General features: G+C 48.9%; 4 protein-coding genes across 5 annotated transcripts; 3 read left to right on the top strand and 1 right to left on the bottom strand.

Annotated features, from left to right (window-relative positions):
- Positions 1 to 60,968: 60,968 nt before the first annotated feature.
- Positions 60,969 to 63,673, top strand: LOC121448608. Its single transcript, XM_041652740.1, has 2 exons — positions 60,969 to 60,985; positions 62,748 to 63,673. The coding sequence occupies exon 2, from the start codon at positions 62,793 to 62,795 to the stop codon at positions 63,642 to 63,644; it is 852 nt and encodes a 283-aa protein (XP_041508674.1). The 5' UTR covers positions 60,969 to 60,985; positions 62,748 to 62,792; the 3' UTR covers positions 63,645 to 63,673.
- A 15,369-nt stretch (positions 63,674 to 79,042) lies between these two features.
- Hspg2 (heparan sulfate proteoglycan 2) lies at positions 79,043 to 180,990 on the top strand. Its single transcript, XM_041651821.1, has 97 exons — positions 79,043 to 79,171; positions 113,028 to 113,163; positions 113,993 to 114,034; positions 119,960 to 120,069; positions 120,169 to 120,227; positions 120,645 to 120,805; positions 122,626 to 122,754; positions 122,999 to 123,244; positions 123,328 to 123,447; positions 123,921 to 124,052; positions 124,219 to 124,363; positions 124,451 to 124,602; positions 124,709 to 124,855; positions 126,834 to 126,997; positions 127,287 to 127,466; positions 127,572 to 127,768; positions 127,876 to 128,023; positions 128,579 to 128,706; positions 129,030 to 129,116; positions 129,196 to 129,254; positions 129,388 to 129,455; positions 130,255 to 130,395; positions 130,510 to 130,686; positions 130,794 to 130,973; positions 131,065 to 131,183; positions 131,546 to 131,657; positions 131,773 to 131,886; positions 131,970 to 132,097; positions 132,395 to 132,481; positions 133,053 to 133,102; positions 133,391 to 133,485; positions 133,710 to 133,850; positions 134,133 to 134,324; positions 140,671 to 140,763; positions 141,033 to 141,113; positions 141,236 to 141,466; positions 143,376 to 143,489; positions 144,673 to 144,800; positions 144,902 to 144,988; positions 146,829 to 146,887; positions 147,061 to 147,225; positions 147,322 to 147,432; positions 149,618 to 149,718; positions 149,805 to 149,985; positions 150,508 to 150,633; positions 150,743 to 150,895; positions 150,974 to 151,116; positions 151,435 to 151,570; positions 151,652 to 151,806; positions 152,067 to 152,217; positions 152,891 to 153,036; positions 153,126 to 153,261; positions 153,854 to 154,005; positions 154,141 to 154,276; positions 154,373 to 154,524; positions 155,175 to 155,310; positions 155,499 to 155,650; positions 156,014 to 156,152; positions 156,237 to 156,388; positions 156,843 to 156,978; positions 157,098 to 157,249; positions 157,896 to 158,034; positions 158,961 to 159,112; positions 159,289 to 159,433; positions 160,456 to 160,601; positions 160,898 to 161,039; positions 161,525 to 161,676; positions 162,028 to 162,169; positions 162,288 to 162,428; positions 163,159 to 163,293; positions 163,411 to 163,592; positions 164,147 to 164,342; positions 164,540 to 164,719; positions 164,958 to 165,218; positions 166,811 to 167,015; positions 168,176 to 168,273; positions 168,708 to 168,974; positions 170,224 to 170,333; positions 170,501 to 170,648; positions 170,727 to 170,843; positions 171,648 to 171,759; positions 173,077 to 173,221; positions 173,304 to 173,403; positions 173,573 to 173,682; positions 173,798 to 173,906; positions 175,095 to 175,193; positions 175,486 to 175,707; positions 176,029 to 176,273; positions 176,674 to 176,845; positions 176,940 to 177,062; positions 177,156 to 177,212; positions 178,058 to 178,133; positions 178,250 to 178,328; positions 178,481 to 178,548; positions 178,703 to 178,786; positions 179,220 to 179,323; positions 179,434 to 180,990. Exons 1-97 carry the CDS (start codon positions 79,109 to 79,111, stop codon positions 179,604 to 179,606), a joined length of 13,149 nt encoding a protein of 4,382 aa, XP_041507755.1. The 5' UTR covers positions 79,043 to 79,108; the 3' UTR covers positions 179,607 to 180,990.
- Positions 180,991 to 183,437: 2,447 nt separating this feature from the next.
- Ldlrad2 (low density lipoprotein receptor class A domain containing 2) lies at positions 183,438 to 200,505 on the bottom strand. The gene is made up of 5 exons (XM_041652704.1): positions 200,088 to 200,505; positions 187,649 to 188,101; positions 185,936 to 186,067; positions 184,552 to 184,692; positions 183,438 to 183,670 (listed from the first exon to the last, which is right to left on the bottom strand). Exons 1-5 carry the CDS (start codon positions 200,503 to 200,505, stop codon positions 183,438 to 183,440), a joined length of 1,377 nt encoding a protein of 458 aa, XP_041508638.1.
- Positions 200,304 to 270,846, top strand: Usp48 (ubiquitin specific peptidase 48). Of its 2 annotated transcripts, none has more exons than XM_041651339.1 (27): positions 200,304 to 200,637; positions 214,348 to 214,468; positions 215,682 to 215,838; positions 216,956 to 217,083; positions 218,346 to 218,470; positions 218,896 to 219,004; positions 220,999 to 221,132; positions 222,024 to 222,106; positions 225,887 to 226,066; positions 228,812 to 228,937; positions 229,442 to 229,591; positions 233,817 to 234,014; positions 235,702 to 235,816; positions 238,016 to 238,146; positions 242,503 to 242,574; positions 245,526 to 245,650; positions 245,751 to 245,873; positions 246,269 to 246,330; positions 247,273 to 247,383; positions 249,761 to 249,891; positions 250,136 to 250,242; positions 251,507 to 251,611; positions 257,199 to 257,354; positions 265,792 to 265,917; positions 268,349 to 268,397; positions 269,683 to 269,709; positions 270,634 to 270,846. In XM_041651339.1, the coding sequence occupies exons 1-27, from the start codon at positions 200,504 to 200,506 to the stop codon at positions 270,654 to 270,656; spliced, it is 3,108 nt and encodes a 1,035-aa protein (XP_041507273.1). In that variant the 5' UTR covers positions 200,304 to 200,503; the 3' UTR covers positions 270,657 to 270,846. The 2 variants fall into 2 exon arrangements, with proteins under 2 accessions (XP_041507273.1, XP_041507272.1); XM_041651338.1 differs by having other exon boundaries at positions 228,809 to 228,937.
- Positions 270,847 to 277,745: the final 6,899 nt, after the last annotated feature.

Raw genomic sequence — 277,745 nt, 5'->3', positions numbered from 1 at the left:
GTTTTGTTTTGTTTTGTTTTGTTTTCGAGACAAGGTTTCTCTGTGGCTTTGGAGCCTGTCCTGGAACTAGCTCTGTAGACCAGAGATCTCCTGCCTCTGCCTCCCGAGTGCTGGGATTAAAGGCGTGCGCCACCATCGCCCGGCTCTAAAAAAGAGCATTGTTTATATATCTTAGTTTTGATTTATTTTGAGACAGGGTGTCATTGTGTAGCCTTTGACGGACTATATAGACCAGACTATCCCAGAACTCATAGAGATCCTCCTGCTTCTGTCTCCCAAGTGCTGATATTCAGCACCATGCCTGGTTGTCTTTTTGTTTATTTTTTTGTCTTGTTTTTGTTTTTCAAGACTGGGTTTTGCTATGTAGTTCTGGGTTTTGCTATGTAGTACTGAAAGTTGTTATGTAGCCCAGGCTGGCCTGGAACTCAGAGATCTGCTTGCCTCTGCTTCCTGAGTGCTGGAATTAAAGCTGTGTGTCCCCTTGCCCAGGATACCTTTTTTTTTTTTAATGACATTTGAGACAGGGTCTCATGTAGCCCAGACTAGCTTTGAGCACAGATTTGTAGCAGAGGTTGACCTTGAACTCCTGATCCTCCTGCCTCCACTTCCCAAGTGTTAGCATTGCAGGTACGTGCCACCACTGCCCAGCTCCTTTTTGCTTTTCAAAGAGAGGTAGTGTCTTGCTGTGCACAGCTTTCTGAAGCCCACAAGCCTCCAATAACCTGCCCGTCCTGGTGTGAGAATAGAATATAGGCCTGGGTTTTGTTTTTTTTTTTATTTTTTTTTTAGGCCTGGGTTTTGTTCAGAACTAGAGACTTGCCCCCTCAAAAAGGCCCTCCATTTAATCTGCCTGGTTCCTCTTCCCTGGCCCCTTTGCCTGGCTCTTGAAGGGACTCCAGCCAGCCGAGCATGGTAAACATGGCTCTGACAGGCCTTGCCCTTCTCCCCAACCCTTCTGCCTTGCTAAAAAACCATTAGATTACAGTCCTAAAGCTAGCCACCAAGATCTATTCCCTTACTTGGTCACTTCCTCCTCCTGAAACTGACTACCAATGTCCAGCTATCAAAATTCTGTAGTCCAACAATCAAAAGCCCCCTTGTGGCTGTCCTAATTAACCTGTCCAATCAAAATCAAACACCTCATGTTAACACAAGGTTTCCCCTTTTACCTTGATAAACTGTCATTTGCCTATGGGCCATGTCTGTCTCCTCTCTATCCAGAGGCAGAACTTTGTCCCTCTGGGACAAATACCCTTTCCCTTGTTCTCTTTCCCTTCTCCCTGGTTCTCTATCTCCTGTCTTTGTCTCATAATCCGCTCTGTCCCTCTGGGGCAAATAAATCTCTTTTGTGCTGAGGACTTGGTCTTGGAGTGTCTTGTGCCCAATACTAGTCCCTTCAGCTTTGGTCCCTCAAATCCTCCTACCTTTCCTGTCTTCTCGGCTCCTGTTTATTCGCTGTCTTCCTGGCTCCTGTTTATTCGCTGTCTTCCCTGTTGGTGTGCACGCTGCTAGAGAAGAGAGATCCTAGCCTAGCCTCAGATGCTTCCCAATATTGAAAGAAACCTTATCTTAATCATGTTCATATGCTGGCTGGAAGTGTAACCCAGTCATCAGAGTACTTGCCTAGCACGCACAAAGCCCTGGGTTTGATTCTCAGTACCACTTTAATAAACCAAGCATGTGGATGAACAGCTGTGATCCCAGCACTTGGGAGGTAGAGCTCCCAAGCAGGAAAATCAAAGGTCATCCTCGGTGGCACAAGGAGTTCAGTCTGTCCATAGCACCCTATCTAAAAATAAAAGAAAAAAGAAGTTCACTTAGCTGGGCATGACTTTGTATGCAGGAGGGTGTGTCATTGCATGTCAGTAATCTTAGCATTTGGGAGGTAGAGTTCTGAGCTTACAGATGTGCCACTGAATCCAGCTTTATGTGGACCCCGGGGATTAGAACTCGAGTCCTCACACTTACACAGCAAGCAATTTCCCCACCAAGCCACGTCCCAGGCTGCAATCTACTTCTCTCAAAGCTGCACTGTAAACATCTCTCCATGTCAAATGAAGCCCCTCTTACCGAGGCTGCTTTCTACCTCAGTGGGCAACCCCACCCTGCTGGAATTTAGGCTGCTTTGCCTATTGTAATTCTTCCTTCAGTGCCAGAAACCAGGGCCTACCAAGTGCCAGGCAATTGCTCTCCCACTCAGACTATCACAATGTCAACTTTTCACTACCACACACATCCATCTCTTCAGCCTGAGAGAAACTGCTGGTTTTCTCTGTCTCCAAGGCTGGTTGGCTATGTCCTTTCTTTCTCTCATCCTGCCTCACAGTCCCATGAATGTCCCCAGACAATGCCTGCCCTTTCCACCAGCTGCCCTATCTTGATGGGGTGTCACCCAACTGTTTGGCCTTGCCTGCATTTATTCTGAGGACAAGGACTCACTCAGCACTTGGTCTTTTGTGTTGAGCTTTGTCAGAAGGCACCCTTGGCCTTTCCACCACCCCAAGCTGGAGTGGGGTTACTCCTTGACCCCAGTCTACCCAGTTCTTGCTGCCAGCCGAGACTCCAGTCCCTTGCATCTCCTTTTCCTAGTCCCCTGGCTCTAGCTGCATCAAATTAACAGGAAGGTAGCCTGTAAGGTTTGTCTTAGGGTTTCTACTGCTGTGATGAAACACCATTAGCAAAAGCAACGTGGGGAGGAGAGGGTTTATTCGGCTCACACTTTCACTTTGTCTTCCATCACTGGAGGAAGTCAGGACAGGAACTCAAACAGGGCAGGGACCTGGAGGAAGGAGCTGATGCAGAGGTCATGGAGGGATGCTGCTTTGACTTGTTCAGCCTGCTTTCTTGTAGAACTCAGGACCACCTGCCCAGGGATGGCACCACCCACAATGGGCAAGGCCCTCCCCCATCAGTCTCTGATTTAAAAAATGCCCTACAGGCTTACTTACAGCCTGGTGTGAGGGAGGCATTTTTCTCAACTGAGCCTCCCTCTTCTCCAATGGCTCTATCTTGTGCCGAGTTGACATAAAACTGGCTATGACAGTGTTCCCCAACTCTCCTTCACTGGTAGTTGTGGTTCAAGCATCTACTCCTTGTCTCTCTGGCAGTGGCAGCGTGGCCATTTCTACTGAAACAGCTTCAACTCCAGCTTTCCTGTGACTCTGGAGATGAACCTGGAGCCTAAAGGAATAGACGGGTAGACCAGGCTTGACCAGTCTCAGCCTGGCAGAGGGACCTGCTGCTGAATCACCAGCAGGCGTGGGACCCAGTGAGATTCTCTTATGGAACTTGGTGAGAACTGTCCAGTTAAATGAATGGATTTAATTTAATTTAAAGTATGCCACAGGGCCTGCAGGATGGCTCAGTGGGTAAAGCATTTGCCACACAAGCCTGAGGACCTGAGTTCAAACCCCAGAACCTACACAAAGGTAGAAGGAGAGTGCTGACTCCTGCAAGTTGTTCTCTGACCTCCACAGGGGCACCTCAGTGTGCGAGTACGTGTACAAACACATACACACTCAATAAATGTAAATTTTTTTCATGTTTAAAGTTCTTGGTCTCAAAAGAAAAACGATGCAATAAATGTGGTGAAGGTTATAGCTAAGAGGGAGATTATTTGCCTGCAATACAGGTTGTGCTCTCATAATACCCCACACACTAAGATTGCAAAATGACACATGAATGACCATAATGGTACTCCTTCCACAAAGCCAGCTCCGACCCCGCTACTGCCAGAAATGATCCTTGCCTCTTTCAAAGCCCCCAAAGCACTATGGGAGTCCTTGGATAAGCCCCAGCCTCTTCTACCAGGACTACCCAGGCTGCTTCTGTCTGCTGTGGTACCCCAGCAGCATGCAGATGCCTTGAACATGAAACATGGGCTGAGCAGACTGGGCAGGAAGAGCCTGGAGACTTTGAATGAATCCTCCCTGTCCTCAATGGCTGTGGAGAGACAGGAAGATCCAGGCCTTGCACGAAGGAGACTGCATTGTGCTCATGGAGTTACCCAAGTGAACCCTAATTGAAAACTTTCTCCATGACTTATAGTTAATAAAAGTACAAAGAGAAACAACAATTATCATAAAAACCCAGCTACCGGCATTGTCCAAGGGGCTTCTGTCTACGAGGGAACAAGGGATGCAGCAGGACAATTCTTAAGGCTTGAGGACCATGCATGGGTACTTGCCTCATGATCCTCCACTGTATTTGTCTATCTGTTTTATAGGCTTTCCTCACAGGTAATATTTTATAAATTTCATTTCATAAAAATTATGTTAAAAAATCTTTTGTCCAAGCACAATGTCACATACCTTTAAAACTACACAGGGGACGCAGAGGCAGGAGGATTTCTGCAAATTCTAGGCCAACCTGGGCTGCACAACCAGATCTGTGCTTTTTTTAAAAGGTGAGGAAGACAGATAAGTGTAGTCTTCACCCCCCATCAAAGAAACTTCTCTTTGCTAGTGGAGATGGCTACAGAAAGCCACAACCGATCAAAATGCAGAGTCGGGCTGCCCCAGTGGATACATCTATAAAACCCTCCCACACCTAAGGCTCAGGGCACATTGCAGAAGAGCGGGTGGAAAGAGTGCACGAGTCAGGGATCAGGGACTTTGCTGTGAGAGTGTGTCTCTTAGCAACATCAGAGCCTCTACCTATAAAGTCTCACCAATATGGCTGCCCAACAATGATCAAGAGCAAGGACATCAGTGAACATGCCAGACTGAACCGGGAAAATCCCATGAGGCCTCGACCCTACACAAGGAGCCGCAGGCAAACTGGAGCGCGAGAGGTGGTCCTCCCTAGGGAAGGACACACCGACTGGTCGCCCAGCGCCAAGTGGCCAGACCTAAAAACATACATACTAATAACATTATATGGACTCAACAGGTTATGTATAGAAATATATATATACATATATATATGCATGCAATAGCAATTAATGAAAAAAGAGGCTATAAAATTGAAGGCAAGCAGGGAGGGGTATATGGGAGAGTTTGGGGGGGAAAAGTTAAGGGAGAAATGTCGTAATTAAACTACAACCTCAAGGGGCTGGAGAGATGGCTCAGTGGTTAAGAGCACTGCCTGCTCTTCCAAAGGTCCTGAGTTCAATTCCCAGCAACCACATGGTGGCTCACAACCATCTGTAATGAGGTCTGGTGTCCTCTTCTGGCCTGCAGACATACACACAGACAGAATATTTATACATAATAAATAAATAAATATTTAAAAAAAAAAAAAAAAAAAACTACAACCTCAAAAATTAAAAAAAGAAGAAGATTAAAAAGAGAGGGCAGGAGAGATACAGAGCTCAGGAGTTAAGAACCCTGCTGTTCACTTCCCAGCACCCACATGGTAGCTCACAACTGTCCGTAACTCCAGTTCCAGGGCATCTGACACTCTCTTCTGGTCTCGTGAGGCAGTGCACACATGTGGTGAACAGAGATGCATGCACGTAAAAGCCTTAAACACATAAACTAAAAATTAACAAATCTTAATTTTTAAAAAGGGACCTGGGATACGCCTCAGCAAGTAAAGGTACCCACTGCCAAGTGTGAAGACATGAGCCCACTCCCTAGGAGCCACATGGTGTAAGAAGCCAACTGGCAAACTGTCCTGTAACCTCCACTCTTGCGTTTCGAGTCCACACCTCACCGCAAAAATAAATAGATAACTGTACATTTTTTTAATAGCCAGGTATGATGCTGATGCTGATGCTGCCTATCTGTACTTCTAGCACTTGGGAGGTGGAAACAGGAGGATCAGGAGTTCCAGAGCAACCTTGGCTACATACTCACATAGCAAGTTGCAGCCAGTCTGAGCCTGATCCAAAAAAAAAAAAAAAAAAAAGCATAACAGGGAAGGGAAGATGGTTCAGAGTGGCGATATTGTATCTTAGCACTTGGGGGGTAGTGGAGGTAGGAAGACCAGAAGTTCAAGGTTATTCATGACTACCCAGCCCAGGCCTTGCTAGGAGCACCACCCTGCTGCTGAACTCCAGAAACCCTCCTGGAATGGCTGCCACCCCATGTGGGTATGCAGCTGCTGCCATCATAGCCTGCTTCATGACCCAGGTACCCACACTCTGGGCAGCCCCTTCTGCTGTCCTCCTCCTTTGGTGCTCACATCAAGAGGCTGGCCCAGGGTCCTGGATCTCTCTTAGGAGTCAAAGAAGGCTCACTGAACCTGCTCTCTGACTGACTTTCCTTCGACTGGCCCAGGCTTGCCCGCTTCATCCAGATACACATCTATGTTGGAAGTAAGCTGGGTGCTGAAGACAGGTGACATGAGAGGCAAGAGAAAGAGAAAAACTGCAGACATCTCCAAGCAGCTCTGCCTTCATCCTTCAGGGTTCAGGGAGACCCGACACAGATCGAGTTCTAAGAGGAGAGCGTCTGAGAATTGTCTTCCTATTCTGACAGTTCCTCCCGGCCTTTGTAACAAAACCCGGAACCTGTAATTTACGAGCCCCCCCCCCCCCCCACGGCTGGCCCTGTATGTCGTCTCTCTGCCTCATGTGGACCCACACTTGATCACCGAGCTCCAACCTTGCTGCTGTGTTTGCTGTTCCTCACACAGCCAGTGTTTATCGAGCCTGCTTCCCAGTACTTTTGTGCTTGCCCTGTCTTTCAGTCAGCTCATACCTCCCTAGAGTCTTGGCAGGAAGCTTACCTCTTTAAGGAGACCCTCCCCTGACTGGGCTTAAGGGGCACCCAGCTCCAACACTGCTTCACTTCCTTCTCTGGGCTTATCACTATCTCATGATCTCACTTCTCTAGTTTTCTTATGCTCTGTCTCCTGCTGTTAAAAAGACTGCCCAACAGGCTCCAAAGCTATAGAGAAACGCTGTTCTCCAAAACCAAAAACCAAAAATCAAAACAAAACAGAAGAAGACTGCCCAAGGACTTCCTGCCAGGGTACAAGCTCCGTGCCAAAACACATCACATACTCCGTCATGTTTACTGATGCTCTTTTCACATGGCAATGTCATGGAATCAGTCCAGACGGCCACTGGCCAACGAATGGATATGAAAATGTGGCATGTGTAACCAACAGAATATGATTCCATCATGAATAAAAAAATGTAAAAAGTTATACTGAGATAACTCAGACCCAAAAGGATCCCACTCAAAAGGATCCCACTCAAAAGGATCCCACACAAAAGGGTACCATTTGCTCCCCCTTAAATGCAGATCCTTGCCTCTGGTTGTTATAGATATGTATTCATGTGGGAATAAAGGTGGGTGAAGGACAGGAAACTAGTAAGGAACCTTCGAGAATTGAGGGAGAGGGTAAGAAAGACAATAGAACAAAATAGAAGGGGAGATACAACAGGGAGAGAGGGGTGGAGGGCCAATGGGATAGCACAGTAGTAAAGGTGCTTGCTGCCAAGTCTGACAACCTGAGTTCTATCCCCAGGACTCAACATGATGGACTGAGAGAACCAGCTCATGCCTGTTGGCCTTTGGCCTCCACACATGAACTGTGCAATACTAGCTAAGTACGAATGCACTGACTCATTCAGGAAAGATTTGAGCACTGTTTTTTTTTGTTTTTTTTTTTTTGGTTTTTCGAGACAGGGTTTCTCTGCAGCTTTGGAGCCTGTCCTGGAACTAGCTCTGTAGACCAGGCTGGTCTCGAACTCACAGAGATCTGCCTGCCTCTGCCTCCCGAGTGCTGGGATTGAAGGCATGCGCCACCAGCGCCCGGTTGGGCACTGTTTTTTGAGACAAGGTTTTAAGTAGCCCAGGTTGGTCTCAATATCACTATGTAGGCAAAGATAACCTTGAACTCCTGATATTCCTGCCTCAGCGTCCTGAGCTCTGGAATGACAGATCCAGCTGGCAGTCTCTTCTTTTTTTTGTTCTTGAAACAGGGTTCTCTGTAGCTTTGGGACCTGTCCTAGAACTCTCTCTGTAAACCAGGCTGGCCTTGAATTCAGAGATCCACCTGCCTCTGCTTCCTGAGTGCTGGGATTAAAGACATGCACCACCACTACCCAGCCCAGCTGGCAGTTTTAATAAAGAGATTTGTTGGCGGCTGGAGAGATGGCTCAGAGGTTAAGAACATTGTTTGCTCTTCCAAAGGTCCTGAGTTCAATTCCCAGAAACCACATGGTGGGTCACAGCCATCTGTAATGGGGTCTGGTGCCTTCTTCTGGCCTGCAGGCATACACACAGACAGAATATTGTATACTAAATAAGTAAATATTTAAAAGAGAGAGAGAGAGAGAGATTTGTTGACCTTGGGAAATAGAAAACCAAAAGAGAAAGGAAAGAGGTAAGATTAGAATTCAGTTCATGAAACATAAAAATGAGAAGTTTAAACAAAAAAACACCAAAGAAAACCTCACCCAGCACCAGAAACAGAGGCAGGCAGATCTCTATAAGTTCAAGCCCAGCTGGGTCTACAAAGTGAGTTATAAGACAACCAGAGCCATGTAGAGAGACCCTGTCTCAAAATAATAATAATAAATAATAATAATTATTATTATTATTGTTATTATTATTATAAGGGAGGAAGGGATGGAGAGATGGCTCAGTGGTTAAGAGCAATTGTTGCTTTTAAATAGGACACAGTTTCAATTCCCAGCACCCACGAGAACTCACAACATCCTAAATTCCAGTTCCAGGGGATTAGAAGTCTTCTTCTGTCTTCCACAGACACCAGGTATGCATGTGGTGCACATACATACATGCAGGTAAAACACACACAGTTGGGCAGTGGTGGTGTACACCTTTAATCCCAGCACTGGGGAGGCAGAGGCAGGAAGATCTCTGTGAGTTCGAGGCCAGCCTGGTCTACAGAGCTAGTTCCAGAACAGCCAAGGCTACACAGAGAAACCTGCCTCAAAACAAAAATAACAAAAAAACCCAAAACATTCATACACATAAAACAATTAGGTCAAAGTAGTAGTAGTAATAATAATAATACATTCATGGTGACACAAACATTTACCCCTCATATTTAGAAGGCAGAGGTAGATGGATTTCTTCATGATCAGCCTGTCTACATAGAAAATTTCAGGCCAGCCAGACTGTAATAAGAATAAAGACGAGAGCCGGGCAGTGGTGGCGCATGCCTTTAATCCCAGCACTCGGGAGGCAGAGGCAGGCGGATCTCTGTGAGTTCGAGACCAGCCTGGTCTACAGAGCTAGTTCCAGGACAGGCTCCAAAGCCACAGAGAAACTCTGTCTCGAAAAACAAAAAAACAAAAACAAAAAAAAAAAAAAACAAAAAAAAAGAATAAAGACGAGAATATAATAATGAGAGAGATGGAGACAGAGGAGAGAGAGAGAGAAACTGCAAGACTGCAGACAGTCCCTGGTTTAAGAGGGGCTCAAAAGAACAAGATGAAGGGGCAGCTGAGAAAGAACTCCTTGATCCTCCCCGAGCTGCAGGCTCAGATGCTACCACAACAGATGCTGAGTGAGATAGTCTGCACCTCGGGTGTTAGACGAGGCCGCTCCTACCTGAGAATGAGACGGGAATGAGACAGATATAGGAACTGGAGCTCAAAGATGAGGTGTGAAGTGTATGAGCTCACATACCCTATTAAAGATAGAAGTGATCATGGGACCCAAGATGCTAAGCAGCTGGATGTGATGACTCATGCCTGTAATCGCAACACCCCAGAGCCTGAGGCAGGAGGATTGCCATGAGCTGGAGGCCAGATTGGATGTCATAGTGAGTTCCAGAGCATCCTGGACTACTGTGTAAAGGCTTGTCTAAAAGAAAAATAACAACAACAAAAAACCCACTTAAGGATCAGCTGACAAGGGGCGGAGTTTGTGGCTAGAGGAAGTGGCTGCTTGGGCTGAGTTAGTGGCTTCCTGCCCAGGAGACACACCCAGTTTCTCTGCTGGGCAGTCACAGTTGTTGCTAAGTACCCAAGAGTCCTCCAGCTTTCAAACAGAGCGGTCAAGGGCTGAGAAGGAAGTAGCCTCCCCCATCCCTCTTTTTCTACTTCTCCTTCTTCTTCCTGGTTTTATTTCTACCCCGGTCCCCATCACAGGAAGCAGTAGTTTCTTTTACTCCTTGTTCTCACCCCAGCATAACATATAACGGCCACCTCTAAACTGAAGTTATTTGTGATCCCCTAAGATCGGAGAGCAACCACGAGTTTCCCACCTTGTACCAACACTAGGCCAGTGACAAGGACGAAGAGAATCGCTCCTCCTGGAGTCAGGGACATAAACCAAGAGAATGTGCTGTGAGAGACAAACCTAGAACAGGATGTGTTATGGAACACTGGGCACACAATACAAATTTGCTGAGGGAACAGGGACTGAGAAACCAAGTCTAAGATGTCACAGGAGCCCACAGGGGGTCTTCAGATGTTGTTTCAAGTCAGAAGTCACAAAAGAGCTTTAGCATCAGTGTTATAAACAATGATGAGGGGCTGGGTAGGGGCTGGTAAAATGATTCAGCAGTTAAGAGCACTGACTGCTCTAGGGGGAAAAAAAACCAAAACAGGTTCAGTCCCCAGCAGCCACAGGACAGCTCACAATCATCTGTAACCTGTCACTCGGTTCCAGGGAATCAAACTCCTGCTTCTATCATCCAAGGATATCATGCACACTTTAGCACATATGTACAAGACACACATACACTTAAAATAAATTTTAATTGACAATAATAAAAGGGCTTGGTGTTGCTCAGTGACACAATGCTAGTCTAGCATGCAAGAAATCCAGGATTTGCCAGGCAGGGGTGGTGCATGTCTCTAATCCCAGTACTCAGGAGGCAGAGGCAGGCGGAGCTCCATGAGTTTGAGGCCAGCCTGGTATACAAAGCAAGTTCCAGGACAGCAAGAGCAAGGACTGTTATACAGATAAACCCTGACTCAAAAAAAAAAAAAAACAAACAAACAAACAATAAAAAGCAAAAACAAAAAAAGAAAAAAAAAGGAAAAAGAAAGAAATCCAGGACTGACCACCAGGAAGGGAGGGAGGGAACCTGGCATGGCAGTACCTGTAATCCCAGCACTTGGGAGTCTAAGGCAGGATTAAAAGTTCTAAGTCAGCTTGCTTTATAGAGTGAGAGGCGGTCAAAAGAAAAAAAGAGGGCAGTGATGGTGTATGCCTTTGCTCCCAGCACTCAGGAGGCAGAGGCAGGCAGTTCAAAGTCAGCCTGGGCTACAGATTGAGTTCCAGGACAGCCAGAGCTACACAGAGAAACCCTGTCTTGAGAAAAAGAGAAAGAAAGAAAGAAAGAAAGAAAGAGAAAGAAAGAAAGAAGAGAAAGAAAGAAAGAAGAGAAAGAAAGAAAGAAGAGAAAGGAAAAAAGGAAACCGAAGGTGCTGGTAACACCTGTATTTGTAGGACAAGACAGGAGGATAAGGAGTTCAGGGTCACCCTTGACTATGCAAGACTACCCTAGGCTATATAAGACTCTGTTTAAAAAAAAAAAAAAAAAGGCCGGGCCAGCAAAGTGTCTCAGTGGGTGGGCAAAAGTGCTTGCCACACAAACCTGTATCCTAAATTCAATCCCTGGATCCTATTTAGAGGTGAAAGGAAAGAGCCAACTCCACAAAGTTTCCCTCTGATCTTGGCACACGTGCCTCCCATACATATCATGCTTGTGCCCGTGCACATACAGATACTAATCATAAATAAAAATTGAAATAAGAAAAATAGGATGGCTCAGTGGGTAAAGCCCTTTCGAGCAAGCATGAAGACCTGAGTTTGAATCCCTGGCACCCATGTAAAGATAGAGAGACGTAGTGATGTGTATCTGTGATCCCACCCTCTTATAGCAAGATGGAAGCAGGAAGCAGGGATTTCTCTGGAAGTTCCTGTGCCAGCCACCCTGTCATATGCAGCAGAGACCAGTAAAGAGATTCTGCCTCAGATAAGATGGAAGGCAAGGTTGTCCTCTCTAACTTACAGAAGCCATAGCACATGCAAGTTCACACACACACACACACACACACACACACACACACACGAAAAAGAAATCTTAGCATGGTAGCACAAGCCATAGTTCCAGCTATTCGGGAGGCAGGGGCAGGAAGATCACGTGAGCTTAGGAGCTAGAGGCTAGCATGAGCATCATAGTGAAATTCCAGCTATTAACGAGAGGAAAGAATGAATAGATGAACTGGAGTAGGCTGGCGAAGCCTGGGGGTGGCAAAAGGAGGAGAAATATCCACTACATGCATGGCAGTGGGTGGGAAGAGAATGTGAGCTGAAATACTCAAGCCATTGTCAACGCCTGAGCTGAGCTGCCCCTGGAAACTGACTAACATGACGCTTCTGGGAAGGCCACCTGCACTCACATTCCCTGGCCCCCTCACAGTGGACATCCTCAAGGCCCCCCCGAAAGTCCTGGAGCTGTACTCTGCCCCAACAGCCAGGGCCTGGCCACCATTTGTATCTAGCAGATTGCTTTCCAGGGCACCAGCCAGTTGTGAGGATTCTCAGATGACATGTGACCCCAACAGTTGCTAAGTAGGAGCCTTTCTCAACAACAGCAGGCATGTTAGAAACAAAATGTACAAGTATTTCCCCAGGGTTGCTCTCTGTCCCCATCACTTGCAAGGGTACACAGTCTTAGGGTTCTTTAGAATTTCAGTCTGTACTGACTCAAGAGAAAGCCTGAGGGTGGGAGTGGATGGATTCAATTGGTAGATGCTCACCCAACACTCACAAGGCCCTGGGTTCCATCCTCAGCACCAGTGGCACATGCCCACAGTCCTAGTATTTAGGGGATGGAAGACAGGGGATCAATGCCATCTTCAGGCTGATAGTGAGTTTGACTCTAGCCTGAGCTACACAAGATCCTGTCTCAAAATGATATAGTCAGAGCTGGGCAGTGGTGGTGCACAACTTTCATCCCAGCACTTAGGAGGCAGAGGCAGGCAGATCTTTGTGAATTAGAGGCCAACCTGGTATATAGAACGAGTGCCAGGACAGCTCCAAAGCTACAGAGAAACCCTGTTTTGAAAAACAAAAACAAACAAACAAACAAAAAAGATATAGCCAGGTCGTGATGGCTCACACTATTAATTCCAGTACTTGGGAGGCAGAGGCAGACAGATCTCTGTGAGTTTGAGGCCAGCCTGGTCTACACAGTAAGTTCTAGGATAGTCACGGCTACACGAAGAAAACCTGTCTCAAAACAACAAAAACAAAACAAACAAACAAACAAAAAAGAAACGATATAACAGACACAGAGGATTGTAGGTAGCATTGACTGTATGCGCTGAGTCAGCTCAAGGGTCATCTGACAAAGGGAACAGGGAAGATGTAGGGAACCCATGACTCCCCAGGGAGCTAGAGTCACAAAATGGCCAGGAATTCCAGCCTCTTCATTCCACTAGGGAGGGTGGTTGAGGGGTCACTGTAAATTAGTTTCTCTACAAAGCGCTGGTACTACAAGCACTGGGAGACAGCACTGGTTTCCTTAAGGAGGCTGACCCTGGCTCTGTCCTTCCCCTACAACCCCAGCTGAGCTACAGAGACTTGACTCTAACCCTGTGGTCTTCTTTGTTTCAGTGCTGGGGATTGAACCCATCACTCTGTGTACCTGAAACAAACACTCCACCACTAAGCTACATCTTCACCCCCACTTTTCTTGCCTACTTTTCCTGAGATGGGACCCATCTTACTAAATTCTCCAAGCTGGTCTTGAACTTGCAACCCTCCTGCCTCATCCTCCTGAGTGGCTGGGGTTGCAAACACAAGCCACCCCACCTAAGTTGACATTTACACGTCTTACTGGAAAGCCATATAAGTGGTGCGGTGATTTGAATGAGAATGGTCCCTATAGGCTCTTACGTTTGATTGCTTGGTCCCTAGTTAGTGGAACTGTTTGGGAAGGATTAGGAGACATGGCCTTGTTGACTAAGTGTGGCCTTGTTGGAAGAGGTGCATTACTGGGGAATGGCTTTGGGGTTTCAAAAGCCCATGCCAGGTCCAGCCTCTCCTCTCTTGGCCTGCTGCCTGCAGATCAGGATGTAGCTCTCAGCTGCTTCTCCAGCACCATGTCTGCCTGCCTGCCTTTCTGCTGCCATATTACCTGCCCTGATAACCAATGACTAACTCTCTAAAACTGTAGGCAAGCCCCAAATTCATAAATGCTTCCTTTTGTAAGAGGTGCCTTGGCCACAGTGTCTCTTCACAGCAACAGAACTGTGACTAAGGAGGCACTATTCAAGTCTTTTTATTTATTTATTTATTTATTTATTTTTAAATATTTGTTTATTTATTATGTTTACAATATTCTGTCTGTGTGTATGCCTGCAAGCCAGAAGAGGGCACCAGACCTCATTACAGATGGTTGTGAGCCACCATGTGGTTGCTGGGAATTGAACTCAGGACCTCTGGAAGAGCAGTCAGTGCTCTTAACCTCTGAGCCATCTCTCCAGCCCCCTTATTTATTTATTTATTTATTTATTTATTTATACAGTATCCAGTCTGTAGAAGAGGGCACCAGATCTCATTATAGGTGGTTGTCAGCCACCATGTGGTTGTTGGGAATTGAACTCAGGACCTCTGGAAGAGCAGTCAGTGCTCTTAACTGCTGAGCCATCTCTCCAGCCCTATACAAGTCTTTAAAAAAGAATAAAACAACTTTTTGGAGGGTTGGCATGGTGATGAGCACCTTAATCCCAGCACTCAGGAGGCAGAGGCAGGCAGATCTCTGTGAGTTCAAGGACAGCCTGGTCTACAATGCAAGCTCCAGGCTAACCAGAGCCTGGCTGTCCTGGAACTAGCTCTGTAGACCAGGCTGGCCTCGAACTCACAGAGATCCACCTGCCTCTGCCTCCCAAGAGCTTATTTTCCATCCAGCCCTTATTTTCTCTTCTAATAAAGCAAACTCTACTTTGGTGCAGTGGCGCACACCTTTAATCCCAGTACTCCATAGGTAAAGGCAGGAAGTTCTCTGTGACTTCAAAACAAGCCTGGTCTACAAAATGAGACCTTGTCTCAAACAATAACAACAACCAAACAACAACATAGCAATGCTCCAGAATGGCACTCAGGGTTATCCTTGCCTGTATATTGAGTTCAAGGCCAGTCTGCGATACATAATACCCTGTCTCCAAAAACCAAAAACCCCTCAAAAAAGAAAGAAGTCAACTTTGGGCGGGGGATATGGCTCAGTGGTAGAGCACTTATCTAGTATACAGGAGACCCTAGCTTCAATCCCTAGTAACACACACACAAACAGAGGGGGGAGTCAGTCACACTTAACAGAGAATACACAGCCCAGTGCACACTGCTCTCCCGACCTTTCTTAATGCAACCTTAAACTAGGGCTAGAAATCTGAGCTCCCTTCTCCACTGTCCCCTTCACTGTCCATTTTGAACTTGCCTTCTACTAAGCCAGAGGTTCTCAAACAGGGGCAGTTTTTCTTCTTTTGGTGTGTATATGTGGTATGCATGTGAGTATGTGTGCATGCTTTTGCATGTGTGTGTGTATATATAAAGGCTCAAGAAGGTTGCTCTTCCACCTTATTAATCCAGGCAGGGTCTCTCACTCAAACCCAGACCTCACTGACTAGATTGGTCTCCGTTGCCAGCTTTCTCTGGGGATCCCATCTCTGCTTTCTGAGACTGGAATTACAGATGGGCCTCCATGCCCACCTGGCATTTACATGGCTTCTGGGCATCCGAACTCCAGTCCTTACACTTACATGATAAGGATTTAACAGCTGAATCACCTCCCCAGCCCCATCCAGGGGTAATTTTGCCACCCAAGAGACAGCTGACAATACCTGGAGACATGAGAGCTTGGTGTATGTGGGAGGATATTTATTAGCATGTCATGGGTAGAGGTGAAAGCTGCTACTGAGCATGTTCACAGGCATGGGACCAGCCCCCACACCAAATAAACCTTTTCCAGAATGTCAACAGTGCTGAGGCTGGAAACCTACACTAGGTCTCTAAGGTCCGCTGTATTCATAACACTTGGGAGGCAGAGGCAGAAAGATGATGAGTTCAAGCCCAGCCTGTGCTGTCGAGCAAGACCCTGTCCACCATGCCCTCCCCTCCCCCAAAGTTTTGCCCATGAAAGAAAAGACACCTCCGTGGCCTAGCCATAAAACCCATGAAGGCTGGGCCATGGCTCAGTTGTTGTAGTGCTTGCTCAGCAACCAAGAAGTCCTGGTTTCAGTCTCTAGCTGCATAGGTGGAGTGGTGGGGCACACACACCTTTAATGACAGCATTCAAGAGGAAGAGATGTGGCTCAGAAATTTAAGGTCATCCTTGCCTATATACCAAGTTCTAGGCTAGTCTGGGCTATAAAGTGAGATCCTGTCTCAAACAATCAAAAGGTTAGCTTGGAGTTAGTAAAAAGTACAGTTCCCAGACCCTAAGCCTTTGCACTTCCATGCCTTTGTCTGAGAAGGGCCCGCCCTCTACTAAAGGTCAATTGAGATGTCACTTCCCAACTTGGTTATGACCTCTCTTCTCTGTTTTTAAGATTTGTTGAAAAACAGGAAACACGTTGGGAGTGATGGCCCACACCTAAAATCCTAGCACTTGCGTGGTAGAGACAAGAGAATCAACAGTACAAAGTCATCTTCTCGGCTAGAAGGTGATTTCAAGGCAGCTTGGGCTACTGTCTCAAAATTTAAAATGAAGAAAAGGAGGAAGAGGAAATTTCCACACAATACCTGAATGTCTCCTCTCCCCTCAAAAACTACCTTTTTCCTTAAAACTGTTTTTTGCTTGTTAGTTTGTTTTCTGGTGGTGGTTAGTGTTGTGTACTTGACAGAACTGGGACTCCTAGGGGCAAGCCTCTTGGGACCATCTTGGCACACCCATAAGGGATCTGGATATTTTTTTTAATGTATTTATTTATTATGTATACAATATTCTGTCTGTATGCCTGAAGCCCAGAAGAGGGCGCCAGACCTCTTTACAGATGGTTGTGAGCCACCATGTGGTTGCTGGGAATTGAACTCAGGACCTTTGGAAGAGCAGGCAATGCTCTTAACCACTGAGCCATCTCTCCAGCCCCCGGATCTGGATATTTTGATCAGGTTAATTAACATAGGAAGACTTGTTTAACTGTGGACAGACACTGCCTGTGCAGGGATCCCGGACTGTACAAGATGGAGGAAACAAGCGGAGCAGTAGCACGCGTCCATCCGCACGCGTCCGTCCCCCTCGGTTTTCCCAGCTCCTTCGAGTCCTTGCTGCCTTGACTTTCCACCACGATGGACTGTACTTTGAACAGCAAGCTACAACAAACCCTTCCTCCTGTAAGTTGCTTTTTAAATTTTCTTTATTACATTTACTTGCTCATGTGTGTGCTCACTTGTACCATGCATGATGTTCGAGCCTCTCCTTCTGTCACGTGAGTCTAAGCCATCATGGTGCCCATGTACTGATGGCTTGCAGGCCTGTTAAATTGCTTAAGTCAGAGACTTTGATCATAACCACAGGGACAGAAACCAAGACACCGCGTGTCTACATTCTAATGCCAAAATGGGTCCATGAGGCACGGGCGTCCTGCAGACATCAGCAGAATGAGCACTACCTCACTCCCAAGCAGGAAGTCAGCCTCAAGTGATGCCAAGCTTGTAGCAGATCTTCGGGCCCAAAAGTCTTGCAGGTCACTGTGGCAGAAAGTTTTCTCTAGAGTGGGTTGTGGGGCTGGAGAGATGGCTCAGAGGTTAAGAGCATTGGCTGCTCTTCCAGAGGTCCTGAGTTCAATTCCCAGCAACCACATGGTGGCTCACAACTTCTGGAATGAGGTCTGGTGCCCTCTTCTGGCCTGCAGACATACACACAGACAGAACATTGTATACATAATAAATAAATAAATATTTAAAACAAAAAAACAAAAAAAAACAAATATCTGTAATGAGGTCTGGTGCCCTCTTCTGGCCTGCATGGAGGCAGAATGTTGTATACATAATAAATAAAATCTTTAAAAAAAAAAAAAAAAGAGAAAAAAATAGAGTGGGTTGTGCTGGGAAAGCAGTTCCTGTCTGTCCCCTTTGCCTGCCACAGCCACCATCGCTGTGTCAGCTGCGGCCCAGAAAGCAGGTCTCCACATGCAGGAAGGCAAGGCTGACCTGCATTATGGGCAGGACAGGGCAGGGCAGGGCAGCTGGCTTCAGAGCAAGTTCCTCCACAGGAAGACAAGCAGAACAAAGGGGCTGGAAATGCAACAAGAGAAAACGCAACTCGGCTCTCCCTAGGCTGGCTTACCTCTGGGGAGCCTGCCTTTCTCACTCCAGGCAACTTAACTGCTCCTGGTTTTAAAAACAAAGGCCAGGACTGTTCCTGTTGGCCAGCTCGAGGTCAGCCAGCACCACAGCCAGGGCTCCTGTTTCCCCAGCACTCGTCCTCTTTCCTCAAAGGTAGATTCCTAAGAACTAAATTGATCTGTTGCCACATGGCATGTTTTGTTTTGTTTTGCTTTGGACAGGGCTTTGCTGTGTAGCCCTGTTGACCTTAAAACTGCCTGTCTCTGCTGCCTCTTGTCTCCGCCTCTATAGAATTGGAATTACAAGTATGAGGGCCCCAGTAACAAGTAGGATATTATAAAGAGCCAAACTTTACTTGGGAGGCAGAGATAGGAGGATTCCTACAAGTTTGAGGCTAGCTAGGGTTATGTAGTGAGCACACCCAAGCACGGGGAGGGGGCACCAAGTATTTTTAGGGCATTCAAAACCATTGCAGAAACTTCCTTCCATGCCAAAAAGCAAAAATCACAAACTCCCAAGTTAAATGGAACCATCTAGAAAAGAATAAAAACCAGCCTCCTGGGACAGCCCCAAGCAGCAGGCTCACTGTCCTAACAAGAGGGCAAAGAGACTCCCAGAATTCAGTCTCAAGAAGCAAAGTTTCCTCTGCCAAGAAGAAGAACAGTCACAGCTTGGTGAATTTTTATCTCAACCTTCAAAGCCGAGCTCCAAGAAGACAGGGGCTCAGATTTCTCACGGCCGCAGTAGGATCTTGCGTCAAAGGAAGCCTGTGGTGTACCTCTCTGGAACGCAGGCAGAGCAAGCTGAAACAAGCATTTGTCTGAGACTCTGACTCCAGGCCGACACTTGGCCACCTGAGCGCGGAGCTCTGGGACAGAGCAGCCTAGAAACTGCCTCTTTGCCAGCATTTCTACCATCTGCTTGCTCCTCTGTACAGCTAGCAAGTCTCAACCACTGTCCAGCAAATTAGTAGAGATGGCTGAGGACAGTCCTGGGCCCAGCTGCAAAACCGCAGTGGAACTTCCTGTGGGTGGGGGATGGGAGGACTCTGTTGCCATGGTCACAAGGCTCTCAGCAGTCTTCCTCAAGGCTCTCGGGTGGAACCTGGACCTGGGAAGCCAGGATTAGGATGACTTCTGGCTCTTCAGCCACCTTGTCATTTGGCCATGGCCTTATTTGACCATCGGGACTGCTCTTATTTCTCCAGTTTCCATCCTAGAATTGGGGCAGCGGTGGGGTGGGAGGTGGGGGATGTGCATTTCAGATTCCTAAGCACAGAGTAAAGTCAAGATCAACAAGAGTGGACCACAAAGGCTGTTAAGCCACCCTGATCTCTTGGGTCTGCATCCCAAGCCTAAAGAAGTTTATTCATAAATCGACAAAGTCTTTTTCTGTCTGGCTGCTTGCTGGATCGATAGATGCAGCTGAAGAAATGTGTTAATAATGGCTTACCCAAATGAGAGCTGGAGAATCTAAAAATGGAAAGAATGAAGAATGCTGACCTTTCTGATGGTTTGTAGCCAGGGTCTCAAAAGCCCAGGCTGGCCATAAACTCTTTTTTTTTTTTTTTGATTTTTCGAGACAGGGTTTCTCCGTAGCTTTTGGTTCCTGTCCTGGAACTAGCTCTTGTAGATCAGGCTGGCCTCGAACTCACAGAGATCCGCCTGCCTCTGCCTCCCCAGAGCTGGGATTAAAGGCGTGCGCCACCACCGCCCGGCTGGCCATAAACTCTTGAACCTCCTGCTCTAGGTCCCAATGCCAAGATTTCAGGTTGGGTTTTGTTGTTGCTGTTGTTTGTTTTATTTTTCAAGGTATTTTTCAAGGGTTTCTCTGTGTATCCCCAGCTGTCCTGGAACTGCTCTGTAGACCAGTGCTGGGATTAAAGGTGTGTGACACCCCCACGTCCCCAGAATTTCAAGTTGCATCTCCATGCCTTGTTTAAGAATCCTGTACTTGCTAGCAAACTTGCATCCATTTCTCCCTTCCACTATATGCTAACAGTACATAAATACACATGAGTATCCAAAGAAACCAAAAGAGGGCATTGTATCATCTGGAGCTTGGGGTTCAGATAGTTGTGAGCAGCAGAATATGGGTGCTGGGAACTCTCTTAAGTCTGAGCCAACTGTCCATGCTAATCTTGAACTTGTTCTTCCCGAACCCAGGCTTCTTATACTAGGCAAGCACTCAATTAACCCAGCCTTCTCCCATCTCCTTTCTCCAGCTATTTTTAGGGAACATTGTTGGCCAGTTCTGAGGTAAACATGATGAAAAGGAAATAAATGAGAAAATGTTCTGCCCACTTACATCTATGTTGTTGGTTGCTTTTGCTCTTCACTCTTCAGGCTTTTTGGGGGGCCCACCATCCAGCTCCCAAATAAATACACAGACTTCTTATTTATTAATGCCCAGCCTTAACTTGGCTTGTTTCTTTCCAGCTTTTCTAACTTAAATTGTCCCCAGCTACCTTTCGCCTTCGGGCTCTTTCCTTTTCTTACTTCTGTATCTCTTTCTTTCACTCTGACTCCATGTCTGGATTGGGGGCTGGCCCATAGTCTTCCTCTCCTCGTTCTCTTGCTCCTCACCTCAGTTCTCCTTGTATTTACACTACCTACCTGCTAGCCCCGCCTATCCTTGCTCCTGCCTCGCTATTGGCCGTTCGGCTTTTTATTAGGCCATCAGGTGTTTTAGACAGGCAAAGAATCACAGCGTCACAGTTACACAAGTGCAGCGTAAACAAGTCACACCCCTTAAAATAATACTCCCCAACGCATCTACTGGCTATTCTTTATTGTTTTAATCACTCTCCAGCTCTTCTGTGACAGGAACAGCAAGACTTTAAAATAGATAAATAAATAAACTACAGCCATAGAGGCTGTCATGTTTCAGAGGTCAAAGTGCTTGCCACCAAGCCTGACAAACTGAATTTGATTCCTTAGGCCCACATGGTGGAAGGAGAGAACTAACTCCCACAAGTTGTCCTCTGATCTCCACACAAGGATGGTGGTACCCCCATGTGCATGTGTGCATGCACACACACACACACACACCAAGTTTTAGAAAGTATATCCTTGGAACTGGAGTGATAGATGGTTGTTAGCAACCATGTCGGTTCTAGGAATTTAACCTGGAAAAGATGACCTTGGAGACCAGAGACATTGGATACCCCTGCAGCTAGAGGAACATCTCTTTAGCTTCACAGACCACTCCTAAACTAGTAGTGCCCACAGGCTGGTGAGACTCAGTGGGTGAGAGCACTTGCTGCCAGGCCTGATGAAGGGAGTTCAGTTCCTGGAACTTATAATACGGCAGAAGGAGAGCACAGCACAGGCTCCCAAAAGTTGTCCTGTGGGCTGGAGAGATGGCTCAGAGGGTAAGAGCACTGCCTGCTCTTCCAAAGGTCCTGAGTTCAATTCCCAGCAACCACATGGTGGCTCACAACCATCTGTAATTAGGTCTGGTGCCCTCTTCTGGCCTGCAGGCATACACATAGACAGAATATTGTATACATAATAAATAAATATTTAAAAAAAAAGTTGTCCTGTGACCCCCACCAACTGCCCTCCTATAACAAATAATAAACATAATCTAAAAGAACTACCAGCACCGCCAAGTTACAGAGCATTCTGCCTTTCCGTCTCATTCTAGATTATCACAGCTTGGGGAGGGATGAGCTACTCTGCTGAGTAAGTAAAAGCCCAGATAATAAGAACTGGCCTGGGTCCCGAGAGTATCTTAGCTACAGGGACTAGAATTACTTTAAGCTTTAGAAGATGGGTCAGAGAACCTTGAGCAGCTTAGTAACCAGGTGCTAGGAACTGGTCCACTCAGTCATTAAGAACCTGCACTGCTCCTGGAGAGGACCAGTATTCATGTCAGGTAACCAAGTGTATCTCCAGCCCCAGCGGATCTGGTGCCTCTGGCCTCTGAGGGATAGCCAGTGTGTGCTCATGTGTGTGTTCCCAGTGATGTTAGGAGGTGATTTTTTGTTTTGTTTTTTGTTTTTTTTTTTTTCAAGACAGGATTTCTCTGTAGCTTTGGAGCCTGTCCTGGAACTAGCTCTTGTAGACCAGACTGGCCTCGAACTCACAGAAATCCACCTGCCTTTGCCTCCCAAGTGCTGGGATTAAAGGCGTGCACCACCACCTGGCTTGGTGATGGGATCCTTAGGAGGTAGGACCTAACCACATGGTGTGCCACGTCCTGTAATCCCAGCACTCAGGAGAAAGAGGGCAGGAGGATCAAAAATTCCAGGTCAGTCTCCACTTCATAACAAGTTAAGGACAGCCTGGGCTACAAGAGGCTGTCTTTTAAAAAAATAGCATAATGGGTAGGGCCTGGCAGACAATTAGGGCCTTGTGGGGAGCTGCCCTTAGGAAGGACTAATATTACTTTCCTGGACATAGTTTTAACTGTTTTGAGACAGGGTCTCCAGCTCAAGATAGCCTCAGACTCTCTTTGCAGAAGGTGATCTAGAATTTCTGATCTCTACCCTTCCCCCAAGCGCTAGGATTACAACCATGGGTGACCACATCCACTTTATGAAAGGCTGGGGTTCAAAACTTCCTCTCAGTGCTAGATAACTGCCCTATCAACTTAGCCTGAACTAGTTCTTTTTTCTTTTTGGCTTTTCAAGACAGGGTTTTTCTGTGTAGCTTTGGAGCCTGCCCTGGAACTCACTCTGTAGATCAGGCTGGCCTCCAACTCACAGAGATCTGCCTGCCTCTGCCTCCTGAGTGCTGGGATTAAAGGCATGCACCACCATCGCCGGACTTTGAGCTAGTTCTTTAGAATGAGGTCATAAAATTGCAAATTGATGGGGCTGGAGAAATGGCTCAGCAGTTAAGAGCACTGGTTGTTCTTCCAGAAGACCCAGGTTCAAATCCCAGCACCCACATGGCAGCTCACAACTGTCTGTAACTCCAGTTCCAGGGGATCTGATACCTTCATACCAATGCACATAAAGTTAAATAAATTATTTAAAAAATTGCAGACTGAGGACTGGAGAGATGGCTCAGAGGTTAAGAGCACAGGCTGCCTGTGCTCTCCCAGAGGTCCTAAATTTAATTCCCAGTACCCACATGGTGGCTCACAACCATCTGTAATGGGATCTGGTGCCCTCTTCTGTCATGCAGGCATACATGCAGGCATAATACTGTATACATAATAAATCTTTTTTTAAAAATGCAAACTGATGCCTTTCTGTTCTCTGTTGTCCTGTCTCCTCATATGATCTCCCCACAGCACACACGCTCTCCTCACTGTAATGTCACCCAGAGCTCGGCCAATAGCAGTACTATGCCCTTACACCTCCAAACCTGTGCAGCAAATGAACCTCGTTCTTTATAAAATGTCTAAGATCTGATATTTTTATATAGTCACAAGATAAAACAGAACAAGAGCTTTAGATTTTTTTTTTAAAAAAGGGGAACTATTAAGTCAAGGAAAGTCTGAATGATTGATGGGGAAAGATTCTTGGGTACAATCTAAGTGGCCATCAACCAGAAAATGAGTAAGGTACTGTCAACTATTCAGTGGAATGCTTTGCAGTCTTACAACGAATGGAGTAAAGCCATGAGTGCTAAGTCACCTATAACATCACGACATGAACAAGGTACAGATCAACAGTTGTATGGAACTGTCAGGTCCACAGGAAATTCCAATTCCCCAAACTCCAAAGGCAGTTCAAATATCCAGCAATGCACTCAGGTCGAACTATAGGACTGCTGGTGGTTAGACAAAAGCCACCATTCCTCAGGAACTTGTGAAACTGGTTCCCACCCACCAAAGAGTCATCCTGGCCCTTCTCACCAGCTCTTATCCTAAACTCCCTCCAGCTCATGGCTTCCCATCCCCAGCTACTCCTTAATTCTTATAACCCTGCTATTCTCCATATGCTCCTTCCACTCTCTCTCTCTCTCCCCTCGGCTCCTGCTTCTCTGCTTTATTTCCTAGATTGCCGTGGTCATGTCCAGTCTGTAGGCTGTATTCAGTCTACCTTCTCTCTGTTCTGAACTCTTCCAAAAGCCTCTGGCTGTTCTTTAATATCTACATTAAAAAAAAAAAACCTTCCCCTTACCCATACCATGGAGTGGTCATATCCATATCAGTTTATACAGAAACCATCAGAGGAAATTAAAAACACACTACCACAAACTGAACTTGGAAGTTATTAAATTAGCTGTACTTCTGAACACAGAATCAAGGAGGGAAGTATTTTCACTGTGCATTTTTGTGGTTTATTATTATTTAAAACGTGTTGCTTTTACAAGAAGTCAAGCCGGGCGGTGGTGGCGCACGCCTTTAATCCCAGCACTTGGGAGGCAGAGGCAGGAGGATCTCTGTGAGTTCGAGGCCAGCCTGGTCTACAAAGGGAGTTCCAGGACAGGCTCCAAAGCTACAGAGAAACCCTGTCTCGAAAAACCAAAAATACAAGAAGTCAAGAAGGAGATACTTTTCAGGTTTTCCCCTCCTGCCAAAACCTTTCACTCAAGATCCCAAACCCACTTAGGAAAGCTCCCTTTCACTAATTCTAATTACCCAAGATAGCCACAACACTGGCGTCTAGAAATAATCTCTAAATCATCAGGAGGCCAGTTTTAAAGGTTATTTCTGAGAGGACCAGTTCCACAGTTCCATCAGTTTCAGGAAACCACCTGCTCAGTGCAAAGATCTCCCGACAGGTCAAAATTCCACAGGACGCGTTTTTTTTTTTTTTTCCCTGTTCCACCCTTCTTGCCACCATCCTCAGCCTCAGCTCTTAATACAACTGCAAGCCCCGCTGTCTGCATTCACAGTAGCTGGGTTTTAGGAATCAACCAGCAGCCCTTCACCCAATCCTCTCGCCAACCCAGAGTTATAATTATTTTGGTGTTTTGTGTTTAGACAGGCTCCTGCTAAATAGCTATGGCAGCCTTGGAACTCGCTATGTAGCTCAGGCTTGCCTCTAACTTGCAATAACCCTCCTGCCTCTGCCCCTCAAGAGCTGGGATGACGGAAGTGCGCCACCACGCCCAGCTCTCGGTGGTCCTCTGGTCTTCCTCAAGACGCTGTCATCCACACTCAAGGACACGCAAAAGGATGGCAGAGAGGAACCTGCTCAAGGGTCAAGGCGGTGCGAGGGTTCAATTCCGCAAAAGACGCCCGGCGTGAAGCCGGGAGCCGCCCAGGCGGAGCGGAAGTGGACTTCCGGCCCCGGGGAGGTCAACGCAGCGCCGGGCGCGGAGCCGTAGATCCAAGACAGGGTCTCCTCATTCGCTCAGGCTAGGAGCGCGGAGGACGGAGACGGAAGGAAGGAGCGGAGCGGAGCATCTACCTCCACAGGGGCCACATGGCAGTCCAAGTGAACCCAAGCCAAGAGCATAGCCACAGCTCTAAGCTGAGTCCGGAAAAGGGACGCCAGCAGTCTATCGCAGAACTTCCTGGTTTTCGCCGGAAGCGGAAGTCGACTGCCTGACTAGATTAGCTGCAGCGTCGCTCTAGGCTTCTGTTGTGTTGCGCGACTCTATGGTTTTAACTCATGTATGTTCGTCCGTGCTCCTGCACAAAACTATATTCTAGCCCTAGTGGCGTCTCTCCCCCAGGAAAAGGGCTTCGTCTTCCTCCGTCCCAGTTGACCCAGTGACAGAATGGGAAAAGATGAGCAAGAATTCAGATACTCCCCGAGGCACATCCTGGGGCATCTATGTCACTCGATAAAGGCAGAAAGGGACAGTGTCCACCGGGGTGGGGTCAGTCTAGATGAGGCTGGGCGTGGTCTACTGGACAAGCCCTGTGTCCTACTTTGCTCTCTGTTGCTGTGATAAACACTGTGATCCGAAGCAACTTGGAGAGAAAAGGGTTTATTTCGGCTTACAGTTACAGTCCACCATCCAAGGAAGCCAGGGCAGGAGCTCGGAGCCGAAACCAGGGAGGAACGCTGCTCGATGGTGAGAGAATGTTTTGTTTTTGTTTTGTTTTGTTGTTTTTTAATAAAAATAAATGGCTAGCCAAATCACTCACACCTTGTAAAACTTTCATGCAAAGAAATTCATATCTTCTCATCTCCCCCACCCAGGAAAACTTTCTTTCGGCTGCAGTCCTAGAATTTGATGACCCAGAGCAGCCAAACACTCTGCCCTTTCTTTCACGTTGATTATGAACTAGCCAATCAGATGAGATTGTGCGTTTAGCTTGCACCAATGGGCTCAAACACAGTCATCACCTTCCTTAGAATAAACTTTCTGTCCAGGTGTGTTTACCTTGTTTGGGTCTTGGCGGAGGTGTTTTACAAATAAATAAATAATGTTTTCTTTGTGCAACTTCATGAATATTCATTCTTTTCCAACACTCTTTTGCCTCTTGCTTGCTCGTTTTTGTATTTGTTTTTCTAAAATGTTATGTATATCGTTGTTCTGCTTCCTTGTATGCCTGATGCCCGTGGAGGCCAGAAGACAAGCAGTGGAACCCATGGGGTTGAATTTACAGACTTGTGAGACGCCATGTGGGTGCTGACAATCTAGGCTAGATCGTTAGAAGAGCAACTAGTGAGTGCCCTTAACCGCTGAGCTCCTCTCCAGCCCCTCTGCTAGCTTTTATCTATCTATCTACTATCTATCTATCTATCTATCTATCTATTTTGGTTTTTCAAGACAAGGTTTCTCTGTGTAGCAGTCCTAGCTGTCCTGGAACTAGCTCTTGTAGACCAATCTGTCCTCGGCCTCACAGATAGTCGCCTACCTCTGCCTCCCGAGTGCTGGGGTTAAAGGTATGTGCCACCACAGCCCAGCTATCTGCTTGCTTTCTTATACAGCCCAGGTCGACCTTCCTAGCCCTGTTACAGTGGGCTAGGGTCATCTATATTAATTAACAATTAAGAAAATACCTCAGGGCTGGAGAGATGGCTCAGTGGTTAAAAGCACTGGCTGCTCTTCTAGAGGACCTCAGTTCAATTCCCAGCATCCCCATGGTGACTCACAACTATCTGTAGTGAGATCTGGTGCCCTCTTCTGGCACTCAGATATACATACTGGTAGTACACCGTATGCATAATAAAAAACGAAAATAAAATACCTCAAGGATATGCCCACAGGCCAGTCTGTTCCAGGCACTCTCCCACCCAAGACTCCTAGGTAACTAAGGCTGTGTTCAGAAAACTAGGAGACCCTTCCTCAGTGTGCCCAGATGGCAGTGAATGTATATGCACTGGGGGCTGGCCCAGTCTACTCAGAGAATGACTCTGTCTAGGAGGCCAAATCCTAACCCTGGGTATCTCATTCCCAACACTTCCAATTGCCACCATACTAAGTCCCACCTCCTGATGGATAAGGGCTGAAGTTTTAGAGTCATACGGATCTGGTCTGAGACTGGCCAGGCAAGCCAGAGAGCTCAGAAGCCAGGAACAGGAAGTGCAGAGACGCCAACCAAAGTGGTCTGCTGGCTTTGCCCTTATCCCACAGAAGGGAGAGGGATCTGGCTATTAGAAGATAGCATTTCATTGGCTCGCTTCCGTCTTCCAACTGGCCCAAATGGGGTGACCTAGAGGAGTCAGAGACATTAGGAAACTGGTTTGCAGAGTTAATGCCCAGACCCAGCGTTGCTATTACTGATCTGTAAACCCTGGATGGTTGGCTGCTCTACCTAGTGGTTCAAGGACCAGGACTCCAGTGAGAGGTCTGTGGTGGGTACCAGCACTCAGAAGACTGAGAGAGGATCATGAGTTCAAAGCTGGCTTGGGCTACCTAATGAGACCTTATTTTAAAAGAAAACAAGAGCCAGGGGTGGTGGTACATATCTTTAATCCCAGCACTTGGGAGGCAGAGGCAGGCAGATCTCAGGGTTTGAGGCCAACCTGGTCTATGGTTTGAGTTCCAAGACAGTCAAGGATACACAGAGAAAACCTGTCTTGGGGAAAAAAATGGAAAAAAAAAAAAAGAAAAGAGGGCGGGCGGTGTTGTATACCTTTAATCCCAGCACTTAGGGCAAGAGCAAACAGATCTCTGTGAGTTTGAGGCCAGCCTGGTATACAGAGCAAGTTCCAGGGTGGCCAGGGCTATACAAAGAAGCTGTCTCAAAAACAAACTAACAAAAAAATAAATAAAGAGAAGAGAAGGAAGAAAAGAAAACGAGAAAAAGATGGCTGACACCTCACTCTGGCCCTGTTCTACCCCTGAGAGCAGCCGTGGGTCCTCTCACCACCTCTACAACCATGCTTCCACCTCCCACTTCACTCAGTCCAGCTTCCCTGCCTGCAAACTGAGAGGGTGTGCTAGGTCCTAGGCTTCCAGAAGGTTCTCCAGACTGCTTCGGCAAACCGTGGGGGTGGAGAGAGACGCACTTTGCCTTAAAAAGAATTCCTGATTTTGTAGACATTTCTGTGAAAGTACATGTGCCAGGGCTCTGTGTAAATTGCCTGTCACTCAAGGTAAGACGTGCACTGTGTCCTGAGCCGCGCTCCCCTGTCCACCCATCCTCTCTAGGCACTCTGAGCTTCTTGTGATTTTGCAAACCTGAAGAGCTCTTTAGCGGGTTCCGGAGTGGGCCACTCTTTTCTGAGACCTGTTCATCCAGGACCAGCCCAAATGTCGTCACCATGCAGCCCTCACCGTTCCCAGGAGTGCACCATCCTAGCGATAGCCACCAGCTGTTGGGGAGCTTTGTCTAATCATGGAGCACCTGTGCTCCAGAGGGTTCCTGAGTTCTTTCACCTGATGACATAGTCACCCTCTTAGCCTATGCAAAGATGGCTGAAACAGGAAGTGGGAGGTGGGAGCATAGTGGTTAGGAGTTGGCAGGATACTAGGAACAGGAAGTCCACTTCTACATAGAAGTACATTCTGGAATGTTGGAGCAAAGACAGAATCAGCTAATGACACATATCCTTGTAAAGAAGAAAAGAAAGATCTGGAGAGATGGCTCAGGGTGAAAAGGTCTTGCTGCTCTTGTAGAGGACAGGGGTCTGGTTCCCAGCACCCCTACGGTGACTCACAAGCATCCATAATCCCACTTTCAGGGGATCTGATGATGCCCTCTTCTTCCCACCTCAGTTACTGTACGCATGTGGTGCACATACATACATACATGGAGACAAAATGTACACCTAGGATAAAAAAATAAATCTCGGCCAGGTGGTGATGTCATTGCTCACCTTTAATCCCAGCACTCGGGAGGCAGAGACAGGCAGATCTCTGAGTTCGAGGCCAGCCTGGTCTACACAGCAAGTTCTAGGATAGCCAGAGTGGTTACACAGAAAAAACATACATGTCTCAAAAAAAACTAAATAAATAAATAAACCAACCAACAAATAAATAAGAAAGTGAGAGATGAAGGAATGCCTCTTAATTTTTTATCTCATTCATTCCTTCCAGAAAGGGTCCATGAACCCGGGGACTCTATGTCGTCACTGTCATGTTTCCATCACACGTGTGTCTTACTGATATTATCAGAACTGAACTTAGAGCTTCATGCATGCAAGTGCCCTACTACTGTGTTGTTCCCTGTTCTCTTTTCTTTGCCTTCTTTACTTTTTAAAATCATGTTTATGTATTTATCTGTATATGTATATACACACATTCCTGTACCATAGTGCTCACAAGTTGGTCTCTCCTTCTACTGTGTCAGTCCTGTAAATCAAACTCAGGTCATCGGGCTTGTTGGCAAACATCTTTACCCACTGACACAAGGGTTCACTAAATTTCCCAGGGTGGTTTTGAACATGTGATCCTCCTGCCACTGTTGGACTGTGAACTCTACCGAGTCTGAGTCATCATTGTCTTTTTGCCCCAGTGTCTGACATAAACTACGGGCATATGGTGTCAAGCCTTGCTCTGTCCCCAACACCCAAAACTTAAACACAGGCCACGCAGTGGTGGCACACACCTTTAATCACAGCTCTCAGGAGGCAGAGACAAGTGGATCTCTGAGTTCGAGGCCAGAGCGAGTTCCAGGACAGGCTCCAAAGCTACACAGAGAAACCCTGTCTCGAAAAACAAAAAATAAACAACAATAATAATAATAACCTGAAGTGTGGGCTTTGCAAATGTTTGCCAAATCACCGGGTCAAGGGACAGAGAGGGCTTGAATTCCGTGATAAAACACATGTGATGGAGCCCACCAGGAACACAGCTGTATTTTAACAGAGTTAAAGTTAGTTACTCGGTGCATCAAAGGAAACAGCACAAAACAAACCGTGGTAAGTCTTGCCAAAGGAAAAGCTGGGGTTTGGGGATGAGTAGAATTGAGAAGTTGAAAGGAAGCAATGCTGGTTGGGCCTCAGCAAACCCAGCTCTCTGAAAGGAGTTAGCATCTGGCTTGGGCTAAAACTTGGACTCATGATTCTGTTTCCTTGGACACACAGTTAAGATAAATATAGATTGTTGTGCTCAAAAAACCCTTTTCTGAAGCTTTGCACCTGGGTCGGGAATCTAGGCTGCTTCTCTGTGGGATCTGGCTCCAACATGCTAAAAAGAGGCTGTCCTGACCTCAAGACCGATTTCAAACAGCAAAGTTTTTGACGCGTTTGAAAGCAAAGGGCTCTCAGCACCGCCTGTGTTTTTGACATGAATGGTTTTCTCTTGTCTTTCTTTGGTAGGACTGGAAGTTGAACTCAGAGCTGTGCTGACTCTATAAGCCCCCTTCCACCAAGCTACGCCCCAGCCCCACCAAAGCCTTGACAGATTCACAGTTGCTGGGAATCCCATGCCGCCTCAAGCACCTGCAAGTAAAAGCCTCCTAGGCAAAGGCCAATGACCTCGCCTCCTTGTGGCCCCAGCTCCCCTGAGCCCCATATCACAGTCAATGTGTGTTGTGTAACCATCCTGGCAAGAGTGAAAAGAGACATCTGTGTCCCTTCCTTTGGCTATCAGAGTAGGGAAGCAATGCTCCCCAAGGACCTGCAGTTTCTCTGGGAGCCTCTTGTGTGAAGGAGTGAGCCTGGTGCCTCAGAAGGAGACTTCACACGCGTCTGCCAGCTTCTCAGACCACCGTGCAGAGACTGGAGCTGAGACAAGGATGGGCAGGGCCACCTCAACAAGAACTGCTTAGTTTTCATATCTCTAAACCTCCTGCCAGGTCCCAGCAGATGGACTTGGTGGGGTGGTCACTGGCCTCTTATACCTTTCTTTGTTCATCCTCCCGATGTGACCACATCAAATAACCTTTCCCTGCTTTCTGTTCTTACCTACTCGTCTCTTTTACTGATGTGTTGGGGACAGATGGTGAGCCTACTTCCAGGATCTAGGCTCGTACCCTGAAAAGTTTCTTGACATTTGGGTCTTTGAGCCAAGTTACAAACCCTACTGGTGGGATCCAGCATCTGTGTCCCGCCATGGGGGTTCACTGAGGGTGGGCTGCCTTCCTTTGTGAATAGATGCTCATGCCCATTGAATCAAATTATTGACAAGAGTTCTAAAGTGAACAGGGCCATCAAAGGAGCAGCAGCTGTGGAAGAGAAGAAACAAAGGGGGTGTCTTAGGGATTTATTGCTCTGAAGAGACACTATGACCGTAGCAGGCAACTCTTTGTTTGTTTTGAGACAGGGTTTCTCTGTGTAGCCTCAGCAGTCCTGGAACTCACTCTGTAGACCAGGCTGGCCTCGAATTCACAGAGATCCGCCTGCCTCTGCCTCCCAAATGCTGGGATTAAAGGCCTGCACCACCACCGCCCAACTATAACAGGCAATGCTTATAAAGGAAAGCATGTAACTGGTGCTGCTTTCCAGTTCAGAGGTGTGATCCGTTATCAACATGGCGGTGTGTAGGCAGGCATGGTGCCGGAGAAGGAGCTGGGGGTTCTACATCCTGATCTGCAGGCAGCAGGGCATGAACTGTCACTCTGGGCATGACACATCTGAGACCTTAGAGCCCCCTCCTACAGTGACACACTTCCTCCAAGACCACACCTCCTAATAGTGCCACTCCCTATGGGCCAAGCATTCAAACACTGGCGTCTATGGGGGGGCATACCTATTCAAACCACAGGGGGAGATTAAAAAATACAAATCTCTTTCCTAAAGTAAAGGGCTCAAAAATCTGGGGTGCTGAGGGGGGCAATCCTGTCTTAGTTACTCTTCTATTATTCTGAAGAGACACTATGACGAAGGCAACTTATAAAAAAGGAAACATTTAACTGGAGGGCTGGCTTACAAGTTTTAAAGAATTAGTCCATGATCATCATCGTGGGAAGCAGTTGAGCTACAGACTCTAAAAGATTTGAATTGTTGAGACTGGGAGACCAAAGACCAAGAAGACATGGTTGTTGATCAAGTCTTTACCCGACCAACTTCCTGACTCGCTGCTGCAGCCAGTGTATGGTGAGAAGTGGGTCATAGCAGTTCTCGGCCCCCTTGAGGCTGGGTGAGGTCCCTGGGGCCACTGCTCAGTCTGAGGCACCAAATGTCTCCCTAGTCTTTATTTGGAAGTTGTTTGGGGCTGTTATCCAAGGGTTTTTCCCTGACCCAGTGGGCAGAAGAGGGTCGGCTTTGGCAACCCCCGTGGATTCATGCTGCCAAGCGCTGTGATCTGACTCAGTAAGACTGATTAATGGCACCCCAGCCTGCTTCAGAACTTCCTCAGGCCTCCCTGCCCCAACGGGTCCTCAGCTTCACCCTGCCCTGACCCTGCCTCCTTCTGACTCAGGCCTTTGCCAAAACCATTTTTGAGTTTTTTTCCTTAAAGAGCTGAAAGAGAGTTTTATGGGGGAGGCATGATATCCCAGGGATGACTCTAGAAGAAAAATGTGGGGCCATTTGTAATATGTGGGGGCAGCGGATGGGAAGAGGAGAGAAGGGGGAATGTTGAGAAATATTGTTGACACAGTCATCTTGGAGAAGAATTAGGTCATTGGCAGAGCTGACAAATGCCCTCCCACCCGGGAGTTGCAGTTCTAGGAATATACCCCGGGGAGTTTGTACACATGTGCACCTGGAGACGGGTCCAAGGATGTCCACCAAAGCCCTGTTTGTGACCACAGAAAGCTGGCCCCACTCGAAATGTCCATCAGTGAGTTGGGGAGGAAAAATAACTAATGCTGTTGGATAAGGCATTCACACAGACCCGCAGTGTGGAGGCCACAATGCAGCCAGTGACACTCAACACATGACAGCGAGGAAGCAAGCTGAATGGGGTTTAAAAACTCACTTATGCTGGGCAGTAGTGGTGCTCACCTTTAATCCCAACACTTGGAAGGCAGAGGCGGGTGGATCTCTGTGAGTTCAAGGCCAGCCTGGTCTACTGAGTGAGTTCCAGGATAGTCAGGGCGGTTTCATAGAGAGTCCTGTCTCTAAAAAAACATCAAATAGGGGCTGGAGAGATGGCTCAGTGGTTAAGAGCATTTCCTGTTCTTCCAAAGATCCTGAGTTCAATTCCCATCAACCACATGGTGGCTCACAACCATCTGCAATAAGGTCTGGTGCCCTCTTGCGGCCTGCAGGCGTACACACAGACAGAATACTGTATAAATAATAAATAAATAAATATTTTTAAAAAAAAGAAAAAAATCAAATAAATAAATAAATAAATAGGTACCAACAGTGGTGTATTGTTGTTGCTGTTTGTATCTTTGTATCTATGGTTTTTTAAAAAATATTTATTTATTTATTTATTTTTAAATAAATAAATTTATTTACTTATTATGTATACAATATTCTGTCTGTATGTATTCCTGCAGGCCAGAAGAAGGCACCAGGCCTCATTACAGATGGTTGTGAGCCACCATGTGGTTGCTGGGAATTGAACTCAGGACCTTTGGAAGAGCAGGCAATGCTCTTAACCTCTGAGCCATCTCTCCAGCCCCCTATTTATTTATTTATTTATTATGTATACAATGTTCTGTTTGTGTGTATGCCTGCAGGCCAGAAGAGGGCACCAGACCCCATTACAGATGCTTGTGAGCCACCATGTGGTTGCTGAGGAATTGAACTCAGGACCTTTGGAAGAGCAGGCAGTGCTCTTACCCTCTGAGCCATCTCTCCAGCCCCTTATGGTTTGGTTTTGAGACAGTCTGACCATGTAGCCCAGACTGGCTTTAAACTCCTCTTTGCCTCCCAAGCAGTTTGATTATAAGCCTGGGCCACTATACCCAAATCTATGCATTTTCAAAAATCAAAATTGGTGCTGGGAGATATGTTCAGGTCAACAGGCTTGTCAGCAAGTGCCTTAACCGGCTGAGCCATCTCACTGGTTGTACCTTGTTCTTTGAGGTAGGGTCTCTCACTTGGAACCCAGAGCTCTTCAATCAGGCTAAGCTGGCTAGCCAGTGAGCCGCAGAGATCTGCCTACCTCTGTCTTCCCCGTGTTGGGATCAGAGTGTATACTACCATGCTCAGCTTCTTATGTGGGTGCTGGGATTGAACTCAGGACCTTATGCACAGATGCCAAACACTTCAACTGAACATATTGGGGGGGGGGGTTGTGAGCTGCTATGTGGGGCTGGGAAATGAACCTGAGTCTTCTGGAAAGAGCAGCCAGTGCTCTCAAACACTTTTTTTTCTTTTAAAGTATAAAGCAGGACTAGGGATGTAGCTCAGTGGTAGAGCCTGAGTTCCATCCCCAGCACAGCAAACACAGAATGAAGCAATTGTTAGGTTTCAATCCTGGGACTAGGTATCTAGAAGAAGATACATAGTAAGTGTTCCTCAGGGGGTCACACTTTGTTGAGGAGAAGCACAAACTACCCTGCTGTTTTCATGTTGCTCTTATTTGCAAAGCAGGCATCTTCCAGACCTCCAGAACCTGCTGACTGACGGCCTGGTGTGGAGCCCTGGGTGGGTCACTCCCCTCTCACTGCAGCCAGCATTCTCCTGAAGGGACCTGTCCCACCTGTGTGTGCCCAGCTAGGAACCTGACACAAAGCAAGTCTCTGGCCAGTGTCACAAATGACCCTGATAAGAGCCACTTCAGGACAGAACTGTGTGTCTTCCTCGCTCTCTGGCCCTTCCACAGACAGAAAACACTTGGTCTTTTCTTTTCTCCCACGATTTTCAGCAGGACCAGATTTTTCTGCCTCGAAAAGCTTCCAATTTCTGTGTGACTGTCCACTATCACTGACTATATTCTCAGCCCTATGTGTGACCGCTAAGGCGACAAATTATTTGGGTTTCCTGAAAGTTCCTCAATTCTGCATCTGACGTCCTACGTCCTAGCATGGCTGGTCACCCCACAGTGACCAGCTCCCTCCTCTCTGAGACTCAGTCTTTTTTCATCCTCACCTGAGAGGCTGGGTCTGGCCTCATCTCTGTGTTTCAGACCTAAGATTTCACACATGGGTCAGAGGGCAAGTGTTATGTCAGTGAAGGCAGCGAGAGTCAACTTGGAACTTTCAAAAGGATCTTTATTTTTGAGAGGATCTGAGGTCAGCACTGCCAGCCGAGTCTTGGCTCTAGTTGTTTGCTATTGTCTGTTAAAAAAAAAAAAAAGCAGAAGGTTGGACAAGGACAGAATAATTTAGTTAAGAGCACAAACTTTGGGCCTGAAGGGAACTGAGCTCAAGTGGAAATGGCCTAGTCTTGTCACTTATTTGCTGTGTGTCCCTGGGAGAGTGACTTGATCACTCTGAGCCATAGTTTCCTCTTCTCCATAGAAGAAGAGGTAATTGTAGAAATTGCCTCTTGGGTGTTCTTTTTTGTCTGTTTTGTTTTTTGAGATAGGGTTTCTCTGTATAACAGCCCTGGCTGTTCTGGAACTGGCTTTGTAGACCAGACTGGCCTGGAACCCATAGAGATCCTCCTACCTCTGCCTCCCAAGTGTTGAGATTAAAGGTGTGCACCACCGTACTCCCAGCTTCACGGGTAGTCTTAACTGAGCTTTTAGCTAAGGGTTTTAGCACAGTGGATGTATAAATCACAGCCAGGACCACCATCAGGATGAGCTGTCATTGTCTTGGACCACCTATGTCCAGATGGTCTGCTGTGCACCCTCACTGAGCCCAAGTACCCTCATCATGGTCCTCACCACCTTTTCCTCCTATTGTCCATTTTCCCATCCTCCTACCACCAAGTGGCCCTTGGTTTGACGTAACTCCCTGTCCTCCATGACTAGGAAGGACCTGGGCCAGGGAGACACGTCTCAATATCTGTTAGATTCTGGAAGCACAGCCAAATCAAACACCCCCCAAGTTCTCCAGAATGTCCCTAGAGGTCCCTCCCTGCCTCCATGAGCTTCAGGCCCTCCTCAGGGTCCCGCACAGGTTTCAGGCTTCTTTGTTGCCTCACCTCCTCGATCCAGTCATTGAAGGCTGAGACACGGGTGAACACCGTGGGCTTCTTCAAGGTGTTGCAGCCCAAGCCGGAAACAAAGCTGGTCACACCATGGACCTGCCAGGTGCCATTCTCAGTAGGACAGTTGAGAGGTCCTCCAGAGTCACCCTGCAATGACCAGAAAGGTGGAGACTCAGCTGTGTCTGAAGGATAAGGAGTGGGCTCTGAGCTTCAGAGACATCCAGAAACATTCACATAGCGGGCAGTGGTCCACACACCTTTAATCTCAACACTTGGGAGGCAGAGGCTGGTGGATCTCTGTGAGTTCGAGGCTAGCCTGGTCTACAAAATGAGTTTCAGGACAGGCTTCAAAGCTATACAGAAACCTTTTCTCAAAAAAACAGAAAAAGAAAGAGAGAGAGAGGGAGGGAGGGAGAGAGAGAGGGAGGGAGGAAGGAAGGAAGGAAGGAAGGAAGGAAGGAAGGAACATTCACACTACTTCACTTCTCTGGACACAGGGACACCGGCTTACAAAACCCCAAGGCAACAGCTCTCAACCTGTAGGTGGCCACCTCTTTGTTTCACAGGTGTTACATATCAGATATTTACATTACAGTTCATAACAGTAGCAAAATTGTAGCTATGAGGTAGCAACAAATGTAATTTTATGGTTGGGGGTCACCACAATATGACATTGTATTAAAGGATCACCGCATTCAGAAGGCTGAGAACCCACGTCATAAGGGTTAATGAGACAACGCAAGATGTCAGCACAGCCACCCAGCCGAGATAGTTCTCCAAAGAGGCACCCTTGTTTGTTCTCTTTCCACATTTAATGTGTTGGGGTTTCCTTTGGTTTTGATTGATGGAGACACTGTGTAGCTCAGGCTGATTTTGAACTTGCAATCTGCCTCAGCCTCCAGGGTGCTAGGATACCAGACTGGGATGCTAAGCATATGCTTTCACACCCCGCTGTTCACAGTGAGAGCACCCTCAATGTCGAATTTTCACTTCAAAGCCACAACAGATATGGGCTGGCAATGCAGCTCAGTTGGTAACGTGTCTGCTTAGCATGCACGAAGCTGTGAACTCTAATTACTGCACCAACTGGACGTAGTGGTCATGGCTGTAAGCCCATCGCTCAAAGGTGGATACAGGAAGATCAAGATCATTCTTGGTTACATCTTAAGTTTGAGGCCCAGCCTGTGATACACCAGAGTCTCAAAAGAGTGATTGGGTCAGGCAGTAGGGGTGCACCACAATTCCAGTACTCAGGAGGCAGAGGCAGGCGGATCTCTCTGAGTTCGAGGCCAGCCTGGTCTACAGAGTGAGAACTAGGACAGCCAGGGCTACACAGAGATAGCCTGTCTCAAAAATCAAAAAAACAAAACAGCAGCAACGAAAGTAGTGACTGGCAGAGGCAGGTAGAGGCAAGTAATTATTATGAGTTTGAGACTAGCCTAGCCTCCATAGTGAGCTCAGGTCAGTCAAGGCTACGTTGTGAGATCCTGTCTCAAAAAAAAAAAAAGTGACAGAAAGGGCTGGGACTCCTGTCAAGCCAGGTGGGAGTGAGGCTAGAATCCAAACTCCTGCTGCCACCTCTGAACTAAGTTGAGTCCCTTTTCATCCCACCAGGCCTGGAGATTGCATGAAGCAAACAGTCAAGGTCTGTCCACCTTAGGGCAGATGGTGGAGGGACTAGAGGGACTTCAGGGACCTCTACACATGCCCCACCCCACCCCCGGCAGGTGCCAACTCACATTGCAGCCAGACTGGACATCTCCTCCAGCGCACACCATGGTCTTCTTCACGGAGAAACCCCACCAGTCCCACTTGGAGCAGTGTTCATAGTCCACCACAGGCAGCAGGGCCTCCTGCAGCTTGTCGGGGAGAGGCCCGTTGGCTGGGGAGACAGAGAACACTGCCTGGGACACTTGGGAGTGGCAGAGTGGGAGCCTTCGAAGGCTCCATTAGCCTGATAGGAACCATGGGGTCTTGCTTGCTCTGTGTCCTGTGGCATCCTCAGTACTGGGCATACAGTGAACACCCCCAAAATATTCTACTGACCCTATTTGTGTTTGGGAGAATCAGGGAGAAAGTAGAAGCCAGAGAGGAATACTGGGCAGCACAAAGAGTGCTCCCTCTGTGACCTTCTGTCCCTCCCACTAGTCCTAGACACCTGTTCTCTGTGGTCAGGTAGAAAGGTCAGCACGTACTGTAAAGACGGCCCCAGCCACTAATGTAGCAGGGTGCTCCATTGGGGAGGATTTCACCAGCAGGAGGAAGGCAGGCAGGCTGGACTTTGTCTCCCAGCTCGGCGCTTCTTGAGAGCTTGATCAGGGCGATGTCATTGCTGGGGGGGACATGGGAGTCACATGAAACCTGATCTCCTGATGGACCCATAGTATGTACCTCCTTTGCTCCTTGGATTTTGAATCCGCTTATTGATTAGTTTTTGCGGTGCTGGGGTTTGAACTCAGGGTCTTACGATTCTAGGCAAGTGGTGCACCACCAAGCTACACCCCTACCCTTCCTAAGTCCATTTGTTTTATTTTGCGTTGTTTTTAAGATGGGGATCTCACTGTGTAACCCCTTGCTAGCCTGTGTAGACTGGGCTGGCCCATAACTCACAGAGATCCAACCATGTCAGTGGATGAGATTAAAGGTGCATGCTACCGCACCAAATCCACCTCATAGACATTTTAGCCCTGCTAACCCTTGTTATCTGTGCTCCCATGATCCAGCTATGTCAGCTAGAAGGTTCAGGGACACAGTTGCCCTCCTACCCTAGTGCTTTCCAGTACGGTGATCTATTTTGGTGTCTGAGAGCCCACATTTCTGACAGGTCCCCAGGGGATGCTGCTGCCTCCCCCTCCTCCAGTATCACACTGTAAATACACCACACTCCATCTTGACAGTCTAGCTGCCACTCAGGTCATTTCAGTGGAGTCTGATGTAGCTCTCCGCTCATTCTGGGATTCCAGCCAAGGTGGGCTAGAGTCTTCACCCACCACTCCTTTGTTACTGTCATTGTAGCTACCCACAGTGTGTGCCCGCTGGGCTCAGGCAGCTGTCTCTAGGCGTGAACTCTCAGTTTGCTTGGTGTCTTGCAGTCTAGAACCCCCATCTCCCAACATGAGACTTCACTTACCCGCAGGCCACACAGTTGGGGTTCCACTTGGGGTGCACAAAGAGGTCCTTAGGGTTAATGGGGATCACCTGCTCTGGGCCCTCTGCCTTAGATCGATCATACTCGCCCAGTACCACCTGGTAGGTAAGGGAACTCCTGCAGAGGAGTGAAAGTCAGTTTGATCCTAGAGCCAACCTCGTCCCCCTCCTCTTGTCCTGGCTGCAGGGACAGTGGCTGGGGCAGGGACAGGGGTCGAACTCACGAGATGCAGTGGCCTGCAGTCATAACCCAGTTAGCGTTAATGAGGGTGCCGCCGCAGGTGTGGTGGTAGCTCCCACCCTTCTCATACTGAAGGGAGATCTGGTGGCCAAAAAAGAAAGGATTGTGAGTGACCTGGACCCAATACCATGGGACCCAACACCAGTGGTTTTGTGAGTTGTGTGCTGTACAAATCTAGAGGGTGCTATTCACACAGGGAAAAAAATGGTGCCGTCTGAAATATGTAGGGTACCACCTACGCAACTCCTCATGGAACTCCACCATTAGGATCACATTTTGATTTGCCAAAGCCTCCCCACCATAGGCCTTATGATGTCTCTGGGGTCCACAACACTCTGACTTCTGGGGCATCCACAAACCTTGTGTTTCCTGACTGCTCCCCAAGACCCTCTGTCCCATCAGGCCTCCCAGTCTCCTGAACCTTAGATCTCTCAAGGTCTCTTGGGTCTGCCTCACCTTGAGTCCTCTGCCTTTTCTTTTCTATGCATTTTCACTTTCTTTCTTTTTTTTTTTTTTTTTTGGTTTTTCGAGACAGGGTTTCTCCGCAGCTTTTGGTTCCTGTCCCGGAACTAGCTCTTGTAGACCAGGCTGGCCTCGAACTCACAGAGATCCACCTGCCTCTGCCTCCCGAGTGCTGGGATTAAAGGCGTGCGCCACCACCGCCCGGCTGTTTGGTTTTTTTTGTTTGTTTGTTTTTGAGACGGGGGTCTCACATAGCCCAGGCTAGCCTCAAACTTGCTACGTAGCTGAGGCTGCCCTTAATGAATGCCTGATCATTGGCCTTTAGTGAGTGCTAGAATTTTAGACATATAACCACTATGTCTGCCTTAATTTCTATTCAACTTAAATAGCCACACGTGGCTTGTGACTGTTGTTAGGGAGTCTAGCCCTCTGAGCTCTTCCTAACCCTTTTGCCTCTCTCAGCCCTCTGGCCCCTCTGGAGAACTCCGGGAGTTTAGAAACAAAGCCTCCCCTCTAAACACAGCCCCTGCAATTCCACTGCTATTTAGCCAACCCCTTAAACATCACCCTTTCCCCAGATCCCACTTTCAAATTGCAGCTGTCCCAGTCAAGATTACAGATGGAGCAGTCACAAGCTCCAAGAAATGCCTTTGTCCGAGGGTTTGGGGCCCTTTGAAGTCAAAGTGGGGCACAGAGAGGAAACGGTGGGGTCAAGTCTGGCTGCCATGTCATCAGAGCCCACAGTGGAGGTGGGGGCAGCTGGTAGTATTCTTACCTGCCAAGGCCAGCTGTAAGGAACAGCGTCCTCCCCATTGACAACTCGGCCGGAGGGGTTGAAGGAACGCTGGCCACAGCCTGAGGCTAGAGAAGACAGAAGAGAAGCCAGTCAGCCAGAAGTGTCCTCTAAAGAAAAGGGGGTTCCAGTGTGGTGGCGTCCACCTTTAATCCCAGCACTTGAGGCAAGAGGAATTCTGTGAGTTTGAAGCCAACCTGGTTTACACAGTGAGTCCCAGGTCAGCCAGGGCTAAGTAGAGTCCCTGCCTAAAAATGAAAGAGGAGGAGGAGGAGGAAACAAGAGAAGGGATGGGCTTTGTGACCGCATGTGAACCCCTTCTCCTCTCTAGACTTCAGTAGCCATGCATGAACTAGCATTTATGCACTTAGACTGTGCCAGGGCTTTCCAGAGTAGGGGGAGGGCAGGGCCTCCTTTTGCTCAAGGACTGAAGACTTAGAACTGTTTCTGGTACCCAGGGAGCCCTCACACTTGAGAATTAAAAGGCTGGGTGTAGTGGATGTGATCCCAGCATTGAGAATCTGAGTCCAGAGGCAGGTCAGCCTCAAAATCACTAACAGAATGATTTCCTTTTTAACCATAAAACAAAACGGGACTGGCAAGATAGCTCAGTGAGAAAATGTGCTTACTACCCAGGCTAATGGCCCGAGTTTGATTCCTGGGACCCCTCAAAAGAGACCTGATTCCTCTGATCTCCACATGAGCGCCATAATATACATGCACTCCCCCAATAAACAAATAATGAGATGGAAAAAATTAAAAAAGTAAAAAGCCCCAACTAAAACTGGCACGCTAGCGCATGCCTTGTACTTGAGAGACTGAGACAGGAGGATTTCCAGGAATACAAGGGAAGGCAGGCTGAACTATAACAACATGAGACTTTCTCAAAAAAAAAAAGAAAGAAAGAAAGAAAGAAAAGAAAAAAGGAAAGGAAAGGAAAGGAAAAAAAAGAAGATAAGAGGGGAGTGGAGGTGACGAGGCTGCCTGGGTACACAGTGCAACTTGGCCACTTGCTCAGGATGAGCTACTTCCTCTCCCCGCTGGCTCCACACTGTGCTGAGCTACAGGAGGTCATATAAGAAGGAGACCCCTCTGAATCCCGCCTGACAGATAGCAAGCTCTCAGTAAATGCCGACTGTCACCATTGTGGTGACAAGGGAAGTTCTGTGGACCCGTTTAACAGAAGAAGGAAAATTCCAGCTCAGACGGACAAGCCACAGAGCCAGACCTTAAACCAGGAGGCTGTCCATTGTTCCCTCGAGGAGTCTTCCCCTTTGGGTTCCCAGTCTTCTTTCCCACCTGGTTCATCCATGCTTGTCCCCACCCCCTACTCCTGTCCCCGAACCAAGCTGAAGCCCCTACAGTCGCATCCCAGTTAAGCTGAGACCCTTTCCTGTAGAAGCAGGCATGGGGTGTCACCCAGGGGGAGCAGAGTGAGGGGCATACTTCAAAGGCCCCCAGGCTGATGCAGTATGGGGACAAGGGCACAAGCTGGGGGCTTACCAAGGGCCACAAGCAGGAAGGCACTCAGCAACTGGAGCATGGTGAGCTTTGGGGTTAGAAAGAAGGTGGAGCTGGGGCTCTAATATAGTGCGGGAGGCTGGTGGAGGGGGGCGGGTCAGGCCCCACTCCCATAACAGGTGGCAGAACACCAGATTTTTCAGGGCCCCAGGCCACGTGCCAGCCACTGCAGATTAAGGAGCAGGAACTGATGGAAGGACCCCACTGCACAGGTGGTATCGAACGGCCAGCTGATAACACAGGGATAGGCAAATGGATTCCATCAGAGAGGCCAGCCTCTTCCAGGGAAGGCCAGAGCCTGGCAGCTGGGCAGGCCTGGGTTCAGATCCTGACTTGTAGCCCTGAATGCTTGGTTTAACTACTGTGAGTCTCAGATTTCTGGTCTCTAACACGGGATTGATAGTCATACCTACCTCAATAAAAGAGTGCTTTTTGAGTACTTTAATATATTAGGTGCTTTCTAGGGCTGCGAGCTCAAACAGCAATGGTCCCAGCCTGTCTGGTGGTGATGCAGAGATGAACCCACAAAAATTTTAGGAAGTTGTGTCCACTAGTGAGAGCGGGTGCTGTTGGAAAATGAAACCTAGGTGCTTGGAAAGAGAGGAAGTAGCTCATTCTCCTGGGAGGTGGGACAAAGTGACATTTTGATGAAGGAGGCAATATGAGACTGAGTCCTGAAGCCAGCCACGGAAGGGAAGTGCTCAGCTTGAGCTTGGCTTGCCCAAGAAAAGGAGGGCCAGGAAAGCTGGAGCTTCCAGGCAAAGTGGAGCTGGGTGAGGTGTCGTGGTCTGGGACCCCAGCTACGCCAAGGCTGAGGCAGGTGGTTTGTGAGTTGGAAGTCAGCTAGGGCTGCATAACAAGCCTCTGTCTCAAAGAAAAAACAAAAGAGGGCTGGAGGCAGAGCCCAGTGGGGTGAGTCTCTTCCTTTCATCCGGGTGAGGAAGAGGGGGAGCAGGAAGCGGGTAGGGGAGAAGACGAGGGGAGTAGAAAGAGGAGGAGAGAAGGAAGAAAAGAAGGAAAAGAAGAGGAGGAACAGAAGGATAAAAGAGGAAGAAGAGGGTTGGTAAGATGGCTCAGCTGTTAAAGGCGTCCATCAAGCCTGACAACCTGAGTTGATACCCAGGACCCAGGTAGAAGGAGAAAGCCAACGTCTGTACGTTGTCCTCTGACCTCCACACATGTGCTGTGACTCATGCAGCCACCCCTCCCATCTCCCACATAGGCAACAATGATGTAATTAAAAGCTTTCGAAAATAGGAAAATGATGAGGATGCTGCCAAAGAAGCTGAAGAGACTGATGCCAGGCGTCTTCCTCCAGCATTCTGTATGTCATCCGCACTTTGTCCTGCCGAGCACAGGGCTTGTGATCGGGCTGGTTTAGACCCCTTTCTCCACCTTCTGAGTGCTAGGATTGCAGGGAGGCCACCAGGACCGCCTGGCTTTCATGCATTTGCCTCACGCTCTGCCTTCTCTCTGTAACCATTCCCCTGCTGCTGTTCCTTCTGCAACAGCCCTGCCCCCAGTTGGTGGGGACAAAATCCACAGCCTCATGAATGTGAAATAGCAGAGCCACCACCAAGCCACACACCAGCACAGGGCCAGCATTTCTTGTTTGTTTTTGTTTTTCAAGATCGAGTTTCTCTGTATAGGCCTGGCTGTCCTAGAACTTGCTCTGTAGACCAGACTGGCCTTGAACTCAGAAATCCGCCTGCCTCTGTCTTCTAAGTATTAGCCCATTTCTTTTTCTTTTTTCTTTCTTTCTTTTTTGTTTTTGTTTTTAGAGACAGGGTTTCTCAGTGTAGCTCTGGCTACCCTGGAACTCACTCCATAGTCCAGCTGGCCTCAAACTTGGAGATCTGCCTGCCTCTGCTTCCCAAGGGCTGGGGTTAAAGGCATGTGCCACCATTACCTGGCTTAGGGCCAGCATTCTATAAGAGTTCCATAACATGTGTGAATAAGGCAAGTTCTCATGACCCCTCATCACCCCTCCTTAGCACAGGTCAGGCTCAGCATGTCTGAAGTCTTCCTCTGGCTTCTATAAGTAGAAGTCAAGGGAGGGCAACACGTAGCTGCTCTACGTGGACCCTTGATGGAAGGTCTCCTATGCGGCCAGGAGGGTTTTCTTTAAGTTTCCAGTGCCTCCTGTCTATCGTGCCCACAGTGATGCCTGCCGCCCCAGTAGCCTGGGCTGTTGATCAGCTTGTGTACATAACAGAAACAGCTGTGAAAATCCTTCAAACTGGGATAAAAATAGCTGTGCCCTCCCTACTTCCTGTGGGCCTGGACATATTTGCTCAGCTTGGATGCTCAGAGCTTTTCCCCAGACCCTGCACTGGTGAAGGGGTCGGGGGGAGGGGGGGGGCAGAAGAGACAGGCCTAGGGAAGGGGGGAGGGAGGGGCGGGTGGTTTCTATGGCAGAGGACTGGAAACAGACCTCTGCGTCCAACAGCTATCTGACAGATGGGACAGGAGCCCAGGGAAAAGCTGGGACTCAATCAAGGTCCCTGTGTGTTCCTAGCCAGCTAGAAGCTAGCTCAAGGACACAAGAGTTGAAACCCTCCCCCTGGCCCTTATCCACAGGGCCTTGAACTACTATGCTGCTCAAGGTGTGTGACTCCAGGGCAGTGGGTCTCCAGAGATGGCCTCTGTGAGGTCAACTGTTCATTCCCACTTGGACCAAGTGGGCATTCTTCTCAAAGGCTCTGGAAAGATACTGTTAGCTGTGCTACTGACAAAACCTCAGAGATCCTGGTGTTAGCAATAGCAGCAGTCCTTGGGGTGGGCTCCTCAGAGCCCCAAAGAGGAAGCTGCCCAAGGAGAACAAAGGGGGACCATCCATGCCAGGCCTCAGGCCAAAGTAATATGAGCCCTCGCTTGAGTGGGATTGGTGGACTGGGTACTGGAGGGTGAGTTAAGAACCAGGATCTGGGGCTGGCCTGGACCTTGCATGCCTGTGATTCCAGCACTGGGGATGGTGAGGCAGGAGGGTTACCATGAGTTTGAGGACGGTTTAGAACTACCACATAGCGAGTTCCAGGTCAGTCTAAATGAGACCTGCGTTTGGAGGAACCTCAAAGCCCACTCCCAGAAATACACTTCCTCCAACAAGGCTTCCTAATCCTTCTAATCCTATCTACTAACAATTCTACTCCCTGGTAACTAGGCATTCAAATAAATGAGCCTATGAGCCCATTTCTATTCAAACCGCTGCAGGGGCTGTCAAGATGGCTCAGTTGATAAAGGCACTGGCTGCCAAACCTGATGATGACCTAAATTCGTCAGTCCCTGGCATTCACATGGTGAAAGGAGACTACTCCCAAAGTTGTCCTCTGATTTTCACAGGGGTGCCTGGGGCACAGGAGTCTACACACACTCACCACTAAATAAGTCTTTTTTAAAGTACATCTGCTAAAAACAAAAAACAATAACAAACAAATAAAAAACCTAATTTGTTGCCAGGCCAATGATGGCACACACCTGCAATCCCAGCCCTCGAGAAGCAGAGAGGTAGGTGGATCTCTGTGAGTTCGAGGCCAGCCTGGTCTACAGAGTGAGTTCCAGGACAGGCTCCAAAGCTACAGAGAAGCCCTGTCTCGGAAAAAACAAGCAAACAAACAAACAAAAAACCAAACTAGTTTGTTTTTGAAAGTTTTGATGGTCTGAACAGGATGGAATACACTTTTAATCCCAGCACTTGGAAGGCAGAGGCAGAAGGATCTGTGAGTTCAAGGCCAGCCTGGTCTATGTGAGTTCCAACCCAACCAAGGTTACTTAGTGAAACATTGTCTGGGGAAAAAAAAAAAAAAGCTCCAATGGGATTGTGAAATAGGACAAAATTCAAATGCTTTTTCCTGCAGGATTTCTCAGAGCGTTTGCTGTGCTGTGCTCACTTGTGGGTCACATATTTGGGAGGTTTGTGCCCTGGAGCCTACCGTATTTTATTGCTCTTAGTTCTTCAGCTACTAATCCCACCCCTTCCAGAGGGGCAGCCAGGTTGCGGAGGGGTGGTGGTGGTGGTGGTGGTGGTGGTGGTGGTGGTGGTGGTGGTGGTAAGGACGCCTAAGATTGATCAAACGCCCATCTGTGGCTTCTAGAGCTGGGAGTTGCACAGGTGGCCCTTGTCCCAAAGAAGGCCTTGCCTCAGTGGGAACTGGAAAGGGTTGTTGGGCAATGGGCACAGCCTTTTTCCACAGCGTGTGCCATGCCTTCTGGAGAGCTGGCAGGGTTAGGGTGGAGGTGGAGGTCCACTCAGCTCCTTCAGAAAGTGTATACTCCACAGATGTTTGCTAGACTCATGAGAGGTGCCAGGGTGCTCCTGATCACCCGGATGGTTCTGTGAAGAAGGAAGATGGGGGACATACTCCTCAACCCCTATGGCCCTCCCAGCTTCTCCACAAAGGCCCTGGCTCCACCTACAACAGTGGTTCTTAATGGGTGGATCACATATCAAAAATTTACATTATGATTCATAACAATAACAAAATGACAGTTACGGAGTAGCAACAAAGTAATTTTATGGTTGGGGGTCGCCACCACATGATGAACTGTATCAAAGGGTCGCAGCATCAGGAAGGGTGAGAACCGCTGCCCTACGACCTTCTTTCTGGATCATCATCTCTTAGCTCCACAAACTCCCACCTCCCTTTGCTCCTTCAGGCCTAGGATGGCACAGGATCCTCTCCTATGAACCTCAGGAGACTTCACGGCCCCTTGTCCATTTTCCCAACATGTGCCTTCTTTGATTAAGCCTTCCAAGAAATCCCTCAGTATGGCATTTGTTCCCTCCAAGGCTTTGGCTTGATGCAGGTTTGGTCGAACCTTGAAGCAGAGACCCAAAATAACAGAAAATGAGACAGAGGGACAGTGAGACCGTTTAGCAGGAGAAGGGACTTGGCGCAAGCCTGGCAACCTGAGTGGATATCTGGAACCTCCGTGTCTTGGGTTTCTCTTGCTGTGATTAAACCCATGACCACAGAGCAACTAGGAAAGGGTCTATTTCATCTCATCTTCTAGTCCATCATCGGAGGAAAGTCATGGCAAGCACTCAAAGCAGGAGCCTGGATGGAGGCAGGAGCTCTGTAGAAGCCATGGTGGAGGGGTACTCTATGGCTTGCTCAGCCTGCTTTCTTATACCTTCCAGGACCACCAGATGGTAGGCATTCTTTACACTAAACTACTAACATCCTCACTCAGAGCAGAAGGGAAAGCTTTGTCTTTGGCTAGGGTCTGAGCCTAGGGTCTCAGGCTAGGGTCCTTGATATGTCTGGTTTTTGTCAACAGCACATACACGCTCAGGACTTAGTCTGTCCCCCACACTCCCTGATACTGTCTGCCTGTCGCATGCCCTTCTAGCCCCAGGGGTGTCTTCACCAGTAAAGCACATGTTGTGGGGTCAAGCTGTGTGCTCCAGAGTTCCTTGCTGAAGTCCCAACCCCTGTCCCAAGCTAGAAGCCAAGGGGCTTGTTGGGTAGTGACATAGCCCATTCCTGAGATGATGAACTTAGAAACGGGGCTGGGGTTACGGCTCAGTTGGTTGAATGCCTGTTCGACATACATGGGGCACTGGCCCTGATCCCAGCACGGTATACAACTGTGTGACGGCTCACACCTGGAACTCCACACTTAGAAAGCAGAGGAAGGAAAATCAGGAACTCAAGGTCATTCTCAGCTGCGTGGTTTGAGGCCAGCCTGTGCCACATAAGACCCTGTCTCAAAAAATAATATTAAAAATTTTAAAAGGGAAGAGGAGGAAAAGGAGGAGGAGAGATGTGTCATGGACCAAAGGTTTAGCGCCATCACCTCATGATCTGCTAGCCCACTGTCTGGAGGGTGAGACGAGAGGCAGCAGGGATCATGGCCGGGACGTGCCGAGAGGCAGGAGCACTGACTCATAGCCAAGAAGCAAAAGGAGAAGGAAGAGACAGGGGGCATATAGACTTCTCCTTTAACACACTCTCAGTGATCCGCAGTCTCCCCTGGCCAACTTCACAGCCTTAAAGCTCTACTCCTGGGCTGCGAAACTGGATTGCGGATCAAGGTGCTTACCACCAAGCCTTACAACCTGAGTTCACCCTGAAGTGTGTGTGGTGGAAGGAGAGAGAAGACTTCTGGAAGTTGGCTTCAGACCTCCAAACATGTACAGTACATACCCTCTCTTTGTCTCTGTCTGTCTGTCTCTCTCTCTAACACACACACACACACACACACACACACATACAAATGTGTAAAAATCCAAAGTTCTATCATGTTCCCAACACCTACTTTGGGGGCCACTTACCATCCAAGCCTGAATACCCCAGAACCTTGAGATTTACTCTCATTTGGAAATGGGAATGGGGTGAGCTCCTTAGGATCAGGGCTCATCCATTAAACGGGGACATAAAAACACACGGAGTAAACAAAGATAGCTGTCTGTGTGTGGAGGAGAGAGACCAGAAACAGATTCGCCCCTCAGAGTGTTCAGAAAAGCCCAGTTAGCTGTGACTCAGCCTAGCGTCACCTGAGACAGGAATTTCCTAGATGAGATAAGCCTGCGGGCATCTCGGAAGGCGATTGTGGTTATTGTTTTTTTGGGTTTTGGTTATTTTTATTTGTTTGTTTGCTTTGTTTTGTTTTTTGAGACAGGGTTTCTCTGTGTAGCCACCTTCTCCCAGCTGATGGTGTTATTGATAATAGATGTAAGAGAGCCCAGCCCACTGGGAGTGATATTACTCCCTGGGCTTTATAAAAACAAACAAACAAACAAACAAAAACTAGCTAGCCAGGCAGTGGTGGCGTAGGCCTTAAATCCCTACATTCAGGAAACAGAGGCAGGTGATCTCTGTGAGTTAAAGGCCAACCTGGTGTACGTAGCGAGTTTCAGAAACTCTATCTTGAAGACAAAAACAACAAACAAACCAAAAACAAACAAACAAAAAAACGGAAAGAAAGCTAGCTAAAGACCTAGCAGTCAGCTAGAGAGATGGCTCAGCTATTAAAAGTTCCCGTTGCTCTTACAGAGGACCCAGGTTCAGTTCCCAGCACCCACATAACAGCTCATAAACGTCTATAACTCCAGTTCCAGAGAATCTGACACCTTTTTCTGGCCTCTGAGGATACTGTATACACGGGGTACACTTACATACATTCAGGCAAAACACTCACACACATGACATAAAAACAAAGTATCTAAAAATAGAAAGCTAGATAAACATAACTGATCAAGACACGTTTTCTCCGTGGCTTCTGCTTCAAGTCTCTGCCTTGGCTGGTGTCAGTGACGGACTGTAAACCGGGAGCTGAAGTAAACTCTTGTCTTCAGGTTGCTTTTGGTCTTTTTGTTGTTGTTATTGTTTTGTTGTTGCTGTTTTGCCTTTTGAGACAGGGTCTCACTATGTAGCCCTGACTGGGCTGGAACTCACAGAAATCCATCTGTGAGCATCTGCAGGCTGAGAGCGGGGATTAAAGGTGTCCCTCACCCAGCTCGGTCAGAGTGTTTTCTCACGGCAATGGAACGAAACTATGTCAGGGACAGACAACACGATGCTACTTTGCTTTCATACTTCTGCTCTCTGAGCCAGCAAGAGAAAATCTTACCGTTGAAGTAATGCCATGGCCAGATGTGGTGGCTCAGATGCAGGCAAGAGGGTCAGGAAAACAATTTTACTTTAAAAGATTTTTTTAAAAAAAATCATAAAATTTATGTGTATTTGTCTGCGTTGAGTGTGTGTCATGTATGTATGGGTGCCCATGGAGCTCAGAGATGGCTGGAGTTACAAGCAATTGTGAGCAGCCTCACGTGGGTGCTGGAAAACAAAAGCCAGTTTCCTGCAAGAATAACAAGCATTCAGCTGCTGAGCCCTTTCTCCAACCCCCAGAAAAATCATTTTATTTATTTATTTAAGATTTCTGTCTCTTCCCTGCCACCTCCCAGAAAAATCATTCTTTTTTTTAAGTGTATTTCTGACTAGCTCTTATATCTTTTTTTTATTGAGAAAAGGAGAAAAAAAAAAACAAGTTTCCACCTCCTCCCAGCGAAAAATCATTCTTTATCATCGTTTTTATTTTATATATGTGAATGTTCTGCCTGCACATATGTCTGTGTGCCACAGGTGTGTCTGCTGCCCATGCTGGCTGAAAGAGTCCATTGGACGCCCCGGAACTGTAGTTACAAACTGTTGCGGGCTGCCCTGTGGGTGCTTAGACACAAACTGGGGTCCTCTGGAAGAGCAGCTGTAAGACTTTAAGACAATCCTGAAGCCATTTTTGACAATTTTGAATCCTCTCAGCCTCTGTGCCAAAGTGCTTCCCCTCCTCCCCTGGGAACCAAGGACCTAACAGCTACACTCACACATACTCAGTTCCTGAACAATTACCCATATACGTATGTTTTGGTTCGGTCCCCTGGGAAACGGGGTCAAAATGACCTCCTACCTCATCTGATCTGGCAACAGCTCTCCAGTCAATTATTGGTAATAGCCCTTTCAAATAAGCCAATCAGAATAGTCAAAGAACAACCCCCCTTGCTTCTGTGGCCCCTTTAAAAATAGACTGTACCAGCTACTCGGGGTCCCTCGGCTTCCCGAATGCTGGGGGACCCTGTCATGACAGAATTAATTAATAATTAATAAAGGATTTCTCATGCGTTTGCATCGGCTGTGGTGTGTGAGATGGTCTCTGGGGGCGACTCCTTCTCGGTGTTTGGACGCTAGAGTCCAACACAGCCAGTACTCTTAACCGCTGGGACATCTCTCCAGCCTTAGAATCAGGAAATCGAGATTATTTTTGGCTACATATTCAGTTTGAAGTCAGCTTGCCTTACATGAGACTCCATCTCTCTCTCTCTCTCTCTCTCTCTCTCTCTCTCGCACGCACGCACACACGCACACGTACACACACACACACACACACGCACGCACACACCACACACACACCATTAAAAAATAATGATGGGCGGGCCATGGTTACTGATTGGAAAACAGCTGTAGGAGGAATAAAAGGATCATCATAAGGGAGACGAGACTTAACAGGTTCTCCACGTGTTTAGGGTCTAAGCTCATAGACTAACTCCAGTTCCAGGGGCTTTACTACATGTGATACACAGACATACATGCAGGCAAAATACCCATATACATAAAAAAAAAATTAGGTTAAATTTAAAAGGGCAGATGGACTGAGGATAAGGTTCCAGAAAGACAGATCATGGGACTGACTATGAAACCAGGCCTAACTGTGTCCCAGGTCACGGCCGTTACATGGAGCCTTGCATACAGTGGGTGTTGGTGTACACTTGATAACCAGTCATAGAACATGCATGCACACGTGTGGCACCCCCCTGGGATAAGGCCACACGTTGATACCCATCTGCCCTTCACGTGATTACATCCCTGGAGAGCGCTATATCATTCCATAACTGCACAGCTCAGGCTGGTCATGAACTCACTGTCAGTCATCCTCACTGTCATGGGCTACGTTGGCCACCAGCGAGCGTATTTCCCATGTCATCCTCACTGTCATCCTCCTGTCATGGGCTACGTTGGCCACCAGCGAGCGTATTTCCCATAGCTTTTTACTCTGCCCTTTGGCTTAAATACCATGCCATTTCCCACAAAAGCCCCATTCTTAGATGTCCCTAAGATGGACTTTTGAGTAGAAGTCGCTGCCAGAGTGGAGCCCCTCCTTTGGGACAGGCACCTGGAATTATCCTGCTCTGGTGTAATATACACGTAACCAGCAGAGGGTGCCCAAGAGCCACAGTAGTCTCCAGGAATTTTCAAATGGGTTTAATTTTATAGTTAACGTATGAGTACTCTACAGGCCAGAAGAGGGCATCAGATCCTATCATAGATGGTTGTGAGCCACCGTGTGGTTGATGGGAATTGAACTCAGGACCTCCAGAACAGCCAGTGTGCTCCTAATCCCTGAACCATCAGGTATTTTTCTTTGCGTATATTTGAGAGAGATGAAAGGCCTCCCCATTTTCTCATGGAGGTTAAACTGAGCTAGGTACACCTGTACTATCAGCAACTGGGAGGTAGAGGCAGGAAGATCATCAAGGTCACCCTTGGCTAGGTGGGGAACTGGTGAATGGCCTGAGACCTTGTCTCAAAAAGCAAATAATGAATGACAAGAGCAAAACGTAATTGGAAGCTGCTTGGATGTGTATCGACAGAAGGCTGTGTTGTGGTTCCCTTGGAGAATACAGCACTAATCTCTCAGCTAGAGGTACCTGTGTGCTGACAGTGACTTTGCGGAAGCCTTCATCAGAATAGAAAAACAAGTTACTCCAGGCGATGGTGGCACACACCCCTAATCCCAGCACTTTAATCCCAGCTGTTGAAGCCCCACATCAACCTTGAATACAGAACAGGGTGAGACTCAGGGAGGCAAGGAGCTGAGGGGAAGCCCTCATCTGCCAGGAAGCTCCTACCCACCTAGCAGCCTTCCATGGTCAAGCGGGCTGATTTGGTGTGGTTGAATGGTTTGACTAGGACCTACTGGGGTAAAGAGGGTGCTAGATTCTCTTGAACTGGGCCTGGCTAGGGGGCCCAGGCCAAGCTGAGGCAGGTTTCCTGTGTCTTGCTATGTTCTCTGAACTCTCCTGGGGTCAGAGCTGAGAGAGTGGAGCCAGGCTTGAGTAAGGCCTCTGATTCCAGAAGTGGGACTTCAAAACCTGCAAGTTATGATCTCAGGCTTCCTGATGCGGAACCTCAACACAGACTCCAAGTCCATTAACAGCGGCGGAGTTCCAGGACATGGCTTGGCAGTCATTCTTTCTGTCTTTTCTAAGTGCTAACGTCTGTACTGGACACTGAGGATACAGGCCCTTGCCTCCCAGGACCTCAGCGGCTCTTAAAAAGATGAGTTATAGAAATAAGTGTCTAACACACACTCATTGTGTGTGTGGCTTGAAGAAAGCAAAAGCTATCCACGTTTGGGGTACCTGCTCCCCCAAATCATGTGATGGACACTTTATCTCCAAATTCATATGTTGGTATTTGGTGTACAGGCCATTGGGAGGTCATTAGGATTGGTTGAGGTCGTCAGGCTCTGCAGGTGCTTGTCCTCGAACCTGTGATCACAGGGAGCCTCCCGCCATCTGTAATGTGGCCAGAAGCTGCACCTGCACTGGCATTTCAGCTTTGGGCTCTCTAGCTCCACAGCCGCAAGAGATAAACCTCTGTGGGTTATACATTGTCCTGTCTGTAGCATTCTGTTACAGCAACAGAAACTGGCAGAGAAAGCCAACAAAGCATTGGCACTGGATGGGTCTCTGAGATGCCTGTGTGGTCACAGAATGTGCCTTTTTGAAGGCCATAGGGTGGTTCAAGGACATAACAGAAACTAGAAGCTGGAATCAGAAGCTCTGTCTAGGACTCTTGGCTCCTATTGCCTGACTGCCTTACTTCCTTCCCTCTTTCCTTCCTTCTTTCTTTCCTTCCTTCCTTACTCCTCTCTCAATCTCTCTCTCTCTCTCTCTCTCTCTCTCCCTCCCTCCCTCCCTCCTTCTCCCTCTTTTGATTTTTTTGAGACAGGGTTTCTCTGTGTAGCTTTGGAGCCTGTCCTGGCATTAGCTTTGTAGACCAGGCTGGCCTCCGGAGTGCTGGGATTAAAGGCGTGTGCAACTACCGCCTGACCTTCCTTACTCCTCTCATTCCTTCCTTCCTGCCTTCCATCCCTCCCGCCTTTCTTTCTTCTCTTCCTCCCTTCCTTCTTTTCTTCCACTCTCTCTTCCTCCTCTACCCCTTACTCCCCGTCTCTCCAAGTTGATCATGAAGACTCCAAGTATACAGGAATGTTTATAGATTCCTACAACCCCCTTGGGAAACTACCACCCAGCTCCTCTGGTGGTCGCTGGGGCCTCTCTGCCCCACACAAGTCAGATGCCATCCTTGTCTCCCCAGGCTTATGGGCATTGTCCCAAATGTCCTGAAACTCGCTCTGTAGACCAGGCTGACCAATCTCATAGAAATCTGCCTGCCTCTGCCTTCTGGAATGTTGGGATCAAAGGTGTGTGCCACCATGCCCAGCCTAGGATCTTCCTTTAAACAAAGATATGAGAGCTGGGAAGTGCTGTCCAGCGGGTCAAGTGTCTGCCTAACAGGTGTGAAGCCCCAGAGTCCATCCCCAGCCCCAGCTTTGCTTGAATCTGGGTGTGGTGGTGCACACCTCTAACCCCAGCACTTTGGAGGTCGGAGAATCAGGTCATCCTTGTTGTGTGGTGACTTCTAGACTAGCTTGAGACACTTAAGACACTGTATCAAAATAAACAAGACTAGCTAGAGACCCTTAAGACACTGTATCAAAATAAACAAGTAAATAAATAGGGCCAGGGAGGTGGCTCAGAGAGTAAAGGCATTTTCCCTGACCTAAGTGGTCGTATGACCTTCACACTTGCACATTCCCCGCACACATACATGCACACACATACATATGCATATGCACACATACACATGCACACTCAAACACACACACATGAAATAATAAAGTGTAATTAGATGTTTTTAATACTGTGATACCCTGTCTCAAAGAACTAAAATAAAAGCGCAAATCTTCTCTTGAATGTTTTTATGTATGTGGGTGTTTTGCTTGCATGCATGTCTGTGCACCATGTGCATGCAGTGCCCATAGAGACCAGAAGAGGGCATCAGATCGCTGGAACTGGAGTTACTGATGGTTACCATGAATAACATTCCAAATGAGCTGAGGTCCTTAGCATATGACCTAGGACTATTAGCATCGTGTATGCATGTGCTTGTGCACGTGTGTGCATGTGTATATTCCCACACGTGTGTGCTTGTGCAGCACATGTGTGTGTGCATGGCACACTCCTCTGTGTGTGTGTGTGTGTGTGTGTGTGCACATAGGTCTGTTATAACATTACTATTGTGGTTTCCCTAGCTGAGGAAACACAAGTTCAAAAGGGTGATCCTTTGGCCAGCCTTCAGGCGCTGGCAACAAAGTCTCAGAGGAAAGTCTTAACTTGTCACACATGCTAGTTCCAGGGTGAAGGTTCCCATTGTGCCTGGCTTTACGTGCCATGCTTAACAGTAGCCTATCATGCCTCACCTGGTGGTGCACATCTGTTACTCTAGTATTCAGCAGGCAGGAACTACAGTTTGAGAGGAGAGAGAGAGAGAGAGAGAGAGAGAGAGAGAGAGAGAGAGAGCAGCACAAGCAAACAAAAGAAAATGGCCCACCAAATTCCAGAATGCTGACCAAATGGCTCTAGCCAGCTCCAGGCCTTCCCTGCAGCGGCTGGAGCATTGGTGGAGGCTTCGGATCCGAGCCTGGAGGTCTTGTAAACTTCTGCTATTAAACAATTTGTGCCATGCTCACTAGGCACCCTCCTGCCCATTTTACAGAGCAGAAGACTGAGAGCTGTAGACATCTACCAGCACCAGCTAGCTCCTTGCAGCTCGGCTTCCTCTGGGCCCCAGCCACTCTCAGCAACACGGCACAGAAACCTATTTGTGACCATCTTCCCCCTAGAGGGAATTTCCCAGACACCTCCCAGATTGGTGACTCTGCCTCCAAGGCCTGGAGGCAGCTTGGCAGGGGGGAGCTGTTGCTGCCTGGGGTCCTTGCCAAGCCCCACCCGTCCCAGACCTCCTGAACTGGAACCTGTCCTGGCCTGTACCTGCTGTACGTGGGCTTGGGAAGCGCTGGTCTTGGCAGTAGGTACAAACAAGGGCCCTTTTTCCTGAGGGTACTGGTAGATGTTGGGGTGTGACTCATGCACCCTGGTGGGTAGAAGGCTGCAGGCAGTATAGGGGGTGGGGAGAGCAGAATTCCTGGCCCAGGAGAGATTTATAGTGCTGCAGGCAGGCTGGCTTAATGCCAGGTAGGGGTTCAGGGGTGGCACACTGCCAGGAGTCATCACAGGCTGGGCACAGATGCCCTTCAGGCATGATGGGAGCACCAAAGCTCTCGTGCCTCTCGCCATCCCTGTCTGCTGTCACACACATGCCTCTCGCTGTCCCTGTCTGCTGCCACACACATGTGACTGTTGAGCTGAACTTGTTTGCACAGAATGTTTCCAAGAGTCATGAAGTAAAAGGGACATCTCAGATCTCCAGGGGAGCAAGAGAAGTAACGTGGCTGATGAAGGGTTCCTGTGTGGGCTACGTGCTGATGTGGCAGGGTCTTCAGTCTCAGGAGAAGGACTGCTCCCAGAATCCTGAGGGAGCTCCGATTGAGTAAGGTTCCCTGGAATACTTATGCCTAGGGACAGGGTGTAGAGAAGGGGGACCTCTTGGCTTTAGAGGTGGGTAGGAGGGGCAAGGGTAATTGAAATGTCACAGTTTGTACCTGGTTTGGCCATGGTGCTAAGAGGTGGTCCAGGTAAGGGCTCAGTGTGGAATATAGTTACAACTCCCAGCCACTCTGCCCCCAGGGTCACTTTCCTGAGCACGCCCCCCGCCCCCCATGAGTGAGAAAGTGACCCACACATCTTCCTACTTAAGCCTTTAACCTCTTCTCTGAACCCAGAGGTAAGGTCCTGATTCTGGCCGGCTAGCCATGCTTTGTCAAGCCTCTTTCCCTCCCTGAGCTGCCTATGACCTCATATGGAAAACAAAATACCTACCCCATAGGGGTACTGCGAAGATTAAATGTGAGGGTGGACATGCAGAGCCTGGCAAAGATGACGTCAGGTTCTACTGCATACAGTAGGGGCCCATAAGAGTCAGCTTTTTGGAGAATGGGCCAGGGATAGGGCTAACAGCGTCCTTAACCGCTGCCTACCCCGCATTCCCAGGCAGGGCGTCATTTGAACCCTAAGGGGCCCATGTTGGGCGAGTATCTCAAAGCCACCCTGCTTCCATCTGCAAAGGAGACTTTTAGTCCTTCAGCCCCCCTCTGAATGAAGTCCTCTGTGGGTCACCAGCTGTCCTGAGGGTCCCTCAGAGTAGGGGCACCATAGAGGGACTTTGCTGATCTTCCTAGGACAGACACAGCCTGGCTTTCTGGGAAGAAGGAGAAACAGCGCATTCCTCCCGAAATAATCCTACAGCTATTTCCAGAGCTCCTGTGCCCAGGCCAGAAATGGCCAGCGTTCTCCATGCCTGGATACCATCAGGACAAACAGCCCAGAGGCCCCACCCTCAGCTGGCTGGCTGCCTGCCTGCCCTCCAGGCCCCCAGCCCAGTGCTGCACCCAGCCCTGGCTCAGGGCTCTAAAGAGAGTGGTGCACACCGCTTCTCTTGTTTGAGTTCCCACACTCTTCTTCATCTGGCAGGAGCCTCTGGGTCCCTCTTCTCTACACCCTGCTTAGCTGACTCCCACCCTGAGGCAGAAGGGTCTTCATTCTCAGCAGCGGCACACAGAGGAGGTCCCAGGCCATCGGGCTACAGTGTCTGGTCATTAGGAAAAATGGGCTGGACCCAAACTGGAGACCATTCTGCCAGTGACTAGTCTGCTCCACTCTAAACCCTCAGGGGCATCAAAGATGAAGGAAGAGTGAGAGCATCTAGAGGTGTCTCTGTCAGTAAAGAGTTTGTGAGAAAGAGGCCTCGAAGTCTGGGTCCCCAGCATCCATGTAAAACGCTGGGTGTGGCAGTGTGTGCCTGTATCCCAGGATGGGGGGAGCTTCCTGGGGTTTGCTGGCTACCAATGTTAATAAATTTATGAGCTCCAGGTTCAGTGGGGTGAGCTGCCTTCAAAATGTAAGGCGGGGAATGACAGAAGAAGATACCAGACATCTACCTAGCAGTCTCTGGACTCCACAGGTGCACACATGCACATAGTATACAGGAACATATTCACATACATGCACACACATGCACATATGCACACGCGTATACAGGAACATATACTTACACATTCACACACATGTACACACAAACATAGGAATATATACACATGCACACATGGACACAGGAACATATGCACACGTGGACACACAGTGAGAGAGAGATCTCCAGACTGAAGGAGATGAAGGAGACATGAGAACTAACTGCATGTGGGTCAAGATGAACATTCGAGGGACAGCTAGTGAGATCTGACTTTGGATTAATGTGTTAACTTCTCCTGGGGAGACTTGAATGTTACTCACTGTAGATAGGGTACCAATGACAGACAAAAAGAAACAATTCCATCCAAAGTTAGATTGGTAAACAATGAATTTATTGGACTTCCTTTATTTTTGGTTTTGTCTTTTTTTTTTTTTTAAGCCAGGGTTTTTCTGTGTAGCCCTGGCTGTCCTGAAACTCACTCTATAGACTATAGACCAGGCTGGCCTTGAACTCAGAGATCCACCAGCCTCTGCCTCCCAAGTCCTGGAATTAAAGGCATACACCACCACCACTTGGCTTATTGGGCTTTTATAGAAGCATAGGAGGGGGTGACTTACAGGAGTGTGGGTGACACCCCCAAAACAACGCCAATGAAAAAGCTCACCCCAGCACTGGTGGTGACTTTCCAGAGCTATTTGTGCAGTGTTTCCCTCCTTATTTAACCCTATTTTCTGTGTACTCTAGACCCTCCCAAGTCCATTTACCACAGGAGCAGAATCCCCTGCAACTGGGAGGAGCACAGGAGTAGGGGGCTGGAATCTTGGGGGAGGGTCCAATGACCCTCCCTAGCCCCTTCCTTCTTTGAGAGAACATCAACAGGCCTGATCTCCAGGGTCTTGTAGATTAAGACGATAATGGCTGCTGTGCTCTACGGACAGAAGCCCACAACAGATCTTCCTATTGAGTAAAGGCTCTATATCAATGTCAAATGCCCCGGACCAGGAGCCTGTGAGAAGTTAGAGAGAAGCCTTGTCCTCTCAGCATGTAGATACACACTGGCGTCATCAGGGATGGAGCTGCTGCTGTCTGCAGCTTCCTCGGCATAGTGATGTTTATGTGCGTGACTTAAGTGCTAAGTGCGGAAGAGATGTGTAATCAGAGGATTCGAGTGCAGGACATGTGGGGGCCAGAAAGACAGCTCAGTGAGTATGAATAAAGGCTTGCCGAGCCAGATGACCCAAATTTCATCCCTGGAACTCACATGGCAAAATGAGAGAACTGAGTCGGAGGGGGCGGGTATGCCTCTAATCCCAGTACTGGGGGGAAGCGGGAGGCAGAGGCAGGTAGATCTCTGAATTCAAAGCCAGCCTGGTCTACAGAGCGAGTTCCAGACAGCCAGGGCCAGACAGAGAAACACTGTCTCGAAAAACAACGGGGGAAAAAAGAAGGAGAGAAGTGACTCCTATAAGCCGTCCTCTGATCTCTAAGACATATGCCTGCCTGTATGCAAACAGGCACAGAAGTAAAATGAAAAAAAGAGAGGATATGGCAGCTCATTATCTGCTAAGTTTCAGCAAGCTTGGGAGACTGGAAAAATATATATGTGCACATAGAGTATATATATATTATCTATCACAACTCCACATACACACATAGAGTATAGTGAATATATACATATAACACATATTATATATGCACATATAGTGCATATATTACATGTTCCACACTCTATATAGAGTATATATGATATATACACTATACACACAAATAAAGAATATAAACAATATTGGGGGCTGGAGAGATGGCTCAGTGGTTAAGAGCACTGCCTGCTCTTCCAAAGGTCCTGAGTTCAATTCCCAGCAACCACATGGTGGCTCACAACCATCTGTAATGAGGTCTGATGTCCTCTTCTGGCCTGCAGACATACACACAGACAGAATATTGTATACATAATAAATAAATAAATATTTTAAAAAAAGAATATAAACAATATGCACACTATATACACAGAATATGCATGATATACACATTACATATATACACGTAGTATATATAATGTATATTATACACATAGACTATATAGCATACATTCATTATATATATAGATATACACACACAAATGAGATATATTACATGTATATTATTTGAGAGGAGGACTGGTTTTCCAGTATTGGCAGCCACTGAGCTGTGCCTTAGTCTTCCCCACCGTTTTGTTTTCTGTGGCACTGGGGCTGAAATCCTAAGTCCTTTTTGTCTGTTCTTTGTTTGTTTGTTTGTTTGGTTGACTGACTGATTGGTTTTTGTTTTTTTTTTGAGACAGGCTTTCTCTATGTAACAGTCGTGGCGGTCCTGGAACTAGCTCTGTGGACCAGGCTGACCTTGAATTCACAGAGATCCACCTGCCTCTGCCTCCCAAGGGCTGGGATTAAAGGCGTGCGCCACCACTGCCCTGCAAAATACTAAGTCTTGAACAAGCAAAGATCATGTTCTGTCAGGTCTTGGACACTCTGAGGGCTCTGCCTTCCTCTCACCTCTCACCCTTCTTTTGTGCTTTCAGGAGAAGTCCTGAGCCAGGAAGGAGAGGCAAGGGGGAAGCAGAGGAAGCCCATGAAGAGAAAGGTCAGAGGGAGGAGGCAGGAAGCCGGAGCTGACCTCTCTCTGCCAGGCTCAGATAACAGACAAATACTGTCACACCTTAGTCAGAAACTTAACTGACCGCTCAGAACCAAACTCTACTTTCAGCATGAGGTAAAATGGGATGGAGGAGCTCTGCCTGGGAAATACCATGAGGTCTTAGGGGACCCAGTCCAAGTTAGGGACATGGTGCTCAGAAAGAAACACTGAGAATGTCTCCATGAAATGGAGACTTCATGCTCCCCCTGAAGCCTGACACACAGCAGGTTCTCAACAAGAACTGCTGACTGCTCTTAGTCCCCTACTGTGGGTCTCCAAAGAGACAGCTCTTGGAGGAGGCTGAATCAACACGTGTCTACCCAACAAGAGGAGAAACTGACAGCCTCAATGTAGCCGGCCTGAGTCGTGTCAGCGCTAGGGCAAACCTTTCGATTCAACACAAGAAAAACTAATCCTGGAAAGCAGCCACCTTAGTCTGGGTTCAAAAAAGGGCCCATTTGTCTTGGCAGGTTCATAGGAGTTCTTGCCCTGAGGCTGAGGCCTGGCCAGAATGACTCCAGGAGGCCCTTCCCTGCCTTAGAATTCCGTGATTCTATGACATGGCCAGCAGTCTGAAGTGGCAAACTGTGGGTGTCCCCAGCAGAGAGCCAAGGAGGTCTATGTCATCTACCTCCTAAGAGCCAGGGTAAGAGAGAAAGAACCCTACAGCAGTCAGATAGGGTACCACAGACCAGGAAGGGGAGGGCACTTGAGCTGGGGCAGCCAGCTCTCTCTTCTTGTTTTTCTAAAATGGGGGATGAGGTGGGGTTGGGCCAGGCAGGGAAGACAGGCCAGGGCTTGGACATTCCACCCATTTTAGACCCAAAAGACAAGGGCAGCTGAGGGGCCGGGGCAGCGAGAGGGATTTGCAGCTGTTTTCTGGGTGGGGCAGGCTCAATTACTGCTCTGTTGGCACCAAGCAAATATCAGAAGTCAGGCAGAGCTGGTAGTAGTGGGGGCGGAGGACTGGACAGTATTGAAGACCCATGGGAGCAAAAGGGAACTACAGGGACTTCAAAACCCAGGGACAGGACAGGGCAAAGGGAACTACAGGGACTTCATTACTCAGGGACAGGACACAACTTAAAGGAATCAGCATGTCTGTGGCCTGGCCAGGTTTAGGCTCCATAAAATGCCTACTTCAGGATCAGAAAGAGTGGGAACTCTGCGTCTCTCTGTTCAAGCGGGGCAAATGAAGAAATCCCATACTGTCAGAGAAGTTTAGAACCAAACAACCTGGCAGGATTTTTGAGATTCATGTAGCCCAGGATGGCTTTGAAATCACTATGTGGCTAAGGCAGCCCTTGAACTCTCTCTCCTTTGTGCTGGGAGTAGGTGCTCCGTCACCTGAGACTAGACTACTGCTTTCCCCCCTTACATGGCAGTCTGTAAGATGGGGGAGGTAAAGGACCGAGTGCAGAGATGGAGTCGACAGCATGGGGTCTGGGAGCGATGACTTGTGCTCGTTAGCACTGTGGGTTAGCCTTTGGGTGTCATCTAAGGCCGTCTCTGTTTCATTCAACATTAGAGACTCTGTCGTTTGGCTTTTGTGGTCTACTGGGGTCCCTGCTCTGGAGTTTGAGAAATGAGGTCTCAGCAGGCTGCCCCATGTTTCCCAGAGAGGCAGCCCTCTCTCTAGCTCCTGCCGCCGTCGTCAGGTCTTGGACACAATGATCACCCTGCCTTTCTCCTCACTTCTCATGCTTCTCTTGTGCTTTCTGGAGAAGTTCTGAGCCTGGGAGGAGAAGGGAGAGAGGGCAGCAGAGGAAGCCCATGAAGAGGAAGGTCAGAGGGAGGTGACAGGGAGCCAGAGCTGACCTTACTCTCTCTTTGGCAGGTCCAGGTAACCAAACAAACACCTCAGAAACCTGTCCCAGCCAAGATGTCTGGACGCCAGGTGAGTCGATCCAATACTTACAGCCATTTGAGCCATCCCAGCAATGCTTCCTTTCCTCCCCGAACTCCAGGCTGGACGCAGTACTCCAATATGAACAATGTCAAGGGCTCGAGTACCCGTTTCCCAAGCGGCTCTGAGTTCAGCACCCCTAGCGGCCCCTCCGAGCAGTCCTTCGGCTCTGCCTCCACAAGTCTTCATGAGGGGAGAATCTGCATGGGCCAGCCCTATAACTCCAGGTGTGTAGAGCCCAGTCACCTGGTGAAGGGCCCCAAGGTGGCCAAAAAGCCTGCTTCTCAACGCAGCAACCCTCAATGCCTGCTCTGCACAGACCGTCCATCAAGCCCCTCCAGCCCTACCTTCCTGGACCAACTCATCAAAGGCATCAACTACCTGGACAGATCCACCAACATTTTCAGCAGCGGCTACCCCAAAGCTCTGAGCTTGCCTCACCTGGCGGCCACCTGCCTGGAACGAGCTGCCAACTCGCTCTACCTGGACCCAGTGGACCAGGCCCCACCCCGCAGCTATTCTACTCCCAGCACAAACATAACCACCGCCTCCCATCACTATCCAACCAACAGCTGCCTGGTCCCCTCCAACCGGGACACCAGCTCACTGCAGTGTGTGGGTGGTTCCCCTGGCCTGAGCTGCCAACACCAGGTTCATAACCAGAGCTTCTCTGCCGAGATGCCTCAGAGGCAAGGTGTAAAACTTCCAGAGATCCCTCTGTTTGGCAATGGGTTCTTTTCCTTAGGTCGTCTGCCCAAGGTCTGGGAAGCAATACGCTCTGGATGGAATGCCCCTGAACCCACCTCTAAGCCCGAGGGCTGGTGGTGACATGGATGCCAATTTTGTCCAGTGGGCACTGGCCACAGTGTGGAAATAAATTATCATAAGACAAACCAGGGGTTCTGATTTTTTTCCTCCCAAAATGGAGTCTCAACTCTGTTGCTCAGGCTGGACCCCCTGACACAAGCACCCCATTTCCCTTTTTTAAATTTTGAGACAAGGTTGTCCTAGTCAGGGTCCCTAGGCCTGTGATGAAACACCATGACCAAAAGCAGCTTGGGGAGGAGAGGGTTTATTTGACTGACACTTCCACATCACTGTTCATCACTGAAGGAAGTCAGGTCAGGACCTAAAGCAGGGCAGGAACCCGGAGGGAGGAGCTGATGTAGAGGCCTTGGAGGGACGCTGCTTACTGGTTTGCTCCTTGTAGCTTGCTTGACCTGCTTTCATTCAGAACCCAGGCCCACCAGCCCAAAGTGTTCCCACCCACAAGGGGTTGGGCCCTCCTGCATTGACAACTAAGAATTGGCCTACAGGTTTGTCTATGGCCAAATCCTACAGAGGCGTTTTCTCAGTTGAGGTTCCTTCCTCTCAGATGACTATAGGCTGTGTAAAGTTGATCTAAAAACCTCACCAGCCCGAGGGTCTTATATAGCTCAGGCTGTTCTCAAATTCTATGTAGCCAAGGATGACCTAAAACTCCTGCTCCCCCTGCCTTTACCTCTAGAGTGCTGGGATTACAGATAGATACTGCCAGAGTTGGTTTATGTAATGGTTGGGATCAAACTCAAGGCCTAATGCATGCTACCCACTGAGCTAGAGCCCTTGTCCCCAAAGGCCATTTTTCTAGCCCCGATACTCTATTGGCTAAGAGGTGTGAACAAGCTTCTGTTTGAGATTTTTTTTTTTCTTTTTTGAGATAAGGTTTCTTTGTAGCTTTGGAGCCTGTCCTGGAACTCATTCTGTAGACCAGGCTGGCCTCAAACTCACAGAGATCTGCCTGCCTCTGCCTCCCAAGCACTGGGATTTAAGGCACACAGCACCACCACCTGGTGAAATCTGATTTTTAAAATTACAGTGTGTGTGTGTGTGTGTGTGTGTGTGTGTGTGCACTTGCACTCATTCTACTGCGTAAGAACAGAAATCAGAGGATAACTTGCAGAAGTCAGTTCTCTCCTAACGTACGAGTCTAGCTGGGATTGAACTCGGGTCCTCAGGCTTAGCCGCAAGCGCCTCTACCTGCTGAGCCATCTCACCAGGTCCTGATTTTTTTTTTTCCAATGTTAGGAACAAAGGTACAAATGTCACAGTGCCCTCTGAATGAACAAAAATGACTTGCAGGGTGAGTGGAAAGCCCACTAATCTCAGAAATCTCCAGCTCGTCTCTCTCGTAGAACTGTTACTACAATGGTGGGAGCTGTTCTCATCTCTGCTCTTTTTTGAGGCAGGGTCTCATGTAGCCCAGGCTGGCCCAAGAACTCCGGAGTTAGTTCTGTGATAACACCTGAACCACTGAGCCAGACTCAACATTATGTGTCCTCCTTCACACGGACACAACAGACCTTTTTGATGGCAGCCAGACTTCTCCGTGGGAGGGAGGCGACCCTGCTGGGTGCTCTCTGAAGTGACCAAGTCCATCCGGACTGGATTGGGCTCGATGGGGTTAGGATGAGGTGATCTTTCCTTCAGCTACCTTGAATGTCTGGGAAGATATTGCCTGGGCTGCCGATGACTCAGATCCCAACTGATTTAGATTCAGGGATATCAGCCCCATATGGAACCTAGCTACCCCCGAGGCCTCGGATCCTCCGCTCCGCCCTCCAGGTCTGTTTTCCCCATCTGCATTGAATGTATAGCTTCAGTGATCTATGTGCCCCTGGACTCGTGTTCCTGAGTGTGTCCTCTTGTCCCAGACCAGGCCTGGAGCCTCTTAGACTGAGAACCGAGAGTGATCCACACAAACACTAGTTCCTGGGTCCCCATTCATCTTGCTTGGGCTTCCCATCAGTCACTGCCCACCTTAGTGCCCAATTCTGTCTGACTGGAGATTTGAGATCTTGTCTTTATTGTTGACACTCTCGTCTCCCTGGCAACATGAAGGCCAACAGCATCTCTGAGTATAGAATGGGGATGCTTGAGAAAATACAGAGAACTTCGAGGCTCCCAAAATTCCTTTGTGCTTAGAAACAACAGTGACCTGCTGAAGCCTCTGTTTGGCAAGTTCTTATGGTCAAGCACAGAGGGTAACCGACCAAGAATCCCCCTCATGGGAGCACAAGGACAGGAGGAAGGAGAAAGGAGCCATCAAGCTTCTGGTCCTTTGAGTTCATGGATTCACTTCTGTTTTTGATTCCTTCTTTGGCTCAGGGCTCAGCATGCAGCAATCTCAGTTCTCTGTCCCTTATTCCTCTCCTCCCCAGCATAAGATGCCCACTTAGTCCACACTGACCAGCTTCCCTTCCCCCGATGGACAATCACAGGAACAGTTTGCCACAATCCTTTCTGCTCTAGCATGAGAAACAGAGCTGACTTTGGTGCCCTCTCAGCAGCTGCTCAAAGCCGCCACTGTCTGGACCCGGGTCAGTGCTCCTCTGGCTCTGAGGCAGGCAGAAGAGCAGGCTACACTCCTGGCTTTTCTAGAAATGTTCCCCTCCAAAAAGGTCCAGTTTCCTTGAATTGGAGTGCAGGTCTCTCTCTCTCTCTCTCTCTCTCTCTCTCTCTCTCTCGACATTTGTCTCTCTTGACATTACCAGCACCTGACCCAGTCTGGCTCACAGTAAATCCTTTTTATAATGTTAGTGGATGCTGGACCTCGTGGTCAACAGGTGCTCCATAATGGTGACATTGCTCCCCTCAGAAGTATGACAGAGCCTTACTTGTGGATGTTCAGTAACTCATGCTATTAATAACACCAGTCAACATTCATTTAACTCGTTTTTGTTTTTGGTTTTTCGAGACAGGGTTTCTCTGTAGCTTTTGGAGCCTGTCCTGGAACTAGCTCTTGTAGACCAGGTTGGCTTCGAACCCACAGAGATCTGCCTGCCTCTGCCTCTGCCTCCTGAGTGCTGGGATTAAAGGAGTGTACCACCACCGCCTGGCTCTATTTAACTCTTAATTATGTGCCAGGCACTATCTAAAGTGCTTTGGTTATATTCAATTCTTTCAAAAGGAAGATAGCTCTTCATGATGTTACAAAAACAAAGAAAAGTAACTCTATTCTTCTTTTCCTGTCGCTTTGATGACTGGCAACCATGTAGGGAGAAAGGGTTTCTTTCCGCTCACAGTTCAAGGTGCAACCCATCGTGTTAGGAAAGTCAAAACAGTAGGAGTTTGAAGCAGATGGTCCCACTGAGTCCACAGTCAGGATAAACAGAAGGATGGATGAAGTGTCACTGTCACCAGGCTTCCCCTCGCTTTTTTGTGCAGTCCAGGGTCCTCGGCCAGGAGAGTGGTCCTGCCTACAGCTACGGCAAACTAGTAAAAACCATTTGAATGAGTGCAAAGGAGACTAAGGTCTGACCCTTCCGTAAGAAACACAGCAGACAGCGACAAATCCAATAAGATGACATGCCTCCATGCTGTGGAGTTAGGTTCAAAATGGTTCCTTTTAATCTTCCTTTTTAGTTCAAAGACTGGAGTCAGGACCTTACGCTAGCAGAGCACTTTGAGCACTTTGACTCTGAACTATAGGACAAGTTACAGGCTGACTTTGAACTCACGGTCTTCCTATCTCAGCTTCCCAAGCATCCGGGACTACAAGCCTGGAACTCACTATGTAGACCAGGTTACTCCAGAACTCACAGAGATCCACCCGCCTCTTCCTCCTGAGTCCTGACATTAAAGGATATACCATCATGCTGCAACTTCTCTGTTAGAACAAGAAGAATTGTTCATCTAGTAACCAATCACTAAATTTTGACTTGAAAGAGACTGCGTTTTTCTTTAAAACAACAGAAGAAGCTAGAGGTAATAGCATGTACCCGTAATCACAGAGGCGAGCCTGGGCTAAGAGACCCTTTCTTCAAAACAACCAAGAAAAGTATCTGGGGGAAAAAGTGTCAGAAAAGTATGCACGTGTCGAAGAACAAAATATGTTGAGTCCCTAAAATGCAGACATCTCAGGGCCGTGACTCAGTTTCACCTAACTTAGGCCTATGTCAGGAGTAGAACTGAGACCAGGAGCTGCGGCACCATGGCTCCATTTGCATCCCCACGCTCTTCCCAGGCACTAGGAAAGGAAGCGACAACGGCTTGGCCTGACCTCTGAAGCCCTAAGCGAACGCACTGGCTACACCTAGCCATTTAATCACCACATTGACTCTTTAAGGAAAGCACTGGTGCCATTTTGTGGAACAGGACACCGTGGCACAGAGGGACCTGGTGTAAATCATTTCAATCAGGTGCCTGGAACTCAGCGGCTTCCAGAGCCTCCTTGGCATCATCAGAGGGCACTGCATCAGGAATGAGTATGCCGTCATCTTCATCTTCATGATGACACTGGAAAGGAGCAGGCGCTCTGCGAATGCACACAGTGGTTACATAACGCACGCCACATATCGTCAGAGAACCCAGTGCGTAGTAGGTGCTCAGGTGAAGTTTGCCCATTGCCTGGAAATTAGATTACATCCTGTAGGGACAGGATCTCTGCCCTTGATCCAAACTGCTCCCTGGGATGGGTGCCCACTAGTCACAAGTCCCTTCTACAGGCTATTGAACCCAAGCCTAGAGAAAATAAACATATTCTAGAAGGTCCCCTGTTCCTTCCAGTCGTGCTGAAGCTACAGGAGGTCCCCCCACCTGCAGGAGCCATGTAAACAGGAAGCAGCATGCCTGCAGCGGAACAATGCTGTGGCCTCCTGGGCTGGGTGACAGCTTGGCTGGGAGAGGTCAAGAAAGTCCTTTGCACCTGCTGCACTGTGCCAGTGTTGGGGGGCATTCCCACTGTTTACCAGGCTTGAATTGGGGTCCCGGCAGGCTTTCTTTTTCCTGTGTGTATATGTACACGAACAAGTCCCGTGGCACACGTGTGTGGGTGAGAGGACAGCTCGTGGGAGTTCTCGCCTTCTATCAAGTGGGTGCTGGGGATTGAACTCAGGTTGCCAGACTTGGTAGTAAACGCCTCTACCTGCTGAGCCATCTGAATAGATCCTAAGAGAAGCCGAAATACAACGAATTGGACAAATGATGGGTGATGTTTAACTGGAGGAGGGGGTTGAGCTGCTCCCCCAAACAATGTCTCTTCTGCCCCCCACTTTTTTTTCTTTTGAGTCCCTGGCTGGACTACAGTTCAACATGTAGCTGGCACGGAATTTGTCTTGGTCCTCTTGCCTCTGCCTTCCATGTGCTGGGATTAAAACTGTGTAACACCTGGGGCTAGGGGATGGCTCAGTGAAAAGCACTGGCTCTTCTTCCAGAGGACCTGGGTTCAAGTCTAAGCACCCACATGGAGGCTCACAACTGTCTGTAACTCCAGCTCCAGGGGATTCGACACCCTCACCAGATTCACATGCAGACAAAACGCCAGTGAACATAAAATAAAAATAAATCATAAAGCATTGTTTAAAAATTTTAAAGATTAAATAAAAAGAGTGGGTAATACCACAGTGTGCGTCAGTGTCGTGGTTCCAAACAGCACAGAGTAAACCTGAAACAGGTGTGTTCCAGAAAGTGGTAAATGAGAGGGCAATTTCCTCAGAAGCCACTGTTGATCTTAGATGTGATCTCCAAGGTCCTCAATATTTAATGCCACTTGGTAGAGGAGAATCAAACTGGCGATTTTTAGACATTAAAAGTAATTTACTAGCTGGGAAATCTCAGCACTTGGGGGAGGCAGAGGCAGGTGGATCTCAGTGAGTTCAAGGCCAGTCTGATCTACAAAATGAGTTCTAGGACAGCCAGAGCTGTTATACAGAGAAACCCTGTGTTGGAAAAAAAGAAAAAGAAAAAGAAAAAAAGTAATTTACTATGCCTAGAGGTGTTCTCAGTCAGCAGAGGACTTGCCTAGCATGCATGCAGTCCTGGGTTTAATCCCTAGCACTACAAAGGATGCAGCATGGTGGTTTGTGCCTGCAGTGTCAGTTCTGGGACAGAGAGACAAGAGGATTGGAGTTCAATGTCATCCTCAGTAACTTAAGGAGCTTGAGAACAGCTGGGACTATCCAAGACCCTGCCTCAAGAAAAAAATAAAAAGTTCAATACTGTCTTTTATAAACAGATAACCCAATATCTCAGTTCCAGGAGTCTGAAAAGGAAATACAGCTGCTTTAATTGCCGATGTTTGTGGACCAGATGCACATCCTATTCCTGGGCCTTCTAGGCCTCAGCCCACCCTTCCTTCACCGCACTCCCCCAGGCCCAGCCCCATCTTATTCTCCCCTGCTTTTTTTGTCTATACATGTTGACTGGTACCCCACTTCATCCCAAACTGCACCCACCTCCCTTTGGCTTGAGATCTGCAGTTGGGGATTGGGGGGACAACAATAACAACAACAACAAAAGGCCCTTGCTCTTGCAGGGCTGCGTTACTCTCACTATTTTTGGCCAACTTTTCACCAGCCTCATGCACAGCCTCCCCCCCCCCCGCCCCCCTCCCGCCCCAACCAGGCAGGAATTTCTGGGGAACAATTGAACAAAGCCGGGAACTTGGAGGCAGAAGGCACAGGACATTCCAAAAGGATTTCTCTCAGACTGCAAAAGACAACATGCAAGAACAGTACAGAGGGCTCACAGCCTTGTAAAAGAAAAATCACCAAAGAAACGGAAAGTCTGCCCAGTAGGAAGGGCAGTGTGGATTAGAGGAAGGAACAAGGGGGCCAGGGGTTAAGAGGCCCATGTGGGGGTTGGGGGAGTCGGGGGAAGGCTATTTCTCCCTGCCACTGTGTCCCTGCAGAAAGTCTCTCAGTCTATCTGGCCTCAGATCTGTGGTCCTTAAAAGTGGAGGGAGTTGGACTGGGGAGGTGGCTCAGGGGCTAAGAGCATCGTCTCTTCTTCCAGAGGACCGGGTTCAATTCATAGCACCCACATGGCAGCTCACAACTGTCTGAACTCCAGTTCCAGACGCTCTGACACCCTCACACAGACATACACACAGGCAAAACACCAATGAACATAAAAAAAAAAAATACATGGAAGGAGTTACTAGAGTAAACACGTGGATGTACAAAGAGCCGTTGCCAGGATGTTTGCTTAGTAACCAAGACCGGCAGACAGGGCAAACACCCAGCAGCAGGAGAGGGTTGATGGCACCTGTGGGCCAGGGAGGCAGGTCAGTTGGTAGAGTGCTTGCCTGGCCAGTACAAAGCCCCAGACTTGACCCCCGGCCCTGCATAGACAGGCATGGTGGCATACCCCTGTAATCCTAGTACTTGGGAGATGGTAGCAGGAGGATCAGAAATTCAAGGTCATGCTTGGCTAGGTAGTGAATCTGGAGCCAGCCTTTGCTATGAGAGGCCCTGTCGCAAAAGGGAGGGGAGAGAAAGAAAGAAAGAGAGGTCACACGGAAAGAACGCTATCCAAAAGTACCAGCTCACAAACTGCCAGTGATTCCCATCTAACACAAGAGGCTTTACTACAAGCTAGGGATGCCAGTGGACACAGACAAGGCCCTGGACCCCATCCACAGCCGTGGGAGAGAAAGATGGAGAGATGGCGACAGTTCATGCCAAAATATAAATCTCTGTGCTGTGTGCAATATGGAGAAGGAGTGGAAAGAAGAAAACATCAGCTGGGCTGAGCAGGATGCTTAATGACACCGTCGACCGACGCTTCGGAGCAACGGCTTCTTATCTCAGACTGGTAATAAACAGTTTGGGGGCTGGCACTGGTCCATAGATTCATTTTTAAGTAGCTGTGGTCTTTGCTGACACATTGAACCGTGTTTATAAAAAGAGTGTTAAGTGAGAAGAAGCAAGACATGGACCCATCCGTCCTCACTGGCACACATGCAGTGAGGGACAATGCCTGCCCTGCCTGGAGGAGCAGGGGGCAGGGACATTGGTGGCCGTCCAACTCGTGGCCTGCATAGAAGCCTTCTGGGCTAAAGCTGGGCCTTGTGGGTGGGAATGTGAGGAGGTGGATAGGGCCCCCAAGCATTCCAGCTTGATTAAAGAGGTCTGTGGGGTGAGGGCCACAGTGATGGATTGAAACGATAAAGACCATTTTATGGTCAGCTCAGCAGTCCATTTCTGGAGTAGCATTCATAAACCATATCCTAAACAGCACACGCCCTGTGAAATGGTAAAAGTTTTTTTCCCCACACGGGGCAGTGGTGGAGCACGCCTTTAATCTCAGCACTTGACACTTGGGAGGCAGAGGCAGGCAGATCTCTGAGTTCGAGGTCAGCTTGGTCCACAGAGCGAGTTTCAGGACAGCCAGGACCATACCGAGAAACCCTGTCTTAACAAAAACAAAACAAAAAAGTTTTCCCCAGAAAAACAGGTGGGGTCTGTCCACAAATACATTGAGGAGGGACAGATTAAAAAGTTCAACCCACTTAAGACTTGTGTGGACACTTTGCCAGGACATGGTCACGATGTGGGAAAGCATGCAGAATTTCCAGGCAGGTGAGACGGCTCAGCAGGTGAGGATCTGCTTGCTGCTGCCACCAAGTCTGACAACCTGAGTGCCATCTCTGGGGCCCACAAGGCAGAGAGAGAGAACTGACTCATGAAAGGTGTCCTTTGACCTCCTCATATGCACCCACAGCATATCTGATCTACATAACAATAAAAAAAAGGACAGCGATTCCCAAAGAACCCCTTTCCCTTGGGGCATCTGGGTGGGAGGGCAGGAGACCCAGGAGCTGCAGGATGGGATCCCTGCCTGGAGCCCAGGACTCTGCCTGGAAGTAAGAAAATGGCAGGTAGTGTGTAAAGACCCTGGGGGTGGGGTGGGGGCACAGCTAGCAAGGCGAAAGCCCTGGCCAAAGGAATTACTTTCTGTTCTGGAATCACACAAGAACCAAACCAGGCCTCTCCCTTTTTCTGACTGAGCCCTCTCAGCAAGTCACTTCAGCCTCTGGGCCTCAGTGTTCTCATCTGGAAACTTTAGAGTTGAGGGTTTGTCTCAATTGGTGGTATACTTGTCTAGCATGCACGAGGCTCTGGGTTCAGACCTAAGTCACACACCTGTGGTGATCACACCTGTAATCCCAGGACTTGGGAGGTAGAAGAAAGAGGGTCAGGGATTCAAGGTCATCCTTAGCTACACAGTGAGCCTGAGATCTGTCAGTGCTACCTGAGACCCTGTCTCAAAACACAATAGTGAGCGGGGTATGGCCTAGCATTAAGGTGGCCGAGGCAAGCAGATCTCTGTGAGTCTGAGGCCAGCCTGGTCTACATAGGGAGGTCTAGGTCAGTCAAGGCTACATAGTGAGACATTGTGTCAAAAACCAAAACCAAACCAAAACAAAACAGAAACAAAAACCACACCTGTTTACTTCTCGGATCTTGTCCGATCCAACAAGACTCCAGGCTGACTGAACTGTGGAAGGGATTTTTCTCTGCTTGAGGCATAAGCCAGGACCTGGCCTGGTGATAGAAACCTGCAATACCTGGTACTCTGGAATCCGAGGCAGGAGAATTTCAATCTCAAGACTTGTCTGGGTTACTCAGGGTCTGCTTGGGCAACTTAGTGAGACCCTGTGTCAAAAAATTAAAGGAGACTAAGAACATAGCTCCGTAGTAGAGAACTTGCTTAGCATGTGTGAGGGCCTGGGTTCGATTCCCAGGACTAAGGGGAAAAGAAAAGAAGAGGAACATTTGGCTAGGCATGGTGGTGCATGCCTTTAATCCCAGCACTTGGGAGACAGGGGCAGGAAGATCTCTGAGTTCGAGGCCAGGACTGTTACACAGAGAAACCCAGTCTTAAAAAAATCAAAACAAGCAAAAAAGGAGGAACACTCATGACACAAGGCAGGCCGGCCTAAAGCAATCGGTTCTTTCACCCATGTGAAAATGAAAATGGCCTCGGCGCCAGGTCCACACTACACACTGTGCTCTTCGTGGAGATGTCAGCGGAAAGAAGGCCGAGCAAGAACAGCATGCCAGCGGCTGTTTTCGAGGCCTCGTGACAGCAAGTCATTCTGAGACTGGCTCAGTGGTCAAGATGTTTGGGCGTGGAACTGTAGGAAGCTAGGGATACATCCTCTATGGGAAGCTGGGGAAGGCTTCTGTCAAGGTGGGTGCATGTCAGTGATAAAAGACTGGAAAGATGAGCAAGACAGGATCTTGCCAGTCACCCCACCCTGACCTTCCCTGCTCGAGGGAAAGTTTATTGCTTCCCAAGGTGGTGCCTTTTTCTCTTCCTCCTACTCTTTAGTCCTCCCATCAACCTTAGCTCGTTCACATCAGTTTCTGGTTCCAGACCAAACCAAGGACAGATCCTGTCTCTGCCTGTTTTCCCACACAGGCAAAGGAAACTCTTGGCCATAGTAACTGCTTTCTTATTCAAAGAACGTAGCGCACAGCTAGCCCTTACAGCGCACACAGCACCTTCACTTATGTTACCAAAAAACTCTTGGTAGAGGCAGATGGAGCCCACACGACACATCACCAAACCCTATTGGCTTGCTTGGAAGCCTACTATCTTTGTGATGAGAACAACCTGCTCAACTGTTCAGGGCGGTCCTGAATAATTAGCAACAAAGGGGGGAAAAGGAAAGAAGAAAGAAAAAGAAAGGAAGTAAGGAAGGAAGGGAGGGAGGGAGGGAGGAGGGAAGGAAGGAAGGAAGAAAGAAAGAAAGAGGAAAGAAAACATCAGACTGGTGAGAGGATCTGAGGCAGGGAAAAGATTTGGAATCAATTAGAAACCAGAAGAAGCTGTTCCTCCCATTTTTGGAGAGGCAAGCCATAACTGTAGCCACTGTTCTAAAAGTTCCCAGCTCCTGTTCCACAGCTCTCATGGTCCCTCCTTCCCCACGGGACCTTGTTGAAACGCTTAAGCTGTTTCTGTCTTAAAGATGCTGACAAGCACTCGAGTTGCGAGCATCTTTGGTGTAGTTACAGGCACCTCAGAGGCTCTGAAAAGCCCAGCTCCTCTTCTAAGCCATACAAGGAGACGACAGCCTGGCCCGAGACAGAACAACTTGAGAACATTTACTAGAGATGCTAAGGACTGCACGCTATAAACCAGCCAACCAAACCCCTACGTGGAAAGGAGAGGATGTGGAATAAATAGGTAGATCACTGATCCCCAGACGGGTGGGGCTTCTTTGGGGTATGTTCTGGGCAAGCCCTATTTTCCTGGTGTCAGCTGGTTTCCTCCAGGCCCCAGTCAGCTTTCCCATCTCTTTCCTCAAACCCTTTCAGGAAGCATGGCCTATAGGCCTGGGTTCATCTTGACCAAACATCTACAAAGGCATGCTTGTTCCCCTGTCCCTGGAGCTATGAGCAAATCAAGCAAGAAGCTAAATCTGTGATTCTGAACAGGGCCTGAGGTAAGGAAAAGACACTGAGGCAGCTCATGCCGTGAGATTCGTCACGGATGCTGACCTCCCCATACACAGGCCAGGCCTTGGAAAAACCCTGCCACCAGGCTGGTCTATTGCCAACTCTGAAGTCAGCCTTCTTCATCAGACAGGGAGTTCCCTCCCACATAGTACCAGGATGTCCTCCTACCTCTGGCCGGACAGCCTTGGGTAGGGGCTGCAGCTCATGGTCAGATGGAGAGGGCACAGGGGCTGCTCCGCTCCCAGATTCAAGCTTCTGGGCAGTAGCCTTGTTGTTGTTGTTGTTTTTTTTTTTTCTCATCAGATTGAGAGCACACCTAGAAATAAGAACAGAGTTGAACATGGCTAAACGTATCTGTAATCCCGGCACTCAGAAGGCCGGACGGTTGTGAGTTCAAGGCTAGTCTGAGCTACATATCAAAAAAAGAAAGTATTAAAAGAGTGACCACGCTAGGCGGTGGTGGTGCACTCCTTTAATCCCAGCCTCGGGAGGCAGAGGCAGGCGGATCTGTGAGTTTGAGGCCAGCCTGGTCTTAAGAGCTAGTTTCAGAACAGACTCCAAAACTACAGAGAAACCCTGTCTCGAAAAACAAAAACAAAGAAAACACAAAAGCCAAACTTTCTTCCTAAACTACATGGGATGTAGGAAAATACAAGATCTCCTGAGTAAACTGGGAACATGGGACCATGGGAGAGGGTAGAAGAGGAGGGGAGAGGATGGGAGGGAGCGAAGAAAGACGTATAGTTCAATGAAAACAATTAAAAAACAAAAAAGAATCTGGCCCAACAGAAGACACCAGGGAAACGCTAAGGAAGTCGATTGTACGGAATCAGAATGGAGCACAGGTAACAAGCCATGAGGCAAAATGTAGAGTAATAGAAACTTGCTAATTTAAATTATGAGAGCTAGTCAGAAACGGGACTAAACTAAGGTCAAGCTTTTATAATTAATAAATTTCTGTGTCATTATTGGGGGCTGGCAGTGACAAAAACGAAGTCTGACAAGACCAACTACTCCAAATGCACGAAAAGGTTCCAGCGGTCCTGACGATCAGCACCCTGATGTCAATTCATCAATAGGAAAACCTAACTTACGAAAATAAAAAAATTCAAAAAGAGAAAGTATTAAAAGAGTGTCCACCCCTATTCAGTGTTAGCTATATGTCACCTCCTCCTCCTTTCCCTCCTCCCCCTCCCCTATTTCCTTTCTTCTTTTGGGACAAGGTCTTACGTAGTTCAAGCTGCTCTTGAATTTGTGGCAATCTTTCCATCACCATCCCAGCTCTCAGGTTCTGGGGTTATAGGAAAACACCACTAGTTTATATGGTGCCGGGGATCAAACCCATAACCTCACGCATGCTAGGCGAGCACTCTGCCAACTGAACGACATCCTCAGCTTTTGAAACTCCTTTAAAATATTTCTTTTATTCTCAAATTATGTGTGTGTGTACATGAGGGGCTGTACACGTGAGTGCAGTGCCCTCGGAGGCACAGGCGATTGTGAACCGCCTAGTGTGGGTGCCGGAACAAAGTTCAAGTTCGCTGCAAGAGTGGAGCATACTTTAACTGATGAGCCATCTTTCCAGCCCAAATTAAATGTGTTTATTTATGCGTGTGTGTCCGGGGGAGGTTTACTCATGCCGAAGCACACATAGCATATGTGTGGAGCTCGGAGGACAGCTTTGTGGAACAGATTCTCTTCTCTACCATGTAGGTTCCAGGGTGGAGCTCTGACCTCCAGTTGTCAGACTTGGTGACAAGTACCCTTACTCGCTGAGCCATTTTCTCTAGCCTGACACTTCTTTCCCTTTCCTTTTCTTTCCCTTTCAATCAATTAACTTTAGTCTTTACTCTGAGGAAAGTCAGCATGGCCCTTGCTTCCTATGTGAGACTGGCAGGGGAGACTGAGTGGTTTGTTCGGGTCTGCACTGCTAGGTGGTTGAGCAGCCTTTTCTGTAGGACTGAGAACAGCATGAGGCAGGGTTGTGTCCTCCCTTGTCCCCTTCATCAGAACAGGGACCACTAGGGGCCATGACTGGGCATGCCTTCCCTGTCTGTCCCACCCCCCTGCCAGGAGCACCAGCAGACCTTATTAGGTGTTGTGCCTGGAGCCTGGGCTGGGGCCAGGGCGTTGGCAGGCCCACTTGGATGTGTTCTCTGCTCTTCATGCTCTGAGTTGGTCCCCTATAGTTATGCCGTTGGGGCAGGGAAGAACTCAGTCTTTTGGAGATGGGGGTCTCTGTGGAATAAGAGTCACGATGTCAGTGTTTTCTCAGGTCTCTAAGTGTTTGGCCCCTATCACAGGGAACATGTTTTTCGGACAGGGCTGGCGCCATCCAGTGAACTGGGCATTTCCTTCTGTCCACAGCCCACCTCACTCCTGGCTGCAAAGCCCGCCAGGAGTCTCTGGAACCTAGCAACTCTCAGGAAACAATGGAAACTTGGGTTTGTATTCCCCTCCCTCTATCATTACTCAAAGGGTTTCCTCAAACCTACACACATGCGCGCGTGCATATACACACTCCAGTTATTTTTCTCTCCACCCACTAGCCTGGGGCTGCCTGGAAAATTTCAGTCAGAAAAGGGGCCCTGAGTAGGTGGTAGAGACACTCCTGGGCTCCAGGCTTATGTGCCTGCCCATGGGCTATAGCGGAAGTGCAACGATGACCATGATTTACCAAGAACACCTGAGATCAAGTCTGTGGCAGAGCCTGTCTGTATATGAACCTGGGTATGAGAGCTGGTGTGTCTCTGGGAATGATCTATGTGAATCAGACTGATTCTTTGAATGCTTCATATTGTCTGTGGTCTAGGGAGGGGTAGGAGGGCCATCTTGTTCAGTATCGAGCACCCACTCAAGGCCTGGGATGAATGTATGAGAAAAATGTAGAATATAGAGGCTGGTGAATGTGTAGAAAAATACATAGTGTAAAACATATGAAGAACCGGTGTGAGCAAACATACATATGGTCCAGAGAAATGGCTCAGTGGGTACAAATACTTGCCACCAAGCTTAATTGCCTACCTGAGTTGGATCCCCTGAACCCACATGGTAGGAGATCATCAATTCCCAAAACTCCTCTGACCTCCATATGTGCACTGTGGCCTGTATGCAGGCACAAACACATACATGTGCACGTGTACACAAAACAAACATTTAATAAATGAAAGATGCTTCATAGCTTGTCGGGATACCTGAAACGTAAGCAAAAATGTAAATATAAACGCGAAGTCGATGTGAGCAGCTGAGTGTGTGTGAGGGTTGAGAAGTCTTGCAAGAGCTTGTGAGCCCCAAAGAATGTTAGTAAATGTGCGCATGAGCTGTGGGAGTGACAGCTGGGGGCAGCTCAGGGCCACAGAGCACTCGCGCTGGGGTCCAACACCTCATTGTTTCGAAGCAATAGGATTGACTTTTAACAAAGTTAAACTGACTTGAAGCAGAAGCTCCGCAAGGTACTCTTATAACTTTGTGAGTGTGAAACTCTATGAAAGTTGCGTGCTTGTGGGACCCCCGCGAAAGCGGTTTTGCTGTGGACTCGGTGTGGAACACGTGGAGTGAAGGAGCGGTGTGTGCAGAGGTCTCGATGCCCTACCGAGTGGCGTCCAAGTTTCATCCCACACTCCAGGCCACGTCTGGCGTGGAGCCGGTTGGGCCTCAGCCCACACTGAGGGGAACTGGGGCCCAAACAAAGGCACAGCCAGCCGCGCTGCAGCTCTAGAGAGCCTAGCTAGCGGCCCGGAGGCGGGGGCCTACTCTTGGGGGGCGGAGCCTGTTTAGTTGGGGCGTGGCAGAAGGCGCGGGGGCGGGACCTAGAGGACCGGGACGGATAGCTTTAGGGGCGGAGCCTGGCCTTGAGAGGCGTGGCTAGAGGCTTAGAGGTGGAGTCTAGGGCTTCTGAACTTGGCGCCTCGGGGGGCGGAGCCGGAGACCCGGGGGCGGGGAGTATGCGGGAGGGCGGGGACGGGGGTGTAGGAGAGGAGGAGGAGAGCAGTCCGAAGGACTCCGCAGGACAGCAAGCGGGTGGCTCCGGGCGGCGCCGAGAGAGCGAGAGAACGAGGCCCGGCCATGGGGCGGCGGGCAGTGGGCGCGCTGCTTCTGGGGCTGCTGCTGCACGCGCGGCTGCTCTCGGTGAGTGTACGTGGCTAAAGGCCGAGGGCGGGGGGCGCGCGCCAACTTGGCGGGGACACCGGAGGCTGCTCGGCTGGGACTCTGGCTCGGGACGGCCGCGCCCGCGCAGGACCCTGGGCTGGCACTGGCCAGAGCCACCCAGCAGCGTCGAGTTTTTCCTAGGGGACACCCCAGGGACCCAGCGTGGAGGTCAGGGGCCGTCCTTGCAAGCTTGGAAACTCGAGGGTCTCTGGCCACGTTGTTCAGGCTCAGATCGCCTCTGGGCATGGCTCGGCCTGCGGTTCCTGGGGCCCTGACTGAGAAACTTCTAGCAGGGTGGGAACTTGGCACGACAAGGGTACCCCTTTACGCTGCCAACTTGGCAGAAGGGGCATTCCATCATGATGGGGACCCTGTCAGTCTTCGCTGGAACTTTACTATGTTATCCTCTGGGGAGACTCTAGTCAGGCAGTCACACGTAAAAACTTGGAACAAAACTGAAGCCTGTGTGCAGCACCCCCTGCACCCTGGAGTCCTCCAAGCCATGAGCTAAATCAATCACTGCCTTGCACTGAGGTTTCCGTAACACCTCTCTGAGGTAGTCCCACGTGGGTAAAGGGAACTCAGAATGGGAAGCCTCAGGGCAACTGGGCCTGAATGGAATGAGTGCCCTGTGCAGTGCCTGTTACGACTGGGCCCAGGAGCAGCTGAGTTTCCCCTGTATTCTTCCCAGGTCCCCAAAGTGGGATGCTGTGTACCCCTACAGTTCAGCCCTTATTCTGAACTCACACGGGGCCAAAGGAAGGAGAAGGGAACTTTTGAGTCAGGAATCTTAAGACCTAGAAGGCATTTGGCAGGGGAGGCCCAGAGGACCCGAGTGACCTCAAGGAGGGCTGGGAGGAGCTGATGGGTTGACAGAGTGGAAGCTGAGGGTGGGGTCCATCTGGACCTGCTGCGGTGAGCCACAGAGCCCAGGTTCTCCTAGACAGTCTCCATCCCTGTCCTCTGTTTTCAGAGCTAAGAAGGTGACTTTTCCAACTGGGCCGGTATTTACCCAGTGACTGACTCCCTGTCCTTGCCTGGCTGGCTCGCTCTCACCTCTGCCCTCCTGAGTCACTCCTTAACCTCCCACCAGGCCTGACCCCTTACTGTTTCTGCCCCACCCACGCAGCACCTCTCTTCCCCACCCTCCTTCCAAGCAGTCTTCTTCCTTAATCTGTCTGGCCTCTCACCCCAACCCTACAGAGCAGGGCAACTGCTTGCTGCTGCTGCCCATTTAGCCTGAACTTGCAGCTCCTAAAAACTGACTTTCCCTTCCTGGAGGCAATGACCTAGACCTGGAGTGCTATCTTTTCCTGACCACCCCCCTCCTCAGCTCGACCCCCTGATGAGGGCTCCCCCAAGCGCAACCGCACAATGGCAGGAGTGGTGGGCGGAACTGTTTGCGGAGGGCCTGAGGAATTCTGAAATTCCGACTGCCACCACTGCCTGATTCACTTGTTCATTCACCAAATCTCGATTGAGCAGCATTCTGTGACAGTCACTAGGAATCCCCTAGGCTCATTCATTGGGAAGATACTTTCTGCACAGCTATTGTGCGCTGGCACTTGGTGGCGCGAGATGATCTAGGTGGGCTGGGGCACGCCTTTCCAAGACTTCTAGGACTCAAACTAGTGGGCTGTGATGCTGAGGAGACAACAGGCAGCCCGTCCTGAAGCTCTAGGATTATAGATGCTGCAAGCATCACTGACCCACCCTAGCTCAGAGTTGGGCCCCTCTGCCCCAAAGAGCTTAAGGGCCTTATAAACCCAGTTTCAGTGCCAGCTTCTCAAGTCTGAGTGTCGGCATCCGTGAAATGGGTGGAGACACTGGCCAGTGCAGCTTCAGTAAGATCAATTTTCAGCCCAGCATCCCAGCAAGTCTTGCCCACTGCTCTTTTTTTTTTCTTTTTTTTTTGCCCACTGCTCTTGACCACTTCAACCCTTCAGTTCAATTCTAGACAGAATCATGCAGTGCGGGAGGGCAGCCTACACTGGGCCCAGGAGTCTTAAATCTCACTAGAGGCAGGGACAGTGAGACAGGGTCTGTGATTATGTGGGGGAGTAATTTCTGTTCTGGGGAGAGGATGGGACCAGGCCTGGCTGACTCAGGCCTGCCCTGGCCTGTTGACCCTTTCCTTCCGAAGGCTGTCTTAGCCCTTCCTTTCTTGGGCCCAGCCCCACCATTGATAGGAATCTTGAGGGGTGGCAGGAGTAATGACAGTGTTTTCCAGGCCTAGGAGGGAAGTGGTTGAAATACCTGCTTCCTGCCTTCCTTGGATTTCCTTGCGGGGAAGGCTGCTGCTGGTGGGAGCGGGGGAATTTCTCTTTCCTGGAGTGACTTCAGCCTTTCCCTCCACACAGCTGATTACCCTGTCCCCCAGCTGTTACCGTTACCCCCTTTGTTCCAGACCTGTGCCAGGAAAAGGGCAGAGCCGAGAGAGTGTGTGCATCAGGCTGTGGGACCATCCTCAGAGTCTGGGCAGAGGCCGGACTTCCCCACCCCCATCGCCCAGGCTGAGCTCTGGGTGTCTGAGGAGTCTCGCCCAGGCCTTGCTTGGCTTGGCCCGGGCCTGTTCTCAGGATGAGTGCAGGCAAGTTAGGATCTGTGGGCTTGAGTCTCTGTCTGGGAGAAGGTTAAAAAAAAAAAGTGCTCAAATATGATTAGGTTCAGGATTTGGGTGACAGTAAGCACGGGGTAGGGATTTCTTGGGGTGTAAGCCAGGTAGAGGGAAAGCACTGTAGATGGGTCACATATATTCAGTGTCCGTTGATTGAGGGACGCTGAGTTTGTCAGGGAATCCTCACGTTGCTTCTGTCACTTCCTGCTTACCACGTCTCCTCCTTACTGAGAACTAGAAGCTCGCCCCTCAGGGCCCTGCTCCCTCTGGGACCCTGCTGTCCACTCTCTCTTGTGCTTTACTAAGTTTCTGTTCTGTCTTGTGTTTTCCCTTGCTAGTTTTTTCTTTCCGAAACCATTTTAATTTTTTTTTTGACGATTTGTATGTGTTTAGTATTTTGGTCATTTTGTCTCTCTGTTATTTTCTGGGGGGGGGGGTATGTTTTAGACAGAGTGTCATGTATCCCAAGCTTGCTTGCCTCAAACTGACTATGTAAAGGATGACCCTGAACTCCTGAACCTCCTGCCTTCCCCATGTAAGTGCTGAGATTACAGGCTTAAGCCACTGTGCCTGGCTAAATTTTTTGAGCATGCCAAACAAACTCTACCTCCAGGGCCTTTGCATCTGGTTTTCCCTCAGCTTGGAACACAGGCCCCGGAATCCACAGCACCCTCTGCCTCCTATTTCTCAGATCTTGATAATTCTGCCCTGCCCCTCAAGCCCAAACTTACCTGCCCCGACCTCTCTGCTCTCTGTCTTCCCTCCCCCCCGCTTCCCCCCCCCCCCACTTGCAATATTGAGAATTGAACCCAGGGCTTCTCACATGTTACCGTATGTTCCAGGCTGAGTTCCATCCTTAGCCCCATCGCTTTTTTTTCTCTTGTCGCCCTCTAACCTGAATCTGTTCACTTGTTTATTCATCTCCTTTGCTCTGTTTAAGTTCTGTGATAACAAGACCTCATCTGTTTGTTTTTTTAAAATCGTATTTATTTGTTTTCTGTGTATGTGTGTAATGGGGGGTGGTACGTGTGTGGCGGTCAGAGGACAAATTGCCGTAATTAGTTCTCCTGTCTTGTGGGTACCAGAGATGTACTTAGGTTGTCAGGTTGACCACTGGCCCTCTTAGCTGAATTTTATTTATTCATTTGTCTTGCCTGTTCTGTTTTTATTCATTTCTTGTGATGCTTGAATATTTTTAATTAATACTCTAATTAGATTTGTCCTTTGACAGTTTCACACACATATATAATGCAAACTAGTCGCTCTCACCCCCACTCTCTTACCTTCCCTGTCTATTGCCCCCCACTCTTTCTGACATTCCTGTCTGTTTTGTTCTGTGACTCGCTGAGTTGAACTGAGGCTATTTGTGTGAGTTATCCAGTGGAATCTGGTGGGCTCTGCAGCAGACACATGCTTGAAGACAGTGGCTCCCCATCTCCCGGAATCTATCCACAGCCAAAAGTTCAGCAGTGAGGGGGTGTGCCTCCCAGAGTCCCTCTTCCACCCATGACTGACAGGGCCAGCCTTGTGCAGGCCTCAGTGCTCCGTCTGTTTTTGCTAACCGACATAGTAAGTGATCCGTGAGTGTAGTGCTGAAATGCATTAAGCCTTGGAGACTAGCGTGGTCCCTAGAATCTGAGCAGAGGAAATGGAGGCACAGAGAGGTTAGGGGGCTCACCCACTTGCTCACTCAGAAGAGTCAAGTTTGAGGGTAGGCAAAGCTCCCCCTGACACTACCCAATGCCCCACCTTCCTGCAGCCAACCACCGTCAGATTCCTAAAATTCTTAAATTTATTAAGTATATGGTAGGCACACACGCGATGTTCAGAGGACACCTTGCAGGAGTCAGTTCTACCTGTGGGTCCTGGGATGAGACTTGGGTCTTTAGGCTTGTGTCCAGATCCTTTCACCCACTGAGCCACCTCCCAGGCCCCACCATCTCATTTTGATGAAGCTCGTCACTGGTGTCATTATCAGTAAGAACTCTGGCCCCACGTGGCATGGAGGAGTCATTTGTAGGCTTGTCAATGGCCCCTGAGGCCCTGCAGGCAGTTGCATGCAGAAGGGGCCAGGCTCTGAGGACCAGGTCTGTAGGAGATGAAAGGTCTCTTGCTCTATGTGCTGTTCATGATGAGGGAGACATATGGCCTGAGGCCCCACTGACCTGCAGAGAGCCTTTCCCTGTTCCTCAGCTGCTCCCCTGGTGTCTGGAGGTTAGGATGGCTCAGAAGAGGCCTGAGGACTGCCTGGCCTTGGATTGGAAGCTGGGGGTGGGATTTGGAAAGATATGGGTGCTGAATCATAGGCAACTTGGAGGCCAGACCTCTGAGTTCTGGACTTTCTTTCTGAGTTTGGGAGGGAAGGGGTGGCTCCCAGCCCTAGCCTTTCTCTCCTCTGGTCCAGTTCCAGCTGTGAGGACCAGGCTGAAGGAGGACCGAGAATGAGACTCAGCTCCCCAGTGGCTTCCTTGTGGTCTGCCAATACCTTCTTGCTCTCCCTCCTGCTCCTGTCAAGGACAAGAGGAGCTAGGTTGAGGGTCCCTGCCCTCTTGTAAGTCTACCCCAGCCGGAGCCTTGGCCTTTTTGGCCCTGCCACCCCCTCCTGATCCTAGAGCCTGAAGCTGGCTGACTGAAACCCAGAAATATGTGTGGAACTCACTTCGTGGGGAGCCGCCAGCCTCACTACCCAGCCTGGTGGCGTCAGGCAGTGTCAATAATGGCCTTGAGAGGGGTGTGGCTCATGGCTGCCCAGGGGTGGCTGGGCTGGGGGGCACCATCATGAAAGCCCCGAGAACAAGGTAGCTCTTTGAAGCCTGGGGATGTGAGTCTGAGCCAACACCAGAATCATGCTCGCCTCTTTCCTATGATGCTAGCTTGTGCCAGGGCCGCAAGGACATCCTAGCATCCCAGGGGCCTTTGGAGTACTTTGAGACATCCCCAGGACCAGCCGCTAGCACCTTTTTTTCCTTGGGGCATAGAGGAGGGCTTCCTACGGCTCTGGTTTTCAGGGATGCTCCCTGTGCAGAGGCTGACAGTGTGGATTAGACTGGTGAGTGAGCCAGTGGTGTGGGCTGGTATACAGGCTTTAACCGCAGCTGCCGGCGGGTGTGTATCACACTTAAAATTCACTTAACAAATATTTACGGAGCATCGTCTCTGTACTTGACCCTGTTCTAGATGTTATAAGTTTGCAGCAGAAAATCAAAGAAGTCAAATTCACACTCCCTCTGGATCTTGTGCTTTAGCCAGTACAGATGCCAGCTCTACCCAGAGGGGGAAGGAAATAAAGCAGAAAACGGTATAGAGAGTGATGGTGTGGGGTAGGAAAAGCCCTGATAAGCCGGGCGGTGGTGGCGCACGCCTTTAATCCCAGCACTCGGGAGGCAGAGGCAGGCGGATCTCTGTGAGTTCGAGGCCAGCCTGGTCTACAAGAGCTAGTTCCAGGACAGGAACCAAAAGCTACGGAGAAACCCTGTCTCAAAAAAATGAAAAAAAAAAAAAGCAAAGCCCTGATAACACATTCTGGGGAGCGGAAGGAAGTGAGGGTTGGGCGGATGTATGGGGAAGGGCATCCAGGCAAGAGGAATGGTCAGTAAGCAGCCTGGGGGTGGGGGTGTGCCTGGCATGTCTGTGGCACCATTCAAGTGGTAGGCAGTGAGATGCCGATGAAGCCAGCAACAGGATGGCACAGACTTGGCTATGGCAAAGTCCTGGGGTCCTGAAGGGCCCTGGTGCATTTTAAAACTATTTTTATTTGTATGTGTGTGTATGTGAACATAGGGGCCAGAAGAGGGCATTGGAGTCCCTGGAACTGGAGTTACAGGTGTCTATGAGCTGCCTGGTGTGGATGCTGGAAACCAAACCTAGGTCCCCTGCAAGCGCAGCAAGTGCTCTTAACTGCTGAGCCATCTCTCTAGTTCTCCAGCCGTGGAGTTTTAATAGGATGGCTGTAGTTGCTGTGGAGGTCAAAGGCAAAACAAGGAGTCTCTAACCTGGATCAGACATGGCAGAGATAGTACCAGGCCCATGGATGGAGAGAAGTAGCCAAGTCTCCCACACATCTTGAAAGTTGGGCTCACAGGACTGACTGCTTGGGAATGGGTGGGATACAGAGTGGAGAGCTCCAGGGTCTCGGGCTCGAGCATCCAGAAGGACAGAGCTGCCTTGGAAGCATGGGACAACTCCAGAGAGCCGCATGGAGGAAAATGGAATGTGATAGGTAGTGGAGGGGCAGCGTGGGCGTGTGTGTGTGTGTGTGTGTGTGTGTGACTGACTAATGACAAAGCCAGTGGGCTCTGGTCCTCTCCAGCCACGGAACCCCTTTCTGCCCAGGCTGAGGTCTCTGTGGTAACATAGGGGTAGAGCGGAGGGCACTGTGTCCACTTGTAGAACTCACCAGTAGGGATTCCTCAGAGCCCACAGCCAAGCCCCTGATCTGTTGTACATGGGGGAACTGCATTTATGAAGCATGAGATCAGGGACTTGGCTCGCCTTGTTGCGGTTTACTAGGGGCTAGGCAGAGAGCTGGCAGACCCTGGTCCAGTGAATAAGGTCATGGTTTTATGGAGGGTTGGGAAGGGTCTTCCTCTGGCCCTGGACTAAGATGAGCTAACTTCCCGGCAACTGCTCCTTTGTTGTGGCCTCGGGGGTGTGGGACGAGCTCTTTCCCTCGTCCGTGTCCTCCCTGGAACCTCTTTTCCTGGGTGTGTGGTACAAAGTAGTGAGCTCAGATAAGCTTGCTTTCAATTCTGTAGATTATCCCTGACTGGCGGTGTGACCTTGCACAAGTTGCTGGACCTCTCTGACCCTTGGATCAGTTTTGAAATAGGCAATGCCTGTGTTGTAGTGGTTATAGGTTGACCAGATGGATATACTTGGAATGTGGTAGGTGTTGGATAGCTAGTGACCGCTGTTAGATCTGTTCCTATGCAGGGCAAGGCCAACATGCTATTTGATGTAGAATTCCTAGTGCCTGAGGTTGAAGGAACCCTGGGCTTGTTGTAGGCATGGCTCCCTTAGCCTTCCTTCTTCAGGCTTGGAGCCCCAGATGCAACTGTGCCTGATAGTCCCTGCCCTCCTTCCCTCTCTGAGGCCACAGCTGCAGGACAGAGTCCACCCTTCTATCCTGATTGCTCCTTCCTGGAGGGGGAAAAGAATGGGGGGGGTCACACCCCAGGGTGTGGCTTGGGAAAGGCTGGGGCTTCTGGATAAATTCATTCCCTTCCCAGCTGTGTGCAGTCGGTAGGCTCCCAGCAGCAGAAGGTGTGGCCAAATGGCTCCCGTGGGTACAGAGAGGATGTTGGAGCATCTTGAGAGGAACAGGAGTGGGGGCGTCTTGGGACCCCATCCCAGCACAATCCCTCTTTTCAATCTTAGCCTGGAGAATTCAGGACCTTGTCCAGGGGATAGCCCACCCTCTTTTGCCAGGACAGGGGCACCATACAGCTTTGAATCTGGCTCTTGTAGGATCTCAGAGTCATCAGGACTAGGGAGAAAGAGGGACACACAAGGGTGCATGATCTTGCCCATTGGGCAAGGCGTGTAGCAGACAGCCCTCACTGCCTACCAGGGTGGGTCACGCCCAGGTGTTTCATTTTTAACTCTTGACATCTTTCCCAGCTTCCTCAACTTCTGGTCACCGGGAAGGGGAGACAGCCAGGGGCTTGGCAAGGGGAGGCCTTCAGAGGTGGCCTGGGGTGACCTCCACAGATGCTTCTCCTGGGGATAGGCTGGGAATTCCCAGCTGCCTCTGGCCCCTTCCCAGCCCACCTCTCCCATGAAGCCAGCCCAGCCCCCACCTCCTGGCAGCCCCTCCTAACCGCTGACTCATCCCTGACCATGTTCGGCGGCTCCAGTTTTCAAATAGTTGGGAACTGGGATCATGCCTCTTGTTGGAGTCCTGGCTGACTGGGGTGTGTTGAGACCATGGCTTCATAAATCTTAGTCCCAGCGACCTCTGTCACTTTCCCAGCTTGCGACCCACTTTTGCCTTCTGTCTTCCTGTGACCCTGGAGCCAGAAGAGCAGAGCCCCAGAATTCCCAGATAGGTCAGCCCCTTCTCTGACCCTGATCGCCTAGGTCACTAGCCTGTGTTTTGTAGTTGTTCACACCTTCTGCGTTAAAGCTATCACCCTCAGGAGGCAGTCTGGCACAAGGCCTTTTCTTTCTGACCCTCATCTCATCTGCTCTCCCTGTTGTCTGTGGCCTTGCACTTGCTCCTCTCAGAGGAGCAAACTGAGACAGAGTGTTCCCAGCATTCACCTAGTCTGGAGCACCCCTGAGAATGGAGCCCAGGTTCTCTGACTCCCCAGTTTTTTTTTTATTGAGAAAAGGAAAAAAAAGTTTCAGCCTCCTCCCAGCCTCCCATTTCCCTCCCCCGACTCCCCAGTTTTTATTCTCTGCTTGATGGGTCAGCGTAATGATTCTAGAGGGGGTAGGTAGTCTGGGAGTGCTGCCTGGAGGAGGGGAGCAGGCCCCGCTTAGCAAAGTATTTGAGCAAGGTGCATATCTGCCACCTGGGTCTAGCTGGCTTCTGCTTCTCAAATTTGGTTATTCCCCTAACCCCTGGACTTCCATCTCAACCCTGGTAAGCTCCCCAGGCTGAGGTATGTGACTCGCACCAGCATTGAGCACCGTGCAATATTTGTTAGCCAGGTCCAAGCTTCCCATTGGGCTTCTTCAGTCTAGTGAGTAAAGCGAGCCTGTGTACCCTCGGTAATGAAAGACTGAAGGAGCCGGGCAGTGGTGGTGCATGCCCTTAATCCCAGCATTTGGGAGGCAGAGACAGGAGGATCTCTGTGAGTTTGAGGCCAGCCTGGTCTACAAGAGCTCCAGGACGTTCTCCAAAGCTACAAAGAAACCCTGTCTCGAAAAACCAAAAAGAAAAAAGAAAAAAAAAGACTGAATGATATATGATATACCATGTGTAGACACACTTAGAATATAGATGAGTCCCAAACTGTCACTCAGACCACGGGACGTCTGTCCAACCGCTCATTTATTTAGTCATCCATCTAACGTTCTGCACGTTGTTGGGAGTACACCACATTTCCCAGATAAGGAGTAGTTTCAAAAACAGTGACCTGCCGGAGATCCCAGAGCCAGAGGCAAGACTAGCGTCACTGCCTCCTGGAAGGATTTGAAGGCTGGGTTCCTGCTCCGCAGCAGCCTCAGGCCTGGGAGAGGCAGGACACCACCCTGAGTGCAGCCCAGCTCAGAAGTTCTTCATCCACAGTAAGTCAGGCGAGGAAGAGACCACTGGTACCTGTTGTCAGGACAGGCTTCCTGGAGGAAGTGGCTCTGAAAGCAGGGCGGGTTTGGATGTGCTTAGGGAAGAGGAAGCAGCAGGCAGAGTTCCCAGCCCCCTCAACCCCCCTCAACCTGGATCCTATTGTCCCCATTGTATTGGAAGCGCAGGAACTGGAAGGAAGGACTCTTGTCTACTGCTAGAGTTGTTAAAGCTGGGGGAAGAATGAGAGGAAGTCCCCAAGATAGCTGAGGGTGACATCTACCTCAGCATCCCCCACCCACCTAGCCAGACAAGTAGGCAAGAGGTCGAGGCCTGGCTTCTGCTCGCCCACAGCCACGCGTTTCATCCTTTTCGCTGAGACTCCATTTTCCTGCTCTCACAGAGGGCTGTGTTCTTGCTCCTTGGTCCTCTGCCAGCCTATGGCGGAGTAAAGGATGAGCTTCTCCCAGGTGTTAGTGGTACAATGTTCTCAAGCCCAGGGTGGTCCCTGGGAATACCCTCCTGGTCGTCACTTCTGTCGTATCCTCCTTTCTTGATGCTACCAGCCTGTAGGTGCTGAGCCTTGAAATAAACGAGGGTCTGGGAGTGTTCTCTGTCGTTCTTAGACATCCTAAGACATCCTTGAACCTGTCCCGTCCATCTGTATGTCAGTCCTGTGGTGATCTGACCCTGACCTCCATGTCCTGTTGGTCTCTGATGCTGGGCAAAGAGCCACGGTCACCGTTAGTGTCTGGCAGTTAAGCACTGGACTAAGTCTCAAGAGTGCCAGAAGCGTGGGCTACTCGGCCAACCTTAGATTCTTGGAACCTAATCTCCAGATGCAAAATGGACCCATTCATTCATTTGTTCTACAAAACTCCCTTAAGTGCCCTCTCTATGACACGCCCGCGTCCTGAGCTCGTGTCCTGAGTGTGGCTAAAGGAGCTGCCAGTGCCCTGGAGAGAGGGCCAGAGAAGAGATTTCCCAGAGGAGGCCTAGAGGAGTTTTGCGCTCTCTAGCCTGTCCCAGCTCCCCTTTGCTAAGCACCACTGACTGCTTCTGCATCCCTCTTTCCCCATAGTGAGCTGGTGGGAGGAGGGGGCCTGGGATTGCTAGGGCAGAGAAGATTCTAGAAAGGATGGGAGTGTACTGGTTCACTATGAGTGAGTCTCAGGACAGGAAGAATCTTTTTTTTTTTTTTTTGGTTTTTTTGAGACAGGGTTTCTCTGTGGTTTTGGAGCCTGTCCTGGAACTAGCTCTTGTAGACCAGGCTGATCTCGAACTCACAGAGATCCTCCTGCCTCTGCCTCCTGAGTGCTGGGATTAAAGGTGTGCGCCACCACCGCCCGGTTGACAGGAAGAATCTTAAAGGGCTGTTTATACAGAGTCTGGGCATTTCTATCTAGGGTGACAGGAAGTGGCTCTCAGACCTCAGGCTGGGCTTAGACTCTGTGATATGAAAGAGGCTTGGTGTGGTGATTCATGCCTATAGTTCCAGTACTCTGGAGGCTGAGGCAGGAGGATCTCAGGTTCTGGGGCAGTCTGGACTATCTAGACAGGCCATGTCTTCAAAACCAACACAACAGCTGGGGATGGTGGCATATGCCTATAATCCCAGAAGATCAAGGAATTCGAGGCCAGCCTGGCTAGAGGAGACGCTGTCTTTAGCAGTCGCCCCCCCCCCCCCCCCCCCCAGACAGTTTCTCTGTGTAGCCTTGCTGTTCTGGAACTCTGTCTGTAATTCAGGCTGGCCTTGAATTCAGAAAGCCACCTGCCTTTGCCTCCTGGAGTGCTGGGATTAAAGTAAAGGTGTGCACCTCTCCCACCCCTGCCTTTAAAGACCCCCTTGTCTTTAAAAGAACGGAAAGAAGGGGAGAGAGAGATTGGAGCTCCCACAGCCCCTCCACTTTTTTCGTTCACTTTTCCTAGATGGGGGAAAGCAGAGGTGAGTTCAAGCCTGAAACTGAGGTGTAGAAATGCCAGGAAAGGGTTAAGTGGGCCTGGGAAGGGGAGGGAACCAGGACACTGGGATAGGAATGTTCACGATAAGATCAAAGCCTGCTGCCTGCGGGGCCTCACCTCTGTTTCACCTGAGCAGTTGTGGGGAATTCTCCAGGCTGGAGGACCTGACCTCCCAGGGGAGGAGGATGGGGGCTGGTGTGGGGTCCCACCTTCCTACTGGTTACACTCCAGGAGGCTGGACTCAAAGCTTCCCACTGCTCTCTTCCCGCCTCTGCAGTTCCCCTCCACCCACCCCCCAGGCCCACTTCTTGCCCTGGAGATGCCAGGAACCACCTCTACTTGGCACCTGAGGTGTGGGAGCACTGTCTCTAGCAGCCCGACGTCCCGTCTCAGCTCTCTGAGCCCGGGCAGGGGTCTGAGCCTAGATCACTTAAACCAGAATTAGGATTCTAATCAGGCTGAAGTATACCACTCAGTCCAGAAAAGAGCCCCAGGACCCTTTACACTAGGCAGGTAGCTTCCACACCCCCAAGTTCTACATGTACTTTGTGTCATGGGAAAGCAGGCAGGGCACACTGAGTCTCATCCCAGCTCTAACGTGGGGCTGTTGCCCTTGGGCTGGTAGGTTAACCTCTCTGAACCTCGCCTATCAGGTATAGAGGTGGTAGTCACTCTTTTACAGGGGTTTGACCTTGTATATAAATCACTTTCAACCAGAGCAGGGCATTTGTTTACATCTAACAGGAACTGTTACTTTGTGCTTTTCCCCTTTCCCTTTACCACCGTCCAGTCCTAGGTGCTGTGGTTTACTTCCCTTTACTTTGGGGGAAGCTTCAAGTCCCAGGTCACCCCTCTTTGCTGAGAGATTTGTGTTGATACCCTCCAGACACCAGCCTGCTCTGGTGATGGACTGCAGGTAAAACATGAGTCTTAATTGGCTAGTGACCTGGTGCCCCAGGCCTCACTGACCTAGAAGTGTGCCTGCAGGACGTCCCACACCCAGACTGGGAGGAACTGGCCTCGCTTTTCTAGCCTGTTCTGCTTTGGTTAATGATTTGGCTACAGGGGGAGTGCCCGCCCTCCCAGCTCCCTAACCACTATGTCAGCCGCCTAGATGTTCCCTGCTTTAATGTGGCAGCCCTGTTCAGGGACCCTGGGGTGGAGAAGGGGACCCTGAGTCACAGCTTATTCTCCTGGGAGCTTAGGGCCATAACATCAGGGTGAACTGTGGTTAGTGTCTATGTGAGCATACCCGTGAATATTATCCTAGGCCAACAGGCTGCTTCTAACATTGAAGCCTGCGTGCTCCTCTCAAGGCCCACTTCCTACAGGTGGTTTCCCCGTGGGAGATTTGGGACAATGAGGTTTGGCTCCCTACTCCCTCCTGCCTGTTCTGGGCTGTGTGACCTTGGGTAAGTCCCCTCCCTGTCTGGAGCGCACCCTTTATCTCCAAGAAGGGAGGGCTCACCCCTGCTCTGCAAGTGCCGGAAGTGTTTAGGTTATAGTTAATAGCTGTGGAATGGCACAGCTACCCGCTACTGCTGTAGTGCTCCACTTAGGAGAAAGTGAAAGTTGAATCCCAGTGGGGTAATCAGGGCACGTAAGCCTGAGGGCTTAGGAGGAGGAGGAGGGAGGATGGAAACATACAAGGAGCTTGCATGAATGAAGAAGGGCAGGTAAGAGCTGGGAATGTGACTTAGTTGGTAGCATGCTTGCTGAGTGTGTGCAAAGCCCTGGGTTCAATCCCCAGCCTTTCGTGAGCCAGGCATGATGGCGCTGCCTGCCGTCCTGGCACTCGCTGTGATCCTGGCCCTCTGACAGCTTCCAGTGTCGTTCTCTCTCCTAAGAGCCCACCCCTCACTTCTTGCCCTGGCAGGTGCTGAAGAGAGGTAGAGGCAAGAGGATTATAAATTGAACATCATTCTCAGCTACACAGAAAGCTTGAGGTTCGCCGGGGCAAGATGAAAGAAAACAGCAGGATGGGGTCCAGGTAGGGGTGGGCCTGGAGCCCATCTCAGCCTTCCAGCCTGCTCACTCCTGAGCTGGGTCCTAGGGCTGGAAGAAAGCAGACTACTTAGTCTAGGGCTATTAGGGCATTTCCCCATCCTGGCAACTGCTATTTTGAGAGCCTCGGGGAGCAGGGACGCTGGTTAAATTAGGCAATGAGGCTCCAGGAGGAATGTGTGAGGAGCCTGGCCGCTGGAGCCTCAGGGATAGCACAAGAAGGCGTGTCACTCTGCACAAAATGACACCGCAGTTTGGACCTCTTTATAAGGCGATGGAGGGGAACCTGACGGAAACCACGGCCAAGGGGTGGGGGCAATGCCATGGCCTCTTTTGGCTGGCCTGGCAAGGAGCAGGGTTGAGGGCTGGCCTCCACAGCTCCTTGATTGTGGCTGCTGCCCGACATGGGTGGGGTTTGGGGTGGTATGATGCGTGGGAAGGATGGATGGGCAGTCTTGGCCTTGAATCCTGCTTCTGCCTCTCTCTAGCCTTAGGCTCCCAGGCAGGCCACTGGCGCTCGTGGCCCAGTGAAAGAAGCTCTTTGTTGAGAGCACAGTGTAGTCTGAGCCCTTTGTGGTTTTATGATTGATTGCAGGGGAGGCTTCTGTAGCTGTAGGGTGGACCTCACCTGGGAGATCTTTAGGAATGTGACCTCAGCCCCAGCCCCAGCTCAGATGAGCAGGCCCAAGGTTCCCAAGGTGTTGTGGGAAGCCCGGCTTTGCTGGCCATCCTGTTTCATCTTGGAAAACATCCTGTGGTGTTGGATGGTCAGATGCTATGACAGGGCCAACCAATCACACTCTCCTTTGGTCCACCTGGGGGCTGGGGTTCTGAGGGATGGGGAGTCAGAGCCCTGGCAGGAGCAGCTCCTGAGGCCACAGGACACTCTCCTTCACTCCCAGGCTTGATACCCCCAGATACTGGTGTCCCCGAATCACTTCCAACGTGTACTCCTGTCCCAGAAAAGGAACGTCATTCTGCTGTGGCCTGTAGTGGTGACAGGGCCTTCTCTCATAGGAAGGCAGGAAGAGGAAGGAAAGCCAGAGGGGCCTTGGTTAACCTTATTCCTGTGTTCTCCTCCCCTTACTGCTGCGTCCCAGACTAAGTGTGCCCAACAAAAAGTATTTGAGGCACAGTAGGGGTAGGATCCTGTTTCTCCCAAATCTGTCACCTCTTTATACAGAAAATGAGCCAAGCTGACCTTTATTTATGTAGCTAATTGGCACTCTCTTTTCTTGACTTAGTTTTTTTTTGTCTTGGGGGTTGGGGATGCAGCTCAGATGATAGGGTACCTATCAGCATGCATCAGGCCCTGGGTTCAATCCCCAGCATTGCATAAACTCAGACGTAGTGGTGCATGCCTGTACTGCTGGGACTGCCAAGAGTTTGAGGCCATCCTGCGGTACAAAATAAGACTTTGTCTTATTTAGGAGAGAATAAAGGAAGAAAAAGAAAGAATGAAGAAACTAAACTACCTATATATCTGTCTATTTTAAATATATATATTTGAGGGTTGGCAAGGTTGCTGCCAAGCCTGATGCAATGACCTGAGTTTTATCTTCAGAACCCACGTGGTAGAAAGAAAGAACCAACTCGTGAAAGTTGTCCTCTGACTTCCGCAAGCCTGCCACAGCGTGCAACTCGCACATGGGTGAACACATATATACACATACACACACAGTAAATAAACGCCATAAAAATCATTATATAAAGTTGGGCAGTGGTGGCACACGCCTTTAATCACAGCACTTGGGAGGCACAGGCAGGCGGATCTCTCTGAGTTTGAGGCCAGCCTGATCTTTTTTTTTTTTCTTCAAGATTTATTTATTTATTAGCTATACAGTGTTCTGCTGGTACGTATGCTTCACGCCAGAAGAGGGCACCAGGTCTCATTATAGATGGTTGTGAGCCACCATGTGGTTGCTGGGAATTGAACTCACGACCTCTGGAAGAGCAGCCAGTCAGCTTGGTCTACAAAGAGAGTTCTAGGACAGCCAGAGCTGTTACACAGGGAAGCCCTGTCTCAAAAAAAAAATGTGCACACTCAAACACACACATAGACACATACACATGTAATAAAAATACCCCCCAAACCAAAAAACTTCTATCTGTCCCCAAGGGACTTTGGCTCCAAATGAAAGCAACTCAAATGACTGTAATTAGGACCCAGTCTCTCTCACTGTAAGGTAGAAATTAAGGTCCACAGAAGTTTGAGAGAGAAAGGTGGCTTTGGTCAGAGATCTCAAAGTAGAGACTGCAGCTGAGCTGGCCTGGATGATGGACATGTCACAGAGGGCCTCAGAGCACCCCACAAGGAAGGAACCACACACACAAAGACCTAGTGGCCCTGTGTTCCTCGGTGTGGGTACCATCCAGTTCTGTGGCCCACATGGGATCTAGGGTGATGCAGAAGGACACACAGCTCCCTGTTCTTATAAGGAAAAAGTCCCTGTGTCCATAGGGACTTGGACCCTCACCAGCTGGGATATTCTGTCATCTTTCTGCCCTTTCTTCATGTCAGAAAAATCAAAGCCCTTTTACAAATGGCCACCAGGACTTCTGGTCTCTGCGTGATAACCCTTGTAGCCAGCAGAATTGGGATGGAAAGCAAAGGGACTTGATATCTTGATTAACGAGGTGGCCTTATCTCCCGCACATGTATGATTTCCGTTAGACTTGCCCAGTGCCGCCGACAATACCCGTGGGTGGGGAGCGCTGGGTGGGGGCCAGGCACGCACTCCCATCTCCTCTGTGACTTGCCAGCTACACAGCTTTGACCTCGGGCAAAGCCTCGGTTTCCTCCTCTGTGGATGGAGGCTGTGATGGCGCCGTCGGACTTTGCTTGTGGTAGCCAAGAGCCTTATATGGCTGTTTAAAAAAATGAAGTTTAGTGACGGAATGTCCAAGATTTTAAAGTCCACAGTGCCTTTGTTCATTTGCTTAGTGACAAGTCCTCAGTAGTCAAGTGTGGCATGTGTTCCCTTAGCTGGTTGGTGCAGGAGCAGGACCCTGTCATCTTGGCAGAAAGCAGTTGGGTCGGATGTGTTCTGGGGAGTACTCTGTGCCTTCCACAAGGAGCTGTCCGGGTCATCATCTCTACACTTCTCCGTCCCATTTGGCGCCACCCAGGTCTCAAATGGAGCCAAACTAGACTGTCCTTGCTATGCTGGGCCAAACGCAATGTTCACAGCGGCTATGGTCAAGTCCTTTTATCCTTCCCCTTGGTATGTCATCATAACGATAGCAAATCTGTGACTGTCCATCACCATCCCTTGACACTCCACTTCTTTGAGCCTGGCTCTACTGCTCTCTTTGTCCAGCTGCTGGCATCTATCACAGCCTCTGAGATTCCCACTACTGGTTCCCAGAGGGGGAGGGAGAGAGGCTTCTGCTATGTGTCCTGAGCTTCCAGCAGGGGTGCTGGCTGCCTGGGCCCCTCAACAGGGTGGATAGTTTGTTGTGACGGGGGCAATGGGCATCCTGCCCGCTCCAGCGCTCCAGTGCTCCTAAACCTGGGCGCCAAGCGTGCTGTTTGCACTTGGCCAGGCTTTGCGCTGGCCTGTTGCCCACAAGGGCCGCTCTGCTCTGGCACCCTGGTTACAAAGGCTGCTCTGGAGTGTGGAGAACTAAGCCTGGGCTGAATTCTGGAGCTGAGAGACATGTCTACCACTTGTGGTGAGATCCTGGGTGTTGAGTGGGGACAAGGCCCAGGCAGTTATAGGCAGGGTTGTGGACTGTTAGGAACCAGGCTAGAGATCACCACCCTGGGCAGTTCACGTGTGCATGGTCTCTACCTCACACCTGTACCTGTTGGGGAGGGGCTTTGGTCTAGTGTAGTGGAAAAGCTGAGGTTCAGCTTTTCATCTTTGTGTCTGATGTTCAGCCCCTCATCTTTCCCCCCTTCTGGCTGTTCCTCAATCCCACAGGAGATAAAAGGACCAGGCATGCTGGTCCATGAGGAGAGAAGATGTGAGACTTGACAAGAAGATACTTCTGATCAGAGCCCCAGACTGGCCTGGGTGGAAACCAGAGATCTGATTCCATTGCCTTCTGCACTTTTCATCCATTCTGCTCCTCCCCTGCCAGAGAACTAAGGACACCTATACCCGAGCACTCAAGCACTTCTCAGGGAAGGAAGTAGAATCCTGGCCCCTCCACATTCTCAGGAGAATGAGGGGCGGTGAGAACACTCAGCTTCCAGGGCTGTTGTAGATGACCCAACCCTTAAGAGTTTCCAGAACATTCTTAGGATCCTTCTGTCTTAGGGCTTATGCGCCTCTGCTTTTCCTCACGGCAGGCACCCATTCCTCCTTTTCTCTCATGGCCCTCCCTTGCAGGCATGACTAATAGCCTCTATCCAGTCGCTCTGCTTGCTCACCCTGCCACTTTTCTTCTCTTGCCGTCTTACAGACACGTTTTAAGGTATTTTATGGTCTCTCACCACAGCTTATCAGCTCCCCGAGGGCTGAGGCATGTGCTGCCCTTACCTGCTTCTCTCCCAGAGTTACCCAGTCGAGTTCCTCAGCATGCTAGCCCACTGGCCCTCGCGCCCAGCCCTTTGTGCTTTGAGCTCATCATTAAGTCAGCAGGGGCCATTGGGACCTCTGAATCTGATGTAGAGTGAAAAGGGCTGTGGTGACAACCTCACTGTCACCCACCTGGTGTGTGATAGAGCCAGACTGCTTGGTTCAGCCCCAAACTCATACTGTGTTGTCCTGTGTACTGGGCTAACAAATCAAGGCCTTCACCCCAACTGGGGCCTCAGAAGCCACTTGTAACTGGATCTAACAGACTAGGTTTAGGGGTGATGTCCATCTCTTGGATCCCACTTTCTGCCTTCTCTCCTGGGGTTGGCTAATTATAGCCGGGATTTCTGACTTAGAACTGTGGTCCCAAGGCTAGGACAGGGAGCAAAGAGTGGGCCCAGGTCCCCAGTGCTCCTGGGGTGTTTAGGGACAGGTGGACAGGATGCTCTTTCCCCCTCCCGTGGCAGCAGACATTCCTAGTCAGAGGTGATAGGCAGCAGGGAGATTTACTATTTCCGGTAAGCAGAGTCCCCGGCATAGCTCTCCCTGCCAAGGACGCGCTCCTCTTGCTTACTAGCCATTCCTACTGTTCTGGGCTGGCCTGTCTGGGGCTGGATGGCTGCTGGAGGGACATCTATAGTCCCAGAGGTAGAAACCTGGGACCCAGGTCCCATCTCACCACCACCCCCAGCCACAGTACTCCTCAAACCCTCCTCCCAGCCTTCGGGATCCCTTGTCCCCAAGAAGGGAAGAAGTGGCTATGGAAGGTGATAGGTTCTGTGTTAGCAGACAGAAAGCCTGGGCCCTGGGTCATCCTACCCCATCATGTGCCTGGCAGGCCCTTCCTCTCCAGAGCCGGGTCTCCTTGCACCCACTTTGCCCTGGACCTCTGCCACGGGGCTTTCGAAATGAGAAAATTAGGCTCAAGTGTTGTGTCCTAGCAGCCAGCAGTGTTGAGATGGCATTTGACCAGGCCCTTCCACCTTTGCTGGTCCCACTCACCATGCTTACTAACCCTTTCTGTGCCTCTCTTGTCCCTTCTGGTAAATGAAGGGTACCTGCTCAGATGATCCCTTCCAGCCCTTGGTGGCCTAGGTTCTGGGAATGCTCCCGAACATCCTGGGTCATTCCACCCCATCATGTGCCTGGCAGGCCCTTCTTCTCCAGAGTTGGGTCTCCTTGCGCCCAGCTTTGCCATGTGGCCATGTCTCTCTCTTGAGTCTTAGTGACAGGAATTGTTATTCCTGGTAGTTCTGGGGAGCACACTCTTGGTGGTGGGTTTGAGGAAGGGGGGAGGGGTGAGAAGGAAGAGGGGGGAAAAGTAAGTGCCCGATGCAAAGCCCTTAGGTGGTTTTGCTGAACAAGATGTCATTTTTTTATTTCCATTTTCTAGTTGCAAAATAGAGGCTCAGGGAAGTCAAATGAACTGCCCAGGACCACACAGCTAGACAGCTAACTGCCCAGCTAGTGTCCAGTGCCCAGTGGTGGGAAGTGGCACATAGCTGTCACACACTTCCTAGGATGGCTTCCGATGTGTTAATAGAGCACATTAAATGCCTTAGTCTTTCCCTAGAAGTACTAACATGCTGCAGTGATTTGAACACCTCTGTGTCCAAAATACATTTCCCAAGCTGCCTCCAGCACCCGGAAGTAGCCCAGAGAGCCTTTGTTCTACAATTTCTTGAGTTTTTGCCTTGGAAAATATGGTCAGTGTTAATTATGGCTGTGCAAGAGTTCAGAGGAGAGAGAGGCGTGTGGGCTACAGCTGACTGGGGTTGGAGAGCGGAGGTAGGCCAAGTTTGCAGTTGCTAAGAAGAACCCCCGAAAAGTACCCACAAAAGGCAAAGGGGATTGTGGGCAGAAAAGTCAGTAGGGCCTCCAGGCCATGTTCTACCCGCAGACTTTTGCTCCAACCCTCCACCCTTCACCAGACTCCCAGAGAACTAGGTAAAGGGCTGGGGGTAGGTGGGGTAACCAGCCTGGCATCCTGGCCAGTGGGACAGCTAGGCCCTTGGGACTTGGGCAGTGGCTGCCTGAGAACTGAGATAACCCCAGCCAGCTAGCACTGCCTCCTCCTCCTCAGCTTGCTGTGGGGCCCTTGGCCCCAAAGCCCCAGCAGCTGTCAGCCTGGAAGGGTGACAGAGGAGGGCCAGAGGTGACTTCCCAGGATGCTCCTCTCCTTCAGCTGGGGCTGAGCCCAGCACTGTCATCAGGGGCAGTACTTGTTCCCGAGTCCACACCCTCCTCCTCTGCTTCCCACTGTCCTTAGCCCAGCCTCTGGAAGAGGTTGGGGCACATGGGGGGGGGCATGGTTACATCCTTTAGTTCCTTTGATCTTACTAAAGATCTGAAGACGCCGAATTGAACGTCCTGTTTTTATACAAGAGGAAACAGATTCAGAGAGGCCAAGTGACTTGCCGAAAGTCACAGAGCTTCATCATAGTTAACCTCTGACTTCTGGCCCCCAGTTCAGTGTCCCCCTCTCCTATCTTGAAGGCTCATTCATGCAAGGTGACAGAAGCTTCACGATCCCATTCCCAGCTTGACCACTCAGGCACACTGATGGATCATTTCGGATGGGACTTCCATGTTCTTGCTTCTAAGGTCTGATGACCGTAGTGTCAGCCTCTTGGAATTGAGCCAATTAAATGAGAGAATGAGTTTACAGCGGTACTTAGCCCAGGCTCACCCACAGAGCTCATAGGAGCAGGCAGTGTGGTCATCATAGCGTGCTCATCATTTGTACGCGCTACAGGGGTTCGAGACACATCCTACAAACATTTGTACCGCTCGGTAAATATTTGGCACATACTGTGTGCTAGGTGCTGGAAGAAAGAGCAGTGAAAAACTGACCAAACTTCTCCAACCCCCTGCTCACATTTGCCCCAGTCCTCTTGGAGTGACTGGAAAGACACGCCTTCGTGTTAACCGCAGAAGTCTTCTGGCCAGCTCTGCAAACATGTGGGTATTGTGATCCACACACATGAGGGCTGCAGATGAGCGCTCTCAGACCCAGAGATCATGGGCAATGGCTGCTCAGGGCCTAGAACTCTGCTTGTGTCTTGCTACTGCTGCTGAGCATGAGAGATACTTAACGCTCAATTCCCCAGGGCCCCAGCCTGAAGAGATCATTGGAAGTGCTAGGGCTTGCTGCCATTGAGGTCTGGGCAGCGACAAAGTTCAAGAAGGTCTTGTGAAGGGCAAAGCTTCTTGTTCCCCAGGGAGGAGGCCCAGCCAGGTCTTTAAATACTCCATGATACCCAGAATAGCCCCCATTGTCTCGGCCCAAGGTTGAGGCAGAAAGAGAGAGAGAGAGAGAGAGAAAGAGAGAGAGAGAGAGAGCTGCAGAGCCTAGCTGATCCTGAGGGAGGCTGGGCTTGGAGGTGGGGGCGGGAGGTCCAGGATGTTTCCCTATATGGTGTTTCTATGTTTCTGCTAATACTTTCCCCTTTGCCTCCTGCAGGAAGGCCTGGGAAGGGCTGGGTAGCAGCATGAGTAACAAGGGTGCTGCCAAAGAGGGAGCCAGTGGGTGGGGACTCCCAGGGAGGCCTGCATGCCTGGGGTAACGTGCCCTTTTGTGTATGAGGGATATGTGCATTGGCTTACAGGGCCCTCCTGTGGGCAGGCCTAGCCCAGTCTCCGCCCAGGGCCTCCTGGCACCTTTGCCAGCTCTGGCTATTTTGCACACTGTGTACGTTTAGGTTTGCGGAGTGATGGGTGATCCTAACTAGACCAATGATGCTGGGATGAGATGTGTGGAGGGCACTCTCTCCACTCCATCCTTGCCACCCTGATCCCTGGAGCCTGTCTCTGGCCTCAGCCCCAGAGGGTCTCAGTCAGAGGACTGTGAGGGACGCCAGCTCCACAGATAAGGCAGAGTTCATCAGAGCAGCCTCTTCCTAGGAGCGACCCTACTCACTGGATCAGGAATATTTGTGTTCCTCTTAAGAATCAGGACATGGAATCCTGGATGGCTTGGATTTCTTACTCTTCACGGGCCACTGGAAAGCCTGAGATTTGGCACTGACTGACCAGTGTGTCTGTCAGTCAGACTTGTCTGTCTGCCCACCCCTGGGTTCTGACAGATGGATGTGTATTTAATTATTTCCTCTTGCTGTTGTGCATTCATTTTGCAGGCTCCCTGAAGCAGGAAGAGTAGGGAGACCCCAGTCCAACTCCTATGACCTGGCTTGTCCTGACTTTGCCATCACCCCCAGTAGCCAACCCCCCTTTTGCTGAGGCTTGGATTTTAGAATCCTAAGGTTTTGGGGTTTCAGTGTGCTAACATTACAAAGCCAGAAGGAAACTCAGAGCACATGGAAGCTGGGAACCTCTGGAGCTGGAGTTTCAGGCAGCTGAGCATGGCCGGACGTGGGTGCTGGGAACCAGGCTCAGGATGTTCTCTGCAAGGGCAGTAGGGATTTTGCAGGGAGGCAAGGTTCCAACTTAGACACATTTGGGAACTGGGAATTAGGTGATCTCTTCTCTCATGAGGTAGGGAGACAGGCTGGGGGGGGGGGCAGGGTGCTTGGCTCCATTTTCTTACACCAGGCTTTCCCAGGTGCACTTGTTTGCATGGTCCTCAGACAGATCCTGCCCCAGGGCTACTGTGCCCTGGGATGGACATTTGCTGAGAGGAAACAGGGGCTCCTGCTCATTTCCATCACAGCAGCTATGGGCCTGAGCTGCTGCTGTTTCCTCCCTGCCCGGGAAGCAGATGAGGAAATCCTAGGGCAGGGATGCTGACCTCCTTGGCACAGGATCCAGCTGCCATTCAACCTGTTTTTTCCTGTGGAAGATGCCCATAGTTACCATATTGAAAAGCTCATGGAAGCCTGGCTGCCTGCTGTCTTGAATAAGGCCCTAGCATGAGAAAGTTCTGGCTCCACCCATCTCTGAGGCCACTGCCTGTTCCTTGGGACACTCTTCAGAGACTGTAGTAATCACTTGCCCTTCAGAGGTGGGCATCCAGCAGGAAAGTCCAGGCACCGGGGCAAAGAGATGCCAGGAGGTGGGACTAGATGTGGAGTTCCTTCTAGGCTTGTACCCAGGAGTCTTGGGTTCAAATTTCAGGTCTGTCACTATGGGCAAATTGACTCTCTCTGAGCCTCAGGTTCTTCACTGGTAAACCCCAGCGAAGGCTTTTTGTTTGTTTAAGATTTATTGCTGGGGCTGGAGAGACGACTCAGTGGTTAAGAGCACCTTCTGCCCTTCCAGATGGTCCCAGTTCAGTTTCCAGCACCCGTATTGGGTAGCTGACAACCATCTCTAACTCCAGCTCCTTCTGCTGACCTCCCTGGGCTTCTGCACACACAGGAAATACATCTACATAAAATAAAAAATATGGGGCTAGCCTGGTCTACAGAGCTAGCTCCAGCACAGCCAGGGCTGTTACACCGAGAAACTGTCTGGAGACACCCCCCCCACACCCATAAATAAAAAGAAAGAAAGATTTATTTTCACTATTTTTAATTATGTGTATGAGGATATGCACATGAGTGCCGGTGCTGGGTGTGGATGTGTGCCAAGGGCTCTAATCTCGTCTCTTAAATTGGCATTATAGTCCAGTATGGGTGCTGGGGCTCGAACTCAGGTCCTCTGCAAGAACGAAAAGTTTTCTTAACCACTGAGCCATCTCTGCAGTGTACCCCAACCCCCATCCGTTCTTGAATTTAACAAATATGATGAGCACCTGCCATGGACAGAGTGTTAGCGGAACAGCTGCAGGGCACGTGGGCAGAGGCCCTGCCTGGGTGGAACCTTCTAGTGGAGTGGAGGGAGGACAGGTAAATGTGCCAACAGAATGAAGTGTCAGGAGGGGGAGGGAGTACGAGGGAGCTAGCATGGATTCCAGACCTGGAGTGTAGCCTGCACAGGTCTCTAAAAGGTGACAGTTGAGCAGAAACTGGGGGAAGAGGGCTGACTGAGAGAATGTGTTGGAGCAGGGATCGAGGCAGAGAACGGTGCAAGTGCTAAGGCCCTGGGGTAGTGGGAAGGGGCTAGATGTTTTTGGAGACTATCGAGAAGGCAATGTAGCTGAAAGAGAGAAAGGAACAGAAGAGGTTGGCAGGTATGTGTGTATGCCTGTCCGTTGTCCGTCCGTCCGTCCGTCTGTCCATCTCTCCACCAGTTGCCATAGTGAGGCAACTTTTTCTTCTCACCCTTTGGTGGCCTGAAGGTAGCAAAAAGACTTGATACAATAGGTTCAGGGGGTAGGCATTGTCATTATTGGTGTCCTATTTCAATAGAAGTTGGGGGAGCAGCCCCAGCCTCATTAGAGAAATCTGCAGGTGTGGACAGGCCCAACTAGATGGGACTGGCCTAAAATTCCTACAGAGAGGCCAGTGCCCCGCAGCAGCAGGGCTGCCAAGAGCCAGAGAACCTAAGACGTAAGGCAGGCCGGGGACAGGAGGTGGCACGTGAACACTGCAAGCAGTTGGCACCGGCTGTGCTTGGCAGACAGTGTCCAGCCCCCAGGGACCTTTCTGCTGTGCAGCCCTGCCTGGAAGCTCTACCCACCACCATCCTTGACTGTACCTGGCCTAAGGGTGGGGTAGGAACACTTCCCAAAGGGATTCCTGTTTGCTCCCTGGAGCTGGACAGTAGCTACCCCAGCCTCCAGGAGGGTGCTGTTCTTGGGATGTGTTTGGGAGCCTGAAGGGAGTATAGGCTCTGTGGGGAGTGAGAACCTTCAGGGTCCACAGCGCCGCTGCTGAGGGCCAAACATGGGAAGTGGGAAAGCGCCCAGCGTTGTTTCCCTGGTGCCCTCTACCACACATGCCCTCTACACTGCGCCCTCCTGCCCCTGAACCCGTATGCCCTCCTACATCCAGCATCATGTGCCCCTGCTCCACATCCACTCAGGCAAAACTTCTCAAGATCAGCTACCTGGCTAAGTGAGGGACCTCTCTGTGTACCCCCAGCCTCTGTCCTTCCCCCACAATCCTTCTCACACGATGTTCTCTTCACTGGGTGACTAGTCTGGACCCCACAGAGTTCAGAGAGCTCATGTAGTCCATCCAGGCTAGCCTCAAACTCACTACATTGGGCTGACAAGGGAGGGGAACTTGATTGGGGGAGGGGGAGGGAAATGGGAGGAGGTGGCGGGGAAGAGACAGAAATCTTTAATAAATAAATAAATGGCCGGGCGGTGGTGGCGCACGCCTTTAATCCCAGCACTTGGGAGGCAGAGGCAGGCGGATCTCTGTGAGTTCGAGACCAGCCTGGTCTACAAGAGCTAGTTCCAGGACAGGCTCCAAAACCACAGAGAAACCCTGTCTCGAAAAACAAAACAAAACAAAAAAAAATAAAATAAAAAATAAATAAATAAATGGAGGGAAAAAAAAGAAAAAAACTCACTACATGACTGAGGATAGCCTTGAACTCCTTTTCCTCCTGCTTCTGTCCCCTAGGTGTTGGGATTGCAGTCACACACCACCATACCCAGTTTATGGCTTTGCACAAAACCTAGGGCTTTTGATGGTTTTAAGGCAGGGTCTCCCTGTGCATCCCACTTGCCTGAAATTTACTATGTAGATCAGGCTGGCCTCTAACTCCCAGCAAACCTCCTGCCTTTATCTCCCCAGTGCTGAGATTATAGATCTACACTAGCATACCTGGTTTGCTTCACCCCTCTATCTGGGCCTGGCAGAACAGAACTCAGGAAGTGGAGATCGAAGGGACGTGAATTCAGTCTTAATGGGCAGGTCTGGCTGGTGGCACGCTGTACTTTGAGCATCCAAAGATGGAGAAACCAGGTCTGCCCATCTAGAATGTGGCCTGCTGGCCTGAAATCAAGGTGTCTGACTGAGTGGTGGGTCTGGCTCTCCCTACCTCACTTCTAAGTCTCCCAGTATGCAGAGAACTCAAGCGTTCTCTTATCCTGTCTGATCAGAAGCCGTTGGGCGTTGACTCCAGCCCAGCTAAGTACGAGGCTTGTTAAGCAGTGAGCCCCTCAGGGCCTCCCGGGGTAGGGGGTAAGGGTAGCCAGCTGCAGAGTTCACTACCCACGCTTCTTTATGTGCCCCAGATTCCTCTTGCTAGCTAGGCAAGGTGGCACATATCTGTCGTCCCAGTACTCTGTAGGCTGAGGCAGGAGGATCACCACAGGTCTTAGTCCAGCCTGGGTTCAACAGTTTCAGGCTAGCCAGGGGTCTGTAATGAGACTGTGTCTAAAAAAAACGAAATAAAATGATTTTAAAGAGCAAAGCACAATAACAATAAAAGTCACCACCTTCCTGGTATAGATAGCAACCAAAGTGGGCCTATGTGAGCCCTGTGCATGGATGACTGGGACCCCCTGAAGCTGTCATAGGGAAAGGAGCCGGAGGAGGGTGCTGTTCAAAGCCACACCATAAAGCTTCCAGCCCCAACCAACTTGCTGTCCCTTGGCTTGTGCCAAAAGGCCTAATGGTCCTCGGGGTTTCCTGGTGCCCACCCCCACCTGGAATGCAGCCTTTTCAGATTCCAGGCCTGGGAGAACAGGTGACAGAGGTCAAGCAGGGGTCTCCTGGCCCCTGCTGCTGACCTAGTAGGGGCAGGCAGGTAAGCCCAGAGTCCTGGATTTCAAATGTAGTTCCCGTTAGATGTGTGACCTCGACAGGTGGCTTTGACTCTCTGTGCGTGGCTTCCATACTTGTTATGGATTTGAGTGCTAATCACCCCCATGAGGACCTTAGGCTGGCACCCGGTGCACCACGGCATTCTAAGTGTCCACCCTTGGCCTCCCTTGAGGGAGCGAATTCTTCCCAGCTGAGTGCCTGGCAAAGGTCCTGCTTGCCGCCTTGAGGGCCCAAGTGTGAGAAGCTGGCAGGCCTCCCGAGCGGCACGGGCACATGGGCCTGCCAGAAGAGGCACAGCCACCTCTATTCCGGCCCGGCGCCCCTCTCAGACTGCCAGGGGATTAAAGGCCTTTGGGCCTTTGTGTTGTGCTTACCCGCCCCTGGCAGTTTGCACGGCAAACTGCTGCCCCAACAGATTCCTTCCCCTCTGCCGTCTATTGCCCTTGACAGGACACTGGACAATGTGGGGAGGGGCGCCTTGGCCCTGTCCAAAGACCTGGACTGGAGCGGAGGAGGTTGTGTTTGATGGGGTCTTCCTAGGCATCATGACAGAGCTGCCAAGGTTTAGGGCTGTGGCCTGTGGACCGTGGACCATGGGAGAAGGAGGCAAGTGGTCAAACCCACCCCCACTGTCTCGGGATTCTGATGAGGTGAGCTCACTCCAGCCCCAGATGCCTGGAGCCTTGCCCTGGGCAGCCATAGCCACCCTGGGGACTGCTTGGAGGGGGAGGGGCTCAGAACTTCCTGACCAGCTGTGGGGGCGGAGGGGGCTCAGTTCCAGACCTGGGCCATGAAGACAGAGGCTGAGAGCTGGCCACCCAAGGCATGTGAAGAATGTCTTCAGAGAAGCCCTGGCAGCCTTCGGAGTTGGCAGGTAGCTGGAAAAGAAACCCAGCTAGCGCTGTGGCTCACCCCAGCCTAGGCCCTACCGTTCCGCCAGCCTCTCTCATTCCAAACCAAGAGGTGACCCTGGGCCTGAGCTCACAACCCACCTTCTGCAAGCATCACTCACCGGTCAGGCACACCCACCCTCTCCTCCACTCTGACCTCCATTTTCGACACTTGCTGGATAGCTATGCTTCACACCGCACCTGCCTGATTCCAGGTACAGATTCCCCTCTCTGAGCGTTCAGTCTCTACACTTATCAAATGGAAATAGGTTCACGGTGGCACGGAAACTCTTGGGGTTGGAGGTAGTTTGGCATCTAGAAATGTTTCATTCTGAGAAAGGAGACCCAAACCACTCACCAGCTGTGACATCTGCAGTGGGACCTGGGGCTGCACCCCACAATCAAACATGACTATTGCTGCCAAAATCACATAGCTCAACTGGTTTCAGTGTCTCAAGCCTTAAAACCCAGCACTTGGGAGGCAGAGACGGGGAAACTTTGTAAATCTAAGGCCAGCCTGGTCTACACAGGGCATTCCAACTTGCCAGGGCTAGACGATGAGACCATGTCTAAAAGACAAAAACAAAAACATACTGAGCACAGTGTCTTATTCCTGTAATTCCAACATTGTGGGGCTGGAGGCAGGAGGATGATGACTTCAAAGCCCAGCCATTCTTATCTCTACAGTGAGTTTGAGGCCAACCTGAGAGATCTTGACTCAAAAACAGAACAACAGCCAAAGAAACCCAGAATAAAAACAAAAATATTAGGCGTGATTGAACATATCTATGTTCCCAGCCCTTGGGAGGCTGGGGCAGGAGGGTTTATGCCAACCTGAGCTACATAGTAAAACCCTGTTTCCAGAAACAGCAGGAAGAACTCTTAGGTTTTCCTTTTTTGTGGGTACAAAATGGTGTCCCTGTAACATCAGGCCTGTGGGGTTTCTGTGAGGATGTATGCTTGGTCTATATGGTGTGTGGGAAGGGCTTGACCTAAGAAAACCTCTGTGAAGTCTGGCTGTGCGTGGGTGGGTGTGTGGTGTAACTCAGGGTCTCATGTTTGATCAATGAGCATTTTCCCCTCCGGGTCACCTCCCTGGCTCCTCGGGCTCTTATTGTTCTCACTGCTGTCACCAACTTTGAGCGGTCTTGTGTAAGCTTTGAACAGTGCGCCCGTGCCTTGTCTAGTTTTTTGTTTTGTTTTCCCAAGACACGGTTTCTCTGTGTGACCCTGGCTATCCTAGCACTCACTTCTGTAGACCAGGGGGGGCCTTGAACTCACAGAGATCTGCCTGCCTCTGCCTCTTGAGTGCTGGGATTAAAGACTTGCACCACTACCGCTGGCTTCCTTGTCTGATTTCCATGCCTTATATGTCTTTCCACTCCGAGAGCATCCTAGCCAGCCTTGACTCCCTCTGTAGCCTCATGGAGACTAGAAAGAGTGACCTAGTTTCTGTCCCTTCTTTCCTTATCCCTCTGGACCTAGAGGCATCTCCATGTGTCCTTTGTCCTCACCAGGAAAGCCTAGTCACACACCCACTATTTGAGAGTGGTACCTCGTGCCACCTGCTTGGGTTCAGAAATAGCTGCCACTGGGGACCACCCTGCCTATATCCTTGCCTCAAGTAGTTGTTCCTAGCATGTTAGAACAGACTTTGGCCTTGGCCTGCATGAGTCATACCCCTTCACCCCCGCCCGTGCTATCCCTCAGCAACCTACAGGTCTGGAAAATCCCCCTCTCAGTTTGGCTCCTTCCTTACTGGCTCAGATCTCCCTCCAGCCCTGCCTGAGTGCTCCCGTTCCTCTGGGAGGAAGCAGGGCTCCCGCATGGCCGGAGACAGGCTACAAGGCAGGAAGCCTGGGTTCTATTTCTGCCTCTGACCTTGGAGCTGCCCATGGGCCTCCTTAGGACTTAAGAAACACACTGCACAAGCCCAAACTGCTGCCAGCCCCGCACCCACTCTGGGCCATTCAGGTTGGGGATGGTGTCTAGGGGGCATCCTGGTACTGCTGTCTGCTTTGTCCTTGAGGCCTCCGTGAAGTCAAGCTCAGTGCTTCAGCCTTATCTGGTTAGCACAGATCTTGGTGCAGAGGTTAGCCCACTGTGACTAGGCAAGATCTTCCCCACAGGCCTCGATTATGTCTGTGTGAGGGCCGCATCCCATTGCCCCACTACCTCAGCGGATCTTTGTGAGCTGTCGTTCTCCCAGTGAAGTGAAGAAAGGGGCTCTGAGAGGGAGTCCTGGGGTCCTCAGCACTCAGTGGTGAAAGCCCAGGCCTGGAAGCCAGGCCACCAGATCTCCAACTCCTCCAGTTAAACCCATCTTCCTCTGTCCCATCTGGGCATTGCTGGTGTGCAGGGCACAGTCTGTGAGCGAGTGAGCACTGACTCTGACTATCCCCAAGCAAAGATTAGGCTGGCCAGCTCTGAGTCCCTTCTACCATCAGGTGTCCAGCCCGACTCTGCTTTTTCCAGAGCCTCTTTCCCTCTGGAGTCTCTTCTCCCAGATGTGAAACACAGCTGCTTTGAGATGGACAGCGTTTTGCAAATAAAGTCTCTGCCCCTGGCTGCCTTGTCTCTCACTGAGGGGGCCCTGGCTGCCCTTGGGTACTTAGAACCTGGGGAGGGAGCTATAAGCAAGAGCAGCTGGCATGCACAACCTGGGTGTCTGGAGCTGGGGACTTCTGACTCAGTGCCCTGCACTCTTGGCCTTCCTGCAGATGTGTGTTCCCGACATGTTTTTCCCTGTTGAATCGCACTTCGCTATTTCCTGTCCAGTTCCAGGCTGTCCTCCCCAACCCCCTTCCTCCCTACAAAAGCTCTGGACCTCGCTTAGGGTTTCCTTTCCAGACGACAGTGTCTGAGTAGGGCCAGGAATCCGCATCTCATGTTTCACCCCCGTAGCCTTGCTTGCGTGGGCATTGGGAGGGTGTTGAGCATGCATGCCACAGAGACTCTTATCTGGAGAGGACCCGGGGACGTCTTCTCTCAAACCGCCTGCTCTCCAAACAGCGCCCTGCACGATCCCTAGCCTCTTAGTCCCTTCGCTTCACTCAAGGCCTGCTCAACACTCACCCTCCAGCCACCTCTACTCCCAGGTGGGGAAGGAGACAGAGCCTCTGGTCCTGTTTTCAGTGGACTGTCAGAGTCCCCTGGGCACGCACAGCTCTGTTAGACCTGGGATGAGAAGCTGCCTCGGGCTCTGAGAAGGGGACAGGAAACCTTTGTTTTTCACCAGCCCTGGAGGGTGTTTTTGTTTGTTTTGTTTTGTGCTTTGGTGATGGTGATACTTGGGACCAAAGCCAGAGGGCCTTACTCATATGAGCTTTATTACTGAACTCCTGAGATGTACCCTAGACTTTTTTAAAATTTGTTTATTTATTTACTTATTTTTGGTTTTTGTTTGAGACAGAGTTTCTCTGTGTAATAGTCCTAGCTGTCCTGGAACTCACTTTGTAGACCAGGCTGGCCTCAAACTCACAGAGATCTGCCTGCCTCTGCCTCCCAACTGCTGGGGTAAAAGGCATGTGCCACTTAGCTGATATTGTTTTTTTTTTGTTGTATGTGTTTTTATTTTTATTTTTTTTAAGACACCATTTTAATAAGGCTTAGGCTGGCCTTGAACTCATGACCTTCTTGCTTTGACCTCTTGAGTGTTAGTATTACAGGCACGTGTCACCATGCTCAGTTACTGAAGATTCTGAAGCCACATATCTGTATGCATAGGGACATAGACCACAAGTCCTTTGGCTACTGGGCAAGAATGAGCCCTTACCTGGTGGGGAGATAAGGATCAGGTGGTAGCAAGGCTCTCTGGCTGTGAGGATAGAACAGTAGGCAATACTAGGGTGTCGGGTGGAGGCAGTGCAACTCAGCAGCCGGGCCGGGGGATGGAGTTGGGGGCAGGAGATACACATAGGTCGGTGGGTTGGGTCACAGCTGTGATCTCTTACTCATGTGTTCAAGGATTGCTTGTATTTGCTGAGAAAGTGGACCTAAGCCAGTCACTGCTCTGTCTTCGGGTTGCTTCTGTCTAGTGATGGTACAGATGGCTGCAGTGTGAGCCTACCAGGACCCAGGACCCAGCCAGGGCAGAGGTGGCCGTGAAAGACAAGGAGTCTGGATATCTCTCTAGAACCTTCTTTTTTGTCTTCCTTGTGACGCCCAGGTGACTCAGAGTAAAATGGGCTTGCTTCAAGCCTACAGGTTATTAATACATGTGAGCCTGAAACATACACCGGAACCATCTCCCCAAAATGTTTTGAGTTCCTTCTGACCCACTTTTCTAGTCTACAGCCCAGGGAAATTGCTGATCTGTCCTTTCCTACCCTTTCCTACCTCAGGTCCTCATAAGTGGACACATGATCCCCGGGTCTTTTGTTATCTACTGAGCCTGTCACTCTGCACAGGAACTGAAGGTCATTCTAATTGCCAGGCACAGCCATCGTGTGTGTGTGTGTGTGTGTGTGTGTGTGTGTGTGTTTAGACAAGGTACTAGGTAACTCAGCCTGACTTCTACCTTGCTGTGCAGCCAAGGTTGACCTTGAACTCCTGATTCTCCTGCCTTTACCTGCTAAATTGAGATTACAGGTGTGAGCCACTACACCGGGATAACCGTGCTTTTTTGTTCCTGGGCACTTAGAGGGATGATGGCTAAGAGAGATAGATGTAGAGGGTAATAAAATTTGGTCCAAAAACAGGGGAGGACATCGTGGCAGAGGGCCCTGTAGCATCAGGCATGGGGAATGTGGACAGTATGGAAATGCAGTTTTGGCTTAGCTTGCTATCTGGTGTAGCTCTTTGGTTTTCACAGGCAACTGAGTTCTTTCTGTCCAATCCAGGCTGCTCAGACACTGCTGAGCCCCGGTAGCGCCTGAGGCCCTTTTACTAGGGATTCTGGACTGTTCTGGGGCCATTGAATACTGTATTCCTGTGCCTGAGGCCTCTCAGCCTTTGGGCTCCCTGAGTGGGTGGTTTTCCCCTCCGTTACCTGGACTACGCCTGTGAAAACATCTTGAAATGTCTTGATATTGTCCCAGTGCATGCAGGCATTCACTGTTCATTGCCATTTCTTGGAAAAGTCTGGGTAATGGACACGGGGGCTTCCTTCTTGCTACACATACATACACACACACATGCACACACACACACACACAAGCACATACACTTGCACGCACACGCACACACAAGCACACACACACACCTCCAGCTTTCCTAGGACAGATGACACACGTGTGCATACAAGCACACGCATAGACACCCACAAACACACACACCACACATACATACACAGCACACATACATACCACATACACCATACATACACACACATATACACACAAGCACGCGTGTGTGTGTGGGCGCGCTCACACACCCACCGACCCACCCTGCTCCAGCTTTCCTAGGACAGATGCCTCAGATCCAGATGAGTTTAGCATTAGCCTGAGGTCATGGGGAGTTGCTGTCTGTCTCGCCTCCTTTCAGACTAACTGCAGGATGCTCCGCAGTGGAATGTGCTGCCTGCAGCCAGGCTTGGACACCAGACCTGGTAGGGAAGGCCAAGGCCTGAGGATGAACTGTTATAGATCAATCCCCTCACTTCTGCCTCTGTCCCCTCCAAAACACTTAAAGTGGCCACACTTTTCTACCTGCTTATGTCTCTTGCCTCTGCTGACCCAGGTCACCCCATACCTACCTGTGTCTCTCCCCTTGCCCACTCATGTTTTGGGTGTCCCTAATGTTCTCCAAAGAAAAAGAAGCCACTTTTTACCAAGTCACCTTCCTTTTTCTGTCTGCTTTATCTGACGAGTCCTTGAGAATCTGCGCAATGAGCTCTGGCTTTGGAGGCCAGAGGTTGGTGAGATTTGGGGAAATTGAGTCCCAAAGAGTGATTCAGGCTCCTCCTGGCTGTCTTAGCCACACAATGAGTCTAACAACCCTGTGGGCCTTTGGGATGGATTGTTGGGTTCCCTCTGAAGAGAGGAGAAGGGCCTTGGGGTTTGACAGTTAACTGGAGAGGGTGACTCACGGACTGTCATCTCCCACAGGTGACGCACGGCCTGAGGGCGTATGATGGCCTTTCCCTGCCTGAGGACACAGAGACCGTCACAGCTGGCCATGCTGGCTGGACCCACCCATACCTCTCTGACGATGAGGACCTGCTGGCTGATGATGCATCAGGAGGTAAGCCGGGGTCTCCCTGGAGGGACGACCGCTCCTTCTGCCAGAGCTTCTGAAAGGCCCATGAAAGTCACCCCAGATGGGGCCTTAAAAGATGGACTATAAATTGAGTGTGGTGGTACATATCTAATTTAATTTCTAAACTTGGGAGCTCAAGGCTAGCCCCTGTATACATGAGTTCGAGGCCAGTCTGACATAAATAAGACCTTGTCTTAAACACACACACACAGACAAGGGTTGGTGATATGGTTCACTGGGTAAAGGTGCCTGCCACCAAATCTCATGACATCAGTTCAATCCCAGAACCCCAGAAGGAAGGAAAGAGCCAACTAGAGCCTCCACATACTCACTGTGACTCATGTGTGGTCACAAACACATACACACTAATAACAAATAAGTATCTTTTTTAAAGCAACAAACAAAAAAGATATGGATATGTGTGTCCTGAACCCTGGTCTCATGATTCTAGTATCCTCTACTTGCAATCTCCATGACCCTAGGCTGGCCACCACTCTTCTCTGCCACCTGGAGCCATCAGGACTGATGGGGAAGATAGCTGACAGTGCACAGTAGGGGACACTTGCCCTCTCTCCACCTTACCTCCTCCTTGTCCCTATTTGGAGGTCAGGCTCCTCTGTCCTATCCATCAGCTAGATGGTCCCTGGAATTTGGGGCCTCAGTCCAACTAACTAGGCATGGGATGGGAGTAGGGTAGCTATTCTAGGTTGGAAAGACCCTTTACCACTGGGCCAGGAGTCTATAGTAGTGCCCTGTACCATGCTGGTGCTCAGTGAGTATTTGATCCTGAACCAAGTCTCCCTTTTGTGTGCAGATGACCTGGGCAGTGGAGACATGGGCAGCGGGTTCGAGATGGGTAAGTGGGGTAAGTTGCTGAGCGGAGCTCCAGAGCAGGCCTATTGGTTGCAAAGGCTCAATCTCTTGGCTAAAGACCGAAGGGTCCTGAGAGATGATCCTGTGGGGACCGTCCCTTTTCTGTCGAATGGCAGTCGTTGAGTTGATGGGCGAGCACCTACAAGGTTGGGAATGGCCAAGTTTGCTAGTTCCCTATGTCACCAGCACAAAACTCAGGATAGTGACCCCCAGAAGCTCAGTTCTGATTGGGGCTTAAGTCAGCCTGCCTCTCGGTGTTCAAAGTGGTTAGATATAGCCAGGACTGAGGTCATTGTCCCATAGCTGGTAGAGCAGGAGAAACTGCTACATCCATATGTCTGAGAGTGGCATCCTACCTGGGCCACTGCATGCAGGACTGGCTCCTGGATACCTGGCCACCTATGACCTCATAGCACCGGGACATGATTGCTGCCTGAAGTTTTCCTACCCATAGGTCCTTGCAGGGCCACAGGATGCCTGGTACCTGGCTAGGGACAGAAGTCAGGTGGTGTTGTGGACATGAGCAATATCCCAGGGTGGGCTTATGTACCCTGGGAACTGCCTCCTGTTGAGGCTTTGGTCTATCTAGTTCAGTGGTTCCCAGCCTGTGGCTCACAACCCCTTTGGGTTGTATGCCAGATATTCTGCACGTCAGATATTTATATTATGATTCATAACAATAGCAAAATTATAGTTACGAAGTAGCAACAAAATAAGTCAACATCGCATGAGGAACTGTATTAAAGGGGTCACAACCTTAGGAAGGTTGAGAACCACTGATCTAGTTCCTTCTAGAGCACCCAGGGCCTTCCTGGGTGATGCCTTCTGCACTATATTTCCTTTTCATGCTCCTTGGCGGCCACTTCTCCTCTGAGATGCTGAAGTGCGGGCCAGCAAGATCAGAGGTGGGGAAGCCAGGAAACCGGGTAGCTACTGGGAGAGTCCAAGCCCAGGGACTTGTCTTTCCTTTGTGGCTTGTGGTAGGGCCTGAGCTCTCCAGTCCCAACGCTGCACAGGTGACTGCCCTTGAGGCTTGGCCAGCCAGCTAGACTTAGTCCTGGCAGGCACAGACGTGCATCCTGATGGCCAAGGTCTTAGTGTGTATCGCATTGGCTTGTTCAGGACCTGTGCCCTTCCTGTGCAGGCAAGGAAGGCTGCACTGACTCTGATAAGGCCTTGCTTGGATTGTCCTCCTTGACTTGACACTAGAGCCCAGCCCCTGATATGTTTCTTTCTTTCTTTTTTTTGATTTTTCGAGACAGGGTTTCTCCGTAGCTTTTTGGTTCCTGTCCTGGAACTAGCTCTTCTAGACCAGGCTGGCCTCGAACTCACAGAGATCTGCCTGCCTCTGCCTCCCGAGTGCTGGGATTAAAGGCGTGTGCCACCACCGCCCGGCTCCTGAGGTGTTTCTTGCAGACAGGCAGGACTGTCTCTCTAGCTCCTCCCAACTTCATATGGACCGCACCCTTCACCCCTGGATCTGCCTCACTCCTCTCCTTTTCCATTCCAGCTGCTAACATTCCTGTTAGCCTCCCCCGCTCTCCATCTGGGGGCCTGGTTTGGCCACTGCCTATTTCTCCATCTCTGTGGAAACGTCTGTCCACTTTCTCCTTGGCTGCCTATCTCCACCTCTACCACTGTGTCTTCCCTCTCTCCTCCCCATCCTTGTCATTGTCTAGACGCTCCTCTGCCATCTCCCTACTCTGCTTTCTGTATATCCCTCCCCCAGTGTCTCTGGCTCTCTGTCTCCTTTGTCTTGTCTGCCTGTCATTGTTCCTCAGACCTCTTTCTCAGCTCACCCTTGACATTCAATCCTTTTTTTCTCCCTGTGTTCCTCTGCCCAGCCCACCTTGGCCAAGAGTCACACAGGAGAGGCACATCTCTAAATAAAGAGCCAAGGCCGGGCAAGTACCTGTGCCTCCCCACCAGGGTTCCAGATTGGAACATGGTGCTGGGACCCTGCTGTTCTTCTTCTAGGGGTGCTGGCCAGGATGCAGCCAGGCTCTAGAGTTGGGAGCAGCTTGTCTCAACCTCTTCGTAGGCTGGTGTGCTGTCCACCCAAGCATCCCACTCCAGAGACACAGCCCAGTCGTGATGAGGACTTTGCTGAGCAGGAATGGGTGTTTGGAGCTGGGGTGGCCCAGTAGGGGTTGGGGTACGTGCCTCCCACTCACACCGGGACTCTGCAGCTTAATCTTCCTCTGCTCCAGCCTCCCGTCTCAGTGAATACATTAGCCAGGGTCAGAGGCCAGGTAGGGGAGGCCTGGTCAGGACAGATGTCCAGAGCACCCCCTCTCCCAGGCAGCCTCACAGGTCCAGCAATCTTAGTCCCTCGGCTCTGGGTGGGGTCTCAGCTCAGGCTAGTGACCCACCCAGGGTGCTCACCCTGGCTCGCCTCTGCTTTGGGACACAGAAAGGGGTCAGGCTGGAGGACTCCAGCCCTTCCCAGGCCCTGGTAGAAAGGGGCTTTGTGGCACTCTAACACTTCGGGAGTGGGCACATTCCTGGGCAGAGGCCCGGCCTCCTCACCCGAACTTGGCCGTGGGTTGAGGCCAGGGGCCGGGGTGGGGGCTCTCAATGGGCCTCTGTGCCTGCACACAAGAGGCCTCTGTGGTGGAGCTCATAGCCCCACACTCCACCCACAAGCTCCACCTACTCAGCACCCAGGAGCCGAGCCCCACCACTGGCTGTGGTTCAGAGCAGACACGGTATCCCCTCACAGTGTAGGATCCACTCCAGTACCTGGCCCGGTACCCCAAGGGCCCTCTTATTTTGAACTGTAGAGGGAGAGCATCCTGGCTTGGGGTCTACACACCTCTAGGTCTGAAGGATAGAGAGTAAAGTGGAAGAAGCCCCCTCCCACAATGTCACATACATCCTGACCAGATGTCACACGTACTCACTTCAGCCTCAGGGCCTTTGCGCTTGTCAATTCTTCTGTGTACAGTCCACTTCCCAGACACTGAAAGTGCTTCACCCCTTTCCTTCAGGGAGGCTGCTTCCTTGAACCCCATGGAAAAATGTGCCCTTCCCAGCCCCCATTCCCGATAGTCCACACATTCTTACCCGTTTGATTTATTTTCTTGCTCCCCGCACTAGAAGCTGCGTTCCCTGGGGATGGGAAGTTCTATTGTTTGAGTCCATCGCTGTCCCCTTGCCCTAGAACACCACCTGGCACACAGTAGACTCTCCACACTGCTTGTGACTCAGATGCTCTTCCAGTCTAGGGCTGGTCCTAGGGCTTGTCCTGAAGATCTGAGTTAAAGTCACTGTCCACCCTGCTCCCTTGTTGCTCTCCAGGAACCAGTAGCCTTTGGGGTGGGCACTGTTGGCCTCGGGTAATAGATGCAACAGTAAATCTCAGAAACGTCCCAGGCCATCAGTGGCCATTCTGCTTCACAGTGAGGCTCTTAACTGATGAGCTTCCCTACCTCCATGCGGTGACAGTAGATGTCACGTTGTGCCCATTCTGTGCCGGGGAGTGTTCTGAGCACTGTGCACACACTTCAGACTACTTGGTGACTCTTATTAATCTGATATTTATAACCCGTGTTAAACTCACGAGTATACAAAAATATTCTGTATGTACATAATAGGGACTTAAGGAATTATTGGGATGCTGGTCATGGTGGCATATGCCTTTGATCCTAGGATTCAGGAACACCAGAAATTTGAGGTCACCCTAGGCTACATATTATATTTGATCTTAGTTTGGGCGACACAAGATCCTATCTCAAAAAAAAAAGTTAATTTGAGACCCTGACCCTGTTTCAAAAGTTAATTTGAGACCCTGACCCTGTCTCAAACAACAACAATGGCAAACAAGGTGCGGAAAGGGCTTTATTGAATAAGAGCATTGCTGGACCACCCGGGAGGTAGAGGCAGGTGGATCTCCATGAGTTCAAGAGCAGCTTGGTCTACATAGTGAGTTCTAGGACATCCAGGGCTATGTAGAGAAAGACTGTCTTAAAAACAAACAACCAAAAAAAAAAAAAAAAGGCATACTTGTTGCCTAAGCATGAGGCCCTGAGTTCAAATCCTCAGCATCCTTGGTCAGCCCTTTAACCCCAGCTCTGATCAGAACAGAGGCAAAATGACTGGGGCTTGCTGGCTGCCAACCAATCCTCAGGTTCAGTGAGACACCATGACTCTGTTTCAAGGGAAAAGACCAGAATGATAGAACAAGACATTCCATGTCTTCCTCTGGCCTTCCTGGGCTCATGGGCACATGCACCTGCATCCACATGTGCATCACACACACACACACACACACACACACACACACACACACACACACAGTCACATGCATGAGCACGTGTGCACATGTGTGCACACACACAAAGAAATAATTGAGAATATGGGAGAGTGTGTTCATCTATGTTCACACACCATTCTCTTGTGTGATGCAGGATATGGCATAGCTTGGCTTGGTCATTCTTTGTTTCAGGCTCTATGTGTATGTATGTGCGTGTGCATGTGGGTATGCTTGTATGTACATATACAAACATCTGACTCATTTGCTAATAGAGAGTTGAACCCCCATTTCTAACTCAAGAGCATTGTGCTGCTCAGCCATCCTTCCCTGTGACAAAAGACTTTAAGGAAGAAAAATTTATTTGGATTCACTGTTTCGGGGATTTTAGACCTTGACCACTTGACCCTGCTGTTCTGGGCCTGTGCTGGCACAGTGTACCATGGTGGCAGCGTTTAGCAGAGGAGTCTGGTTCGCCTAATATTGTCTGGGAGGTGGGGGGGTGGGGCGGGGAGACATAGAAGGGCTGAGTCTCGATATCCCTTTCAAGGCCAGGCCCTCAGTGACCTGACTTCCACCCCTTAGGTTCCACCCCCTACAGCAATAGCAACAAGCAGAGGCTGGGGAGATGACGGCAGGGACTACGACTAGCTGGGTGATAGTGGTGCTCGCCTTTAATCCCAGCACTGAGGAGGCAGAGACAGGCAGATCTCAGTGAGTTAGAGGCCAGCCTGGTCTACAGAGTGAGTTCCAGGACATCCAGAGCTACACAGAGAAACCCTGTATCAAGGGAGACTTGAGATTCAAACCCTAGCCGACTGCTTATCCGTGGCTATAAACTGTGTCATATACATCCTGTTCTGACGGGAATAGTTGTATGTTACAGTCATGTCAGAATGGCATGCGTTTATTTGGCCATGACTCACAGATAGTCCCTTGGGTCATGAATGGGTAGGGTCCTCATTTCCTCCTGGAGCTCCTGGTTTGGTGGGGCAGGGGGACAGGTGACCATGCTTCTCCTTTCAAAGTGCCAGCTCTGCACACAGGAGCAGTGTGGGAAGCTGAGCATCCTTTACCTCAGGCAGCAGCCCTGGGATATAAAGGTGATTGACTCTCTCCTCCCCACGTATTATGAAGAAGGAATGAGACTTGCTGAGGTGGGTCAGTATCTGAAGTAGCCGACTCAGGACTTGAGAATTCCAGTGGTGTTGTGTGGCCCAGGTGCACCCAGCACAGTTGAGGTGACAAGGGAAGGAAGATTCCCAGTGTGGAAAGTCGAGGTTCTGTGAGAGCCCAGAGTGGGGACCCCACACCAGCCAGGGCAGCCCTGATGGTCTTCTCAGATAATATGGTGGCTGAGCTTAGTCCAGAAGGATGAATAGGAACCGGCTGGGAAAACATCACGATAAAGGGGTGATCCTCGTGCTAGCCATTCCCTGAAAACTGCCCCTTCCTGCCAGCAAACTCTGAGTCCTGGGCAGGCCTTTCAGGTTGCTGCAGGCTACGTTATCGCAGGCAGTGCTGGGCCTTTCTGTGGAAACACAGGTGTCTGTCAGCCTGTGTGGGAGTCCAGCCCCTTATTTTCAGTCTGCCATCTGGGCTCCCACCCATCAAACTGGGCCCCTTCACCATGACATTCCACTTTCTCTTCCATAGTCTATTTCCGGGCTCTGGTAAATTTTACTCGGTCCTTTGAGTACAGCCCCCAGTTGGAGAATGCAAGCTCCAAAACATTCCGAGAGGTGTCGGAGGCCGTGGTGAATAAGGTACGAGGGAGCGAGTACCTGGGATTGGGGGCACCCCGGGGGTGGCAGGGCAGTACTAGAGTATGTGAGAGGCATTTGATGCTTGGCGTATCTCCACAGCTGGAGGCAGAGTATATGAAGATCCCGGGAAACCAGATCGTCAGCGTGGTGTTCATCAAGTGAGATGGGTTCCTGGGGATGGAAGGGGTGGGAGCGACCAGGAGGGGTCAGGGATGGGAAGTGGCTTGGCTCCCAAGAGCAGGGCAGGGAGGGTCTGAAGGGATGAACCGTTTTTGGTTTTTCTGAGACCGTGTTTCTGTGTGTAGCCCTGGCTGCCCTGGAACTCTTTCTGTAGACCAGGCTGGCCTCAAATCCACAGAGATCTGCCTGCCTCTGTCTCCCAAATGCTGGGATTAAGGTTGTATATCACCACCGCCCAGCAGGGATGGGTCACTCTTGATGGGAATTCAGAGAGCATAGATGGGGTATCCTGCTCCAGAAATGGCCCTACCCTAGGTGCAGGCTGCCTAGGTCCAGGACTGGCCATGGCAGGAACTTGGCAGAAGTATGGAGATCATAGACCTCTTTCTCTTTAGGGAGCTGGATGGCTGGGTCTTTGTTGAGCTTGATGTGGGCTCCGAAAAGAAATCGGATGGGCCTCAGATTCAGGAGGTCCTGTATAAAGTGGTCTCCAGCGGCTCCATTGGCCCCTACATCACCTCTCCCTGGGGATTCAAGTTCCGACACCTGGGCAGAGGTGAGCCTGTCCTCCAAACTGGGGTCGCTCCTCCAGTTTCTCAGACTCTGGCCCCTTCTGGTGTCTCTACCTTCAGTCTTCTCGACCAAGACTAGCATACCACTGGAGACAGGATACTCACTCCATCCGGAGCCCCAGCTTACCTGTCTTTCTGCTTGGTTAGAGCCAGACTGCTCCCTCCACCAGGACCCATGAAGCTGTATCCTCACAGACCTTCGTATATTGACAGTAGCTAAAACTCCCCCTTCATTCAGCACTTCCCAGTCAAAAGACATTGGCATTCAGCAAAACCAGCAGTTGTAGGGCTGGGGAGGTGATTCAGCAGGTAAAGAAGTGTTACCTTGGCACCCATGTGACCCCAAAGATGTGGCAGCCCATCTATATAATTCCAGCTGTCAGGAGGCAGAATCAGGATCCCCAGAGCAAACTAGCTAGCTAGCTAGATTGCAGAACAGCAAGCTCTGATTCAAGAGAGAGACCCTGCCGTAGTATAAAAGATGGTGAATAATCAAGGAAGACTGTCAGTCTCAGGCATGTCACATATATGTATGTGTATCTTTATGATATGTATCTATACATGCAAACACTCTCACACACACACCCTTTTTTTTATACCTAAAACCCATCATTCTCAAGCACCAAGTGAGTGTAGGCCCTGTTCACAGGGCACTGATACCTAGCGTCCACTCAGGCCTCCCAAGTTCCACGAAGTATTCCTCCTGTTTTCAGGATGAGGGAACTGAGGTTCAGAAAGGAAAAGCGGTCATCCACACCAATGGGGATGCAAACCAGATCCCGTGTGTGTGCCGCTCTCTCTAGAACCCTTGACGGATGGGAAATGAAATATAAACCGGTCCAGAGAGGACAGGAAATGGGCCCAAAGTCACAGTCTTAGATGCATAAGCTAGACCTGGGTGCTCAGGGTCAGCCCATGTTTCCTGTCACTCTGCCTGCTGTCCTGTCTGACCCACTGAGTCTTTCCTGGGCCAGTTCTGGTTCCTTCCTCATAGGCTGTGGTACTCGCCCCTTCTCCAACGCATTGTCCTTACTGAGTGGGCTCTCGCTTGTCATGTTATGTGCCTCTGACTCAGTGAAGCTCTAGATGGGACAAACTCCAGGCCCACAATGGTGTCGTCTAAGGGAAAAACCAATAGTATGCTATCAGCTCTCTCGTTCTGCATGCAAAACCTCTATCAGTGCACCCCAAAATCAAACTTTCTCTGCTGGGTTTTCAGACCCAGGCCTAAGTTTGCCAGAGACCTAGCTATCATTCTCACCTCAGAGAGTTCTCGGGGCAGGAGGGGGCAGCAGCAGGCTCGGCTCGGGCCTCGGTTTCCAGGTCCCTGGTGGGATAGTTGCTGACTATAGCTTCCTTTCCAGCACAGACCCCCCCGCCATCCCCAGCTGCTGTGGGGGTCACAGTGACACCAGGTGAGAGTATGAGCCTGACTGAGGTCCAGGGGGTTCCTAGAGAACCTAATAGATGGAGGGAGAAAAGGAGGACAAAGGCCACGTGCCTGCCTCCTCCCACTGTCTGTTGCCCTCCCTGGGCCAGGCTGTAGCCTGCACGCGTATGGCATGGTAGCTGCATGCGTGTGGCATGTCACCTGTGTGAAGGTCCATGTAAGGAGTTCTGCCCTGTGCTCCACGTGTGCCATGTGTGTGCCCACCAAACGCTTCTTGCTCTTGTTGTCTGCCACAGTGGCCTGACTTGACACCAGAGCCACTTACAGCCATGCCTCGACTGTGCTGTCTGTTACAACCCCGGCTGCCTCAGCCTGCTGCCTGACTTCCCCTCCTGCCTCCTCCCCCACCAACAGTGCCCTGGTTCCCAAGGGTCTGCACCGAGACGGAGTTTGCTTGTCACAGTTATAACGAGTGTGTGGCTCTGGAGTATCGCTGTGACCAGCGACCTGACTGCAGGGACATGTCTGATGAGCTCGATTGTGGTGAGGAAGTCTTGGGAACCTCGAGGGGTCCCTGGTGGCCTGCCCAGGGTCGGGCTACATCTGAGTCTCTGGGTCATCTGGGCCGTACGGGTTTGGTGCAGGCAGAGAGGTCTGGAGAGGGTGGAGATGGGGACACAGTGATGGCAGAGGCTGGTTGTGGATTGGATTTCAGGGAGTGTGGAGGACTGTGGGGTGAGGGGTGAGAGCCACCCAGTCACTAAACATCAAGGGATTCTGTCCACAGAGGAGGCCGTCCCAGAGCTCAGCTCCTTGCCACCTGCTGTTGTGAAGGTGTCACCTTTACCAGAGGCAGCCGCAACAGCTCCACCGCCAGTCACGCATAGGCCTCCATTTCTGTTTCCCAGCGTGGCTGTGCCCGCAGCCTGTGGACCCCAGGAGGCCACATGCCACAGCGGGCACTGCATCCCCAAAGATTACCTTTGTGATGGTCAAGAAGACTGCAAGGATGGCAGTGATGAACTGGACTGTGGTGAGGACCGTGTAGGGCGGGGGTGTGGGGACTGGACTCTGGTCCACCAAGGACCGCCATGACTCCCTGCCTGGTCCACACAGGGCCCCCTCCACCCTGCGAACCTAACGAGTTCCCCTGTGGAAATGGACATTGCGCTCTCAAGTTGTGGCGCTGTGATGGAGACTTTGATTGTGAGGACCGCACAGACGAGGCCAATTGCCGTGAGTACAGCAGGCCCAACTGTGCCCCTGTCCCTCTAGTCTGTGTTCGTCTGTTCCCTGCTCTGGGAGGTGTGCTGGCCTTATTCGTCAGCGAGGGACCCTGCAGACAAACATCCAAGGTCCTCTGTGTTTGGAACTGCGTTAGCAGACAGCCGCTGGCCATGTCTCTCCTGCTTTGCCGCATTTGAGTGACCGTTAGTCTTTTCCTTGTCACTGTGCTGGTATTGGTAAGAGAACCGGATGAGCAGATCTCTGTGAAGATGGCGTCCTGGACCGGTGTGTGGGTCACAGCCTAACCCACGGGCCACTCAGTCTATTTTATGCTGTTGTATCAGAATGCTAGAGCCTGGTCACTTTATAACCCATTGGATTTGGCTCAGTTTTGGAGGCATCGTAGGTAACTGAGGTGGGAATGGAGCCGTGTTGCCCTGCAGACAGTGTCCTGTGCTCACTCCACCTGGTTTTGTCCCCAGCTGTCAAGGAGCCTGGGGAAGAATGTGCGCCCACACAGTTCCGATGTGTCTCCACCAACCAGTGCATCCCGGCCAGCTTCCACTGTGACGAGGAACCTGACTGTCCTGATCGCAGTGATGAGTTTGGCTGCAGTGAGTGAGGGGCTGGGGGTGGAGTGGGGATGGGGATGGGGATGAAGTGGGATGGCACTGGGTGGGTACCACTTTCCATCTGTTTTCTTAGACCAGTCTCCACTCTCCCAGCACTCCCTGCCCTAATTGCTGATTAAACACTTAACTCCTGCTCTCCTGCCCCCAGTGCCCCCCCAGGTGGTGACCCCTCCCCAGCACTCCATCCAGGCTTCCCGGGGCCAGACAGTGACTCTCACCTGCGTAGCCATTGGTGTCCCCACACCCCTCATCAACTGGAGGCTCAACTGGGGCCACATCCCTGTCCATCCCAGGTGCGATGCAGGTGGGAGTGGCCGGCCTGTGGAAGAGGTGGAGTCTGTGGCTCACACCTAACCCACCACTCTCTTGGGGCCTACCAGGGTGACAATGACCAGCGAGGGAGGGCGTGGCACACTGACCATCCGAGATGTGAAGGAGGCAGACCAGGGCGCATACACCTGTGAAGCCATGAATGCACGTGGCATGGTGTTCGGCATTCCAGATGGCGTGCTGGAGCTCGTCCCACAGCGAGGTGCTGTAGGCGGGTGGGCTGGTGGGTGTAGGGTGGGCGACTGGCACCAATACCACAGGACCTCCTGCTGGTGGCCAGCCATAGCCTCTTCCCTGCCTCCCAGCAGGCCCCTGCCCCGATGGACACTTCTACCTGGAGGACAGTGCCTCCTGCCTGCCCTGCTTCTGCTTTGGTGTGACCAACGTGTGCCAGAGCAGTCGGCGCTTCCGGGACCAGATCCGGCTGAGCTTTGACCAGCCCAATGACTTCAAGGGTATGTGATGGGTGGGCTCCAGGCTCCCGGGAACCTGGGACAGGTGTAGAAGGACCAGGGCCAAAGAGCAGGGAGTGACCCAGAAACAATGAATTATGTCAGAAAAACCTTTAGGACAAGCCAGATCCCTGTTTGTAGCCTCAGGCTGTAGGGAGAACAGACTCTGGATCCTAGGCCCTGTGTCTGGTGTCTGCACACACACACACACACACACACACACACACACACTACTAAAAAGAGGGCTGGGGAGATGGCTGAGTCAGTGAAGTACTTGCCACAAATCCCGGCACCCTTGTAAAAGCCAAATACAATAATATGAGCCTGAAACCCAAGCCCTGGAGAGGCAGAAATGGAAAGACTCCTAGGGGTGTGGCCAGTCAGCCTAGTTCCAGGGTCAGTGAGAATCCCTGTCTCAAAAAAAATAGATGCAGATTTGGGAAGTTGATATATTAAGAGCGCTTGCTGCTCTTCCAAAGGATTCAGGTTCAGTTCCCAGCACTGGTTAGGCAGCTCACAAGCACCGGTAGCTCCAGCTCTAGGGAATCCAACATCCTCTTTTGAATTCTGCTGGCATCTGCACCTATGTGTGTAAACATACATTAAGAAAAGAAAATAAATCATTAAAAAAAAAAATAGGTGGGGGAGCCAAGCATGGTGGCACACCCTTTTAATCCCAAGACTGGGAGCCAGAGGCAGGCAGATCTCTGTGTGTTTGAGGCTGCCTGGTCTACATACGGAGCTCCAGGACATCCAAGGCTATGTAAAAAGACAAAAACAAAAGCAAACAAAAGCAAGCCAACCACACAAAACTAGAGGGCTTGTAAGATGATTGCCTAAAGTTGACCTCTGATCTCCACAGGCATGCTGGGGCATGTGCATGCAGACACATAAATAAATGTAGTTATTTTCTCCCCACAGGCACACACACACACACACACACACACACACGTTCACATATATCTGCACACAAACATGTCCACACACATATACACCACACAAAAAGCCAAACTGTTGGATTGCCACCAATGACACGTGAGCATCCAATGGCAGAGTGTAGGTACCCAGTGTTCCTGTTGTCATGTGAAGGGTGCTGCCTAGAAATTCTTCATGGGAGCTTTGGGGTAGTGCACATGTGGGGAGAAGGTTGGACCAGTGACCCCGTAACAATAAAAGCAAGCCCTTTTTTGATCACCTCCCTTGTGTTACCCTCATTTTAAAACTTTTTTTTTTAAGATTGATTTATTTATCATGCATCCAGTGTTTTGCCTGTGTGTATGCTTGCATATCAGAAGGGGGTGCCAGATCTCACTATGGATGGTTGCGAGCCACCCCGTGGGTGCTGGGAGTTGAACTCAGGTCTTCTGGAAGAGCAGTCAGTGCTCCCAACCAAGTCAGCTTGTGCATTTTGTCTTCATAAGTCCATGAGCTGGGCCACCAGGATCATTATTTTATAGATAAGAAAACTGAGACTTTTGTCCAGGCTCAGGCCCCAGGAACATGGTGGAAGCAGGACTTGGGTTTCTGTTCTTAAGCCCCAAAATAGTTTTCTGCTAACCTCAGTGGGCTGTTCCCAGTCTGATGGTCCAAAGGTTCTGGGAAGTCCTGCTGTAGAGAGCCTCTTGCCCTTTCCTTGACTGTGGCTTCTAACATGGCTCCCATGATGGCCCTCCCTAGGCCATGCACCAAAACTTCAGGAGGTCAAATGACTAGAAAAGGAAAAGAGCCAATGCTTCTTTGTGGGTGGATTAAAACAGGGTTTTATGTAGCCCAGCCTGGCCTCCAACTTGAACTCATGATCTTCCAGGAGTGCTGGGATTGCCAGTGTGTTCCATGCCCAGCTCTGCTTGGCTGCTTCCTAACTTCCAGAGAGAGATGCCTCTATTTTCTCTCTATTATCCCTTCGTGGGTCCCTGCTTCCAGAGTGGTTTTTCTCCACTAATCGTGGGCTGCAATCCTCACCCGCCTTTTGTCCTTGCAGGTGTGAATGTGACCATGCCCTCGCAGCCCGGTGTGCCCCCCCTCTCCTCCACCCAGCTACAGGTCGACCCGGCCCTGCAGGAGTTCCAGCTGGTTGACCTGTCACGCCGCTTCCTCGTCCATGATGCTTTCTGGGCCCTACCCAAGCAGTTCCTGGGTAACAAGGTGAGGGCAGCTGCATCTCTGGGGACAAGGCAAGATCTCAGTCTGCTGCCCTCTCAACCCACTTTGGGTTCTTCCCTGACCACCTACTCTGGGCTGGCCAGAGTGCCCTGTACTGGCCTCCTTGGGTACATGCTGTCTGCCACGGTCTGGGTTCTCCATGCCCACTTCTCTATGAGCCTTCCATGCCGGGCACTCTATGAGCCTCAGAGGAACAGAGTGAGGGACTGGAGGACAGGATGCAGCTGCTTCAGGATGGCTGCCTGCCCCTGATCTTACCTGTCCTGGCTAGGTGGACTCCTATGGTGGCTCCCTGCGCTACAAGGTGCGCTATGAACTGGCACGAGGCATGCTGGAACCAGTACAGAAACCAGATGTGATCCTCGTGGGTGCAGGTTACCGCCTCCACTCCCGAGGCCACACACCCACCCAGCCCGGAACTCTGAACCAGCGCCAGGTCCAGCTGTCTGAGGTTGGTGGCACCTGAGTCCCAGGGGTCGGTCTAGGAGGGAGGATCGGCCAGGGCAGAGTGATGCATGCGCAGGCACTGATAGACAAAACACCTTATCCTCTCCAGGAACACTGGGTCCACGAGTCTGGCCGTCCCGTGCAGCGGGCTGAGATGCTGCAGGCACTGGCGAGCCTGGAGGCTATACTGCTGCAGACAGTGTACAACACCAAGATGGCCAGTGTGGGACTGAGTGACATTGTCATGGACACCACTGCCACCCACACCACCAACCACGGTCGTGCTCACAGTGTGGAGGAGTGCAGGTACCTGCTCCTGGTCGGCTGTGGATCATGGGGATGCTATCTGGAGTAGAGGTGAAACAGCAGAGCATGTGTTTACTGCAGCCATTCTCTTGATCCGATCCCCACAGATGCCCCATTGGCTATTCTGGTTTGTCTTGCGAGAGCTGTGATGCCCACTTCACCCGGGTGCCTGGAGGGCCCTACCTAGGCACTTGCTCTGGCTGTAATTGCAATGGCCATGCCAGCTCCTGTGATCCTGTCTATGGCCACTGCCTGGTGAGTAGCTCAAGCTGCCACTTGGACTTTGGACAGGAGTGGGGCTCCCCTGTCTCCATGAGCATGACATGACCTCTAGAATGGCTCGGATGGCTCCAGGTGAATCACCATGACCTCTGGATACCTTAACAAGAGATACAGTATCTGGACAAGGGAGCCGAAAGCCTCTCTTCCTTGGCAAGGGCTGTAGGAAGCATAGTCCAGACATTACACCTTCCCTCTGGGGGATAGTGATGAGGACTGGGATTGCAGAGCTGATCAAAGAGAAGGCACAGACAGGCCACTGTCTTCAGATTCCCGAGCAGCTATAGGGGTGACAGAATGGACTCGAGGGCAGAACTGGCCCTGGGTGCAGCCTGGAAGAGGGTGTCAGGTTTGGATCTATGTCAAGAGGTGCTTGGGACCATCGATGCGATTGGTTTCCGTGCTGGGCTACCACTGCCAGGGGAGGCACCTTGAGGCTACTGTCTACACAGCTGTGAAACATTCTGGAGCCTGTCTGACCCGGTTCTGCTCAGTAGGACCTGAGCTACCCGCTACCCTCTCCTGTCCTAGAATTGTCAACACAACACAGAAGGACCTCAGTGTAACAAGTGCAAGGCTGGCTTCTTTGGGGATGCCACACAAGCCACAGCCACTGCCTGCCGGCCCTGCCCCTGCCCATACATCGATGCTTCTCGAAGGTCAGACCCCGCTCAGGATATGGTAGTCTGGCAAGTAGGGGTATTCTCTGTCAGGAAAACTGGGTACCCACACGGATTTCAGTCCTGATCTTCTCACCGAGTTGTCCCATGCTCTTTGATCTCTTGTGGACCTCATTTTCCCTTTTTGTATAATGGGCCCATCTCCTGTCCTACGGTTGCTATGAGGCCACAGAGGAAGAACAGGGACCGGGAGATGGCATCATGCCCCTCCATGTGTCTGTGGGAACAGAGGTCATTTCCTGGCATGAGCATGTCAGACCCCCCAGTTCTACCCTTCCACCCTGACCACTTGATCCCCACAGATTCTCAGACACTTGCTTTCTGGACACGGATGGCCAAGCCACCTGTGATGCTTGTGCCCCAGGCTACACGGGCCGTCGCTGTGAAAGGTGAGAAGCTGATAGGGTCTGGTTGGGAGTCGTGGTGACAGGATGCCCCGGCTGGGTGTGACAGTGTTGTCTCCCCCAGGTGTGCCCCTGGCTATGAAGGCAACCCCATCCAGCCAGGCGGGAAGTGCAGACCCACCAGTGAGTATTGTGACCACCTCTTCTCATAACCTGCTGGGAGGGGGGCACCTCTGCCCCTTCTCGGCTCATGCCCAGAATCCCTGGAGAGCCACCCATCTAACCCGATCTGCCAATGCTTTCCTTCTGCCTCCAGACCAGGAAATCGTGCGCTGTGATGAGCGAGGCAGCCTGAGCACCACGGGAGAGGCCTGCCGCTGTAAGGTGTGTGCGCTCTGCTCTCTCCAAGACCGTGATCCTAGCCTAACTGTGGCCAAGGGAGGAAGGAGAGCCTACCCTCTCTGGTACCTTGGCGAGTGGACGCGGGCCTTGCCTGAGGCCCATAGGCCAGGCTGGCTGGTCTTCTATGCCATGAGGGAAGTCCCGGCCTGGGGCAGGAGCACTGGTTAAGGAGTCGGCCGCCCTGAGTTCAGTTTCCTGACGTGCCCTCAGCAGCTGTTGTGTACCTTCTGGCCCTCACCTGCATCACTCTGTCAGGTGTCGTGTTGATGTCACAGCAATAGTGGGAGACTCAGATGTCAGTGGGGAAAGGAACCGGGCGAGCTTTGCAGTCAGGCACTCCCAATCTTGTAACGAAGAGTAGATAAAACGCACTGAGTGACCATGTGCGCTGGTTCATGTCTCAAGCCTCGCTTTCATGAGAATAGAGAAATCTCCACCTTCCTCTCAAGGCTCTAATGCAAGTTGAGTGAGGTGGCTGAAGAGGCACTCGCATGGTACATGGGCTTTTCCATCATAAGTTGCCATGGTAGTCAATTCAATTGACTTGCTTTGTTTCAAATCCTAGCTTATTTGTGAGCCTCTTAGCCAATGAGAAAAGGGATAGCGGTTTCCGTAAGCACCGATGATACGGCGGTGATTGTGCAGGTGGCGGTGATGCCTCACACATATGTGTTTTCCATGGTGCTCTGGGACCCCCCATCTAGACTGTGGGTGGATTCAGCTGCTAGTTCCAGGCAGCGTCTCCCGGGGGCCATCCTGCAGCTCCTGACTCTGTCCACAGAACAATGTGGTGGGGCGCTTGTGCAATGAGTGCGCAGATGGCTTCTTCCACCTGAGCAAGCAGAACCCCGACGGCTGCCTCAAGTGCTTCTGCATGGGAGTCAGTCGCCAATGCAGCAGCTCCTCCTGGAGCCGTGCCCAGGTACCCACAAGAGGGTGGCAGCTGGATGGGACAGCCATGCCCGGGACAAATGGGGGAGTCCTACCACCACTACCATCACCACCATTGCCCCTTTCCAACATTCTGCATTTCCAGGTCCTCGGGGCTTCCGAACAGCCCTCTCGGTTCAGCCTGACGAATGCCGCAGGTTCCCACACCACCAGTGAGGGTATCTCGTCCCCTGCACCTGGGGAGCTGTTGTTCTCCTCCTTCCACAACCTCCTGTCTGGACCCTACTTCTGGAGCCTTCCTGCCAGCTTCCGAGGAGACATGGTGGGTGGGTCAGAGGAACAAGACAGGCAGGGCATTAAGAGGATAGCAAGAACATGGTCTGACCTGACTTGACGTCTCCAACTGAAACCCTGCCCATCCCATCTCAGGTGACCTCCTATGGAGGAGAGCTGCGCTTCACCGTAACCCAGCGGCCCCGGCCCAGTTCTGCACCCCTTCACAGACAACCACTGGTGGTACTGCAGGGGAATGGCATCACTCTGGAGCACCACGCCTCAAGGGAGCCCAGCCCCGGGCAGCCCACCAACTTCATAGTGCCCTTCCGAGAGGTGAGCCCCATCCCATCCCTTCTTGTTCCTCTCTTTTGGGGCCTCAGCACAAAGGAGGGTAGGAATGGATCGTATGTCGTTTCCTTGACAGCAAGCCTGGCAGCGTTCTGATGGGCAGCCAGCCACAAGGGAGCACCTGCTGATGGCCCTGGCAGACATCGACATCTTCCTCATCCAAGCATCCTACACCCAGCATCCGGCCGAGAGCAGGTAGCTGGGGCCGGGGCCAGGCAGATGGGTCTCCAGACTAAGCAGAAACATGGTGTAACCCCTCACCCTCTGCCTGTAGAACGGAGAGCATGCTGCTGCCTCCCTTACAGAATCCTAAGAAGCTGGGGACCAGTGTCTCCTGAATCAGCTTTCCAGCAGTCCCCAGAGGAGCTGGGTAGTGTAGCATGTCCAGGCGAGGAGGGGGAGAGGGTAGTTCTTTGGAGGAAGCAGCAGATGTGAGCGGTTGGCTGCAGCCCAGGAGACTGCAGAAGAATGAAGGCCACGTGGTGATGGAGCTCAGGACTCTGGGTATTCCCAGGACACAGTGAGCATCCCTTCACCATGTGTCTTGTCACATCCAGGATCTCTGGCATTAGCATGGACATGGCTGTGCCAGAGAACACCGGCCAGGACTCAGCGTTGGAAGTAGAACAGTGCACCTGTCCACCCGGGTACCGCGGTCCTTCCTGCCAGGTGAGCCTGGCTCCCCCACCTATCCACCCAACTTCCTTCACAGTGATTGCTGGCCTTTCCTCCTTTGTCTCCCCCCATATGGTCAGCCCCCCACCGGTGATCTTTTTGTTCCCAGGACTGTGACACAGGCTACACACGCATGCCCAGCGGGCTCTACCTGGGTACCTGTGAACGCTGCAACTGCCATGGCCACTCAGAGATCTGTGAGCCCGAGACTGGTATTTGCCAGGTGAGCCCTGCCCCTTTACTGTCAATCCTCAGATAGCCTTGCCTTCCAGGGGCCCAGCCTCAATCTGCCCCATGTCTCTCCAGAGCTGCCAGCACCACACGGTGGGCGATCGCTGTGAGCAGTGTCAGCCAGGGTACTATGGGGATGCCCAGCGTGGTACACCACAGGACTGCCAGCCCTGCCCATGCTATGGAGCCGCTGCTGCTGGCCAGTGAGTCTGGGCTCCGCTCTTCCTGAAGTACCTACCACACCTTCTACCTTCTCACTTGCCCAGCACTGGGGAGAGACTATAGTTAAATCTCAGTGTGTCACTGGAGACAGATAGCCTCACTTTCAAAGCCCTGGTTCCCTAAATGGGGACAGCGTACCCCCCTTAGCCCCTGAGTAGAACTGAGGGAGTTGGTAGGAAAGGGACTCGTGGCATAGACTTCACCCGCCTGCCTGGTCTGTGAAAGACCCCTGTAGGCGTAGTTAATGTCTTACTGACGGAACTTTCCCCCTTTCTCAGGGCTGCCCATACTTGCTTCTTGGACACAGATGGTCACCCAACGTGTGACTCGTGCTCACCAGGCCACAGCGGGCGTCACTGTGAGAGGTGAGATGGGCAGTGGGGAGTGCCGGGGGCCCAGGAAGGTATACCTGAGCTATCAGCTCTCCTCTTTGTGAGCCTCACCCTTTAGCCTGGTATTGGCCTGCTGCCCACCTCCCAGCCCGTCCTTTGCTTACCCAGGCCAGAGCCCTCCCACTAGACCCTTTGCTGTTTGGCTATTTTGATACAGAGTTTCATGTAGTCCAGGCTATCTACAAACTCATTATGTAGCCAGGTATAGCCTTGAACTACTTCCTACCTCCCTCTCCTGGAGGTGCTTTAGGCTCACACCACCAAGCCCAACATTAGGCCTCTTGATCTTGACCTTTTGAGTCAAGGTCTGATGGAATCAACTCATCGGCTGTGCCTTGGACCCACCTTGCTTTGGTCTCCCCCATGCTTCATCTATCAAATGGGTGCACATGCTGATGAGTTTTCCCCTTACAGTGGGGGTCACTGAGTCCAAGCCCAGATCCCCCTTGGACCTAGGCTCTTCACCAGTTTCTCAGGACTCCTCTCTCTCTCTCTCTCTCTCTCTCTCTCTCTCTCTCTCTCTCTCCTCTCTCTCTCTCTGTAGGTGTGCCCCAGGTTACCGTGGTAACCCCAGTCAGGGCCAGCCCTGCCACAGTGAGTAGAGTTGCAGACTTGGGAGGGCATGGCGGGGGTGGGGATGCTTTTCTTTCCAGGGGACCCAGAACAGGCCCTTGGTGTCCCTGGGACCTGGAAGAGGTGGCTTTACCTTTTTGATTCTTGGCTTCTCCATCTGTCACGTGGGGTCGGGAAGAGATACTGCCCACATCCCCAGAAGCAGGTAGAGGTCCCCTTGGTGTTGAGTGACAGGCTTAGAGAGGGGCAGAGATCGGGGTATTTGGTGTCTGGTTTGAGAATGCCATCTGTGGCTTCTTTACACTTCAGGAGATGGTCAGGTCCAAGAGGGACTAGGCTGTGGCTGTGACCCCCATGGAAGTGTCAGCAACCAGTGTGACGCCGCTGGTCAGTGCCAATGCAAGGTGAGTTCAATGTCCGGCCTTCTATGAGGTCTAGCTCAGTCCACCCCTGGGGCTAAATAGAAGTCAGATGGTACCTGAGGGGATCCTCAGGCCTGGTCGTGGGATGGATAGGCAGAGCTGCTCACAACTGCTAGAAATGGTTGGGAAGGCTGGCTTTAGAGGCTCCTGGGGTCCAGCAGACACCCCTGAGTCCCTTCCCACATCTTTTTTCCCATCTTTTCCAGGCCCAGGTGGAAGGTCTTACCTGCAGCCATTGCCGGCCCCACCACTTCTACCTGAGTGCCAGCAACCCAGAAGGCTGCCTGCCCTGCTTCTGCATGGGTGTCACCCAGCAGTGTGCCAGCTCCTCTTACTCACGCCACCAGGTAAGAGCTGAGTGCCAGCTTCCCAAGGATACCCATCTCTGGGCCTCCATTACTGCTCGCCTCGGCACTGAACCCAGTGACCTGACTCCTGTCCCAAGACCTTCTGGGTCTCTGTTACTGCTCATCCCGGCACTGAGCACACCCCTTCATTAGCCCTGATGTCTGCCCCTTCCATCATGTCTCCCTCAGTCCTGGTCTCAGCGAGCCCCATGGCCTGCCCTGTCCATCCTGATACATCTGAGCCCTCACCTAGCTGACCCCTGTCTTTTCTCCCGCTGCCAGATCTCCACCCACTTTGCTCCTGGGAACTTCCAAGGCTTTGCCCTGGTGAACCCGCAGCGCAACAGCCAGCTGACAGGAGGCTTCACTGTGGAATCGGTGCCTGGTGGGCCCCAGCTCTCTTTTGGCAACTTTGCCCACCTTGGCCAGGAGTCCTTCTACTGGCAACTTCCGGATACATACCAGGGAGACAAGGTAAGATCTAAGTGGGGCCTGCAGCCCCTCCCAAGTGCCAGCTCTAAGCCAGGTCCATGCTGAACATGGAGTCAGCATGGGGTCACGGCTGCCATGTCATGTAGTATGTGGCCTTTCGGGTCCAGCAGACCTCACTTTACATCTCAGCTGCGCTGTTCATAGCTGGACACCTGACCCGACCTCCCCAGCTCAGGGTGACTGGGAGGTTTTTCCCTGACACACACTGAGCGCTCAGCTTACTGGTGACAATTGCGCTTTCAGGACAGGCCGCAACACGTGCATGGTGACACAGTTTCAGTGTAGACCCCCCATGGCTCATCTGTGCTGGGGGTTGCTGCAGGCAGGGTGCTGGGTGCCTGCATGGTGATTCTCGGGTCATTTCTATCGAGCTCTGACTAAACACTCATGCAGGCATCTTAAGTTACAACTGCGTGAACCAGGCAACCTCGCTGCCATTTCCTAGCAGAGAGAAGTAAAGTTAGAGAAAAGTCAAGAATGTGACCTGAGTCCCACAGCTAGTGGGCAATAGTGGCGGGATTTACACCCAGGTCAGACCTGCCCTTAAAAAGCTGAGCTAGGCAGGAGAGCCGTCCTTTTGACGTTGAAGCGAGATCTGCTAGGAAGGCAGCATCGTCAAGGATGGTCTTGTGAAGGGCACCGTCTAAGAGGTGAACTCCAGGGGGCTGGAGAGATGGCTCGGCGGTTAAGAGCACTGGCTGCTCTCCCAGAGGACCGGGTTTGATTCCCAGCAACCACACGGCAGCTCACAACCGTCTGTAACTCCAGTTCCAGGGAATCCAACAACTTCACATAGGCATCCATGCAGGCAAAACACCAATGCACAAGAATAAAAATAATAAATAAAAAGTGAACTCCAGAGCAGCCACGTGTGGTGCTCAGTCACGGCCAAGGTACCAGGACAAGTGGGACTTACTTAGTGTATAAGTCTCCCACCAGCTGAGGCCAGTAACACAATCAGCCACACTTCAATCCCCTCAGCAGTGGGGCTTGGAGGCCTTCCAGTCCCTGCTCCTTGGAGGGAAAGAGGCCCCGCCAACCCTCACCAACTTGGCTGCCTTCTAGTGCCTTCCTCCCCTTCGTTCCTTCTCTCTTGGCCTCCCTCAGACCTTTCTCTTTCTCCTCCCCTGGTGCCTCTTGCTGCCCCACAGAGGGAGGCTCACTTTGCACGGCTACGCCGGGCTCACCAGGTATGCCCTCGTTAAGTGGTGCGAAAGGGGGTTGCCACACAGAACGTGTCCATGGCTGCCCTCAGCCCTGCATGGGAGATGTCCCATACCCATGGATGCCCTGCCTGAGCCTGTACTGCTGCTAGGAGAATATGGAGAGGCGTGTTCTTTGCTGTGCCCCACCAGCCATGTGGTGTGTTTATAGTTGGTCTCACAATAGTTGGAGGTCTGCCGACAGGAAAACTAACTTATGTTAATCCGTGTGCCTGTTTCTAGCTCCCCAGTTTCCCCATGTATTTGCCAGCATATGCCCTTCTAGTAGCCTGGAGTGACCCTGTGTGCTGGCCTGGAGATAAGGCATGCCTCCCTAACCAATCACTGTGGCTGTCTTTGCTGATACCATGTTTGGGGAAAGGGCTGTTCTTGGCTTCAGGTCTAAGCCCTATGAGGGCTGAGCTGGCCTGTGACTTCCACCCCATCAGAACCGCACATCCCTCTCAGAGGAACAGTGGCGGGCAGCAGTGACCACTGGAAGGATCCTTGGGGGCCCAGAGGGCAGGGGCCGGGCACAGCGGGCATCACAGGTAACCTAGGGCAGGGCAGGCTGTGTCTGGGGACCAAGGAATCAGACCTTGAACCAAGGCCCAGGTTTTCCTGGGCCTCCTCCGCCCACCCTGCCTGTCCAGGCCAGCATGCTCCAGTTCTACATACACCCCAGAATGGATTTTGTAGTGATGTGGGAAGCTGTCCCTCCTCCACACTCACATGGCTGTCAGCCCTGACTGTACAGAACTTTCTGTCCTTGCGGGACACCCTGGGCAGGATTCCTCCCCAGCAGACCCAGCCTACTTCCAGCTACTCATTCCAGGATGCTCCGCCTGAGTCCTAGGCTAAAAAGGCAAAGGACACAAGGAAGGGGTGGCAGACATCAATGCAAGCCTATGGGTGGCCCACATTGGGGAACTGGATAGGGCTGGGGTAAGGCAGAGCCTCATGGTGTCTTTCTGTCCATCTGTCTTGTCACCTATCCTTCCTTTCCCCCAGGTGGATGAGGCTCAGAGGCGGGTGGATGCTGAGATCTGGCAGCTCCTTGCCAGTTTTGCTGCCCACCCCCAACCCCCTGCTCGTGGGCTGCACCCTCACCCCCAGCTAACTGCCACTCTACGAGCAGGTCCCCCCTCCTCTTCCTCTTCCTCCTCTATCTCCACTTCTCTGTCTTCCTCCGCAGGCTCTCAGGTATGTACCAAGTCACTCACTGAAGGACCGGCCCACCATGCTTCCTAGACTCTGGTCATTTCCAAACTAGTCTGATATTTCCTGAGACTCTCTGAACCATAATTGACTTCAGATGTCACTTTAATTCACCAGATACTAAGTCAATTATAGCTGTGCTTATGTTTTGAGACGGAGTCTCACAATGGCCCTAGCCGAACCTCAAGCTCAGAATCCTTATCTTAGCCTCTCAAGTGCTGGGATAATAACCATGTCTGCCTGTTCTTTTGTTTTATTTTTGGGTTTGTTGTTGTTGTTGTTGTTGTTTTTGTTTGTTTGTTTGTTTGAGACAGGGTCTCCCTATATGGAGCAGGTTGTAGGTTGGCCTTGAACTTGTGTCCATCCTCCTGTCTCTGCCTCCCAAGTATTGAGATTAAAAGCATATACTACCATACCCAACTACTTTTTATCTTTTTGAGATAGTCCCCTGTAGCCTAGACTGACCACTTTATAGCCAAGGATAACCATGAACCCCTGATCTTACTGCCTGTATCTCCTGAGTCCTGGGATAATGAATATGTACTAATATGCCATTTATCCCATGTTTAGGATGGAACCTAGGACTTCGTGCAACTTAGGTAAACACCAATTGAATTACATCCACAGGCCTCTGACTGAATGATTGTTTTTCTGGATACATTTTTCTTTTTTATTTCTTCCTTCCTTTTTTTTTTTTTTTTTTTGATAGGCTCTCTCATGCTAGGCGGTAGGTCATGCACACCTCTAATCCCAGCACTTGGGAGACAGAGACAGGAGGATCTCTGCCAGCCTGGTCTACAGAGCAAATTCCATGGACAGCCAGAGTCACACATAGAAACCCTATCTGGAAAAAAAAAAAGATCTTACTATATAGCTGTGACGCCGTGACTATGCTGAAACTCACTATACAGACCAGACTCTCCTCAGACTCACAGAGACCCGCCTGCTTCTGCCTCCAAATGCTACGATTAAACATATATACCCACATTCAACTCCACCTACGTCTTAAAATAGATGTACAAAAGAGCCACTGAATTTTCAAGTGTTTACAGTGTGTCCCATTGATCTTGGGGTCTACTGGAAGGACAGAGCATGTGTGAGGCAAAACAGACCAAGAGCAGCAGGAGGACCTAAACCCAGAGCGGGAAGCAGGTGCCCAGAAAGCATGGTGGGCCTGTGCTGTAGAGTTCGGGTGGGTGGGTCCCGGGTCCCTGCTGGGGTGCCTGTGCCCCGTTCTTACCTTCCGTTCTTCTCCTCCAGTTCGCACTCTCCTATGAGGGCTTCTCTCTGCTGCCCGGAAGCCTCTATTACTGGCAGCTGCCCCGAGCCTTCCTAGGGAACAAGGTAACCAGGAAGTGGAAGGGTCGTAGGTAGTCAGAGGATCCTCAGCTATCAGAGGGTCGCTGTACCTAGTGTGCACTCATTAAGCACTTGCTGTATGCTGTATTGCCACTGTAGAGGCACGCTGGCCTCCCAGAACTCTTCAGTGTTCTCATTTACACATCTTGCATCCTGGATGTCACTTTCTGTGTGCATGTGTGTGTGTGTGTGTGTGTGTGTGTGTGTGTGCACTCATGCACCTGAGCCTATGGAGGCTAGAAGACAACTTCAGGTATCATTCTTCAGAAAGTACCACCCACCTTGGTTTTTGGGCACGTCTCTCATTGCTCGGAAGCTCACTTAGTAGTAGGCCATGGAGTCCTAGGGATCAGCCTCTCTCTGACTCACCAGTGTTAGAAGGTCCCCCAGCTTGCACAATAAGCATTTTGCCAACTGCGCCATTTCTCCAGCCCGGAATGTTGTTACTATTACCCTGGAACTAGCGTTCATGTTGATACTACTTCCATCTTGCCTCTGTGTCCCCATGTGACAGAGAGAGCCACTTCAGAGTGTGGGTACCAAGGGGTTGGGGCTTTGGCTCAGTGGTAGAACTCTTAAGGCCTAGGTCTGGCTTCCAGCAGCAGGGGAGGGGTCATGGTATGAATAATACATGTAAACCGCATTCAGAGTCCTGGCTAGGCCAGTCAGGTCCAGGGGATGTGAGGCGAGGAGAGTCTACCAGAGTCTGGGTTGGTACCAGAAGTGGTGGAGAGATGTCGGCCTTCAAGTGTATTCTCTGCACTGAGATGAGAGTGTCACTCTGTGTGTCCTGGGTCATGTAGTCCTCAGGGTGCCCTCACGGTATTATTTTTACTCCTACTTGCGGAGGAGGAAAGTCGGGCTCAGACTGAGCGACTCGCCCACAGTTGTGTGACAGCAGAGCTGGAGTCTGAACCCTGGCTTTCACACTGTCACCCTTGTCTTGCATCCCTGTGTGGCACACGCCTTCCCCTTCCTAGAAAGCGGATCCCAGATGGGACTCTGAACTCACTGGCATCCAAAACAAACAGGAAACCAATGGCTTTCTGTTGTAATCTGGTTACGCTGAGTTCCTTACCACACCCTGAGTTGGTAGAGAATGGCCCTGGGGCCTATGTCACCCAGGGCCTAAAATGCCATTCGTTGGTGTTTGATAAATGTCCACCCACTGAATGAACACACTTGAACCAGAGGGACACCCTGCGCTGGGTAGTTTTCAGACAGCTGTCCGGCTGATGGAGAGGAAGGAAAGTCCAGTGGGCAGAACCGGGACCTCAGCTGCCAAGGTGAAAGCCCTTGGCAACAAACCTAAGCCTTCTGGTCCTGCCTACAAAGAAACAAGTCCAGCTGACTTGCCCATGGTTAAAAACAAAAAACAAAACGAACAAATAAGCAAACAGAATGGCTCATACAACCATGGGGTCTGGGGACGCTGGCTGTATCCAGGTATTCATTGGGGCTTTTTCTCAGCTGGTGTCATTTTGTAGCTTCTGGTCACATGGGAGATGAGAATTTTTCTGTGCCGAATGCATCGGTCCTTCCTCAGCCAGGGAGAGGAGCACACGCCACGCCACACCACGCCATGCCACGCCTCATTGTGTTCAGTCACATTAGCACTGACCCTATCCCATCTGTCTTCCCGATCCAGAACTGTGTTGACTGGGCGGGCCTGGCTTGCTCCCCTCTGCAGGTGGGAGAGACTTGAGTGTAAAAGATTTGTTTTGTTGTTTTTAAGAGAACAAGGAGCTGGCTGGAGAGATAGCTCAGCAGTTAAGATTATGGACTGCTCTTTCAGAGGACCTGGGTTCAATTCCCAGCACCCACATATTGTTTTTGGGTTTTTTTTTTTTTTTTGGTTTTTCGAGACAGGGTTTCTCTGTAGCTTTGGAGCCTGTCCTGGAACTCCCTTTGTAGACCAAGCTGGCCTCGAACTCACAGAGATCCGCCTGCCTCTGCCTCCCGAGTGCTGGGATTACAGGCATGCGCCACCACCACCCAGCCACATGGTGGTTTATAACCCTCTATAGCTCCAATGCCAGGGGATCCCCAGTGCCAGGGATCCAAAGCCTCTTATGACTTCTATAGGCTCCTATACACTCCAGGCTCATTCTACTCACATACATATGAATAGGCACACACACACAAAGTAAATAACTTTAAAAGACACAGAGAGAAGGAACAAGGATGTAGTTTATAGAAAGAAGGAAGTGAGTCTAGGCGGACTCAAAGCCAGTAAGTAGTTCAAGAGATGAGGCCTCAGAGCCTGTGCAGCCCCAAGCCCTGGGCTAACACTTCAGATCTTGGCAGTCACTGTTGTTACTCTTGTCATTCTGTGGGAATTGCCTACACATAGAAGGGACTTGCTGACTGTGAGTGCCAGGCAATGGAGAACAGAGAAGTCCTCCCGTGAGTGAGGCTAGGGAGGAACTGATAGAGCGGGCCTGCTGCCCAGGTCTCCGTGTTACAAGTTCTGGCCTTCTGAGGTTAGGGTGCAACACATGGGAGCCAGAGGCTCTGCCCCTCACCTGTGTGATCTTGTCTCCCCGTAGGTGGCGGCCTATGGTGGGAAGCTACGGTATACCCTCTCCTACACATCAGGGCCACAGGGCAGCCCGCTCTCGGACCCCGATATCCAGATCACGGTGAGCTTGTTAGAACCCACAGTCATCAGACAGAAGATGGAAGCCATGCTCCAACACCCAGCTAGCCCAGTGTGGGCCCTTTGCCCCTGCCTGGTTGGCTTCTCCCTCAGATCTTAGGCTGGCTGCTAGGCATGGGAGCAGTGGGCAGGCAAATGGTATTGGAGGTATGGACAGGTAGGAGGCAAATGGTTGGAGAGTCCGGAGGTGGTGGATACCCTTGCCTCTAATAACACTAAATGCCCTGCCTAATTTTTCTGATATTTCTGCAGGGCAATAACATCATGCTGGTGGCCTCCCAGCCTGCACCACAGGGCCCAGAGAGAAAGAGCTATGAGATCATCTTCCGAGAGGTAGGTAGCGCTTGGCTTTGATTTCCTGTCCTCCCCTTGACAGAGTGTATGCAGGGCTACAAGTTCAGCAGACCAAGCTCAGAGCGTCCACTGACACTTGCTGTCCTCCCTTGCACACCCAGGAGTTCTGGCGGAGGCCAGATGGACAGCCTGCGACCCGTGAGCACTTGCTCATGGCCCTGGCGGATCTGGATGAACTTCTGATTCGGGCCACGTTCTCCTCAGTGCCACGGGCAGCCAGTATCAGCGCCGTGAGCCTAGAAGTGGCCCAGCCAGGACCCTCTGGTGGACCCCGAGCCCTTGAGGTGGAAGAATGCCGCTGCCCTCCAGGCTATGTCGGGTTGTCCTGCCAGGTGAGTGTGTGGCCGGCCTGGCTGCTTTCGCGACAGTGACATAGTATGCGCAAGGTGATTTGGTCAGTAACCGTTGCAGTAGGCGGTGACTGCTCCTGGAGCCAGGTGACTTCTGCTCTTCTATTGCTGCCATCACTTCCTCAGTTGCCAAGCTGTTCCTTACCCAAGGGCATACAGCCACCATGTAGAAAACTAACCTCAACCTAGACCTGTGTCCTAACCACTAGACAGCACTGCCTAAAGAATGGCACACTTTCAGATGGGGAGACCAAGAAAAGCACAGAAGGCCCAGAGCTGAGCAGGGACATGCATCAGATGCACAGCACGGAATGGGTGACAGGGACGTGCCTCAGATGCACAGCACGGAATGGGTGGCACTGCAGGCTTAAGGGAGAATGAGCTTGGAAGGAGGAGCACATGGAGACCGGGCCTGCAGCAGGGTCCCTGTGCCCAACCTAGGACAGTGCCCTGAGGTGGGGACGTCATGCTGCTATAGGCATCTCATAATCAGAGCCAGACAAGGATGTGTCTGTCTGCTGTAGACAAAATGGATGGTGCAGAGAAAGAAATCAAGGCATGGTGTATTGTGTGGAGGGTCAGTAGGCCGGACAGAGGGCTGTCACTCTGAAGCTCCTGGGAGCCTCTACCAAATCTGGCCCAAGCTCTGAGCTCCTGGTAAATAGGAGTTTATCCTACACATGACTATGACCCACTTAATATCGGATGAGATGACAGGACCCTTGCCAGCTGGGCAGCCGGGGATGCCAGGAATGGGTACAGCTGTAGCAAGTCTGTATCTCTGCACTTTAATGTTCGTGTGCCTTTTCTGGGGCCACAGACTTCTCAAATCCCAGTGTAGAAGTTCATGCTCTCCAAAGATCCCAAGATGGCCTCATCTGAAGGAGAAGTTCTTGGGATGTGCCTGTGTACATTGTTGCAGCCCAGCCCCAAGAGCTCCACAAACTGACCCAGGAATGCAGAGAGGAGGCCCTTGGCAGCTTTCACAGAAGGGGTAGAGAGAGGACTGCCCTTCAGGCCTATGATCCTTCATCTCCATTTCGCACCAGCGTCCGTGATGCTGTGTGCTACCACTATCACCTCTATCACTATACTTACTGAATTTTGGTTTTGGTTTGAAGTTTCAAGGCAGGAGCTCATGCAGCTCAGATTGGCATGCACGCACGTGCGCACCCAAGTATGTGTGTGTGTGTGTACATATATGTATATATCATATATATGAAATTTTATATATATATATCAGAGGCTAGCCTTTAACATGAATATCTTCCTCCCATTAACCATCACTGATGGTACACGCCTGTAATCCCAGCACTTTGGGAACGCAAACCCAGTGATAAAGACTGGCAAGATGGCTTAGATGGTAAAGGCACCTCCAACAAAGTTTATTTCCCAGAACCCACATGGTGGAAGAAGAGAACTGACTCTTGCAAGTTGTCCTCTGACCTCCATATATGTGCTGTGGCACACACACACACACACACACACAATAAATGTAAAAATATCTTCAAGGCCCCTTCTTCCATGGGCCTCTTCAGCTCACTTCCCCATTTAGCGGTGATGTTTTTCCATAGAGTCTTTTCCCATCAGGATTTTCAGGAACCAAGGTCTTGAAATGAGGCAGGTTCCCCATTCGGGATATAGTACGTTTCACTAAGCTAATACTGCCTGGGCAGATCAAGCTCTGTCTCCTTCTAAAGCTGTGAACGTGAAGATGAGCGACAGGCTGGCTCTTAAGAGAGGTTGTGGATGGAGGCTAGCCTGGGGTGACCTCCCTTAGAGCCAGTGGAGCCTAGACACTGGACAATGCAGGAGGGACAGAAGGCTAGACCTGCTGGCTCTGGCTAGAACCCTGTGGGCAACGGAGACCAACTTTTCCTCTGTCCCCTAGGACTGCGCCCAAGGCTACACGCGCACTGGGAGCGGACTGTACCTTGGCCACTGCGAGTTGTGTGAATGCAACGGCCACTCCGACCTGTGTCACCCGGAGACTGGAGCCTGCTCGGTGAGAAGCAAGCAGGGCAAGACCAGGGGTGGGCAGCAGGATGGGGAGGGGGATGTTCATAGAAGACAGCACCTGGCAGAATGGAGCAGGCGAAGATGGAACACCATTCTTCTTTATAAGGAAAGCTATGGCTCCTTATTGTTTGTCCCCAAGTGGCCAGTGTCTTTGTAGAAGAGCCAGATTTTTGGGGGGTTTTGTTTGTCTTTGGTGTTGGTGGTGCTGGGGAGCAAACCTTGGTAAATACACCTTTCCATCCATTCTTTGGAGTGGTATGTGTATGTCCTCACAAGCACATGGCCAGGGCACAGATAGTTGACAGGGTCCCAGACTCAAAGTGAAACAAGGAACACACTATGTTAATGCCACAGGTGTGGCTGTTTCTGGATGATATTGCATATTGTTTGAATTTTTATGTTTGTGGGTGTCTTGCCTTTATCTGTGTGCCATGTGCATGTCTGGTGCCCATGGAGTCCAGAAAAGGGCGTCAAATCTCTTTGTGCTGGAGTTAGAGATGGTTGTGAGACACTATGTGGGTTCTAGGAATTGAACCTGAGTCCTCTAAAAAAGGAGCCAGTGTTCTTAACCACTGAGCCATCTCTCCAGTTCCTCTCCATGTATTTATTACAGTGAAACATGTATCTTCAAGGCTCTGCCCAGTTACATACCTTTGTTTTTCTTTAATTCCACAGGAATTAATAATAATCAGTAATCTCACACATACTCTTTTCATGAGACAGATCTGACACACTAGGTAGCCAAGGATGACCTGGTATTCTTGATTTCCTCTCCCTACCCTCTCCCTGCCTCCTGCTGGGCTATTGGTGCATCCCAAGCCCAGGCCTAGATGGACTTTTTGGTTTATCGGCATCCCTATAGATAATTTTTTCAGCACTGCTGAGCTGGTGGGCATCACTATAACTTAATTTTCCATGACTTTACTTTTAAATATGCATTGGTGTTTTGCCATGGGTATTGGTTCCCCTGAACTTGGAGTTACAGGCAGGTATGAACTACCATATGGGTCCTCTGGAAGAGCAATCAGTGTTCTTAACCACTGAGCCATCTCTCCGGCCCTCTGCACGTCTCTCCTTTAAGACAAGTCTATAGGATTGGTGTTTCTGGATGAGGGGGTTTTGGTGAGTGTGGCTTCATGGCTGATGTCTGATACCCTTGTCCCCCACAGCGATGTCAGCACAACACTGCCGGAGAGTTCTGTGAGCTGTGCGCAACCGGCTACTACGGGGATGCTACGGCTGGGACACCTGAGGACTGCCAGCCGTGTGCTTGCCCACTGACCAACCCAGAGAACATGTGCGTACCCTGCTCAGATCCAAGGATGAACTCCTGCTGAAGGATGGGGAAGGAAGACGGGGAGTGGGCTTCTGGGCCTGATGTTCGTCTGCCTGCCCTAGGTTCTCCCGCACCTGTGAGAGCCTTGCGGCCGGAGGATACCGCTGCACCGCCTGCGAACCCGGCTACACCGGCCAGTACTGTGAGCAGTAAGTTTTCAGAAGGAAGTGGGAAGAGAAGGGGTAAATGAGAGACTCCAAGGTGAGCATCCTGAAGGGTGTGGCTCAGAAAAGCCTCTACCAGGACCACGTCCCTCCCTGTCCCAAACAGTTCCCACACTCATCCTGCCCTTGGGATGGGGTGGAACTTATGACCGTGCTTCAGGCATGCCTGTCCCACTCCGCCCTCACTCCAGATGGGATAAACTTCTTGAATTGTTTGTTTGTTTTTTGTTTTGTTTTGTTTTATTATTAATTCACTGGCCTCACTGTGTAGCCCAAGCTGTACTGATGGCACAGGCCTCACCATGTAGCCCAGGCTGTGCTGATGGCACAGGCCTCACCATGTAGCCCAGGCTGTACTGATGGCACAGGCCTCACTATATAGCCCAGGCTGTACTGATGGCACAGGCCTCACTATATAGCCCAGGCTGTACTGATGGCACAGGCCTCACCATGTAGCCCAGGCTATACTGATGGCACAGGCCTCACCATGTAGCCCAGGCTGTGCTGATGGCACAGGCCTCACTATGCAGCCCAGGCTGTGCTGAAGGCACAGGCCTCACTATGCAGCCCAGGCTGTACTGATGGCACAGGCCTCACTATGTAGCCCAGGCTGTGCTGATGGCACAGGCCTCACTATGTAGCTCAGGCTGTGCTGAAGGCACAGGCCTCACTATGTAGCCCAGGCTGTGCTGAAGGCACAGGCCTCACTATGTAGCCCAGGCTGTACTGATGGCACAGGCCTCACTATGTAGCTCAGGCTGTACTGAAGGTACAGGCCTCACTATGTGGCCCAGGCTGAACTGCTCCTAGTACTGGGATTGCAGATATGTACCTGGCAACTTCTTGAATCCCTAGTGCTCAGGTCTTTATGTGATGTCCCTGTCTGCAGAACATTTTTGCCCCCAAACCCTCCCTTTTCTGACTAACCCCTCTTGACCTTCAAGATTCAGCTTCTTTCATTTATTGAACACTTTTTGTAGGAAGTGGGCAGGTTAAGACAGGGTCTCAGTATAAACCTAAGATGGCCTCCAGCTCCGTGTAATCCAGTCTGGTCTGAAACCTCAGCCTCCAAATCACAGGAGTGGTTGCCATGTAGGGCTCAACACACTTCTTTTGAGCCTCTACCGTGCGTTCTGTGTGCTGAAGCTGCTAAGGATAAACAGACAAACAGAGCAGGTCTGTGTCGGAATAGAGGTCGCATCCCAAAATAGGAGGTGAATGGGAGGGGAAAAGCCAGCTACTGGGAGGAGGAGGAAATTTTTTTTTTTTCTCTTTTCTCAATAAAAAAAAAAGTTAAAAAAAAAACAAACAAACAAAAAAAAAAAGAATACATTTCCAGATGTGATCAGTTCTCTGGGAGCTGTGTGCCGCCACCCCGGGGGATCCATAGCAACGTAGGAACTGTGCTTGTAGTCTCTCCGACCTCAGGGCTATATCCGCACACCTCCCTGGGTCCGAATGGCCCCTGGGCCCTTCCTCCTTCTCACTTCACATGCAGTTTCTATGCCGTTTTCCTGGTTAGACCAAGGACCTTGCCGTGTCTCCTCTTGTGTCTCCACACTGAGCGTGGTGTCTGGTGCATACTTATTCCCTAATAAATGTTTGTCGAATGAATGCTTCCCTGGAGACAAGCAAGCTTACCCAGCCGACTGTGTTGGAACTTCTCCGGTTCCCAGAGCCCCTCTCGAATCCGGAGCTTCCTCCACATACCTATCGAGCTTCCTCCACATACCATGGGCAGTTGGCTGAAACTGGCTTCTCAAGTTCACTGTTAGACACTAGATCCCTTGGGGATTACAGCGCTGGTTCCTGTTCCTCCTAACAGGTGTGCCCCAGGCTACGTGGGTAACCCCAATGTGCAGGGAGGCCGCTGCCAGCCACTGAGTAAGTAGGACCATGACCCAGGGTGGTGGGAGAGAAAGTCACAGACCCTAGGGAGTCTGAGGGATAGAGTTCTGAGGTAAGGGACCTGCGGCTTTGGGAGACCAAAGTGTCAGAGATACTGTTTTATTATGGGGCCTTCTTGGCTGAATGGTCTCCTTCCCCCACTCCATTAGCCAAAGACACCCTGGAGGTTCAGGTCCATCCCTCTCGGAGCGTAGTTCCCCAAGGCGGCCCACACTCCCTGAGGTGCCAGGTCAACGGGAGTCCACCTCACTACTTCTACTGGTCCCGTGAAGATGGGCAGCCGTTACCCAGCGGTGCTCAGCAGCGCCATCAAGGTAGTCACAGCCCTGCAGCCTCTTCTGTCCCAGGAGTCAGTCCTGTTCCCACTGGACATGTGGAGCTGGACCCTGACAAGACTCTCCCCACACCAGGCTCTGAGCTCCACTTCCCTAGTGTGCAGCCCTCCGACGCCGGTGTCTACATCTGCACCTGCCGAAACCTACATCACACCAGCAACAGCAGGGCTGAGCTCCTGGTCTCTGGTGAGTCCCCTCTTCCCTGCCCCTGCTAGCATCTGCCTAGAGAGGACAGTGGCCTCTGGACAAGGACAATAGCTGTGAAGATGGGGGGAGGTGATGGAGTCACGCCTGTTTCAGAGTCAGAATCTGCAAGACTCACTATAATCCTTAAGGCTTGAGAGAAAAGCTAACACCTGGGGTCTAGGGTACCATTTACTGCTCAGCCTGGAAAGTGTCTTTATTTGGGTTCCCCAAAACAGAGGCTGTGTAGAATTCCAACAAGGGAGGGGAGCAGAGAAAAAGTGACTGGCAGGGAGGACAAGGTCAAATGAATGGTGACCATAAGCAGCTTTTGCCAAGTAGTTTAATGTCGCTGAGGAAACTTGGAAAACCGGAGTTACCGTGGCCCATCTGGTCTGTGTGTGCCAGCTCATCTTGGTCATTGGCTGAATCCTATTCAGGACAGGACTTAGGCTGGCATCCACTAAGTTCCAAGGCCAACCTGTCAAGCTGGAGAGGAAGGGCAGAAAGTGCCAGAAGAGAAGCCAGGGAGATTGGAGGAAGTAGGGGAGAAGTGATGTGAGCTAGAGCAAAGGCTTTTGGGAGAGCCGCTCATCCAGCACCACTAAAGGAAGTATGGGATGGGCAGGGAAATGTCAGGAAGGCTGGACCCGGACATGACAGATGGACAGAGGTGGAAACTCAATTGGAGTAGACACAAGGAACATGTGGAAGCACAGCAGGGTGTGGTGGGATCTACCTTCAGTACCCATGCTCAGGAGGCTGAGGCAGGAGGATCTCTAGATGGAGACCAACCTGGACTATGTAGCAAGACCCTGTCGAGAAAAAAGGAAAAAGTCATCAGGTGCTGATGGCGCACACCTTTAACCCCAGCACTTGGGAGGCAGAGGCAAATGGATCTCTGAGTTCAAGGCTAACCTGGTCTACAGAGTGAGTTCCAGGACAGCCAGGGATACACAGTGAAACCCTGTCTCGAAAACCCAAAAAAAGAAAACGTCTTAGCTCTGAAGGGAAGTCAAGTAAGCAATGAGGCAGTACATGGAACTAAAGGGAACGTTTCAGATGCGGAAATTTTTAGAACACATTTATCTTGTGAAGCAGTGACAGGAGACAGGAATGGCTGAGGCACAGGAGGAAGGAAGGGCCCAGTGTTCTGAAATGCAGAGAGGGATGGGAGCATAGAGAATCATGGTCCCGTCCTTCAGGGACCAGGGAGGAGTAAGGAAGGGTTTCCCACTGGGGGTGGGAAAGGTAGACATACACCTGACTGGTAGCTTCAGCTTTCTGAACAAGTGTAAGTTGAAGCCATGGGCTGTAAGGTGGAAAGACGGGTAGAGAGGGTGAGGGAGATGGGAGGAGGTGAGAAGCTGCTTGCAGTGAAGTGGCCTGGGATGATGAACTGGGACCAGTGCATTCCCGCTGGGCCACATGCTGGCTGCTCAGTGCCGGCAGGGAGAGACATGGGTTGGGGGTGGGGGGCAGTCCAGGGATGCACCAGGAGGTGGAATGGCAACCCAGCTATACTAGGAAAGAAGACATGCCCAGAGGAGTGGGCTGAGGGTGTGGCGTAGCAGGTAGAGGACTTGCCAGCCATGCACAAAGTCTTGCGTTTGAACCACACAAAAACTAGGTGTCGGGACTGGAGATATGGCTCAGCGGTTAAGAGCCTACATTGCTCTTTCAGTGTAGGCGGCTTACAATCACTGTAATTCCAGCTTCAAGAGGATCCAGTACCCACTTCTGACCTCTGCAGGCATCTATACATATCATACTATATAACAATATTATATATATATAATAGTTATGTATAATATGAAATTTTCAAAATATATATTTTATTACATAAAAACGAGGTGTGTAGCACAAACCAGTAATCCCAGCACTTGGGAGGTTGAGGCAGTAGGATCAAGAGTTTAAGGTCTTTCTTAGCTACATAAGGAGTTTGAAGCCAGCCTGCAGTACATGAGACTCCATCTTAAAAGAGAGTAAGCTTACTCGAGAGACAGAAGCAGGAAGATCTCTGAGTCTGAGGCCATGCTGGTCTACGTAGTGAGTTCTAGGCCAGCCAGTGATCCAGAATAAGACCTGTCTCATAGAAGAGATGGGGACAGCAGGCTTAAGAGAAAGTAACACAGAAACGGAACACAGAACAGGGGTGTGGAGCTCACTGCAGACTTCCCACTCACAGAGGCTCCCAGCAAGCCCATCACAGTGACAGTGGAGGAGCAACGGAGCCAAAGTGTGCGGCCTGGAGCTGATGTCACCTTCATCTGCACAGCAAAGAGCAAAGTGAGCGGAGAGGGAGCGGTGGGGGAAGTCTGTCTCATGGGCTTCCTGAGCCCACGCATGTCCTTCACCCTGATGCTGCCCTGCAGTCTCCAGCCTACACCCTGGTGTGGACCCGCCTACACAATGGGAAGCTTCCCTCTCGTGCTATGGACTTCAATGGCATCCTGACCATCCGCAACGTACAGCCAAGTGATGCAGGCACCTATGTGTGTACTGGCTCCAACATGTTCGCCATGGACCAGGGCACAGCCACGCTGCATGTTCAAGGTATGCCTTGTTGTGATCTGAGTCTGGCCCCAGGGATCCCCCTACATGCTCTAGGCTCTGAAGAAGCAGGAGACAGAAAGACAAATTGTATCTCAGGCCTCCTAAAGTGTATGTCGGGGGAAATGTAATTGAGGCAACCCTAGTGAAAGAGCAGAAACAGGACACTTGTGCGTGGTGACAGATGCCAGGGGTAGGAGGGATTGGAGGGATTGGAGAGCACGGAATGAGGGGAAGATGTAATCCCAGCAGTTGGAGGTTGAGGCAGGAGCATTGTAAAGCCAAGGTGTCTGGGTGGCATTGTGAGCCCTCTTCTGAAACAGAGGAAGGAGAGCGTTATGGGCAGGCCTCAGATAAGGAAGCACCAAAGCCCATGAAGTTTTCAAAGCCCCCTCTGGCTACTGGGTGGATTAACAGCTATGCAGGACTAGGGTGGAAGCCAAGACTGACAAGGGGCTATAGCTGTGAGCTGGAGAGCAGTCCCCACCCCGATCTTACCTCATCCTTGCTCTCTGCGCTTTTTAGTCTCAGGCACGTCAACTGCACCTGTGGTCTCCATACATCCACCACAGCTCACTGTGCAGCCTGGACAAATGGCTGAGTTCCGCTGTAGCGCCACAGGGAACCCCACACCCACTCTGGAATGGTCAGGTAAGGTCATGATGGGAGTGACCCTCAGACCCTGGCTGTCCTGAGTGAGGAGGACGAGGGCAGCAGTCAGAGCAGTCCCAGGGTGTGCTGACCCATGTCTCCACACCAGGAGGTCCTGGTGGCCAGCTTCCTCAGAAGGCTCAGATCCATGGTGGCATCCTGCGTCTGCCAGCAATCGAGCCCTCAGATCAGGGCCAGTACCTGTGCCGCGCCCTCAGCAGCGCTGGGCAGCATGTAGCCAGGGCCATGCTTCAGGTGCACGGTGAGAGGGCAGGGCTTGAGGTGGGCTTGGGGCTAGAGGAGACTCATAGAAGAATCCTCACAGGGCTTCTGTCTGCAGGAGGCAGTGGACCCAGGGTCCAGGTGAGCCCCGAGAGGACCCAGGTGCACGAGGGCCGCACGGTCAGGCTATACTGCAGGGCAGCTGGAGTCCCCAGTGCCAGCATCACCTGGAGGAAGGAGGGAGGCAGCCTGCCCCCACAGGTGAGTCAGCCAGCCATCCCAGGTCAGTGGGATCAACAGTCTCAGCGCTCAACCACCTGTCCGTCCATGTTCTTTCTCTCCTCAGGCTCCCTCTGTTTCCTAATTAGGTCCCGTACCCCGGTCACCCTTGCACCCCACTCACCCTTTTACTGCCTGATTCCGTGGTCCCCAATTCCATGTGCCTCTATTCCCATAGTTCCCAATTCCATGGTTCTTGAAACCAACACTGGGCCTTGATCTTGGTTTAGGACCTGCTCCTTCCGAGTCTGTTCTGGCAAGCCCCCTCCCAAGTACCTTAGCACTCTCTCCATGTGGTAGGCCCGGTCAGAGAACACAGACATCCCCACGCTGATCATCCCAGCCATTACACCTGCTGACGCTGGCTTCTACCTCTGTGTGGCCACCAGCCCCACCGGCACCGCTCAGGCCCGCATCCAGGTGGTCGTCCTCTCAGGTACGGCACCTCCAGGGCTGACATGATGGGTCAGGTGAGCCGAGGCTCCCTTGAGGCCTGCTGATCCCTCTGTGACCACAGCCTCAGGTGCCAGCTCCGTGCCAGTCAGGATTGAGTCCTCATCACCGTCTGTGACTGAAGGACAGACGCTTGACCTCAACTGTGCGGTGATGGGATTGACCTATACCCAGGTCACATGGTATAAGAGAGGGGGCAGCCTGCCTCCCCATGCCCAGGTAGGAGGCTTTCTAGCCTGGGGCTGGGACCAGGGTACAGAGGCTGTGGATAGCCCTGGATGGGGGGGGGGGTGGATTTGGTGCTTCAGCTGCCAAGCTCTCCTGTGCTGTAGGACCAAGACAGTTCCCTCCCTGCTGGCTCCCAGCCTAGTGTGAATGGCTTAGAGTAGAGCTCGTGTGTCTGAACTACTGAGGCTCAGACAGAGTGGTAAGCACAGCTCCAGCCCCATCCTCATTTACCTCTGCCCCACCTTGCCCAGGTCCACGGCTCCAGGCTGCGGCTCCCCCAGGTCTCACCAGCAGACTCTGGAGAATATGTGTGTCGAGTAGAGAGTGACTTGGGACCCAAGGAGGCTTCCATTGTTGTCTCTGTCCTTCACGGCGTTCATTCAGGCCCCAACTACACCCCAGGTGAGGTGCCAGTGGGATTGAGAGGGCCAAAGCCATAGGCTCTCCCAGGGCCAAGGAAGGGTGCTGTGATCTCTCGGGGTAGCCATCAGGATGCAGAGGTGTCTCTTACCCTCTGCTGCCTGCTCTGGAAGCCACAAGTCTTGGGGGTAGATACTTATCCAGCTTGCCTCAAGCTCCAGAAGATGGTACCTTGTACAAACAGCAGTATGGGCTTCCACACTGAACTGGGAGTTAGGCTGACCTGGGTTCAAATCTGCCCCCTTTTCAACCTTGAGCTGGTTCTCTAACCTCTGGCAACCCCATTTTCCTGCTCTGGGCAGACCATGCCATTTGTAGGCTACCTGCTGGGCATGGGTGTGATTTTACGACCTGTCAGGTCAGGGTGCCTAACTTGATGGGAACTGTGACCCCAGCAGGGTATGCTTAGGTGACGCGGGGCCCGTGAGGCATGTCGGGAAACTATGGTAGGTTTTTGAGAAGGGAGCATCATCGTCACTGTGCATCCTCTTGCCTGGCCTGAGAGATAAAGTTCTTGGATCCCTATGACTTGTCACAAGGGTAGATGAGGCAAGAACCCTGGAGCTGGAGGTGGGAAAGAAAGCATGTTCAACACTCTGCTCAGGGTGCCAGTAAGGTACAAGGCTGGGCCTCTAACTACCTTCTCTGTGCCCAGCCACTGGCGGCACCCCACCCATCCGCATTGAGTCCTCATCCTCCCATGTGGCCGAGGGGCAAACCTTGGATCTAAACTGTGTGGTGCCTGGGCAGGCGCAGGTGACGTGGCGGAAACGCGGAGGCAGCCTTCCCGCCCGGCACCAGGTAAAGCCACCCCAGGGCCAGCCTGCTAGAGGGGGCGGGTGGGGACACTTTGGGCCCTCCCTAACTCTCAATCCACTCCATCCACACAGACCCACGGTCCCCTGCTGAGACTACACCAGGTGTCCCCTGCCGATTCAGGCGAGTATGTGTGCCACGTGGTCCTCGGCTCTGAGCATAAAGAGACCTCCGTTCTGGTCACCATCGAACCTTCCGAGTCCATCCCTGGTGAGTGGCTCCCAGTGATTCAGAAGCCTGCCAGGGAGTAATGTCCTTTTGATGACTCCTGCGGCTGCCTGGGGATAGTAGGCCACCTAGGCTCTGGCTTTAGGCAGACTGCTTTGTGTGAGCAACCCAGATTGCCTATCCTGCTGTTCCTGGCCATGTCATTCCTTGGTTTTTACTCCTGCCTCCTTTTCTCCACCCTAGCCTTACTGCCTGCTTGTCTTTTGTTTTTCTGGGAGAGGGTTTCCCTGTGTAATAGCACTGGCTGTCCTGGAACTCGCTCTGTAGACCAGGCTGGCCTCAAACTCACAGAGATCCATGTGCCTCTGCCTCCCGAGTGCTGGGATTAAAGGCATGCACCTCTACATCTGGCCCTTGCCTGTCTTATTTACTTGTTTTGTCTCTCTTCCCTCTTCCCGTGAGATCCTCCTTCTGGAATCTCCAACAGAGTTACTGAACTGAGGGCTTCAAGCCAGGGCTGTCAAATTTCTGCAATGGGGGCCTGACCTCAGATTACAAGGCTGCGCCAGCTCTAGGAGGGAATCCCAGACCTGTCTCTTGGGAAGTATCTGTTACCTTTCCCTTGTCCCTACAGCCCCTGGACCTGTCCTGCCTGTCAGAATTGAGTCTTCATCCTCCACAGTAGCTGAGGGTCAGACGCTGGATCTCAACTGCGTGGTGGCAGGACAAGCCCATGCACAGGTCACATGGTACAAGCGTGGGGGCAGCCTGCCCGCCCGACACCAGGTACTCACTCCTAGAATGTGGAAGGGTCCATGGGTGGTAAGCTGTATAGGGGTCACAGCCTGGCAGCCAAGTGCGGGGCTCCTGCCGGGCTCTGGGAGGCCCAGGCCCCCTTATACCTCTCTCGTGGCTGTGCAGGTCCGTGGCTCCCGCCTGTACATCTTCCAGGCCTCTCCAGTAGATGCTGGAGAATATGTTTGCCGGGCAGGCAATGGGCAGGAGGCCACCATCACAGTCAAGGTCACAGGCAACCAAGGGGCCAACTTTGCCTACCGTGAGTAGCCCACTTGACTGTGCTAGGATGTGGCGGGAGGGGAGGCTGGGGTGTCTTTAGAGAATCTGTTTTGTTTGACTATGACTTTTCCTCCAGCTCCGGGTAGCACACCACCTATTCGCATTGAGCCCTCTTCCTCTCAAGTGGCTGAGGGGCAAACCCTGGATCTAAACTGTGTGGTGCAGGGACAGGCCCATGCCCAAATCACATGGCACAAGCGAGGTGGTAGCCTGCCCGCCCGGCACCAGGTAGAGGACAGGGGGCAAAGGAGACAAGAAGAATGGGGGTTCTGGGTGGGGAGAACTGGGGGCATGGGCCCCATCACTCAGGTGTGTCCTGCTGTGGCTAGACCGAAAGCCTAGGCTGGGGCACCCTGGGTATGAGTTGTATCTACCACCCAGGCTTGTGACCTTAGGCAAGTTGCTCAACCTCTCCATGCTGGAGGTTCAGGGTCTGCAAGGAGAGAGTCGTGCCTGTTTTCAGAGTTATCTCGGGACCAAGTTCAGTTGTGTGTTTGCAGAGAAGTCAGCTTGCGAAAGTACTGAGCCATAATTGCAGCTAATCAGCGTACGTGCTGGGGTCTGCAGGCTCTTAACTCCACTGACTATGCCATGCACTGTGTTTTGTGTCCCCGAGGGGATGAATGTTCACAGTCATCAGACACCCACTGCAGGGGGTCTTGGCTAGGATTGGAGAGTATGTGCTTAGCATTGACGCAGGGTGGGAAGAAGCGTGCCTGTTCTCCAGGGCTTCTCCCAGTGACCTCCACTCCTAGCACAAGGCCGAACTGACCCAGAGCTGAGGGCCAAGCCTTGGGGCTCACAGAGGGCAGCAGGTTGGAGGTGTTGTGTTAGGGTCCTGAGGGTATTCCCCCCTGATGCCACCCTCTCTTGGGCAGACCCATGGTTCACTGCTGCGGCTGCACCAGGTGTCTCCTGTCGACTCAGGAGAATATGTGTGCCGAGTGGAGGGAGGGCCCGTGCCTCTGGAGAGCTCCGTTCTGGTCACCATTGAGCCTGCAGGCTCTGTGCCTGGTAAGTAGCCATGCTGGGAGGGAATGGGAAGCAGACAAACTGGATACCACACAAGGAAGCTCCCACCGCAGCCATGGCAGACCCCAGAGGCAACACTGCCTACCGTGCCCCCATGAGTCCAGTGGGCCCCTGTCCCAGCCACACACCTCTCATCTGCTGGAGGCTGACACTCTGCCCTCTGTTGCTAGCACTTGGGGTCACCCCTCCAGTTCGAATCGAGTCATCTTCCTCCCATGTGGCAGAAGGGCAGAGCTTGGATCTGAACTGCCTTGTTGCTGGACAGGCTCACCCCCAGATCTCCTGGCACAAGCGTGGGGGCAGCCTCCCTGCCCGGCATCAGGTAGGAGGTGGGAAGCTAAGGAAGGGCCCAGAGATCCCTAGTAGCTAGGAAGTAAAGAGCACAGGCTGTGAATTCAAGCATTTGCAGTTCCCATACGCATGCCACTCACCTGCTGGGCAGCCTTGGGCCTATTGTTTGACTTCTCTGATTCTTCAGGTCACCTGCCAAATGGACTTCCTGTCAGCCAGTGCTAGCTGAGTCTCTGCAAGCTTGCGTGTGCAATCTCATGGCAGTCTTGAGATTTAACCAGTCTGTACAATCCCTAGCTAGCTAGGCTGGGAGGGAGCCAGGCAAGGGAACTAGGCTGGTGGATGGCCGCCATGCTGGTCTCTGAATCTGGTGCCTCTATCCCGTTCCTCTCAGGTACATGGCTCAAGGCTGAGACTGCCCCAGGTGACCCCGGCTGACTCCGGGGAGTACGTCTGCCGTGTGGTCAGTGGCTCCAGCACCCAGGAAGCTTCTGTCCTTGTCAGCATTCAGCAGCAGCTCAGCCCCTACCACTGTGAGTGTCTTAGTGATTGCAGGGACTAACAGGGGCTGCGAGGGGCCTGGCTACACCCTCAGCCTGCATTCTGTCTCATCCCAGCCCAGAGTGTGGTGCACCCTGTTCGCATCGAGTCCTCGTCACCTTCGCTGGCCAATGGGCATACTCTGGAACTGAACTGCTTGGTGGCTAGCCACGCCCCCCATACCATCACCTGGTATAAGCGTGGAGGCAGCTTACCCAGCCGGCATCAGGTAGGAAGTCCAGAGTGAAGTCTAGCCCCTAATCCTTCGCTCATTCAGTCACTCAAAAAACATTGAGCATCTCTGCTAAATAGACTCGGACTGGTGCTGGGGTGGTGATTGATCCCGCTGGCCCTGGTTCGAGCTCCTCTGAAGCCACTGCTTTTGCCTGGCGCTGCATACAGCTGGTGGTCTAAAGGGAAGCTGACATACTAAATGACAGCAGGGTGTGACAGGTGGGACCCACTGTCAGAAGGCCTTTGGAGGGGTGAAGTATAGGAACAGCACAAAGACTAGCGTCTTCTTCCACAGGACCCAGAGGGGTCATACCAGCAGCCTCAAGAAGGCCCTGAGGCTGCTGCAGAGTGTACCCAAGCCAGGTCGGGGAGGGGACTTCCAGAATCCGATGGCTGTGGGGTCTATGGTACTTAGGTTCCACCTCACCCACTGCCATGTGTTCTTCCAGATCGTGGGCTCCCGCCTCCGCATCCCTCAAGTGACCCCAGCGGACTCTGGAGAGTATGTGTGTCATGTCAGCAATGGCGTTGGCTCCCAGGAGACCTCACTCATCGTCACCATTGAGAGCAGAGGTCCCTCCCATGGTGAGAATGTGACGTGGTGGACAAGGGCTGGGCGAGGGAGTGTTGGGGAGACAGAGGTCCCCCCAGTATTGTCACTGTTATCTGAGTACATTCCCTTGCCTCCCCTACTCTGTCCCCAGTGCCCAGTGTCTCCCCACCCATGAGGATTGAGACCTCATCTCCCACAGTGGTAGAAGGACAGACCGTGGATCTGAACTGTGTGGTGGTTGGGCAGCCCCAGGCCACCATCACATGGTACAAGCGTGGGGGCAGCCTGCCTTCCAGACACCAGGTACGGAGAGGACCTGCGGCAATGGGGTGGCAGGGGCTCTCCCTCCAACCATCTGTACTTTGGGTAGAGGAAAGGCAATCTCAGCAGACTAGGGATATAGCTCAGTGCTCAGCGGGTAGAGCACTGGCGTTGCTTGAGGTCTCTCTCCCTAGCCCTGCATACAACCGGAAATTATGCTGTGTTCTCAGGAGGTGAAGGTAGAAGTATTACAAGTTCAAAGTTGTCCTCAGCTGTATAGTAACTTCCAAGGCCACTGTGGTCTGCGTGAGGACCTGAGTTCAAGTCCCAGCACTCACATAACAAGCCATGTATGGTCCGGTGCCTGCCTGCAATCCTAACATGGAGGTGGGCAGAGACCGCTGGCTGCCAGCCTAGCTGGCAGAACACTCCACTTTCACAGAGAGACCCTGCCTCAAAGGAACAAAGTGGACAGTGATGGCGGAGAACACCTGATGCCCTCCACACGCATGTACAGGCATGTGTATCAACCGGCACATACACGTTCACATACACCGCACTCACAAAAGCACACATACACAACACTAAATGAGACAGCCTCAGCAGGCCTGGGAAGGGAAGCTGGAGTCAATGGGGGCCCTGTGGCTGCTGACCCCAGCTCGCTCTGTCTTATCCCCACTCGTCCCAGGCCCATGGCTCTCGGCTACGGCTACACCAGATGTCAGTGGCTGACTCCGGCGAGTATGTGTGCCGAGCCAACAACAACATTGAGGCCCAGGAGACCTCCATCGTGATCTCCGTCTCTCCCAGCAACAACAGCCCCTCTGGTGAGTCTGACTCCTGACTCAGGAAAGGGACCGGGATAAACAGTTCCCTAGGAAGAGGAGTCTGGAGTTGAAGCCTACAGACCCAGGGGGAGGTGAGGGCAAAGGTTGACAAAGGCTCTCTGTGTTCAAATCCTACTGTGTCGCTCCGGGACTGAGGAACTTACACTTGGCTCATAGTCTCAGTCTCCTTGTCAGCGAAAGATGTGAGGGGGCATGTCTTTAATCCCAGCACTCGGGAGGCAGAGGCAGGCGGATCTCTGTGAGTTTGAGGTCAGCCTGGTCTACAGAGCGAGTTCCAGGACAGCGAGGGCAGCACAGAGAAACCCTGTCTCGGGGGGAAAACAAAACAAAACTGGATGTGATGCTGAGAGCATGTTATCCTGTTGTGGGGGTGGGGCAGGGGCAGGAGGGCTCATTGGCCAGCTGTCCAAGAGACCCTGTCTCAAAATGGCAAGATTCGCCACTCAGGAGACAAGAAGCAGGCAGGTCTTTGAGTTGGAGGCCAGCCTGGGCTACAGAGTGAAACCCTGTCTCCAAAATAAATAAGTAAATGAATAAAATCAAAATTGATGGCTCTGAGTAACAGTACCTAGGGTTGACCTCTGATTGCCATACAAACACACACGCGCGCACACACACACACACACATATACAAACACACAAAATTTCATATTATGTCAAGCATGGTGACTCATACCTATAAATAAAAACTAAAGCCCACATGAGAGGCTTTCTATCATCCCAGGGTTTGGAATTGAAAGGGTTAAGTAGTCAAGGAGGTGGGCCCTTAGAGCAGTGTCTGGCTCCCTATTAGTGCTGCCAAGGGATCATTGAGACAACTACGGGGCTACCATTTTCCTGTTCTGTGGCTCCTAAACCCCACTTGAGAATCTGACGTAAGCCCACCTGCTCTCCTCTGTCCTCAGCCCCAGCCGGTGCAGCACCCATCAGAATCGAGTCCTCCTCTTCACACGTGGCCGAAGGACAGACGCTGGATCTGAACTGTGTGGTCCCTGGACAGGCCCACGCCCAGGTCACATGGCACAAGCGAGGGGGCAGCCTCCCTGCTCGTCATCAGGTATAAACTGGAAAAGAAACGAGAGAGATGCTGGCTGGGAGTCCTGGTTTGCTCTGCCCAGATAGGAGGCATGACCTCACACTCCTGGACTGGAGGCTGCACCCTGGCTCCCAACCTCCCAGGCCTCCTGGTTGACATCTTACCCCTGCTCCTCTGTTTGCCCCGCCCCTGACCAGACCCACGGCTCAAGGCTGCGGCTGCACCAGGTGTCCCCAGCTGACTCCGGCGAGTATGTGTGCAGAGTCCTGAGCAGCTCTGGCCCTCTGGAGGCTTCGGTCCTGGTCTCCATTACAGCATCTACCTCTAACAGCCATGTCCCTGGTGAGGATCCCAGGATGGGCCTGGAAAGAGAGACGAGGGAGGGAGAACAGCAGCTGAGTTGGGCAAAAGAAAGGTTCTGTGAGACCTGGAGTCCCAGACTTCTGCCTCCTGTCTCTTGCCCTCCTTCGTTGTCGCACACCAGAGGGCCGGGTCATACGATGTGGGTCCTTTCTCTCTCACGGGCTTGAGAACTTTCAAGTGTGGTTCCAATGTCCCCACCTGGAGAGATCTGGAAATGTCACACAAAGAACTTTGCCTCTTCACATTACTGTCCTCGATGAAGAATAGTGGGTCTTTACCCTCTACTATCTCCATGTCTAGGGCATCTAGTGAGTTCCCAAAGCCTGGACATGCCCTGCCGGGTGTTAGAAGTCATTTGAGGTGTATCTTAGTGAGCGTATCCACTAGTTGTGGTTGTATAGCAACAACTGTGGCGCCTCTGTTGTGGTTCTTGGTGGTTATTACTAGAGTGAGGCTAGGAACTTAAATGTTTTACAAATGATTCAATTAAAGGAAAACACAGGAACCGACAGCGGTGGGGGTCAGGGACCCAGGCATGATGGAAACTGATCAGATGGGATGTGAGTTGCCTAGATCCCAACCCTCATGATCTTCATAGTAACCGCATTTCATCCTGTTAGCCCTGAGGAGGGATGATTGTTCTCCGTTTTACCGTTGGGGAAATGGAGGCACAGAGGTAGCTTCTCAAAGATCACACACTAAGTGGCCATGCTAGGAGCTGAGCTCTTGCAGTCTGGCCCCAAGGTCTGAGCTCTTAGCTACCACCTACTGGAGATTGGGAAATATCAATGACTCTGTGGATGAGCCTGGCACAGAGACTCTGGGGGTGGGGCTAGGAGAAAGAGGGACCCCCCATCCTCAGGGAGTCCTACCCTCCAAGTCTGAGGGGCCCGGAAAGGGAAAAATGCCAACCCTCCCTTCAAATCCAGTCTGCACAGTAGGGCACCCCGGGAGAGACTGAACCGCCTTAGCCACTGACCACTAGCTGTGCCCTGGCCCAGGTGGAGTCCCGCCCATCCGCATCGAGACCTCTTCCTCCCGAGTGGCTGAGGGGCAGACCCTGGATCTAAACTGTGTGGTTCCTGGGCAGGCCCACGCCCAGGTCACATGGCACAAACGTGGAGGCAGTCTGCCCGCTGGGCACCAGGTACAGAGCCTGGAGACAACAGCATGTGCCCCTCTTCCTCAGCCCCAACTCTCATTTCCTCAGCCCATCCCTGAAGGGAGGGTGGCCCTAGCCATCAGCCAGCATTTGCAAACAGACTGGGCACAACAGGGTCACCACCAGTACCCAGCACCTTGAGATAAGAGAGGACACCACTTCCTCAACACCCTACTTCCTAAACTCTACCGTCTATGGCATAAGAGGCAGAGTTGAATGTGGCCCAAAGTGGGGCACCTGGAGGCTTCCCAGCCCTTCCCCGCCCTCTCCCCTCTATGCAGGTCCATGGCCACATACTGAGACTGAACCGTGTGTCCCCAGCTGACTCTGGCGAGTACTCATGCCAGGTGACTGGCAGCTCAGGTACCCTGGAGGCTTCTGTCCTGGTCACCATCGAAGCCTCTAACCCCAGCCCCATCCCTGGTGAGTGACATGGAGCCGTGGGTGCGGTTGGGGGTGGCGCTCTCCTGGCCTTGTTTTGTCACATAGAGCTTTTATTTTGGTAGGTTTTGTGATTGTTATCGTTTTTGGGGGGTGGGGGGATGGGAGTGGGACAAGGTCTCACTTTGTAGCCCAGACTCTCCTCAAACTCATGGTATTCCTTTCTGTCTCAGATTCTGAAATACAGACAATTGTCAGCATGGCATTGTTCTTGGGGCATTGGCTTTTCTATGGCTGGGGATCAAGCCCACCCAGAGCAAGCTCCTATAATCTGTTCCTGGGTCATTAATCCTTCAGACACCCTCAATCATTGGGAACCCAGTTCTCAGCAAGACCCCTCAGACCCAGGGGAGGGAGACCTACTTGGTTGATATGGCTTATCCATGTCACCTTGAAGAAGATCACCACAGTTAGGTCCTTGCCCTCACCCCAGGAGCCTTGACTGTTCCCCATCTCTGTTCCTGCAGCCCCAGGACTGGCCCAACCTGTCTATATAGAGTCCTCCTCCTCCCACGTGGCTGAAGGACAAACTCTGGATCTGAACTGTGTGGTTCCAGGGCAAGCCCATGCCCAGGTCACATGGCACAAACGAGGGGGCAGCCTGCCTGCACGACACCAGGTATTCGGTCAGGTTGGGGATTAGCCCAGGGTTAGCAAGGTCTCCTCCTGTGGTTTCCTCTGCACCTTAGCCTCATGCAGACTCCAGCATCCATGGGATCATGGGAAAGAGGTACCCACTGGGGAAGAGTGCCCCAGAGCAAGAGACCATTGGCTGAAAGGCTTTCCCCCTAGCATTGCTTCACAGCTCGTATCTGAACCCTTTTCCATCTCAGTAAAGGGAAGGGATCAGACTTCCATGCTGGAAGCTCCTTTAGCCCATGGCTGCAGCAGGGCTAGCTCCTAAGCCTCACTTCGAAACTTACCTCATCTCCAGAACCCTTGATGGCTTCCTTCCCTTCCTCTTCTGCAGACTCATGGCTCCCTGCTGAGACTCCACCATATCTCCCCTGCTGATTCTGGCGAGTACGTGTGCCAAGTGGCTGGTAGCTCCCGCCCTGAGCATGAAGCTTCCTTCACAATCACAGTCCCGCCCAGTGCAGGATCTTCCTATCGTGAGTATGGCGAATGCCCGGAGTAGGGAAAGGAGACGGTGCCCAGGCAGAACCTGGTACCTGAGTGGAGCCTGCCCACCCAACTGAGCCTAGAATCTGACCCTCGGACTCCATCCAGGCCTCAGGAGTCCCGTCATCTCCATTGAGCCGCCCAGCATGACAGTGCAGCAGGGCCAAGATGCCCGTTTCAAGTGCCTCATCCACGACGGAGCAACACCCATCAACCTGGAGTGGAAGACCCGGAACCAGGAGCTGGAGGGTGAGTGGCTAGCTGCCCGAGCTAGAGGCAGCAGGGAGGGCCATCCCGTGTGAAGGTCAGGGTGGAAAGCTGGGCCCTGAGTGAGGCTTGAACCCATTTGTGTGGTGATGGAGCGTGACACTGGAGACTCCAAGGGCTCCAACTTACAGCCATCTGTGACTTCAAATCCTCTGCCCAGATATCAAGGATCCCTCCCTGGCCTTCCCTTCCTTTGTGTTGATATGATAAAATACCCTGATGAAAGCAACTTCGGGGGGAAATAGGGGTTATTTCAGGCCACAGCTTGCTCCGTCAAGGCAGGGAAGTCGAAGCAGCCCGTCACAGCACATCCACATTCAGGAAGTAGGGAGGGATGAATGAAAGCCACTATTTAGCACTACTTATTATTTTATTTTTTTTTGAGACAGGGTTTCTCCGTGTAATGGCCCTAGCTGTCCTGGAACTAGCTCTGTAAACCAGGCTGGCTTTGAACTCACAAATACCTGCCTGCCTCTGCCTCCTGAGTACAGGAATTAAAGGCGTGCGCACTACCCCCTGGCCTTCACTCTCTCTTTTTATACAGTCCAGAATTCCCTGCCCAGGGAGTAACTTTCTCCACAGTTAGCATATGACTTCCCATACCAGTTAGTCTGTCAAGATAACCTCTCCCAAGCCCGTCACCTAGGAGGTTCTAGATCTGTCAAGTGATAGCTAACACTAACTATCACCCTTTCCCAATGCAACCCTGCAGACAATGTGCACATCAGCCCCAATGGCTCCATCATTACCATCGTGGGCACCCGGCCCAGCAACCATGGAGCTTATCGCTGTGTGGCTTCCAATGCGTATGGTGTGGCCCAGAGTGTCGTCAATCTTAGTGTGCAAGGTGAGAGACACCAACCCATGGCTCTTCCCCTTTTGCCAGTCCAGCTTTTACAGGTTTAAAACCTGCCCCACCACTGCCTTATATAACCCAAAGCTCTGAATGTCATTCCTCCCTCAGGGTCTCCTACAGTGTCTGTGCTCCCCGAGGGCCCTGTGCATGTGAAAATGGGTAAAGACATCACCCTGGAGTGCATCAGTGCTGGGGAGCCCCGCTCTTCCCCCCGTTGGACCCGACTCGGCACCCCTGTCAAACTGGAGCCGCGGATGTTTGGGCTCATGAATAGCCATGCGATGCTGAAGGTGAGGTTGGGCCTGCTCCACGTCTGGGACTGAGGTCCTTCCTACGAGCTGACTGAAGCAGGTGCCTAGACGGGGCATAAGTAGGTGGACAGAGAAGAAGAGCTTGATGGGTAGATGGGAAGATGGGAGAAGAGAGAAGGAAAGGAAGAAGGAATGGCTCAGAAGCCTGGGTGGATGGGTAGTTGGATGATGGGTAGGTTGGTAGCTAAGCAACGGGGCGGGGGTCTCATGGGAAGTCATGAAGGTGAGCCTTCCAGCAGCCCACAGAGGAGCTAAAGACGAAGGAAGGCATCTGGGGATATAGCTCAGCTGTTTGTCTATCATGCACCAAATCCTAACTTTGATTCCCAGAACCACGTAAGCAAATCATGGTGACATGTGCCTGTACTTGAAGCATCAGGATGTGGAGGCAAGAGGGTCAGGAGGTCAAGATCGCCATCAAGCATAGAGTTTGAGGCTAGCCTGGGCTACGTAAGACCCTAGCTCAGAAAACAAAAGCAATAATCAAAATGCAAAGGAAGGAATCAATATCAATGTTCTCTGCTTTCTTCTAGATTTCATCAGCTAAGCCATCAGATGCAGGCACCTATGTGTGTCTAGCCCAGAATGCGCTGGGCACAGCACAGAAGCAGGTGGAGGTGATCGTGGACACCGGCACTGTGGATCCAGGTGCCCCCCAGGTCCAAGTTGAAGAAGCTGAGCTGACCCTGGAGGCTGGACACACGGCCACTCTACATTGCTCAGCCACAGGTGTAGTGGAGACCCATAGAAAGGCCCAGCTGGACAGCCCTGGGGTTTTGAATTCTCCCATGATGATGCCACACCCAGGAAGCATCCACTTAGCCAGTCCCATGGAGGGATAGGTCGCTTAGAACCTTTTCCTATCACCCCACACTTGATTGGTCCCTGGAACAACCTAGTGACCAATGCCATCTTCAACCCCATAGGCAACCCCCCGCCCACCATCCACTGGTCCAAGCTGCGCTCCCCACTGCCCTGGCAGCACCGGGTAGAAGGCAATACTCTGGTCATTCCCCGGGTGGCCCAGCAGGACTCGGGCCAGTACATCTGTAATGCCACCAACACTGCTGGGCATGCTGAAGCCACTGTTGTCCTGCACGTGGAGAGTAAGTCCTCCATACTCTCTCCTGACTTCTGTCTGTGGTGCACGGGGCTCTATGTTCCCCTGTCAAGCTCTTCTTTGGGCAGAATCCCTATCTATCTAGAGGACTCCAAAGCCTGCTCTGGCAGCCACCCATGTCTCCTCTTGGGCCCTACGGGCTTGACTGCACTACGTGGATCCAGCTACCGGCTGTGATCCTGAGCTCTGCTCTATTCCACCTGATCTCTCTGTGTGTCCCTCAGGTCCTCCATATGCCACCATAATTCCAGAGCATACTTCAGTGCAGCCAGGGAAGCTGGTTCAGCTGCAGTGCCTGGCTCACGGCACACACCCACTCACCTTCCAGTGGAGCCGTGTGGACGGCATCCTCCCTGAAAGGGCTGTTGCCAGAAATGAGCTTCTACGCTTGGAGCCCACGGGCCCTGCAGACTCTGGTCGCTACCGCTGCCAGGTCTCCAACAGGGTGGGCTCGGCTGAGGCCTTTGCCCAAGTTCTGGTCCAAGGTAAGCAACTGGAGTGTCAGTGGGAAGCCAGGGGTCAGCTTCCCTGTGGGCCTTTTCTTGACCGGTATGTCCACTTGGGACACAAAGGCCTCCAGCTGTTACCCATCTTCAGTGTCCTGCTCTGAGACCTAAGGTAGCCTCCTTGTCCAGGAAGACCTTCCCCCTAATACTGTTCTCAGCTCCCTAGCTTTCAGGTCACTTTCTACCCTGCTTTGTACTTGCTAGGAAATGAGCTCACAGGCCAGACAGGAAGGACACTCAGAGTAAGACCTGTTCCCTATTGTCCCAGCAGCCCTGAGCTTGTCCACCGCAGGCTCAGGAAAGTAAACATTTGACTGAAAGAGCAACGAATAAGTGACTGGGCCATCTCTTTGGGGTTTTTTTGTTTTGTTGTTTTTGTTTTTCGAGACAGGATTTCTCTGTGGTTTTGGAGCCTGTCCTGGAACTAGCTCTGTAGACCAGGCTGGTCTCGAACTCACAGAGATTCACCTGCCTCTGCCTCCTGAGTGCTGGGATTAAAGGCGTGCGCCACCACCGCCCGGCAACAGGGCCATCTCTTACAGGCCCAGGACCCCAGCATGACTATGAGGACTCTTAACATCCCTGTGGGCTACTACAGAGCCACCCAAGTCTTTGGACACAAAAGTCCAGAAGCAGCAGACAGCCTAACTTACTGGTCAAAAGTCTGGATTGTGACCTCAGAGATAACTTTAGCTGCGTTATCTCATGTTGAAACTCAGTGTTTCTCATATGTAAAGAGGAAAAAAAAAGTGTATCCCTCCCGGCCATTCATGTCCTAGGCCACCTTCCATATCCAAGGGCGCAGCCCCACACTGGCCCTTATGTCATCGAATGATTGACTGTGAGAACAAGAACAAGCAAGAATGAATCTGTATTGAAAGGATTTTGTTGTCTGGCTAGAGAGGCCATCTGAGAACGTTCCTTGAATGTTGAGATGAGGGTATCCTGGTACCCAAGCGTTTTAGGGATATGACACATACATGTATAGAAAAGAACTTTAGAGCCGGGCGGTGGTGGTGCACGCCTTTAATCCCAGCACTCGGGAGGCAGAGGCAGGCGGATCTCTGTGAGTTCGAGGCCAGCCTGGTCTACAAGAGCTAGTTCCAGGACAGGAACCAAAGGCTACGGAGAAACCCTGTCTCGAAAAATCAAAAAAAAAAAAAAAAAAAAAAAAAGAAAGAAAGAAAGAAAGAAAAAAAAGAAAAAAACCTTAGGTGTCCTGTGTGATGAAGTGGACCTTAGTCCAAGCTCATCAAGATACCCAGCTGAGGGAGCCCTGGAACCTAAGAGCTCAGAACTATTCTGGACATCAGATGAGAGACCTCATCTCAAAACCCTATATGGAAAACCTCATGCACTTAGGCTGGGGGTATGGCTCATGCTTGTGTAACATGCACCGAGTCCTGGGTTCAATCCCCAGCACCACATAACTAGATGTGGTGACCTGTGCTTGTAATCCCAGCATTCAGGCAGGAAAACACAAAGTTCAGAGTTCAAGGTCATCCTTTGCTACGTGAGACCCTGTTGTAATCAATCAATCGTCAGTCAGTCACCCTCACATGTCTCCACAGGTCCTTCCGGCGATCTCCCTGGCACCTCCATCCCGGTAGGATCCGTACACACTGTACAAGTCACTCCTCAGCTAGAGACCAAGAACATCGGGGCCAGCGTTGAGTTCCACTGTGCTGTGCCCAATGAGCGGGGCACCCACCTTCGATGGCTCAAGGAGGGAGGTCAGCTGCCTCCTGGACACAGTGTACAGGATGGAGTCCTCCGGTGAGCGGTGCTGGGTGTGGACTGGACTCAGGTACCTCCCAGCCTAAGGCTCAGTGGGGCTGAGTTACTTTACCTACCTATAGGGCCCACCACAGAGCAATGTCCTTGAGCGAGCTGCTTGTCCTCTCTGAGCCTTAGTTCTTACAATGGTCAGTGAGTAAGAAAATTGAAGTACTGTTTTTTCTAAAATGCTTAGTGCTTTCTTAGCACCTGGAAGGCCGTCTGCTAACAGTGGGTTGAGTTCCTTCTATTCTGGTTTAGTTTGTTTTTTGGTATTATTTGGTTTTGGTATTTTGGTATTTCTGAGACCAGGTCTCACTCTGTAGTTCAGATTGGCCTGAAACTCACTATGTAGATCAGATTGGCCTCCTCCTGCCTCAGCCTCTCAAGTACTGGAATTACAGATGGGAGCCGCTCTGCCCAACCCTGAGTTTATTAAAACCCCTACTGTTATTGAAGGCAAGAAAACGGGGCCAGAGATCTGCAGCTCAGTCACTGTGAGACCTCAAGTCAGTGTGACAGAGAGCTTAGAGCAAGAATCTGTGTCTGAGGTGGGTGTGGCAGCCAAGCTTCATGGCACAGACTTGTAATAGGGAGGCTGGAGGGGCTACAGGGTGAGTTAGGGCAGCCTAGACGACTTAGTTGAGAGCATGGCTCCAAATGAAGTGGAAATCAAATGAGGATGTAGCTCATTGGTAGAGCGCTGGCCTGTCATGTGTGAGGCCTCAAGTTCAATCCCTAATACCACAGATAGGTAGACAGATGATGGATTGATGGATGATAGATAGATAGATTGATTGATAGATAGATAGATCATAGATAGATAGATAGATGATAGATATATATTGATGATAGATAGGTTGGTAGATAGATAGATAGATAGATAGATAGATAGATAGATATTGATGATAGGTTGATAGATGATAGATGGATAGATAGACAGACAGACAGATATGAGATGCTGTGGTACACTACCTTGTCCACCTACATCCTGGTCACTGGCACTGGCCCTGGGTTCTCTCTTCTACCATGTAGGACCCAGAGATTAAACACCTGGTTTCAAGTCATCTCTCCAGCCCCGTGGCCTGTCTGTTTTAACTCACACAACTGCAAACATTTTCCATGGCTCTACTTATGATATCACCCTTCTTTCTCCTCAGAATCCAGAACTTAGACCAGAACTGCCAAGGGACATATGTTTGTCAGGCCCATGGGCCTTGGGGACAAGCCCAGGCCAGTGCCCAGCTAATTGTGCAAGGTAGGAGGTGGCGTCTGGCCTCTGCTAAGAGCAGGGCCAGAGATAAGAAAGGGGTGGTGGTGGGATCTGCCCCTGCTCCCCAGGAAACCCTGTAAATGGACATGATAGAGAATTATTCTATTATCCTTGCTTGCACCTTGCCCGGTGTCATGGCCATGACAAGTCTTGTGAGGAGGCAGAGAGGGGAGGGGAGCGGGTGCTCTGCAGTGCAGTGCAGACTGAATTAGCAGCTTCTCGAGTGCATGGACAAATAGAAGCTTAACAACTGGGTGTGTGAGTGGCCACACGAAAAGCAAGTCAGGAGCTGACTGAGTGCCTAGTGCTCCGAGATGTCTTTCTCCCAGACTTGACCTCATGTGGCCTGGCTCATCTCCCTGTCCCTCCTCCAACCTTGGCCTTCCTCAGCCGAGCTCACCATCCTGCCTCTCCTCCAGCCTTGCCTTCGGTGCTCATCAATGTTCGCACCTCTGTGCACTCCGTGGTAGTCGGCCACTCTGTGGAGTTTGAGTGCTTGGCACTGGGTGACCCTAAGCCTCAGGTAACTTGGAGCAAAGTTGGAGGACACCTAAGGCCTGGCATTGTTCAAAGTGGAAGTGTCATCAGGATTGCCCATGTGGATCTGGCTGATGCAGGACAGTACCGCTGTATGGCCACCAATGCTGCTGGTACCACCCAGTCCCACGTGCTGCTGCTCGTACAAGGTACAGACCACTAGGAACTAGGGAAGGGACATGGGAGGGACAGGACCTTGAGGGGCTGCCAGCTCCATCCTGCTGCATCTCTCCTTCTGTGCTATCCTGGGGATCTCCTAGTGTCTATATTTAAGGGATAGCTTTTTCAGCAAATGAATGGTTATGAGCAAGTGGCGTGCCAAGGGCTATCAAGAAGAAAAAGTAGGCCTGGTGTGGTGGCGCACCTTTAATTCCAGGACTCTGGGGAGGCAGAGACAGGTGGATTTCTGGGCTCACTGGCTTCAGAGGCAGAAGCAAGCCATTCTCTGAGTTTGAGGCCAGCCTGGTCTATAGAACAAGTCTCAGGCCAGCTGGGGGCACATGAGACCCTGTCTCCAGGAAAAGGAGGAGGAGAAGTAACCCTGACTCTGATGGAGGAGACCCCCACCCTTGTCCAATGGTAGACTTTAAAGAAACAGACAGTGTTAAACAGAGAGTAGTGACACATTCTTGCCATTTCAACATGCAGGAGACTGGGGAAGAAAGATCTTGGGTTTGAGGCAAGCCTGGGCTACATAGTAAGACACCATCTCAAAATAAATAAACATATTCCTATAATTTAGCATTTCCAAGGTGGAGGCAAGGGGGATCATAGGTTTGAGCCCACCCTGTGCTACATAGAATGGGTAGAGACCAGCCTGGGCTACAAGAGACCCAGCCTTTTTTTTAAAAAAAAATGGGGGTGTGGAGAGGGGGTAAAGGCACTTGCTGCCAAGCTCCAGGACCCACATAGCAGAAGAAAAGAACCGATTCCTGTAAGTTGTCCTCTGAGACCTCCACACACATGCCTGGCATGTGTACACATACACAAATGTAAACACACAAATAAATAAATTAATTTTGAAATAAATAAATAAAAAAGACACCATGGAAGTAAAACCCTGTAGAAACACAGTAGAGACATAAACTACTTTTTTTAACCTCAAACTCTGAGACTTTACCTACTCACATACGTTGCACTAGTGCCCCCTTCTCAGGTCCCGTCCGTTTCCCTCCTCCTCCACTCCCCACCCCCGAGCTGTACAGATGTCTGCTCAGGCAGGAAGTGATATCAGCCAGCCTGGTCGCCTCTGTCCAACCAGGAATGAAGAGCCATAGTCCCCCGATTCGTACAGTTGATGCAGTGCCTCTCTCCCAGAGTAAAAAAAGTCTAGAAAGCATAAGTTAGCACAAAGTTGGCGGATACCATCACACGGGTGACGTCTGTCTGTCCCCTCAGCCTTGCCTCAGATCTCAACTCCTCCAGAGGTCCGAGTACCTGCTGGCTCTGCGGCAGTCTTCCCATGCATGGCCTCAGGGTACCCGACTCCTGCCATCACCTGGAGCAAGGTAAATGTTGGGCAAGTGCCAGCTGACAGTCCTCCTGGCTAGGACAGGCTCTGAGCCGGTTCAGTACCACAGGACCTGGTCAAGAATGAATGCCCAATTTGAAGATGGTCCTGGAGCAGAGTAGGGGGCATGAGCCAAGGTCAGGCCTTCAGTGTCAGTGTTTGTAGGTGGATGGTGACCTGCCACCCGGCAGCCGCTTGGAGAACAACATGCTGATGCTGCCCTCAGTTCGCCCCCAGGACGCCGGCACCTATGTGTGCACTGCCACCAACCGGCAGGGCAAGGTCAAAGCCTTCGCCTATCTGCAGGTGCCAGGTAGGACAACTTCAGCCCTAATGGGCAGCATGTACTAACTCGTCCACAGGTGTCTCTCTGACAGTCTTCTCTCTGCAGAGCGAGTGGTACCCTACTTCACCCAGACACCCTACTCCTTCCTGCCACTTCCCACCATCAAAGACGCCTACAGGAAGTTTGAGATCAAGATTACCTTCCGCCCAGACTCTGCAGATGGTAAACCGGCACCCAGTGGGTCTGGAGGCTGGCCTGGGGTGGGGTGGGGACCTGTCTCTTGGATTTGTCATCGCAGTAGGAATCCCAACAGAAGCCCTGAACTGTCCAGAGTCCACTGGGTTTCTCTTGCCCCCTTGCTTTTCAGTCTCTCTGTGACATTCCGGCCTCTACCTGGTCCTATTGCATGGCTGCCTTGGTGCCCAGCCCTCCTGGCCCATCTTCCTGTCCTGCTCAATGTTCTTCTTATCTGATGAACCCCTCTCTCTCTCTCTCCTCATTCTCTCATCCTGCTGGTCTCTCACTTTCACTGCCCAGGCCTTCTTCTCTACTCAGGTGAGTTTCTGCCTCCCTGCCCTCCTTCAGACACACCCTAAAGATGCGCGCCCAACAAGTTTGTTCTATCTCGGAGCTCTTAGCAAGGCTCTTCTCCTCAGGTCACTGAAGCTATGATGGTGAGGTTCCTAACCACATTCTGGAGTGAGGGATCATAGATCAGAAAGGCTCAAGACAGCGGTTCTCAATCTGTGGGTCACAATCCCTTTGGGGGATCGAACAATCCTTTCACAGGGATTGTCTGAGACCATCTGCAATCAGATATTTATATTATGACTCATAACAGTAGCAAAATTACAGTTATGAAGTAACAACACAAAAATTGGTATGGTTGGAGGTCATCACAACATGAACTGTATTAAAGGGTTACAGCATTAGCAAGGTTGAAAACCACTGGCTCAAGAACTTAGGTGACTGTGACAGAGGGCTGGTGACCAGAGGGGAGGCTGCTCACACTCCTATGCCCTCCAGGGATGCTGCTGTACAATGGGCAGAAGCGGATCCCAGGAAGTCCCACCAACCTGGCCAACAGGCAGCCTGATTTCATCTCCTTTGGCCTTGTGGGCGGAAGGCCCGAGTTCCGGTGAGATCTCTCCCTCCATCTTCTAGGGGGGATGGACTGGGAACTGGACACAGGTTTTAGTTGGACGTATTTTGCATTGGGCTGAGTTATACTATGGTGAAGCTATAGAAAGAGTTTACAGCTGTTACCCTTGATGGCCAGTCAGTCTACTAAATGAGGCACCTTATCCTGAGCAGGCAGAAGAGGGGTCTTCTACTGTAGGCAGAATTCTTCCACTCATCCGTGTACTTGTTCCTTCTTTCATCTATCACTCCTTTCATCCATCTATCATCCACCCCATCTATCGCATTCATCCTTCCACCTATCTGTCCATCCATTCGTTCGTCTATCCATCCATTCATCCACTTACTCATACATCCATCTATCCATTTATACATCTATTCATCCATCCATTCATCCATTCACCTGTCCATCCACTTATTCATCCCTCCATTCATCCATCTATCCATTTATACATCTATTCACCCACCTATCCATCATCCACCCCATCCATCCATTCATTAACCTGCCCATCCATTTACTCATCCCTCTATCCATCCATTTATCCATTTATACATCCACCCATCATCCATCTCTCTATCCCATTTGTCCATCCACCCATCTTCATCCATTCATTCACCTCACCTGTTCCTCTACTCATCCACCCATCCATCTGTCTACCTGTCCGTCCATTTACTCATCCCTCCCTCCATCTATCTATCTATTGATGTATCTATTCATTCATCCATCTCTCTATCTCATTTGTCCACCCACCCACCCATCTTCAAACATTCATTCTCCTCACCTGTTCCTCTACTCATCCACCCATCCATCTAGTCACTCATGGGTCTATCAGTTCGTCCATCTTCTCACTCATCCTCTAACCAGTCACTCATCCATCCAATAATTACTTGCTTGGCTCTTGCCATGTGTCAGGTGCTGTTACAGGTATGAACAGAACAAGATAGGTTGTTCCCTATAGCAGCGACCACTCTAGCTGGGGGACTTCAAACCGTAACAAAGAAAAGCAAGGCCATCTCAGCAGGAAATGCAGTGAAGCTAAGGACTGGTCTGCAGGGCCTCAGAGCAGAGAACTCCTCCCAGTCCTAAGAGCCTGCTCTGGGGATGCTCCCACAGAAAGGTGGTGAAGGAGAAAACTTTCAGAAGAGGTGGGGATAGCTTGGGTTGGGTAATGAAGGGAAAAACAAATCAAAGAGAATTTCAAAGCCAGGACCACGGGGAATGTTGTTCTTCCCCTGGATCCATTGCCCAGCCTGGGCTTGTCTGAGGCCGTGTTTACAAACCTCTCTCTTGCCCCTGCCCCACCCTACGGAGCAGATTTGATGCAGGCTCTGGCATGGCCACCATTCGCCACCCCACACCGCTGGCCCTAGGCCAGTTCCACACCGTGACACTGCTCCGAAGTCTCACTCACGGATCCTTGATTGTGGGCAATTTGACCCCTGTCAACGGAACCTCCCAGGTGAGAGCCAGCCTGTCCCCTGTTTCCGGTTCCCAGCCTTTACCTACCCCAGTAGCTGGACCTGACTTACCCACCTCCACAGGGCAAGTTCCAAGGCTTAGACCTGAATGAGGAGCTGTATCTGGGTGGCTATCCCGACTATGGTGCCATCCCGAAGGCTGGGCTGAGCAGTGGCTTTGTTGGTGAGCTTTCTTCTTCCCACCTCCCTAGCTAAACCATCTAACCATATAACCAGATGGTTATAGAGTCGCCCGAGCTAAAGAGAACACAGTAGATATGAACTGCAGCTGACTAACTTCCCGTCCCTCCATATGCTCACCCTGCCTCCCCCAATCCTGCCTCCCCCTCCAGGCTGTGTGCGTGAGCTGCGCATCCAAGGCGAGGAGATCATCTTCCACGACCTCAACCTCACAACACATGGCATCTCCCACTGCCCTACTTGCCAGGACCGACCGTGCCAGGTGGTTCTTCCTATACCACTCCCCTGCTGCCCTGAGTCATGGCTTGCCCCTGCTGGGGGAGAGGGAAGGAAAGGACTGTGGTCTCCTTGGCTTGATGTCTGTTACTGCTTTGCAGAATGGGGGCCAGTGCCATGATTCAGAGAGCAGCAGCTACAGATGTGTCTGCCCTGCTGGCTTCACTGGCAGCCGCTGTGAGCATTCACAAGCCCTGCACTGCCACCCAGGTGAGTACCCCTCTCCAGCTCTCCATTCCTCCTGCTCCTCAAGAATTTAAGAGCCCTCCCATGATGGTAACTAATCTCTCTCAATAGCCCAGACACTGCCATCTAGGCCTCGGCTGCCCCCCCATTACCTGAGCCAGGCACCCGTACCCTGCACTCTTACATAGGCACAGTCTTGTGTGTGAATGTATTTTGCTGCGATTGAACCCAAGGTTTTGCGCATGCTAGACAAGTGCTCTGCCACCTAGCTACAGCCCTGACCCCACCCCAAGCTTGCCATTGCAATCTGGGCATGGCGGCACACATCTATAATCCCAGGATATGGGTGACTGAGACAAAAGGATTACCATGAGCTCCCGGCAGTCCTCGATGACAAAGGGAGAGACCCTGTCTCAAAGAAACCATAAACAAACAGGGCTGGGGATTTAACTCAATGGTTAGAGTATTTGCCTAATGTTTGCATTCCCAGGGCCCTGGGTTCAGTCTCCAGTACCTCATAAACTAGGTGTACTGTGCCTGTCTGTAGTCCCAGCACTTGGAATATGGAAGAAGGGGGGTGAGAAGTTCAAGGTCATCAGATTCATAGTGAGTGTGAGGCCAACCAGGACTACACGAAACCCTGTTTCAAAAAGCAAGCAACGTTGGGTGGTGGTGGCTCATGCCTTTAATCCCAGCACTCGGGAGGCAGAGACAGGCGGATCTCTGTGAGTTCGAGGCCAGTCTGGTCTACAGATCACGTTCCAGGACAAGCTCCAAAGCTACAGAGAAACGATGTCTTAGAAAAATAAATAAATAAATAAACAAACAAACAAACAAATGAAAACAAATCTAAAAAAACAAAAAGCCTACTGGGTGGTAGCACTTAGCTATAACCCCAGCACTCAGGAGGCACAGGCAGGAAGATCGTGTACCAATTCAAAGCCAGACTGAACTACATGGTAAGTTCCAGGCTAGCCAGGGCTGGAAAGCAAGACTGCCTAACAGCAAAACAAACACAGATACAGTCACTTAATGCCACAGCTGTCCCTGCAGGTCCTCTCTGACAGTGTCCTTCTTATGACTGTGCCCCCCCACTTTGGACCTGGACAGTCGTCCCAGGCTAACAAGGTCCCCAGGGGTGTGGGAGGCTTAGTTTAGGCACAATAATCTCCCCTGCTGAGTTATCTCCCTGTCTCTTCACTATGTCTCCAGAGGCCTGTGGGCCCGACGCCACCTGTGTGAACCGTCCAGATGGTCGAGGCTACACCTGTCGCTGCCACCTGGGCCGCTCAGGGATGAGGTGTGAGGAAGGTGAGTATTCGCTACGACGGCTGGGGACATTATCCAAGGCACACTGGGGCCATCACAGTCCTGTGAGGAGTAAAATTAGTCTAAAGCAAGATGTTAACACCAGCTGGCTACACTACTGTCTAACCTGAGTCCCTTACTTGGGATTCCCCGAGAGGACTTCTCTCTTCCCAGAAATCTTCAGCCTAATGGTCAGGGCTGGTCCTGAGGCTCTGGTAGGGGATTGGGCGAGGGAGGACTCCTGCCCAGGACTCTGCTGTTGCCACTGCTCCTAGCTAAGCTATCGCTGCTACAGGTGTGACGGTGACTACCCCATCTATGTCTGGCACTGGCTCCTACCTGGTACTACCGGCTCTCACCAATACCCACCATGAGCTACGCCTGGATGTGGAGTTCAAGCCGCTGGCACCTGATGGTCTCTTGCTGTTCAGTGGTGGCAAGAGTGGGCCCGTGGAAGACTTTGTGTCCCTAGCGATGGTTGGCGGCCACCTGGAGTTCCGCTATGAGTTAGGGTCAGGTAAGCACTGAGCGCCTCGTGTGGATGAGCCTGGGTACCAGGCTTTGCACTGTTTTTGGGTCACCATGTTGCCAAGAGGCAAGATGGGGTAAGACAGGAGCCAGACCTTCTGTGTGACTTAAAGGCCACCCCTAAGCAGTGGTGGCACACACCTTTAATGCCAGCACTCAGGAGGCAGGTGGATCTCTGTGAGTTCAAGTCCAGCACAAACTTGTCATCAGAGATTTGGCAAATATACGAGAAGTGTCCCACTAATCACATCCTAGAGTGGGGGAGTGTCAGGGTCCCTCCAGTACCCAATGCCTCCTATGGTCTCGTCAGGTCTGGCTGTTCTGCGGAGCCATGAGCCACTGGCCTTGGGACGCTGGCACCGAGTGTCTGCAGAGCGCCTCAACAAAGATGGCAGCCTACGGGTGGATGGAGGGCGCCCTGTGCTGCGCTCCTCACCAGGAAAGAGCCAGGGTCTCAACCTGCACACGCTGCTCTACTTGGGGGGCGTGGAGCCCTCCATACAGCTGTCCCCAGCCACCAATATGAGTACCCACTTCCATGGCTGTGTGGGCGAGGTGAGGAGTAGCCCCCAGAGGGACAGAGGGAGGTTCACTGTGGGACCACTTACCACTCACAGGGTCCTGGGACTGACACATTTTCGGCTGAGTCGGTTTCTTCAAAATAGCGATAATAATAGTCCCTACTGAGTTCTAGGACAAGCTCCAAAGCTACAGAGAAATCCTGTCTCAAAAAACAAAAAAAAAAAAAAAAAAAAAAAGTCGCTACTATTTAAAGTCATGTTGGGAACTGGCTATGTAGAAGGTACTCAGCTTCAAGGCCTCCCACACTCAGGGTCCTACGCTACTTTGCATGCCCGACTTCCCAGACATTTTCCAGTGCAGGCTCTCTCTGCTGACACACCCATGTGTCTACCTTCCACATCCCATGAGTTCCTTGGTGCTCCTCTGCCCGCAGGTGTCTGTGAATGGCAAGCGATTGGACCTCACCTACAGCTTCCTAGGCAGCCAGGGTGTGGGCCAATGCTACGACAGCTCCCCGTGTGAGCGCCAGCCCTGCCGCAATGGCGCCACATGCATGCCTGCGGGTGAATATGAGTTCCAGTGCCTTTGTCAAGATGGCTTTAAAGGTACCAGAGCCAGCCCAGGACACAACAGGACGTGGGTCCAAGGGTCAGAGGGTAACTCTAGCTCCTGCTCACCCGCCCTTGCCTTGACCCATAGGAGACCTTTGTGAGCATGAGGAAAACCCTTGCCAGCTCCAAGAGCCTTGTTTGAATGGTGGCACCTGCCGGGGTACCCGTTGCTTCTGTCCTCCTGGCTTCTCTGGTCCACGCTGCCAACAAGGTACTTACTATTAGTTGTATCCACCCTCCTCTGGGGCCAGACACAGTCACTGGGTGTCTGTGTCCACCAACTAGATCCCACCCTTCCCCACAGGCGCTGGGTACAACATAGTGGAGTCTGACTGGCACCTTGAAGGCAGTGGAGGCAATGGTAAGTACTCCCTGTGGCCAGCAAGGCAAACGGGTCTTGGTCTCTCAGCCCTTTTCCTTGAGTTATTTATACCTCAGTTTGGGTCCTCAAGTAAAACAAGCCCATGGGAGGAGCTCACTGGGCCCAGATAGGCAGGAACAAAGAAGGACAAAGTCATAAACAACTTATCGGCTCGGCAAGGTGACCTTGGGATGGCCTTCAAACTATTCTGATGTCAGATCCTTCAGTCAGCAAGCATTTATTGTGTGCCACATTTGAACTGTCCAGGGCTCATGCTTTGGAATTCTTCATACCTAAAAGTAAAAATGTGTGGAACTGAAGACAGTTAAGAGGGCTGGAGGCTCCTACCAAGACGCGAGTTCAGTTCCCATCACCCACATCAGGGAGCTCACAACTGCCTGTGACTCCAGACCTACAGCACTTGGGAGGCAGAAGCAGGTGGAGATCTGTGAATCTGAGGCCTGCCGGATTTACAGAATGAGTTCCAGACAGCCAGGGTTGTTACACAGAGAAACCCCATCTCATATAAATAAAATTTAAAAATTAAAAAAAAAGAAGTAAAAATGTGGGTCTGTGCAGACCTGATGGCCTGAGTTTGATCTCTGAAACCCCTGATGGAAGGAGAGAACTGACCCCTTAAATTTGTTGCGCAAGCGCCACACACACTGTGACACAATCACGCCCACACTCACACCTCTCTCTCTCTCTCTCTCTCTCTCTCTCTCTCTCTCTCACACACACACACACACACACACACACACATCATATACACAAGCTCAATAATAATAATAAAAAAATGAGATGGGCACAGTGGTGCACACTCACTGTCCCCTACTTTTGCACAGATGCCCCTGGGCAATATGGAGCCTACTTTCACGACAATGGCTTCCTAGGCCTCCCCGGCAACATCTTCTCCAGGAGGTAAGACAGGTGGTGTTGACCCTCTGGGTCCGGCAGGGTTAACAGGAGTCTGAGACTCAGGCTTCCCCTGACCAACTGCTTCCTGCCCCGCCCCCACACTCCCCGCTTCTCCCCAGCCTTCCTGAAGCACCTGAGACCATTGAATTCGAGGTTCGGACCAGCACAGCCAATGGGCTCCTGCTCTGGCAGGGTGAGGTGAGTGGACAACCAACTGGGGGTCTTGGGATCCCTGGGGCTGGAAACTGGCCTCCTGGTTGGGGAAGTGCAGACAGGAAGGTCGAGGTGACAGCCTGCAGGGTCTCAGCTCCCCAGTGTAGGACCCTAGAGACTCTACGTTTCCTTGGCAGGTGAGAGAGGCCAGCCGCAGCAAAGACTTCATTAGCCTTGGACTGCAAGATGGCCATCTTGTCTTCAGGTGAATCCTAGCACCTCCATCCCCCCTCTTCCATCCCTGGCTTCTCCCACGGGAAGCTGGAGCTCCAGGTGTCCCAGCCATACACCCCTAATGCCATCTGCACCTTTAACCTCCTGTCCCACCCCATAACTCACACCTTCGTGGGTCTCCCCAGCTACCAACTGGGCAGTGGGGAGGCCCGTCTTGTCTCTGAGGACCCCATCAATGATGACGAGTGGCATCGGGTGACGGCACTGCGGTAAGAAATCCAGTTCAGCACTAGGGGAAGGGACCAGAGGTGGGCATGGGACCAGGAGCTCGCCCTCCAGAGGGGAGGGTAAAGAGGAGGAGGCTTGGAGATCCTAGAGACCGAATGAGAAGGTGATGTGGGATGGACACCTTGCCGGCAAGCAGAGCTCCATCAGGGTCCAGGGTGGTGCACACCTGTGATCCAGGAACTTGGGAGGTAAAATCGAGAAGATCCTGAATTCAAGCCCAGCCTTGACTTTTTAAAGAGAAGCAACCTGAGGTTGGGACTCAGAAGGTGACTGTGTATAACCAGTAGGTGAGGGGGGACCTGAGAGTAAGCAGGGGCCAGATTTGTCCACCTATGGTGAGTCTCAATGACAAGAAGAGGACATTTGTGGAGGATGGGAATTCAGGGCAATGGGCCTGACCCTGTCACATTGCAGAGAGGGCCAGAGAGGCTCCATCCAAGTGGACGGTGAGGAGCTTGTCAGCGGCCGGTCCCCAGGTCCTAATGTAGCGGTCAACACAAAGGATATGGTCTACATTGGTGAGTACCCCGCAGGGTGTCGAGACAGGCAGGGGAGGGAATGGCAGCCTTCAGCGCTACAGTCTGGCCTCCTTGCTGCTCTGACCCACCGTCACGCTTCTCTTCCACAGGTGGTGCCCCAGATGTGGCCACACTCACCAGAGCCAAGTTCTCCTCTGGGATCACAGGCTGTATCAAGAATTTGGTGCTGCACTCAGCCCGGCCTGGAGGCCCACCCCCACAGCCCCTGGACCTGCAGCATCGTGCCCAAGCAGGGGCCAACACACGTCCCTGCCCCTCATAGGCACCCGCCTCCCTCCCACGGACTCTTGGGCAGCACCCAGCCTGACAATGTCGAGTATATTATTATTAATATTATTATGACTTTTTGTAAGACTGAGGCAATGCCACGCTTGCTGCTACCACCCTGGGCTGGACTGGAGGGTGGGTGCGCCAGCTCCCCCACGTGTGTGGGCAGAGCCCCAAGGCTGGTGGGCAGGGCAGGTGGACTGGAAGAGGTTTTCCTCAGAAGGCCACTGGGACTTGAAGTCAGGCTGGTAGGGCTCAAAACTGCTCCACCTCCTTCCCCACTTCAAAGTAAAGTTGGGCTGTCCATTTAGCAGCCCCAGGACAATCCTCATTGCTCTGAGTGCCAACCTCAGTTTACCACCTGGCACCTCACTGTCACACTGAATGAGGGGACATTGCAGTGGCCTGAGCTACTGTGCTGGGAACAGAAGGCAGCTCACTCCCCACCCTGCCACACCCCAGCTTCCTCCACCTCCACCTAGCCAGAAACCCCATGTCCTTGGCAGCCTTCCCTCCCACCCAGCCCACTTCCACCTGCATTCCCCACTACCACCCACACACAGCTCAGGGCCCTGCCCTCAGGAGCTGCAAGGGAGACCAACTCTCCCCCCCACACACCGGCTAGGCAGAGCCCAGCAATGAAGTCCCACCACACCAGGCCGTACCCCCTACTCTTCTGGAGGTGAAGGCCCAGGGCGTGGGGGAACAGGAATCAGGAAGACCAGTGTCTTGGTGGGGGCAGCCGAGGCCTCAGATTGGGAAGGGGAGGAGGGGTGATGCCCTGCCCACCTGGAAGCCTGAGGGCCCAATTGAGGGGTAAGCAGACCCAGACTACAGCTGTTGGGATACTTGGCCTCGGGTCCTCAAGGGAACCCCTGTGGTCTTCATCTGATTTTTTTCTTAATAAATGGTGCTATCCCCGCCAAAAGGTCTCCTGTCTCTTTGACAAGGGGTCCACTCAGTATTGCATGGGGTGGAGGGCATGGCAGGGTTTCTGAGATCAGAAGGAAAAGCAAAACCAAACAAGTTTCACGATCAGATAATGGCCCAGTTCCTGCCCTTGGTACCCCTTCCCCAGGCCAGAGCAGTGCCCACCCTTGCTCTTCAGACCCTCCCAGCACAGCGCTCACCCCAGTCACAGGACCCACCCAGCACAGTGCCCACCCTTGCTCTTCGGACCCTCCCAGCACAGTGCCCACCCCTGCCCACAGGACCTGTCCAGGACAGTGCCCACCCCTGCCCATAGGACCTGCCTAGCACAGCGCCCACCCCACACGACCTGTTCTCTCTGTCATGAGCATGTCATGTCTATGCTTCAGACAAAGATTATGTCTTTCAACAAATCAGGTTTTACTGAATTGACAATAAATTCATAAGCTATGTCATTATTGGTTACAAAGTCACTCACAGACATGGCCCTTGACAACGTCAGATAATTTTCTTCCAATCCTAACGACTAATATTATTTCTCAGGTATCTCAGGATACTTGTCACAGCATTGTTCGTGTATCTATGTGTATATACATGTGTGCATGTGTGCTGTGTTACAGATCAGCTGCGAAAGGTTTGTAGAGGCACCAGTGAAGACAAAGGCAGAGTTGCAGAGAGGCCCTGCTGAGTCCAACAGCCCAGTTAGCATTCCCAGTCGCCTAGGAGCTGGCTTCCAACAGTTAGCAGCTCAGACAAGCCAAGCAGGGGACCCTGCTCCCTGATGCACTGAAGCCTCCACATTAGGACGCTGTCCCATCTAGGACCCACTGACTGCTGGTGGCCAGTGTACCCCTGCATTGGGTGTCCTTCCCTGTATACGATCCAGGGCAAGAGGTTACATCATCCATTGGTGTAGGTTCATAGGCCTGGCTTTTCTTCCTTTGTCGTCATTTGTTTTGTTTTGTTTTTGTTTTTGTTTTTTTTGGATTTTTGAGACAGGGTTTCTCTGTAGGTTTTTGGTTCCTGTCCTGGAACTAGCTCTTGTAGACCAGGCTGGCCTCGAACTCCCAGAGATCTGCCTGCCTCTGCCTCCCGAGTGCTGGGATTAAAGGTGTGCGCCACCACCGCCCGGCTTGTTTTGTATTTTTAAGTTTTATTTCTTTTACACATATGTGGGTTTTGTCTGCGTGTGTTTTCTGTGCACCACCTGTGTGTCTAATAACTGCAGAAGCTGGAAGAAGATGTCGGATCCCCTGAGGCTGGAATTACCGTTGTGAACCACTATGTGGGAGCTGGGAATCAAACCTGGGTCCTATGGAAGGACAGCCAGTGTTCTCAACGGCTAAACCACCTTCCCTGGTTTGATTCTTCAAGACAAGGTTTCTCTGTATAGCCCTGGCTGTCCTAGAACTCGATATGTAGACCAAGCTGACCTCAAACTCTGCCTTCCTCTGCCTCCTGAGTGCTAGGATTAAAGGTGTGTGCCACCGTGCCAGGAACCAGCCCCTGTTCTTGTACTTTTAGGACAAGGTGTTATTCTGTAGCCCAGGCTGGCAAACTCAGGACAACCTCAACATCTCAAGTGCCGGAATTATAGGTGTGATTCACTGACACCTAACTTGGTTTTTCTGATATGGTTTTGATAGGCTCATTAAAAAAAAAAAACTTTATTTTTAGGTTTAGTTATTTTTATGAGGGTTTTGTCTGCATGTGTGTCTGTGTATACATGTGTGTGTATGTGTGTGTGTGTGTGTGTGTGTGTGTGTATCATGCATGCCTGGTATGAATGCCCAAGGAAGCCAGAAGAGAGTGTCAGATTGCTTGGGGCTGGAGTTACAGATGTTTGTGAGCTGCCAAGTTGGTGACAAGAAGAGAATGCAGATCTTCAACAAGTATTCTTTTTATTTTTTTTAGATTTATTTATTTATTTTATGTATGAGTGCTCTATCTGCATTGGCACCTTTATGCCAGAAGAGGGCATCAGATCCCACTAGAGATGGTTGCCAAGAATTGAACTCAGGACCTCTGGAAGAGCAGTCACTGCTGTTAACCACTAAACAATCTCTCCAATCCCTACAACAAGTATTCTTTTTAAAAAATTATTTATTTACGTTTATTTTATGTGCATTGGTGTTTTGCCTATACATATGTCTGTGTGAGGTTATCAGATCCCCTAGACCTAGAGAGCTATCATGTGGGTGCCGGGAATTGAACCTGAGTCTTCTGTAAGAACAGCTAGTGCTCTTCACCTCTGAACCGCCAGCCCTGGCAGCAAGTGTTTTTAAGCACTGAGCTACCACCTCTCCAAGGTCCTCATTTTTTGTTATTGTCTGTTTATATGGTTTTTTGTTTGTTAGGGGGGTTTGGTGTTAACCAGAGTCTCCTGTAACCAAGCTGACTTTGAACTTGCTATGTAGCTGAGGTTGACCTTGAATACCAATGCTCCCGCCTCTTCCTACTGAGTCCTGGGATGACCGGTGTGTACTGCCATATCCAGCTTTATGAGGTGTTGGGGGGATAGAACCCAGGGCTCTGTGAATGCTAGACAAGTCCTGCACTGTATCCCCAGACCTGGAGAGACCCCCTGTATCAGTGTGTTCTGATTAGATCTGACGTGGTCATAGGTGGTGATATTTAGTCTGTTATTTACCCACCTGGGCCTCGCTGTTCATGCTACAGCATCTGTTTAGAGTCCATCTGCCCACTTCAAAGGTAGCCAGCTGTTGTTTTCTAAAAGGTATTCACTCAGAGCAAAGCCCAGCATGGAAGCTACTGTGCTGGACAATAAGGGATAATTAAGAGCAAAGCATGCCTGATTACTCTGCCGAGTGACCTGTTCCAAGTAAGCCAGTCAACAGAACTTGAAGCTCAGGCCTGTCAGGCCCCAGACAGCCCCCTAAGGATGGCCTCCCTGGCTCTGGAGAGCTGGCCAGTTCAGCCACAGATCCCCAGGAGCCACCCGACCAGGACACAGGTGGCAAGCATCGTAGGATGTGCAGCATCTGAGACAGAGCCTGTGAGCCCCTGGGTGCCAACCCAGCCAACCCGGGCAGCAGCAGCACCACCAGAGGAGGCCAGTGGAGGTCAACAGTATCGAGGAGGCCAGAGCCACCCACCGGATCCAAGCACCTGTGGGAGGAATGAGAGTCCAGTGAGCTTCCACCTAGAGACCTAATGTCCTGACATCACATAGATGGGATGTGTGTGTGTGTGTGTGTGTGTGTGTGTTGTGTATGTGTGAGTGTATGTGTATCCTAAGTAATATTATGGTGGGGTGAGGGTTTGAGGGTCCAGGGACGACTATGTGGAGTCTGTAGATTGAAGTCAGCCTGCCAGGCTTACTCCTCCTTGCCAGCCCTCCATTTTTTTATCTTTTTTTTTTCTTAATTTTCTAGGATTTATTTATTTTGCCGGGTGGTGGCGGCACAAGCCTTTAATCCCAGCACTCGGGAGGCAGAGACAGGTGGATCTCTGTGAGTTCGAGGCCAAGCTGGGATTAAAGGCATAGTCCTCCATGCCCAGAGAGGTTTATTTTTTTAAGGTTTATTTTTAGCTGGGGGGGTGGGCATTTGCACATGCATGCAGGTGTCCTTGGAAGCCAGAGGCATCAGTTCCCCTGGAGCTGGAGTTACAGGCAGTTGTGAGCTGCCCAGCTGTGTGCTGGCAACCAAACTCAGGTTCTCTGCAAAAGTAGCATGCACTCTTAGCCTCTGAGCCATTTCTCCAACCCAGGAGGCTTCCTTGTCTCGCTCTCTTCTTTGCCACCTGAGACAAGGTCTTCTTTGCCATCTGAGACAAGGTCTCTCCCACTGAACCCAAGGCTTGCCCTTTGGGCTAGACTCACTTTCTCAGTGCTGGGGTTACAGATCCACCCCGCTGAGCCTGATTTTATACTCAGGCGGTGGGATCTAAAGTCAAGTTCTCACTCTGTGCAGCAAGCGTTTTCCTAACTGAGCCAAGTAGGATCTTGGTAGAAGAATGTGAGAAGTTCATCACCAGACGCCAGCTACCTTCCAATACTTCTTGTGTGATGGATGCCAGGCTTGCTGGAGAGGTCCTCTCCGCTGCAGAGCCAAGAGCCATGAGGAGAGTCGGAGGCCTGGAACTGTCATCTTCCATTCTCAGGGTCTGCGTGGGTACCAGAGAAGGACCTGTGAGAGTAACAGCACTCTGAGAGCCCCTTCACAGGACACAGCAGTGTCACGCCCCATGAGACTCCTCTGCAATCCCCACTGCCGTGGAATAATCCTTCGGTACACTGTGAAGATGCGTCGCTCTCGCTGTCAATAAAAAGTTGATGGGCCGATAGCTAGGCAGGAATTGGGGGGCAGGGAGAATGCTGGGAAGAAGAAAGGGCTCAGTCAGGGAGTCATGAGCCAGATGCAGAAGAAGCCACAAGGGAAGTTCAGAGATGAGATAAACGTGCCTTGGGGCAGCACAGAGATTACTAGAAATGGGTTATTTTAAGTTGTAAGAGCTGGCTGGAGGGGGCTGGAGAGATGGCTCAGAGGTTAAGAGCATTGCCTGCTCTTCCAAAGGTCCTGAGTTCAATTCCCAACAACCACATGGTGGTTCACAACCATCTGTAGAGGGGTCTGGTGCCCTCTTCTGGCCTGCAGGCATACACACAGACAGAATATTGTATACACAATAAATAAATATTTTTTAAAAAAAAGAGCTGGCTGGAGACAAGCCTAAGCTATTGGCTGAGCATGTATAATTAATAAGCTTCTGAACGGCTATTTGGGAGCATCTGCTGAGAGGCAGAGAAACTCTGCCTACAACGCATTCCTAGAATAAGGGAAATGAGGGACAAAGAGGGAATAAAACATCCGGCCAAGGTCACACAGCTCGAGGTGAGGTCTGATCTCCTATTCAGCAGGCTTATAATTAGAGCTGCTTCTCAAGACACGGGACAGACCAACCTGGGTGAGCAGCAAGAGTCAGCTCTGTGTGGCACACTCAACTGACAGTACTCACAGTTGAGGTGCCTGCTAGGTTAGGGGTCACGACCCCCATCCCCTTCTGACGAGGAAACCAAGGTGTCATGAAATTTGCTGTTATAATCAGTTAGCTATTGTTACTCAAGCATCTGCCATACCCCAGATGTCATTGGAATGGCTGGCAATAATTAACTGAAATAAATAACTGAGACAGGTCCTCCCTCGGGTCCTGTGAAGAACAGCCTCGTTCCCAAGGTCTCAGGACTAGACCCTTCCTGTTTCGTTGGCTCTCACCCCCTTGGTCTCTAACCCGACTACCATTGTGGCCATACTCCTCCCTGCTCCATGCCACCTCCCCACTCAGGCCCTGCCATCCAGAAGAAGGGTAGTAGGGCCAACAAGCCTCTCCGCTTTGCTATGCAGTGGGGTCCGAGCAACCCTCGTCACTGACCTCTGCAGCTGGCTGGGGGTTGGGTGTCCTGGTCACTGCCGTCACCACAGTTGTCCATGTCCCTGTCATCACACAGCAGGCTCCGGGGCACACACCTACTATTCCGACAGCGGAAGTAGGTGCCGCAAAACCCTGGGGTAGAAAAGGGAAGCTGGGAGTAAGGATCCTAAACCAGCTCCTACAACAGTGACAGAACTGCTTGGGGTGGGGGCAGGACAGGGCTGCTGTCAGTACATACGAGAAAGGTGTTTCCTGGGGAGACAGCAGTACAATCCTGGTGGCAATGAACACAGTGATAGTGGAAGTGGTGCTGGTGGTGGTAATGGTGCTTGGGGTGGTGGTGTGATGGTTAACACCTACTGAATTCATAACTAGGTAGCCTAGACTGCTCTTGAACTTGCTATGCAGCTGATGATGACCTTTGGCTTCTGGTCCTATTGCCTCTACCTTCCAATTGCTGTGTTTACAGGGTGCACCACCATGCCTGAGTTATGCAATGCTGGAGATCAAACACAGGGCCTTCTTTGAGCTGGGCAAGCCACATCCCAGACTCTTTAATTTACTATTTCTTAAAGATTTATTTATTTTTTTAATTTTCGAGACAGGGTTTCTCCGCAGCTTTTTGGTTCCTGTCCTGGAACTAGCTCTTGTAGACCAGGGTGGCCTCGAACTCACAGAGATCCACCTGCCTCTGCCTCCCGAGTGCTGGGATTAAAGGCGTGCGCCACCACCACCTGGCTTAAAGATTTATTTATTTAAAAAAAAAGCCGGCAGTGGTGGCACATGCCTTTAATCCCAGCACTTGGGAGGCAGGGGCTGGCAGATCCAGCCTGGTCTACAGAGCGAGTTAAAGGGCAAGTTTCAAAGCTACACAGAGAAACCCTGTCTCAAAACAAAAACAAAACAAACAAAAAAAAAAAAAACAAAAACAAAACCCTAGGTTTGAGCCAGGCATAATGTCATAATGTTGAAGAAGGCCTGTGAACCCAGACCTCAGGAGCACAGACAGAAAGATCTCTAGGTCAAAGACAAATTGGGCTCCCTTAATCCCAGCCTCAAGAGTCAAGCAGATCTCTGTGAGTTCAAGGCCAGCTTGGTCTGCAGAGCAAGAACCAGAACAGCCAGGCCCGGAGGTGGTGGCGCAAGCCTTTAATCCCAGCTCTCAGGAGGCAGAGGCAGGTGGATCTCTGTGAGTTCGAGATCAGCCTGGTCTACAAGAGCTAGTTCCAGGACAGGCTCCAAAACCACAGAGAAACCCTGTCTCGAAAAACCAAAAAAAAAAAAAAAGAAAAAAAGAAAAAAAAAAGAAAAGAAAGAAAGAAAGAAAAGAAAAAGAAAAGAACCAGAACAGCCAAAGCTACACAGAGAAACCCTGTCTTGAAGAACCGAAATAAATTAAAAAAAAAGATGAGTGTGCGAGGTGTGTGTGTGTGTGTGTGTGTGTGTGTGATTTAATTGTGAGTGCAATATGGGTATGGTTTGAGTGTGAATCTGGTATCCTATGTGAGTGTGCTTCCAAGTGTATCCAGAAGTGTGTGTCAGGGCTAGAAGGAAGCAGGACTTGTAGATCTCTCTCATTGGTTCGTCCCTCACTGGTTCCATAACACGCACTCTTCCCCAGCTGGGACCCCATTCCTCCCTTCCCGCCGTCTGAGCATCTCATCTTCTGTTCTGACTCTCCTCACCTCACCCTGACCATCAAACCCAACCCACCCAGGCGGAAAGAGGTCACCTCGCCCAAGAAATCCACACGGGGCTGGCGGCCCCTGGTGACCAAGCGCAGACCAAGCCAGGGTCCCGAGGACGTGAGCGGGGCGGGGATGGTCAGGCCGCAGGTCGGGGGTCCAAGGGCTCGGGGCGCCCCCTGCGGGCCGTCATAGAACTGCAGGTAGGAGCCTGGTGCGCATGGGTCGGGCGAGGAAGCATTGGGGGCCCGGGTGGCCTTGGTGGACACGGTAGCTGCGGTGATCCGGGTGGCAGAGGACAAGCTGTAGACCAGGAAGAAGCGGAACTGGAAGCGCATCCTGTCTTCAGGGGTCGCGGCATGCATCCACAGCACGCAGTCGGTGTTCGGAGTCACAAAGTAGAACTTGCGAGAAGCCGAGTGCGAGCGCAGCTGCAGCGCATCCCCTTGCCATGTCTGTCCACACATGTCTGTCAGGTCCGCTGAGGGGGAGAAAGCAGGGATCTTGTGGTATAATCACGCTGTCCCCGACCCGCCCTCCATGCTTGATCCCAGCATCTCGCACATCCTCTATGAACCTCGTTGGCAAAACAGGGATGAATTTTGGTGAGCACTTTATGATAATTCTAAGCCACACAGCTCCTTATTCAAAAGCTTTGGACTTCAGCCCCTAGGGTAGTGGCATCTGCCTGTAAAACCAGTATTCTTGGAGTACAGAATTCTTCGTAACGGTGGGTTAAGACTAGCATGGGTTACAAATTCAGACCCTCCCCCCCCCAAAAAAAAAGAAAAAAGAAAAAAAAAGAAAGGACATGGCGGCTGACTGCTCCTAGGGATGGTGGAGGAGACAGGTTATTGTAGCCGTATGGGAGGGCATAGCCAGAGGCAGGGACCTCTGGGAGAATCCAGAGTGGACAAGTCTAGACTGAGCCAGGCCAAGTGAGGGGAGGGAGGAAGGGAAGTGAGAGGGGTGAGAGGGGAGCCAGGTGCAGCAGCCGGGAGGCCCAAAATATAAAGAAAATGGGTAACCAAAATGGTTGGATTACATAGGGAAGAGTAGCCCAGCCTCCTGGGCTGGAGAGTTCAGGGTAGAGGTGGAGTGTGTCAGCCGGGAGGGCCCTGTTACAGGTAGGGACTGAGGGATATAGGGAGAGCCTGAGAGCCAAATATGCTATGATGTGTTAAATAGGCACCTCAGCCATTTGTGCAGGAGTAGCAGGGTGCTGTGCAGCAGTTCCATTAACACCAGCTAGGAGGATGAAAGCCACGGCCTGCTGAGCTATAGAGGGTGTTCAAGGGCAGCCTGGGTAATTTAGTGAATCTCTGCCCTAAACACTGAAAGCAGTGGGCTGGGGATGTAGCTCAGAGGTAGAGCGAGCACGTGCCTAATCCCTGGGAGGCTCTAGTTCAACATCTAGTATTGTAAAAATCAATCAATCAATAAATAAATAAATAAATGACAGCCTGAAAAGAGCTGGGAAGCTCTTTTTCCTTCCAGCTTCTAAAAGTTGACTGAGAAAGTTATTCAGAGCAACCTTCTTGCAAGGATGACATGCTTTGGCTGCTCAAGTACTGGTCTCTGGAATCACACATGGCTATTCTTTCTCTCTCTGTGTCTCTCCCCCCCCCCCGCAAAGTTTTTTGAGACAGGATTTCTCTGTCTAGCTTTGACTGTCCTGCAACTCTCTTTGCAGACCAGGCTGACCTTGAACTCATAGAGTTGTGCCTGCCACCAGAGTGTTGGAATTAAAGGTGTGCACCACCCCTGCCCAGCTCTAAATTTTTTTATGTGGTATGGGAATGAAACCCCGGGGCCTTATACGTCTTTTTGTTTGTTTGTTTTCCGAGACAAGGTTTCTCTGTGTAACATTCCTGGCTGTCACTGAACTGCACCCCTGGCCCCTTGACTGAAGGAGACACAGCAGAGTGGAAGCAGTGACATCGGGGCTAGGATGCAGGAATGCCCAGTGCATACTGTCTCATCCACAGCCCCAGACCCAAGGGCTACCTGCCCACCCATAGACCCCTGCCTCTGGATCCTTCTAGAAGCTTCAGAGGGACTGAAATAGGCTTGAGGATACTAAGCAAGACCCAGCCTCCTTTATCAAGAGACTGCCTACCAGAGTGAGTGCTGGCTGAGGAAAACCTGGGAATAAGAGTTTCGGGTGTGCCCCTTCCAGGCTCTTCCACTCACCTGTCCCCAGAGCAGACACAGCCAGAGCAATTGTCCCCAGAAGGAACAGCCTTTGGGGAAGCTGCCAAAGAAAAGTCATCCTTGCTCTGTACCCAGCAGGGGAAGACCTTGGAATCCCCTTGGGGGTCTTTGGGGAAACTGGAGTGCAGGGCCTGGCTGCTCCTGGAAGTGCACAGGGCACAATGAGCAGGAAGGCCAGCTCCTCAGGTCCTCACTATGTTTTGGGCTCCCCCTTCTAAGTCTTCTTCCTTTGGATCAGAATTGCATCTAAGGGTTGCCGTGGAGATTTGGGGCCCCAAGCTGGAGAGAAGACAAGGCAGACAGGAACTGGGAGCCATAGATCCGGCTTAACTGCTGGGCTTCTGTGGGGGGGGGGGGGTGTAAGGGATGGCACATGGGACCCAGTGTTGCTTCAGTTTCTAACCAAGGGTTCCTGCCCCAGGGTCTTTACACTCCAATCCATTCTAAACCATGCTGTGGGAACTCCTTCAACCAATAACTTTTAAGATACCGGCCTACTTTGGGCATGGTCTCGTGCATTATAAATGCAGACGAAAAGCATGCCATGCCTCTTGGCTGCTGGATTCCTGTCCAGTTCCCAGCACATGCCGAGGACTGCAGATGGCTAGCTACCTTTTCTGTGAGTTTATCCTCAAATAGTAAACCTTTGTTATACTTCCTTCCGGACGATTGTGGAACTCTTTTATATGCCAACAAATTGGCGCCAACGTGGTCTGAATCCACACCACTGCTGGGCCCCGCCCAGGCCCCACGGACTTCGCACAGCTGAACTACTTCTCTCGGCAGTTCTACAAGGTTTGGCTCGGCTGGTCCACCGCCAGCCCGTGTCCACTTGGCTTGGTTCAGCCAGCTACAGCCACCCACTGCTTTCCGCTGCAACCCTTCTGCAGCTTCTCTGGCTTCTGCCAGGACTGCTCTGATCAGGCCGAGCCTGACTACGGGAGCAGTGGCTCTAATCATGCACCTGGAACACAGGCTTGCATTCTAAGTTCAGATCCACGAATGCCTGACCTGAGCTTAGGCCAGTAACCTCACAGCTCACAACTGCCTGCAAGCTCTGGGTTTCTTGATATTCTGACCAACTCGAACCTCCATACGGGAATGTGCTGCTTTTAAGTAATTAACTAACTTTGTTAGTAATTCTAAGTCTCAGGTATTTCAGGTACTGATCTAGGACCTGCCTTACAACTGCTAGAAATATTCACAGGTCAAGAGATTCAGACTTTACAAAAGACAGTGATGAAAAGATTTGAATCGATTGAGGAATTTTTCAGAACTGATAAACAAGGTGGGAGGTACAGGCAAAGGGTTTAGCATCACCAGTACCTCTCAGAGTCAGAGATGATTTACCAAGAGTTTTAGCTACTTATCCTGTTATTACCTCTGAAAAGTCAGCAAATACTTGATACCCAAATAGATACGTAGAATGTAAATGGAAACTTGTAGGTATAAAAGATCTAAAAGAAATTAGCAAGCGGCAGTACCTTATGGCATACATTCACCATTTGTTAGGGAGATGGTAAAGACGGGCTTTAAGCAATAGGGCTACTCCACATGACTGGCTTCAATTAGTCTCAGCAGTGTTAGAAGATGGACTGCGGTTATGGTAGAAGTGCTACTGGAGAGAGGAGGCTAAAGCTGTAGAACAGCAAGGTAGAGTCAAAGACTTTGAAGCTTCCCAAGATCAAATTCTTGGCAAGGGCCGTTATGCTGATCCACAGAGTCAAGCTATTTACAATGAATACATTTTGTCTCTATGCTATACAGCAGCCCTGAATGCTTGGACAGGATTCAAGAACCATGAAGAATTGTATGACTAAGATCATACAATGCCCAATAGAACCCTTTAGTAACTTTTTTCTTTTTTTAAAATATTTATTTATTTTAATTATGCATACAATATTCTGTCTGTGTGTATGTCTGCAGGCCAGAAGAGGGCACCAGACCTCATTACAGATGGTTGTGAGCCACCATGTGGTTGCCTGGAATTGAACTCAGGACCTTTGGAAGAGCAGGCAATGCTCCTAACCACTGAGCCATCTCTCCAGCTCCCCCCCCCTTTAGTGACTTTTTACAAAGGTTAACTAAAGCTGTACAAATAGGGGTAACATATCCAGAAGCTAGATGAGTACTTATTGAATCTCTGGCTTTTGAAAATGCCAACATAGAATGCAAAAAAGATACTTGGGCCTTTAAAGATCAGATTAGCACCAGTGGATGAATGGATCCTGCACACAGCCAATGTTGAGTCATTTGACTATAATACTGAGGCTTGGGTAGGAGAAGCAATTTCCAAAGGTATAAAGAGACATCAAAATACCAAATTTTTAATGGTGGTATAATAGGACATCTGAGAATGAATTGTAGACAAGGCATTCCTAGAAATAATGTTTCCTCTGGGAATGATAAAAGTAGACAGCCTCAATCTTCTGGAGTATGTGGAAGATGTGGCAAAGGCTGACATTGAACCAATGAATGTAGATCAACAAGAGACAAATAAGGCAACATTTTACCATCAGGAAGTTCCTAGGCCCCCAGGTCAAACGTGGTACAGTCATTCCCGATCACTGTGGATGATACACCTCCCCAGGAAAATTTAAAAATCCAGTGCCTATTGTAACTACTACCAGTCAGGTGGCTCTTCTGTTGTGAGACAGAGACTCTGAATTTTTTTTAAAACATGCTTGGATTTAGAGAAGGAGAGAGTCACACTCCAAAGACAGCTTTAATGTTTAATTAGTTGGGACTTTACTTTTTTGAGAGATTAATAAATATTAATCTTGCTAAGCAATGGTGGCACGCACTTTCAATGTCAGCACTCAGAAGGGAGGGGCAGGAGGATCTCTGTGAGTTCGAGGTCGGCCTGGTCTACAGAGCAAGTTCTAGGACTGGCTCGATATCTACAGGGAAACCTTGTTTCGAAAAATAAACAAACAAACAAAAACAAAAAAGAAAAAAGAAATATTAATTTTTAAGTGGTGAGATTTTACACTGTAGAGAATTGGTACCACCAGGTCAGATTTTTTTTTCTTGGTAATTTTTTTGGATAATTTTCCTTTTTACTTTAGACGCCTAGATGTCTCGGGTTTTTTGACTTCTTGAAGATGGGTATTTCTGTTTTCCTGTACAGAGAGAGAAAGCAGAACCCTGTCTCCATCCTTATTTGGTAACTTTTCTTTCTGACATGTAGAATTGTCACATTGGTTGATGAACTATCACTTCTTATTAAAGACACCTCTCCTGATCAAATAGAGTCTTTATTAATTTTGATGGTATCCATAGTTTTTCTTTTCTTGTGAAAATAAAAGCAAAACCACTTACCCAAGGTAACATGTATCTTGGTTTCCATTCTGTAATATTAAGTTGGGAGCATCACCCCAACCCTCTAACACCCTTATATCCAAGAAGTCTGGGATGATTGGAAGCCCCTGACCTGGGAGTTGCCCTGGACTCCAACTCCCAGCCTGCCAAGCACTGATCCCTCCCCCAGGGGAGAGCTTTTCTCCCTGCCTGCTGTCTCAGTCCACCAGAGAGTGCATTATTAAACACGGGGCTGTAGTTCCCAGCAGGGCCGTTTGGGGTCAGACCACATGGACACCTGGTAAAGTGAGAAATCCACGGATGTCTGGAAAAAAAAAGACTTATTAAGGGATAAAATGGGAATTTCATACTCACAAGTATAGGAAAAAGCAACATTGTTGCCTGTTTGCCCACCAGAAAAGAATGAGAAAAGCTTGTTACCAAACTGTATATCAAACGCCTTCCAAGTCAGAGACAGAAAGACCCCACTTCAGTTCTTATGCCATCACGTATCAGAAAAAAAACTACACCCATAGGGCTAGTCACCTCTCTAATAATCTGTTCTGTCTCTTAAGAGACAATCCATGCCCACTCCCCCCCCCCCAAGACAGGCTGATCTTCAGCTTCCAGCCCGAGTTCCTTCTCTTTTCCATTTTCCTCTCAAAGAGGCAGCCTTTTTCCATTCTCCCCTTCCCCCTTTTCTCTCTCTGCCCTTCTCTCTCTACTCTTCTTCTTCTCCCCCTTCCCTTCCATAACCCACTTAATAAATATACAACCTCACTCTGCATGGCATGCCTATCCATGTTTCTGTCTCTTGCATGCCTACGCCGCATGTCTCCCTGCCTGGGATCAGCCACTGCTCAGGGACCTGCAGCCATTCTGGCCTGGGACTGGCTGCTCTCAGGTCCCCGCTGCCTGCCACCACATGGCCCACTGTCATCACTTGGGGACCTGCAGCATTTTTAATTTTACCATTACAACCCCAACTATCAAATGTCATTGCCCAGAATGGATCAAATTCCCACAACACTCAGTGCTCTGAAGGTCAATGAAATTTAAAATAAAGCTTTCCATTTTGGGTTTTAGTCTGCCCCACTGGGACACAGAATAAGTGGTTAGTTAATACCTCCTGTAATCATTCAAACATACTCCTAGAAAGTAGCTGATGTCTCTACATAGTTAAATGCATTGGTGGCTGCACACTGTTTTCCTAGATCCACCAGCAGCAGTATTGTTTTGCCCAGATCACGGAGTCTCCCCAAAACCAACTAGGAGATCAAGTCCTTTATGTAAAATCAAAGAGCCTTTTTTTTGAGGTTGTATATTTATTTAGTGGGTTATGGAGGGGAAATGGAGATGGGGAGAAGAGCAGAGAGGGAGAGAGAGAGAGAGAGAGAGAGAGAGAGGAGAGAGACAAAAGGGGGAAGGGGAGAAGTGGGGAGAGAATGAGCCTTTATTCTTACACAAGTTTGCAAACTCAGATTCTACATGTGTCCAACATATTGGAGGGGTTGAAGAGCCCAGAGCTCAGTTGGTGTTAGGTTTTTATAGTAGCAAAAGTGGGGCTGAGGGATTTCTGAAGAGTCCAAGAATAAGAAAATAAAAATGTAGATTCCAAAAATAAGAATGTAGAAATAAAGAAATATAAAGTTATAAGTCTAGGAGAATGAGAGCAGACTATCAGCAGCTTTCTCAGCAGATCAAGGATCAGTCATTCACAGTAAGCTATTTTCTCAGATGTTTGGGAAGCCTCCATCAGCTTAGGTCATCCCATTTTACAATTTTTTGTTTTATTTACAAGGCCAGAGCTTCTCCCTGCAAATTGAGAGTAGTGTCCTGGCCATCCCTGATAAACGACAGATGTGAACTGAGTTAACCTTTAGGATACAGAGATACATGACCTCTGGGTTAGGCACTGTTTCTGTTATGGAAAACTGGTACCATTAAAGGGGAGGCATAGAAGTATATACTGCCTGGAGGTACCAGGAGAGACAGTGGACAAGGTAGAAACATGGATTTGACTAATGAGCTCTGATAATAGAGGTTGTAAAGTATGGCAGTCTGTATCTGAGTTTTACCTTGAAATAGTGTGAAGAACTTTCTGCTATCTTCTAAGTTCTCAACCTAAGAACCAATTAATTCTAATTTATTAACCTTCTAGTATTACTAGCAGTCCCTTTTCTGACTAATTGCTAAAGACATCTGTTTTCTTGCAATTAGTGACCTTCACTGTAATCTACTCTAAAACATGTTTCATGATAGCTGTCTAGTTACCCATTGACGTTAGAACTCACTCCCCTCCTTAGGGTCTCGTTGATTGACCCATGGGTCAGGGTAAGATCGTAAAAATTCCTTTGTTCAGACCTAATGCTTGATGTTCTAACTATAAAAGATGAGTTCAGAAACTGGCCTTTGGCCACAGCCTAACAAACACCATCTCTGGCTGTGGTCTCAGCTAGCTTATAAGCTTCTGTACCCCGTGGTGTTTTTTTAATTTTTTTTATTTTTTAATTTATTTATTTATTAAGGATTTCTGTCTCTTCCCCGCCGCTGCCTCCCATTTCCCTCCCCCTCCCCCAGTCAAGTCCCCCTCCCTCGTCAACCCAAAGAGCAATCAGGGTTCCCTGCCCTGTGGGAAGTCCAAGGACCTCCCACCTCCACCCAGGTCTAGTAAGGTGAGCATCCAAACTGCCTAGGCTCCCACAAAGCCAGTACGTGCAATAGGATCAAAAACCCATTGCCATTGTTCTTGAGTTCTCAGTAGTCCTCATAGTCCGCTATGTTCAGCGAGTCCGGTTTTATCCCAGGCTTTTTCAGACTCAGGCCAGCTGGCCTTGGTGAGTTCCCGATAGAACATCCCCATTGTCTCAGTGTGTGGGTGTACCCCTCGCGGTCCTGAGTTCCTTGCTCGTGCTCTCTCTCCTTCTGCTCCTGATTTGGACCTTGAGTTTTTTTTAATTTTTATTTTTTATTTTTAAGTTTGCTTCTGGTTTTCCTAGGATCTGGTCTCTGGAATAAAGTTTGCTTCTGGTTTATTAGACTTGGTGGTGTTCTCATCTTTGCACGACCTCCCTGGACCCAACAATTTCCCAGGAAAATTTAAAAATCCAGTGCCTATTGTAACCACTGCCAGTCAGGTGGCTCTTCTGTTATGAGACAGAGACTCTGAATTTTTTTTAAAACATGCTTGGATTTAGAGAAGGAGAGAGTCACACTCCAAAGCCAGTACAAGCATTCCCCTGCCCTTACCATGTCCAGTTTTAGAAATTGCTATGTTGAACATCAAGTCATCTAAGGACTTGAATTTGGGGCAATACTCTCACTTCTGATGGGATACCAGAGGTTTGCTATCATGCTTGGTTGAATTTTGTCTTTTGATAATGTTTATTTTTATTTTATTTTATTTTTTTGTGGGTGTGACAGCAAAGAAACCTGTTTGGAACTGGTTTAAGGAAGAATTGGAAGGGAAGTTGAAAATATGGGGAATTCTTTACAGTAGTTTTAGTACAGAGGGGAACAGGGAAGTGGTACCACAGAGGGCCAGGGGATGGCTTGTTAAGTGAGGGAAGACCCTGCACATTTGGATGCTGAGGAGAAAGGACCAGTAGGGATTGAAAATTCATGATGCAGTATGTGCCCCAGACTCAGATTTCTCCTCGGTGTCCTGACACACACATTCCTGACCCTTCTGAGAGGCCATCTATTTGAACTGTAAACCTTCCTCTATTTTTAATTCATAAATTTATTATATTGGAGTATAATTTTTATGTATTGAGATTTTGATGCACAATTACAATGCATTTTGATCCTATCTGTTGGATCCACGTTGATGGAAGTGACTTGGAAATAAATGAACAGACATCTTCAGAAGTGGGTTTGTTCTCATCAGAACAACCAAAGGGCCACAGTTTCTCTGCCTAAGCTGAGACTGTGTGCATGTGGTCTTGGGGTTTTAGAGAATAGAATAGAAGATTCTGTTTACTGATGGGTTCCCCTGGAGTCTCACAGCGGTAAGATCAGTGGGTTTGGTATGTGGCTGTCATGACTGGAAGCTTCCATATTTGTCATCTTCAAGTCAACTTTCCTGTCCAGAGCTTCTCAGTCCATATGAGGCTTTTAGGTCGCTGTCAGATCCCACAGAAACCCAGGGTAAGTCTTCCTCAGTACCTGTAGCTTCTCCTGGCACTCCTCATCTGCTCACCACCCTACACCACTCCAGCCCAGGGGCTGGGCTTTGCTTCCCTTCCCCCAACCCCAGCCATTTTGACCATGCACTCTCTTGACCATGCATACTCTGAGAGGTTGCTTGTTCGTTGGCCCCTCTCAAGGTCAGCTTGGTCCATTTACCCTCCCTCCTCGCTTTCTCTTCCTCTTCCTCCCCTCCCTTCGTGGTTTGGTTCAGCCTGGACCCTTCCAGAGATGCCTCTGGCTGTCCTCTCCCTCATAACTACAATAAAAACCTTCTCACCCATATCCATAGCAAGAGTTCCTGCAAAACTCTGCAGCTGGTTTGATTCCAGAGTTGGCTTTGATCTGCTTCCTGTGACTGCTACCTTTTGTGACCCATACCTTCTGTTTCAAGTATGTAAATCTTATCCTGAGTTTCCTACAGTTAGTTTCAAAGCCTATGCAAAACTTGGTTGCTGGCAACTCTGCAAACTGAGAAGTCCTGTGGCTAGAAACTGCTTTGGCCTTTGTGTCTTTGCAGGAGTTTCTGATCAGACGTTTTGGTATCTGGAAATAGACTTGCTAAAGGTGTGAATTGAATGCGCGACAAAAAAAAACACAAATAAACAAACAAACAAAAAAACCTTGCAAAGCTACAGTCAGTCAGCTCACCATAGGCTGACTCTCCCGTGGCTGCGAAGGCTAAAATTCATTCATCCTATGGACACTCATGAACCCAACACCCAACACAACATTTCCTTGCTCCTCTCACCCACTCCTTTCATGGCCTGGTTCATCAGGACCAGTCCAGATGCCTCTGGCTGTCCTCTCCCTCATAACCTTTGCTGGCCCATACCTAGGAAGCACTCATGTCCTCATTTTCATTCACGTGCGAGCTGCTCACTCTTTGCCCTCCATTGCTCCACTTCCAGCTCTCTATTCCTCTCCCTTGGAAATCTGCTACTTCAGGCAGGTGGTGGCCACACATCTAATCCCAGCACTTGGGAAGCAGAGACAGGCAGATCTCCGAATTGGAGGCCAGCCTGGTCTATAAAGGGAGTTCGAGGACAGCCAGACTTGTTATATAAAGAAATCCTGTGCCAACTTCTTCCCCAAAAGAAACAAAATAAAACAAAATACCTAAACCTGTTCCTTCTGTGGTTTCTGTATCTTCTGTAGAAATTCTGCCTACTTCATTATCCACATCAGAGAAACCAGCATACTGTAGTGGACAGCACAGTAATGTGTCATCATGTGCAAACAGGGACAGGGAGGCAGCTGGCAGAGGAAACGGCCAGGACCTGGTACTGGGAGTCAATTACTAGCATAGAGCAAAGCAATAGAGGTCAGCTCATTAGCAGTTTAGCAATTCAGCGTCTACACCACCTACTTTACAATGCCCTAGCTCAGGCCTTTGTTACCTCTGGCCTTGGCAGGACCCAACCAGCTCTGCAATTCTACAAATGCCTCCTCCTCCTCTTTCTCAATCTCTTTTTAGAGGAATGTATCTATTTTTATTTATTTACTTTTAATGATTTTTTTCAAAGATTTATTTATTTATTAAGTATACAGTGGTCTGACTGCCTGCTTGCCTGCAGGCCCGAAGAGGGCACCAGATCTCACTACAGGTGGTTGTGAACCACTATGTGGTTGCTGGAAATTGAACTCAGGACCTTTGGAAGAGCAGGTAGTGCTCTTAACCACTGAGCCATCTCTCCAGCCCTAATGATTTATTTTTATTTTATATGCATTGATGTTTGGCTTGCATGTGTGGTGTGTCTGTGTAAAGATTGTCAGGTTTTGGGTTCCCTGGAACTGGAGTTACAGACAGTCGTGAGCTGTCATGTGGGTGCTGCGAATTGAACCCAGGTCCTCTGGAAGAACAGCCAGTGCGCTTAACTGCTGAGTTATTTTTTCCAGTTTCAGTTTTTAAATGTCACCACCTAGACAGGACGTGTGTGTGTGCGTGTGTGTGTGTGTAGACAGAGTCATTTTATGTGCTATAGGCCCACAAGTATAAATTACAGCCCTGACTCACCACACCTTGTTTTCTACTTTCAACCCCAAACTCAACCTCAGCCACAGGGACCAAATCTTGCCTTCCTTCGTTCGTTAAATTAGCTAATGATCTGTTCAAGGGTACTGGGGTGGGGGTGGGGGCAGAGCAGATTACGAAGAAATTTAGTGCTTGTTTAAAATTCCAGAACATCCTCTCTTTTGTAGGAAGTGCTCCGTTCAGTCACAAAACACTGCGAAGGTTTTAGCCCTTAGGTTCAATGGGAAGGAGTTGCAAAAAGGACACTGTTTCACAGCTGGGAGCTAGGGTGTAGCCTCCATAAACAATTAAGAGGTCAAAGTATAGACGTCTAAATTAGAAGACAGCTTACAGTAAAGAAATACCCGCCAGAGACCTGCGCGTGCGCCTCAACACTCTGCAACTCAAACACTGAACTTCCCACTTCTAAGACTACAAATCGCAGCATGCCTCGCACTCCACGAGAGGCAGACCGCGGTGCAGGCTGGGAAATGTAGTTGCGTTCCTGCACAGGCACAGCACATAACGCCCCGTGACGTCAAAGGGCTCGGGAAAGAAGTCGGAATCCGCCCAGACTCAAGTTAAATCATCCTCCAGGGAGCCGACTCTGGAGTCTCTGACTGACCCGGTTTCTACTGTTAACAGGTCCCACCCCACAGTCCCAGCGGCCCTATGGTGTGCGTTGAGTACTCTTTCTGGTGAATTTGTCACAGTAATAGGGGAAATATGTAAAACAAGGACGGGCGCCCACTCGTCCGAGTAGCGGACGGAGGCTGAGGCGCGATAGCTTTCACGATGGCGGAGAGGACGTGGCAAACTGCCTTTGGGCAGCTTCTTTGCTGTCGTCTGCCCGTCATTTTATAGGTGCTTGCGGCGCGGGGCCCGCTGGGAGCACGCATGAGCAGACTCTGGCTGGGCGTACACCTCCAACGTCCTTCGGCGCGGGGGCTGTCGGGTATCAGCGGCGGTGCTTTGCGGCTGGTCGTGCAGGCTGGGCGCGGGCGGGCGGGCGCGGCGGCTGTGGCGCGCGCGCAGGTGATTGACTGATCCTCCGGCTGAGGGGAGCACTCGGTTCTTTCGGCTGGCAGGTGCCGGAGCCCGTTAGGGCGGAGGCGGAGGAGGCGCCGGCGGCCGCCTGCTTCGGCAAGCGCTCTTTCGATCAAGGCCATGGCTCCCCGGCTGCAGCTGGAGAAGGCGGCCTGGCGTTGGGCGGAGACGGTGAGGCCCGAGGAGGTGTCGCAGGAGCACATCGAGACCGCCTACCGCATCTGGCTGGAGCCCTGTATCCGAGGCGTGTGCAGGTGAGGCTCCCACGCGGCCGAGGCGGAGTGGGTGACTTGCCACGGAGGTGCACGGTGCAGGTGCCTCGCCTCTCGGTTTGCACTCCCCGAGCTTCGCAGCCTCCGGAGTGATGCGGCTGCTGGGCTCTCATCTAGAAGATGGCGGTGGAGATGGTTGGAGATAGGGCGTAGTAAACACCGGAGGGTTGGCCGGTGTTGGCCCCAACTGTGCCTTTTTCCGTGTGTAAAAGAGGAACTTGCCGGCAGCGAACTTTGTCACGTTTATGTCTCCTGTCACTGCACACCGAGAAGGCCTGATACCCTAAGTATCAGTTTGCAGAGAGCCGCTTTAGAAAAAAACACTTGGTCAACCTACGTCATTGGCTCCCCAGTCTCATTGGCCGGCTCTCTCTTTGATCTGGTACCTATTTCTTTTGGGCACCCGAACTCCACACCACTTTGCAGAGTCAGAATTTGAGCGGTGCAACTCAAATTTGCTTGGTTTTCTTTTTCTCGACCCTCTTCGTTTACGTTGAGTCCATCGGCTTGGAGTGATTTTTCTCTTTCCCACCTTGCAATCTGGTCTGGTGTGTTGAATCGAAATGATTGTGCTAGTCTTGAGCTGGGCATGCTCAGTAGCTCCGTTGCTTAGGGAGGTCCGGAAGATGCGAAAGCCTTAGTTTATGGCCTCGGAGCTGCCTCATTTGAGATATACGTAAAGTAGGGGCATCGTTCTGATCTCCAGGTAGCTATCTGTTCATAAGTACAGCTTGGACTCCTCTCAAAGTTCTGGAATGACATCAGTCTGTGCAGTATGGAATTCAAACAGCTTTTCTGGAGTACTCATTTGAAGTGTACAGTTACAGTGCTTGGAGGTTTAGCTTGGGGGTAGGGTGGCTGTTTTGTATGCTTGAGGTACTTGGTTCAATTTCTCGGTATTGGGGATAAAATAAAGAGTCCATTCTGGACCTGGAGGGGTAACTAATTTTTCCCAACACCCACATCATCAAGTGGTTTACAACCACCTGTAACTCCAGCTCCAGGGTATGCAAAGCCAGCTTAATACTATGGATACCCGCGCATCAGCACACATACACTTAAACTTGGAAACAATCCTTTTTGAAAGTTGTAGGAAATCTTAGTAGAGTCCATTGTATCCAAGTTTTTTTTTTTTTCTTTCCTTTTTTTTTCTTTTTGAGACAGGGTTTCTCTGTAGCTGTGGAACCTGTCCTCAAAGTAGCTCTTGTAGACCAGGCTGGCCTCGAACTCACAGATCCGCCTGCCTCTGCCTCCCAAGTGCTGGGATTAAAGACGTGTGCCATCACAGTCTGGCTTCCTATTTCTTTTTGTAGGGCTGGAGACTTTGTATGTTTTAGGATTTTTGAGAAAATATTTTTGTTTCTTGCATATGAGTGTTTTGCTTGTGTGTGTGTGTACACATGTGTATACACCAACTCTGTGCACCACCAGTGTGTGTGTGTGTGTGTGTGTGTGTGTGTGTACCACCTGTGTGCAACATCAATGTGTCTGATAAGCATGGAGGTCAGAAGGGGACATCCGATCCCCTGGAACTGGAAATAAAAAGATTTTGGGTTTCTTTTTGTTTTCATTCTTTTGTTTTTTTTTTTGAAAAAGAATTTCTGTATAGTTCTGGCTGCCCTAAAACTGTAGCTCAGACAGATCTGTCCTGTCCCTTTAAGAGAACAAGCCCCGCCCACTCCCTCCCCATCTGCTGAGGCAGGCAGATCTTCCTGCTTGCAGCCTGCAGCCTTCCTTTTCCCTCTCCCTAAGAGGTAGCTTCTGCCTTTCCCCACTTCTCTCCTCTTACTCCCCCTTTATTCTTCTCCCCTTCTCTCTTTTCCCCTCCATAACCCACTAAATAAGTATCCAACCTCACTCTGCATGGCATGCCTATCCATGTCTCTGGCTCTCACCTGCCATGCCTGGGACCAGCTACCTTCGGAGACCTGTGTTGTGGTCTTGTTGTTGCTTGCCCATCTGTCTGTCTCTTCTCGTGGCCTGCTGCAGCCAGTCACTCAGGGAACTGAGTCCCTGCCTGGGACTGACTGCTCTCGGGACCCACTGCCACTGCTCAGGGACCTGCAGTGTTTCTGTCACTGCAGCCACTCGGGGATCCGCAGCATCTTACTTAATCCATTATACCAAGTGCTGGGATTAAAAGTGCATGGCATCAGGCCTGGTTTTAAAAAGGGTTTTCAATTACTGTATGGGTGCTGAGAACCAAACCCTTAACTCCCAAGCCATTCCTTTTGTAGTTCCTCTTTATCCTTAAGAAAAAGTCTCAGCCGGGCTGTGGTGGCGCACGCCTTTAATCCCAGCACTTGGGAGGCAGAGGCAGGCGGATCTCTGTGAGTTCGAGACCAGCCTGGTCTACAAGAGCTAGTTCCAGGACAGGCTCCAAAACCACAGAGAAACCCTGTCTCGAAAAACCAAAAAAAAAAAAAAAAAACCAAAAAAAAAGAAAAAGTCTCACTAGGCTGTCCAGGCTGGGGGGGGGGGAGGTGTGCGTGCACACCCTGTACATGCTTACCTGAGATTTACAGTCCTGCTAGTAAGTAGTGTAACTTTATGAAATTATGAGTGTGATGGACTATAGGCATGTGCCATTCTGTTGGTGCTGCAGCTCTAACCCAGAGCCTTGTTCAAGCACCTGAGTTACATGAATGACACTCCCAGATTTCACAGTGGGTGTGAAGTGATGTAGTGTCTAGTGTCTGTTGATTGCCTCCTGCCTGAACCCTGCAAATGATTAGCAAACTCTGCTGCAGAGGAATCCCCTTTCAGGTCGCATTGGCCATTTTATTTCCTTCCTTTTATTGCTGTTTTTTCCTTTTGGGGGTGGGTGGGTTTCTCTGTGGTGTAACAGTTCTGGCTGTACTGGAACTTTGTCAACCAGACTGACCTTCAGCTCACAGAAACCCTCCTGCCTCTACCCCCCCCCCCCCCCAGTGCTGGGAATAAAGGTTCATGCAACCACACCCAGCTTTTTTCTATTTTTTGTTTTTAAGATAAGGTCTGACTGTGTAGTCCCTGCCTCTGCCTTTTAGGCCCTGGGATCAAAGGCATTTGCCACCATGTCCAGCAACATTTTTTAGTTGATGGACCTGTAGATCATTTCTTTTTGCCAGTCGTAAACTGCTCTCCTGGAGACAGGAGTGCACTTGTTTACTCTGAATAGGGAGGGGAATTGTTGGGTCAAGTGGCAATTGTCTTTAACATTTTGAGAAAATACTTTTTTCTCAGTGTTTCACAAGCAGTGTATGAAGATTCCAGTTTCTTCACAGTTTTTACATTTGTCCTTTTTTATGGTTTTATTATGTTTTTTATTTTATATATATAATTTATATATATATATATATATATATATATATATTTGGTTTTTCGAGACAGGGTTTCTCTGTAGCTTTGGTGCCCATCCCGGAACTAGCTCTTGTAGACCAGGCTGGCCTCGAACTCCCAGAGATCCGCCTGCCTCTGCCTCCCCAGTGCTGGGATTAAAGGCGTGCGCCACCACCGCCCGGCTATATTTTGGTTTTTTGAGACAGGGTTTCTTTGTAGCTTTGGAGCTTGTCCTGGAACTCACTCTATAGACTCAACTCCAAAGATCCATCTGCTTCTGCCTCCCAAGTGTTAGCATTAAAGGCATGCACCACCACTGCCTAGCTTGGTTTTGTTTTTTTGAGATACGATTTCCATGTGTAGCCCTGGCTGTCCAGGAACTATCTCTGTAGATCAGACTGGCCTTGAGTGCTGAGATTACAGGCATGCCACACCACTGCCCAACTTATATATTTTCTTTGCAGAAATTATTTTAGGGTTTTGTTTTGGAGACCGAGTCTCATAGCTAATGTTGGTCTCTGATTCTGTGTGGGCAAGGATGGCCTTCAATTTCTCCTCCGTCTACCGCCCAAGTTTGCATCCTATCTGTGAGGTGCTGGGGCTCATACCCAGGGGTTGTATATAAGGCACCTTTACATTCCTCCACCTCCCAACCCCCTGTTTTGTTTTTTTTTTTTTTTTTTTTTTTTTTTTTTTTTTTTTTGGTTTTTCGAGACAGGGTTTCTCTGTGGTTTTGGAGCCTGTCCTGGAACTAGCTCTTGTAGACCAGGCTGGTCTCGAACTCACAGAGATCCGCCTGCCTCTGCCTCCCGAGTGCTGGGATTAAAGGCGTGCGCCACCACCGCCCGGCCTGTTTTGTTTTTTGTTTGTTTGTTTTTTGCTTGTTTTGAGACAGGGTCTCACTACCTAGACCAAGCAATCCTAGAATTCAGAGATCCATCTTTCCATCTTCCTGCCTCTGCCTCTGCCTCCCAGGATTAAAGGCGTGTGTTAGCATGCCCTGCCTCTAGGACTGTTTGTATTTCTGAAACTGCTTTGAAAAAAAAGTCACAGGGTAAGAACAATGGTACTAAGTCCTCAAGACTCCTCTTGGGGTGGGTGAGTGGAGCGAAGGTCCGAGAACAGCTGAGTTTGTTCTCCTGCCATTGTGTGGGCTCTGGGATCTTCCACTGAGCGAAGACAGGGTTTCTCTCATAGTCTTAGCTGTCCTGGAACTCTGTAGATGAGCCTGGCCTCGAACTCACTGAGATCTGCCTGCCTCTGCCTCCTGAATACTGGGATTAAAGGCAAGCACCTCTTTTGTTTGGGTTTCAGGCCATTGCTCAAACTGTCCTTGAACTTAGTGATTCTCCCTTTCTGCCTCCAGCAGGCATCCTCACAGCCTGCTTAGGTATAAACTTCTCACAGTATATCCCTGTCCATCTTGGACCTTGATGTGTAGACCAGCCTGGCCCTTGAGTTCACAGCCATCACTGTGCCACACTATTACTGGTTTAGAAGGCTTTGTGCTGCAAAGCCAATGTCTTGTCCTGCTTGAATGTTGCCTAGCCTGTCTACTCTTAGAGACTTTAATCCCTCCAGGCTCTAAGGGACAAGACACACAGCTCCTCACAGGGAGTTTAGGTTTTCTTGTGATAATGACTCATTGTGTAGCCCAGCTTGACCTTGCACATTTCCTGCTTCAGCCTTCTTTGGAGCTGGAATTATACCTTATTACTTTGCTCTGCGCCCCTCCCCCCCACTTTTCTGGAGCCCTGAATTTATTCTGTAGACTGACCTCTAACTCTCAGAGATCCACTTGCTTCTGTCTCCTGAGTGCTTCTATTAAAGGCATATGCTACCACCACTGGCAAAGTACATTCTTTTATTTTTTGGTTGACCATAGCCTTTAACGGCCAGGCCATCTCTCCAGCCCTCTAAGTACACTCTTTAACAAAGTTGGGACTGGAGATGGAGGTTCAGTTGGTAGAGTGTTTGCCTAGCATGCAGGAGCCCTGTGTTCTGTCCCCACCGTAAAAACAAGTTGTCTGTAATCCAAGCACAGATTGTTATACATGCAAGATCAGTAAGGTCTTTGTAGGGTCGCCCAGGCCAGCAGAGGCTACAGAGTGAGACCCTGTTGTTGGGAATCTCCAGCTGGCCCCTCTACCCCAACATTGGCATCACAAACCCTGCCCAGACCCTCCAAGGGTTGACTCCTCCCCCAGAGCCTACATCATCCTTCATGATCATGCCTACAGAGCTCTGGTCCCTGGAGCTGCCATGTGATTTCTCTCCTATTTTCTTCCCCCAGCTTTGCTCATATTAAACCTGGTTTTACTAATTCGGCCTGATCTGACTTACTGCATCGGTGAAGAAACCCACTACTGGGCATCTCAAAATACTGATCATCTGTCTTGACAGAACTGTTTCTTCTCTCGTGGGAAACGGTGATCTGTGAAGATACAGCATGCAGCCTGGTGACAGAAGGCCCTGGACTGTCTCTGTTCTGTTTAGGCCTCAGCTGTACCAGTCAACATAGATTCTATCACTGAGCCGCAACTCTTATTTTTATTTTCTGTTTCTTTATTTGGCAAGCAAGGGTAGGTAAGCAGCTTAGCTTAGTTTTTTTTGTTTTTGTTTTCTTTTTAATTTGAATTCCTTATGGTACCAGGAATGGCCTCTTCAGGCCTGGAGGAGGTCCCTGTGTGGCAGCCTTTGACACTGCTGCCACAGTGAGCTGACTTCTTTGTCCCAGTAGTCTGATTACTGATTTAGTAGTTCATTTGCCATGAGGAATTTTTCTTTCTAAATTGTTCCAAGGAGTTGAAAGCTTTAAATCAAATTCCTGCTTTAATGCTGTCAAGTGTTTTTAGCAGCTTGACTCTTAGGTGAAAGGTAAATAGAGATGTTCTGAAACCTTTGGAAGAGTAGCCTATGCTCAGAGAGCCAGAAAGCTTGTCTTGCAAAACCACGGGTAAAGGAGAGTTCTTGGGCTGGGGAGATGACTCAGTGCTGAAGAGCACTGACTGCTCTTGCAGAGGACCTGGGTTCACTTTGGTTCTCAGCCACCCACATGGTGGCTCATAGGCACCTGTAACTCAGTTACAGAAGGTCTGACGCCCTCTTCTGGCTGCCAAGGGCTTCTGCATGTACAAGGTGCACAAAAAACTTAGAGAAACTTGAGCTGAGTCTGGAGAAGCAGTTATAGATTCTTTTTCTGCGGAAAGGCTTTTTGTGGCTACTTGTTACTGTTGGATTAGGTCTGGCTTCTTCTCTATGGTCTCCTGTTTGTTTGTTTTCGTTGTTTTTGTTTGTTTGTTTGTTTTTTGTTTTTGGTTGTTTTTTTAAAAATAGAGACAAACGGTTTCTCTGTAGCTTTGGCTGTCCTGGGAACTCAGTGTGTAGACCAGCCTGCCTCTACTTCCCAAATGCTGGGATTAAAGGCGGGTGTCTTCAGCTCCTGACTACTCCACGACCTCTTTAGCTTTTCCACTTTTTAACCAGACCCTCTGGTGTGCTGGTTGACTTTCCTAGCCTGGCTTCGTAGCCTTATCCTTCCACTTGCTGTTCTCTCCCTGGATGCTCGCCTGTCTTCCTTCAGGGAATCCATTCTACCAGCCCTTGGAGACTCCCAGTGGGTAATACTGTACTTTCTGGTGAGGTTTCTGCTACAGCGCACTGTGTCTCCTGTTAACATAGCACTTGTTTTTCTGAAGTTTCGTGCTGATCAGTTCATCATGCCTGTTCTGAGCCATTTTTAATGATTGGGACTTTGTCTTTCATCTAAGGTATCTCTCTCTTCTGTCATTTTTAGTTCATCTCTGTGTTTGCTAGAATTTATGAATCTCTAGGCCTCGTTACTTTGCTGCAGTGACAGGATTTGTTCATACATAATCACACCCCCCACCTTTACTGGAGTACATTGTGACAGGTCTGGAAGGCCGAATGCTGCCAACATATCTGTTAATAGTAAAATGAAACTTTTCTGACAGCATCACTCTGTATAAACCACCCACACAGATGTCTCCAGCACTGGGCTTTTGACCTGGAGCCACGTCCATAGCTGTCACCAAGCTCTATAGCTCCCAGGAAATGAGCTTGAAAACTTGAAAGGAAAAAAACTGAATAAAGGGCACATAAGATGGCTTAGCCAGTAAAGATGCCTGATGCCAAGACTGACCAGGCTGGAGATTCACACTGTGGAAGAGGGAGGGAACAGACCTTGCAGATTGTCCTCTTCATAGCACGTACACACAAAATTAAAAAATTGAATCTGGATGGTGGTGGCACACACCTCTAATCCCAGCACTTGGGAGGAAGAAACAGGTGGATCTCTGATTTTGAGGCCAGCCTGGTCTAGAAAAACAAACAAACACACAAGCAAACAAAGCATATTGCCTATGTCCAGTCAGCCCCCTTTGCTTTGCAAGAAATGAAATTAGCTGAAGAGTTCTGTTTCAGGTGGGCGTGCATGATGGTACACGTCTGCTAATGTTTGCACTTGGGAGTCTAAAACCAGAGGATCCATAGTCCATGGCCATCTAGGCGAAAGTGAATATCAGTCACTATAGAAACTGGCTCAGAAAACAAAACAACAAAAAATATTTGTGTTTTTGAGGCTGTGTGTGCTCTTCTGCATGCTTGTGCATAGGCTTAGTTTTACAGTCCCTCAGTTCTTCCAGCTGCACTGGCTTTGGGGTCCAGTCTGGTCTCACGCTTAACAACCCCGTCAGCTGCTCAAGGCTGAGACTGCAAGTGAGCACCCAGCACAGCGCGGTCTTTGGTTGTCATAGCTGACTTACATCAGTTCCTTAGCTAAGAAAGTCTAAAAGTTCTTAATTAAAAGTGATAGTGTAACCTGTTTCCTCACATTCTGGAGGTGAGCAGGTCCCCAAATGTGAGTCAACTGTTTAGCTGAGCATTTCCTGTTTGATTTTGAAACTCTTCTTCAACCACCTGAGTGCTGAGACAACATTTTCTCTAGAGTGATCGACCAGTTTCAGCAGTCCTGTAATAAAACAGCTGCTAATTCCCTAATCTGAGGTATTGCTATATTAGCTGCCCACCTTATGATAATTTTCTTGACTGTGAGCTGTTTTTAACACTGTTAGGGACACCATTTATGTTCTGTGTACATTGGTGTTTTGCTTACATGTGAAGGTATGTATGTGTGAGTGTGTCAAATCCATGTTAGAGACATCTGTGAGCTGCTATGTGGGTGCTGCGAATTGAACCCAGATCTTCTGGAGGATCAGCCAGTTAACATGGCTCTTAACCACTGAGCCATCTCTCCAACTTGACTTTACTTCACCTTTAAGTTTGTTTGGATTTAATGCAGAATGCAGTGCACCCCATGTGTGTTCTGTTGGATGGGGTGAATGGGTAGATATGGGGGCTGTTAACAGCACTTCAGCCTCTGACTTTTGAATATGCTTAAAAGAAAAATACCTGTTCACTGATTATTCAGGTCTGGATGGCCGGGAAACAAATGAGCATTATCAGTTTACATCAAGATCCCTGAAACTGACAGGATTCAGTATGTTTAACTGAAATGTCAAAACTTAGACAAATCATGCAGCTCAGGATTGGTCAAACTGGACCACCAATAAAGGATGTTCCTTAATCTGTAGGTGTGCCTGTAGGTGTGCAGTGTGTTTCAGGTGCCCAGTACTCATAAGCCATATCACATGCTCATTTTGAGTTTGAGGATTGCAACTACCTTTGTGTCCCCTGTGCTGTAATAAGCAACTCTCCCCATATTACTGTAACTCCCAGTAAAGCTCATTGATTTAGCAAAAAAAAAAAAAAAAAAAAAAGAGAGAGAAAAGAAAAGAAAAAAATACCTGTTCACTTTTTTAAAAGATAGAACTTTGAGCTTTGAGCTTTTGTTGTTTTTGAGACAAGGTTTCATCTGTATAGCCTGGCTGTCCTAGAGTTCACTATGTAGACCAGACTGGCCTCAAACTCATAGACTGCTGGGATTAATGGCATGTGCCACCACACCTGGCTAGAATTTTTGTCATTTAATGTTTGTTTTTAATAATTTATTTGTAATTTATGTGCATTGGCATTTTGCCTGCATATATGTCTATGTGAGGGTGTTGGATCCCCTGGAACAGAAGTTATGGACAGTTGTGAACTGCAATGTGGGTGCTGGGAATTGAACCCAGGTCCCCTGAAAGAGCAGCCAGTGATCTTAACCTATGAGTCATTGCTCCAGCCCCTTTTAGTGTTTATGTTTTTTAATTAAAAAAAAAAAAGCTGGAGAGATGGCTCAGTGATTAAGAGCACTGGCTGCTCTTCAAGAGGTCCTGAGTTCAGTTCCCAGCAACTACATGGTGGCTTACAACCATCTATAATGAAATTTGGTGCCCTTTTCTGGTGTGTAGGCATACATGTAGGGAGAACACTGTATACATAATAAATCTTTTTTTTTTTTTTTTAAAGCACGCCTTTCATCCCAGCACTCGGGGAGGCAGAGGCTGGTGAATTCTGAGTTCGAGGCCAGCCTGGTTTAAAGAGCGAGTTCCAGGACAGGCTCCAAAACTACAGAGGAACCCTGTCTCAGAAAACCAATAAAGAAAGAAAGAGAGAGAAAGGGAGAGAGAGAGAGAAAAGAAAGAAAGGAAAGAATGTGAAGCTAAGCATGACTAACACACTCCTGTAATCCCAGCAGGAGGATCAGGAGTCTAGGTGGACCTCAGTTTAAGGAGTGCTGAGGCCGGCCTGGGCTACATGGGATTCTGTCTCAAAGGCAACAAAATAAAATTAATTTACAGAGATGGTGTATGTGCCATTAATTCAAAAACTCAGAGGCAGAGGCAGGACAATCTCTGAAGTTGAGGCCAAGCCAGGGTTACTCAGTGAGACATTGTCTCTAAGGATGGGGGAGGAGGGCAGAACTACAAAGGAAAAACAATACAAATTACCAAAACCTCTTGCTTAACTTTTGTAAGTTTTACTGAAATTTTTAGGTCACAGACAGCCATTCTTTGAAGCCAGCCATAGAGCCAGTTAAGTGGGCGATGTGTGGAGGATGGAAAAGGATGGGGAAACCTACATCAGGAACAGGAGACTTAAGTACCAAGCCATCCTCAGCAACTGCTTTCTGAAAGAACTGTCTGCCCAACCAAATCACATGATGTTCATTTATTTTTTAGTTTTTAAAGTTTCATCTACTTACTTTATTTGTTTATAATGTGCATTGGTGTTTTTTGCCTATGTTTATGTTTGTGTGAGGGTGCCAGATCTTGGAGTTACAGGCAGTTGTGAACTGCTGTGGATGCTGGGAATTGAACCTGGGTCCCCTGAAAGAACAACATGGACTCTTAACCACTTAGCCATCCCTCTAGCCCATGTGATGTTCATTCTGAGACATTTGCGTCATTCTGGTTGGTCTTGAACTTGCCTTTCTGAGTACTGGATTAAAGGTGTGCACTACCATCCTGTCTGCCTGCCCACCCTCCCTCCTTCCCCCCTTCATTTATGTGATCACTGCTTACATAATTTCTGTCCCATGTTTCCCCCTTGCACCTTTTTTGCTCCCCCACTCCTCTTCTTTTTTTTTTTTCCTTTTCCTCGAGACAAGGTTTTACAGTCCTAGCTGTTCTGGGACCAGCTCTGTAGACCAGGCTGGCCTCGAAACTCACAGAGATCCTCCTGCCTCTGCCTCCTGAGTGCTGGGATTAAAGCCATGCGCTACCACCACCTGGCCTGGCTCCTCTCAACTTCTTGACCTCTCTTTCTTTAATTATTGTTTTATACACACACGCCATACACACAACCTGCTGAGTTCATTTACTACTTAAGATTAGATAGCTGTCAGGGGGCTTATCCTTGAAAGACAGTATATTTGTAACACCTTGAAAGTTACTTCTTTCATGTGTAGATTGTGTGTCTCACTGCAGAGAGTATAAGAGAACAGAGCCATGAAGGTGGCTCGAAAGGTAAAGCCACTTGCTGCTAAGCCTTAGTTCCATTTCTGGGATCCATGTGGTGGAAGGGAAGTTGTTCTCTGACCTCCACATGCATGTGTGGTGTGTGCCCTCGCTGCAAATGAATAAATGTAATTAAAAAAAAAATGGGAGCCAGGTGGTATACATGTAATCCCAGCATTCAGGAGGCAGAGGCAGGTGGATTACCACAAGTTTCAGGCCAGCGAGCCAAGGCTACATGGCAAGTTTTCAGACGTGGCAGCAAGTAGCATAATCCCCTACACCATTTCTGGAGGTATGTTCTAGTCTTCTGCTGTCAGCACAGCCTTGGCGACAAAGCTCAAAGATCTGCGCATACGTCCCGGTGATATATTCTAAAGGGAGAGGAGGACCCACGAGCCTGTTACATTCAGCCGTGTTTCTAGTTTCTCTTAATCTGAAATTGTTTCTTTATGTGCATGACATTTCCTTTTTTGTTTCTGAGATTGGGATTGTGGGGTATATGCTCATGGCAAAAGTTGCATGCTTTTGACCAGAACACGCAGAAGTGATATTGCCTCCTAGTGCCCAGGTGGGCAAGGGACTGTCGGGTGGATCTGTTTGTTCTTTGCTTGGAGTAGAGTCACTGGGTTTCTCGGAGTTAATGTGCTTGTGCTGAGCTACTTGAAGACATTGCAGTCTTGTTTCTTCGTTAGCTTTCCTTGTGACTTTATTTTAAAGGATGTCACCTGGTGAGTTCTGATTCTGTCACAGCTGCTCCATAATTGACTTTTTTTTTCTTTCTGTGTAGAAGCAGCTTTTCTCCATCTGTCCCTCTATCTCATGAAGACAGGATCTCAGTGTTTAGCTCTGGAAGCTTAGTGTGTAGCCAAGCTGGCCTCCAGTCTCCTTTGACTTTTGCTCCTGAGTGCTGGAATTACACTTGGGAGTTACTGTGGCTTCCTTTTCTTTTTTGAAATAGTGTCTTCTGTGTAGCCCAGGCTAACCTCCAATTACTGCAGTGATGTACAATAAATAAAAACTCGGGGACAGATACTGGGGTTCAACTTGAAGGTCAGAAAGGTAAAACAACCAGTCACTGGCCCTTACCTCGATCTCAGTCTGAAATGGTGATCCTTCCTCCAGAAATCTCAGAATGAGACTGAGCCTGAGAGCTGTCTCCTCCTGTTTTATAATCCTCTCTAGTGCTGGGAGTAAAGATGTGTACCACTGGGATTAAAGGCATGCATCGCTCGGTTTCTATGGCAACTAGTGTGGCTACTGGGATTAAAGTTGTGTGTTACTTCTTCCTGGTCTGTAAGACTAACTAGTGGCCTGCTTTACTCTCTGATCACTAGGCAGACTTTATTTATAAAAATATAAACGTAATACCACTACACTGCAGTCTTCTGGCCTCAACCTCCTAGGCCCTGTTGTAGTGACTTACCTATTTTCTGTGCTGGATTTGACCAGTGGGTTCTCTGCCGCTGCCAATTTGTGTTCATTTTTGTTTTTCAAGACTGAGTTTCTCTGTGTAGCTTTGGAGTATTGTCCTGGAACTTGCTCTGTAGACCAAACTGGGCTCGAACTCACAGAGGTCTGCATGCCTCTGCCTCCCAAGTGCTGGGATTAAAGCTGTGCACCACCACTGCTCAGCTGTGCCATCATTTTTTTAGGGGCACAGCAAGACAGTGTGTGCTCATCTTATAATTTATTTCCCTCAGGAGCCTTAGAGGTTGTTTGTTTTTTTTTTTGTTTTGTTTTGTTTTGTTTTTCGAGACAGGGTTTCTCTGTAGCTTTGGTGCCTGTCCCGTAACTAGCTCTTGTAGACCAGGCTGGCCTCGAACTCCCAGAGATCCGCCTGCCTCTGCCTCCCGAGTGCTGGGATTAAAGGCATGCGCCATCACCGCCCGGCTCGCCTTAGAATTTTTAATGGAGAATATTTAGACGTCAGGATTTGTTAAAGGAACAAGGACCAAGCTCATTAGCAAATCCTTTATCTTGGGGGTACTGCTTAATGAGTGTTCTGATTAATGATTGTGTTCAAGTGGTTTAGCTTTACCCCAGCCCCCAAATTTGGATTTGTCCAACTTGAAATGTGTTCTGCTTTTGTTGGTTGCTGAGTTCCTTTCTCTACCTGTGCTGAGAAGCTGTTAACCCCATCCTAGTAACAAAAGAACTATACAGAATTTCAGGACAGCCAGGGTTACGCAAAGAAAATCCTGTCTCAAAAAACAAAAACAACAAAAAGCCTAATCCTATCTTAAGTGGTAATGGTAGAGGCAAGCCTAGTCTACAGAACGAGGTCCAGGACAGCCAGGGCCACACATAAAACCCTGTTATGTGTTATGTTGGGGTAAGGGGTGAGGGAAAGATATATAAACTAATAAGTAATTAAATGAAAGAATGAAAACTCAATCTTCTCTTTTCACTTCCTGGGAATCTTTTAATTCTTTTTTTTTTTCTTTTCTTGTAGAAGAAATTGCAGAGGCAATCCGAATTGCTTAGTTGGGATTGGCGAGCACATTTGGTTAGGAGAAATAGATGAGAATAGTTTTCATAACATTGATGATCCCAACTGTGAGAGGAGGAAAAAGGTGAGTGAGTGGCTGTGGGTGGTCGGCCATGCCTGTTTTTCACTTCCTGTGTTCAAAGACCTGTGATGTGGACATGTACCACAGCAGTGGAGGGAGGCCCTGCGGCCATCCCCAGAACTCCCTTTCTGTTCTAAAAAAGAAGCAGAAAGAAATCACCACAAACGCACAAACGGTTAACCATTTTGGAACCTGTGTAGGTGTCAGAACTGGAGACTTCATGGCCCTGTGCATTGGTGGAATTCTTTGTTTTTGATTTTGGAAAGTCTAGGTAAACCATAGTAGCCACATTTAATTGCACAAAACTATTTATTCATTTATTTATTTAATTTGTACTGGGGATCAAACCCAGGGTTCTCTATACTGAGCTACATTCTAGCTCCCAACATGCTTTAACAACAGGTAATCATGCTAAGCGGTGGTGGGGCACGCCTTTAATTCTAACACTTGGAGGCAGAGCAGACAGATCTCTGAGTTCAATGCCAGCCTGGTCTACAGAGTGAGTTCCAGGACAGCCAGGGCTACACAGAGAAACCTGTCTTAAAAAAACAAAACAAAGACAGACAATCACACAGTATAGACGGCGGTCTTGGTTTGCACTCTGTCTTTAAGGAGAGGTGCTAATACAAGTTGCCATGATGGTTTTTCTTTGCTTTTCATGGCATCTGTCTTGTGTAATATTTGTACGTGTGTATACACACGCACACACACACACTTTATTTATAAATGCTTTAAAAATGTGTTAGTATTTCTAATAAGCCCAGCATGCATCAGTGAGCTCTGTTGTATTGATATTTTCCCAATTAAAAGGGATATTTGTTTTAAGTTCAAGATCTCTGAAATAGAAGGGGGTCCTTTTCTCTGTCTCCCAGCTCTTCTAGAAGTCTCATTTTGTCTTTCTATTAAGTGCATTTAGAAGTGTGATGAAAAGCCTGTGCACACATGTTTCAGCGCACCTGTTCTGTTTTTAGGGTTAAGAGCCTGAGATGACAGTAGTGTAGAGATGAGCACTTTTGCTGTCTGAAGCCTCTTCTGTGGTCAGCTGCAATGGTGGCAAGTATAAAAGGCCTCCATGAAAGCTCTGCTCCACCTGCAGCTAAGAGGGGTCCAGGTGATCATGCTGAGCTGATTGGGTGTAAAGTTATGAATAATGCTCTTTACAAATCTTTAGTTTCGTGGAGGCTAATGTTGCTATATGACTCTTGTGTTTCTGTAGAATTCGTTTGTGGGGCTGACTAACCTGGGAGCCACCTGTTATGTCAACACCTTTCTCCAGGTGTGGTTTCTCAACTTGGAGCTTCGACAGGCACTGTACTTATGCCCAAGCACCCGTAGTGACTACACAAGGGGAGATGGTGTCCATGGAGAAAAAGGTCTGTAGTGATGGGAGCAGGGGCTCCCTGCTGAGGGTATTGCCAGCCAAATTTCTTATGAATCCACTACAAAGGAGGAAACATGAATTCTGGTTTCATGCCAAGTGTGGTGCTATAAACATACTCGGGATTCAAAATATATACATAATCAACTAATAAGTGAATCATTGAAAAAATTATTTTAATTTTTTATGAAAGAGATTTGAAGGTGGTGGTGGTGCACACCTTTAATCCCAGCATTTGGGAGACAGAGGCACGCAGCTCTCTGAGTTCCAGGCTAGCCTGTTCTACAGAGTGTTCCAGGACAGCTTGGGCTGGTTACACACCCTGTTTGAAAAACAGAGGGGAGGGGGGAAGGAGGGGGAGAGGAGAGAGACTGGCTATACAGAAGACATTGGCTATAAACAAACCATTTATAACTCCAGTTCCCAGGGGTCCAGTGCCCACTTCTGGCTTTCTTGAGCAACTGGCGATACATGAGCCAAAACACTCATATACATAAAATAAAAATAAATTTCTTAATCTTTTATTTTTTGTGTATGAGTATTTTGTTTACATGTTTGTTTGTGTACCACGTAGAGGACATTGAACTCCCTGGAACTGTACTTATAGGTGGTTGTTAGCCTTCATGTGGATGCTGGGAATTGAACCCAGGTTCTCTAGATGAACAGCCAGTGCTCTTAACTCCTGAGCATCTCTCCAGTTCCATCTCAACCTGCCCTACGTTGTGTGTGTGTGTGTGTGTGTGTGTGTGTGTGTGTGTGTGTGTGTGTGTTGGGGGTTGAGACAGGATCTGTCTGTCTGCTTAGCCCTGGCTGCCCTGGAGCTCGCAGTGTAGAACAGGCTGGCCTCAGACTTACAGAGGGGCATTTGCTTCTGGAGTACCGGAATTAAAGGTGGGTGACACCACATCTGCTCTTTTAGTTTGCTTGTTTTAAGTTGAAAAACGTAACATCTGCGTTCTAGTAGGCTGACCAAGATGCCTTGGAACTCCTGATCCTCTTGCTCTGTCTCACTAGTGCAGAGTTTCTGGACATGTGTACCACCATGTCTGGCTGGGTTTAGGTAGTTTTGTTTTTGTTTTTTTAAAGTGAAACTTGGATTTTTCTTTTAATAGATTATGAGCCTCAGACAATTTGCGAGCATCTACAGTACTTATTTGCTTTGCTTCAAAATAGTAACAGGCGATACATTGATCCTTCAGGATTTGTTAAAGCCTTGGGCTTGGATACTGGACAGCAGCAGGTAAGAGCAGCTAGCTCCAGTACTCTCTCCTATCCCCTCCTACCCTTCCCTCCTCATCTTCAAAATACTCACCCATTTCTTAGTGTTCCCAGGGAAGATGAGTAGGGTGCTTCTTAAAATGCACTTTTTGATTGGGTGTGGTGGTCGAGACCTTTAATCCCAGCACTTGGGAGGTGGAGGCAGTTGCAGACAGATCTCTTTAGTTCCAGGCCAACCAGGCCTATATAGTGATAACGTATCTAAAAGAAAATTCTACCTTGAACTGTTTTGTTTGTTTGAGATAGGGTTTCTGTAACTTTGGAGCCTATCCTAGAACTCACTGTGTAGACCAGTCTGGCCTCGAACTCATAGAGCTCTGCCTGCCCCCTCTGCCTCCCGCCTGCCCCCTCTGCCTCTCAAATGCTGGGATTAAAGGCATGAGCCATCACCACCACCCGGGTCTACTTTGGATTTTACTGCTCTTGTTTACTGACTGATGTGATGTGTTCCTTATTATGCTTGTCATTTTATTGTTTGCATGGGGCTTGCATGGGTAGCCCATTTATGACGGTTCTGTTGAATTTATCCTTATTGGGTTCATGGTCTAAGCTGATGAGGACGACGGACGCCAGCTCTCATCACAGATGGTTGTGAGCCACCATGTGGTTTCTGGGAATTGAACTCAGGACCTTTGGAAGAGCAGCCAATTCTCTTAACTGCTGAGCCATCTCTCCAGCCTGACTATATTCTTCCCTTCTGCCCCTCTCCCCCCAAAAGAGTTTCAGTGTATAGTTCTAGCTGTATTGGAATGTACTTTGTAGACCAGGCTAGCCTAGAACTCAAAGAGATCCACCTCTCTCTGCCTTTTAATCCCTCTGCTGCGATTAAAGGTGTGCCCCACCACCACCCAACCCCCTTCCTTGTTTAAAAATTGTGTTTTGTTTTTAATTTATGCCTGGGTGTTTGCCTGTACATATGTATATCTGTCCACATCTGTGTATGCCTTGTGCCTGATGGGGCTAAGAAGGCATCAAACCTTCTGGGACTGAGATAGTTGTGCTGGGCACAGAACCTGGGTCCTCTGACAGCAGCCAGTGCTTTTAACTGCTAAGCCATTTCTCCAACTGTCAGCTGTTTCTCAAAACTGATTTGTGGGACTGATTCAGTATAGCTATAGTCTTTTTTGTAAAATGCTAAGGTGGAAATACAGATAGTTTCTGAGTAGCATTTGTATGAGAAGTCATGAAGCAAGATACAACTTTTTTCATTAATTCAAACTGCAGGATGCCCAAGAGTTTTCTAAGCTCTTTATGTCGTTGTTGGAAGACACTTTGTCTAAACAGAAGAACCCAGATGTGCGGAACATTGTGCAACAGCAGTTCTGTGGGGAGTATGCCTATGTGACTGTGTGAGTATTGCAGCTCTCATGGCATTACCTTTCAGTTCAGTCCCCTGTTGTCACAGTGATGGGTTATCATGGGACCTGAAGTATTTATAGCAGTACATTTCCATGGGAACATGAAAGCAGCTACTTTGCCAATTGCAGTTGAATGTCAACAGGTGTTGGGAACTGTATGGCTGAAGTCTTTGTGTGACGGCCATGTAGTGTGGGCTGAAATGTAAGGTTAGAACTGGCTAGAAAACTAAATCATGTTCAATAGCTCTTGGGATTCTCTAGTCAGCCTTTATCTTTGTTCTCCCTGTAATTCATATGCTACAGTTTCTGTAACAAAATAATGAAGGTTTTAAACATTCCCCTGTCTAGCATGTGTTGTAATGACACTGGGTTGACCTTGTCAATCAGATCTTAATTCTATTGCTTTTACATTTCAGTTGCAATCAGTGTGGCCGAGAGTCTAAGCTTCTATCGAAGTTCTATGAACTGGAGTTAAACATCCAAGGCCACAAGCAGTTAACAGATTGCATCTCCGAATTCCTGAAGGTACTTGCATCTCAGCATACGTGGCTTCTGGTCACTGGTGGTTCCATGCTGTTTTGGATGGCATTTTGATTCATGGGTACATCCATTATTGGAGACTTTTCCATATAAGAAATACCTCCTTTTTTTTTTTGATATTTATTTATTTATTATGTATACAACATTCCTTCCATGCCTGCCTGCATGCCAGAAGAGGGCACCAGATCTCATTACAGATGGTTGTGAGTCACCATGTGGTTGCTGGGAATTGAACTCAGGACCTTTGGAAGAGCAGGGAATGCTCTTAACCTCTGAGCCATCTCTCCAGCCCAAGAAATACCTACTTTTATAACGGTCCAAAAGGAACTAAAATGTACCAACGCAACCTGCATCTTAGCTGCTTTTAGGATTTTCATGCTCATTTGTATGTGAAATTATGTGTGGTTATAGATAGCACAGTATTTAAGGAAATCTGATCTTTGTTACCATAAAGCTAACTATCTTGTTATGTAATAGATAGATATATTCCCATTAAGTGGGAACATAGCCTCTCCCTCCACGTTTCTGCTTTCTGTGTGTTTGGAGTTCTGCAGAGATAGAGGTGACTCCTTTTCCTTCCGTGTGAAGAAGGCTTCATTATCAATCTTTACCAAGTGGGCAGTGTTATAAATGAGCTTGGAGTACACAGCTTCCTGTCTTTAAACAGTGTCATGTGTACGTTCTCTGTCTTGTACACAGTAGTAGCTGAAACCATTAATCATGCGTTGACTTTATCCATCTAAAGACTTCCTGAGTGTTTACTTTGTAAGCATCATGGTGATGTTGGACTGACGCTATTGGCCAAATGAAGCAAAATCAGCCTCAATGGAGTTTGTAGTACAGTAGCATGACTACCAGGGACTCTAAATAAAGAAGAGTAGAATGTGTAGTGGTCTACCTCTGCGTGTGCTATGAAGGTTCTCCTTCATGTAGGTGTGGCTGGCTGCAGTTTGAAATGAAACCGTTACAGCAGCAGGAGTGAGTGATACCGGAAGGCAGGAGAAGGGTGCTTATGGGCATTTGAAACACTGAGGGCAGAGCTGTGGTGACTTGACCTGTGATTTGAGGCCAAGAAGGTTATGTGTGGCATAGTGCTTGCGCAAAGGAAGAGGGACAAAAAACGAATAGTTGCAGAGAGGCCTGGTTTGAAGTGTGACTTTTATACATCAAGTGAGACTTCAGGGCCATCATAGTTCTGATCCTGGGAGAGACACAGGGTTTACCGGGATGACTGTGAGTGCTGTCTAGAGAAGAGGCTGAAGGGCAGGGCCTGGGCAGAACAGGATGCAGGGCTGCCAGGACGGATGGCTTAACTGAAGACGTGGTGAGTAATGCTCATGTCTTCAGTTAACCCATGGTTAACTGACTAGCTGGCTTTTCTATCTTCAAAGTAGAACCAGTCAAACTTATGCACTGAGTACGAAGGTGAAAGTCAAGGGATTTTAAGGTTTGTGGCCTGATTAGTTGGAAGAATATTGTCATTTCTAAGATGGGAGAAGATTGAGAGGGGCACAGTTGGGAGGGAGAGGAATTATTTGTGAGGTGAGGATAGAGTTGAATGCTGGATAGAAGGGCAAAGCAGGAGTTCAAAGCTTCAGCCATTTCAAGTAAAGACTATTCTGTGTTGCATGAGACCTGGCTGATAGCTCTGTGGCAGAGAGCTTGCTCAGCGTGTCGAGTGCCTTGGGCTTAATCCACAGCACACACATGCACAAAGGTTGTATTCATGTTTTATTTGAAGGGGAGAAATGAGAATTTTATAAAGCATGTAAGGAGAGGAAAGGGACTGTGGCCAGTTTCCTAAACTTAGGAGCCTGAGGTATGAAGTGATTTTGATTAGGGAGGATACCACAGACGGAGGAGGAGTGTGGTGTCTTCAGTCGGATGGGAGCTGCTAACTAACATAATTGTGCTTTACTCCAGAGCTTCCATTGCTTTCTTCACATCCCTCCTAACTGGTGTGTCTTATTCCTGATCAGGAAGAAAAATTAGAAGGAGACAACCGATACTTCTGTGAAAACTGCCAAAGCAAACAGAATGCTACAAGGAAAATTCGACTCCTGAGCCTTCCTTGCACTCTGAACCTGCAGCTGATGCGTTTTGTGTTTGACAGGTGAGTGTTACACGAGTAACAAGTCAATGGTACGATGACTCACATGAAGCCTTTGATTCTTACATATATTTTTCATGATAGTGCAATAAGAATCTTAAAGAGAAGCCAGGCGACAGTGGTGGTGCACGCCTTTAGTCCCAGCACTTGGGGCACAGAGGCAGGTGAATCTCTTGAGTTTCAGGACCCCCAGGGCTATACAGAGAAATCCTCTCAAACCCTGCCCCCCCAGTCTTAAAGAAGACAGTTGTGTATAGATGAGAGCTGGAGAAGTAAAGAGGACCTGTGGTTGTAAATACTATTAATTAATTTTTTAGCTTTTTAATTAAAATCTTGATGGTGCACACCTTTAACCCCAGCACTCGGGAGGCAGAGGCAAGTGATCTCTGTGAGTTTGAGGCCAGAGTACCAGGACAGGTTCCAAGGCTACACAGAAACCCTTACTCAAAAAAAAAAAAACAAAACAAGCCAGGCGGTAGTGGAGCACACCTTTAATCCCAGCACTTGGGAGGCAGAGGCAGGTGGGTCTTTGTGAGTTTGAGGCCAACATGGTCTACAAGAGCTAGTTCCAGGAGAGGCTCCAAAGCTACAGAGAAATCCTGTCTTGAAAAAACAAAACTGTAAGTACCTGACCGAATTACCTTGATACTCTGTATGATCATATATTCCAAACAAAATTTTTCTCTCCTTGGGACTCTTTCATTTGTGGCTCTGCACATGGGAATCCAGTCTCTGCTTTGGAGTGAGCTCTGTTTGCAGAAGGATCAGTCTCTGCTCATGTGTGCTAGACCACCAGATAGAGCGTAGCTGCTGTAGGGCTTGTCAGGGAGCTGGCAGCATGTACACACTGTGCTGATGGGTGACTGTCAATATTGTCTGTCCTTTTCATGGTAGGCAAACTGGACACAAGAAGAAGCTCAATGCCTATATCGGCTTCTCGGAGAGTCTCGATATGGAACCTTATGTGGAGCACAAAGGTACTGTTTTTGATCAAGCTGTGATTATTGTTGGCTTGAGATGAACCTGGGGCTTGCTCTCCATGCTGCACACTGCAGCATTCCTCAGGTCCCTGTTTTCAGGCTCTGTAGACAGCAGTTTTTTTGACAAGGTTTTATTTTTCATTTGTAAGAGTAAGCGCACTTCAATTTTACCTGTCCCATCGGATCCTGCTCAGTCTTTTTATTATATATATAAATTATGTTTATTATATATAATATATAATTTGTATGTTTATTTTATACATAATATATTTAACATATTAAAAATATAACACATTGATAAAACATATAAAACACTGATAAAATTTCAAAATAAAGATGTGTTTCTCTAAAGACCGTGAAAGTGAATATCTGCATGAACCACCTGAAAGAGGAAAAGCATTGCAGCAACCTAAAGCCCGCTGGGTGCTTTCCTCTCATCTTTTTTCCCCTTCCCTCCCTTCCCTTCCCTTTCCCGTTTTTTGTGAGACAGAGTTTCTCTGTGTAACAGTCCTGGCTGTCCTGGGACTCACCATGTAGACCTGCCTCTGCATTCTGAGTGCTGGGATTAAAGTTGTGTGCTTCACACACCCCCTCCCCCAAGCATTTTTACATTTTTGGTTTATTCTTTTTGCCTCCTGGGAGAGTGCCAGATAAATGGTAACACATAATTGCGCGACTGTGCTGCTGCTCTGGGTGGGGAGGGTGGCTGGAGAAAACACCATCCCAGGTGTCCTCAAAGTAGGGTTCAGTCTAATTGGACATCATGGACTTTATCTGGATTGACTTATCTGTTTATGCTTGATATGATTACTGATTTATTTCTCTAATTAGACTTATTCTCACACAGCCCCTCTCTTTTTAAAAGAACTATTTTGGTTAGGATGTAAATTAATGGGGCATTTAGATTTGTCATTTATTTAATTCTCTGACATTGCGCTTCCCACTGCCCCTCCCTATGTCCTGCTCCCTACTCCAGTTGATTCCTTCCTGGCTAGTCACACCTGCTTTCCTACACACAATGCCATCAGCCCTGTCCTACAGCCCTTGTGCTGTTCTCCACTCTTCATTGGCATTTTCAAGGTCCTTGTTTCTCGAGGGTCACAAGCTTGTTACTGAGAGGCATGACTGGACATACTGGCTTTCTTCATCAGAAATGATCTATAAAGAGATTTTCCTAGAATGGGACAGATTCAGCTTCCTCCATAAAGACCCTTGGCCTATTTCTGGAACACTTGCCTAGTTAGCTGTCATCAGAGAGTAAGGCTTGAGGACCACCCAGACATAGGAACTTACAGTCCATCTGTGGCCACGAAGTTTCTTTGTCTTTTTTTCTTCTGCTCTGCAAGGCGAGGCAGCTTTCCTTTTGAAGTTTATTTTTACTCTCCATAAGTGTGAGTTCTTAAATGAGTGTATGTGCACACTCATGTGCCTGCTGTTCAGAGGCCAGAAGGGGGCGTCAGTTCCATTGGACCCGGCGGGACTGTGCAAGAGCAACAAATGCTCTTACTTGCTCTTACTCCTTGAGCATCTATCTCTTCAGCCCCTTTGAGACAAAGTCTTGCTGTTTAACCCTGACTGTCTGAGTAATTATAAACATATTGTAGGAAGTCTGGCTCTGGAGTCACCTTATTTAGTTGTATGTGTATCTCTGTATGTATGGCTTCATATCTGTTACAGTGGGTAAACTTGTATGCATGCATGTGGATGTGAGGAGTCTACTTCAAGAGCTATTTACTTCCTCCGTCCTTCCTTTGTTCCTTCCTTCTTTCCTTCCTTCCTTCCTTCCTTCCTTTCCTTTTTCCATTGCATTCATTCATTCATTCATTCTCCTAGCATGCTCTCACTGAACGTGGACTTGTCACTTAGGGTATATGAGCTTCAGGAATCCAATTGTCTCTTATCTATACAGCACTGGGATGACAGGCAAACCACCTATACTTTGCTTTAAAAAATATTTATTTTGTGTATACATGCATTTATACATGCCAGGGTGTGTTTGTCATAGTGTATGTCTGGAGGTGTCAGGCGACAACTTTGGGGGTCAGTTCTTGTCTTCCACCTTGTTCAGTGGGGTCTGTCTTGTTTCTGCTGCTATGTATATTGTGTACTCCAAGGCTAGCTGGTCCCAAAGCTTCCAACCAGGTCTGTCTCCTGGCTTTCCATTCTACCTCAGGAGCCCTGGGATTCTCCCTGGCCCAGTTCAGAAATATTTGTGTCCCTTCTCACTAGTATTTTTATCCTAGCCCAGAGTTTTGACCCACATACCAATCTTTATTAATGTCCTACTCACTAAGTTACAAGTATCCTGGGATTTTTGTTCCTTTAGTCAACTAATATTTTTTTCTAGTCTAAAACAGGGTCCAGCATTTTTATTGATTGAGTGATGAACTGTTTTAAGAGTTACAGCAACAAAATAAAGTTGGATGTGGTTTTTCTTTCTTTTTTGATTTTTTTTTTTACTGTATTGTTTCTGAAAGTTTCCAGATCCTAACAGTTTAAGTATCTATAGACATAGGAATGGTCCCATATATTGTGCTGATGAATTATGCTTAGTTATTGTAAGTAGCTTTTTAAAAAGAATTTATTTTTATTTTAGTTTTGTTCTTTTTCTTTCTGTTTCTTTTCTGTTTTTTTTTTTTTTTTTTTTTTTTTTTTTAAGTGGGTTTCTCTGCAGCTTTGGAGTCTGTCCTGGAACTAGCTCTTGTAGACCAAGCTGGTCTCGAACTCACAGAGATCCACCTGCCTCTGCCTCCCATGTTCTGGGATAAAAGGTGTGCACCACCTTCTTTTTTCTTAATGTGCTTGAATGCTTTGCCTGTATGTGTGTGTGTGTAGATCCCTTGTGTCTACAAAGGTCAGAAGAGGGCATTAGATCCAGTTATGGATGACTGTGAGCCTGTCTGTGGGTGCTGGAACCACTGGCTGCCTTTTAGGTTTGTTTTGATTGTTTTTTTGTTTTACATTTTGTTTTAATTGTATGTGTTGGAGTGATTTGTCTTTATGTATGTTTGTATACCGTTTGCATGACTAACCTGGTTTTTCTTTTCTTTTTCTTCCTTTTGAACAGGGTCTCAGTAGATCAGGCTAGTTTGAAATTTACAGAGATCCCTCTGCCTCCCCAGTGTTGGGATTAAAGACATATACCACTACACCCAGCTACTTTTTCCAAACTTTGGAAGGTTTTATTGAGCTGGGCATAGAGGTACACACCTTTTATCCCAGAACTCCGGAGGCAGAGGCAGGTAAATGAATCTCTGAGTTTGAGTCCAGCCTGATCTACATAGCTGAGTTCCAGGCCAGACCAAAAAAAAAAAAAAAAGTTTTATTCTTTTTTTTTCCCCCCCATTTTAAGTTTTGGTTGTTTTGAGACGTGGCTCACGTATATTCCAGCCTTCTCTGGAATATATACATACATATATGTTTGTATGTAATATATAGCTGACGCTGTCGTCCAACTTGTGGTAATCTTCCTGCTTCAGCCTTCCTTGTTTTAGTTGCCAATACTGTAAAAAGGAAGAAAAGTCACCTTATTTTATCTCCGCCCATTTGAGTAGTTTAGCTGCACATAACCCACAGTAGCCTTGAACTTGTTGATCCTGTTACCTCAGTCTCTGGGATGCTGGGTCGTAGGGGTACAACCACTATGCCCGGCTCTTCGGTGTCACATTTTGTATTTGGTCAGATGGATAAAGAACTGATAACATTGTTATCAGTTTAGGCTAAAGCTGTAAGGTATGTTGTCATGGAAAGTATTCTTATGCCCTTTTCTCCTTGTAGGTGGGTCCTTTGTGTATGAACTCAGTGCCGTCCTCATCCACAGAGGAGTGAGTGCTTATTCTGGCCACTACATCGCCCATGTGAAAGATCCTCAGTCTGGAGAATGGTACAAGTTCAATGATGAAGACATAGAGAAGATGGAGGGGAAGAAATTACAACTAGGGATTGAGGAAGATCTAGGTAAAACCTTTAAGTTGTGAGTGCCCTTTTAAAATATAAATTTTGTTGTGGTTGTTGTTTTGAGACAGGGTCACAATGTAGCTCTGGCTATCCTGGAACTTAATAAGCAGACCAGGCTGGCCTTGAACTCAGAGATCTGCCTGCCTCTGCCCCCTTAGTTCTGTATTAAAGGTGTGCACCACCATGCCTGTCTTAAAATATTTTTTTTTTTTACTGGCAATGTTTGATGCTGTCATCAAGATTGTTAATGGTTATTAAGGATATTTAACACCACTAGGCATCTCTTATTAGCAGTTCGTGCTTCAAGATAAACCAAACATTTTGCCCCAGAGATGACCAGGAAAGCATGAAGATGAAGGGGTCAGTTTCAGTTATAGTTTATTCCCTGGGCAGGGGAAGGATGGTTATAGGTTCCCAGAAGAAGTATGCCATCTTCTTTCTGAGTTGAGACGTTAGTAACTGTGGCAGAAAACCTGTGTTCTGAGCATGGTCTCATGACCCCTCTCATCAGCTCAGCTGTTATCATCAGCTGTAGCTTTGTTTCCCAGTGAGTTGTCAGATCTTATGGGAGCCAGTGATCTTTTTCACTTCGCCACCTGGGATCTGAAATTTTTTTTTAAAATTATTTTGGTATTATTATTGTTTGATATACTGAAGATTTTAGTTATTTTGAGAGAGTCCCAGGTTGGATGTGCCTCTTGGTTCCTCTGCCATGGTACAGCTGGGATTACACCTGTGCACCAGCACACCTGGCTCACAGCCGAGTTGCCAAGGCTTCTTGGCTCCTAGGCCTGCCTTGCTGGCTTAGTGTCTCTAAGTCTCATTCCATTTATAGACTGTTACTTTTTTTTTCTTTTTTTTTGGGGGGGGGGGTGGTTCGAGACAGGGTTTCTCTGTAGCTTTGGAGCCTGTCCTGGAACTAGCTTTTGTAGACCAGGCTGGCCTCACAGAGATCCACCTACCTCTGCCTCCCGAGTTCTGGGATTAAAGGCGTGCGCCACCACCTGGCTGACTGTTGCTTTTCTTGTTAGTGTTGCATGTCTGACATAGAAAGCTGAAGGCTGAAAAGCTTTGAAAAGTGAAGCTCATGATTTTAGGGCATTGTGGGCCTTCATGGCGGGGAAGGTCTTGAGTAAGCAGCTCAGCTCTTGACGGCTGAAGTATGTGGATATCCAAGATGAACTTTGCAGTAGAGAGCACTAGGAGTAAGGACCAGCCCTACCACACTATATCTGCCAGTCTGCCCCATCCTAAACTTCACACCTGTTCTAGGTCCTGCCACTAGCTGGGGAATAAGCATTCTAAACAGGTCTGTGGTGGGCTTTTTTTGTTTTTTGTTTTTCAAGACAGGGTTTCTCTGTGGCTTTTTTGGAGCCTGTCCTGGAACTAGCTCTGTAGACCAGGCTGGTCTCGAACTCACAGAGATCCGCCTGCCTCTGCCTCTCGAGTGCTGGGATTAAAGGCATGCGCCACCATCGCCCGGCTTTTTTTTTTTTTAAAGTTCCTAATTTTCAATGTAGTGGTTTTTTATGGTAACACTGTTAAGATCAAATTTATTTTATTGTACTTTTCATAAGGTAAGCCTTAGATTGTAAGTAATTATGTTTTCATTTTGTGTGTTTCTTACTGAAGTTTATTGTAGCTGTCTACATTATGGCAATGGAGTTATGGAGTTGTAAGAGTTAAAGTCTTAGGGAGCTGGAGCAGTTGCTTAGCTGAGGATTTGGTGCATGCTGGGTTGTGGTGGCACACACCTTTAATCCAAGCGCTATGGAGGCAGAGGCAGGCGGATCTCTGTGAGTTCGAGGCCAACCTGGTCCACAGAATAAATTCTAGGACTGCTAGTGCTACACAGAAACTTTTTCTAGATGTACTTGGTGCTCTCAGAGGGTAAAAGTTTGGTTCTTCGCACCCACATCTGGCAGCTCACAGGCACTCCAGCTCCATATGCTTAGGGCTTCCTCCACAGGTACCTATACTTATGTTCACATGTCTGCATGCACGTGTGCGCGCACACACAATTTAAAAATAAGTCTTTTTTAACGTCTTGTGAGGGTCTACCATCCATTTTATACATACGGCAGTTCTCAGTTTTAGAAGAGCTTAAGAGAATCTCTTTGCTTGTCAGTATTCTGTTCTGATACTTAAATAACTTTTTCATTTGGATTTTTTGAGATAGTTTTTGTTTGTTTTGTTTTGAGTGTGTGCTTATTTTTCCTGTTTATAAGTGTACCACAGGCTTTTCTGCCCATGGCGGCCAGAACAGGTGTGTGATCTTCAGAAGAGTGGCAGAACTGGAAGCCGAGTTACGTTTGGTTATAAACTAACACTTGGCGCTGGGAACGGAAAGCTCTGTTCCTCTGCAAGAATAGCCCGTGCTCTTACCTGCTGAGCCAGATCTCCACTCCTAGAAATTGTGTGTGTGCATGCATGTGCACGTGCACTCGGGTGTATGCAGAAGTCAGGTCAATCTCGGGTCCCCCGGGTGCCATCCACTTTGTTTTTTGAGACAGGGTTTCTAATAGGTTGGAGTTTATTGTTTAGGGCCAGCAATCCCCAGGGATTTGCCTCTCCCCACTGCTTGAGTACTGAGATTGCAAGTGTGTGCCACTGCACGCAGCTTTTTAAATGTGCGTTTGGGGATGTTTGTGCACTGAGCATATAAGTAATTTTTTTATGTATCCCCCAAGTCCCTAAGGTATGGACCATCTAGTTAAGTTGTCTTTTATTTCTTTATCCCAGCAGAGCCTTCTAAATCCCAGACCCGTAAACCCAAGTGTGGCAAAGGAACTCATTGTTCTCGAAATGCATACATGTTGGTTTATAGACTGCAAACCCAGGAAAAGAATCACACAGTGGTTCAAGTCCCAGGTAATCACTTTTTCTAAATTGTTTCTGGAGATGCTGTAGAATTCTGTACTTCCAGGTGGATTAGTGACCATCACCAGACTGCTCACATTGTAGCAGGTCTCTTCAGTATGGTAGATGTCAATGAAAGTGAGTGCTGGTCACAAATCAACAACTACTGAGTTTTTGGAACGACTGAGCCTTAGGACTGTTCTATTACCCCAACCTCCCAAAAAAGGCAGAAACAATTGTCAGTGTTAGAAGGTAGCTTAAATTGATGTTCGGTTTTATTTTGTTCAACTTGTAGAGCTAAAGAAACTGGTCTCCCTGGCCTGTTCCACACACTGTAGTGTAGAGCCATTTGATGTTTCTGGGCAGTCGGGGTAGGGATCACCTGACTGCATTCCACCTTCGGTTTCACCAGTAGAGGGTTCCATTCATTCATCCCTAGATGATAATGTGCACATCAGTGTAGTCTTTGTCTTTGGGAGAGAGGGTGAGATTGGTTTTTGTGTCTCTCTCGGACAGCCTTTCTTCAAGAGCTGGTGGACCGGGACAATTCCAAGTTTGAGGAGTGGTGTGGTGAAATGGCTGAGATGCGCAGACAGAGTGTGGACAAAGGCAGAGCGAAACACGAGGAGGTGAAGGAGCTGTACCAAAGGTTGCCCGCCGGAACTGGTCTGTGAGATATTCCGGGACAACACTATTGCCATTGACTGTCTGGGGTTTTGCTTTTGTGGTGCTTTAATCTTTAAATGTTGTAAAAAGTGTTTATGAAAAACCAATCTTCTCTCCTAGAGGCCAGCTCAAACACGCTAAAATCACTATGAAAACTGGCAGTAACTAGATATCAAGCATCCTATATAATTTTGTCACTTCCTTTTTGAATTGGGAGGCTATTCCTGAATGATAAATCCTAGGTCAACTCTCTGCATTTTTGACCTGTAAAGACCTTTTTACTGTGGGCTGAAGAGATTGCTCAGGGGAAAAGGTGCTTGTTGCCAAGCCTAAAAACCTGAGTTTGATTCCCAGGACACACATGGTGGGAAAGAACTTGACTTCAACAGACTCTTCTCTGACCTTTGTATGCTTGCATGCCAACCTCCTCTCCATGCACACACATACAGTCATAAATTTTTTTAAAGAAGATATTTTACTTCTACGCATGGTGGTGCATACCTTTAATTCCAGCACCTGAAGAGGCAGAGGTTGTCAGATCCCTGTGAGATAGAGGCTGGTCTACATAATGAAACTTTGTCTTAAAACCAATTTTTTTTCTTCTGTGAGATAAAATGTTTCTAAAGCCAGATCTGCTTGGATCACTGTGGCCTTTCTTCTGTTTTTAAATACTTTGTTTTCTAAGGGTATTAACTGATATGTGTGTGTGTGTGTACAATTTTTCATATGAAATGTTGAGGTAGAAAATCTTACCTAGTTCACCTCTGATACAACCTGCTCATCTGTTTATGTGTCCTGTTTATTCAAATTTACCTTGTGCCTTCAGTGGCTATGAATTGTTTGTCAAATCACAAAATACATCTTCCAGCCTCGCTCCTGCATATGGAGGAGAGCAATGTGTATGTAGTACTTAAAATAAGCATTCAAGCATAAAATTGTACAGATGGTTTCACTTTTTTGTATTAATTTTCCATTGCTGCTATAATTTATATCAAAGAAGACTTACATCCCTAGGCCAGTATGAATAGTCTTGAGGTATTTCCTCCTGTGACTGGTACAGCTCAGATGAGGGTCATGTGCTTGAAAAGATAGGTCCCGACCCAGCACCCAAAGGAGGAAAAACATCATACCAAACTGCTGCTTGATTTGATTCACTTCCTTCTTTGTGACTTGGTACTTGAACTGTGTTTAAGTGCTAGAAGTATCTGAAAGATTCACTGACCTGTATTTATTAGGAAATAAACTCAGGAGTGAGAGCACTCAGTTCATGGGCCTCAAGTCTAAAGTGTTGGCCATAGAAATCTGTTCTCCAAACTGTAGTCAGTTTCTTGGACTGTGCAGAAGGAAAAGAGGACTCCTGCCCCGAAGACAGAATGGCATGAGGGAGTGAGGGTGAAGCTTTGTGGGGCAAAGTGCATACTTGTGTCTGGAGAGACCCTGGATCGTGAACCACTCACTCTTAGGGCGCCATGATGGCTTCTATACTTTGGCCAATCAGGACCCTTACCTATTGGGAACTCCTCATTCTAAAACAATCATCGTTTTATATTGTTGTATGAGTATTCTTTTGAAAGGCCACCTGTCCTAAAAATCCAAAGTCTCAGTGTAAATGAAAAATCACATTATCATTTTGGCTGCTATTATTTAAACTTGAAGGTGCTTGAATTCTAGAGAAACGGTTATATTTTTTCATGCTATTATTATTCAGGACTCTTAACTTTGTTATACTCAAAATCCATTTTTTAAATTTTATTTATTTTGGACCTCACATCAAACTCACTCATGATATTTGACTTATTTCAAGATGACCTTACTCAGTAACCCAGGGTGGCCTCAAATTCATGACAGTTCTCCTTCCTCAGCTTCCTTGGTGCTGGGATTACAGGGGCATCACTGTAGCTAATGCTTGCTCTCCCAGGACCCCAGCACACTGAAGCCAAAGCTGGGTAATTATGAGTAGGAGGTTAGATCAGAATCGTGTACAGTGTCTGCTACTGTAAAGGCAGAAGTGATTTCCCCCACCAATCTTGGGATATTACATTAATTCATAATCATTTAAAAGCTAAAATAGCAAAACTTCATTTGGGAAGTTTTCAGTGAGATTCTAGTAGATGATTGGACAGGTTACCTTGGACCTACCTGCCTTTGAGCACATATTCATTGTGTGTCTTTATCGTCCAAGGACTTCCTCCTTATAGTGCTTAATTATTTTTGTCTTCTGGGACAAGGTCTCCCTGTAGCTCAAGCTGGTCTGGAGCTCACCATGTAGCTCCTGCTGGCCTCAAACACGGGTGACTCTCCCACTTTAGTCCCCTGAGTGCTGGGATTATAGATGAGAGCCACCACTGCCAGGTTCAATAGGCAGATCCATTTGGCCCATCCCCCCAACAGAAGGTGTCGCCCTCTGTTCACTTTTCTGTGGATGCTGGAAGAACAGAACCTGGAGAATTATTCCTTAAGTGGGAACCTGTATCAGTCCCTCACTCTCCTTGAAAATACTCAAAACTTTACTCTCTGACTTTGTATAGGAAGTATTTAATATTGAAGACTTTATTTCCCACAGATAAGGGTCACCTCCCCCCCCCCACCTTCCTTTTACACTCAGTCTAAACCTGATAAACAGCACAGAATGAGGGAGGTGTTTTGAATATAATTGGTTATGGTATGATTTGGGGGTCTGGGGTGATATTAGTACTGGGGATTGAACAAGGGCAGTGCACATTCAGGGCAGTCTCTCTACTCTGAGCTGTGTGCCTCACTAAAAGCATGTATGTATTATTGTTTTGCTTTTCATTTGTTGATGGTGTTGGGGATTCGGCCCAGGGCTGCACTCATGTTAGGCAAATAGCGCATCATTGAACTACACCCCAGCCCTTGTCATGCTGATACTTGTAGGATGCCACGACCATTTTACCTGTCCTGTGTCTTACGGTCTCCTCTTATAGATTTTGTTTGTATGTATAATTAACTTTTCTATATCTCTTTTCTTCCAAAAAGCTCAAAATGCTTCACATATCTTATCTTTTACACTCAGCAACATCTCTGTGAGGTAGGTAGAAGGCAGGTATTATTACCTTCATTTTGCAAATTAAAGATCTGAAGCCTAGAGAGTTTAAGTGACTTGCTCACGTTGAGTTTCTAAGGTAGAACTTGGATTAGACTTTGGTCTCAGCAAGCAGGTCATCTCCCCCTGCAGCTGCCTAGTGCTGCCCCTTGCTGTCCAGTTTCAGTGCAAAAGTGGATCTGACACGCCAATTTTTTTTTTTTTTGTCAAAACATTGAAATGTTTGAACTAAAATGAAGTGGGAGTTAACTTTCTGGATGTGTGACTCCGGGGATGTGAAACTGGTCACAGTGAGCTTTGCGTTAAGTGTCTGCCCCTCAGATCTCGCCAGAAGTAGCACACGATACAAATACATGAATTCAACCTTTGTGTGTTTTCTTCTATGTTTTATGCTGGGACTCACTGGAGATCTTTGTAAGTAATCAAAGCTGTCCCTTTATTTTTAACTTTGCCTTTTGGGGAACTCTGGGACTCCCTCTCCCCAAGTTAAAATTTGTTTTGAAATGTCTGGTGTTCTTAGTTTTTGAACCTGAAAACTGATAATTCTGTTCTAGTGTACTCTGCCCTAGAACTTATTTCAAATGCATTATTTTCTTGAAATTAATAGCAATGAAATGAATAGATCGTAACACAGACTTTGGGGAAATCATAAATACTTTTTCTTAATACCAGTCCCATCCTGGATTCAGGAAAGTTGAATGATGAAATGAGCTTGTGAAGTGTGGTTGTAGGTGACAAGGTTAAATTTTTAATTCAGCTCGATCCTGACTTCTCATTTTAATCTTCAGATATATATCACACAGTTGTGCAGAGTAAGGGATGAGGTGATGATTTTCCATTCAGCACCCAAGTGTCCTCATGGAAGCTCTGCTGTGCTCTCAAGCAAGGCACTTCTCTCTGTGGATGCCTCTTGTAGAATGTGGCTAATAATACCCGCCGATCCCATAGGGCTCTGTGCAGATGTGTTTCCATGTATAACGCGAGGTCACAGAAGTGCTAGCTAACTGGGATTTGTAGTCACACATCAGACACCTCCCACTGATTCTTCTGATCCTGCTGACTTTGGACAAAGTTTGTGCTGTCTTTTGAGGACAATGACTTGTATCACTTAGTCCAAAACTGTAAAAGTACATAGTTTCTTCCCATTCCTTTTTTTCTCAGAGGCCTATGAATTTGTCTCTCTTGAATGGCTGCAGAAGTGGTTGGATGAATCAACACCCACCAAACCTATTGATAATCATGCTTGCCTATGTTCCCACGACAAGCTTCATCCAGATAAAATATCAATTATGAAGAGAATATCGGAATATGCGGCTGACATTTTCTACAGTCGCTATGGAGGAGGTCCAAGACTAACTGGTAAGTCAGAGTGTCCATCCTCTCGGCTTACACTCTACTCTCTGAGATCAGTACTGGATGACAACCTGAAGTTAACTGAGAGACTGAGCATTCTTATACTTTGCAAAATGGGCTCGCCAAGTAGAGCTGAAGCGCTGCTAGGCGACTGGTGGAGTGCAGACAGAATGGATTCCCAGCACATACACTAATCTTTCTCAAAGCCTTGAGCCTTTGTTTGCAAAGCTCATTCTGTCTTGTTTGTGTAGGTTTGGGAAATTGCTTCTTAGTTTCTAAATCTGCTTAGTTCTTGAATGTACAGAAGCTATATAGCCAAAATTAGCCAATCTGTTTAGTTTTGGCTACTTCTTCTCAAGCAAGTGTCTACTTATTTCTATTTAAAATTTTTATTTATTTAGTATGTCTACACTACATGTTCTTTTTAATGAGCAACTGGCCACATGGGTTCTATGCTAATCTCCACTGAGGCTAAGGGAATTGCATGACCTCCAGTTCCTCTTTCCTGAAGTGAAGTGCTACTTTTGGTTATGCTTAACATTTAATTATATGCTCTAGGCCTTTTGCATTCTAAAGTACTCACCATCCAGAATTAATAAATCATGCAATGGGAATCTTTTTGGAGGGGGGGGGGCTTCTCAGTGTATCCATGGCTGTCCCATCCCAGGCTGTCCCACTTTGTAAACAAGCCGGCCTTGAACTCAGAGATCCATCCACCTCTGCCTCCTGAGTGCTGGGACTAAAGGCGCATACCACCACTGCCTGGCTAAATCTTTTTATAGGTGTTTTGACTGCATGTATGTCTGTGTATAATGTGTATGCCTGGTGCCAAGAAGGGCAGAAGGGGGCATCATCCCCTGGAAATGTAGTTATGGATGTGAGCCACCATGTTGGTCTTGGGAATTGACCTGGGTCGTCTGCAAGAACAAGTGCTCTCAACCACTGAGCCATCTCTCCGACTCCCATAGGATCTTTCAAGGAATCACATTTCAGGACCGATGTGGTGTCGCTGTAGGTGAAAGCACTTGCCACAAAGCCCATTGACCTGAATGCTTCCTGGGACCCCCTTGATGGAAAAAAACAGACTCCATGTAGTTAGTCCTCAAATGTGTACTGTGGCACGTGCATGTGCACGTGTATTATATACCCTCAGTAATAATAAATGAAATTTAAACACAGAAACAGCATGTGATTTCTAGAGCATCTGCGCACTGTGCTATGTCCTCTATTGTTCTCATCCCTTCAGTGTTCTGTGCTTAGGAAGTTATGTCTGCATGAAGACTATTACATGTATAGTTGTTGGATATGTTGTTGACCCTCCCTCCGCTAGTTAGATTCGTTTGATTAACTACTATAGTTGATAAACACTGTCTTCATTATTTAGAAAACTTATTGTATGAGTGAGTATCTAGATCAACAAGATCGGGATATAGAAAGACTATTGTAATAATTCGATTTGGCCAGGTGTGGTATCATACGCCTTTAATCCCAGCACTCGGGAGCAGAGGCAGGCAGAACTCTGTGAGTTTGAGGTCTCCCAGGGCTGTTAAACAGAGAAATCCTGTTTTGGGGAGTGGCAGGAATTTGTGGTTTAGATTTAAAATTCTTGTGTATTTTGTTTAGTACTGGAAACATTCTCATAGGAAGTCTGTGTGAGAATGAAGTTTATTTTCATTGTCTTTCTTGCCTTTAGTGAAAGCCCTGTGTAAGGACTGTGTTGTAGAACGTTGTCGTGTACTGCGCCTGAAGAGCCAATTAAATGAAGATTACAAAACCGTCAACAATTTGCTGAAAACAACAATGAAGGGGTATGTTACACAGCATGCTGTTTATGAGAGCCTACAACATTGCCAGGCAGTAATCAGACAGCTGCTTGCTCATTTTAGGAAAGAGTTGACTGTTAAGGGAAGGTTGGTAGCCGAGCAGTTCTCAAGTAAAACCTGTACCGTGAGAATAGCTAGGAATCCAGCTGTATTCCTAGCACTTTAGAGGCTAAGACAGGAGGACATCTTGGACTACAGGAGCGAGTGAGCATCCTTTACTTTTTTCCCCCACAGTATTCACTTGCATGTGTATGTGTGTTTGTTCATGTTTGTGGGCATGTGCACATTTCCTGACCCGTGTAGACATGAAAGAGTACAGCTTTCAGTTGGTAGTTCTCTCCTTTCACTGTGTAGTCTAAGGAATTGAACTCAGGTCCTGCCATGCTTGGCAGCAAGCACCTTTACTGCTGAGCCCAGGATGCTTAACAAAAATATTTTTCTTTCTGCGGTTGGGGAGATGATCTTGTGGACTGTGGGCTTCCCTTGCTAATATGAAGATGAGTTCAGGTCCTGAATAGCCACATAAAGAGTTACATGGTCGTCCCAGGAGGCAGAAGTGGGGGATTCCTGGGACAAGCTAGAAGCAGTGCACTCCGGGTAAAGAGACCCCTCCTCAGTGAATAAAGAGGAAGACCACTGACCTTGCACCTCAAAACACTTTGTACCTTTAAGCATATGTGTGCCCATGCACCTTTAAACATTGCAAAACACACCGCATACACATTTCTTAGTTTAATTTAAAAAATTTATTTATTTTATGTGTAGGTGTTTTGCCTGCATGTACATCTTGTTTATGTTTCCCACAGAAGGTGCAAATGGTCATTGGATCCCTGGGGAATAGAATAGCCACATAAAGAGTTACATGGTCGTCCCAGGAGGCAGAAGTGGGGGATTCCTGGGACAAGCTAGAAGCAGTGCACTCCGGGTAAAGAGACCCCTCCTCAGTGAATAAAGAGGAAGACCACTGACCTTGCACCTCAAAACACTTTGTACCTTTAAGCATATGTGTGCCCATGCACCTTTAAACATTGCAAAACACACCGCATACACATTTCTTAGTTTAATTTAAAAAATTTATTTATTTTATGTGTAGGTGTTTTGCCTGCATGTACATCTTGTTTATGTTTCCCACAGAAGGTGCAAATGGTCATTGGATCCCTGGGGAATAGAGTACAGACAGCTGTGAACCATCTTTTGGGTTCTCTTAATCAAACTCAGGTTGTCTGAAAATACAGCCAGTGCTCTTAACCACTGAGCCCTCTTTCCAGCCTTAAACTAGAAATTTTGTTTTGTTTAAAACAGGGTTTCTCTGAGTAGCTCTGGCTGTCTTAGAACTCTCTGTAGACCAAATTGGCCTTGAATTCACAGTCCACCTGCCTCTCTGCCTCCTGCGTGTTAGAATTAAAGACATGTACCACCATCACCCAGCTAAATTAGAATTGTCTTAAAAAATGAATTTTTGCAGTGCTTACTCTGTGAAAATAAATTGAGTCAGACACAGCCTTCGCTCTGTAAAAGAGGAAGGGGAGAGGTCTGAACCTGACCACGTGAGCCAATACTCAGACTTAGAGTACAGAAAGCTTGTCTGGAGAACCATCACTCAGGCCTGGGAAGGTATGTCTCCTTCAGCAAGGATGAAGTGATGCTGAGACAAACGGGGGATTCAGTGGGTGTTGGGTGTCAAACCCCACTCCACAGAGCACCTCTAATTCAACCAAGAGTCATTAAGTGATGGCATCTGCTGTGTTCATGTCATTTGTTCCTAAGTATCTCCCAGCAGACCTCAGCCTGGTCTCCCTTTGGCCCAATTCTACAAGGCCTCCTCTGTGACATCAGTAAGGGTGTGTATACCTAAGTATCTTTGTGCCAACTTAGATACTAAGAGTTGTGTGTGCTAAGAGTAGTGATCAAGTGGAAGAAAGTTGAATATGATTGAAATGGATTTGAACTCAACGTGTGAGAAAGATAGCATGATCTAGAATGGAAACAAAGCAATAGACACCTGGAGTTCAGTAGTGAGGCATGAAAATGGCTCGAATCAGGAATCGGATTAAAAACAGTTGTGTGCACAGTAGTGATTTGACTGTTTATAATCATTTTAGTTGTGGGCTTCAGGGGAAAGACATAAAAGGAGGGAACATTAAGAGTCACCTGCTAGGGCTTAACATTCTCTCTTTTCCACAGCAATGATGGATTTTGGGTGGGAAAGTCTTCCTTGCGCAGCTGGCGCCAGCTGGCCCTTGAACAACTAGATGAGCAGGATGGTGAGGCGGAGCAAAGCAACGGGAAGATAAACGGGAGCCCCTTCAATAAAGGTGATGGGGGAATCCATGACTCCAGAGTTAGAATCTTTGTAGTTTTTTTTTTGGTGGGGGGTGGCTTTGTTCTCTTTATCCATGGGGATCCTTCCACCACCCCAGCTGCTGCTGCTTTTGCACTGTAGGTTTCTGTGCCTAGCCTTTTCTTGAACTTTCACGAGTGCTTGCAGAGTTGAAGTATCTCCATGGCAAAGCTGCACTGTGGTCCCCCTCCCGCCATTTCCCCACAACTGCACTGTGTTCAGCTTGCTCATGTGCTCCGTAGGAAACACTAGGCCCTAGCCTTTCAATCTTCATTTTCAGTAAAATTGCCTTAATAAAAATTTATGCCCCTGTATGTTAAGATGTTTATTAAGTCTCAAGGTCTCAGAAACAGCTAAGGGCAAATAACAGAGTTCAAACTTTTGAAATTCCACTCACAGACTCAACAGAGCCTTGGGGGCATCTCCTTTAGTGAGCTCTGGGCTCAAGTGCCACCTAGTCAGTCACGTGCAGAGTCAAGTCAGTTCTGCTCCAGCCTCCAGGGAGGGAAGGGTAATGGGCTTCAGAAAGCCCTGCATGCTGTTGAGCTCAGCAGTTTGGCTTTAGGATAGCAGCCAATGACCAATGTGACCTCTGCACTCTGCCTCAAAGAGGGCAGGGCTTGGAAAACTTGTTACTTGTTCTTTCTTTTTGAGTCCTGCTTTCAGACAGGAAATCATGTTATTGTAAACCTAACAGTAAACAGATGCCAAAGGCATTTAGAATAACTTAGGTCTAAACTGGAGACTTGTGATTTTGGCCATCACTAATTTTGAGGTCAATTATGCTCACTAGTGCTATGTCGTTAGTGACTTGTGAATAGTTATTTTCACCCGATTTCCTCCCTCACACCCCCTTTGTTTTGTTATTTTATGGTACTTGACCTAGAACCCAGGGTCTCACACTAACTAGGCAAGTATGCTACCTCTCCACTAACTTACAGCTCTATTGATTTTATTCCCAAATACTGACATTTATATGCTTGTATTTTTGTTTTTCGGGACAGGGTAACTCTGTGTAGCCCTGTCCTGAAACTAGCTCTGTAGACCAGTCTGTTCTTCAATTCAAGAGATCACTTACATCTTCCTCCTAAGAACGGGGATTAAAGGTGTTCATTCGCCACTACTGTCCTGCTGTTATATTAAATTGTTGAGCTTTGTGGAAATCATGTATTTTCTACACTTAACCATTATTTCCACTCCTTGCTTCCTTTACCTCCCTCCCTCCCTCCCTCTCTCCCTCCCTCCCTCCCTCCCTCCCTCCCCATCTCGCTTCCTTCATTCTTCCTTCCCTCCCTCCCTTCCCCTCCTTCCCTCTCTTCTCTCCTCTCTTCTCTCTTGTTTCCTTTGTGTGTGTGTGTGTCTGTGTGTATGTGTGTGTGTCAGGGTGTCAAGCTCACTATTTAGCACTGGCCTGGAACTTGACATCTTCCTGCCACACTCTACTGCTGTAGTTACAAGTGCGCACCACACCTGACTAAGCATTACAGCTTATAATGTCTGTACTTAACATGGATTCCTAGATGATGCTCCTTTTAGAAAGGAGCTGTTCTAGTTTGTGTCTTGAATGGGTAGGAGGACTAAACTTGCCTTTGCTGAGCATGTTATCTACTGCTTAGCTGGATTCCCATTCTCTTGAGCTGTGCATTTTCAAATTTTAGGTTTTCTTTTCTTTTTTCATTTTAGACAGTTTCACTGTAGCCCTGGCTATCCTGGAACTCACTATATAGTACAGGCTGGTCTCAAAATGACAACAATGTGCCTGCCTCTGCCTCCCAAATGCTGGGACTGTAGGTACCCCACCATGACCTGCAGTTAGTTTTCCTTTTGATTAAAATATTTTATTGATCTGGAGAGGTGTTTCAGTAATGAAAGCAGTGGCTGCTCTTCCAGAGGACCCATGTTCAAGTCCTAGCATCCACAAAGTGGCTTACAATTGCCTGTCAACCCCAGTCGCAGGGGATCTGATGCCCTCTTCTGGCCTCCTTGGCACCAAGGCTACATGCCAGTGCTCAAACACCCACCCATATACATACAATTTAAATTTGAAAAGATATTTTATTGTTCTTTCTGAAGATATTTTATTGTTTCTGTGATGCAAGGGCTTAGCATTGATTTCAGTTGTGTGCTCTTGTCATTAGAAAACCCTTGCTACAGTTATAGTGGTATCATCTGACCTAGCACACACCTTCTCACTTCATACATCAGCTCTTCATTTTATGTAGACTTAGAAAATAGAAATGTCTTTACATTGGGCTATCTTGAAAATATTTTCCATTTTGCTTTCCCTGTAATAGGCCTAATTTCAACTCCTCTTCCCATTCTTTTTTTGGGGGGTGGGGTGGGGTGGGGTTATTTTTGTTTTGAGACAGGATTTCTTATGTAGCTCTGCCTATCTTGGAACTTATTATGTTGGCCATGCTAGCCTTGAACTCACATAGATCCACCTGCCTCTAGATTGCTGTTATTAAAATTGTGCACCAGTACACTCAGCCTCAGACTTTTTGAGGCTTAAATGTAACAATGTGTCATTCCTCCCACTCCCAGTCCCTGCCAGGAGGCAAGAAACCTGCTGGGGTTTCAGGGACCGTGCTGCACTGCTGGCTGCATAGGCACTGTATGGGTGTGTGTACTAACCGGATCCGGTTCACTTTTCCACAGTCAGTGTGTGGGGACAGAGGTAGCGAGCGTTCTTACACGTTATGCTATGTGATGTCCAGTTTACCTGCAGTGCTTCATCCTGTGCTATTTTCCCAGCAGGCAGAGAGTCAGCTACATGTGTAATTGGCACACACTGCTCTGTGATGGGTGCAGGCTCCTGGATGACTAGGGAGCGTTAGATGCTTGCCTCTGACTTGCTAATATCAAGAGTTTAGGAGTCTGATACAAGAGATTAACTTGGTGTTGACACTTAACCTTTTCCAAAGTTATTATTGAGGTTACCATCTCACATTCAAGAAATAACTTCTGTTTGTGACAGATGACAGAATATATCTGATTGTGTTCTTCTGCCCCTAGTTCTCTACCTAAGGTTTTTTTGGGGGGCATGGTTCTGTTTTGGGTTTTTGACACACTGGGAATCAAACTCAGAGACTTGCACGTGCTGAGCAAGTGTTCTACCATTGTGTGACACTTAAGTCATTGTTTTAGCTTTTTAAGTAACTTGTAACATTTCCCCCACTTTGAGGAGCCCCATCGACCAGGCTAACATTGAACTTATAGTCCTCTTGCCTTCACCTCCCAAGGTGGGATCATAGGTGTGTATCTTCACACGTGGCAGGATAGACTGAGTGTGATGAAACTGTCTCCTAACCTGGAAAGCCGTTGAAAAACTAGTCCAAGACAGGTGGATCTCTGAGTTTGAGGCCAACTTGATCTACAGAGCCAGCTCCAGGACAGGCTCCAAAGATATGGAGAAACCATGTCTCAAAAAACAAAACAAAACCAAACAAAAGAAAAGGGGGGAGGGTGAGAAAAAGAAGAACTAGTTCAGTCTCCAAATGTTGAAGATTTCTTCCTTGATTGATTTCCAGAGTCTAGGATTATACATGGTGACAGTGTAGACAAGCAAGGTCAGGGAGGTGTTGACAGTGACACAGACTTCATAAACATCATGTATCTATGTAACGGTCTGTTGAATTGCTCAGGGCAGGGAGGTGAAAGTGACAGTAGATGACACTTGACTAGAGCTAATAGAATATGTAAATTTTCAGATTGAGAAAAAGCATGTTTTATTGGATAAGCTTTTGTTTGTTTGGTTTTTTCCAGACAGGGTTTCATTGTATAATTCTGTTGATGAGGCTGTCCTTGAACTCAGATCCACCCACCTCTGATTCCTAAGTCAACTTATTTTCCTTTTATAATATTAATAATAATAAAAATTAGATGGATAGTGGTGGCACACACCTTTGATCCCAGCTCTTGGGAGGCAGCAGCAGGCAGATTTCTTTGAGTTTGAGACTAGCCTGGTCTACATAGTTAGTTCCAGGACAGCCAGAGCTGTTGATCCACAGAGAAACCCTGTCTGCGGAGCCGGGAGGAGACAACTTCCCACACAGGCCAAGCTGGCCCTGATCTTCCCACCTTCATTGTCTTCAGTGCTGGGATCACAGTGCAAGCCAGGGTCATTGCATAACTCTTCAAATCCTTCGCTGTTGTTGAGGTTTTCTCCTTTCCTCTTAGGGAAGGGAAGTATAGCCTGCTCTGCGCGCCTGTACAAGTCTCAATTGCCTTAATTTTTCAGAATTATTTCAAGTTTCTTTGCTTAAAGTTATGCTGCTTTAATTTTTAACTATAACAGCCAGAGCTGTAATTGTCTCTTCTTTTTGATTAGATGAATCAAAGGAAGAAAAAAAAGAAGAGGAGGAGGAATTAAATTTTAATGAAGACATCCTGTGTCCTCATGGTAAGCTAGAAGCTTGTATCTGTTGTCCGTTTGGCATCAGCTCCCACCATGTTTTATTCCTTCCTTTCCCTAAAGTTCTGTTTGGATTTCATTATGTAGTCCAGGTTGGGTATCATCAACTCAGAATTCTTTTGCCTCCACCTCCTAAGTGCTGGGATTACGGGAATGTGTCAGCACACCTTCCTGAGAATTCTTTTTATCCTGGACTCATAGCAAGTTCTAAGCCAACCAAGGTAATACCCAATGGTTTTAAATTTAATTCTTGATTTTCTTTTATACTACATTTATATGCTCATTCATTCATTCATTCATTCATTCATTTATTGAGAAACCTCAATAGCTCTGGCTAGTTTCAAACTTAAATTAATCCCCATGACTCAGCTCCTGGATACTGAGATTCTGAGTGCAACACCAGGCTAGACCAAGTTTTGAATCCCATTTTCTCAACCTCTGGATGCCCACACCAGGTCTGTGGGGCAGGTCTGTATCATAGTAAATCTGGTGGCATTTTATTTTAATTTTTAGCATGTCTGTGTGAGTATGTGTCTATGAGTGCTGGCCTCCACAGAGGCCAGAGGCATTGGAGCTCCTCGAGTGGAATCATAGGTAGTTAAGTTGCCTGAGGTGCATGCTGGGAATTAAACTCCTGTCTTCTGCAAGAACAAAACATTCTTTTAACCACTAAACTCTCTTCCCAGCTCCTGATCACTTCCTTTTAAAAGTTCATTCTTAGCTTTGTAAACTTCATTATCCTTGTCTGGGGACATGCTTCTGTGTGAAGTCAGTTCTCTGCTTCAGCCTTTACATGATTTGCAAGGTTGAACTCAAGTTGACTGGCTTTCATGGCACCAGTCTTCTGCTCAGCCATCTTGCCTGTTACTCTGGTTACGTCTTGACTTTTGCCAACAGTGTAATTTTCTTGTATTGCGTACATCCTGTTTGTGTGTTGGAGGGAGATACAGATGTATGTGCAGATGTGTCTATACATGGGGATGGAGAGATGGCACCAAAGTTAAGAGCACTGAATTTAGTTCTGTACTCTGCATCTATACATCAGTGCCTGTAGAGGCCAGAAGAGAGGGCATTGGACCCTCTGAAATGGCAGTTGGCTATGAGCAGACTTGTAGGTGCTATGAACTGAACCTGGGTCCTTTGCAAGAGCAACAATCTAGCCCTATTTAAGTATCCTATTTTGCAGCAAAATTTTTATGTCAATATCCTATGTATATTTGATTTGTCTCTCATTTTGTGTAAGTTGCTCATAGGATTGTAACCTAGTTAAGATTTTTCTTTCTCTCTTGCAGTTCAACATTTGTATGTTGCTATATGTGTTTCATCATTCCAATGATTTTTTTTTAATTTTATGTTTATTGATGTTTTGCCCGCATGCATGTCTGTGTGAGGGTGTCAGGTCCCCTGGAACTGGAATTAGAGACAGCTGTAAGCTGCTTGCTATGTGGGTGCTGTTAATTGAACCTAGATCCCCTGGAAGAGCAGTCAGTGCCACTTGCTTGCCACTTTCCTTCAGACAGTCCTTTGTAGCAGAGGCTGACCTTGAACCTTTGACCTCCTCAGGCTCCAGTTACTATACTATATTTTATTTTAGTCTTATAGTACATCACCACACCTGGCTCAAGGTAGCCTTTCCTTGAGATTATTCAAAGGGTCAGAAGAATTGAGGACTAGAATTAACTCAGGAAGATTACATTTTGTATTATTAGACCATGTTTGGCATGGCAAAGGCATGTTTGTTGCTCAGGTGCTGTGGTGGCTGCATTGTTTGGTAACTCATCTGTAGGTACCTGACCAGTGGGCATGAACACAACTTGCTTGTGGGCCTCTCAGCAATGAAACCCATGTCAGTCAGCCCAGTTCACTCATATTTTACTTTAGCATAGTTGAAAAAATACAACATAACCAGAAGTCAGTCAGGCTGCATGTGATTGAACAGTAAATCGAGGAGCCTCACTGAAATTACTATGGTTCAGATTATAGCCCTCCTGACATTACAAAAGTGGCAGAGTGGCCATGACCCCTATTCTTTTCTTGTCTTTTGGGATCTTTGAACAGCCAGAGGATTTTTCAAAAGTAATTGCAGGCTGGATGTGGTAGCCCACGCCTGTACAGCATCCCAGTACAGGAGGCTAAAGGGCCATCCTGAGTTACATAGATACATCTTGCTCCAAGAAAGCCAAGTGCTCAGTGGTTAAGAGCATTGATTGCTCTTCCAGGGACTATGATGCCTTCTGACTTACATTGGTATCAGGCACCCATGTGGTGCACAGACAGACATACATTCAGACAAAACAGCCAAATATATAAAATAAAATTTAAAAGGAAAAATAAAAGTCCCAAAACCAATTGCAATTAGGGAATAAATGTAGAGGTTGAATGGCAAGGGCTTAGATTAGTCAGGACATTGTTTTATTACCTAACTTTGATTTAAAGAGAACAGTTTGAGGTCCATACATCCGTGAACATACTGCTCATTGCAAGATACTTTGAGAAGTCGAGCATAGTCTTTTAAGGGAATTAGCAATTTTGTGTGTGGGTGGAAATGAAGTCCTCTTAACCCCTGGGGATGGTGGGTAGAAGCCTGTGTATGCTCAGCTGACACTGCGGCTAGAGACAGTGCTGAAACTCACAAATGAATCTGAGGAAAAGAGAGCACTGTAGACTCTCCATTAGGATAGTGAATAGGGATTAGGCTCTGAGTAAAAGTGCTTGTGATTCAGTCTGACCTACCTGAGTTTGACACCCGGGACTCACGTGGTAGAAGGCGAGAACTGACTCCTGCCGGCTGTCCTCTGACCTGCACACACATGCCGTGCACTTACACACCTACACAGGTGCACACAGAAATATATATACACTTTTAAAATGTTTAAGGAATAGATGTTGACTTCTTTCATCCCTGTTTTTATAAGCAAATTTTTTCTCTTTTAATTTAGGGGGATTAAGCATATCTGAAAATGAAAGGAGGCTCGTTTCTCAAGAGGCCTGGAGTAAACTGCGGCAGTACTTCCCAAAGGCTCCTGAGTTCCCAAGTTACAAAGAGTGCTGCTCGCAGTGCAAGGTACTGTGGGAATGGCGTGCCCTTCCCGTGGAACGGGTGTATATGTAGAGGGAAACATGTTGTCAAAGAGAGACAGCTTAACTGCTTCCATCTTTTTCAGATATTAGAACGAGAAGGGGAAGAAAACGAAGCCTTACATAAAATGATCGCAAATGAACAGAAGGCTTCCCTTCCGAATTTGTTTCAGGACAAAAACAGACCGTGTCTCAGTAACTGGCCAGAGGTACCATGATTGCCACAGAGAGGGAAAAAGTCCCACGATTTTAAAGGCCTCAGCCAAAAGTATTTCAGATCATCCCAGCCCTCTCCTTTTTCACATCCTTTCCTAATTGGGAGATAGACTAGCTCGCCGTTTCCATTTTATTGCACAGCTTGAGTGGGGGATACATTTATTTGCGTTGTAAACAGTGTGGTTCACACTGGGTATGGTCACTCAGATCTATGCAGTGTGGGAGGCTGCAGGAGGATTGTGTTCTGTGTTCTGAGTTTGAGGACAACCTGAGCTACCTAGCAAGTTACATGACAACATGAATTTGAAAAAGAAAATCACCTTGACAATTTAAGGGGTGCAGAGGGGAGATGAAGCTAACACATTATGTTTGTGCTTCTTGTTTCCAGGATACGGATACTCTCTATATTGTGTCACACTTCTTTTTAGACGAATGGCGGAAATTTGTTAGGTAAAAAAAGAAATTTCTTTACTTTTTGTGGGTTGACTGGTATTTTTAAAAAATCCATGGATTCCCTTAATGGTGCATTCGTGATTACTTTTCCTGGCACACACAGACAACCTTTGTTTTCTACGAAGTGACACAGCTAAACCCAGAACAAATATTTAATTAATAATATCCATTTACATGTATCTCTAGTTTAAAATTATTATTTAAAAGAAATGTTGGGGAGCCAGGTGTAATGGTGCATGCTTTTAATCCCAGCATTCGGGAGGCGGAGGCAGGCAGATCTCTGAGTTTGAAGACAGTTTGGTCTACATAGTGAGTTCCAGGACAGCAAGGGCTACACAGTGAGACTCTGTCTTAAAAACCAAAATAAATAAATAAATAAAATATTACAGGCTGTGGACATTCGTGGCTCAGTTGTTAGAAGCACATATGACATGAGCTTTTGGATCTGCATAACCTGTGCAAATGAAGGCTCACCTGTAATTGAGTTCTCAGAAGGCAGAGCCTGGGTGTCTCCAGAACCTGTTTGCTAGTTGAGTAGCCCATCTAGGTGAGCTCTGGCTTCAAGTAAGAGGCTCGGGAAAGTCATGAAGACTCCTGCTATCATCCCTGGGTTTCCGCACACTCGAGTTGTGTACTAGTACACACGTTCCTGCACATAGACGACAGGCATATATATTACCCCCACCCCGCTATGGGCACATGAAAACTCCCCACTCCCCCCAAATTAAAATCTGTCTGGGAATGGTGTTACAAGTCCCAGCACTTGGGAGACAGAGGCAGGCAGATCTCAAGCAAGGTTGAGGCCAGCCTGGTCTATAAAAGCAAGTTCCAGGACAGCCATGTCTACACAGAGAAACCCTGTGTTGAAAAATCAAAAATAAATAAGAACTCTCCTCATGCAGTAGTGTGTTGAATTTACCTCCTGTCTTGTTTGAATAGAAAGCCTGCAAGGTCTACTCCTGTGTCATCAATTGGGAACTCTGCCCTTCTGTGTCCACACGGAGGACTCATGTTTACATTTCCTTCCCTCACCAAAGAAGACTCGAAACTGTGAGTTTCTTCTCTTCGTGTGGCTCTCTGTCCCCAGTGATCAAGTGTGGTTAGGGGATTTTTGTCTAGCATGAAGGTCTGTTAGGAATGCGCTGAGCTACTTCACTGTGTTCCTTCTAAATATGACCTATGACTGGACACCTGTCTTTAAAAAGAGATGGATTGGTTGCTTCTTTATGCAGGATATACAGCCACCCGGGGAAATTTGTTCTTGTCTTTTATTCTCCCACAGTCAACAAGTTACCTGGATGTTTTCCTTTGTCTGGCAGTCTTTCTCTAGGTCAGCTTCATTACCTGTCATATAGTCAGTGTAGTCTTGGTTGTATTAGGTTTGTGCAAAAGGAATTGCAGCTTCAGACTGAAATTTTAGATTAAAACAAGACTCAAACATTTTTATTAATCAATTCTGGAAATATTACAAACATTTTTTGCCAATGAGAAATATATGTATTCCAGTACTTTCAACTCTGTGCTCAGCATTTTCTGCAACCTGCTGGCAGTGAAAGTGTTTTCTCTGAGAACAGTCAAGATGCTTGAAGGTAGTCAGCTGGTCAGAAGGAGTGAGTTGAAGGTGGTGGATGAGACTAAACTTCCCAGCCCTGTTCATTCAGCTCTTGAAGTTGTGTGGTTGAACATACAGAGAGCTAGGCCCTTTCTGTTAACTGATTCTGACTGGCTGTGGGTGGTGCAGTTTCTGGTGCATCTCCTTGATTTGTTGAGTGTGGTTCTCAGGGGTAAGGATTTTGTGGGTGTTCAGAAGTTGCAGTGGATCAGACCAGCACCAGATACCAGTGACCAGACATTTTGGTATGGGTTGGCTTTGGAGTTTCTCGGACCAGCCATTTAAACTGGCTGTACCAAGCGTCATATACACTCTACATTTTATTGCACATCAAAATTGGATTGAGTAATGTTTCTTCATTGCACACAATTAAGATAGGGCAGTAGTTCAAAATCACATGTACCAAGGCACCCACACCTTACAAGGCACCCAATTGCCCAGCCTTTTTACCTTTCCAATTTCCTTCAAATAGCAGAATAATACTCCACACTGAGTTCATTGGCAACCTTTGCCTACTTAAAAGGGTCAGCCTCAGTAATTGATCCCAATGGGTCATTTATTGTCAAATGCATGGCCAGCTTCTCTACTTCTCATCTCCTTTGAAAAACATTTTGGATTTCCACTGCACTGTTCTTAGCAGTTCTTTGAACAAACACTGTGTTTATTGCAAGCTGTCTCTGTTGGTTTACAACCCATAGAAGGAAAATTACTTGAATTTGATTTTTATCTAACATAATTTCCATAATATTAAGTAAACATAAAATTGATAACAATAGTCATTAGCTAAGTACAAAGTGAGAAATGTACATCTAAATGATGTATGGCATTACCACATCAATTAAAAATGTCTTCTCATTTCACATGGCAATTTCAGCAAGTGAAAACCACAGTTGCTTTTGCACACACCTAATAGCTGTCTTTTTCGACAGCTGTCAACTCTTTAGAGCGAAGAGAAAGACACTGGCCCACAGCAGCACATAAGTAAATAGGAGAATTAAAAAGTGCTGTGGGATGAAGCTGGACTGAGCTTATTTGTATTTTAATGATCTTTGAGGTCATTTAAAGAAAATCAGTGAAAAAATACATATTTTCTAGACTCATCACTTCTTCCATTGCTGTGTTGCCATTATGACCACTAGACATTTAGAAACAGTATGGTCTTAGAGCTGGGGATGTGGCCGAGTGCCTAGAGCCTAACATACGTCAGGACCTGGGATGGTACACAGCCCATCGTGTGGGTGTGGTGGTACATGACTAGAATCCCAGCAGACAGTCAGACAATGTGATTATAGTTGAAGGCCCCTAGTACTTAACTTCCTTTTTATTTTCATTTTCCTCTCCTTTTGTCTTGCAGTAACTACTATAAATTTGAGTCATCTGTCTCAAAAAGTCATCATTTTAAAGGATGCATACTGAAACATAGGCAGGACAGTCACAGTTTCTGGGCCAACCTCAGCCACGTGTTGAGACCTTGGCTTAAAACCCAAAGCAGAATTTATGTATACGTAGTCAAAAGTATTGCACATTTAATTGTATATTTATGTGTTTTCTATAAGTAGCCTTATCTTGTACCTTTTCTTTCGCAGCTAATTTATTTTATCCAGCTTGTGAGTGTAGATTCATATCAGAGCTATTCATAAAGTTTCACTGTTTCTCTGGTTTCATTTTTAATAAGTCATTCCCCTCTTGTTTCTTACAGTAAATTGTTGGTGGTACTGATTTTGTTGTAGGATGTTTGCTCTGTCACTCTCCACGTGTCTTAAGGCATGTTGTTTGTTGTTTTTTGTTTTTGTTTTTGTTTTTTTTTTTGCACAGTATAGCTCTCATATGGCCCAGCGAATGGCAAATGATTCAAAAGCTCTTTGTTGTGGATAAAGTAATTAAAATCACAAGAATTGAAGTGGGAGGCGTAAACCCTTCTGAAGTGCAGTATATTTCTGAGCCTGGTAAGTTTGCATGTTACTCTTTGTTCCTTTCATTAAAAGTTGACAGTTTAAGGGGGAAGGGAAGGGTCTGTCAGTGCTCTATTTTCTGGCAGACCCGTGAGCCATCCTCTTCTGAACGTTTAGTGCACAGATTTCCTCCTCATTTGCATGCAGCCTAACATATCAGTTACTGAAAATGCTGTGTAGTAACTGATACGGGTTTCTGAAGCAATTCTTCACTTATTTCTGCTCTACTGTTTTCTAGATCTCTGTCCAGATTGCAGAGAAGGCTTGTTGTGCCAACAGCAGAGGGACCTTCGAGAATACACCCAGGCCACCATCTATGTCCACAAAGTTGTGGACAACAAAAAGGTACCATCTCTTCTTGTGGGCATGACTGGGAGATGTAGGGCATCAAATCTGCCCGCTTAGCATTGAACTTGGGCAATTGGAAAATAGTAGGAGAATTTCCAGTGCTGTCTGAGTTTTGGTTTAAAAAAATTGCCCTCTCTGTGGTTTTACATGTGGGAAGAGAGCTGGGAGCATAACAGGACAAGGAAAGCCAGGCTGGGCCTCAGCCTTGATCTGAAGTGCAGGTGAAATGGGGAGGAGTGGTTTCAGAGCATTCTTCTGTATTAGTATTGGCCTTGGGAGGAGACCACGTACGCCAGTCAGTTGCATTCCAGGGTTTGGGAGAATTAAAGGCAGTTGGTTACTAAATCCATTGCTTAAGAATGCTACCTTAACTAATTAATCCATTATAGGTGTAGAGTTGTATTTTATAAATTAAAACAAAGGCTTTTATTTCCAAACATGCTGAGAACAGGAACATAATGTAAGCATCTCCACTTCTCCCCTGAATATCCTTAATCCTTTTGACCGTCAGCCCATTTACATCATAGAAGAAGCAGCCATTATATAATTTGAGTTTAGTAGCCATATCCACAGTGTTATGCAGAAGAGCAGTTCTTTTTTCTGTTTTTCACTTCCTATGTCAGGTGCGTCATAACTCATAACTCCAGTTCCATGGGATTTGATGTTTCTGGTTTTTGAGGCACCTGAACTGTGTGTCTCAGAATGAAAAAGACAAATAAAACTAAATAAGAAAAACAGTTAATAGAAAACCAAATTAAAAAAAAACACAATTAAAAATATAACTAAGGCCGGGCGATGGTGGCGCACGCCTTTAATCCCAGCACTCGGGAGGCAGAGGCAGGCGGATCTCTGTGAGTTCGAGGCCAGTCTGGTCTACAGAGCTAGTCCCAGGACAGGAACCAAAGCCATGGAGAAACCCTGTCTCGAAAAACCAAAAAAAAAAAAAATATAACTAAGCCAGGCGTAGTGGCGTACGCCTTTATTCCCAGCAGAGTTCATGGCCAGTGTGGTCTATATAGTGAGTTTTTGGACAGCTAGAGGTACAATAGGGAGACCCCCATCTCAAAATAAATAAAATAAAGGTACATGAGTAAACAAAACTTTGGGGCCCGGGAGGCCGCGGGGTTAGGTTACTAGAAGTTAAAGATCAAAGAAAGCGGCCCTGGTTCCTGATTCAACCACTTGTCCCAGGGAAGCCTCTTCCCCTACCAAATGCTCACTTAGGGCCTGACTCATTTTTCTCTGATCCTGGTGCATTCAGGTGATGAAGGACTCCGCCCCAGAGTTGAATGTGAGTAGTTCTGAGACAGAAGAGGACAAGGAAGAAGCTAAGCCAGATGGAGAGAAAGACCCTGACTTTAATCAAGTATGCATTGAAGGTCTTTGCATCATTGTGCCTTCTTTCACTCCATGCTTCTGGTGTCTCTTCCCTGGTTGGGACATCGTTCTTAGTCCCCTTTCCACTTGTTCTGTATTTTGTTTTCTTTAGAATTAATTTCATTTAAGAAGGAAAAAGTAGCTAGGTGCGGTGGCTGGGGTGGTGCACACCTTTATAGCACTCAGGAGGTGGATGCAAGTGGATCACTGTGCCTGAGGGTAGCCTGGTCTACTTAGAGAATTCAAAAACAGCCTGGTCTCAAAACAAGCAAATAAAGATAAAAGTGCTGAATGGGGCAGTTTGTGATTAAGACCATTGAGGATGCTGAAGCAGGACAGCCCATCTGTAAGTTTGAGGCCACTTTGGACCAGAGTGAGGCTGTCTTTAGAAAAATGAAAAAGGAAGGAAGGCTGTAATGAGGTGTGGTGGCACAAGCACAGTCCTGCTCTCTTGCAGTGGAGGCAGCAGGACTAAGGGTTTGTGGTCACCCAGGTCTGCTTAGTAGAATGCTTGGTCCTCTTACAGAAAACTGGGTTTGTTTCCCACCACCCACATCAGGCAGTTTAAAATTTCCTATAACTCCAGCTCCAGGGGATCTGACACCATTTGTGATGATGGCTCAGGGGATAAAGGCACCAGCCAGACTTGATGACCTGCAGTCCCTGGAACTCATATTGGAGAGGTAGAGAACCAACTCCTGCAAGTTGTCTTCTGACCACAAACATGCTAATGACACAAAAGAAATAAAATGCAGTTAAGACAATAATTATATGTAATTTGGGTGTGGGTATGTGCTCATGAGTTTAGGTCCCCTCAGAAGCCTGGGCTATTCCTTTGTAGCCATCCAGTGTTATTCCTGAGTACCGACATTGGTCCTCTGCAAGAGTGGTACTCATTCTTAACTGCTAAGCCACCTCACTAACACCCTTAAAATATTTTTGTTTTGTTTTGGAGGCAGGGTTTCTCTGTTTTATGGTCCTGGAACTAGCTCTTGTAGACCAGGCTGGCCTCATCAAATTCATGGAGATCCGCCAGCCTCTTCCTCCCAAGAGCTGGGATTAAAGGTGTGCACTACCACTGCATGGCTAAAATTTTTAATAACAATAAATTTTTTTTAAGGCAAAAGTATATTTTAAGCAGCAAAAGAATACTAAAACAAGACATGTGTATCTTGGTATGTTCAATAGCCATGCAAGTTTTTGGGGGTTTTTTGTTGTTGTTGTTGTTTTGTTTTGTTTTATTTATTTATTTTTTTTTACCCTGACAATTTCTCTATATAGCCATGGCTGTCACTGCCCTGGAACTAGCTCTGTAGACCAAGGTTGTCTCAACAAAACCCAAAGAATGTTTTCTGTTAGGATTCCCTATCCTAATATATAGAAAATTATTCTTATAGGAAGTATAAATGGGTATGTGAATGAGCTTCAGGTTCTGGAAAATAAACAGATCATTGTGTTCCTTGAATAGTCTGTAGATCACTTTATACATTTTCAGGCTTTAAAAGAAGATTTATGTGTATGTATATGTATGCACCATGTGAGTACAGGTACCCACAGAGGCCAGAAGAGCCTCTTGGTTAATATGCTGGGAACCATAATATGTGGGTCTTCTGGAATAACAAACCCCAGATTGGAATGAACTGAAATTTACTGTGATACCTGCCTGCCTCTAGTCTTCTCTGTCTTCGTTTGCTCTTCCCTCTCTGTCTGCCTCTGTCTGGGTTAATGTTAGTGCACCCACATCCAGCTGATACTGATGTTTTTAAAACCATACTATTTCTAGTTAATGTTTGACTTTTAATACCTGTAATATTTTTACCCTGAGATAGGGTAGTTAAATTACATTCATCTCCTCTCTGTTGGAGTGGTCCTCTGCCTCCCCCATTGCAGAAAACAGTCTGTGGACTTGTCGGTCTATCAGTACACACTGATATTACTGCTTTATTTTTAATGTAGAATAAGAAAGTCTTTAGGGGAGTTGGAGAGACGGCTCAGAGGTTAAGAGCACTGGCTGCTCTTCCAGAGGTCCTGAGTTCAATTCCCTCCACCTACATGGTGGCTCACAACCATCTATAATAGGACCTGATGCCCTCTTCTGGCAGGTGTACATGCAGAGCACTCATACATTAAATATAAATAAACTTTTTGAAAAAAGTCTTAAGTCTTGGTTGCCTCAAGGTAAATGTTGCTTGTAGTTACCCAGCTATGCTAGTGTAGAAGGATGTGCCAGTATTTGTTGTCCATGCTTTGTTGGAATCTTAAAAATAACCTTAAAAATCAAACAGAGCAACAAAACCCATGAAGTAACAAAACCACACGGTTTTATGCGCCGCCCTTTGACCATGGGCAGACAGATTGTAGTTTCCTTTGTTAAATTTGGTAGCCGGTGGCCTTGGTGCATTCTGTGGTAATGTGGGATTTCGGCTTGTTTTCTAACTGAGGTGCTCGATTACCCTATTCAGATCTGTGCTGGTGTGTTTTCTTTCTTTCTTTCTCTATTCTCCTTTTTGAGACAGGCTTGCTGGCCTTGCAGTGCCACATAACCAAGTTTGGCCTTGATCCCGTAGTCTTCCTGTTTGGCTTCCAGGGTGCTGGGTTTACTGGTGTGGCCACATTGCCTAGCTGTGATATGGACCTAGGAGTTTGCAGATGTGTTTCTTGTTGGTCTCTGTTTTCAGCTTGATTTTCAGCCCAAGTTGTGTAGCAAACTCTACATTTTCTTGTGATTCAGACTTTGAAATGCTGGCTGTTTCTCTGAACAGCATTTTGTTCACTGTGGTCATGACCACAGCGATGTTTTCAGGTGGGTGTGGAAGTGCTGTCCTCAGTTGTGGATGGCAAAAGATTTCACGTGTACAAATATGATGCAGAATGTTGGAGAGCATTGCTTTTTACGCCATAATTATTTTGTACACATTATAATTTTCTTCCATCTCCCTTCTCCATGTTTGGATATTGTAATACTCTAGAATGTTTTAAATACTTTTGGTTCAGGGCAGGGCGGGATCTCTTCTAACCCTCTGTTTAGAGCATAGTAACTAGTCCCGGGGGATACCTAGTGTCTTCAGAATGTCACCCTCCCCTCCCCCTGTTTTGTCTCAGAACATGGTTGCTGGTTGTACTGCAGGGCAGTAAATCCGTGCCATAAATCGAGGCCTTAGTGCTCCTTAATGGAGTTGAGCAAATCCCCTTCCCTCCTCTCTAAGCCAGATCAACCCAGTTCTTTCCGTGTTATCTGAAATTCAGGTTAATGATACACTCAATGGATATCACTTAGGTAATTGGAAGCCTTTTAAAACCAGTGGCCGGGAAAGGAACAACAACCAGTGTGCTGGCTTTAGTGGGTTGAGATGAGTTAAAGAACAATAATTCCAGGAAAAGCCTTTAGACCCTTTATACAGTCAGTTTGAGAAGATCTTAGTTGTGGGTGGGACATGAGGTGAGGTTGGGTTTGTATAGTAGATCCTGTTGTCTGTAGGTGACCCCTCTTCACAGTCGAGTTGTCAGATGTTGTTTTCAGGACTGCTAACTTGGCTGATTTTTTTTCTTGTGAATCTTAGAAACACATTTGTGCGCATGCAAGCTTTGGCTAGAGTGGGCAGAACCTTGCCAGTGGGCAGCACCCTGAGACCAGGTTCTTGTGGAGTCTGTGCCCTTGTAGCTGCTTTATGAATTGCAAAATACATTCATAATATGAATGAGGCACATGTGTCCACAGTGACCCCAGCACCGCCTTTCACCACAATTGACACTCAGTGACATCTTAGAAGCCAGAGAAGAGCTACAGTTATCTTATCCAGATATAATTAAACCAGAAAAAAAGGATTTTGAAAAATCCCACTTTTATTCTCTGGCCTGCTTAACAGGCAAACTGAACCTCTTGTTAACCTCTCAGTGAGGCCTTTGTAAGTAGAGAGCCACCACACACCAATCCCAGCTCTGAGAAGACAGGATCACCCACTGCCTGGAGAACATGGCACGTTCAAGGCAGACCTACATAATGAGACACTTTCAAAACAGACCAAAAAAAAATGTTCTAGAACACTTGGCTCCTTGCTATTCTCTTTTCTGAAGTCTGGTACAGCCTGTATCATACCTGTATATATATAGTCCTGTGCTTTTGTGGATGTTTAGGTAAGTTGCAGTGATCATGCTGCTCTAAATATTTGATTCTGAGTATTCCAGAGGTAAACACAGCTTCCCGTGTAATGTGTCTAGTGCATTTGAGAGAAGCTAGCAGGCACGATTCCCTGTGTCCTCTGAACCCGAGTTGATGAAACTGCATGGTCTGTGTGACTTGGGTGGTTTCCATCTAGCCAAGGGTCTTGGAGTCCACCTTCGCCTTGGTTCTTAACAGTGGTCTGTACTCTGGAGATGAGCATTTCTATAATGTGCAAGCTGTGCTCGGGCGTTCTTTTGTTTGCTTTCACGGGACTATAGTCGAAGCCGTTTCCCTTCACCACTGATACAACAAGAAGCACATTGCTTGAGTAAAGCCTAATCTTTGATTTTATAGTTCATATTTACTTCCATATCATTCTCAAAAGGAGCCAGGGATGTGGCTCAGTTGGTAGCGTGCACGCTTAGCATGCAGGAGCTCTACTTTCCATCCCCAACTCCGTAAATCTGAAGTGTTGGCATACTGCTATAATCTTGCCACTATGAAGGTGGGGACAGGAGGGTTAGTTCAGACAGGGGGAGCTGTAGACTAGGCCTGTGGCACCCCACCCCCCAAGGAAATGGCGAGACTGAGGGAGCTATAGATTAGCCTCTGGTACATGACTCCCATCCCTCCCCCAAAGAAAACATGTAAAAGAACTTAAAATTTATTTACATAATTCTATAATCTTGAAATTTCAATTTATTGACTCGTTTGGGTTTTTTTTTATTAGCTTTCTAATGCATTTGTTTGTTTATTTTGTGTATATATGTGTGGGTTAAAAAGACAGAGGTTAAAAAGACAGCAAGAGTTGGTTCTCATTTTGCCCTTTGTGGGTCCTGGGGAACAACCAGAGGGGTCTTGCAAACTACCTTGATCACTTGATCATTGTGGTCACAACTTCTTAATTGGAACAAAAAAATAGCCATTTTCTCTATATGTAAGTGATATTTAACTGTGTGCACGCATACTTGCCTTCAAGTGGAAGGCATCAAGAGAACTAGTTTAAACATATTAATTAAATATTACATAACTGTCAGACTTGGCATTGATGGCCGTCTCACCAGCCCTGGGCCTTGTTGTCTAGCCCTAGGCTGGCCTTCAGAATTCCTGCCTTACCTCTCAAGTGCCAGGATTAGAAGAAGGTCAGCACAACTGTTAATTTATTGTTGTTCCTGGTTGGAGGTGAAACTTTGTTTTCTTTTTAAGTGTTTTTTATAACGAGCTTTTAAATTACTTACAGGCAGTTATAAGTTCATTTTTACACGCACACACCCCGTATGTGTGAACCCACTAATCTGTAGAACCTTGGACTCCCTGTGTTGGAGTCAGAGGGTTTCTGGAGCAGTTATATCCAGCCTCTGTTTGCCTGAAGAACCTCCCGAATAGGGTAATCTCTTTGGGATCTTGTTTTTAGAGCAATGGAGGTACCAAGCGACAGAAGACGTCCCAACAGGGCTACGTGGCCTACCAGAAGCAGGTTATCCGGCGGAGCACGAGGCACAGAAAGGTGCGAGGAGAGAAGGCACTGCTGGTGTCGGCTAATCAGACATTAAAAGAACTGAAGATTCAGGTGAGGGAAATTGAATGTCTGCCTGGACTCTCAAGGATTCTGTGAGTTCCTCCCCACATCTTTTTTTCTGGGACTGAGGCATTACTAATCTAACTGCTTATGGTAGTAATCCAATGGGAGAGGACTTTCTGAGTTTTAAATGCTTGTAGGGCCCCAAGTTAAAATGTTTGTTTGTTCGGTTGGTTTTTGGTTTTTCATGATAGGGTTTCTCTGTGCAGCCCTGGCAGTCCTGGTACTACATCTGCCTGCCTCTGACTCCTGAGTGATGGGATTAAAGGTGTGTGCCCACATTCCTTACCATTGGTGTGAAGTATTTAAAAGGGCACCAAGCACAAGGAAGTCCTCCCTGTTGGTAGTAAAGCTCCAGATTCATCCTGGCATTGATTCTGTAATATCCCAGAGATACAACATGGTTCTTAAAGATCATGTATCACTTTTTTGTTGAGGGAGTGTTGAGACAGGGTTTCTCTGTATAGCTCTGGCTGTCCTGGAACTTGCTCTTTAGACCAGGCTGTGCCTCTGCCTCCCAGTGCTGGGATGAGTGGTGTGTGCCACCACTTCTACTTTGCAAGAATGACCTTGTACCAATTTGGGTGCTATCAGTTTCTTTAGGTCCCCCATGGTGTTATCAGTGCTAAACCTGACATGGACTTTCTTTCACAGAGGGTTGTTACTGTCACTGTGACCACAACCTCTTAGCTGGACCAAAAAAAACCCCAAGTTTTCACAGTAGCCAGTCTTTGTATCCAGTGGCAAGTGATAGCTTATGCTATACACTTTTCTTCAGGTGGGAGGCCTCGAGAGAGCTTGTTATTCCACAACAAACTTCAGGATAATTGTTCTCTTTTCCTGGCTGGACTGTGAGTTTGTTACTGAGGGAGAAACAAACAGCACTGGGAATTGCTTATTAGGATGAGCCAGAAGCTCTCAGCACACTTTGTTTTTGTTGTTGTTTTGTTTCCTATTTGGTTTGCACACGTGTATGCCTGTGTGAATGTGTGTGTGCACTCATGCATGTGGAGGCCAAAACTATCTACCTTGGCACCTTCTCCTATCTTATTTTAAAATTTTCAGATTCTGTGTATGAGTGTTTTGCTTGCATGTGGACCAGGTGGGTGCCTGGTGCCTGCAGAGAAGAGAAAAACATGTCTCCAATTCCTTGGGACTGGAGTTACAGGTGGCTGGGAATCAGCATGTGGGTGCTGGGAATTCTTGCTGTGTCTTCCGCAAGAAAATCAAGCACTCTTAACCACTGGATCTTTTTTCCTGCTCCTAAAATTTTACTCTGTGTATGTGTAAAGTGTGTATGCTGAGGGGGATGTGGGAGCAGGGCCATGATACACATGTAGAGATTTGAAGACAGCCTTTACGAGAGTTCCAGGGATTAAACTTGGGTTTGGCTTTTTTTGGTTGGGGATTCATTCATTCATTCATTCATTCATTCACATAGGTTTTTGAGGCAGTGCATCACTACATAGCTCTGTCTGGCCTGCAACTCACTGTGCAGCTGCGGGTAGTCCAAGCTCACAGATCTGTCTGCCTCTGTCTCCTGAGAGCCGAGACCAAAGGTGTGGTCTACCACACTATGTATCAGCAAGTGTCTTTTCCTACTGAACCAGCTCAAGGGTCCAATTGTTCCTTGAGACTGGGTTACCTATTGGCTTGGAGCTTGCCATATAAGGCTCGGTCAGCTGACCAGCAAAGATCTAGGTAACTTCCTTTCCCTTTCTCCCCAGCACTGGGATTACAAGTATACATTGCCATGCCTATATGTTTTTAATTAGTTTTAATTGCGTGTGTGGGAGTATGTGTACAGGTGAGTATAGCCTGTAGAGTCCAGAAGAGGGAGTTGAGAGCTGCCCCAAATGCATGCTGAGTACCAAACTTAGGTCTTACGTTAGAGTAGCCCTTACTATTAACTGCTGAGCTCTCTCTCCAGTCCTCTTACTCAGATTTTTAAAGTATTTTATGTGTGTGTGCCTGAGTGTATGTATATCCACCAAGTACGTGGCAAGAACCTAATCTGCTTAAAGTCAGTGAATATCAGGTCCCTAGAACTGGAGTTATAGGCAGTTGTTAGCCACCAGGTGAGTAACAAGTGCTCATAACTGCTGAGCCATCTCTCCAGCCCTACACACCCACTTTTTGGTTTTGTTTTTTTCGAGATCTTTGGAGCCTGTCCTGGATCTTGCTCTGTAAACCAGACTGGCGTTGAACTCACAGAAATCTGACTTTCTCTGCCTCCCTAGTGCTGGGATTAAAGATGTGTGCCATCACTGGACAGCTCACGCCCACATTTTAATGTAGATTCTGGGGATCAAACATGGAGTCTCAAGCTTGTTCAAAAGTTCTTTGCTGTTGTTAACATTTTCTTGTTTCTTTTGCGTGCATGTGGGTCTGTCTGTATGGTAAGTGAGAGGACAGTTTTTTTCTGGGGAAACTTGTTCTCTTCTTCCGTCATGTACTAGAAACCTAATGCAGATGGTCGGGCACAGTAACAGCACCTTTACTTGTTTGAGCCCTCTCACCACCTATCTTAGTTTGGGTTGTTGTTGCTGTGATGAAACATCATACCCAAAACATCTTGGGGAGGAAAGGGTTTATCTGGTTTACAAATTGTACTTTTTCAATGAAAGAAGTCAGAATAAGAACTCTAGCAGGGCTGAAACCTGGAGGCAGAAGCTATTGCAAAGACCATGAAGGAATGCTGCTTGTTGGCTTGCTTTCCACACTTTGCTCAGCCTTCTTTTTTATAGAACCTTGGACCACCAGCCTATCTATGACCCCAGCCACAATGGGGTTGGACCCTCCCCCAGCACTCACTAAGAAAATGCCCTGTTGCTGGTCTTTATGGGGGCATTTTCTCAATTGAGGTTACCTCCTTTCAAATGATTCAAGCTTATCAAGTTGACATAAAGCTAGCCAGCATGCCAGCTCCGATTAAATTTTTTATTTATTTGCATGTATGTCTGTATTGTGCCTTAGAAAATCAGAGAGCTGTGGGATCCCTTGGAGCTTGATTTACATACAGTTGTGAACCTCTATAAGAACAGTGTTCTGTTAATATCTCTCCAGCTCCCCCTGCTTTTGTTTTTGAGCTTTGCTAAGAACACCTGCCTATCCTATGTTGAAGTCGCTAAATTGATCAGGCTGACTCAAATCAAACTCCTGCCTATGCCTCTCATTTCTTAGTATTTTTGGTGACATATTGTCTATTGGCTAGAATATATTTACATCTATTTATTTGTTTACTTTTTTGTGTGTGAATATGTTTATTTTGTGTATGTATATTTATTTTGTATGTAGATATGTTTATGGGCGCATTGTGCTGTGGTGCACTTGTGGTCAAATGACAGCCCATGAAAGTTGATTCCCTTTGACCGTCTATGTCTCAGGTACCGAACTTGGATCATCAGGCTTGGCAGAAATTGCCTTTGCCCCAGGTCATCTCACTAGCCCTGTTTGCTAGGGTTTTAACTCATCTTTATCTTTTTTTTTTTTATATAGTAGCCTTTTCCAAATTGTTGTTTAATGCCCCATCCATACTGTCACTTGGAAACCTATAAGGTCACACACACAGGCAATTACCCAAATTCTTTGTGATGGTATGACTTCTTGGTATCAGGGAAAGTTCCATAAGTGTGCGTTCCAATAGTATGTCTCAAACTCTCAGCAGAAAGAGCTGATAAATTCAAGATGTCCATGAAAAACAATCCGGCCCCTGTGGTTTGAGTCACTGTAGGATCTCCAAAAGTTGACCACGCTCCCTTGTCTGCTGCCTTTATGTGGTGGCATTCATGGCAATGCATTTTTCTTGTTGCTGATATTTATCATTGTAATTGAGGCAAAAGTACAGGCTTCTTTTGAGGGTGTTATGTGTTCCAGATTGTCCTGAGAACAGCATTTCCCTTGGTTGAACCCGCGGCTCTGAAAATAAATGTGTTGGCATAATATCTTCCCTCTGTTGTTGTGCCCTTTACATCTGAGAAGGCTTGTTTCCATCACCGGTTTTCTGCCTGTCAGCGGTAAACCTCGAGCATTCAAAACCTTTAAATTACAAAAAGAGCCCCTGTGGACAAGGACGTTTCTGAGGCCTGTGCTGCTCTTATTATGGATTGCTGTTTTTGAAAAGAATAAATCAGAAGGCAGCAAAAATAACCTCTCCCCCTGGGAGGAGTGTGTTACCTGCTTGGATGAACTGCTTCACGGCAGCAGCTGTTCAGATGAAACCCCCACACGCTTTTTCCTCAGTGATTTCTTTGTGGTGTTTCCTCTCATCTCCCGCTCTTGTGAATCAAACAGGACTGAAAGAAAGGGTGGCGGGATGGAATTTCCCCCTGCTGCCCAGTGCTTTAAGAACAGCGGCTAGCTGTGACCCTTCCGCTGCATCTATGTGGCATACATGTAGTTCTCAGTTGGTGGCGGTAGGTACTTTTTTTTCTTTTGTAGGCACTTTAAAATTATTTTATGTGCATTGGTGTTTTGCTTGCATATATGTCTGTATCAGGGTACAGGTATCAGCTCAAACTGAGTTACAGCTGTGAGCTGCCATGTGGTTGCTGAGAAATGAACCCAGGTCCTCTGAAAGAGCTGCCAGTGCTCTTAACTGTTGAGTCATCTCTTCAGCCCCAGTAGGTGCTTTTTTAAAAAAAAGGGTTGTACTTCATTTTCTTTTGTAGAATGAAGCCTTTCCTTTGGGCACACTGCTCTAGGTGAATTGGGTGACAGTCTGCCACAGTGTAAATCAAGGTTGTATAGATAGATGCTTTCCCATATGCTATTGCTTAGAATCTTAAAGTTGCTTTAGGGGGCTAGAGAGGCAGCTCAGTAGTTAAGAAATTCTTGAGAGTACTTGCTGCATAGAGGACTCAGGTTCAGGTCTTAGCACCCTCATGGTTGTTCACAACCATTTGTAAGGCTAGTAGGCTCCAGGTATATAACTGTTGCACGTAACATTCGTGTAGGCATCAGATTCATACACATAAAATAAGTAAATGTTGAAAACATTTTAAAAAACTGAAGTTTGTTGTTTTGCATAGTTGTTTGTTCATCCAATAATCCAGTAATGCTTCTCCCCTGTTGGTTTGTTTTGCTGAACAAATACTCAAATCTAGACCTAACTCATGCTAAGTAGTCATTCTTCCACTTCCCTTCTCCAGTGCAAAATTTTATTTCCCTAAAGATGTTGTGTGTCATTGGCCCTTAGGAGGGGGGTGGTGTTTGGGCCCAGGGTGAAGTGGCTGAGGCGTCTGCATTTCCTTGCCTCAGTTCTGTGGGTAATTGAAGTCTGGCAGCTGCTCTGCTGCTCCTGGAATGTCCACAGTTAGGAAGCAGGTCACTATCAGGCAGCCTGTATTGTACGCTGGCACTCAGGCTCTGTACTGTCCGTGGACCCCTGCCTTGATTTGTCTCTCTTCTTCGAAACCACTGCTGTCTTCTCCCAGCACCTCTTCTGGGATACCTTGTCATAGTCCCTGTTAGAATCCTGCACCTAAGTTGTGTCACTCCATAAGGACTGCTGAACCACCTGTCCTGCATTACCCAGAGGGATTTTCCTAGTGTAGATTGCCAGTGTCTAGTGCAATACTTGTCGTGTGCTGGCTTCATGAAGGCCACAGTCATTGTTGAACACACTTACGTGCCTTTGTCTGTACTCACAGCACAGTGTGTCAGTCCCTCAGAGATGGTATGGCTATCTCAAGGGATTTGAGGCTTTACCCATCTCATGGAGTGGGCATTTCAAGAGAAGAAGCCATCCTATATTGAGGGGAATGAATGCGACCTTACCTGTGTGAAGTCACTGTCACCCATCTCCATCGAAGCTCTGCTGGATGTGCTGATGAACCTGTTCCACATTGGTATGCTGGTCTGGGGTTGGCGGAGTTAGCCTTGTCTGTACATCCTACACAGCAGGAAGTGTAGGAACAAGGCTTGCTGCTTCAGGAAGCTCACTGGCAGTACCATGCCCTTGTCACCTCTGGGTGTTCATGTCTTTTTGAGAAATCCAGGTATCATTCTTACCTGACTAGAGCTCTTATCTATAGCCAGTTTTAAAGTCACTCCTGCGGTAAGCATTACCCTAGCCCTTTCTGCTGCACAGGGAGCTGGAGACTGAATTCCTACAGATGACCCGTCTTTCTGCCACCAAGTAGAAGAAAGCATGAAAGCTGGATGACTCCCTTAGCATTAGGGATAACAGTGTAATAAGAGTGGGTGCTAAAGAATTACTTTTGAAGAATATCTTGGCTGAGTGTAGTAATGTATGCCTTTAATTCCAGCAGAGGCGATTGGATCTCTTACAGTTGGAGGCCAGCATATCTATATAGTGAGTTCCAGGACACTCAGTGCTAAACATAGTAAGAACCTAAGTCAAAATAAATAACTTAATTAAAAATTTCACATGAATGTTTTTTGTTTTTTTTTTTTTTTTGGTTTTTCGAGACAGGGTTTCTCTGTGGTTTTGGAGCCTGTCCTGGAACTAGCTCTTGTAGACCAGGCTGGTCTCGAACTCACAAAGATCCGCCTGCCTCTGCCTCCCCACATGAATGTTTTTAAAACTGCCTTACCTATTAAGAATAGTAATAGTGAGGGCTGGAGAGATAGCTCAGAGGGTAAAAGCACTGGCTACTCTTCCAGGGGTCCCGAGTTCAATTCCCAGCAACCACATGGTGGCTTACAACCGTCTGTAGTGAGACCTGGTGCCTTTCTTGCCAGCAGCACATTGTATACTTAATAAATAAATCTTTAAATAATAAGAAGAAGAAGAAGAAGGAGGAGGAGGAGGAGGAGGAGGAGGAAAAGAAAAAGAAGAAGAATAGTAATAGTGTTACTATTGGTGTCTGAGAGCCTTTTCAAGATTCCTTCTGCTCTCTGGATGTAATTACAATCCAGAAATGATTTAAACCATTATCGGTTATTTTGAGATAGCACAGATTGAATTTAGGGCCTTGTTATACTAGATGAGTGTGCCCTCACTGAGACAGTATCTCACTAAGTTAACACTGGCTGATCTGTCCCAGCCTCCCGAGCGGCTGGAAATAAAGGCCTACCCCATCAATTCTTTTAAAACTTTCTGAATCTGAAAGACATTGAAGGGATTATGTGTTTTGGAATGTATTTGACTTTTGTTGCTTGGCCACTGTTGGGATACAGCACATAGCCCTTCTCTGAAGTTGTAGTTTGGTCCCCAGAGACTCAACACTGAGTCTAAGAATATTGACAGTTTGTCCGAATGACACAGTCCAGGCTGCTTGCTAAGGAGATAAATGTAGGTGGGCAGTTGATGGAGGAAGGTCATTGGTTAAAAAATAAACTGCTTGGCTGGCCCTCATAGGTTAAAACATAGGTGGGAGGAGTAAACAGAACAGAATGCTGGGAGGAAGAGGAAGTGAGCTCAGAGTCGCCATGCTCCCCTCTCCCAGGCAGATGCGATAGCTCTGCTCTCAGAGGCAGACAGATGCCATGAAGCAAGCTGCCAGGTCAGACATGCTGAATCTTTCCCGGTAAGACTGATGCTACACAGATTATTAGAGATGGGTTGATCGGGATATGAGAATTAGCCTATAAGGGCTAGAGTTAATGGGCCAAGCAGTGTTTAAAAGAATACAGTTTGTGTATTGTTATTTCGGGGCATAAGCTAGCCAGGTGACCAGGAACTGGGGTGGCAGGAACGCAGCCCGCAGCTCCCACAACAGGCAGTGGTGGTGTGTACCTTTACTCTCAGCATTCAGGAGGCAGAGGCAGGTGGATCTCTCTGAGTTTGAGGCCAACCCATTCTGCAGAGCAAATTCAGGACAGCCAGAGCTACGCAGAGAAACCTTGTCTTTAGAAATCCAAACCTTGCCTTTAGAAACAATTTTGTCCAAATTTGTGTGTGTGTGTGGTGGTGGTGGTGGTGGTGTTTCTGAAATGAGTGTCTCAAGCCAGCCTGGAATTCTGTGTGTATGATTTGTTCTGCAATGGAATCTCTAAATTCAGAAAGGCATCATGCATTAACCCCTCCATAAATGAACTATAGGCACCAGACAACTCAAGCCTAAAAATACTTTTAGGTGAGCATTCATACTTGTTCGTGGAAATGGTTTTGAATGAGACCATGTGCTTGCTTATGATGTGTTGCACCTTAGGAATGGGGTGATCTTGATGAAGTGTGGGTGCAAACAACACAGCCCTATCTTTGAGCTCCCCCTGATAGACTTGGGGAGGCAACAGGACACTGAATCAACCAACCTGAATGTCTAATTGTCTCTGTTCTCTATTCCTGAGGCTTGGCCTCCTAGGGACACTGTCTAGCATTGTAGCAAGTGGGCTGGCTGCTTTTGTACTTTGGAGCCTTTGGATTTTTCCTGTTTTTTAGAAACTGTTTTATGTTTTCAAGGGTGTTACAGGGCTCAGTATTGTCCTTTGTATAGACATTGTTTCTTTTGTATTGCCACAGATCATGCATGCATTTTCAGTCGCTCCCTTTGACCAGAATTTGTCAATTGATGGAAAGATTTTAAATGATGACCGTGCCACCCTTGGGGCCCTCGGTGTCATTCCTGAGTCTGTCATTTTATTAAAGGTAAGTAGCAGCCGTCCAGCTGGGGCCTCAGGTGTCAGTGCTGCATCCCTGGTAAAGGATATGCTGTGGTGGTGAAGCAACGTGGGTCCTTGAAGGGCAGGAGTTCTCAGGGGCTGGGAGCTTTTGCTCCCTCTTGGTTATCCAGCTCTGACAGAGGCTGAGAGGAGGCCAGCACACCACTAGGTCCTCACAGTCATCATCAGCTGCGGTGATGGCAGAATACCTACCGCTGCCTGTGAACTAAAGATAAATGGGTATCTCCTCTTGGTCCTCTCTGGATTTCTATGTGGCTTGGTGTTTGTGCTGTAGACAGTCAGGACAGACAGCACTGCCAAAACGATCACCATCCATCCCTTCTGATTGCTCCAGGTTGATTTTTCTCTGACAAGAGGCCAGCTTCTCCAGACCACAGATCTGTTTTTTATTCCACTCATGGAAGGGAGGCTTGAGCTCGGGTCAGGATTGACTCTCAGCCCATGAACCACCCACCACACTGGGTTCAGCTCAATGACCTGGTCTGTGGTTATGATTTCTTTGTTGGCACCTCCTCTTCTTGCATTCATGGTTTTACTTGCCACGTGTGCACACATTCCTTTGGTTTGCTTATTTTATTGTTGTATTAAGACAGGGTCTATATAACCTAGGTTGGCCTTCTACGTTAGCCTCCTGGTTGCTAGGATTACAGCCATGCACCTCTGTGCCTGGGTTGTTTTATTTTGGACTAGCTGGAGTCTAGACTAGTGTGGCTTCTTTGCAATGCTTCCCTCTTTAAGAAAGAGCAGAGAAGAGGTGTGTGACCTGTGAAAGGATTGCTCACCCTGTTGATACTTAAAATTTTCATCTATCATTTTAACAAAATAGGTTTCTTTTGCTGTGATAAACACCATGACAACAAAGGCAGCTTGGGAAGGAAGGTTTATTTCAGTTTCTGGTTGTAATCAGTCATGAAGGAGGGGCAGGAGCTGGAGCCAGCAGCTGTGGAGTAGTACTGCTTACTGGCTTACACTTTGTGTCTTACTCAAGCAGCTTTCTTTTTTTTGAGACAGGGTCTCACTATGTAGTGCTGGCTGGTCTGGGACTCACAGGCCTGCCTTTGCCTCTGGAGTGCTGGGATCAAAAATGTGTGCCATGCCTGGTTACACCTGCTTTCTTATACTACCCCAGACCACCTGCCCAGGCACAGCAGCATCCACATCATCATTAGTCAATAAAGTGACCCTCAGATTTGCTTACAGTCCTATCTGATTCTTCCCACGTAACTCTAGTTTGTGTTAAGTTGGACAAAAAACTAGCCAGGACACAGCAATTATAAAAATCTCTTTGAGGAGAGTAGGGCTTCTTGTGATTTCATTTGATAGCACAGTGGCGTGGCCTGCACTTCTTTTTGCTTTAGGAGCATGGGCTGAGGCTTTTTTGTCTGAAGTGCAGAGAACCAGAGATCTTGGATTTTGAAATATTTGTATATATAATGAGGTATGTTTCATATGTACCCCATATACACAACCTGGAGGTAATTTCATACAATATTTTTACTGTTTTAAGTAACCCATTTAAGGAGTTTGGTTATAAACATTTTGTTCTTTAGATATCCTATAACAAGCTCAGAAAGAAAATTTTGGAGTTAGTGATGCTCTCTACATGTATAGAAGAGAGGGGTGCTGAGGCACACTGTTCTGCCACATAGGAAACCCCGGTAGAACAATCCCAAAGATACCTGACCTGGGTGGGCATGTTTTTGTAACTTACCCTGACACAACGAGGCAGGCACATCTACGTTTGGCATGTCTGGTCCTCCCATCCTGACTGTTGGCTTTTCCCAGCACTATAGTCTGTGGAATGATAATGTTTACCTGTTGAGTTGTTACCCTCTAGACTAGCTCGTTACATGGCTTCTGTAGCAGGTCTGCAGCTGGAGTTTGGACTGGTCATCCACTTTGCCCTTGCAGTTATCTCCCCTTAGACATGGCTCCTTCGCACCTTCCCTGCTTAAAGCTGTTTGTGGGGAAGATAACAGCACTCTGCCTCTTACAGTGGGCCAAAGGAGCCTACATCTACATTTGCCAGAGCATTTGTTAAGTCTGAGCAAGGCCCCTCCAGCCCAGTGCCAACTTTTTGTACAAAGCTAGGCAACACTGAATGGACGAGGAGCATTGCCCATTAGCCACCTGTGAACCAAACTTTTGCTGACAGAGCCAGCCAAGCTACTGGCCCTGAGGGATCTGAGCTTGTTTCATCCAAAACAAGTCCTCTGTAGACTGGAAGTACCAGTTTGCTTCTCTAAGGGTAGGACTGAAGCGCTAAGGGTTTGAACTGTGAGACAGGATTTGTAGCCAATATTTGAACCAGGACTAGGCTTCAGGGGGTGGTTAGCCTGTTCTTCCCTAAGCCCCTCCTCCCTCGTGGCTCTGAACGGTCTCCATTTGTTTTCTAGGCTGATGAACCAATTGCAGACTATGCTGCAATGGATGATGTCATGCAAGGTAAAGACCATGCTTTCAGGACCTGGTGATGAATTTAGGATATGGGGTTATAGATAGAGGCTGAATGGCCCTGGGCTTTACTTTGAACCTTGAAAGAGAACTACTGCATGCTTGCTCTTAAAGTAGAAAACTCCCCAGTTTGGGAAGTAGAAAGCATTGATTATTAACATGAGGAAACTGGGGAAAAAAGGTAAGCCTAGGGGCAACATGCGGGGACACACTCTTAAACTCTTAAGAAGGAAGTTACTGGGACCAGGCATGGGACAAGAAGTACTAGGAGATGGGAAGGGAGATCTCAGAGCCCAGGCTGTGTGCATCAAGTAGTATAGGCATTGGTCCAGATTTGGGAGCTGGACATGGATTTTAGGATGAGCTTTATGCAAGGTTGATGGAAGCGATGGTGATGGCCTTGAAGAGGTTATTGCAGCTAGATGCAGAAGAGACAAAGCATGTGATTTATGCAGGAATTGCCTGGCTCTAAAGAAAGAGCATGTAAGCAGTGGGACTGAACCATTGGCGGCTGGCATGCAGACTGGGTATTGCCAAGGTGGGCTAGGTGACAGAAGAGCTAAATGTTCTTCACTGGAAGGTTGTCAGAGGTTAAGATATGGAAAACAATAAAAATATCTTATTCAGAAAGAAAACTGTAATTTAGCACCTGTACAACTGAGACAGGAGAATTGCTACAAGTTCTAGGCCAGTGTGGCTTACATAGTGTGAGATTCTGTCTCAAAAGTAATTCAGATAGAGCTGGAGTGGCGGATAAGAGCTCTTGTTTTTCTTGTAGAGGCTCCAGGTTGTTTCCCAGCATCAACATGGTTGCTCAGAACAATTTGTAACTCCAGTTCCAGGGGGTCCAATTCCCTTCTGACATCTGTAGGCACCAGTCAGTGCATGGGGGAATACACAGAAATGGTGTGCAGAAAAAACACTCATACACATAAAAATTAAATCTTTAACAAACAAAAAGGAAGGAAACTAAATATCAGAAAAACTGCTAGAGAATCTCACAGTGGGATCTGTCATGTGGGAGTGACAGGAGGAGAGAAGACACAGCTCCCAGAGGTCAGCCGTGAGGTTTCCAGGCATGCCACAGACGCTTGCCTTTCTAAATAACACGTGTGTGACTTTGATGACGAGGCCAACAGATCATTGCTACCATGGGTTCAAAAGGAACCATTCCAGGTGACTAAAGCAATTAAAAGTTATTTTAAACTCCTCATCTTGAGGCATTTGACATGCTCGCAGTAACTGTCTTTCACTCTGGAATTCTTTTCTTCTGCAGTTTGTATGCCGGAAGAGGGATTTAAAGGTAAGGCCTTTGTGGTGCTTCTTCCATGTCAGAGACACACTGGGACTCTTTATTAACGTGAAGGCTGCAATTTGATTTTAAAATTTAATCCAATCCAAGTCTTGTGACTGGAATTAATTTTCGCTGAAATCATTTCTATTCCAGCTTCTCGTTCTCGCTGTCCACACCAAGGCCTGAGACTGGCCTGTGTGTGAGGAGCACTTCCTTGGTCTGCTTTCAGGGAGGCTGGGAAGTAATGAATAACATTTCTAGATCCATATTTAACCTTCTGCCCAAATCTCCTATCAGCTCCATCTCATCGGGGCAGCTGGTATGTGAAGGGTAAGAATTGGTGCCGGGAGAGTATAGGCTTCTATCAGGTCAGTGCCGGTTTCATTAATTATGAAGATTTTCAGGTGGAGACAGCGCTGCCTTGTCTTCTCGGCACTGTACCTGTGCAGATGCAAGAACTGCCGAGCTGCTTCTCTGTTCACCACTCCCAAGGTCTGTTGGCAGGTTCAGATACTTCCCCAAATGGGATTGAATCAACTGCCAGCAGTTCCTCACCGGGCAGTGCCAAAGCTCCTGGCCCAAATACCTCCTTCCTCCCCGTGTTGCTCTTTTGTCTGCATTTGAGCTCCACAAAGGAACTCCTGGCAAGATCTACATAAATCAAGGCATAATATTCCTTTTTGGACGTAGCTGTAAAATGAAAGCATCAATCAAACCCGGTTAGCTTGTGTGATACGCATAGGAATCCATGGCTGTCAACCAAAATGTGATTTCTCTGAGAGCTTGGAGTCTGCTGGTATTTTGTCTTGATCTTCAGTGCAAGGGCCCCTGTGTTCATTTGTTATGGGCGATATTCCCTGCTGACACATTCTTGCCAAACAGAATACACAAACTCTTAATTTTAGCCCTCCCTCCATGTGTGTTCTATTTCAGGTACGGGTCTGCTTGGACATTAATCTTTGACCACTTGCTGACTGCCAAGGAATAACCAGAAAGGAAGAGGAATTTGACATGTTAGGGCATTAAAGAAAAAGTGGATTTAAGAATTAAACTATTACCTGGCTCTTCCAAAAGGCAAAAATCCATTCAAAGAGACTGTCCCAATTGCCTTATGTCAAATAAAGCAGATTGCACTGATGGGCATCAGACGAAGGAAATGTTTCAGATTTTCTATTTAAGCGGTGGTGGGAGGGAGAGGGTGAGTGAGCAGCGTAGCAGTGGAGTAAATCATGTTTACACGTGAGATTTGGAGCCACAGGAGGGAATAAAGTCCTGGTCAGTTTCATACAGATGCCCTGGTCAATCGTGGATTTGTGTGGAAGTGCGTGGGATAGCATCCTGCTCTGAACTCCAAGTGACTGTCTAGAGACACGACCTGCTAATCAGTACCTGTCTTTGACCCTTACTCGTCTATCAATAAAGCATGAATATGAAGAATTTGCCACCATGGAACATGTCTTCAGAGCTCTACTGCAGGGCAGCCATAGCCCTGCCGCCTGCTCGCTGTCTGTCGGTGCTGGGGAGAAGAGCACCCGTGTGCTCTCCCTCTTAAACCCGGCACTGTTTCAGTTTTCTTCCATCATTGCAGTGATGGTGGGAAATGCTCAGTTCCTAGCAGCAAAGCAAGCATTCCCTGCACGTCTAAAGAACGGGACGGAAGAGTGCAAGCTGGACTGGCAGAAGGGGCCCTCCCGTCCTCCTGCTCCACTTTCCTCAGACCTCACTTGTCTTTGAAAGGCATTCTTCTGACACATCGCAGAGGGACATTTTGAAAAGAGAAACAAAAGAGTATGCGGGTGTGCTGTCTCCAACTCAGGATCACTGTTGGTAGTGAATAGCCTAAGCAGCACCTGTATCCACAGGACACAAGGGTTTGAATGGAGCAAGAGGTTGGGGTTGAAGGGCTGGGGTAATGGTTGGCTTTTTGCATTTTCTCTGTTGAGTCGGTGTGGATATGTTTGCTGCCATTTTTTTTTTTAACCTCTAGTTTGTTTAAATCTCTGCCTAACTGATCTAAGAAGAGCGGATGTCAACATTAGCAGCATCTTTTGACAGCCCTCTTGTCAGTACTATGGCTGCTAGGGTAAAACTCCAAATGTGGTGTTTGTGTTCCGGAGGAGGTGAGGTGCCCTCTGCAGGGCCAGGAGAGCCACATACCTCCCAGGAAAGTTACGCCTTCTTGTGGACACAGGGACTCAAGTGACCCTGGTTTCCAGATCTGTCCTCCTGAGCACCACGGAAACGGGACCAAGCCTCACTCAAAGAGTTCACTCTTTCCTATGACACTCAGCAGGTCATAAGGTATTTGACAGATGACCTTACAAAGAAGCCCAGAGCTTGTGACTCTTGGACAAAGCAGCACGAACAGGTGGTAGTGCGGATAAATGACAAGAGCTGTTGTTTCTCCCCCTCTTCCTGGGATTGAATGTGGACGAGCCAGTTGTATAGCTTGTGTTTCTTTACATCATGTTAAAATAACAGCTATTAACTCTTGTCAGGCACATGCAGGTGGGGCAGACCCAGTTTCAGTGTGCTGCAGTATGCTTCCGCCCTGACAACCTGTGTGGCTCCGCCTTGCACCCCTCACACTGCCGAGCCTTATTGGAGCTGCAGCTCAGGTCCCAGAACAAGGCCACCCCCAAGCAGCTCGGGATCCCTGGGCTTTGGCTTCTTCACAGCTTGAAGTAGATAAATTTTGGAGAATATGCACTCGTACTTAACAGTTGCCATGTTCCTGCATATTAATACGTGCTGTTTGGTTGTATTTTGAGATGGGGTGGACTTAAAGCATAGGCTAGCTCTTCTACTGGGTTCTAAAGCTGCCTTCAGAAATGGCATTAAACCAGAGCATTACACTCCAGGCTTCTTCTTTGTATGTTTCCTTTTTGTTTTCCCAGACAGAGTCTCCTGTAACCCCGCTGGCCTCAGACTCACTATGTAACCAGGATAACCTTGATCTTCTGATCTTCCTACTTCCTCCCAGGTGCTGGGACTGCAGGCATGTGGCCACTGTGACAGATTTCATAATGTGCTGAGCCCCAAGCACAGAGCATCATGCAGGCTAAACACACATTCTGCTTACTGACCTACATCCCCGGCTCTCCTTTGTATATTTCTGATCATTCTTTAATCCCAAGCAAATGTGTAGAGTCGCCTATGCTGAAACGATTATTGCCATTACCAGACATGTAGGCTATCATTTGATGTCTTCATTCCCTGAGAGAAAACTTCTTTTCTGTATTTATGAACTTTATTGTTGAGAATCACTGTCAACCTTTCTGCCAAATTAAAGACACTTGTGTCTCTGTTTCCACGGATGTTAGTCCAGAGTGAGTTCTTTGTCCTTTGACCTGCCAGTGTTGGTCTTCCATCCCAGGTCTGATCAGATCCTGGCCAACAGCAGACACTGATACTCCGTTTAAGTGGCCTGCTTTGATACCTAAGAGATGGTTTGTCTTTTCAGAGCAGGGAAGCCTGCCTTTCGTTTTCCGTAAGCAGCCAGGCAGGTCACCAAGTGCTCAAGGGTAGTCAGGGTACAGGGTGGTAGTGCAGAGTGTAGGCATGTGAACAGTGTTGACCAGATTCAGTACAATTCAGACCCCAAAAAGAAAGGGCAGACAACACTGCACAGCTTCCCTGAGGGCCCTGACATGCTGGGTGTGTAGGAAGGTCCACCTGGTTTCCTAGTAATTCCATCCTTTACTTTGTTAGTAAGGAAAGCTGCAGATTGTGGCCTTGCTTGTATTTCCTCATCTCATGAGCATCTGCTGCTGTGCTCACCCAGCATCTGGAGGATTAGGTGTTCGTGCAGTCTGAAAGTGCACTGGGGGATCCAGAGTGCACCCCCCCCCCCCGCCTTCACCAAGAACGAACGCATTCCTTGTGCTGGGAGCTCTGCAGGCTGCAGCGGTGGCTGGCCAGGTGCTCCATTAACCTTTTTCATAGATCTTTAGCCCATATCACCATGGACAGTGGCTAAACAATACACGGCTTGAGTACCTGTTTACCTGCAGGGGCGTGCTGAAAGGCATTCCAAATATGGTTAGAATGTGTGCAGAAGACTTCTGCCTTTCCGATGGACAGTTCTTGCCCCAGAAGGGCAGCTTCCGTTGTTTTGATTGCCGTTGCTAAGAACATAGTAACATCCCTGTAAGGGTGTGCAGGCGCCAGATGCCTGTTGGTGCTTCATAGCTCTTTCTGTGGTTTTGCTTGTTCATGAATTATTGAAGTTTTACAGGTAATAATTGTTCGGGTTGAGGATTGGAAACAGATGTCCCTTGTGTGTTCCCGACAAACTCCAGAACCTATTGCGTTGAACCGAGTTACCGCTCAGCAGGTTGTAGGAAGGAGGAGAGGAAATATTGCCTCGGAGCTCTGGGCCCTTTTCAAGCTGATGTTGGTCTGCCTTCGGGATTGTTGCTAACTAAGCCTTTTGTGTGCCCTGACCATGGGAGGCAAAACTCTGCAGGAGAAACGGGGTTGGTTGGTTTTTCTTGTTTAAAGATAATTATTCTGTAAACAGTGCTCTGTCTGCATGTACGCCTGCAGGCCAGAAGAGGGCACCAGATCTCATTACAGACGGTTGAGAGTCGCCATGTGGTTGCTGGGAATTGAACCCCGGACCTTTAGAAGAGCAGCACCACTCTTAACTACTAAGCCAGCCCTCTAGCCTTTGGTTGGTTTTGAGACAGGGTTTTTCTGTTTATCCCCAGCTGTCCTGGAAGTTTCTAGCTCCCAGGTGCTGGGATTAAAGGCTTGAGGCACCATTCCCAGCCTTTGTTTTAATTTGTTTTTACACAGGGACCTAACTAGGTAGCACAGCCTAGCCTTGAACTTGTGGTCCAGCTTTAGCCTCCCCAGTGTTGGGACTATGGTATGGGTTACCATTTCCTGCTTGTATTGACCTCCCCCCCCCCCTTTTTTTCTTTTTTGGTGGTGGTGGTGGTGGGGACAGGGACTTAGTTAGCTAGGCTGACCTAAAACTATGTAGGCCGTGATGATCTTCTGATCTTCCGGTCTGTAAGGAGTCCAGGTGTACATTGACACACCTGGTCTTAGTGGTGCTCCGGACTGACCCCAGGGCCTCCTACGTTGTAGGCAAGCACTCTCAACTGAGCTGCATCCTTGGGCCTGTGTCACTCTTTGTGTCATCTGCTCCCTCCCCCGGAACATACACAGTGAAAGAAACTTCCTGCATTGGCTTGGCTAGCACCTCAGGGGCAGCCAGAGCCTGTCATTAAAATCGCTATTGGGCATAGAGGATTCAGCCCTGCAGCAGCAACTGTTGAGGCTGCTGGGTTCCAGATATAGGCTATGCTGCCAGGCCAGGCAAGCCCTGGGCCACAGGAAATGGGGACATGCTCCAGGCAAGTCACTGCCTGGGTTGGACCATGACCGGCTGGCACACTGGCCTATGCACACTTGTATCTGGGTGTTCCTGCCTCTGCCACTCCTGTTTTGTAACCAAGGGCAACCAGCTCCTTTTATGATCCTGGACAAGAGTGTTCCCAGTTGAACATAACGGAAGTTGGCTGTGTAGACATTGTCAAACATTCTTCCTGCTGGGTAGAAGGAGAAAGTGGGGCCTTCTGGCAGGTCCAGCAATGTTCCCACACTCCGCTCATTGGCTCCCTGGAGGATCCTCCAGGTGTGCGTTTGGAAAGTTGCCAACCAGGGCTGGCTGAGGGCTTAGCAGCCCCAGAGTTGCCTCTGGGTAGTTGATGTGTGAAGACTTTGCGGCAGCAGTGTCTTATCCCTCCAGAGCCTGTTGCTGGTTCCCCAGATGAAAGAGGCCCTGGATGTCCTCGCTTGTTAGATTCTAGGACTAGAGTGTACTGTTCTACTGGGAGTCAGACTTAAGGTTGAAATGCCTGTCCCTCGAACCATCTCTGAGAAAGCTGTCCCAATTCTGGTCTGGCTTAGGCCACTGCCACCAGAACGTGGTCATCTTACTTGCCAGCCCCGGCCATAGCGTTCTCAGGGTCCACCAGATTTTCTCCGATAGGCATGTCTGAGAAGAGAGCTGGGGTTGGGCCAGCATCTCTTCTGAAGATTCACTACCTAGCCCCTAGGCCTCTGCACAGCCTGCCTGAGGGATGCTTAGCATGCGTGTTTCCTAGATGCAAGCCCTGTGGGGCATCTCTGCCTTGCTTTTCTTCCCTTTGTCAGAGCTAGCAGAGGTGTCTTTCCCAAGGGACATCATTTCTGTTTTAGAACAAACACGCACACACACTATTGAGAAACCGCGGATGTGCCATCTATGTTTCCATTCTCAGCCTCAGATGTCAGCATTTGAAGCCATCTTAGTGCATGCAAGGGCAAGGTGGTAGCAGGGTTGGAGCATATTCAGTGAGGACAAGAAAGCTAGTGCCTAGAGCAGCCATGTGTGAGTGGTCAGTGCTGAGTGGTTTGGATTGAAATAGGCCAGAGAAAGCAAAGCTCCAGGGCCTTTGTCCAATCTTCAGTCCATGCCAGGCTGTGCACCCAGCCCCCTTCATAGGCACATGTTGTCTCCTCCCCAGGGCCTCTGGCCATCTCAGAATGGTGCCCTCCAAGAACCACAAGAGATTATAAGCCTCCCATTGAAGAGGCTTTCTGCAAAGAGGAACCGGCTGTAATTGAAAAGCTCCTTGATTCTAAAGAAACAGGCCTGGGACATAAAAGCCTTCGTTCTCTCCTTAGCCAGTGTCAGGCATGTTCAGTTCCCCTGTGCAAGTAAGCACCATGGCCCCGGAGCTTTTAATCTGTGTGTCCAGAGAGCGTGGAAGGACAAAGGCCCACGACAGTGCAGCTGGGCTTTTTGATCCACGCAAGATTCCTTTTTGTTTTTCTGTTTCTGGAGTCTCAACAGATGCCTGAGGGGAAGACCTTCCTCTACCTGAGTTCCGGGCTCACTGTCCTCCTGCCGTCCCTGCTTTGTGTGGTGCTGGCAACCTAAGGTCCCCTGATGCTAGACAAGCACTCTACCGACTGAGCTATATCCTCACCTAGTGCTCTACCGCCCAACTGCGTTCAAGGCCCTAGTTTTGTTTTGTTTTAAATTGAGCATGGTAGCTCATAAATTTAATCCCAGCACTTGGAAGGTAGAGGCAGATGGATCTCTGAGTTCAAGACCAGTCTGGTCTACATAGAGAATTCCAGGACATCTAGAGCTACATAATAGACCCTGTCTCCTGCTACCCCTACCCCCATCCCCAGAAAAAAATTGAGACAGGGTCTTGCTAAGTTGTCCAGGGAATTTTTAAATTCTGAGTAGTTTAGGCAGGCTTTGAACTTGGGATCTTCCTGTCTCCTGGAGAGTTGGGATTACATCAGCTCTAGCTCCCTGGTATATTTCTACCCCCCACCACCCGCTGTCTGCTTTTCCCTTGGGCCCAGATGGGACACTTCAGTCTAATAAGCTGCCTGGAGCAGGCTGTTGAGCATCCATCTGTCTGCAGGGCCTTTGTCGGGCTCCAGGTGCTGAACCACATACTCACACAGCTGGGAGGAAAGAGGCCACTGTTGGGAAAGGAGTTAGGAAGCAGGAAGAGGCACGGGATTGTGCTTAAAACTGAATTCAACATTCTGCTCTGCTGTGTACAAAAAGCCAAAGGATGCCTAGGAGAACCCTGGAATTTGGACTTCTGAGATGGGTGAAGCTTGTCCATCACACTCTGACCAGAAGGTATGTAGGCACTTGGGTGTTCTTTCCCAGTTAGTACTGGGTCCACAAAGAGTATCACTTCCAGAGACAGTTGCCACTACACGTCAGGGTCCCATCCCAACGAGGCCCTGGAACAACCTCTCAATTTCTTTCCTCTTTTTCTAGCTTTGACTCCTAGAGTATTTATAGAACGTCAAATGGACTGCCAGGGTGTTCTCCAGGAGCCTCATCAGTGCCTCAGCTGCCTGTGGTACCCTTGTTGTCCGGGGCCACTATACCAGCATCATTGACACTCTGGAAAAGCTGGAAACCAGCCTCCAGCAGCTCGGCAGTCTGGCTATTCCAGTGTGGCTCTGGGCTGTGGCCTCCACCCCACTCACACTGCTGGGAGAGCATGCCC

The sequence above is a fragment of the Microtus oregoni genome, unplaced genomic scaffold, assembly GCF_018167655.1.
Source record: "Microtus oregoni isolate MIOR12 unplaced genomic scaffold, Mior012 000005F_ref0000423, whole genome shotgun sequence".
In the NCBI taxonomy this organism is placed as follows: Eukaryota; Metazoa; Chordata; class Mammalia; order Rodentia; family Cricetidae; genus Microtus; species Microtus oregoni.
The sequence above is the reverse complement of the archived record's forward strand: the minus strand, read 5'-3'. Positions and strand labels throughout refer to the sequence as shown.

Excerpts from the sequence above, each read along its gene's own strand:
- LOC121448608 (XM_041652740.1), top strand. The coding sequence starts at position 62,793 with ATGTCTGGACGCCAGGTGAGTCGATCCAATACTTACAGCCATTTGAGC.
- Hspg2 (XM_041651821.1), top strand. The coding sequence starts at position 79,109 with ATGGGGCGGCGGGCAGTGGGCGCGCTGCTTCTGGGGCTGCTGCTGCAC. Across the intron at positions 156,389-156,842 it reads GCTTACCCAGCCGGCATCAG|ATCGTGGGCTCCCGCCTCCG; the intron begins GTAGGAAGTCCA and ends GTGTTCTTCCAG. Across the intron at positions 170,334-170,500 it reads CTGCCATCACCTGGAGCAAG|GTGGATGGTGACCTGCCACC; the intron begins GTAAATGTTGGG and ends CAGTGTTTGTAG.
- Usp48 (XM_041651338.1), top strand. The coding sequence starts at position 200,504 with ATGGCTCCCCGGCTGCAGCTGGAGAAGGCGGCCTGGCGTTGGGCGGAG. Across the intron at positions 200,638-214,347 it reads TGTATCCGAGGCGTGTGCAG|AAGAAATTGCAGAGGCAATC; the intron begins GTGAGGCTCCCA and ends CTTTTCTTGTAG. Across the intron at positions 245,651-245,750 it reads AGTGCTGCTCGCAGTGCAAG|ATATTAGAACGAGAAGGGGA; the intron begins GTACTGTGGGAA and ends CATCTTTTTCAG.
- Ldlrad2 (XM_041652704.1), bottom strand. The coding sequence starts at position 200,505 with ATGGCCTTGATCGAAAGAGCGCTTGCCGAAGCAGGCGGCCGCCGGCGC. Across the intron at positions 186,068-187,648 it reads GGTGACCTCTTTCCGCCTGG|GGTTTTGCGGCACCTACTTC; the intron begins GTGGGTTGGGTT and ends TTTCTACCCCAG. Across the intron at positions 184,693-185,935 it reads ACCCCCAGCCAGCTGCAGAG|GTCCTTCTCTGGTACCCACG; the intron begins GTCAGTGACGAG and ends TTACTCTCACAG.